The sequence below is a fragment of the Eublepharis macularius genome, chromosome 19 (genome assembly GCF_028583425.1).
Source record: "Eublepharis macularius isolate TG4126 chromosome 19, MPM_Emac_v1.0, whole genome shotgun sequence".
NCBI classification, from domain to species: domain Eukaryota; kingdom Metazoa; phylum Chordata; class Lepidosauria; order Squamata; family Eublepharidae; genus Eublepharis; species Eublepharis macularius.
In genome coordinates, this window is record NC_072808.1 from 16,529,967 (window position 1) to 16,815,766 (window position 285,800).

Here is a 285,800-nt window from a genome sequence, read left to right on the forward strand (position 1 = left end):
CAGAATGTGGTGACTGGGCTGTGACTGACAGGGTTGGAGAGGAGGGCTCCTCCCTTCCACCCCCTGAGCAAGAGCCTCATGTCGAGAGTGAACCTGCGGCTCCCGGCGGCGCGTTTCCCCCAAAACAAGGTGACCTCCCCAGCCCCGCCCCAAAGATCCAGCTGCAATCTATGTGCTGAAATGGACAACGCTTTGTGTGCACGGCCCCGGCGGGGCTGCTCTAGCAAGGCTGCAGGGCCTTGCCTGGCGGCTGAAAGGCGTGCGCCAGCATCCGCCTTGCGCTCCAGCATCCTTCTGGCCAAGCCAAGGATGCTCTGCCCGCATCCCTCCCTCGTCCCTCTTCGCCTCGTTACCTGCTTCCATGGCTTCCCTTCCACGACGCCTTGCCTACTTTCTCCCCCCCGCCTCGAGGGGGGTCTGACTGTTCAGGGCGGGGGAGGCCCCCAGGCGCCTGGCCCCGGCTGGCCCCCCGGCCCGTTCTGCCGGGGGTGGTGGCGAGGGGCGAGGCGGGGGCTAGCAGCCGGCAGCCAATGAACGCGGGCCCCGTCGGCGGGGGTGGGGGGCGCATAAAAGCCCGCAGCCCGGCGGGCGGGGGCCACAGAGGGGCTGCGCGGGCGGCGGAGCGAGCCCAGCTGCGGCTGCCGGGCCGCCCCCCTCCCCGCACGGACAAGCGCCTCCGCGGCCGCCCAGGCAGGCCCCGAGGGGGGGCCCGAGAGGCGAGCGGCCGCCCCTCCCTCTGCGCCAAAGCCGTCAAGGGCGTTTAAAGGACCATTGTGTGCCTCCCGCGCCTCCCCCTCGCCGCCGTCGGCGGGCCCGGGCCGCCCCTGCCCCACCCCCCGCCCGCCCGGCCCCTCCCCGCCCTGCCCGGCGCTCGCCGCCCCCGAGCCCGCCGCGCCGCTCCTCCGCCCTTTTGTATGCGGCGGGGGTCCTCGTCGCCGTCGAGCGGGAAGGCGAAGCGACCCCCCCTCCCCGGCGCCCATCCCTTCCGACCCGCCCCGCCCGAGGAGGAGGAGGAGGAGGAGGAGGAAGGAGGAGGGGGGGCCAAGAAGCCGGAGCCCAGAGCCGTCCACGGAGCCGCCGCCGCCGCTGCCCGGCTGGAGCCCGGCGCGCCCTCAGCATGGTCACGGTAGGCATGGGGCGTCTCCGCCGCGCCTTGGGATGCCGGGGACGGGGCGCTTCGCGGGGGCGGCGGGGAAGGGGCAGAGGGTCCGAAGCCCCCCCCCCCCCCGTGATGGGGGGCAGCGACAGCCTTGGGCGCGGTGCCGCAAAAGGGGCCCCCCACTGCGCGCCCCCTCCCCTGTCGGGCAGGTGCGGAGGGGCTGGGGGGGGGCTACGCCCCTCCATCGCCGCCGGGGAGACGCGGCCCTTCCCCGCCGCCCCCCCATCCCGGCGTGTGGGTGTGCCGCCTCTCTCGCTCGGGGGGTGCCTGCCGGGCCCCCTCGGGCGGCGTCGAGGCGCCAGCAGCGCTCCGGGGCGTGTCTCGGCCGCGCGTCTCCGGGCGGTGGCGGGGGGGGGGGGGACTGAGAAAGGCTGGGGGCCGCCGCCCCAAAGGGCCGCTCCCTCGGCGGTGGGCTGGGGGCTGCATGTCTGCGCCCCCCTCCATGCCAGCGGGGAAGGGATGGGGTGGGGGCGCCCGGGCACGCTGCGTTGGGCTGCGCGCGCCCCATTGGCATCTCGTGCCCCCCTCCCCCCAAGCCCGGTGCCTCCCTGCGGGCCCCACCCCGCCCGCCCCCCCGAGCGGTGCGCATTCTGCAGACGGGCGCCGAACAAAAGGAGCGGGCAACCGACGCCGCTCCCGCGCGCATTCGGCTCGTGCCGAGGCGGGCGGAGAGAGGCGCGGGCTCTTGCAACGGGAGGGCGGGCACGCGCGGCGGCGCGCGCCTGGTGCGCAGCACGGAAAGGTGGCCGGAGCCGGCGGGCCGTGCCGGTGCCCGAGGGAAGCGGGGCGCGCCTGAGGTGCCCTCGGTGGCACGGGCACCCCCCGTCCGCTCGCACGGAGACGCGGGAGCGGGATGGAAATGGCCCGGCGCCGCGGCTTTCCTTGCAAGGGCGCCAAGCCGCTTTGACCTTGCCTCTGTGCCTTCCGTACCGCAACGTGTGAACCGCACCCTTCGGGGAAACGGCCTTTGTGGAGGGGGCAGATGACGGGCCCGGCCTGGCTGCGGCTGCGGCTCCTGCTGGGGGGGTTGCATGCATCACATCCAAACCTTGTGCACCTAAATTTGGGAAGAGGGGCAACGTACCCCGTCAGCAGGGGGGAATGCAAAGGCAAGGGGTGGGTTGCGCTCTTAAAGTCGCAGTGCAGAAGGACGGCGGGCGATGGAGGGTGCCCGCCCTCTTGCATGGGCAGAAGCCAAGCCTGAGGTTTGGACTGGAGGGGTTGAGCAGTGCCAAGGTTGGCAGTTCCATTTTGCCGGCGGGGGTGGAAGAATCCCTATTTCTCTTTGGTGTGGGTTTTGCTTTACGCTTCCAGCTTGGCTTTGCCAAAGGCAGTGAGTGGAACAGAGAAGATGTACCCGCTGTCCCCCATTGGGCAGCAAAGCGGTTCTCCCCCCGCCCATTGCTTCACACCCCCTATGGGTTTGAGGAGAGGGCAGTGCAGCCCCGTCACAGCTCTTGCTCCAGTCAGAGGTGTGTGGTGCAGAGGCAGCTTCCAAAACGCCACTCGGGGCCAAAGCCAACCCTGCGAGGGAGGACACTGCAGAACTGCTGGGATTCTGCTTTACAGATAGGGTGTGGGTGCCCCTGTGAGGCCTGGTGGCTCAATGGAGTTGGCCTATGAATCAGGGAGTGGGGAGAGCATTGGCGCCTCCAGTTCACGGGTGGGTGGGCTGAGCCTGGCTGCCAGTGGGCCCCTCTGCCCTGGATCCTCTTTACTGCGGTGGCCTGCTAAGGTTATCTTTCCTTGGGGCTAGACTGGGGGAAGGGACAAGATCCCGGGTCAGATTGGTGCATGCAGCGGCGTGAAGAGGTAGAGTGGTAGAACAGACTGGACCACTTCAGCCTGCAGGAGGGGGATTTTCACCCGTTTTTTCCACCTTTGACTATGCTATTCAGAAAGGAAAACATCCTTGCAGGAGAAAACGAAGCACATGGAAGGGGGAGATTCTCACCTAGCCAGCACCCTCTTTTGCTACTTTTCTGATGACCAGGGCGTTTTCAGGAGCAAGAGCATTCCAAAATGAGATTCCCATAGTAGATGTCCAAAGTGGTACAATCCTCCCCCCCCCCCCCAGCGCTGCTGCCTCCTTTTTGCTCCGTTCTGCTGCATGCGCAGATCAGACTCTTCTTCTCCTGGGCTAGGAAGTGAAATCAGGGGAGCTAGAATCCCCGATGCAGATCCACAGACAAATGAATCCCTTGTTCTGGGAAGCAGAAGGCCCCAGCCTGTATTTCCCCTCATTTGTCAGGAATTTGGCCTCCCCTCCTTACCTGTCCCCCATTTCGCTGTGGACAGTGTCACAGCAATGGCTCCAAGCACAGCCTGGAAGGCCGGACCTGGCGAAGGAGACGGGGCATCCCGGCTGAGAGCGCTTGTCTCACCCCCACTCTCTTCATTTGTGCAGAGGAGGTCTCAGCTGCCCCCAACAATTTCTGTTCCTCCCCATCACCAAAATGGGCCTGATCTCTTCTTACAGGGCCTGTGGTGCGGTTCTGTCGGTCAGGACTGTGGTAGTTCCGGGGTGAAGGGTTATGAGTCGAGTTAGAAATTCAGGCCTCGGGTTCAATATTAGGGAGGTTTAGTGGCGGGTGCTTAGGGCCTGCATCCATACAAGTGACGGGGCTAAGTCAGTTCTGTGGGGTGCTCACTGCTGCCACGCCGCACCAGTTGGTGTAGCCAAGGGCTGGCCCAACCCCCAGAAACAAGATGTTTTGGCTGATTTCACTCATGGCGTTTATTTTTTTTCTTGGCCAGGCTAGATGTTATGAAAAGGCACTGGGGGGGGGGCAGGAACAAGATCGCTTGGTCCTTGGGCTCTTTTAGCGCTTTAAATGGCCAAATTCTTCTCTAAAATGGCATTTGTTTGTGGATGCTGTAACTTCTAGTTTGGCCCCGTACCTTCTTAAGGCACCGTTGCAACTTGAGCTTTTACCGGTATTTTTCCCTAGAGTCATCAGGACTAGAAACAAAGCAGAGAAAACACTTTTTTTTTTTTGGCACTGCTATGAAGACCGAAACATTATTTTTTTCTCAGTGATTTAGTTCAGGTGTCACACAAACTCTAGTTGAATTAAATTAAACTACGGGCCATTATGCTAACTATGTTTAGTTAGACCGGGCATTATTTGTTTGAAGTTGGTTTAAGTCATCACTGGTTTCGAGCAACATAACCCTGGCTCGTTCCCCAGCTGCTAAAAGAAGGCAGTGGACTGGAGCCAGTGTCTGTCGTTGCAAACCAGGATTTTTGACTAATCATCTGAGCTTGAGGTTTTGTTTCACAACCTAACCAGAGTTGAAATCAACCAAGGTTTCTTCTGATGTGCGAGCAGAACCGGCAGCCCAGCCCTAAGAGGGGGAGGTCATAGGACTGGATTGCTGCAGCTAGAATGGTGCCCCACAGACATCAGAAATGCAAGGATTTTTAAAAAAATCAAAGTGTAATTTCTTGGGTTGGGTAGTTCTTGTGGACCTCCATAGGAGGCCATGCTGGCCTGGACGCTCCACCTGGACTCTGTCTTGCTGCCTCACTGCTGTGACCTTTAGTCAGGGCTTGGCTTTGCTCTCTGTTCTGCTTGCCAAAAACAATCCTGAGGTCTGCACGAGAGATGGAGAAGTCTTGTTTCGGTAGCAAGCATTTGGGGAGATGATTTACAAAATATACTTCGAGTGCGTTAATGTGAGCACCGAGTGTGGTTTGTTTTAATGCAGAACTTCGATGCTTGGTGCAAAACATGAGGGCCGCTCAAATCGTGCTCCCAAGTGGTTCCATTTCAGAAGGGCAGTTATGCTATTCTGCAGCAACAAAGAGTCTTCACCACCCTTCCCTCCCTTCCCTGGAAGCGTAGTGTGCCATCTCAGACTCTAGTTGACTTCTTAATGCCTTTGGACAATTTCTGTTTCCTGCTTTGACACATGACAAAAACAGGGTTTTGCCTATGGAAGCTCTTCTTCCAGGCCGTCAGCTGGTCCCTATTGTACGCCTGCACTTTTTTAGAGAGAGACGCCATCATTTTGTTCATTTGACGATCGTTTTGGAGGCTGTCCCTTAGCACTGAAGCATCTCAAGAGAACATGGAATTTTGCCTGGAGCCTCCGAGTGTTGGTGAAAGGGGCACAGTTTTTGTCTTGCTTTCATTGCACTACACTGTCCCCCAATCTGTGATTAGCCAGACTACTCAAGCAGATAGATTTTGAAGGTGCGAGCGGAGCAGCCCGTGAATCTGGGAGTTTTACACTTCCAAAGATCCAGAGGAGTTAGCCGTGTTAGTCTGTAGTAGCAAAATAAAAAAGAGTCCAGTAGCACCTTTAAGACTAACCAATTTTATTGTAGCATAAGCTTTCGAGAATCACGTTCTCTTCGTCAGTTCGGATCAGGCATCTGATGAAGAGAACTTGATTCTCGAAAGCTTATGCTACAATAAAATTGGTTAGTCTTAAAGGTGCTACTGGACTCTTTTTTATTTTACACTTCCAAAGCAGTTCTAATGTAACAGAGGTTGGTTGGGAATACTTCCTCAGGTATTGCGATGGAGGGTATGCCTCTTGGAGTGCATTTCACAACTGCCTGGACTAGTCCTTCTTCTTAATGCAAGCGTTTTTTGGGACTATATGTGCAGTAGGATCTGGATCATCAAGTGGCTGTTAATTCCATCTCGCCTTTGAGTCCTTGTGCATGTTCCTGGGGGCACTTCAACATCGGTGGCGCCCGTCAGCACCTTTCCTGGTGTCCGCCTAATGTTTTTAGAAAGCAGACAGGACTTCTGATTGGCCGTTGGAGATCTGATTACAGGTGGAGATGAAAAGGCAGCCTGTTAAGCAGAGCTTCTGTGTGAAATGTTGAACAGTTACAATGAGCGTTATGCATAACCTTCACTCCCTGACATTTGGTGGTTGGCGCTGCCTCTTGTTTCGACCATTTTGTGGCTGGCTCCACCTTCTTTGGCAGCCATTTTGCTGTTGCACTCACCACCCTGTGTCAGAGTTTCAAAGGTGTCCACAGGCTCAGAAAGGTTGGTGGTAGTTCTGGGTCTCCAAAGATGGTTTCAAGTTGATCTTGTGGTAGGGGTAGAAGAGTGTTCTGGGTCATTAGTTAGTTTGGTGTGGTGGTTAAGAGCACAGGACTCTAATCTGGAGAACCGGGTTTGATTCCCCACTCCTCCGCTTGAAGCCAGCTGGGTGGCTCACCTGCTCCAGCCTAACCCTTTGGTAGCTGCCTTTCCTCTGTATTTAAAAATAACTGGGCTTATATACTGCTCTTCTAAACAGATAAGTGCCCCACTCAGAGTGGTGAACAGAGTTCTTATTAACCCTACAAGAGCGGTGAACAAAGAGAGCCAGTTTGGTGTAGTGGTTAAGAGCGGCAGGACTCTAATCTGGAGAGGCAGGTTTGATTCCTCACTCCTCCACTTGAAGCCAGCTGGGTGACCTTGGGTCAGTCGCAGCTCTTTCAGAGCTCTCTCGGCCACACCCACCTCACAGGGTCTTTGATGTTGTGGGGATAATAATGGCATGCTTTGTCAACCGCTCTGAGTGGGTGTTAAGTCATCCTGAAGGGCAGTATATAAATCGAACGTTGTTGTTGTTATTATTAGTCAATGGTTGCCTATGTGATGGTTCTTGGTAATGCTTGTTCACTGTCAACATATATCTCCATAATCTCCTTAACATGGCAGGTCCCTTTCTTTCTCTTTGGTGGTTGCTCATGGTATCCCTGTAACTTCTCTTTTCCTAGATCATCATGTTTTTCTCAGTACCCTGAGATGGCATCTAGTTTAGCCTGAAGTGGCATCTAGTTAACCTCTCCACATTGGACTGTATCCAGACCCTTTTGGGTTGTTCGGCCAAATGGCACTCCTCCAGGCTGGGTGTCTTCATTCTTCAGTTCATGGGCTTTCCTGTGTTTTCATGTTTCGGACATGTGTGCGCATGTCCCATTTCTTTCTCCTGCCATCCGTGTGGAGTGTTCCTTTCACCACTCCTTTCTGCACTTTCTGGCCCCATTGACTGGCATTGTTGAACCTAAGCTATCCTCTGTGAACGTGCGCGCATGGCTGTTTGCATTCTGTCCCAGAACAGTGCAAATTCTGCATTAAAGAAACCCAGTTTCAGGACAATGCTTCTGGGCTCAGATTTCTCTGGCTCTGTTAGTTGCAGGAAAAACTCCATGTAAAATTTAGAAGACTACCATATTTGGAATGGGACGATTTAAAAAAAAAAGAAATTGGACTAGATGAAATGTTACCCAGCTCGTAAGGTGCTGTAAGGACTCCGATATGTCAAAGTGCGTTTCAGCAGTTGTAGGGGCTAGAGACTTCTTTTCTAAGCGGAAAGATAATTTTATTTATACCTTGCTTTTCTTCCCCATGGAGATTCCAAAGAAGCTGATTACATTTATTCAGGGCTTTTTTTCTGGGAAAAGAGGTGGTGGAACTCAGTGGGTTGCCCTCGGAGAAAATGGTCACATGGCTGGTGGCCCCGCCCCCTGATCTCCAGACAGAGGGGAGTTGAGATTGCCCTCCGTGCTGCTTGGCGGTGCGGAGGGCAATCTAAACTCCCCTCTGTCTGGAGATCAGGGGGCAGGGGCACCAGCCATGTGACCATTTTCAAGCGGTTCCGGAACTCCATTCCACCGTGTTCCAGCTGAAAAAAAAGCCCTCCATTTATTTATTCATTTATTTTATCATATTTCTATCCCACCCTCCCCACGAACAGGCTCAGAGCGGCTCACAACATTGTTCCCCCCTGCTTCATTTTATCCGCACAACCTTGTGAGGCAAGTCAGGTTCAGAACGGATCCTAGAAAGCTTCTGTGGCAGAGGGGTGGAGATTTGAACTTGGGGCTCACAGATTCGAGTCCAACTACTACACCATGGCTTGGACGTTCCTGTTTGTTGTGCAAGTAGATGTGTAGGCCTCGAAGCCTTTTTCTTCTCCATTTTTCAGCCGGCTGGCTCATCCGGCAGGAGTTCAGGACTCTTCTTTGACCCTCCCAGTTGCTTTTTCCTCCATGACTGGACTGCTTTTGTGGATATGGGTTCTTGGAAGCATTAAGAACCACCTTCCCTGGTTGTGAACCTCACCGAAACACTTCTCACCACAGTTATAGCCACAATGTTCATTCCCGGGAGGATCCCAAAGAGAATAATAGAATCATAGTGCAGGAAATTCACAATTCCACCCCCCCTGACTGCCCCAGTGACCCTTATTCCACGCCCCCGGAAGATGGCAAAACGTCAGGATCTCTAGCCAAACTGGCCTGGGGAAAATTGCTACCTGACTCCAAGGTGGTGATCGGCATTACCCTGGGCATGTAAGAAGGGTCATGAGAACTAAGCACTGAATGTTAGTTAAGTTAGTGGGGAAGGGGCTTCTGGGTTGGGAGCATCATGTTCGACTGACAACTTTCTCTTCGGACTGCTTTGCCCACCCCCCCATGCTCCCCCTCACACCAGGCCAGGCTGCTGGGCCTGTCACGTACCAAGCATCATGGCCTGGCCTCGCAGCACCCGGAGCGCTTCGTTTCCTGCTGGGCATGAAATATTCAGTGACCGCTGCCATGTTTGCATGAGAGGGAACCGGTGTGCCCCTTTCACATCCCTGCTGTGTCTCCTAGCCAGAGATGAAACTGCTGCTTCTCTCACCTACCCCCCAGACAGCCCCTTCGCCCTTCCATCCATCCGCTGCCTGAAGGCGCCTTGCACTTTCCCGTCACCCCACATCCTTTCTTCTCCTCCCCCAACCATTTCCTCACAGTGACTTCTTTTCCATTTCCCTGGCAACCCGTGTCTAAGGAGAGGAGTCCAAAGAGAGGCTCTTCGTTCCGGCCTCTCCTGGTGGCCATGACGCTTGGGGGTTGTGGCCTGAGGCGTGAGGGGGCTAGTGGCGCTGGGCTGATGGCGGAACGGCGTGGAAGGGAATAGGGCTGGCAGCCAGGAGTCTTCTTGCCAGCGCCAAGAGGAGGGGAAAGAGTGCTGTTTTGTTATATAACTGCTGCAAAGCTCCACTGGACATGCTGAAATGACTCAGCAGCTGTCTTCCCTGCTCTTAAGAGGAGGCAGCCAGACCCCCCATGCAAACTCTGGATTGGCCACTGCTGTACTGCAGGTGTGAAGGGAATGCCGGGTGCCGGGGAGGGTGTGGGAGACTATCCTCCATGCCTCTTTTGCAGTTGCTCATCACCGCCGGTTCGGATGGTGTTTTTGTCTTGCCGTGTTCCTTTCTGTCGTTTTTGTTCTGCCCTTTCTCTAAAGACCGCGTGGCCTCCGCCTCTGTGCTGCTTCTCTCCCCTCTCGGTGCTCGTCTGTACATCGTTCACACATCACAACATACACACGTGCCATGGATCTTGGTGCTTCTTTCAGCGGGGAGGTGCTGTGTTTATCTTTCCTATGGATCGGGCAAGCGCATACGTATCAGCGCCAGAGTGCGTCAGTGGGTGTGAGGCTTTGAAGCATGCGGGGGAAAATTCCTAATCTGGCAGTTTTTAGAAGCACGGGATGGTGAAGGAAAGAGCCATTGATGCGGGAGTGAGAATAATTAGATGCTCGCAAATTTGTTGCCACTTGTGTATGGCCAGGGCTTTCGGGGAAAAGAGGTGGTGGAACTCGGAGGGTTGCCATGGTGTGGAGGGCAGTCTAAACTCCCCTCTGTCTGGAGATCAGGGGGCGGGGCCACCAGCCATGTGACCATTTTCAAGAGGTGCTGGAACTCCGTTCCACCACGTTCCAGCTGAAAAAAAGCCCTGTGTATGGCTGTACGTGGATTTGGTTGGGCTGAGCAAGAGTCTGTGTTTTTTTCCTCATGCACCCTAGTGGGGGCTTTCTAGTAACTAAACCTCTTACAACCAAGAGGATCTTGACCGGATGATCTTTTTTGCTGCTGTGAACAAGCAAGGTGTGTGGGGGTGTACGTGCACACATCTGTCTGCTACACAATCATATATATTTTTTAACAATTTCCATTCAGGCGTGTCAGTCTTTGGTCTGTGTGAGTGTTGCTGGAGGATATGCAAAGATGGCTTGGTTTTTGAAGCAGCCATTTTCAGCATTTAGCTGTTGGGCATTTGACGTGTATGCAAATGGAGTCTAAAACGGGATGCGACTTTCTAGGAACGAGACCTTGACTTTTGTGCTGGTTAGCTTGCAAGATGTACGAGAGCCATGATTAGATTTTACCAATATTTGTTTCAAGGTTTGTAGGATTCTGATTTGAACCGGAGCTGCAGCGCAGGAAGAGAAAGGATTTGTCCTCTCCATTTTCACATCAGACTCTTATTTGCTCTGAAAGGGACTAAGTCAGGCGCCCTCTGTCTTTGCTTGTCTTTTCTTCTTTCCAAGGCTAATAACAGCCTTTGTGGCGGCGTTTTTTTTTTTTTTTGTCAGTAAAATCGTGTGGGGCTGGAATAGTTAAGCCCTTTCTCTCCCCCGCCCCCAGCTGCTGCTTTTTAAAATGCTGGGAAGATCTCATTATGCATCTCATCCAGAGAGGCTTCAACTGTGCAGCCGCCGCCGTGAAAAGGGCAAATTCTGTGTAGGATGCGTTCGGAAAGGGCTTGGAAACCAAATGGCAAGGATCACGGCTCTGTTCAGACATTGTCCCAAACTGTGGCTGAATTAAACAAATTGCAACGAGGGTGATGATTTGAATGTAGGCCACGTCACCAGCTGTGGTTGGTTAGGGTCTGTCAGACCAGGATCAGAGGTTGATTTAGTAGCTATAGTTAAACTATGCTTCTGTGCAGACATCTTGGCTTAATCCTGAGTTGTTCCTTGGGATTACTGTCACGGTCTGCCATGACAGCCCCACGTGTTTTGGAAATCGCCATTTCGGGATAGTCCTGGGAGCTGAATAGTTGCCACAAGTGAATCACAGTTTAAAATACAGCTATGGATTGGATTCCACAGAGGCCTTCCACAGATGTGGGGAGCAATTTTTACCAATTCTCCCTCTCACGGCTCACTTCCAGCGCCCCACAACTATTACTGGTGGCCCCTTCTTTCCCAGGAGCAGCGTTTGGGGGGGTCATTTTGGGCTGCAGAGGGAGGGGAGAGGGAAGTCTCATTCTGTGGACAGAAATCCTACGGCCCACAAACAGTCCCCCGTGGGATCCAAGCCTTTGGGTTTGCATCAGGGTGGATAAAAATCAGTGATTTTATTTTGTTTAAAATCAATTTTTTTATTTAAATCAGATTTTTAATAAAATGTTTTTTGAGGAAATATCTATTTAAAGATAGTTTTTTTAAATTTAAGATACATTATAGTCTGAAGGTTATCATCTTGAAATAAGGATCAGTTTTTAATTATGTAGCATGAGGCTTTATATTCATGCAGTGTTTAAATTTTTTGGTAAACGAATTCCATCAATCCATTCACACTGTCATGCTCTTCCAGAGCTTTCTGTAAGATTATTGGGCAATTTTTCTATCTAGAAGATACTATCACAGATGCTTGGTTTTGCAGTTCTCAAAACTGTGAATTTGTGTCTGCAGAGATCCCATGCCTCTTCTTCACGGCAAAAAGGTTATAAAATAAACATACACAGTTGAGAAAAAGACCTTAATCCCATTGTTCCTTTGCAAATCTTTGTACCCAGAACCAGCAAGGTTACTTCTTAAGTGCTAAGTTTCAAAAAATTCAATGAATAGAAGATGGTTGGGAGTAGAATAGATCTGTGCAAGAAGCTAAATTGAGGAGTCTTTATGTAGAAAATTATCATTTAAATCTAGTCTTACTGACTAGTGATTTAAATCATGATTTAAATCAAAGCCACCCTGGTTTGTATGCAGTCTGAAGTGCACCAATGTCTTCCTGTTGTGCGGCCACATGAGGAATACTGGTTTAGAAACTCATAAGGCTTTCCTCCATGGAAGCCGCCCCTGGAGCTTGGGACTGAGCTGTCACTTTGCTGAATTCCCTGTCCAGGAGCTGAAATGCTGGGCCAGTGAACTCCTTGTTACCAGTTTGAACTCCTGAAGGGACTGAACTGTGGGCAGCTCTGCATTGGGATTTGAATCTATCTATCTATCTATCTATCTATCTATCTATCTATCTATCTATCTATCTATCTATCTATCTATCTATCTATCTATCTATCTATCTATCTATCTATCTATCTATCTATCTATCTATCTATCTATCTAATCTATCTAATCTATCTATCTAATCTATCTATCTAATCTATCTATCTATCTATCTAGTGCTGCTCCTACAGCCATTGCTGTAAGCGGAAATTAAAATGGGAAGAACCTTACTTGATATTATGTCCCCAATGTTTAATTATTGTTCCTATATATTTTGCCACCGAAAGAGTAACAGAGTCATTTGTATCCGATAGTAACCGCATCACCTGGGCTCTCGTGTTAGGTAGTTCCATATTTTTAAGCAGAGGGGTGATTGAGCTAGCCCTCAACTCACTAAATATGGGACACTCTATAATCATATCTTCAGTGGTTTCAGTTTTATCATCTTGGCATCTGCATGTTTTGTTGGCATATGGTAGTTTCTTGTATCTACTCTCCAAAACTGCCGAGGGAAGGGCATTCATTCTTGCCAGTGTAAAAGCTCTTCTTTAGCAGAGGGTGGGGAATAAATGTTTGAGTCTACAAAAATTGATTGGGAATAACTGTTTTCAGGAACATGAAAACACGAGCGCATGAAGCATGGAAACTGTGACACTGTTCAAATGTTGTATTTTACCCCCGATGGGTGCAAGGTGTCTGTGGATTTCTTCTCAAATTGTGGTTTTCATATGCTTTCTAACAGGAGGCTGGCCACACTAATATTTTTTTCATAAATGGGTCTGTAGGCCTGGAGGCAGATGTGTTGTTGTGAAAGAAAATGACCCATCTGGCTCTTTTTGTATTACAAGACGCACACAACCTCTAGTACAGCTGCTGGTCTGAGTGTATGCAACAGGGATACGAGCAATAAGGAGTGCTCTCTCTATATTGTGTGCATTGCTTTCTGGCTGTGCCTCTTGTCAACTAAAGCTGAATTTCTGACTGGTGGAAAGGTAGACAAGGCTAGGCTAAGCTGTCTTTGAAACCATGAATTGCTGAGTGAATGGGATATGCAGCATGTGAACAGGGGTTGTGGATTCTAGGGCTAGAAAAAGTCAGAAGTCGCAGGGCTCACGATGCGTATGGTGTGCGTTGTACTCCCCAGTCGCATGAAACCACCCATCCAACTTGGCACTTGCGTTGTCGCATTGCTCTCCTCCCTGCCCCCTCCCTCCAAAGGAACCCAAAAAAGATTAAGGAAAGAAGCAATCTGACCATATTTCTTTCTCCAAGCCCTGGGGGGACTATTTATTTTTAAATTTTGTATCACGCCTGAAAGAAACCCTCACAACTGGAGATAGCAGATACCATTTTCTGTGAACCGTTCCAGTGTTTGGGGGCAGGAGATGAGAAGAAGAAATGGTCACATCTGGTAGCGGGAGGGAAATGTGTACCTGGGACCTTTATTTAGTTCCTGGGATCTTTAGTAAACATGATTGGTGGAAATAATTTGGGGAGCAATTGAAGGGCTCTGATAATGTTTTGGGCTGGGGGGAGAACCTATCTGCTTGAGGAGTCAAAAGAAAATGGTCACATTTGACTGGCCTTCCAGGATCTCATACTTAACAGTTACTTTACCTGGGATCGGAGAGCTTGGACTTGGGTGGGGTTATTGACAGATCCATGAGAGGCATGGAGTCCATTGAGCGGTAGAGTGTGAGAAGGAACAACTCTGTGGTCTCATTCTGTGTATCTGGCCCAGTGGTGAGTTGGCCCTTGAGCAATGAAGGGTCGGTGTGGCTGGGTTTCAGGAGGGGCTACCTTGAAGACCGTTCTCATTCTTCTATCGCATCTCCTGGGGTACGTTTGTGGTCATTGTAGCTTTGCCAAAATCTAGTTAGGGGTGAACAACCTTGCTTTTAACTGATGACTGATTTTCACTGTGTTTGCACATTCTCAGGAAAATGTCTTCCTGAGAAATGTGGAGGAAGAGGCCATTTCACAAGTGTGCGAGAGTTTACAGTTTAACTAACAACAGCCGCTAGCTGTTGATGAGTTACTTATTTAGTACATTCGTATCCCACCTTTATTCCAAGGAACTCAGGGCAGTGTATATCGTTCGTTCTGCCTACATTTTACTCTCACAACAACCCTTTGAGGTTGGTTAGGCCAAGAGAGATGACTGACCCAAGGTCTCCCAGTAAGTTTCATGGCATGGTGGGCTTTGAATCTGGGTCTGCCAGATCTTAGTCTAGCACTTCAACCACTATACAAAACTGCCTTTTGTAAGAAGAAAAGACTATAATAAATATACCCAATTCTCAGTGTGGACACTTAATTCTGGAGACTGGATCTATGAACATGCAAGACAGATCTTTTTACAAATCTGAACCCCCCAGTGATTTGCAGAAAAATCTGAAATCTAAAAAAAAGAGAGGGGTTACCTCTGTACTCAAAATAATAGAATCAGCACCTGTAGCTTTAAGAAATGAAATGATGGCCCTCAGTGGCCATCGCTAGGCAACCACAGCAGTATTGCCCTCTTCAGGCCTTGGTTTCGATCAGTAAAAGGCAGGGGGTGGGGCCTTTTCCAGGGCTGTTTTGGCCTTTGAGAGGAAGACTTATCAGAACCAAAACAGGCAGTAACCACCAGGCAACTTGCTACCACACAACTTGAGTGAGTCCCCTTGGCCTGGCTGCTTGCGAAAGCAGCCACCCCACAGAACACAGAGTTATGTTGTGGTTGGAGTTTCAGACTAGCATTTCAGAGACTCAGGTTCGAATCTTGATGAACTAGTGTGAGGAAGGGGATACAGTGGAAAATCAGGTGCCCCTTGCAAGACCTTGCGGGTTCCCAACTGTACAACTGGGCCATGGTTTTCCTAGGAAGAGGCTGCCGGGGGGAGTGAAGGAGGGAAAGCTGAAGGCAGGGGGGCAGATAAAGGTAGGTTGGATGGTGGGTGGGAAGGAGAGAAGGGAGCAGGAAAAGAGGCTATGGAAGTTTTCAGGGGAGAAAATAGAAAATATTGGGGGAAAGGAAAATGAAGAGACCCCTAAAAATCCTTGTGGTTCCCTGCTTGTTCATATTTTCTCATGGGAAAAACTTTTTTCCCCATATTTTTGGAGGGGGAATGGAAATTTTTGGGGAAAATGAAATAGGGAATATTTTTCTAGCAAACAAATTTATTTTAATCAATTTAATGCCATAAACTGCATTATTTATAACTTAGGTTGCATATAAAAGTGTATTGTTTGGCATATTTATGGCATTTAAAAAAACTAAGACATAAAAAAACAAAGAAAAAAAGAAAAAAAAGAAATATATATATATGTGTGTGTCTTTGTTTTTTGTAAGAAAAATTACAAATATATCCAATACATAAGAAAGAGAGTTGCAAATTGCTAAACCCTAAGCTGTCTTAAGCACATAAATCTTAAATTTACCACCTGAGAAGCATGGGAAAGTAAAAGTAGACGGTAGTAAACAAATTCTGTGGCAAACAAAAGAAAGTGTATTATTTGGCCGAAGCACTCTCATACAGCCACAATAGGCAGAACTATTTGGATATCAAGTATAACATAAAAACATTGACTGCTTTACTAATGTATTATCATTAAGGTCATCATAGCATATGAAAAAAAATTTATTTACATCATTTGTAGTCTGCCTTTCTCACTGAGACTAAAGGCGGATTACACAGTGTGAGATCAGTCCAGTCAATTTCAAGGATATTTCCATAAAAAGTGCCATAGGGTAAATAAAGACAAGCTTACAAAGACATGGCATTAGCAAGAATCTAATACAGAGTTGAAGAAATGCTGAAAGAGAATATAAGCAATTCTGGGACTGACATCAGACCACATGAAGCACAAGTAACTCATAGGAGCACGTATTTAAGACAACCGGTAGAACATAAGGCAACATAGTGGTGAAGTCTATGGTCCTATTAGTGAAGCATCTGAGAGCCCGGAAAGCTAGGAGAGTGGGGACTTTCCTGACCTCAGGCAAGCTGTTCCACAGGGTAGGGGCCACCACAGAGAAAGCCCGTGCACAAGCCGCTGTTGATTTCGCCCATGTGCAGGGTGGCACCTGCAGGAGACCCTGTTTGGATGAATGAAGTTGTCGTGGAGGAATATAGGGAGGGAGACGGTCCCATTGGTATGCCGGGCCAAGGCCGTGAAGAGCTTTGTGTGATAACCAATACCTTGAACTAAGCACAAATATTCCTCCAGCCTCTTCTTGAAAACTGCCAGTGAAGGGGCGCTCACCACCTCCCTTGGGAATTGATTCCACCTTTGAACTACTCTGACCATGAAAAGGTTTTTCCTAATATCCAGCCGGTACCTTTCTGCATGTAGTTTAAGCCCGTTGTTTCGGGTCCTACCCTCTGCTGCCAACTGGAACAGCCCCTTGCCCTCCTCCAAATGACAGCCTTTCAAATACTTAAAGAGAGCAATCATGTCCCCCCTCAATCTCCTCTTCTCCAAACTCAACATTCCCAAGGCCCTCAGCCTTTCCTTGTAGGGCTCAGTCTCCAGACCCCTGATCATCCTCGTCGCTCTCTTCTGCACCCTCTCAGTTTTGTCCCAGGATGCATACCTGGGAATGCATACCTGGGGCATTTCTCAGGTTTGTAGAAAGATCTCTCACCGTATCAACATATTTGGACACATTTAGAATTAAGTATTTTGATGTTTGTGGAGCCAACATAGTGTTTCAGTTAGAGTGTCAGACTAGCATCTGAGACAACCAGGTTCGAACTCCCACTCTGTCATGAAAACTCACGGGGTGACCTCTTGCCAGCTACATACTGTCAACCCAATCTACTTCCCTGAGTGGTTATGAGGATTAAATAGAGGGGAGGAGAATGACGTTGCGACCCTCTTGGGGTCTCAAATTGGGAGAACAGTGGAGTATAAATATCTATAAAAATAAGAACAGAAATTCCTGAATGTATAGAAGCCATTCAGCAATGAAACCGAACTATCTAAGGAGGCCTTGGAACATCTTCCCACCTCTGTACTTAAGGTATTGACATAAGAGTCTGGTAATTGTTGGACTGTTAGTTGATTTGAGGAAGCAGGGGTGCTTCTCGCCCCGCCACTAAAATTACGGCTGTTTTCTGATCACACTCCCCCACGACAGGTGATGGTAGCTCAATAAGAGCTGGAGGGAACTGATCCGGAGGAAACGGCTCCCCCTCCTCTTGCGCCGAGGCTACAAATGATCACGGAAAGACAGGCATGTGTGGAAATTCTGCTAGTGTCTCTTGGGCCACAGGTTTTTTTGGTAAATGATTACATACCTGAAAGATGGGAGATTTTTTCACAAGAAGAGCGTCTCCACGGAGAACAAATGTTATGCTGGAACTGTCACCACTGAGGATAGGGAAACCCTGCGCAGCCAGGCAGGCAGGGTTTTTTTTTAGTTTCAGTTTCCCGTATTTTTAATATTGTGCTAAAAAACTGAGTGAGAACCTCCCACGCTGACATACTTTCCCTGTTCTGCCCTGGAACTGCAGGAACTCTGTCAGAATCAGTAATAAAATATCCTCTAGCAGCTCAGGAATTGAGCTTGGGTGCTCGGGAGCCAACCTCCCGTCCACCTCTGTGTGTAAAGTGCCATTGTGGCACCCAATATATGGCGCCCCCGTACGGTTTTCAAGGCAAGAGATAAACAGAGGTGATTTGCCTTTGCCTGCCTCTGTGAAGCAACCCTGGACTTCCTTGGCAGGCGCCCATCTGAGTGCTAACCAGGGCCGACTCTGCTTAGCTTCTGTGATCTGGCCGGCCCGAGCTATTTGGGTCAGGGCTCCCGTCCATCTACTGTGCATAAATGCTGTTTGCCCTATGCTGCCCAACAACAAGATGGCATTCCTGAATTTATTTCCGGGCTGATTCTGACCTATAGAAGAAGGCTCTGTCTAATCCTGATATAGATTGCCCTGATGAGTCACTGACATTTGGTTGGGCAACATCTTTGCCCGCTTGTCCCACCCTTGCTCAAAGGAGCGTTGAGTGACACATGTATTCGTCTCTTCCCACACCATCACAGGGTATGGCGCTCGCCTTCTGCTCTGTCCACTCGCCCTCTCATCTCCGAGAAGGACCAGTTGGCAAGAGCAGGCATCTGTGCAGAACTAAGGGCACACCCCTTTCTAGTCACTGAGAGCCAAGCTACAAGTGACGCCTTACACAGGTTGGACACTTGTCAGCTTCCCTCAAGTTTTGATGGGAAATGTAGGCGTCCTGGTCTTGCAGCTGTAATGGAGAGCCAAGCTGTAAAACCAGGATGCCTACATTTCCCATCAAAACTTGAGGGAAGCTGACAAGCGTCCAACCTGTGTAAGGCGTCACTTGTAGCTTGGCTCTGATTTCCACTTTCTATGCCTTAGAAGCAGGAGTTGCTCGGGCAGATTGTGCATAATCTTGTCGTATTCCAGATACTCCTCCACTTAATGAACATTTTGGATGGAAGGTGTGTTATGGCAATGTTGGTACATTTGTCCCATGACCATGTACTAGCGTGAACGGCCAGCTGGGAAAATATTTTGCAGTCCTAATCTTCTGGCCACTGCTCACACTTCTCCTCCATATTGATGATGGCTTCCTTCTTTCCCTCTGCTTGGACTTCTCCAATGACAGCTCTGAGTCAAGATCCCTAGAGATTTTCCGCTCCAGAATCTGTGGGGTTGAGTGTCCGAGGAGTGGCTCTCCCGAAGTCTCTCAGGAGGGCCTTGTTTCTGAGGTTGGCAACTCACAGCTTGCTACTAATTTTGTGCACTCATCACAAAACCTTCCAGCCCTTCATAGACTATTTATATGAAACAGATAACGATTTGACGATTTCCGGATTTGTGGATTAAGGGATTTTGAAATTAGAAAAAAAGAGTGCTGTTAACCATTGCTTAAGAGAAAGTGTAGATTTGACATGATACGAATATTCGTTTTGGAGAAAATCGGAAACCGTTTCGTTTAGATTGTTCCTTTTTGTTGTTTTATTTCTGTATAATGCATGTTTTTGTATGTTGATCAGTTGTTTTTGTTTGTTTTATGTGTCATAAAAAAAAGGAGATCTAAAGTAATAATGAACTTTAAACTGCTGCAACGGCAAGTAAAAAGAGCTTGGTCTATTCAAAGGTCATTAGGATAAAAACAAAGTATAGGGCGGGGAAAGGGGGCTGCCTGTTTAGAACATGTAGAAATCTTTTCATTCATTTATTAACCTTTCTTATATTTAAAAAAAAGACTCCACCTCTTGCTTCCTCCAGCTTGATAAGACCCACGGCTGCAGTGCTGTTACATCAAAACATTTCCCACATTCTTCTACTTTTTTGGGGGTGGGGGGAAGACCGCTTGTCAAGTTGGGGTTGAGCTGATTGGCCCGAGCAGATACTCTACATAGATGACTTTGCAATGAGGAAGAGCCGCTTCTAGAGAGGAAAGTGGGAGTGGAAAAGTGTGGGTAAGATGAGATTCTTCAGCCTTTTCCAGGTCTTCTGTGAATATGCTTTAATCCACCTTCTGAAGTTAGTTTCCCCTCCTTGGTGGGAAGGGCACTGTTTTTCATTTTGTAATCCACCTTGAGGATCAGTGAGAAAGGCGGAAGCAAATATTAGAAACTAAAAATTTGATCTCATAAATAAGCCTCGGAACCCAGCTGGGTTGGGAGAGTGATTTGGAACGCAGAAATGAGGCTCACCTGCTCCAGCCTAACCCTTTGGTAGCTCCCTTTCCTCTGTATTTAAAAATAACTGGGCTTATATACTGCTCTTCTAGAAAGATAAGTGCCCCACTCAGAGCGGTGAACAAAGTTAGAGTTCTTATTATCCCTACAAGAGCGGTGAACAAAGAGAGACAGTTTGGTGTAGTGGTTAAGAGAGGCAGGACTCTAATCTGGAGAGGCAGGTTTGATTCCCCACTCATCCGTTTGAAGCTGGCTGGGTGACCTTGGGTAAGTCACAGCTCTCTCAGAGCTCTCTCAGCCCCACTCACTTCACACAGGGTGATTGTTGTGTGGCTAACTTTGTAAACCACTCTGAGCGGGCATTAAGTTGTCCTGAAGGGTGGTATTTAAATCGAATGTTATTATTGAGAGCCAGTTTGGTGTAGTGGTTAAGAGCAGCAGGACTCTAATCTGGAGAACTCGGTTTGATTCCCTACTCCTCCGCTTGAAGCCTACTGGGTGTCCTTGGGTCAGTCACAGCTCTCTCAGAGCTCTCTCAGCCCCACCCATCTCACAGGGTGATTGTTGTGAGGATAATAATAACATACATGCAAACTACTCTGAGTGAGTGTTAAGTTGTCCGGAAGGGTGGTATATAAATCAAATGTTGTTGTTGTTATCCCTGCAATACAGCTGGGACTGAAAGGAGTGGCTTACACTGCCTACTAACTAAACGACTGTTAATGAATGATGGTTTGTAACTGGATTTAGGATTATTATTTAGGTTTTTTTTAAAAACCGCTTGTAGGATCACTTGTACTGAGCAGTGATCACACAGTCTGTTTTACATGAACAAAAGAAGCAAGAAAGAATTGTTCAAAAGTTCTGCTGGGAGAGGGATTTTCTGTGCCACAGTAACTTTTTCTCAGTTGTTTCAAATAATGTGGCTATTTCATATAAACTTTCTCATATAACGCTTCCCCTCCCGCCCACATGCCCTGCAGAATGATCATGAGGAAATGGGTTGAGCTAGCCCTCGATCTGACAAGAAACCTTTCTTCTAAGTAGGAACTGGTTACCTGGTTAGAAGAAAAACCAGTTTAATGAAACTGACTGCAGATTAACCAATCAATTGATTACAGCTGCTTGAATTTCCATATGAAGAAAACACATTTTTCTAAAGATAAAGCGTACAGGAGGCATCCTTTAAGAAGTTGCTTTCTCTCTTTTGGTCACGTCATGAGAAGACAAGATTCTCTGGAAATGACAATAATGCTAGGAAAGGTGGAAGGCAGTAGGAAAAGAGGAAGACCTAAAACGAGACGGCTGGACTCAATCAAAGAAGCCTCGTCCTCCAGTTTGCAGGATCTGAGCAAGTCTGTTAATGAGGACGTTTTGGAGGTCTTTCATTCATAGGGTCACTGTAGGTCAGAGGCGACGATTGGCACATAACACACGAGAGGAGAGGAGAGGTGATTACAATTACAACTGACGATCGCAGTGCTGACAAAGTGCTCTGGAAAGATCTGTTGGGACTGCACTTTCCCGCATTCGCCCAAAAGGTGCTGAAAAAACAGAAGCCCAACAGCCGGCAACCGTTTTGAAAACGAAGACGTCTGGAGTCAAGGGGGAAAGTCGCCAGCGTTCGGTGAGTGGGCCGTCCCTTTAAGGGCATGTGGAAATGGCCTAAATGACAGGTTTTGGCCTCCTGGTTTTCTCACTGCCTGGAGTACAGCGGAGGAAGCACAGTTTGGGCTGCCGTAGTTTTCCAGCTTTTCTTTGCAAATGTAACAGTGACTTAAGGAAGCTGTTGCTTTTAAAAATAAAGTGAGACCTTGCACATAATCACAAGGATCCGGGATTGGAGCTGTTAAGTATGTATAATGTGAGTGACTCTCCCAGTGATGCTTATGATAGCAGCATGAGAATGAGGTGGCTGGAGGGCAACTGGATTGAACAGATCTCCACAGGAGGGGCCCTTGTACATGAGGTTCCTCATTCAACAGCCACAAGAGGGAGCAATCGGGGTCCATCCCCAGCTAGGGTTGCCAGCCTCCAGGTGGTAGCTAGAGATCTCCCAGAATTACAACTGATCTCCAGCTGACAGACATCAGTTCCCCTGCAGAAGATGGCTGCTTTGGAGGTTGGGCTCTATGGCATTCTACCCTGCTGAGTCCCTCCCCTCCCTAAACCCCACCCTCTCCAGGCTCCACCCCCAAATCTCCAGGAATTTCCCAACCTAGAGCTGGCAACGCTATCCTCAGCGCAGGGAGAGGGCTGCATTAGAGTGTTTGGGTTGGCAAACACTTCTGCTTAGTTCCTCCCTCCTCCACCTGCTCTGGTTCTTTCCACACACACACACACCCCAGTTCCATTTACCACCCCTGTGCCTTCAGGTAACTGACCAAACCAAAGTTAAGAACCGTGAATTTCTTCCTGCCTTTCAGCAATCTCTGTCCGTGGTGCCCAACTGGCCAGTTTGCCAGCAGCATGTCTGGATTTTCTTTCTTCTGTTTTTCCCCTTCTCCTAAATAGTCTGAGTTATAATACTTTTATTATTTGTGCTTCGTGAAACAAATGACTGCGACGACTTCAGGAGAGAGGAGAGAGAGCCGCCTCCCTCCGATCTCACCTGAAGTCGTCCCGGGCTGCATCCTTATGTATTGGGTATTCAATTGTAAAGGTGTTGATATTGGCCATGGGAGATTTCTGCACATTTTCCTCTTTCATCCACCATTTCTTTTGCATTTTCACCATGCCACTGAAGGGCTTTTTGGGGGGGGGGGAGAAATGGTCAGTGCTCTAGCAACCACTATAGCAGTTTTTTAAAAAAGAAAACACAAAAAGTTTTTGGTTGGCATAGCTGCCAAGTTTGGGGGGGGGCTGATGGCAAGAAATGGTGCTGGAAAAGCATGTCTTCCCATCCAGACATCGTGATACCCTGCTTATATTGCATTTCTTCTGAAACAATTGTAGTAAACCAGCTTCGGGAATGAAAATATTGAGGACAGGAAGACTGGAAAAGTCGAACAGTACTCCCAATATGTTGTTGACCATCATACTGCCTGCTGATGTATTTCTTAATTCTTGCTTGTTTCTTCCTGCTAAGCATCCTTCCTCCCTTCACAGTGTTTTCAGGGTTTATATATACCCGCGCATTTAAGAGATTGTAGCGTCTTGGTTCTTCCTACATTCGGAGGTGTTGAAATTCAGCATCTTAGTAAGCCCCGTGGCGCAGAGTGGTAAGCTGCAGTACTGCAGCCCAAGCTCTGCTCATGACCTGAGTTCAATCCTGGCAGAAGCTGGGTTCAGGTAGCTGGCTCAAGGTTGACTCAGCCTTCCATCCTTCTGAGGTCAGTAAAACGAGTACCTGGTTTCCTAGGGGTGAAGTATAGATGTGACTGGGGAAGGCAGTGGCAAACCACCCCGTAAAAAGTCTGCCAAGAAAAAGTTGGGATGCGACGTCCCCCCATGGGTCAGTAATTACTCGGTGCTTGCACAGGGGACTACCATTACCTTTAGTAAGAACCAGGGTTAGGAAATTCCTGGAGATTTAAAAATGTAGCTTGGGGAAAGTAGGGTTTGGGGTGAGGAGGGACCTCAGCTGTGTATAATGTCATTTTCTACATTTCTCTGTAGGCTGGAGAGGCATTGTAATTCTGGGAGATCTCCAGGGCTCACCTGGAGGTTGGCAGCCCTAGCTACAGCAGTTTCACTTTCCGCTTCCAGTTCTGTTGCTAGCAGCCACTACTTCAGTTCAAGAGTTCCTCTGTGGTTACAATAAAGTCACCAGTTGGTTAGGAACCTTCTGTGTGGCGTCTTTGTCGTGATACTTCACGGCATCCATTGCATGTCTTCTTTTTCCTCTTCTCTACTCACTTTTTTCACAAAAAGCTTCAGCGAGGCACCGTTAGATTCTTTGTGGCTAACATTACAAAAGTGAGGCTATCGTAATGTGGTCACATCATGAGAAGACAAGATTCTCTGGAAAAGTCAGTAATGCCAAGAAAAGTGGAAGGCAGTAGGAAAAGAGGAAGAGCTAAAACCAGATGGCTTGACTCAATAAAAGAAGCCACGTTGTCCAGTTTGCAGGATCTGAACAAGTCTATTAACGATAGGACGTTTGGGAGGTCTTTCATTCATAGGGTTGCCATAGGTTGGAGGCGACTTGACAGCACAACACACACAACGACTGCTAAGTTGCACAGGGACAAGATTTTTGTGGCTGCTCCTTAGCTTTTGAATTTTGGATTCACCAGAGTTCCAGCCTGAGCATTTTTCTGAAGCCATGTTAGAAACTTTCATTTTCAGTAGCTTTTTAGTGCTCGGAATAGGGTACTTGCTCTGATTCCATGGGATGTGGTGGACTGAAAGCCCACATCGAATCATTTTCAGCCATGTGGGGGACTCAGCTTTTGGGCTTTCCTCACTAGCAGCCCATCTTGCTCTACCAAATGGCGTCTTCGCATAGTTGATGGTAGAGAATGCCCTCAAGTCATAGCTGATTTATGGCAACCCCTGGTGAGGATTTTCCTGGCAAGAGACTAACAGAGGTGGTTTGCCATTGCCTGCCTCTGCAACCTTAGTCTTCATTGGAGGCCTCCCATCCAATTGCTAACCAAGGCTGACCCTGCTTAGCTTCTGAGATCTGATGAGATCAGATTTATGCAGGTCAGGGCATTCACATAGTTAAGAAAAAGTGATTTTAAACCTTTGAAATATCAGTGGCGTTCACATCTTGTTTCTCTGTAGTGACATCTTGCTACCCGCAGTCCTTTTAGCCTTTCAAACTATCCCAGCTCTCAACACAGCCCGAATCCCACTGATTCACTGTGATTATTATTCATTTTACAACGTGTCCTTTGTAGGCAAGCTCAGATTGGGGAGAAAAATATATTTATGGCAGAATACACAGCACAGTCACTGCCAATAGATTAAGAATGTCAAGGCTGAATATCAACACAGTGCATACATAGCTTTGCAAATCCTCACAGCCCCGAGCACTTTTTCTTAGAGCCAAGCTGCAAATGATGAATTACACGAGGAGGAGCACATGAAGCGAGTTGCAATGTTAGCCGGGAAGCTGAGTTTTAAAAGAGATTAGAAGGCCTTTTCAATTTCCTCTCCCTACAGAACCGCTCCTCAGAGGGTTTGTTAATTTCCTCTTTGCCTCCAGAAGGCTCTGTCACTTTCACCTTCCCTTCTAAGAGGTGAAGAGGAAATTAACAAATCATCTGACCAGCAATCTCCTTGGCTCTGTAGAGAGGGGAAATTCACAAAGCCTTCTGATCTCTTTTAAAACTCAGCTTCCCTGCTAATATTGCGACTCCTTCCTTCCTTCCTTCCTTCCTTCCTTCCTTCCTTCCTTCCTTCCTTCCTTCCTTCCTTCCTTCCTTCCTTCCTTCCTTCCTTCCTTCCTTCCTTCCTTCCTTCCTTTATAGTCCTTTCTCGCTGAGACTCAAGGCGGATTACACAGTATGAGATTAGTACAATCTGTATCAAGTTTCATGTTCAGCCTTTGTGTAATTCATCATCTGTAGCTTGGCTCTTAGTCTAACTTGCCTCACAAGGTTGTTGTCAGGATTTGGGAGGGGAGGAAAAGAGATCCATGTATGCCACTCTGCCCTGACCTCCATGGCCTAGGCTAGCCCAATTTTGTCTGCTTTTGGAATCTAAGCAGGGCTGGGAGGGCAGCCCACCAAGGACGTCTTGGGTCACTACGCAAAGGCAGGCAATGGCAAACCACCTCTGAATGTCTCTTGCCCTGAAAACTTCATGAGGATCACCCCAAATCAGCTGCGACATGTCTGTCTGTCTATTATTGACTTTTATTCCGTCCTCCCCACAAAGCAGGCCCAGGGTGGATTACAACAGATAGAAACATATTTATAATAACTTACATCATAAAAACAGTTTAAAAACAAACAAACAGCACGACAGCAAACTATAAAAATTGCTATACAAAATGGCAGCAATCAATTTGCTGATCGGAGGCAACCAATTGGCCCAGTTGGAAGCTAGATGGTGGATGACTCTAATAGGGAAAGGTCAGACCTTCACTTCTCCTCTGTCTAGGCCAGTGGAGGCCTAGCCTAGCCTCAACCATATGCCTGGTGGAACATCTCCGTCTTACAGGCCTGGCAGAAAGATAGTAAGTCCTGCCTGGTCTTTGTCTCACTAGACAGAGAGTTCCACCAGGTTGGAGCCAGGACTGAAAAAGCTGGTCAGTGGCACATTATAAACATGAGCACCACTCTGAGCTGCTTCAAGGGAGGGTGGAATGAAATGTGATAGATGTTCAAAACCATATTGCTAGAATTGGCCTCTCTCCTCATGTTCTCCTATCCTGCGGTCATGTTCAGGCAAAGAGACTAGTTAAACAGAGGACTGAGGACATAGAATGCCAAACTGATATTGCTAGTTTACATAATGTGTGTGTGTGTTATGTGTTGTCAAGTCGCCTCCGACCTATGGCGACCCTATGAATGAAAGTCCTCCAAAACATCCTATCATTAACAGACTTGCTCAGATCTTGCAAACTGGAGGACGTGGCTTCTTTTATTGCGTCCAGCCATCTCGTTTTAGGTCTTCCTCTTTTCCTACTGCCTTCTATTTTTCCTAATGTGTACGTGTAGTCAAATCTTCAAAATATTGTGAAGCCGGCAGTTTACTTAACATCCTTAGAAATAAATAGATTCAGAAGAGCCTTCGCTCTGGCAAGGTGTTTGGCCCTTCCTTCTGCAGTATTGGAAGGCAGATATAACAAAATCCCTTATCTTGAAAGGCTTTGTTCCTGTCCACTAAGAGAGGTGGAAACTACAGAGCGCATGTTTTTTAGTTGCCTGAATTGTAAGGAAGCACGGGATTAGATGATCACACCATGATTAGGTAAAATCTCTGGTCTCACTAACCAAGAAAAAGTTGATTATCTCCTATCTGATAATGTTATGCACAAACTTGTGCCTTAGGTGTCCCTCTCGCCAATCACAATAAGAGACACACACCACGGAGTCCTGTAGAATGAAGCAATATATGATTGTTTAATTTAAACAATGGAGGAGCCCATTTTCACAGGAGTAGGTGGTCTCCTTGTGTCCGGAGCTCATCAAAATTACAATAGTTGGGCCAGAACTTCTGGACATACATAAATGTCAAATTATTTACCAGTTTAGTAGTTACCATTTCTCCCAACAATTCTTGGCCACTGTGTTCTTTTGAGGACATTTGGAATTCCCAAACCAGAACTAGATTCTGGATTTCCTTGCTTACTCATAGCAGTTAGATTTGAAACTGGTTAAAGACTGCAGTGTAGGAAAATTATAACGAACGCTCTAAGGAAGCCCAAAAGCCACTTAAACAAAAATGAATAGGAAGATAGTGTTTTATCTCTATGTTATGCACAAACTTGTGCCTTAGGTGTCCCTCTCACCAATCACAATAAGAGACACACATGCCACGGAGTCCTGTAGAATGAAGCAATATATGATTGTTTAATTTAAACAATGGAGGAGCCCCTTTTTCACAGGAGTAGGTGGTCTCCTTGTGTCCGGAGCTCATCAAAATTGCAATAGAAGCACAGGCAATTAATACTTTCAGATAATCATAACAATATTACAATATTCTAATATTTGATATCTTATTGGCTCGTAACATATCTAGGGTCAGTTCTGATTTGAAGATGCAATTCTGGGCTGGCCCCTCTATTTGGGGGAATTCCAGTCTTCACAGTTTTTTTTTCTCTGCCCTCATTTTGGAAGGACACTGTCTAACCTTTTACCTACTTTCTTCTGGGCATAATACTTTCAAGGGCGCCAATGAGTCTCAATCTGGTGGATAGGAAGGGATGTTTTCCTATTCGTGCCCTTTTCCCCAGTTCCTTCTCAGCTTTAAGGAAGATAATACCACAGGTGGCCAAAACCAGCTTGCTGCGTCAAATCAGTTTTCTACAAAAGGCTCTCTGGTACTGATTTCTATTGGAATCTATAGAATAATATAACATATAATATAAGTGCAGCCCTAAAAGCAGTATATCAGTTCTTACAGAGTTTCAAGTCTTCTTGTTTCAAGTGTCAAATTCTTACAGGTTACATTACAAGTACTACTTTGGCTCCTTAGCATAGAAAAAGTGCAAAGGATGTAATACTGAAAAAGCATAGGTTTAGTATATAAAAATAAGTATATAAAAACCCTCCAAATCTATATCCATCAATAAGAATGCCAAGATTACCCATCAAGTAGCCAGATATTGTTTGGTGATATTCAGGTCTCGGAAATATACTGTACTCTTAACTAGATCCTAATTTTAAATTGTTTTATTTGCTCCATTGTATGCCTTGCATTTCTTTCATTCTTGTGAACCTAGGCAGAGCATGAGAGAGAGGGCAAGAAGAGTTACACCAGTGCTTAGTTATTGCGGCCCCTTCTTACATGCCCAGGGTAAGGCCAATCGCCATCTGGGGGTCAGGTAGCAATTTCTCCCAGGCCAGTTTGGCTAGGATTCCTGATGATGTTTTGCTATCTTCTGGGCATGGAGTAAGGGTCACTGGGTGTGTGCATATGTGTGTGTGTGTGTGTGTGTGTGCGTGCGTGTGAGGGGGAAGTATTTGTGAATTTTCTGCACTGTGCAGAGGGTTGGACTAGATGACCCTAGAGGACCCTTCCAACCCTATGATTCCATGATTCGGTGTAAAAGTGTTATATGATTAGTCAAATGACCATAAATGAATGAATGAATAAATGATGTTGTTTTTAAAACAAAGTTTGGCAGCAGCCCAGCAGAGGGGCCTGAATCTAACCCTCTTCCCTGTCCTGGGCAACCAGTCTAATTTCAGCTTTGTTTTAAGCCCTTTGAGTCTGGGAAGGGGAAATTGTGCAAGCAGAATTGATTTTATTTCACACGTCTGTAGACCCTAGCTCGGTGAAAATGTCTATGCAAAGTGCTTTAAAGATGTACTCCTTATAGAAACTCCAGAAAGCAAACATATTTTTTTAACACAAGAGTATAATGCCTGTACAGAAGGTGGGTGGGGAGGAAGGCTAGTGTACGTAACATCTTTATGATGCCATCTTTCCACAATTCAAGAAAATGATTGATTCAGGTGCAAGTAAGAACTCTGTCTTTGAGAAGGATCACGATGGGTCGCCGTGTTTGTCTGTAGCAGTGGAAAAGAGCAAGAGTCCAGTAGCACCTGTAAGACTAACAAAATTTGTGGCAGGGTATGAGCCTTCGTGAGCCACAGCTCACTTCATCAGATACAGCTAGAATGTGAGTCCATCTGTCCTTATATCTTGGAGAGTGGAATGCTTACAAAAGCTGAATGATAATATTGTCGAAGGCTTTCATGCCGGAGAATGATGGTTGTTGTGAATTTTCCGGGCTGCATAGCCATGGTCTTGGCATTGTAGTTTCTGACGTTTCACCAGCAGCTGTGACTGGCATCTTCAGAGGTATGGCACCAAAAGACAGAGATCTCTCGGTGTCACAGTGTGGAGAAGACGTTGGCAGGTAATTTATATCTACTCAGGAAGGTGGGTTTGGGCTGAGTCATCCTGTAAGAGTTTCCCAGGGTGTGGAATGCTAATGGAGGGAGGCTTCACTGTATCCTGAGGAGGTTCTTTTGCATATCAAGCACCAATCCATATGTAAAAGAACGCTGTGACACTGAGAGATCTCTGTCTTTTGGTGCCACACCTCTGAAGATGCCAGTCACAGCTGCTGGTGAAACGTCAGGAACTACAATGCTAAGACCACGGCTATGCAGCCCGGAAAATCCACAACAACCATCTGAATGATAATAGCCAGTGAATGACAATGACAGGTGTGAAAAAGATGTAGGGGGTGTGATGTCAGGGTTTCTAGAAACCTACTTCTCCCCTCTCCTCAAGGAATCTAGGAGTTCTGGCTTTTCTTGCTGGCACAAATGTACTATTCCTCCAGGGCACAAACGCACCTTCCCTTCTCTTCCCCTGACCTCTCCTTGTTCCCCCTCATTGTCTTTCTGGTTCCTTTCTGGAAAGGAGGGAAGTGTGTGTGTGATTGTTGGTGTGGGCGTGTACTGTGCATGTAAGAATAGCAGCCTTTTGTGGCTGGCCCGTCCTCGTGCCTCCTGTCGCCCGTTCACTCAATGCGACATTGTCCCAGAGGGTTGGCTGGGCCGGCATTGTTCACTCCCGTGCTTGTCTCCGTGTGGGGAGAGGGGAGGAATTGAAGACTGGGCGCATGCCGGCTCTCTCTGCTTTCTATTCCCTCCTTTATTCTGCACACTGTTTTTAATCTCTTCCTTTTTGGAGCAGAGATGGGAATCTGTATTGTGGAGCCAGAGTTGAGATTCAGCCAGCAAAGCAAGGGAGGCAGCTTTTTATGTCACTCTATTGCTCCCCTTGGGTGCTTTTCACCCCTTGGAAAGCGAAGATGGCATACAGAAGGGGAAGGGGCCATATAGAAGGGGAAGGGGCTGTGGGGTGGAGGAGCTCGACTTGGTGGCTCTGAACTGGGAGGTAAAACTGGCACAGTGTAAAAAGTGGCGCTGCCAGTCCCTCTCCCACCCACGGGGTGATCTTAACACGCTGTCTGATTATGTAGCTTTTGTGGCCGGCGGCTCCAGTAGGGCAAACGCTACAAATGCATTTATAGCAAGTGGCTGGGAGTCTTTCGGGGCAAGGCAGGGCGGAGAAGAGGGCAGGTCACCTCTGTCCCAGCCCAAATCCCCTGGGGCGGATATGCCTTGATTTATGGGAGCCCTCGGCCATTTTTCCAAGACATGAACAGTTCATTTCCAGCAGCAGCAGCAGGGACCGGGTGAATCTGTAGGCACAAGTCTTGTGACACAAAGGGGGGGGGAGTGCGCATTCATTAGAAGCATTCCTACCTCCTGCCCCTGCTCTGGCACTGTGGTACATGCCTGATGAGTAGGCGCCTCCTGTCCCTCTCCTTTGAAAAGGGGGGCTTACTGGAGTGGCACATCCGAAGCCTGCTTGTCTGAGGGCATCTTCCCCATAGCTCTGCTCTCATCTGAATGGGAAAAAAGAGGGGCTCTTCAGACCTCCAGGTGCTGCTGGGAAAATGTCAAGAGCCGTTTGTTTTGCCATTCAGATTACGGCACACCAGGCCATGCTCACGGATGTGGCAACGGAAGGGGAGTCTTTGATTCACCTCTTCCTTCAGGCACAGGTTCAGTAGGTGGCCTCGAGCCAGTCGCTCGTTTTTCAGCATTAGTCCTCCATCTGTAGTATGGATCTAATAACACGAATCTACCTTACGGGGATGTTACGGTAATTGCTGAGATAATAAGCGGCAAGTGCTTTGAGCACGGAAGAAAGGACTTCTTGGCATTTGTCCTGCGGGTGCCCGTGTGTCATATATTTTATTGGAATGGTCTGTGTTTGTTGCTGCTGCGGCTGAGGAAATGTACATAACGTCCTAGCAGTTCTGGGCAATGTTTTAGCTTCACAACCATCTTGATCTGTCGTAGAGAAAGAGATGTGAAAAAAAATCTCCAGGGAGGTTCGCTTGGGTTTCCCACATTTAGATCTGCCGCTCTCTAACCAAAGCATCGCGTTGGCTCGGGGAGGCCGCTAGCCGAAAGATAGTCCGGGACTACCTGACTCCATCCAGGAGCAATCCTGGCTTGCAGGAAGGGTTGCCAGGTCCAGGTTGGGAAATTCCTGGACATTTTGGGGGTGGAGCCTGGAAAGGGTCAGATTTGGGGAGGGGCCTCAATGGGGTATAATGCCATAGACTCCGCCCTCCACAGTAGCCGTTTTCTCCAGGGCAACTGATCTTTGTCAACTGGAGATCAGTTGTAATTCCAGGAGATCTCCAGTCACCACCTGGAGGCTGATAACCCTACTTGCAGGAACGCCTTTGGCCAATTGACGGGTCCCGTTTGACAAGTCCGTCATCTTTCATTTTCTCTATCTGATGGAGGGAGCTATTTAAAGCTTATATCCAGAAATGCTTGTTGGTCTCTAAGGTGCCATTGGGCTCAAATCCCGGTGTTCATTTTATGACATGTTCTGTCTTGAGAGTGCTCTGACATATTTTGGGCGAGTGGGCACCGTGTGCTTCTGGCATCTCCCTGAGAATGACGTTAATGGAGAAGGCCCTGCTTGAATGAAACACCACTGGTGTAGCAGAGCCCTGTAGAATTCCAGACTGCGACATGCGGGGGGGGGGAGGATGCAATCTGGGCATTGGACAAGTCAGCGGCTTCTGCGTTGATTGGTCTTGGGAACTTGGTGTCTGACAGGCCACAAGGAGGCAGTGGCTAGGACTAGCAGGTGCCTGATGTGTACTGATCTTATTCAGTTTAAATAATGGCTGATTCCGCACACGTTGGATAATGCACTTCCAATCCTCTTTAGAGATAATTTGGAACTGAATTTTTCGAGTGCGAAACAAAAAATCCACTTCCGAACGATAGCTAAAGTGCATTGAAAGTGCATTATCCAACGTGTGCAGAATCAGCCAGTCTTGGGACATGTGCTGATTGGTTAGGTCTGCACTAGGCAGTGAAGAAAAACAATGTAAGAATTCATATGTATAGAACTTCTGAGGTCCAATTTCAAATGTTCAAAAAAGCATCAAACGTCTTTTCAAGGTTTGAAGGTCGCGCTCGCAATTTGTGGACCTGAACAGAGGCACGGTCAAGAATCCCTGGATCGGAACAGGAGCTTCTATTTTATAAGCAATTTAAATTCTCTCTCTGCAGGTCAGAGAGTTATGAATTGGTGCACGACTGAATTTTTCTTCTTTTCTTGGGATCTGTGCTGGATGGCTGACGTGGTTGGTTCTATTTTTAAACAAAACTGCTGTATGTGGGTGAACTGAAGTGGGCGGAGAAGGCTTTCCCTTACTGCACGTGGTTGGTTTCACGATCGGGTTCCTAGCTGGGCTGACATCTCGTATCAGAGCAGGGACTGGGAGAAAAATGCTGAAAGCCCTTGGATGAGAGGCACAGGCGAGAGCAAAGTTTAGGCCCCCTGCCCGATGCACACTTTAGGATTCAAAATTAATCCTCGCACTCCACAGTTTCATTACACATGGGTGGGATATGGCCTGTCTTTTTCTCTTGCCAAGCCAGCTAATAGAAACTGCAAATAGATCAAGATGGATAGCTGTGCTTGTCTGTAGCAGTAGAAAAGAGCAAGAGTCTAGTAGCACCTAGAAGACTAACAAAATTTGGGATAGGGTGTGAGTTTTCATGAGCCACAGCTCGCTGTGGCTCATGAAAGCTCATACCCTACCAGAAACTGCAAAGAAATTTGTACCAAGGTGTAGGCACAGCTGCCAAAGATGCTGAGAGATCCTGTCTGGTTTCTCATGGAAAGAGAAAGTGATCTTAGAACTTTTCTGGCGTGGTCGTTTCTGGTGGTGGAAGCATTTGCCTCTGTTCCCTTCCTCAGGGCCTGCCTGGCTTTCAGGTGGTGCATTTGACACTCCTCCCTGCAGGTACAGGGCCTTTGGCAAAGGAGGAGATGGCTTCTTCTCTCTTTGGTTGATTCACACATTACAAAGTCCATGCTGGGGATATAGGAACTGTTAGCAGACATGGCCTGGGACTTCTGTGCGGGGAACTCAGTTCCCAGTTATGCCGAGGTCTCATTCAGATAGGGACTGAGAGCCAAGCTACAAGAGACAAATGACACGAGGAGGAGCACGTGAAGGGAGTTGCAGTGTTAGCCAGGAGGTTGAGTTTTAAAAGAGATCGGAAGGCTTTGTCAATTTTCCCTCTCTACAGAGTCAGGCTCAGAGGGTTTGTTAATTTCCTCTTCGCCTCTTAGAAGGGGAGGTGAAACTGACAGAGCCTTCCAGAGGCAAAGAGGAAATTAACAAACCCTCTGAGCCTGACTCTGTAGAGAGGGAAAATTGACAAAGCCTTCCGATCTCTTTTAAAACACCGCTTCCCAGCTAACATTGCAACTCCCTTCACGTGCTCCTGCTCGTGTAATTCGTCTCTTGTGGCTTGGCTCTGAGGCACATGGGAAGCAGGGATTTCTGCATCCCTCGTCCCTGCCTTGCTGTTTTCCCAGCCTGAAACAGTCCCAAGTAGGGTTGCTAGCTCCATAGTGGGAAATTCCTGCAAATTTGGGGGTGGAACCTTGGGATGAAGGGGTTTGAGGAAGGGAGGGGCCTCAGTGGGATATAATACCATAGAGACTACCTTTCAAAACAGCAATTTTCTCCAGTGGAACTGATCTCTGTCCCAGGAGTTGCTGTTTTTCCCACTGGGGAAACTTCTTATGTAGCCAACAGTACATGTAAGTTTCTTCAACAGGGCAGGAGAATGGCCACCGACCTGTGCTGTTTTCCCAATCGACCTTTCTTGACCTGTGCTGTTTTCCCAATAAGATTTGGCCCCCTTGTGCCTCTAAGTTTGGTATAATGGTTACAAGCAGCAGGACTCTAATGTGGAGAACGGGGTTTGATTCCCTGCTCCTCTGCTTCAAGCCAGCTGGGTGACCTTGGGTCAGTTGCAGCTCTTTCAGAGCTCTCTCAGACCCACCCACCTCACAGGGTGATTGTTGTGGGGATAATAATAACACACTTTATAACACACCAATTGGGTGTTAAGTTGTCCTGAAGGGTGGAAGACAAATATGTTGTTGTTGTTGTTGTTGTTAAGTTGAGTTTCTAGTTTGAAACTCCAGATAAACATCTGATTCAAAGTCCTTCTCGGGCAGCCACATGGACTTTGTAATGTGTGAATCGGCCCTCAGTCTGCAGCTGCCTGCCTTCTAAGGAGCACAGAAATATTTTTCTTCTCTCCCCATATGAGCGTGCCGCCTTTTGTGGAATAGGGGGAAACGCAGCCCCCGTCCTCCTATACCACCACCTACTTTCCAGGGGGGGATACAAGCAAAGCCTTTAGCCCTGAAAATGGAACCACAAGCAACAAGACCTGTAGAGGGTATATAGATCACAAAAGCCTCCCCAAAGCCAGTGAGACAGTTGAATGATAGACAGAAAGTGAAAACGCTTCACAGACCGATCCAACGTCACACAGGGTCAAATGCAAATCAAAAAGTTCCTTCAGCTCTGCTGGCTGTGTTCTAACCCCTGAAAGCCAGTTTTGCTAGGTAGACATTTTCTGATTTACTCCCTTATTTCCTTCTCCATCTCACCTTCATGGTCTGAGTCAAGTGGGCAATAATAGGCTCCCACTTGATATCTTCTGTGAGAGAGTTTATTCCCCTTATATTCTCCAGCATATTAGTCTTCTTTGCTATATAAGGCAACACTTTGCTATATAAGGCAGCAATCAGCACATTTAATTTAACTTAATTTATTCAATTTATACTCCACCCTCCCCACACCAGCAGGCTCAGGGCGGATCACGACAAAGCTTAAAAACACATTTCACAGTTCAGGCCATTAAGACCATTAAAAGCATAAAATACTTACATACCGTAGTTATAGACTATATCTATATAAATATAGAGACAAAAAACATAGCAGCACATTATCTGGATGACCACCTTTTCGCCATCTCCAAAGCGTTTTTACCAGGAAAATATGTGGGAGATGGAAGGTGTCACTGGAAGGGAGGGCATATACTTTATTCCCCCCGGCTAGGGGTGGGGGGCACCGCCTAGCATCAACCATATGCCTGGTGGAACAGCTCCATCTTACAGGCCCGGCGAAATGCTAACAAATCTTGCCGGGCCCTGGTCTCATAAGAGCGCTCCACCAGGCTGGGGCCAGGACCAAAAAAGCCCTGGCCCTGGCCGATGCCAGGCGGGCCTCCCTAGGGCCAGGGATCTTTAATAGATGTTTATCGCTCAAGCGAAGAGTCCTCTGGGGTTCATATGGGGAGAGGCGGTCCCGCAGATACGCTGGTCCCAGTCCGCATAGGGCTTTATAGGTTAGTATGAAAAACCTTGAACCTGATTTCCTGTCCTATACATAGAGTTTAGGGATAACCATATTCTATTAAGAAAGTTTAGGGATAACCATATTAAGAAAGTTTCAGGTGGGAAGCCGTGTTGGTCTGTAGAAGAAGAGCAAGATTTGGGTCCAGTAGCACCTTAGAGATCAACTAGATTTCCAGGGTATAAGTCAGAGCTCCCTGGAAATCTAGTTTGTCTTTAAGGTGCTACAGGATCCAAATCTTGCATATTCCATTAAGTTTCCAATTCCACCAGGTTTCTGAAACAGCAAGTATACGTTGTCAGTCACCTCCAAGCCCTCCAGTCATTCTAGCTTTGGGTTCTAGCTCTGGTTCCCTTCCTTACAATCTGCAACCATTTGGTCGCCTCTCATGGGCCTTGCTCTCATTCTTAGGTTGTAGCCCACTCCCAGCCTCCACCTGCTTATCTGGCCTTGCATGGGGAACAGGTAGAAGTTATGAGAATGCCACTTTTGAGATTCTGGCCTCCTAGTACCCTTGGTTCTGCTGGGTAACGTGACTGAGTCCCCCTCTATACTGCCTTGGTCAGGCCCCATCTGGAGTATTGTGTGCAGTTCTAGAGGCTTCACTACAAAAAGGAGGTGGGCAAAATAGAGAGGGTGCAGAGGAGAGCGACGAGGATGATCAGGGGTCTGGAGACTGAGCCCTACGAGGAAAGGGTCTTGGGAATTATTGGAGAAGAGGAGATTGAGGGGGGACATGATTGCTCTCTTTAAATATTTGAAAGGCTGTCATTTGGAGGAGGGCAGGGAGCTGTTCCAGTTGGCAGCAGAGGATAGGACTTGAAGCAACGGGCTTAAATTACATGCAGAAAGGTACTGGCTGGATATTAGGAAAAACTTTTTGATGGTCAGAGTAGCTCAAAGGTGGAATCAGCTGCCTAGGAAGGTGGTGAGCTCCCCTTTATTGACAGTTTTCAAGAAGAGGCTGGATGAATATTGGTCAGGGATGCTTTAGGCTTGTCCTGCATTGGGCAGGGGGTTGGACTAGAAGTCTGTATGGCCCCTTTCAACTCTGTGATTCTGTGACTGTTGACTCTTTCCCCCACAGTAGCTATCAGCCAATCTAGACAACATGTGCTGTCTGTGGCCTTAGCATCAGGCAGGCAAGTCAAGGTGCAGTCAAAATGTCCATTGCAAACCTTGCTTTTAAGAGTCCTAATGGATGAATATCCCAATACCATATCCAGCCCAGACAGGTATTGTCAGTGCAAGTCAGCATTCCAATTTGCCCCAATGGGCCAGCACTGGCCAGTGAAGAACACATAGAGATTCAGAGTCTCTTTACCTGAGACATTTTACACGAGGATGCTCAAGTGTAGGGAGATGCAATTTTGCCGGGAAGCGTAGTTTTAAAAGACAGAGCCAGCAGAGATCGCTCCTCAGAGGGTTTGTTAATTTCATCTTCACCTCCTGGAAAGAGAGGTGAAATTGACAGAGCCTTGGGGGGAGGCAAAAATGAAATTAACAAACCCTCTGATGAGGGATCTCTCTGTAGAGAGGTGAAATTGACAAGGTCTTTGGCTCTGTCTTTTAAAACTATGCTTCTTGGCTAACATTGCATCTCCCTGCACTTGAGCGTCCTCGTGTCTTGCCTAGAGAGACTTGCACTAGATAATTAAAATTAATGGACATTATTATGCACAATGTACAACTCAACAAATAAAATAATACTGAAACAATAAGCCCTTCAAATCAGGAAAAGATACAAAAATACATAAAACATGGGAAAATATAATGCATTTCAGGCTAAGTAGTTAAAAAAATCAAACAGACAGACAGTAAAAAGAAATTATATAACCAATAACCGGTGATTTCTTAACAATAAAATATGCCTACCCTTCTGATCTCTTCCACCCCATCTAAGTAATAATAATAATAACATTTGATTTATATACCGCCCTTCAGGACAACTTAATGCCCACTCAGAGCGGTTTACAAAGTATGTCATTATTATCTCCACAACAAAACACCCTGTGAGGTGGGTGGGGCTGAGAGAGCTCTGAGAGAGCTGTGAGTGGTCCAAGATCACACAGCTGGCTTCAAGTGGAGGAGTGGGGAATCAAACCCAGCTCTCCATATTAGAGTCCTGCACTCTTAACCACTACACCAAACTGGCTTAGTAAGTGAAGCCCTCCGCGGAAGCAACCCTGGAAGCAAGTCCTACGTTAATAGAATTGGGATATTCGTCAAATTTACCTAACATAGATATTTTCGATATTTTTACAATTATTATTTCTTTGTTGAATCCTTACTTAACCACAGTTAGACAATCCAATCTGGTTCGATCAGGAATGCAGACTTACAAGGTGAACAGCAAGTGTCTAGTAGCACCTAAAAGACTGCAAAATTAGTGGTAGGGTATGAGCTTTCATGAGTCACAGCTCACTTCTCCAGACACCCTACCCCTAATTTTGTTAGTCTTCTAGGTGCCGTTGGACACTTGCTCTTTTCTACTGCTACAGACAGACTAACATGGCTACCCATGAAGCAAACGTTAAGTGCATATCAAAATAGTCAGAAGAGCTGGGTCTGATCACTCAATTCAACTCTTGTCTCAGTTTCGTTTCCAATACAAGCGGCTCTTGAAGAGGAAAAAAACCCTCCCATCGTAAATCACAGTGGGAAAAGTGAGGTCTTTCTATCATACAAAAAAAATGATAAGAGGTTTGGGGAATGGATAGCTCTAGGCACCCAAATTAGCTATTTTAACACTGATGCATTTATTCCACTAGAAATGTGGTTTTGTCATTTTTCTACTCTTTACAGTAACATCTAAAGTGAGTCATTTCCTGAATGTCCACTCAAGGATTTGGACCTTCATCCAGTCTGGGACCCAATCTCAGAACATAGTCAGCTGGGTAACACCTCGACCTTAGAGCTGGTCAAAGACCGGGTGCCTCGAAGAATTTAAACTGAATGCTCATTGATTGTGCCCAGTTCTGGCTAGAGTTTTCTTGGAAATCAACTATACTTGTATTATTCCCTCTAATTGGAAACAAAGTATTATAATTCCTATTTATAAAAAAAGGTGATTGGAAAGACTCTGCCAATTATCGCCCTATCAGTCTTCTAGATACTTCCTCTAAATTATATACTTGTCACACTCTACTCAAATTGGAAGATTGGGCAGAATCCACAAACTTTTTGAAATACTGGACAAGCAGGTTTTCTTAAGGGTTAATCACGTATGATATTGAAGGCCCTGATTCAGAAACATGCCAAAAATTTATTAAAGGTGTCTCTATGTTGCTTTTGTTGACCTCACTTCTGCCTTTGACTCTATTGAGTGATCAAGATTATGGGACAAACTTGACAAAACAAAGATTGGCAGAAAGGCTTTTTAGGATACTGAGGGAACTGCATTCCAGTCTCACAGTCAGGGTAAGAATAGGTTCACATGGCTGTCTTACAGATCCTGTTTCATTAAGGAAGGGTGTAAGGGTTGCCTGTTGGCCCCCTTTTTGTTTAATTTTTACATTAATGATTTTGTCCAGGCCATGGAATCCCAAAACTCCCCCCCCCCTCCTTCATTGGCTAGTCGAAAAATGTCAGTCCTGCTGTATGGAGATGATATGACAATTATGTCTTTCACCAAAATTGGACTCAGAGCCAAGCTACAAGTGATGCCTGACACCGGTTGGACACTTGTCAGCTTCCCTCAAGTTTTGATGGGAAATGTAGGCATCCTGGTCTTGCAGCTGTAATGGAGAGCTGAGCTGTAAAACCAGGACGCCTACATTTCCCATCAAAACTTGAGGGAAGCTGACAAGTGTCCAAACTGTGTAAGGCGTCACTTGTAGCTTGGCTCTGAGTAGGAAGCTAGTTGCCCTGACCTGCATAGCCCAGGTGAGCCTGGTGACATCAGATCTCAGAAGCTAAGCAGGGTCGGCTTTGGTTAGCAATTGGATGGGAGACCTCCAACGAATACCAGGGTTGCAGAGGCAGGCAATGGCAAACCACCTCTCTTAGTCTCTCACCATGAAAAACCCGCCAGGGGTCACCATAAGTCAGCTGTGACTTAAGGGCACCCCACACACAGGGTGCTAGTTAGGTTGGCTGATTATTGAGATGGAGAGGAACTAAGAATTAATTACAATGAAACTAAAGACCCATGTTATTCAAAAGGTTTACTCCCAGGAAAATTTCCCCAGGATTGCAGCCTAAGTCATCTTGTGTTTCTTCCTTACTCTAAATCAGTTTACATTTCTTCCTCTGGGGGTTCTCTGCAGTAGGGGAACCTCCAGAAATAATCTAACCAAGAGAGAGGAAAAATACAATAATAGAATCATAGAGTTGGAAGGGGCCATACAGACCATCTAGTCCCCCTGCCCAGTGCAGGATCAGCCTAAAGCATCTCTGACAAGTATTCGTCCAGCCTCTTCTTGAAAACTGCCAGTGAGGGGGAGCTCACCACCTCCCTAGGCAGCTGATTCCACTTTTGAACTACTCTGACCGTGAAAAAGTTCTTCCTAATATCCAGGTGGTACCTTTGTGCATGTAATTTAAGCCCATTGCTTCGAGTCCTACCCTCTGCTGCCAACTGGAACAGCTCCCTGCCCTCCTCCAAATGACAGCCATCTTTAAAAAGATAATGTAATCAAACAGAAGCAAAGCAATCAGACAATACAAACAGCATGAAAAGAAGTGGGGAGCGAGTGGGATTAAGTTGGAGCAGAAAGAAGTTTTAGAAGTCCAGAGAGGAAAGTCTTACCACAGTATGTTTTGATTCTTCAAAGGAATGACAACTTTTCCCTGCTTACCCAATTACCCAAATTTATTATCCAATTCAGTTTGGCCAGTATCTGCCAAGAAAATTCCCTTCCTTCTCCCCTGTTCTCATCAAAGAAACTCTTTTAATTGCCTGTCCCATCTTTATCCTCACACATAGGTGTGTGCCAGGTTGTTTGGCTCATCATATAAATAGCTTTATGCCACCAGTTCTAAAAGCCAAGGTGTCGCATTTGTCTTCTCATTAAATAAAGTGTGGACTTACCACCTTCGTCTGGCCTTCATGGCACCTCCAGGCTTTTGAGATCACACGGTTAGGCTGCCTCCACGTACCAAAGTACTTCTCTCCTCTTGCCCAGTCCAATATAAATTTCAGTGTGAACTGAATAATATGCACTATATTATATTTTCTTCCCGTATCTATGAGAACGCTTGCAGCTCAGCTCCGAGATAAAGAGCCGGTATCTTTTGAGAAATCAGTTGGTTTATTTTGTTACATAATTTAACACAAAGCCATATCACAGTTGGTGGAAAAAAATTAATTTGTGTCTCTCTTCTATATGATCTTTCTGGGAGTCCCAAGTATTTTTGCACACAATGGATATTCATAATGGATATTTCATTAAGTTGGGGTTTACAGTATACAAGTTAGAAATTGGGGTAGATCTGTACTGTCTTGGAGGTTTTTAAATTGTAATTATTTGCTATATATTGTTTAAAGAAACAGATGTGTTGCTTTACTGTGGATTTATTAAATCTCTTGGTCGTGGTGGAGAGTGCCCTCAAGTCAGAGTTGACTTATGGTGACCCCTGGTGGGGTTTTCATGGCAAGAGACTAACAGAGGCGGTTCGCCATTGCCTGCCTCTGCAACACTGGTCTCCCTTGGAGGTCTCCCATCCAGTTACTCACCAAAGTTGATGCTGGTTTGCTTCTGAGATCTGATGAGATCAGGCTCACCTGGGCTATCCAGGTCAGGGCATTAAATCACTTACTAATATGAAAAACAAAGATTCTTTGGGTTTTCGGCTAAACATTAGGAAGAACTTCCGGACAGTTAGAGCAGTCTCTCAGTGGAACAGGCTTCCTCAGGAGGTGGTGGGCTCTCCTTTGGAGGTTTTTCAAGCAGAGGCTAGAAGGCTGTCTGACAGCAATGTTTATCCTGTGAACCTAGGCAGATCATGAGAGGGAGGGCAGGAAGGGTTATATCAGTGCTTAGGTCTTGTAGCCCCTTCTTACATGCCCAGGATGCCGATCGCCACTTTGAGGTCAGGTATCAATTTTCCCCAGGCCAATTTGGCTAGGGATCCTGATGGTGTTTTGCCATCTTCTGAGCATGGAGCGGGGGGTGGGGGGGTCACTGGGTGTGTGTGTGGGGGGGGGGAAGGTGGTTGTGAGTTTCCTGCATTCTGCAGGGGGTTGGACTAGATGTCCCTCGAGGTTCCTTCCAACCCTATAATTCTATGATTATAGTGCCACAGTAGCGTATCACTTTCTTCCAAACATGGCCTCTCTCTGTCTTTTGTCCCCCTGAACTGAACTCAAGTCCGGATCTTGAAAAGGAAGTATGGAATTCCTTCACACAACCCAGAATTTGCACTTGTAATTACGAGGGAAGGGTCGAATCCCTTGCCTCAAATCTGGTGGTACTGGGGGGCGGGGCGTAGAAAACAATTGCTCACGCTCGCTGCAGGCTTGGAACTGATTTTGGAAGGGGGAGCTGAACTTTGATTTCCCCTGGTGATTCTGTCAAGGTTGGAGAGGGAGAGTCGAGTGTATCGCAGGAGGCATTGCTAAGGAAAGGAAGTTGCCAGGAACTTCTTCCCACAGCCATCTGCTCCTGCCTCGTTGCACAGCCTCCAAGCAGGGGGTGTTGCTTTTTCTTTCCCTTGTCTCATGCGTTAGGAAGCCACGGCAGCTATTCCTTGACAGAAGGGTAATAAAGGCTGGTCTTACCTTTGCACTTGAGGACTCTCGTGCTGGGAGCTCAGGCCCTTGTTCAGCTGTGCAGTCCGTTCACTTTGTTCTGTAGAATTCGGTGGGAACCACAGTGAACCAAGCCAGAGCTAATATGCGCTGCTCGGCTTCTTCTTTCCCAGTCGTGCCGGAATGCCATGGAACGTTAGCCTAGTGAACCAAAGACAGAAAGAAATACGAGCAGACTGTCAAAAAGGCCTTTTGGACTGGTGGGAGAGGAGAGAGGGGCAGAGACTTATGGAGATGACCAATCCCCCTACCCTCACCACCACCACAAGCAACAGAGCTCTGCCCCCGTCCAATATGGCAACTTTCCAAGCTGGAAGATGTATTTGGGGCAGTGTAGGGTCCCTGTATTACTTCCTTCGAAAACTCTTTTGCTTTCTTCCCCATAACCTTGGCACTGCCTGCTGACGGTGAAAGAGGTGTAAATGGGGTCCTTTTCTGTGGTGGCTGGAGTGGTGGGCAGATTTTTCTCCACCACGTTGCCCCCTCTTCACCAAATGTGACTGTGTTTGCATTTAGGGGCAATATGGAGGCAGTCTCTTGAACAGGTCAAACACACTGACTTAGGTGACAAATGTACATATCTCAGAAATTCTGCGTTTATATTTCTTCATATTTCACTGTTCTTCATATTTCCCCCTGCTCTGCCCTTTGGCTGTTTCTTTCCCCCTTCTTCCTGTTCTTCTTTAGTTACCTTTCCCATTTCATATTCTGTTTCTTTTAAGAGCTCTTCCGCAATCCGAATTTTGTTCTCATTCCCTGCGTTGCTCCATCCCAACACTTTCCCCCTTTCTTTCCCCTCGTCCTGTTCTAGAATTCACTAACTAGTCATAGTAAAACCAACCCAAATGTATAACTCTTGTCCCAAAGTCTCATTTGTTTCAGTTATCTAATCATTAAATTTTGGGGGGCACAGGTAGGTTTCTTCTCCCCCCGCCACTGCCTATTCCAATTTATATTTCTGTTCTCTTTCTGTTCTTTTTCTCCCCATCTTTATACATTACTAGTTTGGAGTTCTAAGACCCCCGCGAGCATGGTTCTCTCACTTTTGGCACATTTTGTGCAATGCTAAGTTTATTTATCAGTGTTTATTATTGTCATTTTGTCCTTACCTGAATGGCTGAGGCTAGCTGGATCACATCTTGGAAGCAGGGTTGGCCCTGGTTGATACTTGGTTGGGAGATCACACAGGGAGTCCAGGGTTACCACCGTTGAATGTCTTTTGCTGTGAAAACCATGTAGGGTTACCATAAGTCACCTATAGCTTCACGGCACTTTCTACCACTGTTAGCGTTGTTGGGCAACATTGGTGGGTTTACCTGAGGATACCTCTGAGATAGAAACAAAGCCTCTGGTAACCTCAGCCGTCAAGAGTCAAGCCAGCTCCAGATACTAGAGATACTGGATTCCAGTACCCAGATACTGGAATCTGGTTTTTGGCCGCTCTGTGAAGGGTGATGGAATGTTGGGAACTGGCTTGACAGGTAAAATAGTTTATTCTGTAGTGCGGCCCTGTTAAGAACATCCCTGCTGAATATACTAGGCAAGAAAATAAGGAGAACAAAGAGCCTCTAATTGTTGTTGAATCTGGAGAGAGTTCTGTTGCTTATTTAGAAAGAAGCAGATTTTCCCCCTTCTGTATCCCAAAGACTCCAAAGAGAACAATTCTGCATACTTGCGGATATAATATTGTTTGTGTATTTTTTTCTTACTTATGCTATTCACTGCAACAGATTTTTAAAGCCATCGTAGAGTGCAGATGTTGTTCCCCTTTCAGCGCGTAGGGTTTGAAACCTCGTGTTGGGGAGGCCCTAACAAAAGAAGCAAGTGCGGATGCCACTTCCCTCCCTGCTCATAGCTTCAGCTCTGCCTGTGGTGTCTATGGGCCCCATCCCTCCTTTACCAATCGGATTAGGGGTAACAGCTTAAGCTGCCAAAGCATCCCCCAATGAATTGTTGCCGTGACAACCAGGCCTGCAAACCCCGAGGACCTGCAACGTAGGACAGATGGTTGTCATGTGGGAAAGAGGGTCCGGGTGGCGGTGGGTGGAGAGTAAACCCTGGGGGTGTGCATATCTTAATCCAGTTCTCAGCCCCTCCGCTTTCTCCTTCTGACATATGTTTATTGGCAAGAGCAGAGAGGGAAGGGGGGCAAATCTCATTGTGTGGCTTTAAAGAGGATAGAGAGCGGAGATCATCCCAATTAAGGGTTTAGGAGGCTAAACTGGGCCAGAGCTGGGAAGTGATACCAGATTAGGCTATGGATAGTGGAGGGAGGGAGCGTTGGGTGAAACGTCTGGTTGGGAAAATGACAGGAGGGGGGGATTCCAAAGTGAATAGCCAAGAGAAAAGTACGGCATTGACCCAAACCGTCCTATCTGAACAATGTTTTCTATCTAACCTTCTGAAACACTGTGTTTGAGAAAAACCTTTCGAGTTATACCGAGATGAAAAATAGTTACTTTTCCAAAATGTGTTCCAACTCACTGTATCACTGAACATCGTTGCTTTTTATTCTTTGTTACGCTGGGACACCGTCCGTCCTTCTGAGGACGTGGAGTGGTATTTGAGCCTCCCAGCGTCCCTAGTCTTTGTATCAACATCAGAAATTTGAAATGGTGTTTCTCAAATCAAGGCTGATTCTGCACATGTTGGATAATGCACTTTCAATGCAATATCAATCGTTTGAGGTGGATTTTTTGTTCCGCACGCAAAAAAATACATTCCAAATGATCTATAAAGAGGATTGGAAGTGCATTATCCAACGTGTGCGGAATCCCCCCAAATCCCAGCGCTCTCACACCACTGTGGCTCACCAGCTTTTTCTCCAAAAGGCCAGAACCTTACATACGTGAGTTGCTTTGCCTGAAATATGAGCCAGAGGTGACCTTGAGCTAGTCACACTCTCAGCCTAATGTGCCTTACAGGGCTATTGTAAAATTAAATGTATAGTCCGCCTTTCTCACTGAGACTCAAGGCAGATTACATAGTGTGAGATTATTACAATCAGTTTCAAGGACATTTCCATACAGTGTCAAGGACATTCCTGTAAACAATGCCATAGGATAAATAAATACAAGTTAACAAAGACAGAGCATTAGCAAAGATCCAAGAGTTGAAGAACTGCTGAAACAGAACATAATCATTTCTACGGCTGACATATATAGTCAACAACAACAACAAAGTTTATTAGCCAGAGGCCAATACATTCTCACAATTACATATGATTGCACATCCGCGAGGCACACGCCATATAAAATAAATATTTTTAAAAGCTACATATTTCAGCAAATTACCAACATTTAAAAATGTGCTTCATAAACCAAGTTTAAAAACATAGTTAATCAATCCTAAAAGCATAGTTATTCAATCAACAGTATATGCTTTAAAATATCCAGGCAATCATTCAAATTGTAGCTTACTATAATTTACGTAATAGAAATGTATAACATTCAAATTACCTTATATTAACAGATTATATCAGTACTCATCTAGGGTTCTGCACAGGGCTCATTTCGAGGGGGAACGCACCGGAACACAGTTCCGGCAGTTCCCCAAAGAGGTCACATGTCAGGTGGCCCCGCCCACCTGACTCTCAGCCATTTTGGGCCTGTTTCGGCCTGGATTGGAGCCAAAACGGCCCAGATCGGGCCTCTGACGGGTGGTGGATCACTCTCCCGCTCAGCAGCGGCCCAATCCTGACCATTTTGGGCCCCTTTTCATCCCTTTTCAGCCCCATTTTGCCTTTTTTTCGGCCCAATTTCGGCACTGAATGGCCAAGATTGGGTCCAAAACAGCTAGGATAGGTGATGTCAGGGGGTGTGGCATATGCAAATCAGTTATGCTAATGACACACTCCTGGTGATGTCGAGGGGTGTGGCATATGCTAATGAGTTGTGCTAATGAGTTCCTCCAGCTCTTTTTCTATGAAATGACCCCTGGTTCTGCATATTTAGCCAGGATTAACTCCTGTTAATGACCATCAAGTCATATTTTGCCACTTTGAGAGTCATTTCCTTATTCCTGTCTGTATATAGGAATATATATTTAAAGCAACAGATAATATGTCAGGCAACAAAGTTGTAAAGTCTATGGTCCCTAACTTATTAGCGAAGCATCTGAGGGCCAAGCTACACATGACGAATGACACTTGAACGGCAAGTGGATTGAGTGGAGGGCAAGTGAACAGGGAGAAATACACTTGCCGTTCAAGTGTCACTCGTCATGTGTAGCTTGGCCCTGAGACCCCTTCCCTACAATACCACTCTCCTATCTGAAGAGGGGAGAACTGTGCAGGCCACCCTACATCAGGTAGATAATATGTGCATAGAAGTGGGCTTTGGGGTTGGTAGACCTTGTCCCATCCCAGAACTTGCCCATGTTACTTCTGTTTCCACCCTGCTTGCCCTTTGTGGAATTCAGAGCAGCTCACATCAGTTTCCTAGGAGATCTTGCGTCCAGGTCCAGACTAGACCCTGCCCTGCTTAGCTTCCTCGGGCTCTTCTCAGCCACAACTGAAAGATGCAGGAGCCCTGCTGGGTAATCTTTTGCATCTGACTATCTTATTTCTGAGAAGGGGGCAGTATGGGACAGGGATCCAGCTGTACCCAACTTGCCCTGGAAGCTTGTGATGGAACAGCCAACTCGTATCTCCAGGGCAGCAGGAGAAAACTAGCAGGGTTGCTTCAGCTGCAGGGCTTTTTTTCAGCAGGAACGTAGTGGGACAGAGTTCCGGAACCTCTTGAAAATGGTCACATGGCTGGTGGCCCCGCCCCCTGATCTCCAGACAGAGGGGAGTTGAGATTGCCCTCCGCGCCGCTGGAGCGGCGCGGAGGGCAATCTAAATGCCCCTCTGTCTGGAGATCAGGGGGCGGGGCCACCAGCCATGTGACCATTTTCTCCGAGGGCAACCCACTGAGTTCCCCCACCACTTTTCCCAGAAAAAAAGCCCTGTTCAGCTGTGTGATGGGGTATTACAAAGCCCTTTAAGGTTCCATCTTTTTTGGTTCAGCATATCTGGTTAAAATGAATTTTCGAAGAAGAAAAGGAGGAATAACTCAGCCAAACTGCTGGTTTATGTCTTACCTTGCAAAGTGCCATTTCCTTGTTATACGAAAAAGCTAATAATTATCTCAGCTCATTACATAACCTTACATACATATTCTGTGTTGAGAAGTATTTAATATTCTGTTAACATTTAGCTGGACTGAGAGACTTAAAGATTACAGTGAAAATGTGGAGAATGCCCTCAAGTCATAGATGACTTACAGAGACCCCTGGTGGGGTTTTCATGGCAAGAGACTAACAGAGGTGGTTTGCCATTGCCTGCCTCTGCAACCCTGATCTTCGTTGCAGGTCTCCCATCCAATTACTAACCAAGGCCAACCCTGCTGAGCTTCTGAGATCTGACGAGATGAGGCTCACATGGTCTGTGCTGATTAAGGCATATTATTCTTGCAGGACTGTAATTCCCCAAGAAGAGGACAGAAGCCTGAGTTCCAGTTACTTCCTTATTGGAAGGATTGTGGCAAAGGACTAGGGCTGCCAGCTCCAAGTTGGGAAATTCCTGGAGATCTGGGGGGTGAAACCTGGAGAAACCTGGAGAAAGTGGGGTTTGGGGAGGGAAAAGACCTTGGCATAATGCCATAGAGTCCATCCTCTAAAGCAGCCATTTTCTCCAGGTGAACTGATCTCTGTGGCCTGGAGACCAGTTGTAATTCCAGGAGATCTCCAGCCACTACCTGGAGGCTGGCAACCCTACAAAGGACTCTAGCGCTGGGTGGGATCCGACAAGTTGAACTTGCTTACTTTGAGTAGTTTCAAAGACCCTGATGGCCGAAAGTTTCTGTTTTTGTTGCACTTATGAGTTTGGTTAAAGAAAAGAAAAAAAAGTTGTATTATTCCGATTGTTAAAAGGTTTGGTAAAAAAAATTATTCTTTAACTTACATTTGTGTGACAGTTGGCTTCCTAAATTAGCCCCATAGAACCCATACAAAAGAGATTACACTGTCACTCTAGCCCAAGCCCCTGGCAGTAGAAAGCTAAATCAGAGGAGCCGCTCAAGAAATGTAGAGAGTGTAAAGTTCAAAAGAAGCTTAGAGCCAAGCTACAAGTAATGAATTACACTTACTTGGCAAGTGAACAGACTCACATGTATTCCTCCCTGTTCACTTGCCATTCACTTGCTCTCCACTTGATCAAGTGGAGCGCAAGTGAATGGCAAGTGAACAGGGAGGAATACACGTGAGTCTGTTCACTTGCCAGGCAAGTGTCATTCATCACTTGTAGCTTGGCTCTTAGTGGCCGAACTTGGGAATGGGAGACTGACACAGAACAGGGCTACAAGTGGCACTGAGTTACCTTTGCTTGAATCCTTGGTCCAAAGATAGTATTCCGTCATCCTTTTGAAACCACAGATGCCTTCCCCCCCACCCCATAAATTTTATTATGGCCAGACAGAGGTCAAGGGAGGTGTGAATTGAGCCCCACAGTGCCACAAATTATGCAACTGAGCTGTACTACACTCATTCAGCCGATGTCCTTCCTTAATTTGTATAATGTTATGAAATTCCGCACATGTTGGGATAATGCACTTCCAATCCTCTTTAGAGATCATTTGGAACTGAATTTTTCGTGTGTGAAACAAAAAATCCACTTCTAAATGATTGCTAAAGTGCATTGAAAGTGCATTATCCAACACGTGTGGAATCAGCCCTAATTGTATTACTAGCAGCTGGACTTACCAAGGAAAACTCAGGGCAGGACGATTCACACAGCACTTTTGGCAAGGTGAAGTTACGAGGAGTTGGTAGTTTGGGGCGTTGCCGCAGGTTGTGTGAGCACTTGGATACGTGTCAAAGATGCCGCTCAACCTATTTATGGAAAGTTTTCAGAATGTGCCCTAAGCAAATAATAGTCAGCAGGGATCTTGTCAGGTATTGGAACACGCATGCACGGATAAAGGCAACGTACGTCAGGGGCGCCATACTACCAGCCCATCCAAATGGTTGTACGAATTACCCCAGTTGCTTAGGAAGCTTTGCACAGAGGCCAAGTTGTTTGGTGCTAGTGTTCGACATCCCAGGTCCAGGCACATTTTCTCTACCCACTGACAAAAATTTATAAAACACTCAAATTTCAGAATCCACAGGTCTGTCTTGGGTTGTAATCCTAAACCTGGCTGTTTCCACACGTCCTCAGAGGTGCAGTTCACTCTCGGAACTGTGGCGGCTTTTCCCCAAGCATGCACACATTATCATTTGCCAACTGTGCGCAAGTTGTTTTTTAACCGGGTTTTCTGCATACTTCCCGGGACTGCAATGTTTTCTTTTGTTGCAGGCTTCCAGGTTTTTTTCTTTTGGATTTTCTGGCATATAAATTTGAATCATTTCCGAAGAACCCTCCTACTCTCAGTCTCCACCCAGTTCTTCCCCCGAAACTCTTGCCCTTTCTTCTTCACGTTTCTGTTTAGCCACAGAAGCCTGCTTGCAACAGTAGCTGCATACAATCGAGCATGTGCAAAGTAAAAAAAAAAAAGGATGAAAAGGTGGATGGGCGCTTTTAGTCTATGATGACGAAAGTGCCCGACACCCCCTCCAAAACTGCTGGGGGAGGGGACTGGTTGGAGGTTTTCCTGTGACCTCACAACCAAAGGTAAGCACTTGTGAGTGCTGCGTACAGAGGATGAGTTTTTGGGGCAACTCAGCAAAACACAAACCTAAAGTGAGAAAAAGGCAGGAACAATGGGCTGTGCGGAAACGACGCATGTTTCCCTTGGATGTACAACCACTGGAACTTACATAGCACCCAGTGCAACTTTCAGCATTGGAAAGATAATGATTTTAATCTCTTCTGGGGAAGCACAAAGAGGATTACAGCCATTTGTGTTAGCCTACAACTTTTTCTCCACCATGTCACAGCTTGCGATTGCCCAATCCCCTGCCTCTCCTGCCTTCTCTTCTCAGGTATTCTGTTTTCTGGGGTCTCTCATGTCTGCCTTTCTGTCAGTCTCGGGGTCTCTTCAGGTGTTTGAAGTGGGAATGCAAAGAAGGATATGGGGGTGACTTTGGAGACTTGCCTCTGTGGAATATGCGCAGTGCTGTGTTCAGTTCTGGAGGCCTCACTACAAAAAGGATGTGGACAAAATCGAGAGGGTGCAGAAGAGAGCGATGAGGATGATCAGGGGTCTGGAGACTGAGCCCTATGAGGAAACAGGGCCGGATCGAGGGGGGCAGGGGGTGTAGTTTGCTCCCGGCGCTGGCAAAGAGGGGGCGCCGAGCACAGCTGCCAGCTGCCAGGAGCGCGGGCAGCCTCTCAGCCCCCCCGTGCTGCCTTTTGCCTGCCCCGCAGGATAGGGGGACGGCTTGCTTGCTGTGCCCCCTTGTCCTGTGGGGCAGGCGAAAGGCAGCGTGGGGGGGGCTGGGAGGCCGTCAGTGCCATTCGCCTGCCCTGCAGGATGGGGCGTGCGGCAAGCTGGCTGCCCCCTGTCCTGCGGGGCAGGCAAAAGGCAGCGCAGGGGTAAGGAGGCTGTCCGCGCCATTCACCTGCCCCACAGGACAAGGGGCGGCTGCCCACCCCCTGTCCTACGGGGCAGGCAAATAGTGTGGGCGGCTTCCCAGCCCTCCACACTGCCTCTGCCAACTCTGCGGCGTGCCGGGGCACCCAGCTTGCCGCGCGGGCAGCACGCTCCTTTCTGCGTGATAATGTCACAGAGAGGATAGGACTCGACGCAACGGGCTTAAATTACATGCAGAAAGGTACTGGCTGGATATTAGGAAAAACTTTTTCACCGTCAGAATAGTTCCAAGGTGGAATCAGCTGCCTAGGGAGGCGGTGAGCTTCCCTTCACTGGCAGTTTTCAAGAAGAGGCTGGATGAATATTTGTCAGGGATGCTTTAGGCTCAGCCTGCACTGGGCAGGCGGTTAGACTAGAAGGCCCCTTCCAGCTCTGTGATTCTGTGATGATTCTGTGAATGCATGTACCTCAAAGGCCCAGGCTGAGGTGACACGCCTGGAGGGTCCCCGAGTTTATGATGAGAGAATTGGGGTGCTTCTTAAGGACAATGAACGTTTCCTCAGTGGGCAAGAAGAGTCCAGAAATAGCCCTGCCCAAGCGCCTGTCAGAGCTTGAAGGACGTGAGCCCCCCTGCCCAGACGATGGGAGGGGAGCAGATGGGTAAAGAAAGGACAGATTTTGATTCCGGAAGAGGCAGAGCAGCAGATGGGTCCCATTGTGTGGGGTCTGAAGCCCCTCGGGAGTGCAAGATTTCTCTCTCTCTCTCTCTCCCCCCCTCCCCTCCAGGGTTTGGTGAGGGGTAACAAATGTGCTTCCCTGTCAGAGTGCTTCTTTGCGTCTTCCTGTGCTCTGCCTGTACATTTGCATTGAAAGCAAATATTACAAAAAGTAATCTTAAAGTAATCTTTAAGGCTCCGGTGCTCATGGGAACCAGCCTGTGTAAGTGCCGGCACCGGGAAATCTCTTTGCTCAAGAAGCGGGGAGTGCTTAATTAACCCTGTGGCTGGTTCCACACATGGGAGCCACAGTGAGCGGGGTGGAGGCATGTGAGGTGGTGTCCGCATGCCCTGTTCGTGCGCTGCTGGCTGCTGTTTCCCCCTCCGTTCCTCAGTCGCGTCAGGGTGGAAGCACAAGGAGATGAGAATCTTGCCAGCCTTCCCCAGCAACCTGGCTACCGTTCGTGGTGGAGAGTGCTGTCAAGTCATAGCTGACTTATGGCAGCCCCTGGCAAGAGACTAACAGAAGTGGTTTGCCATTCCCTGCCTCTGCAATCCTGGTCTTCGTTGGAGGTCTCCCATCCAATTACTAACCAAGGCCGACCCTGCTTAGCTTCTAAGAGCTGATGAGATCAGGCTCTCCCCGGCTATACTGATCAGGGCAGCTACCCGTTACCCCCCCACCCCAGTTAAAGCACTGAAAGGGCAGGGGAGAAGATGGAACTTGGTGCCACCATTTTGAAGGTGGGTTTTAGCTCTGCCCCCCTCTCCAGACAGGATGTGGACAGAGTTTCAACACAGAAGCTCTGCCTGTAACTACCCTACCATTTCCCCTTTTAAGTTGAAGCACAGGAGGGTTTTTTTCCCCCTTCGGTCTAATTTAAAGGGGAAAGCTGCAAGAATCTCACACAAAGTTGGGTAGCAGTTTCTCCCCCAAAGCAGGAGTATGCTGTGTACAACCTGGGGAAAAACCTCTGTGTGGAAGCACCCTGTATTTGCATATATGTCACTCATCGGGCAGCCTTGGAGATAGATCAAGATGGGTAGCCGAGTTAGTCTGTCTGCTGCAGTAAAAAAGAGCAAGAGTCCAGTAGTATCTATAAGATGGTTGTTGTGGGTTTTCCGGGCTGTATTGCCATGGTCTTGGCATTGTAGTTCCTGACGTTTCACCAGCAGCTGTGGCTGGCATCTTCAGAGGTGTAGCACCAAAAGACAGAGATCTCTCAGTGTCTAAGTATCTATAAGACTTAACAAAATTTGTGGTAGGGTATGAGCTTTTGTGAGTCGTAGCGGGTATCTGAAGAAGTGAGCTGTGACTCATGAAGGCTCGCACCCTACCACAAATTTTGTTATAGGTGCCGCTAGACTATTGCTCTTTTCTGTGGGTAACCTTGATGAGCTGTCTGCTGTGAACATTCAGTGGAAACGTAAGTTTGCCTGAGTGTCGTATGGGGATTGTATATGAGTGACGGCATGTTTTTGTTCTGATTATTAACTGCACCGTTCCCAAAACTGTGACACTTTCTTTTCCTAATCGGAGTGGTTATACTTGAGTGGCTGGGATAGTTTGGAACTTAGTTTGAGAAGCTGGCTTCTTCGACGGCTCTCAGATTTTGTTTTCTAGACAGTTCTCTTTGGCTTAGAGCCAGGCCTTCGCTCCAGAGGTGAGCCACAAAAAGATGACAGATCTGCTGCAAACTGTGTGGTGAGCTTCTGCTTAAAGAAAAAAAAATGTCAAGAGAAAATACAATACAGGAGGGACAAAATATAGTTGTTTCAAAGAACAATGGTTTTTTTTAACCTCTTATATCCATTTAGCTATACATTACTCTCTAAAGCCAAACATTCCCATATCAACTCATGAACAGTTATATCACATGAAATTATAACAGAAATTTCTCTGTGAATCCAGATGACGTCCCCGAGTGGAGGACACAGGGGTGTGATGGCAAAGGTAAGTCTTGGGCAGTGGAATATTTGTTAGCCCGGAACCAAGGCCGGCAATTTCCTGAAGTTCTTCGTCCAAACAGACTTCCTCAGGGGCAAGAAACCTTGTTGAGTTTCATTGCTAACACGCCAAGAGCAACACCCAATGCGACGTGGAAAAATCCTACGTAGGAAGAAAATACGCACAACAAATATTCCACTGCCCAAGACTTACCTTTGCCATCACACCCCTATGTCCTCCACTCGGGGACGTCATCTGGATTCACAGAGAAATTTTTGTTATAATTTCATGTGATATAAGATCTGATGAGATCAGGCTCTCCTGGGCTATCTTAGTCAGGGCATGTGAGTTAGCCCAACTTTATATGGCCTAGTACATCTTCCAAGAGAAGGCAGGACCTGGATTTAGTTAAGGGACACACATCAAAGCATTCTCAAAGAGTTGCTCAGCCCACCAGTGTGCTGGAAAACTCCTCTTGCGTCTGTTCCCATCAGCTGCATACTGGTTTTGCAGTGTGGGAGCTTGGAGTCGGGGCACCCGAGTTCCAGTCCGACTAATTTGGGAGGATTTTGAAGTTCAGTGCTCCGTTGTCCGAAGCCAAAGACGTCCTGTCGGGTGTACAGATAGAGTTAGTGAGATGAGAGTAGCATGTCCTTGATTGTCTTTAGATGTAGGATCAATGGCGTGCCCTGCGGGGGCACTAAAGTGGTTTCCCTTGGTGGCATCTATCTCTGACCTGAGGCAGGAGATAATAGCCCGATCAATGGCCGGATCAATAGTTTAGCAGGGAGTTACTGTACTGTCACCAGAGACGCAGCTAGCTGGAAGGCAGAGGAAAAGATTCCTGGTGCAGAAGGCTTTCTGGCAGTCAGGCCAAATGCGCTGGAGTATGCCGGTGTCTGCTGACTCCGTTTGTCATCTTCAAGCAGCAAAGGTACACAACCTCAGAGAACAGGTTGTACCAATTCCCCTCATGCCTTCAGGTTTGCAGAGAGACTTTTGAATGAGCATATATTTAAACTGATTCATCGGGCGAATGAAATATAGTGGCGAATGACTTTTGGCAGTGCTGACAGCCATGTGAATGTAGAGGGTAGAAGGGAGTGTGTGGTTGGAGATTGTGCAAGTATGGGATTTCCCTCCTGAAAGTTTGTGGGAGTTGTTAGGATTTGGCAGGGAACAGGTCAGTGTATTACGACATGACATTCTCATCCATTCTTGTGAGTCATAAATGGGCTGATTTTCTCCTTTTAATAACAATAACAACATTTGATTTATATACAGCCCTTCAGGACAACTTAATGCCCACTCAGAGATGTTTTTTTCAAAGTGTGTTGTTATTATCTTCATAATAATCACCCTGTGAGGTGGGTGGGGCTGAGAGAGCTGTGAGAGAGCTGTGACTGACCCAAGGTCACCCAGCTGCCTTCAAGCAGAGGACTGGGGAATCAAACCTGGCTCTCCAGATTACAGTCCTGCCACTCTTAACCACAACACCAAAGTAGCTCTCAGTTTCTGGGTGTGTAGACGGCTGTCTTTTCAGGGGTCACATAAGATGCTTTCAGCTAATGCCATGTGTATGGGGCACTCTAGACATGGTCAAAGGCTCCAGTTATGTCTGGGTTCCTAGGTGCCTGTCAGTGGTGGGCAAGCTCCCGGGGGTTTGCACCCTTGCATGCTGATCCACCAAAAGGTGGCAAGCCCCCGGAGGTTGCCTGCCACCGGTAGGCACTCAAGAAACATATGTGGTGTGCACACTCCAGCTGCAAGAGCACTCCCACGCTTCATTTGAGGCCAATTTTGGCCCCAAATGGGCCAAATTGGCTCCACACAGAGCGCAGATGGCGCAAAGATGTCACTTTCAAGAGGTAAACGCCAGGTATTCCTCCCCCCCCCCACCAGGAGGGTACAGGAACCTGGTAACCCTAGGTATACCAGGTTTCACATTGAAAATGATTCCCGTGGTGGAACCCTTAGTTCAGCTGAGCAGCCACGTTCAGGGAGGTTACAGCTTCGGAAGGCAACTCCAGCCAAGCCAGCATGGCATTTGCACGTGGCACATTTATTTGTGAATCCAGAAAGCCCTTTTCCAAGTTCGCTTCTCTTGAATTCTGGAATGCCCCATGCCTAGTGACTTGTCCAAACCGACATCTTTTGGAAGCGGTCTAAGACTTGGCTTTTTTATTTTAAATTGTAGAAATGGGAGGAGGGATACGATTAACATATTAAGTGCCCAAAGCCCTTGGGATGAGGAAGGATATGAATAAAATAACTACATACTGCCTAGCTGCGCTTCGCTGAATGTGTTTGGTGTGGCGGTCTCTGTGAGATACATGTCATATTCAGAATTTCTCTACAAACTACGGCCTCTGCATAAGGAAAAGAAAAAGAAACACCCAGGTGTACAGTCACATTTGAAGTGTTATGTTGGTGTTTATTCTGCATCAAGTACACTTCAGTCAGACTTTCCTCCCAAGACGGGGCTGTCACATTTCCAAATTGGGTTTTTAAAAAATGAAAGGGAAAACGGGAGTGGGTATGTTATGCGCCATCAAGTCGCCTCTGACCTATAGCGACCCAATGAAGGAAAGACCTCCAAAATGTCCTATCGTTAACAGACTTGCTCAGATCCTGCAAACTGGAGGACGTGGCTTCTTTTATTGAGTCGAGCCATCTCGTTTTCGGTCCTCCTCTTTTCTTACTGCCTTCCACTTTTCCTAGCGTTATTGACTTTTCCAGCGAATCCTGTCTTCTCATGATGCGACCAAAGTACGATAGCCTCAGTTTTGTCATTTTAGCTTCTAGGGAGAATTCAGGCTTGATTTGGGCTAGTGCCCACTTATTTGTCTTTCTGGCTGTCCATGGTATCCACAAAACTCTTCTCCAGCACTTCTGCCAAGTCTAACAATGCAATCCTAAACAGAAGAGTGCAGTGGGCATGTTGGAGTATACTATATCTGGAGATGCAGTTCAGTGGGGGCCACAGGACAGGAAGGACTTTAAACCAGCACTTTGAACTGGGCCCAAGAACAAATAAGTAGCCAGTGCAGATCATGCAGTCATGGAGTTGGAGCTAAGTGTTCCCTAGGAGTCAAAGCAACATGGCACAGCTGTGAACTTAAAAAAATGGTTGTTTAAGGACTGAAAGGGGTAGGGGAGAGAAATGGAGCTTGGTGTACCGTTCCGAGGGTGGGGCTCAGCTCTGCTTCCCTCCCCAGACTGGAGTGGAGATTACACACAGAGGCTTTTCTCTGCAAATATCCACCAATTCCCTTTTAAGTAGGAGCAGCGGAGGTTTCCCCCTTTTGCTCTGCCTTAAAAGGGAGCTTCATGTGGCATGGGGAAACTCTCCAAAAAGCTGGGATATATACTGTGTTCCATATACACCCCTGCGTGGAAGCAGCCGGCATCAGCAACAGTTATACATCTGGAGCCGGAGATCGCCGACCCAAGCCAACTGCTGTTGTGGTCCTGAATCCAGACCGACATGAGTCAAGAGTGGCTGCATCTCGATATAACTGGATACAAAATACAGTTGGATTCGGAAATGATATTTCTTGCTCAGTGGCCTAACTTACCAAGTCTTCAAATTAGATGTGATCTCATAAATAACTTGTTACTAGCAACAGCTAAAGCTGCAAGCACTTTTAGATGGAAAACACACGCTCCACCAACTATATCAAACTGGTACTTAAAAACCTGGGACCACTTTATAGTCGAAAAGATTAATGATAGAATCGATCAGGCAGAAAACTATCCCAAATCAACAAACTTTATGGAAAAATGGTTTCCCGTTTTAGAATTCATTATGGTTAACAATACCCAACCTCTAAATATAACATACCAGGCAATTTTTAAATTGATAAAACGAAAGAGTGGCTGCACCCACCAGAGATGCTTGGAGTCGCTTTGGCCCAACTGCCCAGTCAGATCAATTGCCGCTCTGCTTTCCTTCCTTTCACTGAAAGAGGACTTTATAAGATGAGAATAGCTCCTTTCAGGGATGAAGAGAACACCCCTTTTAAGTGAGAACTTCTATAATGGGCTCTCCCAGCACGATTTTAATGGCCAGGATGAGTATAGATCTAGTTTGCAGAACACGACTTTCACAACCAATTTGAAATAAAAAAAACACGTAAGTGTATCAAGTTCCTCCGTGTTCTAGCTAATACTTCAGTGTATTCAGTTCCTCCGTGTTCTAGCTAATACTTCAGTGTATTCAGTTCCTCTGTGTTCTAGCTAATACTTCAGTGTATTCAGTTCCTCTGTGTTCTAGCTAATACTTCAGTGTATTCAGTTCCTCTGTGTTCTAGCTAATACTTTGGTGTATTCAGTTCCTCTGTGTTCTAGCTAATACTTTGGTGTATTCAGTTCCTCTGTGTTCTAGCTAATACTTCGGTGTATTCAGTTCCTCCATGTTCTAGCTAATACTTCGGTGTATTCAGTTCCTCCGTGTTCTAGCTAATACTTCGGTGTATTCAGTTCCTCTGTGTTCTAGCTAATACTTCAGTGTATCAAGTTCCTCTGTGTTCTAGCTAATACTTCAGTGTATTCAGTTCCTCCGTGTTCTAGCTAATACTTCGGTGTATTCAGTTCCTCCGTGTTCTAGCTAATACTTCAGTGTATCAAGTTCCTCTGTGTTCTAGCTAATACTTCGGTGTATTCAGTTCCTCCGTGTTCTAGCTAATACTTCGGTGTATTCAGTTCCTCTGTGTTCTAGCTAATACTTCGGTGTATTCAGTTCCTCCGTGTTCTAGCTAATACTTCAGGTGTTCTAGCTAATACATCAGTGTATTAAGTTCTTCCGTGTTCTAGCTAATACTTCAGTGTATTAAGTTCCTCCATGTTCTAGCTAATATTTCAGTGTATCAAGTTCCTCTGTGTTCTAGCTAATACTTCAGTGTATTAAGTTCTTCCGTGTTCTAGCTAATACTTCAGTGTATTCCTCCATGTTCTAGCTAATACTTCAGTGTATTAAGTTCCTCCATGTTCTAGCTAATACTTTGGTGTATTAAATTCCTCCATGTTCCTAGCTTTGTTGAGGTAATAAATGCTTCTGATAATTCACGGTCTTGCCTGGTTTAATCCGATCTCACCCAACATTCCCGAAGTGTAGAACAAAGCAGCCCACCCTCTAGGTGGGCTCTTGAATATTGCCGTTCGTTCCTTCCTAACGATGTCCTCTTTTCTGCCCCCTCTTGTCTTCAGCAGATAATCAGCACAATGGAGACCCAAGTGTCCAACGGCCCTACAAGCAACAGCTCCCTCCCCAATGGGCCAATGATCAGTGCCAACGGCGCCACCGATGACTCCAAAACTAACCTCATAGTCAATTACCTGCCCCAGAACATGACACAAGAGGAATTCAAGAGCCTCTTTGGAAGCATTGGGGAGATTGAATCCTGCAAGCTAGTCCGAGACAAAATCACAGGTAAGGACGTGTCAGTGTGTAACCGAGTCCTGTGGAGAGTTAGGAGTGAGGAAGTGATGGTGGGGGTGGCACAAATGTGATGACATCACTTCCGGGGAAAACTTGGAAGTTACAGCGGTAGCTCTAGGAATCACTAGAAACTTGGTGGTTTTATTCAGACTCTCTCAGAGACAGATGGCCTCTCCACCAACATTCGCTTCTTGTTAACTGTATCATTCTTTGGTACACCCTTTACCACACCTGTGCCAGCATTTGTACAAGGAGGAGGGGCTTTTGCGAGAGTTGTGTATTACTTTGTATATAATAATTTAATCTTGGGCTGTGAAGGCCACCTTTAATCAGCAGAAAAGTCTAAATGATAGTAGTAACACACCATGCTTGCATCCATTACTACCAGTTCAAGGAGTGGAAATTTGGGGTGGGTAATAGAGGAATTTTCAAATGTTATTTATTTAGTTATCTATTTACTTCATTTTACTTCCAGGTTTTAAATTAGGGGTTTTTTTTAATCTTATGGGCTTTTTAATCATCTGCTTCTGTTTTATGCTCCTTATGTCTAGAGGCTTTTTAATGGCATTTTTATTTATTTTATTATTTATTTTATTCGATTTATACCCCACCCTCCCCACAAATGGGCTTGTGTTTTTTATGTTGTGTTTTTTAATTGTTTGCCCCCTCGAGCAGGACTCTGAAGAGAAAGCATAGAAATATCCTAAATAAATGAATAAATAAATGTGTCATCTGCCTCTCTTGTTGAAACTTGAGGCGAATTAGAGAATTAAGAAAACAGTATAATACAGACCAACATAAATACATACAAAAACAATCAATAAAAACAGATTACACAATTAGAAAACAATGAAATAAAAACAGTATAATACACACAATAAACTGGAGTATAACATTTATTAGAGAACATTGAAATAAAAGCACTATAATACACACAGTAAATGAATGGAGAGGGGGTGGAAATGCTTCGAACTTTTCACGGGCAACCTATTCCCTTCATAGCCATAGAAAAGAGCAAGAGTCCAGTAGCACCTAGAAGACTAACAAAAATTTGTGGTAGGGTATGAGCTTTCATGACTCACTGTGACCCTACTACAAATTTAGTCTTACAGGTGCTACTGGACTCTTGCTCTTTTCTACTGCTACAGACAGACAGCTGCTCATCTTGATCTTTTCCCTTCGTAAATATTCCTTACTGAACAATCAGGGCTGGTGCGCCCATTGAGGCCAGGTAGGCGGTTGCCTCAGGGCGTGGGGTGCCAGAGGGGGTGCTGGAGGAGGCGCTGGGGGCAGGAGCGTGTGCCACGGAGCTACAGCCTCCCAGCCCTCCCGCCCCGTGCTGCCACCACTGCCAGAACACGCCCCTGGTCGGGCACAGCAGCCGCAGGCAGGCATCTGGGGTGGTGCAGGGCAACCGAGTGGGATTGCTGGGAGGCCACCCACGCGTCGTCCCCGCTGCCCGCCGCAGCAATTGGGCCGGGTAGCACGCATGCCTGTGATGACATCACACGTGACATCATAATGCAGGCTGGTGCGCACGCACATGCGCCCGACCCGCTGGCCGGCTGTGGGCGCCGAAAACCCTGGCGCCGCTCCTGTGAACAATACTATTTTAGAGCTAATGTGGAATGATAAATGTGTGAAGTCTTCCTGATGATACCAGGGAGCCCATTCTACCAGGTGGGAGCCACAGCAAAGGAAGCTCAAGTATGGGCAGGTATTTACTTTATCAAGTATTTACCCCTTTGAAGAGTGGAACCTTTAGAAGGCTTTGCTCTGGTGAGCGAAACTGTCTCAGCAGAGCAGATTGAGAGAGTAGGCCTGGAAGGGCTTTGTAGCTTTCTAAAGTGAATTGAACCTGGGAAGTGTTATGATATCCAGTGAGCTACCATGGCATGGAGCCCTGCCCTGGATAGCCCAGGTGAGCCTGATCTCATCATATCTCAGAAGCTAAGCAGGGTCGGCCTTGGTTAGTAATTGGATAGGAGACCTACAACGAAGACCAGGGTTGCAGAGGCAGGCAATGGCAAACCACCTCTCTTAGTCTCTTGCCATGAAAACCCCACCAGGGGGCGCCGTGAGTCAGCTGTGACTTGAGAGCACTCTCCACCACACCATGGCACATGGATTAGTGTGGCCAAATAGGCTGGGCCAATATTGGGAGCCATCCTCTGGGCTAAATAAAGACAACTTCATTTCTTGCAGCCAAATTTATTTGTTTATTAAAATATATATACCGCACCTTTCCTCTTGGCTCAAGGCAGCTTACAAGTAATAAGTGAAACATTGCAAATGAAAACCAAATAAAATACCTAACTCCTCGATACCTCCCTGCCATCCGTAAAAGATGCCTGATGTTTACACACCATCACTACAAGCTCTGGCAAAGAATTAAGACTTGCAATGCCGCCTGAAAACCTCCAGTGAGGGGGATCCCCTCGCCCCTTCAGGGAGCCCATTTTGCAGAATGGAAGCTGTGATGGAAAAGACCCAGGCACTTTTGGATGCAAGACGGGTTACCCAAAGTGGGAGAAGAACCAGCTGGTGGTAACCTGAAGACCATCCTTTGTGCATAGGCACATAACAGAAGAGAAGATCCTTGAGATTTGTGGGCTTTAAAGTATCGTGGACCAAAAACAACTGGCCGTGAATGTAGCTGTTTTAAAATAAGCAAGAGCTGGTCCCATCTGCTAGCCCCCAACCATAATCGGGCTGCTGCATTCTGAACCAGCTGCATTTTCTGGGTTTTCTTCAAGGGCAGCCCAAAATAGAGTGTGCTGCAGCAATCCAACGAGGAGATTACAAAATTAGTCCAAGTCCAAGCAAGCCTTTATTGGCATATATATAATATAAAATCTTAAATACAGAAACGAGTCCATACAGAGCAAGATTAGAATTACAGATAGGAACAGGACAACAGTGTAGCAAAACCAATATAGGATATTACTTGTCAGGGCGTATAGCCATGGCACTGTAGAGAAACTTTGCTACGATTTCAGTTATTTCCACATCTGGGTTGTCAAGCAGAAATCCAATCTAACGCTACGTGGACCTTCCGCCGTAGGACGGCTATTAACGCAGCCAAAGTTAGTGCTGCAGCAATATCTCGCTTTTATTTTTCTGGTCAAGGTAACCAGTATGTGCCTGCCGCACTTAAAGCTTTCAGTGCTAAAATTGGAGCTGTTATTGTGCGGGGCCCTGCTCTGGATTGATGCTATTGACAATTCAGTTGAACGTGTTCACTCTAACTTTCTGCGTAAGATCATGGGGTTCCTATGTGTGTTCCATATGCTGCCTTATGCTTAGAGTGCGGTCAGAATCTGTTGGCCACCAAGGCATGGCTTCACATTATCAAATATTGGTTGAGACTCCATTTCAGTTCTGATCCCCGTCGTTATACGTATCATCTATTATCTGAATTTGTCAACTTTAGTTGGTCAGCCTGTATTGAAGCTAAAATAAGTTCCTTGAACTTATCTATAGAATCTTTATCCCTGCTTTCGGAGTCCAAGATCTTCTCAAAAATAAAATCCAGTCTTTTGGGATTAGAGTTACAAACTTTATAGTTCTGCTAATAGAACTTGTTCTCCCCTAAACTTGGGGATTGTCACTAATGTAAGTTTCCCAGCAGTATACGTTTACCAACTCCTGGCTCCCAATTTACGTAGAGCCTTTTCTCTGGCCAGATTTAATGTTCTTCTTTCAGCCATTTTATCTGGTAGATTTCATGGGATTCCTTATTCTAGCAGATGTTGTCCTTGTTCGATGGACTGTGTTGAAACTGTTTCCCACGTTCTTCTCCATTGTCCTTTTTATCTGGCGCCATGCCAGGATCTTCTACATCCTACATTAGCCCAACTTCCAGAGTTTTCTGATTATTTTAAGATTCAGTTTCTGCTTGACAACAAAATTAGTGTGGCTAAGAAAGGTGGGCATTGGTGAACCAGATCTGGTGACCGAAGGGGCTCTCGGTTGCCACACAAACCTGCTTTTCAAACTGTAAGGCTTTCCATGCAATAACGCCAGATCAAGTATAATTTCTAGACTCTTTACTGAGTCAGTGATGGCCAACTGAACCCCCTGAACTCTGGGAAGCAAAATGCACGCCAACATTACAGGCTTTCTGGCTGCCATGGACTGGAATTGAGTGAGAAGATGAGTCCTCATCAGAGGATGACGAAAACCCACCCCAAGCCCACCCTGGCAGACCCCTCCTGTAAGGCAGCTTCCTAAGGAATCCTGCAAAGGGACTTTGTTCTGGTACCAGGTTTGATTCCTCACTCCTCTGCTTGAAGCCAGCTGGGTGACCTTGGGTCACTCACAGCTCTCTCAGAGCTCTCTCAGCCCCACCCACCTCACAGGGTGATTGTCGTTTTTTTGTTTTGTTTTTTTTTAATTGTTTTTTTTTTATTGAATATTTTTGTGCATTTCCTTCGAAACATCCTTATTCCCGTACATATATACCCATTGCCCAACCCCTCCCCATAAGTTCATATACAGTTTCTATATCTTCGGCAGAAGTCCCTTGTAAGAATCATTCTTCTATTTATCTTGTTTCTTCACAAGAGGAGTAAGTCTCTGAGTCCTCTCCTTCTTCTATTCCTCCTTGATTCTCCTTCCTCTTCCTCCTCACTTAATTCATCGCCGAAGATATTGTATCCTATAGCCGGGGAGGGTTGAGAGTTTTAGTGTATTTTGGATGACTATTTCCCATTCAAGTTATTCATCTGTATTTCCATACCCTTATCCCTCCCGCCCTCCCTTTAGCTACTCATCCTTTCTAGCCAGGGGCAGGGTGATTGTCGTGAGAATAATAATAACACACTTTGTAAACCGCTCTGAGTGGGTGTTAAGTTGTCCTGAAGGGTGGTATATAAATTGAATGTTATTATTATTATTATTATTAAGATTAATCTGCCAAGGATGTCCTGGGAAACTGGGCCTAGTGCCAAACAAAATTTCTTAGTCCTTAAGGTGCTACCAGAGTCTTCGTCACAATGATCTTTTTGACTTCTTTGGGTGTTTCCGTGCGGTAGAAGTCATATCTATGGAACCTCAGTTTGTATATAAGGTGAAATGTGTGATATGCTGCCAGTAGCCTCAGATAGGAAGAGTGCCCGGCCTCCCAGCTGAGCAGGAAAGAAAATCTGTGGATGTTGCCAACTCTGGGTTGGGAAATTCCTGGAGATTTGGGGGTATAGCCTGGGGAGGGGGGGTTGCGAAGGGGGGAGCTCAGCAGCCGTATGATGCCCCTCCAAAGCTGCTGTTTCCTCCATGGGACCTGATGATTTCTGTAGCCTGGAGATCAGTCGTAATTCTATAAAATCTCCAGGCCCAGCCTGTAGGTTGGCAACTCTTATCTGAGAGCCAAGATAGCCAGGAACGAGGAGGCCTTTGCCCAATTTCCAAGCTTTCTTTATTTTGCTTTTATTTTCGAAATGCAAAGAAATCTCCGTTCCTCCGATCTTGATTGGTCTGCCTTTCTCTGTAACCAATTTCTCCTCTTTTGCACCAGGGCAGAGTTTAGGCTACGGCTTTGTCAACTACGTGGACCCCAACGATGCGGACAAAGCCATCAACACCCTGAACGGACTCAAGCTCCAAACGAAAACAATCAAGGTGAGTAAGGCGGGGACCTTGAGGGAGGTTGATGGCAGTCTCTGAATTCAGCAGAGGCCTTTGGGAAAGTCTAGGTCAGAGGGGTAACGAAATTGGTACAGAGAGACGGAAGGAGGATGGAAACTTGGAAGGCAGGAGTATCATTTATATCACATAATCCATGACAATAACAGGGAAAGGGCAGGACTCTGCTGCAATGAGTTTGCAATATACATTTCACCAGGGCTTTTTTTCAGCCGGGACGCAGTGGAAGCGGCTGCCCCCAGGAAGATTTCATTGCCAATTGACTTGCATTGGCTCCACTGAAATACATCGCAGCACCAAAAAGTTACCATGAAAACATGGGATGGAGTTATAGAATCTTTCTTTGAAGAGGAAGTTACAGAATCTTCCTCTCAACCCCACGTTTTCATGGCAGTGGAACTTTCCTGGGGGCAGCCACTTTGGGGGTGTATAACTCAGACATCCGAAATCCAATCTTCACCAAACTTGGAGGGTGGCTGGAAGAGAGCCTACTGAAGACTCCCTGTGAGTTTGGCATTTCTGATTCTCAAGGGGGCTGTTCTACAACCCCCGGAAATGATGAACTGAACAAACTGGTTCATGAACTGGGGTAAGTTCATGAAAATCCATGGTTTGTGGTTCGTGAAATGCGATGAACCACGAACCGCGGTTTGTGGCATTTTCTCAGTTCATGCCCATCTCTAATTAAGACATTGAGCAAGTGCTAGAGCAAACCTGGATGAGGTAAAGGAACCCACGCAGAGCTACGAATGAGAATGGAGGTTTATTAAGGCAAATAATATGAAGAATATTGAGACGAGGGAGATTAGGGGATGAGAACAAGAGGCTGAGGGCCAAGCTACACATGACGAATGACACTTGAATGGCAAGTGTATTTCTCCCTGTTCACTTGCCCTCCACTCAATCCACTTGCCGTTCAAGTGTCATTCGTCATGTGTAGCTTGGCCCTACGTCTAAAGAGGGAATGAGCAAGTTCTACTCAAGAAGAGGCAGGAGAAAGGAGCGCAGGAGGGAATTTGAGTCAGAAAGAGATGGCCGGTTATATATATATATAGATAGATAGATAGATAGATAGATAGATAGATAGAGATAGATAGATAGATAGATAGATAGATAGATAGATAGATAGATAGATAGATAGATAGAGATAGAGATAGAGATAGATATCTATATATCTATATCTATCTATCTATCTATCTATCTATATAGATATATATGAGACAAGGATTTAAGCCACTCTAAAGGGGACACTTGAGAGGAGGATTCTTTCCTCAGTTATAGGACAGGTAGGTAAAGCAAGGGGTAGCAGAATCTCTTCCTTTTGGGCTTGAAAGCAAAAAAATTCCATGGAAAAAGTGGACTCAGAAGTGACTGCAAATGGTACAAGGTAGGAAGGAGTTCTGAACTAGATGACCCTGAAGGTCCCTTCCAACCCTATGATTCTGTGATTCTAATGTAAGTTAGATGTACAGAGGAGGGGCAATTCTCGACCCCAGAAATAATAGTGATGGGGAAATGACTGGAGGTCTTTGGTCAGATTAAGTCTTGGTCTGTGGGGTTGTGGGGAGGCTTTGACATAGGTTATCTCAGGAGGCTTCTTATTCTCATCCATCTTATGCGATTAGGAATCTTTCCACATTGAGGTTTTCCTACAGTTTTGGGGCTGAATGGCAGTGTTTTTTCTCTGAGCTTCCTCACTCCTGCATTTTTTATTTGTCGTCTTTTTGTGTTTTCCTCGTTTCCTCTTTCTTTTTTCAAACCATTATTGGCCCTATTTGAGAAAGCATAAAGGAACAACAAAACAAGAAAAGACAGTATCTGGAAAGCGAAGAAGTAAGGAATTTTGGGGAGAAATGGCTGCTTTCAGCCCCCAAACCATGAGAAAAATCTCTATGTGGAAAGACACAAATAAGGCATTTTCCGTTAAATTCAGCTCCTGCTGAATTTTGACCCAGGTTTAGTCCAGATCGGGGACGGGGAGGAATGATACGGGTTGTAGCACCGGGAGCAGGTTTTAGGGAAACAAAGGCCCTTCTAATCACGGCCTCCATCACAACAGGTGTCCTACGCCCGGCCCAGCTCAGCTTCGATCCGTGATGCCAACCTCTACGTCAGCGGCCTACCCAAGACCATGAGCCAGAAAGAGATGGAGCAGCTCTTTTCACAGTATGGACGCATCATCACTTCTCGCATCCTTGTCGATCAGGTCACAGGTAATGATTGGCAAGAGGCTGGGATCTGGTGCGGCTGGTGCCATGGGAAACTGGAGAGGGAGGGAGGATGGAGTCCATTGTTAAGACGGACAGCGATCAGAGGACAACAGACCCTGTGTTAGTGGGCTTATTTAATTAAAACGTCCATCTTTAGATCATAGGGTGTCCAAGGCAGCATACAATCCACAATTTAAAACTACAATTAAAAAAATTAACAGAACATAGAAAAAGGTGACAACTGAACTGTATGTGTTTGCTTAATGGTTCATTTCAGAAAAATTACACAAAATTACAAATGCTCCATTAGATAAGATAAAAATCAGGTAAAATACAATTATATACAATACAGATTTACCAAAACGTGGGGGAAATGCCTTTAAAACAGACATTGATTAAAACCAGAAATCAATACGTTAACTGAAAGTTCAGGGAACGCCCTCTTTCTTTCCTGCCTTAAACCTTATCTTCATAGCAGCAAAGGCAAAAAGTGAAACTCTATGTGAATCGTGCGCATCAGCATCAGAAAGCAAAAATGAGATTTTCTCCACGTCTGTGTATAAGCTCAGACCAGATAAAAATCCTGCCAGAAACTTAGATCTGGGGTCAGAATATAAAGGGCCAAAAAAAGATAAAATGAGGTAAATCCTCTCGTGTGTAAAATCCACAGATACAGACTGTTTGGACTATAGAATAACGTTCAGACAATATTGCTGAGGGCATAGATTGAAATTGTAGTAGGGTAAAGGATGCCCTGAGATTATGATCAGAGATGTTAACAAGATAAGGAGAGCAGACGTGGTCAAGTTTAATAAACTTGAACCACGGTGCTGCTTCTGAATTTAGAATTTGGGAGCGATCGATCAATGCATCAGAGTTTAAAATCCAATCCCTAAGTTGGGGATAGGTGGCCAGAGACCCTATAAGATCATCAGGGATAGAATATTTTAAGAATATCTCATTAAGGTAAACAGAGCGCTGCAAGTTATTGGCCATCAAAAAATTAAAGGATTGTTGACTAAGTGAAACTTGTCTAGGATTTTTATTCTTTAATTTTTTATAATGGCCAGATGTCTAAAGGAGGGGAGACCTGATTCTGCTCTCACCAAAGCAGCTGGAGACACCCCGGGGAGGGCTAGGATAGTTTTTAAAAATGGTTTTGGATTACTTCTATACTAGATAAGTTTCTCTTGAATGCTGTCATTCGAAAAGAATATTTTTCCTGGCCCCGAAATGCTACCAAAATGAGTGCCTAACTAGACAGATGTGGGGGTGGAGTTCTGGTAAACAGTGGAACTATAAAGACGCCTATCGGCTTTGCCGTAGAAGGTGGGAGCAACTGGCACATGGCCATCCCAGCCCCTGGACAGATTCCTCTGGGAGCAGGGCTGTTTCCACAGGGGAGTTTTGCTCTGCTTTGCTTTCCTTATTGTGTTCTTTTCAGTAGCATCTCCAAGACATCTTCCTCTGTTCTCCTGTTTCCATGTTTTCCCTCTGCTTTGTGCAATCTTACCCAAACCTGGTTTGATACGATCTTTTTGGAAAGATCACGGTCAAAGCATCTTCTCACACCGTATGCACGGGAAGTCCAAGTTTGCAAGTCCTTCTTGTTTCAGTGCTATTTGCCACCCCCCCCACACACACACACTGAAGCCCCATGGTGCAGAGTGGTAAGCGGCAGTACTGCAGCTCAAGCTCTGCTCACAACCTGAGTTCGATCCTGGTGGAAGCCGGGTTCAGGGAGCCGGCTCCAGGTTGACTCAGCCTTTCATCCTTCTGAGGTCGGGAAAATGAGTACCCAGTTTCCTGGGGGTAAAGCGTAGATGACTGGGGAAGGCAATAGCAAACCACCCCGTAAAAAGTCTGCCAAGAAAATGTCATGATGCGACGTCCCCCCATTGGTCAGTAATGACTCGGTACTTGCACAGGGGACTACCTTTACCTTTTACCCCACTGAAGGGGTTTCCCCAAGGCTTTAAAAAGAAATTGGTAATTAGCAAAATTGCTATATTATAATGATCTATTGTGATATGATATGATATTATAGTGATCTATTGTGACAAGGTGCTATTTTACAGCTTTATTTTTTGTAAAGTACGCTTCTAGCTCTTTTGGTTGCAGAGTTATAACGGGAAAGGCACTGGCTGCACATTTCTCCTTATAATTCTGAAGAGCCAGAGACTTACTTTTTGAAAATGAAAGCCGAGATAATAGTGCACGGTTGCAATAGATTGTTATAATGCTATTAGATATATTGCCAGGTGGGCCTGATCTCATCAGATCTCAGAAGCTAGGCAGGGTCAGCCTTGGGTAGTAATTGGATGGGAGACCTCCAAGGAAGACCAGGGTTGCAGAGGCAGGCAATGACAAACCACCTCTGTTAGTCTCTTGACACGAAAACCCCGCCAGGGGTCATCGTAAGTCCGCTGTGATTTGAGGGCACTCTCCACCACCAGTCCCCCCCACAGAAGAGGGTGCATCGGTCAGTTGCATTGTCAGCTGATAGCACCTCTGTCTTAACCGAGCTGCTGCTTGCTAGCTTTTACTCACCCTTCTGCCATTCTCCTGGCAGACTGAGCATCATATCTCCGTTCTGCCATGAAACAGGCTGACGCTCCTGTGTCAGTCACTCTCGCTTAACCTGCCTTTGTGGAAATGAAATGGAAGAAGGGAGTATGGTGGACGCCATTCTGAGCTCCTGCTCTGGATGCATAAATGGCGAGAGGGACTACCCTACCCCACAGCCCCCTTGGCCTTTTGGCTGCTGGGGCTGTATAGTTAGGAAGCTGGTTTTTAGTCCTACCTCTGCTCTAGAAGATCACGGTGAGTGGCCTGCTTTGGAACGGTGGGGCTCAACCCTACCACCCCACGTCGCTTTTTGAGAGATGAAACATGTGAGTAGTGTAGAGAGTAGGATCGACGCCCCCTTTGGCGCAGCACCCTGCTGAGTGCCTGGTATCCGTGATGCCTTCCAATTCTCTCTATTTTTTTAAGTGTTTAAATTATTTTATTTAAAAGGAGAAATAAGAGAATGGACAGTATTACAGTAACACTAAAAATGGTAAACCATGCACAATTTAATATTGTTATAACAACAACAACAACAACAACGTTCCATTTATATACCGCCCTTCAGGATGATTTAACACCCACTCAGAGCAGTTTTCAAAGTATGCCATTATTATCCCCACAACAAAACACTCTGTGAGGTGGTTGGGGCTGAGAGAGCTAGAAGCTGTGACTGACCCAAAGTCACCAAGCCAGCTTCAAACGGAGGAGTGGGGAATCAAAACCTGCCTCTCCAGATTACAGTCCTGCCGCTCTTAACCACTACACCAAACTGGATAGTAAACAACAAAAGAGTGATAAACAGCACATAGAGTAATACGAACAAAATGAAGATCAGTTTCATGAAAATAAATATAACACATGATTACAGACTATTTCTTCTCTCTATCTCATTACTTGCATATACTCAGCATTTTCTATTCAGCTTTCTAACATTCTGACCTTGCAATGGATCCACTTTGACCGCAGCCATTCTTCGTTTTTCTTAAAACGATTCCAGTTCTCAATGCACAACAATCGTGTCAGATGGCTCACTCTTCACGCACAACAGTTGTGTGTGCTTACTCTTATGTGCACATTACTGATGTGGGACGGAGGTTGAATGACTTGCCCAAGGCCAGCCAATGACTCTAAAGGAGCCGGTCTCGGTTCTCCCGCCTTCGATGGGCTTGTCTTGGCCTCTTGGAGTCGGCAAACCATGTGACACTCGCAGGTCTCCTTGCTTCTCCTTCCCTGGACTGTGCTTGGGTCCTTCTCCTCCTCCTACAGGCGTCTCCCGAGGGGTGGGCTTCATCCGCTTTGACAAGAGGATAGAAGCTGAGGAGGCCATCAAGGGGCTGAACGGGCAGAAGCCGCTGGGGGCCAGCGAGCCGATCACAGTCAAGTTCGCCAACAACCCCAGCCAGAAGACGGGGCAAGCCTTGCTCACACACCTGTACCAGACCACAGCCCGGCGGTACACCGGACCCTTGCACCATCAGACTCAACGCTTCAGGTGAGACACCTTCCCCTCTCTCCTGCTGAAGGGGTGACAGATCAAGCCCCTCCCCTCCCCCTGAAGGTTGCAGGGATCTTTCATCTGCTTGAAGGGGATGCAAGATCCAGACGGCCCTGTCCCAGGGTGCGCGAGTCAGATCTGGCATCCGTGAAGGCCCTATGGCTGGATCTCCTGTATTAGGTCTGGACTAGCAAAACCGTTCATGTTTTTCCCTGTCCTGTTCCCTGGGATATTGTGGGTTAGGACATTGTTGGGCTTAGGGATCCCATTCTCCCAGTGGGGGCAGGGGATCCCCCGCTTTCACCCTCCACCCCGTGCCTCCACTTACCTGGCTTACGAGGGAGGAAAGCACGGAAACGTGCCTCCCAGGTGCGCTCCCAGGGCAGTGCAATGACATCACTGACATTGTGCCACCCAGAGAGCACTCCTACGCTTTACGAACTGGTTTGGGCCTCAAACGGGCCAATTTGGTCCTGTTTGAGGTCCGTTTCGGCCTGCTGAGACGCACAGAAGCACTTAGGCATCTGTGTGGCGCCGTCATCGGAAGTGGCATCGCCAGAAATGATGTCATCGCACAGACCTTAACGGGGGAAGAAGGTGGTAAGAGCCAGGTCTTCCCCCCATCTCACCGGGAGGGTAAGGAAATCTGGCAACTCTAGCGGGCAGGTGGGAACTCCTTATCCCACACCTGGGCTCCTTCCTACTTTTGAGCAAGGCCACTGGTTTGGGAGTGGTGGCTGTACAACAGGGCTGGTCGGAACGGTACCCTCTGCTGGCTAGAAATGCCTTCGTTGTGCCCGTGTTCTGTCGGCAGGCATCAGGGATTGTGGAACGCTGAGTCGGAACAGTTCTTCCAAAGAAGAGTCCAGCTGTGCAGTCATTGGCTGAAAGGAGCCGATCACTGGAAGGGCAAAGACAATATAAAGCTGAAGTCTCGTGTTGCCAAAGGGGAGGGGGCAGTAGGAGGGCTGGGGGCAGGTTCTGTTCTGCCCATAGTCCCAGTGGGAGCAAGCCCGTTACACACCCCTGTAGTTTCTCCTACCAGTTTCAGCACCACTCTCCCAGAAGTTGCTTCATCTCAGTATTCAACGAGGGGTAGCGCTCCTGATACCGCTAGCAGCTCCGTTGAATTCGCAGATGCAATAACGAGGCCAGATCTCCGTCTGGTGTAACTGGTTACAGAGCCGTCATCCCCATCAGAACGAGAACCGTTTGTGCCATCAACCAAATTGCGCTGGGTGCGTTAAGGAGCAAAGGGTCGACGTCCTAACCCCCTCCCAAAGGCCGTCTCATTGGGAGAGACTCCACTTGCGCAGGCCTTTCCCTAGACCTTTTTTTGGGAGATCTGTGAATTCTCTTATGCTCCTTGCAAGGAACAGTACATAAAGTGCTCAGGGAAAGATTCTGAAGGTCACTTGAAAAGTAGCAGTGGTGGGTCCCATCTCAGGCAGCTGTGCTAAAGCCAAACAGAAACAGAGCAGAACGGCTACCGTGTCTTCCACCCTGTTTAGGTCTGCAGCAACCATTCAGTACCCAGTATGTGCCAAGTCATGTTTTTCATGTATATGTGCTAGGGCTGCATCGCGTGACATTTCCCCCAAATGGCCATACACAGATATAGGGGGGAACCCCTTGTAAACACCACTGTGTGTCAACATAGTGCACGGCTCTACTTTTCCATCTGCCAATTATGGCTTCTCGTTTGATGTGCTTCTGCTAAAGGAGACGCATATGATTTTCATATGTTACGTGGATTTTCACGGTCTCCTTTCTGTACCTAAGCTGGGAAATGTCATGTGTGAAATGGCCCTTTGTGCTTCTTTCTGAAATGACCGTTGTGTGGCTCCCGTTGTGTGGCCCGTGCTGCCCCCTGCTAGCCTGCTTCATAACTCATCCTATTCCCAGGGCTTGGTGGTTTATAATCCTCTCCCCTCTCTAGGGTGAATAGTAATCACTTTCCATGCTGTCTGCCAAATATAAATAGGCCTAAATGGTTAAAGGTTGTAGAAAGAGGAAACCTTCTAGTTTTCTTTGGTGTTGATAGAGAGAGGATGGGGCAGGTTGAGGGATCACCCTACCAACAGGCATGACAGAGATTGACGTGAGCCAGTTTTGCACGATTAACCAGGAAGAGCCATTTGGGAACAGGGATGTATAGAAGAAGGCAGGAATAGCAAACAGCCCTCTAAGTATTCCTAGCTTGGGGGCTGAGGAAGTATTGCAGCTTTGTTTTCCCCAGAGGAACATGAAGGACCTTTCCTTTGCCTCTGAAGATCATGGTTCTGCATCTTATTTTTGTAGTTAGAACGCTTGGGTACCCTGCCTTTCTCCTGACCCTGGCAGGAAGCAGAGTGGTTCACTTTTAGGCGGGGCTTTTTTTCTGGGAAAAGAGGTGGCAGAACTCAGTGGGTTGCCAGCACAGGGTGCAACTCTTGGCAAGAGGTGGTGCCCCCGGTATCACACACGCGTGCGCAAAGTGCACGCACACTCCCAGGACTGCACAATGACGTCACTTTGGGTCAGCTGGAACAAGGGGGGAGGTTTTTTAAAGTTTAAATCACTCTTGGTGAAAATGGTCACATGGCTGGTGGCCCTGCCCCCAGATCTCCAGACAGAGGGGAGTTTAGATTGCCCTCCCCGCCGCTGAGCGATCTAAACTCCCCTCTGTCTGGACATCAGGGGGCGGGGCCACCAGCCATGTGACCATTTTCAAGAGGTGCCGGAACTCCATTCCACTGCATTCCGGCTGAAAAAAAGCCCTGCTTTTAGGGTCGCTTTCTTCGTGTCCATTTTCTCCCAGCACATGCGTGATGATGTCACTTCTGGGATGTGTTGTCATCTGTGGGTGTGCTTCCATGCTTTGTGCAGGACTAATTCTGGCCTGTTAGAGGCCAAAATTAGCTCCAGTAAAGTGCAGGTGCTTGCCCGCGGCCAGCATGATGATGTCACTTCTGGAAGTGACATTGTCATGCCCTCCAGGAGCGCATGCACTATGCATGTTCCCAGGGTGCCTGGTAGTGGTGGGTGATCTCTGGAGGGCTTGCCACCTTCCACTACCGGCAGATACCTGGGAACCCTATTCATTTTAGAAAGCGCCTTCCTGAACTAATTCTCTGCCTGTAACCTAACTCAGAGATTGACCCTATCCCAGTCTCTTCTCGCTTTCCATCAGAAGATTAGCATCCTGTGGTCCTGCTTGAATAACAAAAGAGGATAATATTTATTAATAGGAATGGGCACAAACCGGGAAAAAACCGAACTGTGCGGTTTGTGGTTTGTTGCGTTTCACGAACCACAAATCACGAACTTTCACGAACCTGGTTCATTCTGGTTCGTGAAAACGTCACTTCCAGGTCAGCAGATGGTCACTTCTAGTTCAGCAGATGGTCTGCAGAAAGCCCATCCCCTGTTGCCTAGGAAACTGATTGATCGGCACCAGGCTGTCTGCAGCGACGAACCAAAAAACGAACCAAATGAACCAACCTAAAGTTCATGGCGGTTCATCAGAAATGGGCTCTGACGAACCTCCCGTTTGCAAACTACAAACCGGCCCTTTCATGCCGAACTTCAGTTCGTCTTTTGGTTCGTGCCCATCTCTATTTATTAGCCTGCTCTTCTGTTACATTAGGACCGAAGGCATGAAACAACCAGAAAACAATATGTAATAAATTTCAAATCCCTTAAAACCATTTAAAAATAGAACAACAATATAGGAACACAACCAGAAAACTTTTTTTGCCAAGATTCTCAGGCCCTCTGGAGCTCTTTTAAATACTTCAGTTCTTTAGCCTTACCGAAAAACTAGGAGGGGAGTAGTCCTCTCACCATCTTACAGGAAGCTGTTCCATATGCACAGGAGCAGCCGCTGGAAAAAAACTCCGGCCCAGCAGGCTGGCGCTGAACACACTCTAGATGAAGGAGGCACAGACCAAAGACCATGCTGGGAAAATAAAGCTGCCGCATGGGAACATACAGGAAAAGGTGTTCCTTTCAAGGATGTGGGTTTCAAGGTAAACAGCAGCACCTTGAATTAGCCTAGAAACCAATAAGCAGTCGGTCAGTGGACCTCAAGATAGAAGCAATATGATTCTAGCAGTTGACTCTTGATAGCAAATGAGTCGCTGCATTTTGTACCAGCTGAAGTTTCTGGGCTGTCTTCAAGGATGGCCCCATGGTGCTGCAGGCTAAAGTAGTCAAGGCAGAGTGATAGCTGCTAGTGTAGATGATTTTAAAGGGGGCTTTCAAAGGTGGCCTTTTGCCTTCTACAGTGGAAGGTCTGTTCTGCCGCTCTCAGGTTCAGAATCTGTTACCTTATCTCCTCCTCTGCTTCTGTGGGCAGAACTTCCTTCGGACTCTACATGTGCAGCTGACTTGAGGTCATGAGTAGAGTTACAATCCTTGATAGTTTCTTTAGCAACTCCTGCATAGGCCTTCATTGCACCATGTTTGCTATGATCTGCGGGGACAAGAAAGATCCCACATGAATGAAGATCTCTCCCGACCCTTCAAGGAAAGGTGAATTTTGAATTTGGAGAGTCAAACACTCAGACGAGGCCAGAAGGCTTTCGATCAACCAAACTCTTCCAGGTCACCCACCTAGAAGCTCCTTCTCTTCGCAATAAGTTGACACAATCCAAGTCTATTGGCCTGAAGTGTCTACATATGTTTTAATCAACAGAATTCCGTTGAGTTCTGCATTTTCCGTTTGATTTAGTCCCGATTCAGTCCCGATTCAGTCGCCAGGATATTATTTTGGTTCAATTCTGTGGACTGATGGGTGCTTTTCAGACACTTCCATTGGAATCCACTGCGCATGCATTCCTGGTCGAGCCCACCCACAATGCAGAATTGTGAAATAGGATGGCTTCTGCCAAGTGTACCACATGCAGTCATGTGAATACACATGTAAAAGTCATACACATGTGAACATAGTCGTGTGTGTGCATGGGTGTGCATGGTTCGTTAACCATCCCTTTGCAACAGAGCCGTAAAATGCAGGCTATAAACATATATTTGGGTCTGAAGACTGTTGCAGCGAAATAGTAAGAGTGTATTTCACTTGCCCCATGCTCACACTTGAACATGCAAACTGGCCAACGGAGTGAAGTATCTCAAAGGTAAGATCTTAAGTCAACAGGGCTACACTTATATACTCTGGGCACATTTGCTTGAATGTGCATGTTTTATTGTGTTACACAATTTGGGGTTTTCTTTACAAAATGTTGCCTTGTTGTGCAAAATTCTTTGAAAACCTGCATCTTTTGGACAAAGCCAATCTCTTGAAGTGGTGGCCGGTGGAAACCAGACTGTAAGCACAAGAGCCTACAGCGAAGGCTTTGACCACTAGAAGCTGTTGCAGAAATTCATGAACCATGAGGGATAGAAACTTGCTTTGAAAAAAAAAACACATGCTGAGATGCTTGAAGTTCTATGGCAAGAGGGCACTCACATGGGTCTTTATAACCAATATAGATAGCGAGGGTCGCAGTATGAAACCTGAACTTGTCTCTCTGTGGAGGAAAGAAAACGGCAACACTACAGTGGCAAGTTATATCTGTAAAGATGTTTGCCGTGTACTGTTGAGGGTGTTTGTGTTTTTAAAAGGATTCTAATATCACAAGCCTCATCGTCATGTTTGAATCACAGCCTCCATTGCCCTTAACGCCTGCCTGCCCACTCCACACCTACCGAATGTGCAAAAATAAGATTAAAAATAGCTTATGCTGGAGCGTCTTTCCCATTGCTATTATTTTTCAACCTTTAAAAAAAAAATCTTAAGACATTAAATTCCTCCAGGGCCTCCAAGCCCATTTGCATCCCTTCCTGTCGGTGGCAACCTGTGCTAGTCGCGAAAGCCGAGCTGCTGCCTTTCTGCCCCACCCATAACCAAACCAGATCACCTCACAGGGCCTTCTTGTTACGAGATCATCTACTAACAATGGCCTCTCCTCATCTTCCTCTTCCTCCCACAGGCTCGACAATTTGCTAAACATGGCATACGGCGTCAAGAGGTAAATAGCCTTCCAAAGCTCCCCCCCTTCCCTCCCACCTAAGTACACAGCACGAGGCTGGATTTTAAAAAGGTGATTGTCAACCCCTGCTGAGAGGCGTGAGCCCCTCCCTCGGCCTTGGCCGCCACACGAGTCTTTTTAGAAAAAGAATGTGGGGGGTCAGGACTTGGAAGGGGGAGAGACTCCCCCTGGAAGACCACCAGTCCCTTGATCAGACTGAGCCGTTTCCAGAAATGACACAGACATTTTTATTTTTTGGCTGCTTGGTTCCATATCCCCCCCCCCCAGTACTCACTTTTTGTTTCAAATCACTTTCCCGCTTCTTCTGTCTCCCCCACCCTAATGAGCATGGGAATTGAAAAGGAAAAGCTTAAACGACGAAACTCTTCCCTCTTCTGCCCTCAACCAAAAACCTGCCCCAAATCTCACGTTTTCGGCTTTGCTGAAGAGAAGGGCTTCTTGTTTGGCTGCGCCTCCTGCTTTTTGGGTCTCGTGCTTCTCTTTGTCTTTAGTCTGTTTGGTGCTTCTTGGTTTCATTTAGCTCTGTTGCTTCAGGGGCCAGACGGGGACCCAAGGAGGCCCTCAGCCACAGAAGCTGAAGGGGCACCCAGAGGATGAAGAAATGTTGTTCTCTCAGAGCTAAACTACAAGAGACGAATTACACGAGGACGCACACGTGAAGGGAGTCACAATGCTAGCTGGGAAGCCGAGTTTTAAAAGACAGATTGGACGGCTCTGTCCATTTCCCCTCTCTACAGAGTTGGCAAAGATGGCTCCTCAGAGGGTGTGTTAATTTCCTCTTCACCTCTCCAAGGCTGTGTCAGTTTCACCTCCCCTTCTAGGAGGCAAAGAGGAAGTAAACCCTCTGAGGAGCAATCCTTGCAGCTCTGTAGAGAGGGGTAATTGACAGAGCCTTCCGATCTGTCTTTTAAAACTTGGCTTCCCAGCTAACATTGCAACTCCCTTCACGTGCGCGTCCTCGTGTAATTCGTCTCTTGTAGTTTAGCTCTCAGAAAGGGTGCTGAAAACATCAGTTGGCGGCCCAGTTCATTGAAGCTTGGGCAGCCAGCTGCCAGGGCTTAGGTGGGGGAGTGATTAAATACGAGAAAAGGGTAAAATCCTGTTGTAAGTCCTTGACCTGTGGTTGGCCTGGCTTGCTCCTCAATTCAGCTCTGGTCAGGAGTTGGGGAACGATCTGAATTGGGATAGCAGAAACATAGGGGGATATAGACATTCCCCAAGATGGCAACAGTGTGAAAAAGAGGAGATTGCCCACTCGTTCTTTTATCCTGCCCTGACCAGGACAGCCCAGGTGAGCCTGATCTCATCAGATTTCAGAAGCTGAGCAAGGTCAGCCTTGTTTAGGAATTGGATGGGAGACCTCCAGTGAAGATCAGGGCTGCAGAGACAGGCAATGGCAAACCACCTCTGTTAGTCTCTTGACATGAAAACCCCACCAGGGGTCTCCATAAGTCAGCTCTGACTTGAGGGCACTCTCCACCATCACACTTCTATTCCACTCTGCCAGGAGTTTGCAGGCAGTCTTATCACTGGGGTAGTGATTCTGCTGAGCTTCAATAGTGCTATGCCATAGGGTGCTCCAGAACAAAATCACGGCGGGGAAGGAAGTCCCTCCCTAATCCAACGTGCGCTTCCTTTTGCTTGAAAGATGTGTGAAGTTGGTGTTGTCCCAACATTAAAACGTGGGCTCCGTTTGCCATCTTGAGAACGGAGGATGTTTACCAGGGCTGTGAATAGTGCCTTTGCATTACAAATTGTGTGTCAGGCGATACTCCCCGAGGTGCGTTGGAATGCTTTTGCTGGAGCTGACTTGCCTGCCTGGTTTGAAGTGAACAGGTTTGTCTGCACATTCACTCCAGGTTGTAGCAGAGTACAAATTTGGTTTCAGACATTCTGAGGCAGAGACAAATAATATGCAGTGACTTGTGAAAAATCAGTGCAGAGATTCAGGTTATTAAACAACTGGAGGTTTCCCACAAAAGATGGATGGTAGAAGACCGGGAGGGAAAGAATGGGAAGACTCTTGGCCACCACCAAGAGCAAGGCAGCAAAGAGTAGTCTTGCCACAGCCTTCATTATTTCCAAAACAGCCCCCTCCCCTTTCTAAGATATTGTCTGCTATCCTGAAAGTTATCAACTGTGTTCTAGATTTTTTTTTTTTAAGATTCAGGTATAGTAGCGCCTTAAAGCCCAACTAGATTTGCAGGATATGAGCTTCCGAGAGTCCGAGGTTCCTTCTGGTGTAGTGAGCTTATTCATGCCCAGAAAGGACATAAGAACATAAGAACATAAGCAAAGCCATGTTGGATCAGGCCAGTGGCCCATCCAGTCCAACATTCTGTCACACACAGTGGCTAGAAATCCAGTGCCATCTAAAGGACTGTCAGTGAGGCCAGGACACCAGATGCCCTCCCACTGCCTTCCTTCCAGCACCAAGACAACAGAGCACCACCTCTTAAGACACAGAGACACCTCTTAAGATCAACCCTGCACTTCTTTACATCTGAGAACATTTAGCCAGAATTTCAGGGAAGCCACACGTCTCCCTGGACCTCAGTAGCAAACCTGGAGGCAGAAGTTCAGCCCAGGTAGGGATCTCCATGAGGTTAAGATGCCGGTTAGCTAGATGGGCTTTGGTGTGAAGTGACCGGGAGGGCGTTCGCTGGGGTCAAGCTGCAGTATCCCGTGAGCTTCCTTGTGTAGGCGCAATCCTGCTGTGAACCTTCTCGTGAATAGCGCCTTCCCCCTTCTTGCCTCTTGGAACTGAAATTTGTAGGAGCGAATTTCTGGTGCCTCTTCTCGAGGCCTTTCCCGAGGGGATAGACTCTGCCGTCCCTCTCCGCTCTGTAATGTATTGAGCTGATGCTGGTGGAATGCCAGCCTTACACCCAAAGTAGTCCTCTCTCCTTGATCTCCAGGTTCTCTCCCATCACGATCGACAGCATGACCAGCCTGGCAGGCGTCAACCTGACGGGGGCCTCTAGCGCTGGCTGGTGCATCTTTGTGTACAACCTCTCCCCCGAGGCAGACGAGAGCGTCCTGTGGCAGCTCTTTGGGCCCTTCGGGGCGGTCACCAATGTCAAAGTCATCCGCGACTTCACTACCAACAAGTGCAAAGGCTTTGGCTTCGTCACCATGACCAACTATGACGAAGCCGCCATGGCCATCGCCAGCCTCAATGGCTACCGACTGGGCGACCGAATCCTCCAGGTTTCCTTCAAGACCAGTAAGCAACACAAGGCGTGAGCGAGCGAGCGAGCAGAGGGAGGGAGACGCAACCTGTGGGCAGGTAACAGCCCTCCTCCCCAACTCTTCGCGAGAACGGAAATATTCATTGACTCAATGTTGCAGAATATCCAACCGCCAGACACCGTGATCTTCTCTGGGGAGCAGGGGGCTCCTCCCCCCTCCTTCTCCCCCGTGCCCAACAGCCCCGCGGGGAGCACAGACACAGCAAACCGTCAGCCACTTTGTGACCGTCAAACCCTGTTCCGGCAACACGCAGGGGAGACGGCCACGCAGAATAAGTATGACATCTTTCTCTGTTTCTATGCTTGATTACCTCCCCCCATCCTAAGCTTCCCTAGAACCCCCTGCTCAAGTCCATACAGAAACTATTCCCAATTCTGTCCATTCTTATTTCACCCTATGAATTCTGACCCCTGTGTTGCTCCTTTGATGGGGCAGGTTTCTTGACACTGGAGGGAAACAACCACCCTTTGCAAGGCGTAATAGAACCCCCCCCTACCTATCCCAAGTGTCAGACCATTGTGAGTCAAATCCAAGACAGAAAGGAAGGCACGGCTGCTCTTCTGCGTCAGCCTTAGGCGAGGGATTTAAATGGTTCACCTTTGTTCTTGCTGGTTCTTAAAAGGAACAAATTCACAGAGAGGTGAGCTCTCCAATGTCCTTTAATCATTCTAAAGTGTTAATATTTGTTGCTAATTCCACCACCTTGCCTTGCCCCTTAGTTTGAATGCTGATGGAAAACAAAACCTAATCCTAATTCTGTATACCACGAATGCGGATCCTGCCCGTGAGTTCTCAGAGGAGCTTCGTTCCCTAGGGGAAGCTTAAGTATCATTTAAAAAAAAACACCTCTGTTTTGTAAGTTAGCAAATCGCTTTTGCTCATTTACTTACTTCCATGAGTACTTTGGATTCAAAGAAGGGCATTGGCCATCATGGGAGTATCTAGCAGAGAGGCACGGCTTGGGGCTTTTAGGCAGGTTTAGGTGAGTCACGTTTCCTTTGGATCAGAACTCAAAACTCGCTCCACGGTTTGAAAGTTAGATGGTGGTACATGAAATGCTCTGCTTGGCCTTCTTTCCAAAATCGAGTTTGCTTGGTTTCGACAGAAGGGTTGGCAGGCCTGAGCAAGCCCCCCTACCCCTGGGGCCTTCTGGGAGAGTGAGAGGCAGGAGGCAGCCAAAGGACTCCCTCCAAGTTGGGCTTTTTCATTTGTCGGGAAGCCAGAAAGGGGCGGGATCTGGGATGTGCTCATAGGTGGGGGAGGGCCTTCCTTTCTCTTTCGCAATGTCAGATTGAACAAGTGACCAAACAAAGTGGTTTAAAAAAAAAAAAAAGAATACATGGAAAAGACTGAAGTAGGAAATGGAACAAAAAAAATTTTAAAAGATTTTTTTAAAAATCTATTTTTATAGAAAAGGCAAGATACCTTGTTGGGAATTTTTACTGGGATTCTTGAACTTCACATGCAGTGACACACACAAAAAAAATGTTCAAAGGGAGAAGATGAGGGCACGCCACCAAGTACTATTGCTGGACCCACCCTGCTTTTTCAACCCCAAGGGCCTTTCCAGTGAAATCTCCCCAAATTTTGTGTGTGTGGCTAGTGAACTCCCATACAAAGCCTGCAGTGTGATGCACGCTTCTTTGGAACAGGGGGTGCTATTCTTGCTACAGTGGGTAGGGGAAGAGGGGATAGCCAGGGCCCAGTTTTCTTTTTCTTTTAGTCGTTACGGAGCTGGGAACTGGGAACTTTTGCTTCTAAAAGGAGGAAGAGGCTCTCCAGGACAGCGTGGAGCTTGCTTGCAGGGAGAGAATATGAACAGGGGACTGCGTGCTCCTAATACAGCAGGAGACCGTGCAGCAGCTAAAGGCGTTTTAAGAAGTTTGCACAACGTGAAAAATGTAAGGAAGGAATAACCCAGAGCTCAATGGCCCAGGTATTGGGAAGTGGAGGGAGGGATAGAGATCTTTTCCATCACTGGTGGCTTCCAAACAATTTAGTCCGGAATTGACAGGTTTAATTTTTACTAATCTGTTGCATTGCAGTGTTTTCTGTGTTATTTTTCTGTCTTTTATCAGATCTAATTTATGATTATTCCCCCCTCCTGCCCCCCCCAAACATACTATCAGTGCCAGCCAATCTGCTATAGACTAAGAAAGCATCGTGGAAGCATCTCTCTGCTGCCTATAATTCCCCCCCCCCTTCCTTCTTCACAGCTTCTTCTGTTTTTCAGCATAATAAACTATTCTGCGCACTCCCGGTGGCTGCAGGTTCCTTGACTCAATCCTTAATCACTTTCTTTTTCAAGGAGCGAGTGCGAAAAGGAACCAGCTTTAATTAACTCTCTTCACCTTGTAGTCGAAACAGTCGCTCACTGATTTTTGTTTTATTTTTCATCATCATGGAAAACAAAATTCACAAGGAACTGTTTTGGTTGCAAAAGAGAAAGCAGTAGTAAGCTGAGAAACAAAAGGACTTCTAAAGAAGGATGGAAAAAATTAAATGGGCAGTTACTGGGAGAAATAGGCCTTTTGCTTACCTCTGAGGAAATATATAGTTGGATCTTGGCTGTGGAGGTAGGAATTGCCAGATGCGTTAAGGGAATGTAGCTTTGTATACAGCCCCATGTGGAACCACGATTTTAATTCTGCTTGCTGCTGATTTCAGTAAAAGAACGACCGGGCAGCATTAGATTCTTCTAAGTGTTGGAGCAGCCAGGCATGTTGTGGGCACAGTTTGATCAGCATACTCCAAAAGGAAGCCAAACAGAAATAGGCAAGTCGCAGGACAGCACAGCGTCTACCCAACAGAAGCACTTAAGTGAGGGAAGATCTCTGAAGCGCTTACAAAAACTGAGTGCACGTGGCGCAGTTTAAAACTGCAGAAGAAAAATCTCAGTTGCCTGGAAAGACTTAGGGCCAAGCTACACATGACGAATGACACTTGAACAGCAAGTGTATTTCTCCCTGTTCACTTGCCCTCCAATCAATCCACTTGCCGTTCAAGTGTCATTCGTCATGTGTAGCTTGGCCCCAAGGGTTGCGCTACAAGTGACGAATGACACTTGCCTGGCAAGTGAACAGACTCGCCTGTATTCCTTCCTGTTCACTTGCCATTCACTTGAGCTCCATTTGATCAAGTGGAGCTCAAGTGGAGTGCAAGTGAACAGGGAGGAATACACGCGAGTCTGTTCATTTGCCAGGCAAGTGTCATTCGTCACTTGTAGCACGACCCTTAGAGGTTTTTGTGCAAGAGAAGCACTTAGTGTCTTAGCTCCCAATTGTCTTGGACGATTCTGTCCATCCTGTTGGAGCAGGGAAAGGAATTGGTTCCAGGATTTGCTTTCCCATTTCAGTTTTTGGAAAAATGATCTTTTATTGAGAGGGCCAGGAGGGCTCTAACCAGCCTTTCCCACTGCCAAAAAACCAAGGTAACTAGAAACTCATTTTTTAAAAAAAAAATTAACCTTGGTTTACTCGCATCGATTTTCTTAGATTTGTTTTTAAAGCATTCCTCTTCTGATTTCTTTTGCTTTCTTTTTGGAACCTTTAGAAAATCGCTAACAAAACTGAAATGCAATGATCCCAAACCAGTGAATGCTGCCGCTGGGTTTGCTCTGCTGGAAAAGTCTGCTGCCAGGGGAAGGAGAGAGAGCTATGCCCCCAGGTGCGAATCCTTCCCAAGGCCAGGCCATAGAGAGGGGTCCCCGCTAGTCACGTGTGCCCAGGGAGGAGCCACCCGATATAGCTGTGGGCAGCTTCCCCCCCAAAGTGGTTAAAGAGAATATCCCAAAATGCTCGGCCTAATGTTTCAGAGGCACTGGAAACAAGAGAGAGGTCGATCCACTAAGGGGAGGGTGTGAGGCTTTTATTACAGGAAAGTAGTTTGCATTCAGCTTCCCAACAGCGAGGTAGTCTGACCCAAGCTGTGAGATTTCTGTGCAATAATGTAAATTAGTGTGATAACTACCAGGTAGACATTCTGCTGCTTTCTTCCTCCCAGAAAGCCCGCACAGGAAGCAAGGTGAGGGGAAAGCAGAAAGGGCACGCCAGCACCTCTCTCTTATTTGACTGTGACGTCTCCACCATCTGGCAATATCCCAGCCCCCTAAGGTAGAACTGGAGCCCCCTAAGGTAGAACTGGAGCCTCGTCAGCGGAACTGATGAGCCCCCCCTGCCTGTTGCATTTCTGATCTGGCCACTGGAAGAGAAGGGGTCAGGAAAGGTCTTGCAGCTGGAGGTGGCAGAGGGGCAAGAAAGCTGGTGGGAGGTAGATGGGAAGATTACACACACTCCCCTGGGGGTCTGGCGTCAACTGGGGGCACATCTGCCCGCTTGCCTTTCCGAACAGTTTCGAACATTTCAGCTCCGAGCCTCCTTCCAGCACGGATGCCTCAGTTTCCCTTTAGCTTGGGCTGCCCTGGAACATCGCTTGAGGGCGGCCATCTGCACAGAAGGGGCCACCGCGCCATGCCTTCTGAACGGAGTCGGTACGCCACCCCTCCTGCTTTTTGACGTGGTTAACAGCATGCTAAAAGAGAGGCAGTAGGGAGCCCCGATCCTGGCTTGGACGTTGTAAACTGCATCTGCCGTTCTTCCAGATATGCTGCTTGCTCTTGTGGCTGGATTCCCCATCCTCCAAACCAGCCGTATTCACTCCAGCTCTGACGTGGCCCAAATGCCCGTCCCTGGACGTTCAGTGTCCAGTTTAGAGCCTGCTGGGACGTGGCTAGTCATTGCCAAGGCAGAATGCATGCCTCAGTGTCAACCACCTCTCTAAGCAGCGGCGCTGGGCTAAAGTGGATGGCAGCTGTGCAGGCTGTTGGGCAGGCTCCAGCGAAAACTAGCTAGCGTACCAGATTTCAGAGGAAGGCCTTCTGTTTCCAAGGTGTAAGATTTCTGGGGTGAGCGGGTGGGTCTTTTGCAATGTATCTCCTGGTCTTTTGAGAGTCCAGGGTGGCTTGCCTTATCTTCAGATCACAGGAATGTTGGCTCATCGGATCCTTTTTCTGGATCTTTGCTCAAGACATGCTGCTTGCCCGATGGACTCTGTCTCTTGGCGTGACCACCGCAGGCAGCGCCAGGTGCCTTGCTCAGTCCTGCAAGCATCTGAGCACACTGCAGGCAGCTGGGCGTGGGAGAGACGGGGAAGCCCGGCCTTTATTTGGGGGGAGATGAGGCGCCAACGCAGCGCACCCTAGCAGAGGTTAGCGCGGCAGTGTACTGCTGTTGGCACTCGGAGGGCTTGCTTGTATGGTACTCCAGAGCAACATACCCAAGAACTGGACGTCCTCAGCAGGTCACTTACAGCTCATGTGACAAAACCAAAGGTCTGCTTGGTGCTCAAGTTAGTCTGCCATGGCTGTAGTAGCACCTGTTCTTCAAGGGCGTGTGGGTTTTGACCACATCAGAAGTGATGTTGGTGTCCCCCCACTCGGAGACAGCCTGGGTCCCAAGACCCTCTAGGCATCCTCCGGCTTTGGCCTTGCCCATCTGTTTTAGGGAGACTGGGACCAAGCTGCTGTCGGGGCAAAGAACAGGACCCAGGCTTGCCCTGGTTGGGCATGCTTAGATAACAGATTGCATTGGGTGGGGGGTACGGTTTGGTCTTCATGTTCCCTTCCTTCTTCCCCCGGCCCAATACAGAGCCTGAACAAATCCCAGTTTGTTCAAGCACATCCATTCAGGCACTGCAAGAAACAGCAACTAAGCTGAAAGTCTCCCGAGCCCTGAGAAGTCTCAGTCCACAGTTCCTTACACTAAAAAGCTTGGGCTCAGAGACGGGAGGCCTGTTTGTGACGGCCGAATCCAGCCCCACTGTTCCGTGTCAAGCGGGCAGTCGTCTGTGATGACGCGCCATCTTTTTTGAGTTTGATTCAGCCCTGCAGGTACTGTCCCATGTCTCTCTAACCAACACGAATGTGCTCAGTTAAAGAAGAAAGGAAAAGTAGAAGGGGAAAAAAAAAACCTCCAAACCCTAACCCAGCACCGCGTTCGAGTCAAAGAGCATGTCTGTGTTAGAGAGGCAAAACCGTATTGCATTGGAATCAAAATAATATGAAATTTTTTAAGGAAAGGAAACTCACAGCTCTTGAAATTCCCCGGCTGAGCTTTGCTACAGTAGCACTACCTTAAAGGCTCTGTGTGTTTTCCCAACAGTTCTTAACACCAAATCTGTTCCCAGTAAGTTACCCTGGGTTATTTCTCCATCCTTACTGGTTGCCAGCCAAATCTATCATTCCCTGTAATTTTCTGTTAACTTTCCTGCAATGTAAAATATGGAGCTAGAGGGTCAAGATTGCAGATTTGGGAATCCATCCATCGGTACCAAGCCTTCTCTTGCCTCCCTGCTCTCAGGAGGCCCTTGCTTATTCCTTACATCTGAGGGGGGGGGGGGAGTAAGAGAGGCCAAAACGTTCCTTGGACACTTTCTGCCCAACTTCTTTTTTTACTCATTCGGTTTAAAAGCAAGAAGGCTTTAAAAAGAAACATTTCTCTGGTCGTGTTTTGCACCCATCGGGCTGTTCCTAAATGCCAAATGCCTCTGGGGGTTCTAGCGATTGTTAAGAAAGCTCTACTTAGTTTCTCCAATCCGAGCCAGAAGGACTTTTAAAATGTCAGAAGTTTGCTCTTCAGGGCTGCTGCTTTGAAAAACTTGTTTCATTTCTTTTGATTTACGGATATCTCCCTTCAGAGTGGAACCCTGAAACTGCTAGCAAAGGCTCTCCTCTATGGCGTTCAATGTCTGCGTTTCTTGCATACCCCCCCTTCCCTTCAAAGGAAATAAAAAAGGAAGTTTCCCCTTAAAAGCTAACTTTTTAAAGGGACGTAATTGCTATTGCCTTTCCAGAGGCATCTCTTTGGATCAGTGTCCACAAATCATATCCTGAAAATGCGCATCAGCTATTTTTCATGTTTTATTTATTTATTTAGTTAGTTTGGTTTGCTGAAAACAGTGAAGGCGTCCTTGGCGCTCGAGCTAGAGGACTGATTTTCTTTTGCTCTCGCAAAGCAAAAAAATGGAAACAAACGAACAACATTTAAAAGACGAACTTAATGATAATTAAACATTTTAGCATTAGTTCGAGTTTTAATTGTTTAATGATTTAGAAATTAGTTTAGGATTTCTTGATTTTTTGACAATAAATGTGTTCACTTGTGTTTTGTAAGAGTCTGTGGCAGCTTCCGTTTGCGATAAAATGAGAAAAAGAACAAAAAAACCTGGCACCATTAACTCTTGTATCTTTTTGCGAATTTTAGCTTCTTGTAGTTTTAACTTATTGTTAACTTAAATATTTATTACTGCCTTGTAAGAGTACATTTGTGTATATTTATGTTCTCATCAGAGTTGCAAGTTAAAAGGGAAATATTTTTTAATTTGCTGAGGAGTGATTATTCCTAATTTATTTATTAAATAGCAAACAACATTGAAACAATAATAAAATGCTTAAAAATGACAGGCTCTACCAACATGGCAAAGTGCACAGAGGTTAAAAAAAATTAAACCAACAAATGTGGCATATAGAACAAAATCCTTTATAGGCAAGTTTGTTTGTGGGGTTTGATGTTACATCTACTTTTGTCTTGTTGGGAAAAATACATTTGAGTCTTCAGTCTAATAGAAACTTGGCGGGGGCGGGGTGGGTGGGAAACCTTGTAGCTTGTCATTTTCTCTATTTATTCTTATGTTTGTACCCTCTGCCCTTCACATGCTGCCGCTCAGCACCCCTCCCTCACATTTAAAATTATTTTAGTGAAAAATTTGTTCTTTATTTTAAAACTAGCACCACGAGCAGCTGCGAATGGTTGGCGTAAAGGAAAAGCTTGGCCTTGCAGGGCCCTGATTCACTGTGATTTGGAAGCACCCCCGGAGTCTGCGTGAATCGTAGCGTGCGTATTTCTGTGGAATCTTCCCAGTAAGCCCCGTTTGCCTCCGTTGAGCTTTCTTCTGAGGTACGGGCTGAGGCGATGTGACGTGATTTGAGGCAGAGTTGGAACGTCCCATTTCAAGGCAGGTTTCCTTCCCTGTTGGAACGCTGTGGGTAGGAGAGGCAGGGCTGTATCCTCATTCACTTTTTAAAAAGAAGAAATGTGAGGCTCGGCGGAAGCAAACTGAAACTAGGCATTTATCTTCGCTTTAAAATAAGTGTCCGGCTAAGAGAGTTAACGCCCAAAACAAAACTGATATTGGATGAAGACTTCAGAAAAGTGGGAGCTGGACGTGTCCTTTTAGATTCTCCTTCCCAAAGTTTAGCACTTGGAAAAACAAAATGCGAATGTTAACTATCGAACGTTTTAAACAAATAAACATAATACACCCTGACAGCAGAAAAGAAAGCAGTCCCCTTATTACAAGTAGTCTGGCAGTCCGAAGACCTGCTGAAATGCGAAAGACCGGGCCAGCTGAGCTTCTCTGAGGAGGAAGGGGCTCCATAGCGGAGGTGGTAGAGCAGCATCCAGTGCTAAGATATTATCCTCACAGTCTCCTCCTAGTTCGTTGACATGGTTTCCCCTCTGTTCAAATTCTGGGAACCCTGACCCTTCTGTACCAGGGTCTGTAACACCAAAAGGCTAGGCATATATGAGAATGGATGACTCAGTTGGGCCCACCCAGGATTTCCTGGCTCCAGGACATCGTGGGAGAGCCACCCAGTGCCCCCAAGGTCTTCAGAAAAACGGCATCTTCTCAGATTGCCCTGGCCGCTCCCATGTCGTGTTTGGGAATGGGGTGAGAATGGTTATGCTGGCCCATCTTGTTCAGCGGGAAAGGGGCAGGACTTCCAATTCTCCTCCAGCAATTCAGTCTGGGGGGAAACAGGCAGAATTTTGGAAGAGGACCAGAGTTTCAAAAAGAACTTCTGTAACTGTCTTGAGGGAAAGTGGAAGCTTTCCCTAATTCTGCCCACAAGGCTATCAGGCTCCCCCCTCCTGCAAGCTAAAGGGCTGCCTGGTTATCCAACAGCGTTGCTGAGAGATGTGGCAGTCTCTTCCCCCGTTTCAGTTGGTTGACTTCCCAGGTGCTCCACAACAGAAAAAGTCGCCGACTGCACGTTGTCCCACACAATCCGGAACAAGAAACCCTTCAACTAGGCCTAACCCAAGTGCGTACCTGCCAAGTCAGGTGTGTGCGTGCGTGCGTAATTCCCTCAAAGCACGTTTGGAGACAAAAGTCCAACTCTCGGCTTCCAACTCTGCTTCCTTTCTCGCAGCCTCGGAAATAACTCGCGTGCTTAAAGACCTTTTCCAAATCAGGCCCAGGGAGGCCAGCCGAAGCCTTGGCCTCAGCTGCTGTGGTGCTCGGCTTCCAGTTCCAGCTCTTTGGTCAAAATACCACGTGGCTGCCTGTTCGGCTCCTGCTTAATTCGTAATCCCCCCCACCGACCCCCAGACAACACGCCCCGCACCTGACCCCCTTCCCCACATCTCAACAAGGGCATTTCGTGGCAAACAAAAGTCGTTTCTCTTGTGGCCTGTTGATTTTTAAAACAGTCACAGCAAATCTAGCCTCTTCTTGACTATTTTTTCAAACAGCAATAAGTGCCAGTTTGAGTTTACTAAAAAGTGAAGTGGATTGATTAGGAGCTGGATGAGGGGTGGGGAAGGGGGGGGAAAGAAGAGAATTTTTGCATGGTGAGGAAGGCAGGCGCCGGAGAGGAAGCGCATAGGGCTTTGAGGGCTTGCCTTTCTGTTTGTGAAGGAAATTTGCTTCCAGTGATGGGTCCGGGTGCAACATTGAAGGGAGCAGAGGGTTAAAGAACTGCCCCGTCTGACGTGATGGGGAGATCCTAATAATTTTTTTACATGCCCCCCTCCCCACCACTGTATTTTAGTCTTGGGGTGCGGTGGGGCTCAAGGGAGAAGATGACAGGCCGCGAGGGCCTGGCTCCCAGAGCTCCTTTCAGCTTCACACTGTTATTTATTGGGAAAGTTTTTAAAAACAATATTGAAGAAAAAAATATCATGAGTCAGTTGATATGGGAAGAGTTTAAAAACTGCTGTAAAAATAAGAAAAAAAAATGACACTTTGCATTTAGTTTAGACTATTTATTACTGGGATTTCAGGCACGGCGGCTGTATGAATCTTTTACATGGAATTGTTTAATTATTTGTACTTTTCATGCCAGAAAATAAAAAGTTCAGAATCTTATGAGAGTCTGTCTGACCTGTGTTGGGGGAACGAATATGCTGGCAAAGTATAGCTGTACCAAAACACTGTGCCCAAGACACGAAACCTTAAAGACGTGGAAAATCTCCTGGGTTTTAAGCGCAGGCTTAAAGAGCAAACTGCAACTAACTACTAGAAGACAAGAATGATGTTGTATGAATATCAGACAGGCACTGAGCTCACCAAGACCTCCAAGGCAAAGAGAAGTGGACTGCAGTCAGAAAGACTAGCTTTGGGGGGGGGGGGCGGGGGGGGCTCGAGCAGGGATGTACTTAACACTTCCCCCCCTCCCATATTTCCTGCAGTTCCCTTGTATAAGTGAATGCTAGCAATTCATGTTGCACTGCAGACGGGGATATCTGTGAACAAGCCTGGCTTGTGTGTATGAGCAATGACAATTTGTCCTGCGGATCATCTCGACACATACCACTTATGATGATGGGCAGTTACTGGGCCTGCCTGTTCCGGAACAAAATGCAAAGCCATCCAAGAGAAGCTGACTCAGTCCCCCCTCCGTTTTAGAAAATGCTACTCATCCCTTTCCCTGCTGAAAAGTAGACCTGGTCCCAAAGGTGGGACGTGTGCATTTGGGTGAGGGGTTGTGGCTTCATATGTACACCAAGTCAATACCACCACTTAAAGCCTACCCTTCCCAGTAGAAGGTAGCTATATTGTTTGATGGGGGGGCAGCAACTCTTCCTGCCTTGCTTGCTAGCAGAGCGTATCCTCACACGAAAGAACCCACCGGACAAAGCAAAGGGAAGACCTGAGCCCGACCACATCTCTCCCTCCCGCCCCCCCACCAGAGTGGTCTTTTGTCCACACCTCCATGTAGGAAGAGGGGCTCAGATGGAAAACAATGGGGACCGGGAAAGAAAGAGCCTTCCTTTTGTTATGGAAATGGTTGGCATTTGACAGTCAGTCATGGGGAGCAGGTGAAAGGCACCAGCATCCCCCCCTCCCTCAGACCCTTTATTAACAGGATAAGCAGCCAAAGCGAGGAGGCCCAGTTCCCAAAGGAGAATGTGCCTGGGGGTGAGGGGAATAGTCTTGTTGCTACCCCCACCCCCCCACACACTAATAATGCATTTCATAAAAGGTTTTTGTTTGCTGTGATGGGAGGGGGGAGAACATATGGCGGGACAGCAGATACCAGCTGTATTAACTGAAAGCAGGCTTTAGTTAGGTCCTGTTGTGCCCCCCCCCCCGAGCCTTGCAGAAGCCCTTAAATTGCAATGCCCCCCCACTTGAATCTAGAAAGACAGGCAGACAAGACAGGAGCAATGCTTCTTTATTGGATGGAAGGGAATAGTATTTATCCGAATTATATACCAAAGAGCAAAAAACCAGGTTGGTGGCGGCTGTGCAGGAGGGGGGGGGGGTCCTTTGCCTCTTCCCCCTCCAGTCCCACAAAGTTGCCAGCCAAATGGAAACGTGGCTCAGAACACAGTCAGCAGGCTCCACACTCAGGTCGGACAGTCACTGTTGCCCCTCCGCAAAAAGAAGAGACAGTGGCGGGTGGAGGAAGCACAGGCCCTGGCAGTTGTGCGGGCCTGACCGGGGCAGGATCAGGGCTGGCTGTGCCCAGAAGCTGTGGCATGACAGGCAGGGAGGGAAAGAGACTCAAGTCCAGAGCCTGGACGGGAGATGGGCATTGAAACGCCACGAAGTCCATCTGGGCAGAGCATTACTGGCACAGCGGAGAAGAAGATGGTGGGATCCAGGGGGGAAGCCCAAGCAAGTGGGCCCTGGGATCTGTCAAAGTGACTCCGGAGACAGGGCAAAAGCCCTTTGATGCTCTTTGCAAACCGATGGATTAGGACTTGCCAATGGCTCCTGTGTAGATCTGGAGGAAGAAGAAGGGGCAAGAAGAACCATTAGGCAAAGGCCTGGGAGGGGGCTGCCCTAGCCCACTGGGCCTGGCCTATAGCAGCCCCCCCACAAGGGCACAGAGAATCCAGCCTCTCATCCAAAGAAGGGGAGGTTCTTTCCTCCCCCTAAACCACGCCCCTTACCTAGTTCTCTGCCACAATTCTATTTATCTCCCCCTTTTCTCCCCTACAGGAAACCAAAACAGTTGATGACGTTGCTCTCCCCTTCTCATCTTTATCCTTACAACCACCACCTTGCGAGGTAGGATCAGCTGGGAGAAAGATCCAGCTGGGTCGCCATGTTAGTCTGTCTGTCTAGCAGCGGAAAAGAGCAAGAGTCCAGCATCACCTGTAAGACTAACAAAATTGGTAGCAGGGTGTGAGCTTTCGTGAGTATGAAGAAGTGAGCTGTGACTCACGAAAGCTCACACCCTACCACAAATTGTGTTAGACTTACAGGTGCTACTGGACTCTTGCTCTTTTCTACTGAGAGAGATTGCCATGGAAGCTGTTGGTTCCAACCTGGTCCTCCCGGAGTCGCACCCAACAGTAGCTGCTACATACCAGGCTTGCCTTTCAGCTAGCAGTGAGGTCGGGACTGGTTGACTGAGGGAACTCACCTGCCCTCAAAATTCGTCATGAACGAACTCTTTCGGCTCATGGCAGGCCGCTGGGGTGACGAACTCCATCAGGTACTCACAGCGGCTGGGCTCTGTGGTAGCCGTGACGATGGTTTCCTTGCCACACGAGAGCTTTACCTTCGTGGGAGAGACAGCAGGACAGTAAGTAACTCTTGTGGTCTGGTCCAGGTGTGGGGGAACTCTCGAAAACAGGGCAAAAGGACTGACGGTCTTTGTTCGCAACCCCACCTCATCTTCGCTGCATTCCTTAAAAAAAGATGGCCAACCCCACGAGGCCTTTCAGATTTGCACCTTTCCCCACTCTCTTTTATCCTAGCAACTCGATCATGTAGATATGGCTCTGGGAGGAGAGGGAGTAGCTAGCCCAAGGTTAGCCAAGGGTGTTTTGTTTGTTTATGGGCCTCCCCCATTCAACCCGCAACGAGCTCTCACAGAACTCCAAGTGTGCTTATGGGGAAAATGGAAGACATTCAGCTGCCCCTGGACACCATGATCCCAAGGAAAGGGATTTCACAGCCTCCCCCTAGGGACTTCCTCTCCTGCTGAAAGAGGGAACAGCTTCGACCAACAAAAGCTTTTCTTGTACAATCTCATTTCAGGCTGCAGATGCAGCTCTGAACAAGTCAGAAAAGCCTTCTTCCTGGTGTGCTAGTTTTAAAAACAGAATTCAAAGCACACACGCCCCTCCCGTCATGTACAGGACAACCCTTCTCAATTCCCCCCACTAATTTCTTTACAACAACTCAACAAAAAGTTTCAGCCAAGTCTCCACCAGTTAGGAAAAACAGAGCATCCTGCAATGTGAGAGACAGACCGGTCTGACTATGGGGTGGGTGGGTGGGGGGTACATACTCTGTTCCAGGCACAGCAATCAGTCAGCAATGAAACTGGGGCAAAGCATTCCCCCGTTGGCACCTCTGGCCTCATTGTCGAATGAATGGACTAGGCCCACAGTGACTGGCCCATCCACTGCTCTTCCCCGGACCAATCTTGGGGAATTTCCTCCATCCTCACACTCATCCCGTCTAACTGGCATCTCCCCGTGGTTTCCTCCCAGCTCTCAAGTCAGGCCACTCCACCGGGTGTGTGTGTGTGGGGGGGTGCTGAAGGGCAAAGCCTCTCTGCGTTTGTTGCTTCAGCCTGCCTGCGGGCCTCTCAGGGCCACCCCATCACTCACTCACCGTGGTGGATCGGTTCGGACCCTGCCAACAGCCTGTCCCATGCTCGTATTTCATGATGCTGAATTTGTCCTCCTCGGGTCCAGCCCAGGAGCCCCACGAGCTACAACAGAAGCAGAGCAAGTCAGAGGCGCTCTTGCCGAGCTTCATCCTCGCTTGGCTTTCCTATTTAGCAACTGCCGTTACTTAACACCTGTGCTGCTCTATTAAGAGTTCAAAAAGCTTTATGGGCATCATCTCAGAATTCTTACAACCACCCTGCAAGGTAGGTTAGTATCTCCCCACTGCAGGTGAGCCAGAGAAAGCTTTGACAAGCAGCTCAGTCTCTCAGGGGAAACAAACAATGTCAGAACACTAGCGCCTTGCTTATAGGACTGGACTAGAGCCTCTTACCCCAAACTGGTCTCCGAGCCACCATGCTTAGGTTTCTGGGATACTCTGTTAAAGGGACAGAGACGATAAATGTACCTGGAAAAAGGAGCACAGAAGAGAACCATTCATTAATCTCCACACACTGTAAGTATAGCATAATTAGATCCAGAGGAGTTAGCCGTGTTAGTCTGTAGTAGCAAAATAGTAAAGAGTCCAGTAGCACCTTTAAGACTAACCAACTTTATTGTAGCATAAGCTTTCGAGAGCCACAGTTCTCTTCGTTAGATGCATCTGATGAAAATAGCTGTGGCTCTTGAAAGCTTATGCTACAATAAAGTTGGTTAGTCTTAAAGGTGCTACTGGACTCTTTTAGATAGCCTCTGGCGGGAACCTGAGGCAGCCTAGACCAAGCCTCGGGGCCACTGAGGCCAAAGCTAAGTCGTCTCTGGCCAGGACTCTGCCTGAGTCCTCCACGTGGGAAAGCAAACCAAGACAAGACCTTTTGATTGGGATCAAAGGCGGAGAGCCAAGAATGACAATACTCGATCCCTCGCATGAAATGCAAGATACACGACCGTGTGCAAGAATTTCATCTGGAAAGGCAGCAGCTTCCTTCAAGCCTTCATGAATGCTGCGAAGCCCGAGCACATTTTACCAGGCTTAGACATCAGCACGGGAGTGGTTCTGCCCAGCACACATCTGTGTGCCTCCCCTCCTCCCTTCTGGCTCTTGTCCCAAGGGTTTTTTTTTTCACATCCACCCCACCCCCCGCAAGGTACAGTGATGTTTGCAGGGCAAATGCCAAGCATCCATAACCGACCCCAGCATACTGGCCATCAGGCAATCGGGAGACAATGCTGGAAGAGTTCCGCCTCCTCTGACACACCTGTCAGGTGTTCTAGGCTGGAGGAAAATGGAGGGGGCTCTGCCACAGACTCAGGCTAGTTCCTAGAACAGGGTGGCTGTATGTGTGAGTGGGAGACATTACCAACACTCCCAAGGCAGGAGAGAGAATGGGAGAGGGACTGCTGTAAGCTGACAGGCCCTCTCGCCCCATGACCTGTTCACTGTTTTGGTTGGATGATGCTCCTTTCAGGTACATATCTGTGAAGGCACTCTCCCCGGCCAGTTTTTGCCCTCTCCTGCTGCTTGGAAAAGGGTGGGTGGGGGGACCCAAAACCAGAAAGGTGCAAGAATAAGCAACATACCACAATGTTTGACCACTCGCTGATATTAGCAATAATCCTCTTTGAATTTGGAGCACGTATTACATTTATGAACAGATATTGTTAAGGCTAGGTTCTGGTTACTAAATTTCCAACTGTACTTCCTTGACCACTGGTCTCCTGCAGCCTTCCCCACGCCCCCAAGATATTCCTAGCCCAGTTCTTTTCTGACCTAGCAAAGAAATGGCTGCGGCCAGGATAAGCGACTGGCTTTTTCCTTCAAGTGCTCCTTTCTGTGAAATTACATCCATCGTATGTTTATCCCACCCTTCCTCCAAGTTCAGTTTGGCCCTGGTGCGACAAAGCGAGGGGAAGGACTTCTCAGAGGCTCACAAGAGCCATTGGCCAACATTCCTTTCTTTCTTTTATCATAATTATATCCCTCCCTCCCCGCAAACAGACTCAGAGTGGGCCACAACAATGAAAAATCATACAGATTAAAACATGCTAAAATACAGAAAAAATACAGTACATATAACATCAGCAGTACAGGGCATCTGCAGCAAAGCAGGTGATGGTGGGGAGATGGGCAGAATGAAAGGAAATCTGGACCAAGAACCATCTGCAGAACATACCACGTTTTCGATCTGTAACTTGTTGGGCGGGGCTTTCCACAAATAGACTGTATGACGAAACAAGGTAATTTGGCAAAGTCAGGCTCTTCTCTTCTCCTTGTGAAGGCAGCTCCGTAAGTAAATGGCAGCTGTGCCAGAGCACAAGGGCACACACACACACACACACACCATCAAAGGAGCATGCACAGGAAGTGCCCCAAATCAATAAAATGCTGGCAATCACACTCTGGAGGAGGAGGTGGCTTTGTTTGCAGGAGCTGAGCAAGCCTGTTAATGATAGGGCATTTTGGAGGTCTTTTATTCACCGGGTCGCCATAACACACACACAATCGCACTCTACAGACAGAATAGGAAAGAGCCTCCAAGCGCATACGTTTCAGGTGGATGGCTGCGCTGGTCTGCAGTAGAAGTGCAAAACAAGAAACGTCTGGGTGATTTATGCTCCCCGAGCAAAGGTGGTTGTGCATGATGGCCACTGCCGAAATATTCATGCAGAAAGCACCAAGAACTCAGCCTCTCTGCCTAAGTCGCCACATTCAAGCAGACGATTCGACCTTCAATCTACAGCATTTCCAAGGTTAGAAAGAAGAGTCGGGCTGAGTATTTCCCCACATTCAGAAAAACGGGGGGTTCTTTCTGTCCTTGGGGCAGCTGAATTCATTCTCGATGGGCAAGAATCCACAACCCACTTCAAGGGGAGACAGCTCCCCCCAAGGAAATGTGTCTTTAAGCGGAGGGGTGCAGTCACTTACTCGTTAGTGGTAAGTTCATAGCATTGGTTGTAGAGATAAGAAAATTCTCCGTGGGGTCCAAAATCGAAGGAGATCTCCTTTTCCAGGCTCCTGGAAAAGAAGAGAAAGACACTGTTAAAGAAAAAAATATTCAGGGTGAACAACCCACATGAACAAATGCATAAAGCTGCCTTATACAGCTATCCTGTATGAGGACTTCTGGACATTGGGCTCACCATGAAGAATGCGTGGCGTACAGCCGCTAGCATTCAATATATGTTAAAAAGTAGGAAGGCCAAGAGTGTCTCCCAGAAAGAAAATGGACAGAACAAGGAGCATGGGGTGGGGCTGGGGCCTCATGACATGTATCAGAAGGGGCAGCACTGGGGAGGGGCGTGTCCATGTGTGGAGGAAAGCATCAAATACGTGGTGGCCTCCTGTACGGAGCATGTTCACAATGCTGAAGGAGGTGTGGCACCCGCGATGGAAAATGCAGCCGTGCGTAAGAAGGTGGAAAGGCCACAGTACCCAAGGGAAGATTCTGGAGACGTTCGTTTTCAGGGGAGTTTTAAGGAAAGCAAGAAATTTGCTTCAGAGGAGAAGAGATGGCAAATGGAACAGGCTTCGCACCTGTAAGGCGAGGAGGAACTTTAGGCTGTCCCTTTCTCAGGTTTCAGAGAGGAATGATCGAAACGTTCGAGAGACAGAACGGTCAGGGATCTGTTTATCCTTGCTTTCTACTATTCTGCTGCTATCCTTGGACTTGTAGAACATATTCTCAGGGACTTCCTCTTTCTTGCAACTCATCTTCCTCTCTTCATCACACTCTCATTCTCTTTTCCATCTTGCCATGCCATCCACCGACATTTTCTAGCCGTCTAATATAAAGATGTCAGTGGATGACATGATAAGATGGAAAAGAGACATGGAAAGACCTGCCTCTCCCCTTTCCTATCCTGTACGGAGTACCAACAATAAATGAACTCGTTTCTTTTCTAAAGCTTAGCCGAGGCTCTGAGTGTAAGTTTGTGCCTCTCCATGCACGCAGTCTGCAAATCAGGCTCACACACACAAACACACACTTCTCTGCAGGCTGTGCAACTGTGCTAACACCACCAATGGCCTCATGCTACCACACACACACACAGCAACTCACGAGGAGCTGCCCAGGAGCTGAGGCAGGCCCACGGGTCTCTCAAGCCACGACCGCTTAGGGCTCCACGGAAGGCTCAACTGGACCCTGAATCTTTGGCTGCTCTTTGGGAGCTCCAGAGAGGGAGGCTGGTTGGGCAGCCTCTTCCGCCCCCCCTCCCTCGTCATTAGAGGTCGAATGTTCCTCCTCCTCCTCCTCCCCCCCTCAGATGGAAGGCGGGTCTGGGTCAGTATCCTTTGCCCGATTCTTTCTTTAAGTGGCGGCCTTTGTTCCTTGCCCTGATCTGCCTACAGCCTCAGGGGACCCGCCCCCCCCCCGCCCCCCAGCAAAGGGACCTGTTGGGGAGGCTGTATCCCATGGTTACCGCCTGTCACCAAGGCTACTCCCAATTACTGATGCAGTGCTCTTTGTTTCTTCAAGGAGCTACGTGCCATAGCAGCCACTAGAAACCAGCCACAAGGAGGAGGAAACCTCTCTTCCTCTGCTCCACATCAGTTCTCCGCTTTTCACGCTTCCCAAAGGGCTCCCGGCTTCCCTTTACTCCATAAGCAAACAAGCTGCCGAAAGGCTGCAGCAAAGCAGGCTCTGAGGCCGAGGGGTTCAGACTCAACCTTGGCCACGGTGCTCTGGAATGAAACGTGCCTCAAGGCCCGAATATGGTACAGCTATTCCCCCGACTGGGTAAGGGGGCAAAGTGCAGCAACTTCAGCTTGCTGGAGGCCGAGAGCACGAGCCTCCTCAGATCCAAGCAGGGCCGAGGCCGCCACTAAAGGCGATGCTAGCAAGCTGCCGGGCTTTTAAGAGCAAGGCAGGCTTGGAGGGAGCCTCAGCGGCCTGCACTTGCAGACTCACCCTGCCATCTAGGCCTGCGTGTCTATTCTTCACTTACGAAGTGCCAAAGCCAGCGGGCAGGAAGTCCACTGGGCATGCGGGGCATGGAGTGTCCACAATAAGTGACCAGACCCCACACCTGCGGCACAACAAGTCTTTGTTGCCCCAACTCAAGCAACATCGATACAGAGGTACCGTATCAGGAGTGACAAATTCACCACCGCCCCAGGCAGCTTCTGGGCCTTCCATCATTTCTCTTTTTCTTCTCTCCCCTGCGATACAGCACAAGCTCCACCCAGGGCAGCTGAGGCATCACTGAGGGCCACTTCATGTGCCCCACCTGGCATGACTGTTCCTGACTCCAGACCCCCTGCCCTGGGGCCAGTCTCCAGCAATGCTGGCTTGCTCCTAGTCTCCCGTAGGGAATGAGGACCCAAAGACCCCCCTGTCACAAAAGGGGAAGAAACCAGCAAAAATGGACCCAGGGTCTGCCACCAAGGCCAGCCAAGCTCAGCACGCCAAGGCCTCTCCCATCGGCTCCCAGCCTAAGAGCTGGAGAGCGGCTTGGCTGTGGCAGTAATTAACTCTGCAGTCAGGAGACCGCCTGAGATTTATTTTGGGCTTCCTCCCTTCCCCTCCCCTCCGCTCTTTCCCAAGACCTAAAGATGGGAGGGAAGAGACAGCAGAGTAAATGGCAAGTGGAGGGCATCCTGCTCAGTAGCAGGGAGCCGGGACAGATTTTCAAAACACAAATCCATGGAACCTGGGCAGGGCCAGTGTCAGATTTTCTGGCGCCTGAGGCCAGATACCTGCACCCAGGGGCAGCTTCAGGGGTGTGTGATGACATCACTGTGTGTGACATCATCATGCAGGTGTGCACTGTGAGCCAGCTGCCCCATTGGCGAGGCAGGCAGCTGGGATGGCCCGCAGGTGGCTTCCTAGCCCTCCCGCTCAGTTGCCCCGCACCGCCCCAGCTGCGCCTGGCTGGCCCGCAGCTGTGTGCTGGTGGCGGCAGCAGCATGGGGCAACTGAGTGGGAGGGTTGAGAGGCTGCCTGTTCAGTTGCCCCACGCTGCTGCTGCCAGCTCACGCTCCTGGCTGGGCACCTGCGGGCCAGGTGCAGCTGGTGGCTGGGGCGGCACACAGGAGTGGCTTCCCAGCCCTTCCACTCAGCCGCCAACGCTGCCGCCACCAGCCCCACAGCGTGCGCCCCCGCCCCCCAGTCAGTGCTCAAGGCAGCTGCCAGCACCACAATGGATGCACCAGCCCTGAACCTGGGAAGGTGTGCTGATCCTCAGCGGACATCCCTGCCTAACTTTATTTATTTATTTAGTTGTTATTCAGAGGTGGCTTTGCCCTTGCCCGCCCCTGGACTTCTTTGGTGGTCCCCCATCCAAGTATTAACCAGGGCCGATCTTATTTCATTTTCAAGTTCTGACAAAATTGGGCTAGCCACGGCAGGCTCTGAAACGCTGCCACACTGAACTTTCATAAATTGCGCTAAATGGAAAGACGATTGTTCTCTCACCATTCAAACATGGCACAAAAAATTATGGGAGTTTTTTTTATATATGAGAAAATCTCCCAAGGTCTAAAACAATCTGATACAGAGGACTCCCATGTCAAATTCACTCAAAATTGGTTTCCACTGCTGACGTACCTCAGCAAACATGACATTTTACCACCTTCCTATGTCTCTCAGGCTCTCACCGCCTAAAATACGTTGGGATCTTACATATGACTGGTAAGCTAAACTCTTCTGATGTTTTTGTAATGTATTCTATCTCCAACGTTAGTTTCTTCTAGCACACGGTTATGTTCAATTATTATACTGCACCGATATTCTTGTAAATTGAATTATCCATTGCAATCTCTGTATTATGAACTTTTTAAGAACGTCGATAAAGGAATTTGAAAATGAAAAAGAAATTAAAAAAATAAATTGCAAGTGGGGGTGTATAGCCTATAATTGTTCTGGCAGAGGGTCAAGAAGCCAGGCCCATGGAGGGAGCAGGGCTTCACGGGTTAGGTCCAGGGCACCGAAATACAGCCCAACAGTCCTAGAAACAGAAGGCAGCTTTAAAAGGTCCTGCCAAGACAAAACATGGGGAACCCATCTGGCCCTGGGTATAAGCAACCCTTGCTGGGGACCAGAGGGAAGAATGTGAGGGAGGGAAGGAGTCACGTCAGGCAGGCAGTGCTATGAAGCTAGATGTGGGGTCTCTACGTCGTGTGATTGGGATTACGAACAGCATTTGTCTTTAGAAATAAAGGAATCACGAACATCCTTAATCAGGCTCTAGAAGAAACTGTGCATGGTTGGCAGAGATTGCCTCAGACTGAGCCTTGCACAGGTGACCGGGAGAGGAAAGAGAGAAGATGGGGGTATGAAGCAAAAGGCAGCCGGCGTGCCTCTCTCTATGGGGGAAATGCAGTTAGAGAAAAAAGCCAGGGAGAGAGTTAAATCCCTTCCTCTCCAGCAGTACGGACCTGCTTGGGTTGTGGCAGGAGGGATCTTGCTATATAACTTGGTGAGTTGTATGAGATCTGCATGATCCACAGAAAAGCAGTTTTACAGGTATGTTATATAAATTCTGATCAATCGCGAATAACCTAGTTGGTGGTGTGGGTGCTCTTGAAGTATTGCCTGGATATGCTTTAGAGCGTGCTGGAAGTCAGGGGATGCAAAGGGCACCAGCAACTCAAAAACTGCACAAGGAAGCCCCCCTTCCCCCCTTAAAATGCTGCAGTTTTAAGCCCAAAGCCATACCTGATGGATTCCTCCATATCTTTCAGGGATTTGTCTGCCTCTTCGAATTGCTCCCGGGCCTTCTGGGCAGCTGAAAAACACACAGCCAAAGAGACGAGTTACAAAGCAAAAAGTCCGAACAGACTGATTTCCCTTCACCAAAGCCAGGCCTCAAAACTGGGCCTGTCATGTGCTGGATGAAACTGGTCTTCAGCGACAGCAGCGAAGGCAACATTTTATGGCAGGAAGACTCCAGGCAGACCCTCCTGTGCTAACCTTAGAGGGGAATTCACAATGCAAGGAAAAGGGCTACAGGTATGGAGATAAAGGAGTATGCCTCGGAACATGCCCGAATGGGGCAGCCCAGGGCAGAGATCCATTTTGCCCTAAAGAGGTCTGCTGCAGCCTCCACAGCACAGACCTACATTCAAAAGCCTCTACAGTTCGGTGGGCAGAGATCCACCTCTGCCTGGGAGTCATTCTGCAACCTCGTGTTAATCACTTCTTGACCGCTTCCATTCCAACACTTACCAAACCCAAATCTATTCTACAGCTTGAAGTTAGCATCTATTAATTGCACCATTCACGACGACGTATGAAACGGCAGAATATAAATGCATCAGTTTTCTACAAGTAAAATGACATTCGTAGCCCAACAGGAGACAAAGTGCCAACAGCTGCCCTGGAAGCTATCTAAGTGCGTACATCTTTGTTTTACGGTAAGCAAAGAAGGGCTTGTCTGCCCCTCTCAGGAAATGGCGGCCTCCTCCACGTATAGAAACACATTCAGGATTTGAGTGCTGAATATGTCTATGCAACACCTAAGAACTATCCTCTCTAGTGATACAGATTGAAGGCTTTTATGTAAAACAGACTATTCCATTTTTGAGACTAAAACCTTACTTTTAACATTACACTTCGTGGTAGTTTTTTCAGCACGCCCCCGAATGTCAAGTTTTTCTGATGAAAAAGGTGATTGTGAGGGCGAGGGTGGAGGAACCCCGCTTCCCCAAGTCTGACTCATCTCCAAAGAACAACTCTACCTGGGTGTGGATTCTAGTATCCCACCAACATTATGACCTGGCAGCAAAAGGGAAGAGCACGGCCCCAAACTAGAGCGTATGGAAGGAGAGTAGCTTCATCTGTTTGGCTGCTTCTTTGGCTTCATGTCTCTGTCGGATCTGGGCAGGTTTAATTCAGAATGCAAGACACTTTTACTTACAACTGGATTTTCAAAATGCCCTTCCTCCTCCTCCTTCCAACCCAAGGTTTACCCAATTTATACAATTCTAATAATAAATTCAGAAAACTCCTTTTGTCAAGCAGGAAACAGCAAAACCCAATGCTACTCTCTGTGGCATCTCTTCAGGATCAACGGCTCGCTTCTATTTTGCAAGGAAATCTCTTCCTCGGTCATGGAGATAGGGAATCAGATCGCCAAACTTCAACCACGGACTACTGCCGCCCCCCTTTTCATTTTAGAACGTGCTCCAGTTGCCAAAATCATCCCAACCTGTGTGTGTGTTTTTTTTAAAGAAATTTTTATTGGGTGAGTAAAGATTAATATTACAGATTTTCAACTGAAACCCTCATTTCCATATTCTCCCACCCTTTCCCCCCCCTTAATCTAAGACTTCCAACAGTTTTCCAACCCGCTGTCTAAACCTACTACTTATATCTCCTTTTCTATTCTTAACTGTCTTAATACGCTACTTAGACAATATATATTGAATTAAGCAAAACCTAACATCAAACTATCAATTACATTATATTTCTAACTTATCTCCCCTCTTCTTTTGTAAAGATCAGTATCTCTTCCTTTCTGTAAGCTTAATAGTTATCTAACAACCATAATTCTCCCTTTATGTCCCGCTTCTTTTCCAAATACTGTTTTAACTTCCCCCAATCACTAAAAAATTCTTCTGGATTCTGTTCTCTCAACTTTCTCGTCATTTTGTCCATTTCTGCCATGTACAGCAATTTCTGTATCCAATTTTCAATAGATGGTACTTCTATCATCCCAACCTGTGTTAAAGTGCATGCTGGGAAATGAAGGCTATCTAGAGCGCGTCTGCACCATCTACAGGCTTCTGGAGGAATCCACGTGTTAAATAATTTCATTAGGCTGTAAGCCAACACAAGAGGAGGCAGAATGTACGGGGGAAACCTGGGCAAGGAAGCATTAAAAAAGGCTAAGACGAGGCTATAAACGGCACTGGAAGCATCCCTCTGGTTTTCCAAGGATTGGTGGCAACAGCTACCAAACATAAGCAGTTTCTATTCTGGCACTTCGTAAGCCTTTCCAATTTTATCAGGTTTTGATTCCTCTCTTCCTCTAAAGGATCCCAGAGCACCGATTGCAGGGATCACAGAAAAGGGGAACTGTCAAGTACCTTGGTATAGTCCCTGGTTTCTCAATTCCAGTTTTAGTTATGTGCAAAATTAGCATCTTGGCTAATCTTTATAAAATTACCAAGAATGCTTCAGACACAGGACAACAATGGATAAAATGATACCCAGTGCTCCTTTTCAGTACTCGCTGCATTTGAAAACAGCCTTCCGATAATCAGAGCCACAGCCGGAATACTTAAGCACAGAAAGCAATGAATTCAAACTAACTTAATTTAGAAGATAAACGATGAGTAGGGCAAGGAAGATCTTCCAGGCATGCATAAAGTCAAAGTGCTGCCTTTTCTGGCTCCAGTCTAATTTGAATTCAGATTTGAATGAAGTCATTCTGCTTAAATTCTGGCTCACGTGGGAGAATTCATAGTATCTTTATTATACTGCCTAAATAATAATACTATTAACATAACTGGGACCAGTGTGGTAGTAGTAGAGAACCTTCAAGACATAGTTGACTTATGGTGACCCCTGGTGGGGTTTTCATGGCAAGAGACTCACAGAGGTGGTTTGCCATTGCCTGCCTCTGCAACCCTGGTCTTCGTTGGAGGTCTCCCATCCAATTACTAACCAAGGTCAACCCTGCTTAGCTTCTGAGATCTGATGAGATCAGGCTCACCTGGGCTATCCAGGTCAGGGCATACTGGGACAGTGTACCCTATCATTAAGTAAGGGTACTAGACAAAAAACAAAACAAAAAACACATTTGTAAGGGAATCTCGTGAGATTCTCCCCCATGTGTAAGTCTGATCAGGCTTCTCACGCACAGCTCTGGCTCCCTCCAATTCTATCCTCCACCAGAAAACAACCACCTTGGGGATGGGGTGAGGGTGCTTAATCCTGGCAGCCCAACAAAGAAAAGCCACAGCGCTTGCCTTCGGGGAAGAAGAATTCTAGGGAATTCCCTGCACTGTGCTCTATGTTTCTATGATTCTAGGGTTGCTTTCCATCGTCTGCTCCAGGCAACAGCCTTTCCATTCCTCATCTTTCTCTGTATTAAGTAGCAGAGGCTGAGTCAGGGGGACCTCTAGGCAAACAGAACCTCTTTTAAAGCCAATTTTATTATGTTAAATCATAGAGGAGAGATGGAAAAGGGAAATACAGAAATTTTAAAAAGTACTCAAGAGCTCCTCCCTCAATCAGCCTAACAGCACTTCTCACATGAAATTGCATTTCCAATTTTTACAGATTCTCCCCACAACCCCTGAGATTTTTGTGGCTGGCTCCGCCTTCTGTGGCATCCACGTTGTGGTTGTGCCCACCACCCTGTGTCAGAATTACCAAGGAGCCTGCAGGGTCTAAAAGGTTGGGGACCCGTTACTACCTCATTGTCAGGCAGCCTGTTGTACAAAGGTTCAAGGGTGAAAAAAGTTGCAGGCAGCAGGAGCTCAGAAGAAAGGTACGGAGGTGATCTAGACCAGTCATCAAAAGAGAGGGGGAGCTGTGCCAATATTTCTGGAAAATGTCAAAGCCGTGTGGGTTTTGCAGCCAGTCCATCTGGAGCCATGCGGAAAGCCGAGAGATGTTAAAACGGGTGTCTGCGTGTGCGTGACCTCAGTGCATGAAGGATTAGAGCACGAAAAGGAAAGAAATGGGGAATGGAAATGAACCCTTAGGACGTGCTGCTTTAGAGAGAGAAAAAGCTTCTCTCTCACACACACACAACCATTTCCTTAGCCATTTACCTTCAAGGCTACCCTGCGAGATTTCCCTTCTGGTCTGTTAGGAGCTACGATGAGCTACGAATCAAACGATGAGATCCAAGTAAAAAGCAACATCTGCATCCTCTAGGCTCTTGTGACCCGACTGCATCCTGCTACCTGCTGCTTACGCGAGGGAGCGCGAGCGTTCCACAGCCTTCTGCAGCACACAACCTGGAGTCATTCATCATAACTGTCAAGGCTTGTCCCAGCCCCACCTGCTCCTAGGAAGAAGACTCCTTCCCTGCTATCCCCAGGGATTCCTGTACTCCGGAAACTCCAGGGGAAGACCCCGGCCTCCTTTTTGACAGCAGGCTCCCATTCAAACTTCCTTGGGACCTACAGACCAGGAATCCCCTAAGTAGTCAACCAGAGCATCTAGGATCAACAGGCATCGCTTTGCATGTGTCCACAGTCACTGCCTCTTGCAAACATTCAGCATTCGGAATACATATGATGTTGTCTGCTGAATTTGGTAATTTCACTCAAAAGCAAATAAGAAGGGAAGATGCTTGATGGTCTCCAGCTCTTAAAACAGACTCTGAATGCATAACAACAATCACATTCAATTTATATACCACCCTTCAGGACAACTTAATGCCTGCTCACAGCAGTTTACAAAGTGTGTTATTATTATTATCATGACAATCACCCTGTGAGGTGGGTGGGGCTGAGAGAGCTCTGAGAGAGCTGTGACTGACCCAAGGTCACCCAGCTGGCTTCAAGCGGAGGAGTGGGGAATAAATCCGGTTCTCCTGATTAGAGCCCTGCTGCTCTTAACCATTACACCAAACTGGCTCCCTTAACTTTGACCTCTATATAATAACTAAGGAGGGAGCTGGTGTTTCCATGTTACAGATTATAAAGAGTGTGACACCAACTTGACCTCTCCAGGCCACAACCAAAATTATTTTTTACTGTATCTTCAATGGAAAGCAGGGGAATTGCTGCCTCTTTTCGACCCAAGCAAGTCCGTGCGCTTTGCTGAACATCATCACCGAGTCCCCTTGCACTGGATAAAAACTGCCTACCATCAATCAGAGCTTGTGTAGCATCATTGTAAGGGGGCATCTTTTCCGATTCATCCTCCACCACCTTGTCGTCGGATGACGGCATTGTTGGAGGAACCTACAGAGACATCAAAGCAGCAGGTTGGCATAACTTCCACAGAACCAAGTTAGTGCCCAGGTTGCTAATTGTGCTATACAAGGGCCGGCTCAAACAGTGCCAGCCCCAAATACCAAAGAAGAGAGAGTATCGCAACAAGTTTACCCCACGAAATCTTCCTAAGCATTGTATATGATGTTCACAATAAATAACAGTGTAAAAACAGTTAAAAATCAGTGTCTTATATTTACTTGTAACAATAAAGTGTATACTTCTATACTGGCATTTATATATTCACATTCAACTATAAGGTTTATACTCCGTACCAACAAGGAGAAAGCCTCTTAAAGTGCCATGTACATAAATAAATCGTTCACTCGGTGGTACATATACTCAAATAGTAAACTGCCAGTGCTCCAACATTTGCGCCAATAAAAGGTCCTCAGTTCATCGACAACATATTGCACAAATGTCCATAAAGTGCAAAGGCAAATATCCAACACACACAGCGAGAAGTTGTCAAAGACTCTTGCTTGAAAGTGTAACAAGACCACAGAGAAGTTTTAGGTATTACAGGAGAGCAGACACTTAAAATGGCCTTCAGTTGTTTTAGTAGGAACAGTACTATATTGTTCGTGTGCTATCCAAGAGGGCTCCACGAGGCTTCAGAGTATTGATTTACTTTGGGGATTTTTATGATACCTCACCGGGAGAACCTAACTAGGCAGTTTGGGAATTTCCTGCTTTGTGCAGGAGGCTGGACTAGATGAACCTGGAGGTCCCTTCTAACCCTTTGATTCTATAGAGTAAAAGAGAAAGTGAAGGATTGCACATGCAAGTTTTGCAAGCAATTTCCCCAGCATAACAAAGGTGGATAAAGCTTTTTTAAAAAATATATCAGATTTAAAATTTGTAAGACTTTTTTAAAAAACTGAAATTTTCAGCTTGATTTAAAATGAAATTTGAGCCAGTACCATCACCTGGTACCAACTGAACTGGGCCATGTTTAGCATGCAGCTGACACGCCGCTGTTTGCACGGGGTGGGGGGGTGGGGGGTCAAGTGGCACAAACCCAGCCCCCCATCACTGCTAGCTAGCCTGCAGGATGGAAGGCGGCGGCACCACAAATGCAATGTCGAAGGTGAGGGAGTGGCAGTGCTGAGCTTCCGGAGCACTGCAGGGAGAGGGTGATGTGCGAGTGGCTGGTCAAGACGGCAGGCATAGGGGTCACCAGTTCGCATAAGCAGCCCATCACAAGCAGCCATGGTCGACAGAGCAAAATCTCAGCTGGGGTGGGGCTCCCAGCCAACGTGCGGGGCTTGAACCAGGTGGCGGGAGGCATGTGCCTGAGTGTGCGGGCCTTGCAGATTTTAGTCCAGCCTCTAACTTCTGTTTTTCGACTGACTGACCAGATGAGCTTTGCCTTTACAGGAACCAAACCCGCACCCTGCCTGCCATCTGGGGGGCGTCTCTTCAGCCATCTATTAGGGAGTGCTTTTTTGTGAATGTACAGCTGTGTCCCTCCCTCCTTCTCGCTTCCCCCATTGTCTGTACTCCCTGTGGCTGGAGGAAGATGCTCTGATCAGCTTGTGCAGGAGAGGAATTGCACATTCTACTCAGGGTCGTCTCTGCCGAGTCAACAACAGAAGCAAGTGAGTGCTGCGGCTGGGGAGGCAGCAGCTCCTCCCCAGCGAGGGCGCCTGGCAAAAAGGAGCCCACCTACGAGAGCAGACTTGAGCCCACACGTGCAGAGCTCCTGGGAGAGTGTTCATAACAGGGCTCTTCCCACCCACGGAGCTCCTTCCCACGGAGGGCACTGTGTTCGTCCCTTTGTTCTCTCGTGGGCTGTATTCTGTGCACGGGAGCCACCCTGACAGCAGAGCCAGGGGTGGGGGGCTGCAGACACGTGCTCAATGGCTGCCTCTGTCTGCCTGTCATCAGCATTTTAATTCTGTAATTGGGGGCACTGGTGGCATGCCCTTCTGTAAACTGGGAGTTGGGGCAGAGTTGCTATGGGCTCTTTGTTCCTTGGAATGGGGGCATTTCCTGTACATTTCCTTTCTGCTGACTGGCAACACGGGCATCAGGGTCTGAGGCTCTGGTTGCCCGGCTCTTGCTTTTCATTTTGAGAGAAAATGAAATCAGCTTCCAGCATTCATGGTTTGGACACGGGCAGGTGGTGTCAGCAGGAAACTCCGGGGGAACAAGAATTCCTGAGCCCCACGTGCCTTCCTTTCCCCACTTTCTCCCTGGCCCACAGTTATGCACATCACTCCCTCCCGCCGTCATACTGCTCCCTGTAGACAAACACGCAAATCACGGGTTCAGATAAAAGCATGCAAAAATCAGCACATCCTACCGCTTCCTTCCGTGCATGACTTGCCCATGAGGAATTTAAATTGGGGGAGGGAGGAGAGAGAAGTATCAGCGCACCTTTTTGTCGTGGAATAACCATTCCGTTGCATACCTTTTCCTCCTCATCCATGGCATCTTCATCAGATTCTTCCTCTCCCTCTCCATCATCTTCTTCATCGTAGTCATCTTCAGGAGAAAGAGGGTCCACGTGGACGTCCGGCTGGGTGCCTTGATCCTCCTCTTCTGGGGTTTTTGGCAGAGGTTGTACATCAGCCGCACTCTGGAAAGGAAAGCGTGTACTTAGCCCAACCCGTGCCTCATTGCTGCCTTGGCTCTGCAGACTTGCCCATAAAGTTCTGAAAAGTTGAGGCACAAGGAGGAAAAGTGCAATGGGAGCCTGCTCAGGAAACTCACCTTAACTCACCGCTGATAATTCACAAAGTGAGCCAAAGGGCTCACTTTGCCGTAATTAGGACGGGATCCCACATTAATACCTTCCAAAACGCTGTAATCCTCAGAAAGCCACTATAAACCTACATCCTGAACAGTTTTGCCAAAAAATGTTGCTCTATATATGGCTCCTATTTATATTCTCCTTAGCTAATCAACTAGACTATGTATTAATACAATACAGAATGTGCAATTAAAGTCATATATTTTAAAAAATGTATCAACCAGTCTAATAAAAGTGTGTGTGTGTCTATGTATGTATGTATATGTATATATAATTCAAATTAGCGCAATGTGTGCTACGTTAAAGACTGCCTGGAAGTTACAGTTGGAACAGAAATCCGTGGCCAGAGTGTGGGCTGGAGTAGCAGGGACCATGTCACTCCAATCTTGTTTCATCTACTGAATTTGCTTCCTGGCCCAACTCAAGGGGCTGGTATTGACCTTGCAAGCCCTGTAAGGCTTGGGACTTGTATAACTTGACTGCTGTCTCCCCTATTGTTACATTCTGAAGATGAAAAAGCAGAATGGGTTGAGGGCCATCAATCAAACAGTGCTCCCATCCTGTGCTTAAAGGCACAGTAATCTACAGTACAAAGGTAAGAGCAGGCGTCACCAAGGCTTTCCTTTTCAGTATTCTTCTAACCTGGTCCTCATTCTTCACACACACTCCTGAACTCCAAGCAGGACTTACCCATTCATTTCAGTCATCTTTGGAGGTCCTGCTACGGGGACACCCATGATCTGAGGCGAGATGAGTAGCAACTGCTCAGCTGTGGCACCAAAACTCTAGAACTTCCTCTCCAAGAAGTTTAGTCTGTCTCTCTCAACTGTTGTCTTACACCAGCAGGTGAAGACTTTTGTTTTGTTTGGCATACTCCCTGTAACTGTTAGTGCTCCCCCACCAAGTTTTGATGCGGTGTTTATGTTTTTAATGATTTATATATACACACTTTATTTTAAATTTTGTTTTAATGGTGAAACGTTCTGTTGCTCACTGCATGGGGGATCCGATTGGTGTGGAAAGGCAGCACAGAAATGTTTTAAATAAAATAAATAAGAATGAGTATTTTCTGGAATCTGTTCCTGCTAAGTCTCTGTCCCTGTTTTGCCTTTCGAAGAAATCAAGAATGTCTTTTAAATTTTTTTTAAAGAGTTGCTAAAAGTGTCATTCAAGTCCCAGCCTCACCTCATAAGAAATTAAATCTGAGCAGCAGATAGGTCATGTTAGTTGTTTAGATAATTATTCTGCAAGGGAGGAAGCACAAAAGGAGTCCTTAATGATCGATCGCTAGGCACAACTAGCAAGCCCCTTGACCATAGGGGTTGGGGTCCTAAGATAATAAGGGGGCTGATAGTCCTGCAGCCTTCATGAATATGTAAAACTTCTTCCCCCTCTGCAGACAAAAGACAAACAAAAGAAAACAAGCTCTGGAAATTGTTCTTGTTGCTTCTGCAGCGCAACAACATTCGATTTATGTACTACCCTTCGGGACAATTTAACGCCCAATCAGAGCAGTTTACAAAGTATGTTATTATTATCCCCACGACAATCACCCTGTTGCGGCTGACCCAAGGTCACCCAGCTGGCTTCAAGCAGAGGAGTGGGGAATCAAACCTGGCTCTCTAGATTAGAGTCCCGCGCTCTTAACCACTACACCAAACTGGCAGGGCATGTGCTGGAAGGCCAGGGTGTGAGTGTGCAGAATCCTTTTCCAGCAGGAGGTCAAAGGCCTCCATAAGATCGTCAAGCACAGCCGTGGGAGGACTGACTCATTCAAGGTCACCTTTCCACCCTCAATGGAAAAAAATAACGTGTATCTAATGTGGGCCCTTTTCCAAGCTATTCCATCTATAGCTGCTTGACAGGTACCTTGGGAGCCCTTACAAATAAAAAGATTGCTCAAGATGGGTAGCCACGTTAGTCTGTCTGTAGAAGTAGAAAAGAGCAAGAGTCCAGCAGCACCTATAAAACTTAACAACATTTGTGGTAGTGTATGAGCTTTCGTGAGACACAGCTCACTTCTTCAGATACAGCTAGAATGTGAGTCCATATGTCCTTATATCCTGCAGAGTGGAGCGATTTCAGATGCTGAACGACAATAGCCGGTGAATGACAATAGCAGGCATGATTTGACAGAGTGGGGTATGCAGAGAGGGGTGTGGAGAAATCAGCACTGATAATGAGACAGGAAGCCTATGTCTCAATTCAGTCCAGGTGGATGCTTTGTTATCAGTTGTAATTCAGCAGTCTCTAATCTCCCTTTGAAATTCCTCTGCAGGATAACTGCTACTTTTAGGTCAGCAACTGAGTATCCTGGAAGGTTAAAATGTCCCCCCACTGGTTTCTGAATGTTGTGGTTCCTGATGTCAGACTTATGCCTATTAATTCTTTGTTGAGGGGACTGGCCAGTTTGTCCCATGTAGAGGGCGAAAGGGCACTGCTGACACGGGATGGCATAAATCACATTGGAAGATAAGCAGGAGTATGAACCCAAGATGGTGCGGCTGATGTTGTTGGGGCCAATAAAAAGATTAATACCTTGTTCAATATTTAGCCCTCCCTCCCTACAAGCAGGGTCAGGCAGGTTATGACAACATTACATATACAATAAAATTTTACAATAAAACTAATGTATAAAATCTAAAAGAACAGTAAATAATACTGGACATTTGATGGCATCTACTAAACAATTTTGAATGTAGTAGCTGTAAATGACAGAACAAGTAGGTGGGTGAAAATCTGCCAAGAAACTGAGCAGAGGAGAACAAGGCACGGGCCAGACGAGCTGCCATCGCCTCAAATATAAGCCTGGCTGAATACCTCCATTTTACAGGCCCTGTGGAACTGCAATAAATCCTGCAGGACCCGATTCTCGACTGGCAGTGTCCCACCAGGTTGGCGCCAGGGCTGAAAAAGCTCTGGCTCTGGTTGAGAACGTCTTTTTGTTCTTGTCTTTAAGAGATAAAATTCACTCGCCTGAGAGGGTCCCGTAACCCATTGCATTGACCGGGTGGGGTGGGGGAAGAAAACCTGCTTGACTACACGGCACAAAAAGGATTGGGGCACTAACCTCTGCTTTGTACTTCTCTTTGATGGCCGTCCAAATGGTGCTCTGGAACTGGGCCAGATCTGCCTGGGAGGAGTCGCCCAGCAAGGCCTGCAAGAGCAAAAGACAGTTCACGCGGCTGGACCCCGCTTCTGATATATTTCTTAAAAACTGTCCATTTCATATCTAAGAGTCCAAATGTTAAGAGAACCTTCGCTCCTTGACTTTATAGACTTGCTGGAAAAGAAATGTATTTGGCACATGTAATCAAAGTTCTTGTGCACATCTTTGAGCGCTGAACCACAGTTCCAAAGCAACCTGGAGGTGATTTGACCATTTCTAGCTTTCTTTCCATTGGAAGACATTCCACTCTTGAAATTAAAATTGAGCTGGACTTCCTGGACGAGTTTCTCATCGCATATATGTTGAGCAGAGCACACAGTTCCCAAACACTTTAGCGAATAAAACTTTTTTTTTTTTTGAAAAATTTTTATTGGGTTAGAATCCATTATTTCCACATTTACATTCAATTTTCCCCAATGTTTTCATCTCTAACCCCCTCCCTTTCCCCCCCCTTTTTGTTGACTTCCAACAGCTTTCCAACCCTTTGTCCCCTTTCCCTTACTTTTATTAGCTTCCTCTATCTAAAACAAATATATATTCTCCATTATTCTAAGCAGTACATCCTTAACTATTTTTTAACATTATATGCCCAAACTGTAAGCCTTTGTTTCTATCTTAGATAAACAATTTATCCCAATTTTTCAATTTCAGGTATTTCTATATATCATAAACCATATAGATCATACATTCGTTTATATCAAACAATTTGACTTATTCTCTATATATATTACTCATTCTATCTTTTTATAATAGTTCTATATATCTCTCCTCACGTAGTCAATCAATTTGACCCATCTATATCTTCAGACATTCAGTTTGGTACAAAACTTGTCAGAAAAAAAAGAAAATATTGTTAGTTAATCGCTCCTTATATTTAGTCCTTATAATTAATTATTTTCTCTATGTTCTGTTTGTTAACCTATATATATCTATATATATGTCAATCTATTAATCTGACTGCTTATTAATTCACATTTATCTCTTCTCCCCCCGGTAAAGTCTCCCCCCTCTACTTCAATACTTCAGTAGTTCTCAAACTGCCACAGTTTTCCTCCCACCTCCCATTTCTTCTCCAGGTATTGTTTCAGCTTCTCCCAGTCTGTGTTGAACTGCCCTGAGTCCAGATCTCTCAATTTTCTTGTCATCTTGTCCATTTCAGCCATATACAGCAATTTGTAAGTCCAATCTTCAATAGTTGGCACTTCTTGTACTTTCCATTTTTGCGCATACAAAAGTCTAGCTGCTGCTGTCATATAAAATATCAACGTCCTGTGTTGGGCTGGAATTCCCTCCATTCCCAAGTTCAGTAGCAGGAGTTCTGGGTTCTTATTAATTTGAAATTGTAAAATTTCACTCATTTCTCTTATTATTTCCCCCCAGTACTGCCTGGCTACCTCACACGACCACCACATATGATAGAGGGAGCCCTCATGCTTCTTACATTTCCAGCATTTATTAGAAGTATTCAAATTCCCTAGCGCAATCTTCTTTGGTGTCATGTACCAACGATAGATCATTTTATGAATGTTCTCTTTGATATTAATACATGTCGTTGTCTTCATTGTAGTTTTCCACAAGTATTCCCATGCCTCCATTGTTATTTCTTTATTAAAGTTTATAGCCCATTTCACCATTTGTGTTTTAACTATCTCATCCTCGGTATACCACTTCAACAGTACTTGGTATACCTTGGATATTCTTTTCTTATCTTCTTTAAGAAGGGTCTGCTCTAGTTCCGAATTCTCTATTCGTATACCTCCCTTTACAGAGTCCGAATTATATAAGTCTCTGATCTGTCTATACTGGAACCAATCGTAGTTAGGTGATAGTTCCTCTTGTGTCTTTATTCTAAGTTTGGATGCTTCAGTTTTAGTTATTTCTTTATACGTTAAACATTGTTGTTCATTATCAACAGCTCTCGGGTCTATCACCTCATATGGAACCACCCACAAAGGGGTTCCTTCTTGTAAATAAATTCTGTACTTCTTCCAGATTATGTATAGACTTCTCCGAACAAAGTGATGCAGGAACATCGAGTTGACCTTTACTTTGTCATGCCATAAATATGCGTGCCATCCAAATATTTTTTTATATCCCTCTAGGGCTAATAGTTTCTTGTTCTTTAATGTCATCCATTCTTTCAACCAAACTAGGCAGATTGCATCATGATAAAGTCTCAGATTGGGCAGTTGCATTCCGCCTCTTTCCTTTGCATCTTGTAAAACTTTCACTTTCACTCGAGGCTTCTTGCCTGCCCAAACAAAATCTGATATTTTCCTCTGCCATTTTTCAAATTGTTTGGAGTCTCTGATGATTGGTATTGTCTGTAGCAAAAACATTACTCTTGGTAACACATTCATCTTAACTGCTGCAATCCTACCCAACCATGACAAATTCAATCTATTCCATTTAATCAAGTCTCTCTCTATCTGAGTCCATAGTTTTTCATAATTGTTTTTGAATAGATCTATGTTCTTTGCAGTTAATTCGACTCCCAAATATTTCACTTTACTTGTTACTTCACAATCCGTTGTTTCCATTAACAATTGTTGTTTCTGCTTAGTCATATTTTTGCATAATATCTTTGACTTCTTTTTGTTAATGAAGAAACCTGCCAAGTCTCCAAACTCCTTGATCTTATCTATCACTCTTGGCATGTTCTCCAATGGGTCCTCTACAATTAACATTATGTCATCCGCAAATGCTCTGACCTTGTATGAATAGTCCTTTATTTTTATTCCACGAATTTCATCATCTTGACGTATTTGTATCATCAGAATCTCCAATACTAAAATGAACAACAATGGAGATAACGGGCAACCTTGTCTTGTTCCTTTACTTATCGTCAATTTCTTGGTCAATTCATCATTCACCACAATTGCTGCAGTCTGGTCTCTATAAATTTCCTTAATTGCTCTGATGAATCTTTCTCCCAATTGTAGCTTTTCCATAGTGGCAAACATAAAGTCCCAGTTTAAATTGTCAAACGCTTTTTCAGCGTCAACAAAGAAGAAACCAACCTCTTTGTCACAACGCTTGTCATAATATTCAATAGCATTGATCACTGTCCTTAAGTTGTCTCTTATTTGTCTGTCTGGCAAAAAGCCTGCTTGTTCCTCCTCTATGACTTCCGAGAGCCACCCCTTCAATCTCTCCGCCAATATCTTCGCAAAAATTTTGTAGTCATTGTTGAGTAGCGATATAGGTCTATAATTTTTCACATTAGTCAGGTCTTGGCCCTCTTTTGGGATCAATGATATATTCGCTTCACTCCAAGTTTCTGGAATCCTTTGATCCCTTAAAACCCCATTCATCACCTCTTTTAGGAATGGTGCCAGTTCATTAGCCATTGTCTTATAGAATTTAGCCGTAAGTCCATCTGGCCCTGGCGCCTTTCCTAGATTTGCAGATTGTATTGCCTTACTTATTTCCTCGTCAGTTACTTCACTATTCAACTTATTTCTCCAAGCTTCCGAGATTTCTGGAAGTTTGGTTTTCTCCAAATATGACGCTAGTGATTCTTTGTTTACTTCTTTTTTATTATACAGCTTAGCGTAAAATTTATAAAAGGCTCTACTAATGGTAGCCTGCTCCAAATACGTTTTGTTATCTTCGCAAATTTTATTTATTATCTTCTTTTCCCTTTTCTTCTTCAATTGCCATGCCAGGTACTTCCCAGGTTTATTAGCACCCTCAAACGCTTTTTGATTCAATCTTTTGAGATTCCACTCCAATTCTTTATTGCTCATTGCTGTTAGCTGTTCTTGAAGTATTTTAATTTCCTGGTATACCTTCTTTTTCCCTGGTCTCTTTTTTAGCTGTGTTTCTTTGGCTTTTATTTTCTCCTCAATCTCTTGTCTTTTCTCCTCTTTCTTCTTTCTTGCTCTACCATTTAAGTCCATTAGTATGCCCCTTACAACCGCCTTGTAAGCATCCCAAACTTTATTGGTTGGTACTTCTTTATTCACGTTGTATTGTATAAAAAACTTTGTCTCTCTTCTCAGTATTTCCATATTCTCTCTTTCCTGTAACAAGTCCTCATTTATTCTCCATGCTTTCCTTTTTCTCTTTTTTCCAAATTTCCACATAATTGGGTTGTGATCTGAGCCTACCATAGGCATTATTTCTACCTCCTTAGTCCATAATGCTAAGTCTTTTGAGGCCCAGATCATATCAATTCTTGATAATGTAGAATGCCTTGCAGAATAAAAAGTAAACTGTCTGCTTTTAGGATATTCTCTCCTCCATACATCTTCAAGAGTCTCTTGTTGAATCAACTCAAAAAAAAGCTTTGGTAATAGTCCTCTTTTCTTTTGTGCCGTTGTAGTCTTTTTGTCTAGTTCCAAGTCTGTCACTCCATTGAAGTCTCCAGCAAGAATTATCTGGTCGTATGCAAGATCGTCTAAATGCTTCCTTAAATCCTCAAAGAAGCTTTCTTTTGCACCGTTAGGTGCATAAAGTCCGACTACCAACACTCTCTTTAAATTCCAAATACATTCCACTGCTACAAATCTAGCTTCCACATCTCTCATAACAAATTTTGGCTGTAGCTCCTCTTTTATGTACAACACCACTCCTCTTTTTTTCTTGTTGGAGGCCGCTACATATTCTTTGCCCAATTTTCCAGATTTTAAATATTTTACATCCTGCTTTCTGATATGGGTCTCTTGCAAACAAACAATGTCACATTTTTGTTTTAGTAGCCAGTGAAAAGTATTTTTCCTCTTATTCGGTGAGTTTAGTCCATTTACATTCCAAGATAATACTTTACACTCCATACTCATGATCTTGTTGGTAAGTCTTTTTCATTGTCCTTAATAAATCGCTCCATCTCTCGCTCAGATCTGATGCGTTTTTTGGCCCCTCCAAACTCAAAGGACACTCCTTCCGGTAACTCCCATCTGTACCTGATTTTCATGTCCTTCAAAATCTGAATTAGCACTTTATATTTTTTCCGGTCCAGTAACACTGATCTGGGCAATTCCTTCATTATAATAATCGTCTTGCCATCAATCTCCAATGGATCTTGAAACTGTTTTGTCACAATCCTCTCTTTCATATTTCGTGTTGTAAACTGCACAATCACATCTCTTGGTAGTTTCCTCTGGGTTGCTATTCTCGAATTCACACGGTATGCCACATCTAGGATAGCCACAACTTCCTCCTCCTCCTTCCCCAGGTACTCAGCCAACACCTCAGTCATCTGTTCTTGCGCTGACTTTCCTTCCACTTCTGGCAAGCCACGAAAACGTAGCTGCTTCTCCATATGTTTAGTTTCTGCAACTGACATTCTCCCCTTCACCAATCTCATCTCTGTTTGTTGCGTGTCTGCTAAATTCTCCATCGCGTCTTCTACTGTTTTAACTCTCTGCTGCGTTCCTTGTAATTCACTTCGTATTGTTTCCATACCTTTTTTCACTTCTGACAGCTCCGATTTTACTGTCTGTGTAACCTCTTTAACCTCTTTTATCAGCTCCAATTTCGTGTCCTTAAGTTCTTTAATCATATCTAAAAGTTTTTTGTCCAGGTTTTTATCCAGGTTTTCTATTGCCGATTGCCACTCTTTTTTTGACATCGTGGGGCTTGCTTTAGCTCGCTCCCACGAATCCGCTCTCTTCCTTAACTCCGTGGCGTAAAATTTAACGTTTTTCTATTTTAAATGTCCCGGTCTTCTTATAGAAATTAAGTTTTAAAGAGTCCAAAATGTCGGGCGTCTTTTCTCTATGGTTTCTCTATGATTTTGTAATCCAAGATGGCCTACTTCCTCTTCCGCTGAAGCCGCGACCCTTCCCCTTTCAAAAATGGCGATTCCCTACTTCCTGCCCTCCAGCAAGGGCCGCTTCTCTCCAGCCACTCTATTATTACGCACTTCCTGTCTCCCGTCTTCCCACAGCAGATCTCGCGATGGTGTCTTTTTCTCACAGCTCCAAAGCCACAGGTATTCAAAACAATAGTCCCATTTCTTTAATAACTTCTTTAAACTTAGTCTCTTTTTAAATTCGATTCCTGCCGAGTCTTCCCCTCCTTTTCACTAGTCTGTTGCAGTTTAAAAATCTACTTTTTTTCCTCTCTGTTTTTATCAATCTGTCCCGTCTCAGAAGATAATGATCTTTACCTTCTCTTCACTTTTCTCGGGTTGTAATCGCTGTTTCGATTTTAAGTTCTCCTCTCAGCTTCTTCCCCCAATCGATGCTTGGGTATGTAGGTCTTATGCCAGCCGAATTGGCCCCAAAACTGCCGCAGAGATTATAGCCGACCCGTCGCAAGGTGGGACCTCAAGGATCGGGGGGAGACTCGCTGTGTAGAGCCCCCCCTCGTCCGAGATCTAGCTCACCCTAGGGTCTTGAGCGTTCTTTGCCTGCTCCCCGCCTGAGAGCAGTCGGCCGCGGGCTATTTTCACCCCGCCGGCCGGTTAAAACGGCAGTCCGGTCAGCTCCGCAAGTGGAGCTGCGTTAGACCTCCATGGATCCCAAACAGGAAGTCCCCTTTAGCGAATAAAACTTGATTTTAAAAACCATTTCATTCATTTCAAGTTTTTATCCAAGGATTTTTTCCAGATCCCCCCAAATTTCCCAATTATCAAAAATTACCCAATAGAAAAACTGAATGACCTGAGTGTGGAAAAACTTTGTCTTAGAAAGCATTTCACTCATTCCAGAAGGGGGGGGGGGAAAGTTTCCCATTTCTCTTACTTGCGGGGAAAGGGGTTGAGGGCCTTGAATTCTTCCATTCCCCTCTCAAGGCCTTCATACATCACTTCCCAAACTCTTACCTGTTTCCCTTATACTCCTAATTCTTAAGCCACACTCCCCTAGGAGTTTGTCCCAGTTTGTCCACCTTACAGTGCAATCCTAAACAGAGTTACTCCAGTCTAAGCCCAATGAAATCAATGGGCTTAGACTGAAGTAACTCTGCTTTGGATTTCACTGTTAGTCAGCTAACTCTGGGTCCTCACTACACTCTTACCCAACAGACCTTTACACCAGTCTGGCCCAGTCCAAGTTATCACTGTACAGTCTCCGAGTTCGACCAGAGCCAGCAATCCTGCCCGAAGCTCAATTTATATTCCCCCTTCCCAAATCTCAGCTGCAAAGTTTCAAAGGGAAGTTGTTTCTCAGCTATACTGTAAGGAACAGGACAAAGCCCTGTAAAGCTTCTCATCAACTCTAAGTCTAGAGAGAATGCAAAAGGGAAAACAAACCAACAAATCTGCCTCACCGAGCCAGTTGAGTTTTGCTCCTGCGTCTGCTAAGAGGAGTCTTTTGCCCTCTCCAGACATTTGAGAGAAGAACAGCACATTTCTTTACGCATCGTGTATATTGTGGGTTCTTTCACAAAGACACTAGAAGTGGATGATCAAATAGGGAGGCAATAGCAATTTATACAATCCCTGACCTTCGTACAGGAACATAACCGCAACAAGAAGCACGGTGAAACGGGCCTCGCAGGCACCTCGTTCCATCACAGAGAATGTGGAATTTACTCTGCTGGTCCAGAATCAAGTTGCTAGGCCCCAACGAGGAGCCCGCTATTCCAGCTTTATTCCACCTTACCCTGTGCATGGTTCAGTGGCATGAGATGAACAAGCTGAAACTGAATCCTGACTAGATGAAGAGGATACTTGTCAGGAAAGCTGGGGTGCTGTGCTTTCCACATTTGAGGGGGTTCGGCTGACCCTTGTTGACTCAGTTAAGAGACTGGGGGGTTAGGCTGGACCCAGCACGAATGATGGAGAGGCAAGTTAATGCACTTGTGAAAAGCGCTTTCCTCCATTTTTATTCTGCTTCCAACCTTGACCCAGTCAAGCCGGCCAAAGAGATCCATACCACAGTAACCTTACCGTTAGCCAATTGTAATGTTCTCTACATGAGATTGCCTTTGAAGATAGTTCAGAAACTCCAGCTGGTACAGAACGCACCGTAGCTCAACCACTCCTAGGAGACCGGTGGAATATGCATATTACACCTATTGGGCAGTCACTCCATCGGTAACCCCCCTATAGTGTCCGGGCTCGAGTCAAGGTGCTGGATATTACCTGCAAGACCCTTCTGGGCTGAGAACCCACACACCCACAGGACAGACTCTCTTGATATGCTCTGCTGCAGCAGCTCCACTCATTTGAGCAAAATGTATAAATGGGATAAGAACAGCAGGTGCCTTTATTGGCATATTGCCTGCTGTGACTCCCACCTGAGGAACTGTTTTTGAGGTCAGGAAGGCTCCCACGCCCCGAAAATTCCACAGAACGTGTAAACAGAACTGTTTGGGATGATTTTGTAAAGTGATTAACGGCTGTCGTTAATGAGCACGAACTTAAACTGGTCTTCGATGTGCATACGATACTGTTTTGTTTTGCTGCAATGTTCTCCAATTTTGCCACCCTGCTTCAGCGCCTGTGTTGTGGTGTGCCGTTCTCCAGTTTTGTTGGCTGTACGTATGGTACGGATCTTGCTGCACGGTTTTTGCTTGTAATCCTGCCTCGAGTCTCAGCAAAAAAGGTACTCTATAAATGCAGTCGATAAATAAACAAAAGCCAGAAACCAGCAAGCCGTTTTAGATGCGTCTGCAACTTTTCACCTCCCATGATCAGCTTCCCTCCGGGTATCGAAGAACATGCACTGACCTCGGAGAAAAAAAAGCCACAAACCACAGCTTAAGGACCTCTTTGGGAAAGAGCCAATGAGGCCCATCTGTACCACTACCGCCTGCATTAGAGCAATCAACCCTTTTTAGTAGAGGGGCACCTTCTCCACCATACCTGTGCTTCTGATTCGGACATGATCCTATCGCCATCCACGTCTAGTTCAGCATGCCCCTGAAGCTCAGCTACAGACACACTGAAGACAAAAAAGCGCAGCCAAGCGGTCAGGATACCAGCCTAGATTTCTGTAATTTTGAGTACACATAATACCCACATATGTACTACTATATGGAGCATATTTTTAATTCCTGAGATTCTCTGCTTTTTTTTTGAGCAAGTTTCTAGCTTGGGGGATAATAAGGCATAAAGCATTTCGTCGGATTAATGATCTACAAGCCCTTTCATCTCCAAGGCAGCCTTGACAACACTTAATGTCCTGTTTAAGTAATCTGTATTTTAAAAATGTCCTGACCAGGATGGCCCAAGCTAGGCTGATCTCCCAGGCTCTCAGAAGCTAAACAGGGACAGCCTTAGTTAGTTCTTGGATGGGAGACCATCAAGGAAGTCCGGAGTTGCTATGCAGAGACAAGCAATGGCAAACCACCTCTGCTTCTGACTTGCCTTGAAAACCCTAAAGAGCTGCCAGAAGTCGGCTGCCACTTGATGGCACTTTCTGCTATCATTTAAAAATTACATGCAGAGCAAACCTACAGCGATTGAGACTGCTGCAATCCCTGGCTGTGGCAACAATAAATGCATCTCTCTCACAAAGAAAGGAAGAATCAATGCTAGAATTTACACCAGGACCCCTCCCCACCAAGTATCAGTGGCTGGATCATTGTCCAGCTTCCTCTAACCTAGGCCTTCACCGTACTAACTGGAAAAAGGCTTCCATCAAGATGAGAATCAAGGGGAACTCACACTCCATCTCCATCACTGTCAAGCTCCTGAAAGGCCTCTTCTGCTTTCGCTTGGTCCTTTGCTGCCCTTTCAGCTGTTTTCTGCTCTGTTGGCAAAGCCCCAAAACACAAAGTTACTGTTGTTAAGAAGGCCTGAGCAGACAACAGGCCCAAGGTCTGTTGCCCATCTTTCATTTCCTGATACTATTTGTATCCTCGCCCCCAATATGTTTAGCTCACATCATCTCACAGTAATTTGGGAAGTTATAAAAGACAAACCATTCAAAAGTAAATTGTCCTGACTCGATGACTGCCCAGGAACCAGACAACTCCCACCTCCCCAAACGTGGCTAAATATTTGCCGCAAGAGATTCTCGTTTGTGTCAGATTTTAATGGATAATGTTCCACAGATACAGGATAATTTGAACGCATCCTTGTTCATAGCAATTATAGTTAGTCATATTTTTAATGTGGTGACTCCCAGGATACCTGAGAGATGTGGGAGTCGCAACAAGCCGTATTAAGAGCGCCAGTCTAAGAGAAGGGCTGGAAGGCAATCTGGCTCTAGCCCCTGGCTGGCTGGGCAATCTCCTGTGAATCCCACCCGCAGTTCTACACAGTAAGGGCGCCGCCGATAACCTAGGAGTCAAGTGGCTGACCTCTGTGCCAATCGTGAAAACAACAGTCCAAGCATCGGTTTCTACTCACTAAGAGCCTCGCTACAAGTGACATCTTTCACGTGAAGGGCACTTGATCATTTTCGCAAGTCTTTCTGGGTACTGAAGTCCCTCTCCCACACCCCTTTTCCTTCTGTTCCTTCCCCCGGGCAGCTGCAATTTTGCAAATCGTCTTGCTTGGGGAGGGGGGGGATGCTCTGGAGAAAGCTAAGAAAGTTGCAGCTGCCCGCCCCCAAAGATCATTGAGAGCAGGCTTGTGAGTGGAGAAACGATTTGCAAACGCAGGCTTTCTCTGACTTTTAAGGCAGCGATCCTAACAGTTCTAACAGAGAGGGGAGGACTTCACCGACATGTCAGCTTTCTCTAGAGCGTTCCCCACCCCCCAGCAAGACGATTTGCAAAAGCTGCTGTCGTAGGCTTTCTCCGTCTCTTCAGGCAGCCGTGCTAACGGAGAGGGGAAGGAACAGAAGGAAAAGGGGTGTGGGAGAGGGACTTCAGTACCCAGAAAGACTTGCGAAAATGATCAAGTGCCCTTCGCGTGAAAGATGTCACTTGTAGCGAGGCTCTCAGGGAACTTTCTTGGTGGGCAGGAAAATAGGATTTTGCAAATTATCCAAAAACCCAAGGCCTGATGAAGACTGAACATGCTCCAAGAGCACAAAATTATCAGAACCAGTTAAAGGAAAGGCAGGGGAGGGAGAGAATAATGGGGAAATTATTATCCTTACTAACATTAATAACCAGCACACTGCTGGATCAGGCCAAGAATCCACCTAGTTTAGCTTCCTATTTCTAACAATCTGAATATTTAGGAAAAGTAGGGCACTTCAGTAGGCCTCATTAGATAGTGAGAGGTACACTGCCTCTGACCATGGGGGCTCCAGTTAGTGTAACATGACAAACCTATCCTTTAAAAAATTGCGTAATCTCTTCTAAAGCTATTTAAGCGGGCATCTGTCACTATATAAGTGAAGTGAAACACAGATATAAATACAAGTGTGCGCATGCATGCGCACACATGTACACTTTCTCTCTTGACCTTAAGTCTAGACTATTTTGGAAGATGGAGATCATGGAAAGGGAACTCTCCAGTCAGAATCAGTACCAACACAAAAGCAAGAGACGAGCCTGCCTTCCGACAATTCAGTTTCGAGCAGCGTCTCTTTGACAACAAAATCACTTTAATTGATCATCTGGGGGCTTCCAATGCAGTCGCAGTAAAAGTGCTTCAAAAACCAAGGCGCACATTCTGGGGGTGGGAGAGCATAGGGTATTTGAGCAGCAATGTGGCAGCCCCTCCCTAACCACACACACACACACACACACACTCCCCACACTGTTAAAACAGACATCACTCATATCATTTCAAACAGGGAAGGGATGAAAGAGAGGGCTGGGACCATGTGCAAATAAAGGACGCCCAACGCCTCTCTCCTGCTAAAGCCAGAAGCAAAGCATAGGCCGCCCGCCCACCCCAGTTCCCTTTCAATCCTTAACCAGGAGGGCCTCTGTGCTACTAAGACACTGCAGTTCTCACCAGAAGGCTCTCTTTGGTCCCACCAACCTGAAAGGAAGGCCTCTGGCAAGCAAACACATATCATATCAACCCCCCCCCCCCCCGCAATATGGTGCAGGGCTCTCACCCTCCCAGGCCTTCTGATGGAGCTCCTTGGCGTCCTTTTCAGGCTTCTCGGCTGCCTCCTTCAGCGATTTCAGAGCCTCCACTTTCTCTTCCACTTCCTTCTTCCCATCCTGTAACTCAGATAGTTTCCTCTAGAAGAAAAGGAAGGTCTTCTGAATGTAGCCCGAGCTCAACAGCCTGACAAGCCACCGGCCACCCCCTGCACCTCTCTAGGACTAGAACAACTTCTTCTGTTTGCTGCACGGGGCGTTTGTGTTGTGCAGAATGCAAACAGTTATGAACCTGCCCAAGATCTGGTTTCAGGCTCTTTGGGACCACTAGAACGGAGCTGTTTCTTTTCCTTGAATTTCACCCCCCTCTCCCCCCCGGTCCAAAGAGGACCCAGGCACCAAACTTCCACAGGCTGATACAGATCAGGCCTGGGCAACTGCACCTCAAGCTCTGCAGCATGAGCAGGCGAATCCTGACATATACAAAGAGAAACCATGAAAACGGAACAAGATGGGGACGGGGGGGGGGGGGACACAGCTGGAAAAGGACCACCAAGTGCAGGACAACTGAAGTTGAAGGGGCAGAAGGAAAGTGGGGTACAAAAGAGGAGCAGCAGCAACAAAGGAAGTGCTGCCAGTCACTCCCTCCCTCCAAGCCCGGATGTGCAAAAGCTAGCTGGGGGCAACCAGTGAGAGAAAGGTGTTCCTGTCAGCTCAGAGGAATTCACAGATTTGTGTTTCCTGCTCATCTGGCTTGCTCTTGGTACCCGCACGGAATCTAAAGAAAATCTCAGTCTGAGATTGATTTCAGGTTACAATTTAATGACATTTCCATGTGCATTTCCAAGAGGGCTATGAAGCGGGACTGTTTCTCCTGAGCAAATGTACTCCAAGCATCCCGAGGAAGTCTCGATCTTGGTCTTTTTCAGGAATGCATTAAGCTGGGAACTGGGCCCTTGCAAGATAGCACCTGGGCTCCCAACTAGGGCGAGAGGTGGCTGCCCTCCTTTTTAATTAAAAAATTAGTTTTGTTTACACGAGAATAAAAATTAACCCCTCAACTGCACCCGCAAGTTGAACGTTCATTTTTCTCTCCCTGCCCCTTATATAGTTTTTATTACTTTTATTTTATTTCATTTATACCCTGCCCTTCGCCCCAATGGGGACTCAAAGTGATTTGTATCATTCTCCTCTCTTCCATTTTATCCTTGCGACAACCCTGTGAAGTAGGATGGGCTAAGAGTGTGTGACAAGGCACAAAGTCACACAGCAAGCTTTCACAGCCGAATGGGGATCTGAACCTGGTTCTGCCAGATCCTAGTCCAGCCCTCTAACCACTGCATCCTCAAGAAGAGCCAAAATCTCCGCTTCTGCCCCATCCACAAAATCCACCAACTCCCTAACACAACCCTCCTCACCTGTTTTTCTTCTTTTCTCTTACTTGCTTCTTCCATTAGCGCTTTCTTGAGTTCAAACCCTTCTCTGGCCACTTCAGCCATTTGCTTCAGTGCTTCGCGTTCCTTCCGGCCCATCTCTCTGTACAGAGGGAAACAGAAAGGCGGCCACGATTTAGTCCAATATCTTGCGACCGTGTTAGGGAGGCATCAAGAGACAATCTTGGATGTGGACAGATGGCGGGCAAGCTTCCTTCAAGTGCACCATACATAGGACTGGCAAAGCAGGGCCAAGATGGCACCCAGGCAATGCCACTCTCTTACAGAGTCCCACACACCAAACATTCAGATTATGCAAACGGAGAAAGATGCAAACTCTCTTATTCTTGAAAGGCTCCGCATTTACGATGATTTCACAACCATGTGGGAGTTGGACAATACTTTGGGGGTAAGTCAAGGAGGAACGTTACGGGACACCAAGAGGGAGGCAGAAGCAAAGGTTTGAGATGCAGAAGATCTATTCTTCAAGCATTTTTGAGGAACCCATTGAAAAGTCTGAAAGAGAAGCAAAGAGGGGGAGGAAAATCGATCCCAGCTGCTGTTTCAAGTACTTGATAAACCTCAGCATGGCCAACAGGGTGGGCTCCAGGACCAGCTCTAGCCTGGACCATTTAAGGTGCCAGCCAACGAGTCCTGGACTGGTCCAAGTGTTGTTCTATTTGCTCCTTAACTGGGTTCCTTATACTACATTTCTTTCTTGTAAGCTGATCTGGGTCCCCAGCATTTAAGGGAGAAAAATGAGGCACAAATACTGAATTATTCGCTTACACAATGTCTACTAGAATCACAAAAGCAATCCAAATTGATTTAGAAGCCAGGACTCGCACGGGAGTTACACAGAAAAAGGCTCTGCGAGTTAACCTGGGACCGTCTTTGACGCATGGGGCTCTACACACAGAAAGGAGCCTGTGAAATGTTAAGCCTTACTTGCAGGTGTTCTCACAAACCACACCGCTGTTGTATTCATCTGTCGTATCACAGCAATCTGAAAGACACGAAAGGGAGAGCCTTAAAGTGATGCATTTGAGGCATGGCTGTGGGCAGCAAAAGGATTTCCCTGCCCTGCCCTCACTTACCGCAAATCCCATCATTGACCCGGGAAGAGGGGATATACTGAGGGCGGTAGCCAGCATTTGAGCAGTGGAAGCGGCCATTGGGGCAGGCAGAAGTACCTGGGAAAGCAAAGGAGAGGTGTTTGACGGGGGATCAGAATACGTAGAGTGCTTGCACCAAAAATAGATAGGAGCTTTGAGAATGTGTTTTTTTATATGATCACGGCAGCAATACTTATTATATGCACAAAACTGGAAGAGCCAAAACTGCCTGTATTGGATGAATGGTTGATAAAGGTGTTGAAATTAGCAATGACGGCAAAACTTACTTCACTGATCCGAGAGAAGGCAATAAGTGTGTTTGTTGTAGAATGGAAACCCCTTATTTCCTTTCCACGTGAAACAATGATTCGATGATTTGAGGACTGAGGAATTTGGACATTATAAAAAAAGAACTTTCATTTTTAACAAAGACTAAGAGAAAATTTGAAAATACTAATATCTGTTACGGAGTTTATATAGTTAGTTTATATAGTTTTTCTTTCCCTTCTTGGCATAGCTTGTAATTTTTGTTTGTCTGTAAGCGGGGGGGGGGGGGGGGGAGGTTGGCTAGTTTTTGTGTAAGTGTATCTTTATGTTTTGTATTTTTTTATTCTATAAAACTCTTAATTTAAAAAAAGGAGAGTGGTGTGTCTCATGCAAGAGACCTGCTGAGGGAAGGAGAGGATCGGAGAGGGGCTGTGAGTCAGTGGCAAAGCATCTGCTAGGAATGTGGAAGGTCCCAGGTGATGCAAAAGACCTCTGCCTGGCAGCCCACAGAGCCACTGGCATCTGAACAGATAAGACTGACCTCGATAGACCAAGGGTCTGATACCGTATAAGGCGACGTCATGTGTTCACCCGTATCTCAAAGTGGGATGAAATCTCCCTCTGTCTGCTAACCCCAATTCACTCCTGCCAATCCCCAGGACCCCCCCCCACACCCCCTCAATTCCAACACTATCTGTCATGTCTGAGCCCCGTCCATGCCAATTTTGATCCTGTTGTGCTGAACTTGCTGTAACTCCATGTTACTTTGCCAGTGTCATTACTATTTCTTTAACAGACTTCCAAAGGTGTTTATCCGTTGGACTGTAACAGCTTCCAGTGTGCTCCTTCCCAGACTTTGCTATGTCTTGCTTCCTAGTAACTCAACTTGGTATCACAAATATGTGGAACGTTCTCACACCAGGAGAGCGCCAACACTAGTTTATGGTGGGGAAAGGAACACACTAGAATGTTAAAAGAGAAGTTTCTCTCACATGATGTCATTCCTATCAACTTTCACTCTTGCTGCTTAGATGCCTACCTTGCTTCTAAGTAGTCCTATGGACATATGTATGGAAATGATCTGATTTCTGAATAAAAGTCATTTGACCAAGAACCTGTGTCTCGCTGCAATGGTCCAGGGATCTGTCTGCCATATCCTGTCATCCACAGCCTGACACTGTCCTCATCCCAAAATCCTGCGATAGGAGTCATTTAGGCAGCGTTGTCCTGCAGCTATTTTCTTGTGTTTTTGCACAACATACTAAGGAGAGAGGGTGATTCTAGACAAACAGCAGAAACCAGGGACAGAACATTATCGGTGCTTTATTTTTTCTGAAAAGATACTTAATTTCTATGGTTTGTGGTTTCGTAAAATTAACAACAAGGAATGGATTCCACAACCTATGCAATATCAGGCATCTTTGGCACTTTCAAAGATATAAGTAATGGTTTTTGAGTGATTCTCCCTAAGAATTGCACAATAAAGTACATGTATGTTTTACTGATTTGTAAACTGGGGGCAGGGAGGTAAAACAAAAATACCGATAATAAACCACATTAAAAACATCAAGTTACGAATTCACCTGATGGGCTGTACGGGTCAAATCAAAATCAAGTGAAATGTCTGCTCTCACGTGGTGGAAGGGATATCACTAATCTGATACAATCCAATACAGAACTAACAAGTAATGCAACAGCAATGTGAAATTTCCGTGCATATTAAAATCATAAGGAAAAACACATTTTTCTGGGTTTTTTTGCCGGGGGGGGGGGAGCGTTAAAATGTTGAGAAGAACTGAATAAATGAACTGAATGAATACAGAAAGCTGCCCCGTGTCACCCAAAACAAGATCAGACGATAACGGCATTCCAAACATCAGTTCCTTCATTCCTTCTGCACTCAAGTTCTCCAACCCATTCTCTAAAACAAACATCAATGCACTGCCCTTTCTGCCTCTTTCCTACTCTCCATCTTCAAAGCAAGCTTTCATTCTCAAGGTCTCAAGCAAACACAAGACAGGCTGAAGCAGGTACTGCCCACTCCCCAAACTTTGAGAAGATGCTACTGCCATTTGGGTGTTGATGGATGTAGAGCTGGGGGCAGGGGGGGGGGGAGGATATGACCTAGATCCTTCTGTTGAAAGTGTTTCCCTCCTATTCATCTTTTAAGGTTGAACTTAGAAGTTCTCATCCTACCAGGCTGCTCAGATTCAAATAAAGCTTAAAGGGCTGGGGGAAGGCATTCTATTGACCCTTATCAAGACAAAGGGACATGTGCTGGAGGGCAGGGACTAGTAGCCTTTTACAATTAAGGAGCCAGCCAGACTTTTATAATTAAGGAGCCAGCCAATGTCAGAGATCAATAACGAGCCATTTGAGTAGCTGGAAATATACAATTTAAACATTACTGATAACTGGTATGTGGATTAATCATCTATAGTTTCTTCAGCCCAACCACTGGCTGTTATGAGTCCTTTATTAAGAAATGGCATGCACAAGAGCTCAGAATAAATACACACAGGAGCACCCCAAGCAATTGTTTCAGTGCACTGGCATAAATCTGTGCATGTTTTGTGCATGCTCACCTCTATTATTTCCCTTTCTGTAAAAAAAAAAAAGAGTTTGTTAGAGGTCTGCTTTTGTAAAAAGGCACACAGGTGTCCAGAAGGCTTGCATCCAGTGCTTTCGTGCGGGCCTTTTAACAGAGGAGCGGAGCTTAGGAGTTCAGCAAGAGAAGTTGAGGGGAGCAGGGAAGAACGCCTCTAGTCTGAGAGTCTCTCTACATGAGACATCTGATGAACACGTGTCAGGAGATGCAATGGTAGCTGGGAAGGGTAGTTTAAAAAGACAGAGCCAGCAGCACAGCAAAGGCTTTGCTATACACTGGAGCTGTGGGAAGGGGCTGTGAAATGCCAGAAGGGAAACTTCAGCCCATTAGAACTTCTCCTGGTCCAAGCCCGGCTCTGGAAGGCAGCTCCAGCCCATCTCCATTCCTCGCTGCCCTCTGGTTATGATCCCACATTGTTTTAGACTGGAGAGGTGAAATTAACAAAGCCTTCCTGGAGGTGAAGATGAAATTAACAAACCATCTGAGGAGTGATTTCCACCAACTCTGTCTTTTAAACTACGCTTCCAGGCTAACATTGGGTCTCCCTACACTGGACAAGCATGAGCCAAGGTGTCCTGTGTAGAGAGGCTCCCCTGTAAAAGGGCACACAAACTCCAACAAGGAGGGAAGTACCCTACCTGCTACATAAATCAGCACAGATTCAGGTAAGCACACCTATTTCAACACTAAAACATCTTTAAACCACCACATCAGTTATGAAGGTAGAAAGTCACCTGAGGAGCGGGAGCTATCCAGTGTTTTGCAGTGAGTACCACATCTATGATCATCTGCCCACTGGTCAGAAAGTGTGGATGTGTGCTCAATGAAAGGAGCTTTAAGCTCTCAGGGAACGGTTCATTCCCCTGAGCTGGGCTTGCTGACCTGGAGAAGGTAAGAGAGAGCTTTGTGGACAAGACCTTCAGGGATACTCCAACACACTCTCACATCTGTGCCACTGTTGTCTTGGACACTGAGAGTCTTGAGGCTGGAGGGAGTTGGGCTGAGAAAGGACATCATGGACCACTGGTCTGGTCCAGCAGGTTTCTTATGTTCAAACATCTCCAAGCAGCCTTTTAGTCCACCCCAAAAGCTTTCTCCTGCCCTTCTCTTCACAGGCTGGTCATTCTAGCATCCCATCTACCCCTCCAATATACCTTACAAAAGTAAACAAAATCTTTCAGTTAAGGCTCGCAGGGTGGGTGTGGGAAAGGTGTGCTGCAGCACGAGGCAGGCTTACCTGGCTCATCTGAGCCATCTCTGCAGTCGCAGTAATCGTCGTTGACTCTGTCAAAGGCTATCGTTGCGGAGCCATCCAGGCAAGTGAACAGCTTTGATTCATCGTAGAAGTGATGGTCTGAGAATGACAGAAGGGACACTTAGATGCCAGCCTGGGAAAGGGCCAAAGAACTAAAAATCCAATCCAGAAAGTCAACATGCCAAGCTCAAGAACAAGGCCCAAAGATAGCAAGGCCCGGGTGGAGGGGGGGGATCAGAAAATTTGGGGAGCGCTCAAAAAACTTCAATGAAACACTGCATCGTTTGGAAGGAGTGAAATGCTTTTTCAGCACAAGGTTTTATTCACTCTGGATGTATAACGCAAACTATTCTACACAGAATGTACAGTACAGTATGTACAGTATGAAGTATATTATTTAAGACAATTTATAGCATTACATAATATTTCCTGCGTAAACAGGACGATAATTGTTTAAATATGAAGAGGTTTGATAAGAATTCATAATAAAATTTAATGATCTCCAAAGCTGCTGGTAGTCCTACCTTAGGTGACCTTATGAGAGCGTTTCTGTCCCGATAATAGATTTTAATACAAAATATGTTTCTATTTTCAATTAGCATTTTTTCCTACTTTTGCATTTGGCAAAATTTAAGATGCATGGGCTAAGAAAGCATAGGGTGCAGCAGTTTGGAACTCTCTCTTAAGTACTGGGTATATTTTCAGTTCTTATAAAAAACTAGAACGTTTATACTTTCAGATCCTATAAATAAAGTGAATTGTACTTTTTTTATACTACTTTATAAATTATGCATTTAATATGTTATTTATTTCCTCCGTTTCTTACCCCTCTCCTTTCTGCAGAGACAATGCATATTATGCTTTCTTTTATAGAGCTAGAGGATCCGAGACAGTTTTTTCTGCCCCCCCCCCGAGACACCTCTGGAGCCCATGCCTACCTGCGATCCTCCAGCTAGCTGCATAAGTAGCAGGGAGAGGACAGCCACAACTGGACAAGAGGGAAGGGAAAGAATGCAGTTTGGTACACAGGCGGAGGGGACAGAATGTAAAGAAGGAAATTTTGAGAAACTGAGGCTGCCATGGTTCTACAGATACCCCCAAGAAGGGAATAACAAGTCACTGAGAACACCCCTAACATCTACAGGAAATAGTAGTAGTGTTTGTAGCTGCAATGCAGAGCTCTGCCATTTCATTTTTGGAATGGGGAGATCTAGTCCTATTCTGGATAGGCGTCCTGGAGTGTTGTTTAAAGTAAAGCAGGTCTGGGCCCGATCAGTGCCACTGTCTGGAAATCTCCCTAGTGGCACTGCTTTCTGTTTCATATGCACCCGCCAATCGTGCTTAGAGCAGCAGGAAAAATACATAACTGACTAATACGGGCTCACACGGGTATCGAGACACCACAAAAATACCCCAAAAGTCCCCGTGGAGACAAATACAAAATGCAAGACTACTGTAGCACAGTGGTTAGGCTGTGAATCAGCACTCTACTGGTTCAAATCCCACTACAGCAATGAGCTCAGTAGGTGGCCTTGGGTCAGCCACTCTTTTCAGCCCCAGCTTCCCAGCTGTATTGCGGGGATAACAACAACACTAAAACCACTCTGGGTGAAGCAGTAATCTGTCTAGAAGAGTGGTATATAAGTGCAGTTATTATTATTAATTATTATTACTATTAATAACATTAATAAATTACTAATATATTAAAGTAATGATTGGCTATTTATGAATTTATGAAAGATTTTGATAAGGATTGCAATTGTATACTGGGACTGGTAATATTGTCATTAATTTTTAGGTATATTTATATTGAGCACTTTGCACTTTTTAATTAAAAAAATAAATGTTTTTATTTATTTATTTATTTCATTTATAGTCCGCCTTTCTCACTGAGACTCAAGGCAGATTACAGAGTATGAGATTAGTACAATCAGTATCAAGGACATTTCCATACAGTGTCGAGGACATTTCCATAAACAATGCCATAGGGAAAATAAATACAAGTTTATAAAGACATAGCATTTGCAAGTATCCAATACAGATTTGAAGATATGCTGAAACAGAACATAATCAGTTCTAGGACTGACTTTAGACAACATGAAGCACAGGTGATTACACAGGAGTACATATTTCAAGCAACAGATAATAGGTAAGGCAATATAGTGATGAAGTCTATGGTCCCTAACTCATTAGCGAAGCATCTGAAACCCCATCCCTAGGGGAAAAAAACGTAAACAGCAACTGCTCTGAAGTACTGCAGGACTCTGCTACCAAACTAAGCAAACTCACAGATTTTTAAGAGAAGCAGACGCCCGTCTTTCCCTCTCCACGTCAAGAGGAACAGAATGAACAAGCCCCCTAATCTATTTTCGGAGGCACCTGTTACTTCAGGGGTTCGTAGTCTGAAGAAGCATCCCAAAATGTAGTGAGCATCACTATTCCAGCACAGAAGAGGAACGCTTACTGCGATCCACTTGCTGACCTAAAAGTGGCTGCCCTCAAACACAGAAACTTCAAGGGAAGATTACAATGCGAGACAGCTGAAACCGAGTTCATTTACAAATTCAGAACAACGGGAGCCCCCCCTCCACCCTCAGAGGTTGATTCTTATCTCACTACAGATGCTGATTTCTGCTCTATCAAGCTGCACTGAACCATCGCACTGACATTCTCCTCTGCTACATCCCTCCCTTCTAATCAAGCTGCATCCCAATGCACTTCCTTGCAACACCCTCCCACCTTCTGGCTGGGATATAAAGGCTCAGGGATCTCCATTCCTGTGTCTGAAGAATGGAGCTCTGACACTCAAAAGCTTATCCTCTGAAAATCTTGTTGGTCTCTAAGGTGCCACTGGACTCCTGCTGTGCTATCCCTTTGGAACTCACTCGTCAGGGAGACTCCTCTGGGTCTCTTCACCTCCACAGCAGAGGCCAGGCCAGCAAGCAAGGGCAGCAGCAGAGGCAAGAGCAGCATGATCCAAGGACAAAAGCAGCAGCAGCAGCTCCTGTGGGAAAAGGAAAAATTAGGAGCCATTTCTACAGAGGCTTCTCGAGCTCTGGGGAGGAAGGGGAAGAAAGGAGCAGATTCCCTCCCCTCCCTTCCAAAGCTATACTCTTCCCAAGTCAACCAACCGAGTCCAATTCAACGCATTTTATTTCGCCAGCTTTAAATTCGAAAACCTGCCTTACATTTCTAAACGGAAAAACCAGACACCGTGTCCTGAATCTATTGATCCCGCATCAGAAGGGGCATGGATACTCGCCAAGCTACATACACACACACACCCAGCACAGCCTTCCAATCTTTGGAATTAGGACTGTTGGCGTTGTTGGATCCTTGTGTACACACTGCCCTGCAGGTTGAGAGAGGGGGCTTGCAGCGAAAAGAGCAAAGGGAGTGAAATCCAACCTTCTCCCTTAGGGAACCTGCACCTCTGGTCAGGGCTATATTGAAAAAAACCACACAATGCTGAGTGCACAATATGATCCGGAACCAGATGTCTGAAATATTTTTTTTCACAGTTCTGCACAAGACCAGTATATCTTGCTCTTCTAAGTATTTTTAAACAAATCACATGATTTTATTCTGGTCATTCCCATCCCATCGACTGTGATTCATTTTAGCGCTGGAAGAGCCTTGCCTTGCCCCGAGATGTTGGATTTCAAGAGCTGTCCAAACAAGAGACAGGCCGCAAGGTAGATTTACACGTGACTATTAAGATCGACTTAGGGGAAGATTTACAACCAGGGCATTTCTTACAGCTGTGGGTAAATGTGGAGCATTCTTTTTTCCAATCACATAGAGCCACTTAGCTTGTGGGCCTATGGCACTGCACTGCAGCCAGGGGCTACACAGAAAATCAATGGAGTTTTACACAAGCAGTTCTATGCAGGAACAGGAACGGTTCTTGACAGGAAAGCTCCTAGTAGCATCTCCACAGCAACCATGCAGTAAGGTCCTTTGGGGTGAGTGTTGTTCCACATCAGCGTCTCGTCAGTTATTGTCTCCAGAGTTGGGGAATGTACATTCCCAGGACGAACCAGCAGCTGATCCCATGAGATTTTTTACCTTCCCAATAATGTGGCTTCATCTTTACTTGCCTGGCAAATGTAGCACCACAAATACCTTACTAGGGTTCAAGAAAAAACTGCAAACACACCCCATACTAGAGTGTACTGCAAACGACTGCACTCTGTGTCTGCACTCCTAAAAACCACTTTCCTGTGAATAAGCCCCGTTATGAGACTTACAGACTTGCTTTGGAGCGCTACCTTTGTGCAGTAAAGGCTTTGTTGTAAGCACTCATAAAGATGGATATTTTTGAACTGTAGACTACACCTAGGTATCTTTAAATGCCTAGAAGGCAGAAATTACTAACTGTCGAATGGGACAAGTATGTGTAATCTTTTTTGGGGGGGGGGGGTTCGATTCTTAAAGTTTAACAAAAAAGCCCAAGGGTACAAGGTTAAGAGGCTGGTAAACATTAGTTTACCTGGTAAACTAATTAGCTGGTAAACAAACACCGGCTTTGTCAAACAAGTCCTCTACTCCCCAAGGGCCTCTGCTTGAGTCGGATGGGGCAGGGAAGAACTGGGGGGGACAGAAATCATAACATAAGAACATAAGAACATAAGCAAAGCCATGTTGGATCAGGCCAGTGGCCCATCCAGTCCAACATTCTGTCACACACAGTGGCTAGAAATCCAGTGCCATCTAAAGGACTGTCAGTGAGGCCAGGACACCAGAAGCCCTCCCACTGCCTTCCTTCCAGCACCAAGACAACAGAGCACCACCTCCCCACAAAGAGAATACCATCTATCTCCTGTGGCTAATAGCCACTGATGGACCTCTGCTCCATATATTTACATCATATTTAACAATAAACTGAAGCTTGACCCAGATTAGATCCAAGGTGCTGGTGATTAGTGCAACGTGACTTGAGGGTAAGGGAGCCAGCCTTCAGGCTTCCCAGGCACCTTACCCACACTTCAGTGGGCACCGGGGGAAAACATTCCTTTTTACCTAGGCTTTCAATTTAAGGGGCTGATCTTTTAATAACATTCTTTTAAAGTCTGCTTTTAACCTGAGAACTGTGTTCTGAGGCTCATTTTAAGCCCGGTTTTTAAAGAAGTTATTCATCGTTAACAGTTTTTATAGCATTTTAATTTTTTTTATATGTTACTTTGGAAACTGCAACAAGCAAGTTATCTGGAAAGGGAGCAATCGTGACTCTGGCTCAAGCAGGCATCTATGGGCACAATCCCTCTCTGGCCAAGCTTCGGGGAAGGAGGGGAGGGTTGTATTGTAGGGAGGTGGTCTAAAAGAGATGCTTCACAACCAAGTTAGGGACCATAGACTTCACCACTATGTTGCCTTATGTACTACCTGTTGCTTTAAGTATGACCCTGCTGGATAGTTCCATGCAGTCTAGTGTGAGTCCAAGAATTGCTTATGCTCTGTTTCAATGTTTCTTCAATTCTGTATTGGATTTTTGCTAATGTTATGTCTTCGTAAACTTGCATTTATTTATCCTATGGCATTGTTTACTGAATTCCTTGATACTGACTGTACTAATCTCACACTGTGTAATCTGCCTTGAGTCAGTGAAAAAGGCAGACTATAAATGACGTAAATAAGGAGGCTAGGCATCCCCCGCCCCACATTTAATATTTGTTGGTCACCTTGCTATCTCCCTTCCTAGCATCATCAACCTCTAGGTAATGGCTTGAGATTACCCAAAATTACAAAAGATCTCCAGGCCACAGAAATCAGTTCCCCTGGAGACAACGGATGATTTGGAGGGTGAACTTTACAGCATTATACCTTGCTGAGGTCCCTCCCGTCCCCAGACTCTAGCCTCTTCAAGCTCCATCCACAAAATCTTCAGAAATTTCCCAAACTGTAGTTAATAACCCTGACCTGGATAGGCCAGGAGTCCCTGATCTCAGAAGCTAAGCAGGGTCAGCCTTGGTTAGTAATTGGATGGGAGACCTCCAACGAAGACCAGGGTTGCAGAGGCAGGCAATGGCAAACCACCTCTGTTAGTCTCTTGCCATGAAAACCTCGCCAGGAGTTCCCATAAGTCAGCTATGATGAGGGCATGATTTTGCCTTGACCTGGATAGCCTAAGTGAGCTGTGCCCATGTTCCAAATAATGCCTGGACAGTGCCTGACCTCGATAGCCCAGGTAAGCCTGATCTCATCAGATGTCAGAAGCTAAGCAGGGTCGGCCTTGGTTAGTAACTGGATGAATGGGAGACCTCCCAACGAAGACCAGGGCTGCAGAGGCAGGTAAGGGCAAACCACCTCTGTTAGTCTTGTGCCATGAAAACCCTCGCCGGGTCGTTATGACTTGAGGGCAGGATTTCATGTCAGTTACTAGCCCTATCTCCACCCCACCCCCCACCCCGGCCAGCCCACCCCTCACTTAAGAGCTAAATCTTGCTCAGCAGCTTGGGCAGAAGAGGTTTGATGTCTTGGGCGGGGCCTCCCCTCCCGCCCGGCGTCTACCTCCAGCACAGGAGACACTCCCAGCCACAGCGCAGGCAGGCGGGACGCCCGGCCTCCCCGGGGTCGAGAGGGACCAGGCTGGGCAGGCACACGACCCCCGGCCCTCGGGCTGCACGAGGGAAGCCCAGGTCCCGCTCCGCACCCAGGACCAACCGGGACCCTTCCCGGGCGTCCCTCACTTACCAAGCACGGAATCCCTCGCGGACTGAGCCCCTCCAGCCGGAAGCATCAACGTCACATCCGCCCGCGCCGGAAGACGCGCCGCCGCCGTTTTGACGTCCGCCGTCCCTTTCCTACTGCCCACCACTGCGCAGGCGCACAAGGCCGTGCCGCGGGAGCGGCGGGAGACTTGCCCCTCGTTGCCTCAGCGGGCGGCCGGCCGGCCGGCGATCGGGCGGGAGCTTTCGCTTCCTTTCCTTCGCGTTGGCCCTCCGCTCTGACGGCTGGCCTGGGAGGGGGATGCCGCCTTCCTCCAATCACAGCCCAGGTTCCCAGCCAATAGGCCCCCCGCGTGGGTATCGGTTGCCATGGAGACAGCGGCGGTTGGCGGGAACTTTGCCAGCGGCGAAGAGCGCCTGAGGGGAAAAAGCTGAGGCGGCGGCCGAGCTTCGCCGCCATGCCCCTGGACGGCCTCAAGCCGCCCGTGCACGAGCAGATCTTGCAGCTGCAGAACAAGATCCAGCTCTTCGGTGAGGGAGGAGGGCTGCCAACCTCCCGGTGGGGCCTGGAGACCGCCCAGAAGTACAACTCCAGGCCACAGAGATCAGTCCCCCTGGAGAAAATGGTTGCTCTGGAGGGGGGAGCTCTGCGGCAATAGTCCCCCTCCCCGAACCTTCTCCAGGCTTCACCCTCATCGCTCCAGGAATTTCTCAAGCCGCAGTTGGCAAGCGTGTTTATCGATCTTCCCGCCACAATTTCTCCGCAGAACACGGAGGCCGGGCTTTAGGGAGGGTCCTGCGTCCTGATTGGCCAGAGTCGATTTCTTCCTTTCCTCCTATTGGCTCTCCAATGAGACCTCACATGGGGGAAGAACAGCCGTTTTGGCCCATACAAAATAACTCCTACGAGGTTGGGTTACCAACTCTAGGACTGCAAATTCCTGGAGATTTCAGGGCAAGGCCTGGAGGGCCCATGGTTACAACCCATATCCAGATTATAGACACCACTCCCATTGGGGAAAATCACAGCTTTGGAGAATGGACTCTATGGCATCATGCCCCTGCTACGGTTGCCAGCCTCCAGGGGGTGGCTGGAGATCTCTTGGAATTACAACTGATTTCCAGCCGACAGAGATCAGTTGCCCTGGAGAAAATGTTTGCTTTTGAAGAGTGGACTCCATTCATTTATTTGAATTATAGCGCGCCTTCCCTGCAGTCAGGCTCAGGGTGGGTTACGATAACGTTCAATGAGAACACTCAATAAGCATAAACATCCTATAAAATGCAACTCTTAATTAACCAACAATGGATAAAACGAAACAGGACTGGCATTTCTGTTATAAGTGGCAACTGAGAGAAAACATGTTTGCCTCCTCAAGCGCAAGGTAGAGCAGCAGTTCTCCAGTGTTGAGCAGGCAGGGGTGGGGCTGGCAAGTGGAAAAGCTCAGCCTTCTCAGCAGTTCTCCTTAGGCAGAAAGGCAACTATGGGTTGTGGTCTACTGACAAACAGTATTGTGCCCTGCTGAGACCCCTCTCCTCTCAACCCCCCCCCCACTCCAACCTCACCCCCCCCCCAAATCCAGTAATTTCCCAACCTGGAATGCAACCCTAGCCCCTGCTGACTCGTCTTTCCCTGAGTCTGCCATCAAATCTCCAGAAATTTCTCAATACAGAGTTAGCAACCTGCATGTGAAGGGCCACAGGCAAGTTTAGTGGGCAGAGGTAGTGGTTAAGAGTGGTGGGACTCTAATCTGGAAAACTGGGTTTGATTCTCCACTCCTGCGCTTGAAGCCAGCTGGTTGACCTTGGGTTAGTTGGAACTCTCTCAGTCCCACCCACCTCACAGGATGATTACTGTGAGAATAACAGCAACACACTTTGTAAACCACTCTGAATGGGAGACAGACTAACACGACTACCCATCTTGAGCAATCTTTTTATTTGTAAGAGCTCCCAAGGTACCTGTCAAGCAGCTATAGATGGAATAGCTTGGAAAAGGACCCACATTAGATACACGTTACATTTTTCCATTCAGGGTGGAAAGGTGACCTTGAATGGGCCAGTCCTCCCACTACTGTGCTTGAAGATCTTTGACCTGCTGGAAAAGGACTCTCCACACACACCACCCCAGTCTCCAGCCTGCCAGCTTGGTGTAGAAATTAAGAACGGCAGGACACTAATCTGGAGAGCCAGGTTTGATTCCCCACTCCTCCGCTTGAAGCCAGCTGGGTAACCTTGGGTCAGTCGCAGCTCTCTCAGAGCTCTCTCAGCTCCACCCACCTCACAGGATCAGGATAATAACACACTTTGTAAACCACTCTGAATGGGGGTTAAGTTGTCCTGAAGGGCGGTACATAAATTGAATGTTATTGTTATTAATTTAAATTTAAAATATTCCTTTAATTTTCTCCCTTTCCACACCACTTTATGTTTTACGCATTTGTGATGTTATAAGTTATGCTACAAATTTCCAGACCAAGGTCACAATACCACAATCGGTCTGATTGACCTGAATGTTAAATATTGTGTCCTTTTTTTTAAGTTCCTGACCCAGTTTGTCATAGCTTTTAATATTAACAATAAGTTGGTTGTGAACAGAGCACTTTCCTTTGTGTTTGCTACAGAAGGTGACCGGAAAGCCTTTTACGAGAACTCCCAATGGAACATCAAGAAGAACAGGGAGACAATATTGCGACTGAGGCAGGAGAATAAGAAACTGCGTCAGAAGCTGGCAGATCTCCTAGCGGTAAGCTTCCTAGCTATGCTCTGATCCAGGATAAACGGACACTCTCACTGACATAGGAAAATAAGGAGCAGAACTTATGATACCAACTTATGGAAGCATGGATCCAAAGCCCTTTCATTCTCGGATCTGTGTTTCTGCTTTTATAGTTCTTTCCTAGTTGCCAAGTTACTTGGCAGGGATGGAAACAAAGGTGATCCTTTATCAGTAGCTGCTGAACAAGCTGCAAGATATTCTTCTGCCCTTTGACTCATTGTCTCCCAGTGCAGTATGATTTTACTCTTTTGTTTACCACCTACTGCCTGTTTCAGGTTTCGTGCAACATTCTGCTATACTCAGTGCCCCCTTCATTGAGTGCACCTCCTTTGACCATTGTCACTGCTGGCTATGGCTGCTCTGCCGTTATTCACTTCTGTGCCTGTCCAGCCTTGAGACAGCTGTCACTCCTCTCCCTATGGACAGCAGAAAGGGGACTGGGCTGCTTTGAGCATAATGGAAAACTGCCACATGGTATTTAAATGTTAATTTAAAAAAAAAAGATTGTACTACTCCTTGTCACGCACTTGCCAAAACAATGGTTACAATGTTGTGCTATGATTTGGGAGACCCATTTTCAAATCCCCACTGTGCTCTGGAAGCTTGCTGAGTGACCTTGAGCCAATCGCACACTCAGAGCCAAGCTACAAGAGATGGATTACACAAGGAGCATGTGAAGGAAGTCGCAATGTTAGCCAGGAAGCTTGAGTTTTAAAAGATACCGGCTTTGTTAATTTCTCCTCTCTACTGCTCAGTGGGTTTGTTAATTTCCTCTTTGCCTCCAGAAGGCTCTGTCAGTTTCACTTGCCTTTTTAAGAGGCCTCTGGCTCTGTAGAGAGGAGAAATTGACAAAGCCTCCCAATCTCTTTTAGAATTCAGCTTCCTGGCTAACGTTGCCGCTCCTTTCACATGCTCCTCCTTGTGTAATTTGTCTCTTGTAGCTTAGCTCTCAGCCTAAGCTACCTCATAGGATTGTTGAGAGAATAAAATGGTTTGCCATCGCCTGCCTCTGCAACCTTTGTCTTGGTTGTAGGTCTCCCATCCAGTTACTCACCAAGGCCAACCCTGCTTAGCTTCTGAGATCTGAGAAGAGCAGGCTCACTTGGGCTATCCAGGTCAGGATGCCAGAAGTGCCTATGATACATGTAATCAATGAAATCAGCTAGGAACTGAGCTGGGAGCTGGCTGGTAATTTCCCAGTAGGGAGGAGCTTTTAAAAAACTTTTTCGCGTATCCCCAATCACGTTATGATGTTATGATGGCCAAGGGCGCCCAGCATTAAGGCACTAACAGTGAGGAAAAAAACACAGTGAAGGGAAACGTGTGCAGAGTTGGCACAGAAAACCTTGAAAACACCACATTGAAATCTGAAAAGGGAGTTAAGTGTGAAGAATTCAGAAAGAAAACCCAACACAGAATGGGGCCAGAACTGACAAAAGTCGTCCATGCAAAAAAGGCCTATCAGAGATTCACTTTTCTGTTTGAAAAATGTTCAAGGCAATCACCACTAATAAGGTTCTGGCAGTTAAATATATTTATTTCAAATGCTGCACAGTTGTGATTAGACCTTTCTTGACATGGCAAACAAAAAAGATTTGTCCTTGAGCAGACTGCTGCTAACTAGTTCCCTTTGCATGGTAGATTTGTTGGTCACTTGAAATTATATTGCTTACTTAACTGAACATCTTGGGCAATTGTACTGAAATGAAGCTGCCTTGTACTGAATCAGACCCTTGGTCCGTCAAGGTTGGTATTGCCTAATCAGATAGGCAGAAGTTCCCCAGGGTCTCAGACAAAGGCCTTTCACGTCACCTGCTGCCTGGCCTTTTATAATTGGAGCTGCTGGGGATTGAACCTGAGATTCTGCATGCAAAGCAGAGGCTCTTCCCTGAGCCACAGCCCCTCCCCCTGTTGAAAGCATTTCCAACGTTTGTGACAAATGGAGAGGGGAAGGTTGGATGAGGTTTGGTTTGTTTGATGTTCCTACCCTCCCCTCTCCTTCATGTATGCTTCTTGTTTAAAGAGAGTCTTTCACAAGACGATTGCGGGCATCTGATTTTTGTAGGGAGAGGAGAAAATCATCAAGGTTGCATTCCAAGAGCATCCCTGTGAACAAGGATCTGTGAGACATAAAAGCGCAGAGGTAGGTGATCAAAGTATTGTATAGTTTGGGAATTGTATTGTTGGGAATGCAGATAGAGACTCCCCAAATCACAAATATCATAGCAGAGGCTTGCAACATAAAACGAGAAAAAGGAAAGACTAACTCAGAGAGAAGATAGCTTGGATTATCTGAACTCCAGAAGTGGCCAGGGAAAAATGGGCTTGGCCTTTTGCTTTTTATCTTTGTTGTCTCTAAGATCAAGAATAGTTCTCCCCTCCACCCTGGGGGGGGGTGAAGGTTGTTTAAAAGAGGGACTGCTGTTCATAATGAGAATGCTCTGGGCCTCTGTGGCAATGCTGTAGGAAACACGGGCTCAGCAGTTGAACAGAATTAAAGGTCATGCTGCCCAGTGGCTCAATAAATGACCAGGGGCATGAAGCACTCAAAGCTGTACACAGAGCATTTCTTAGGTACGTGGCGATGGAGGCTTGGAGACATTTTTCCCCCTCTTACTCCAGCAGACAACATGACCAATGTTCTTCCCTGTTCCCGCAAAAGAGGCTCCTCTACCTTGGCTTATTGGGTCCTCAGCGGTGTTATGGCCGTGCCACAGCCTTGCTGCCCCCTCTGTCTGTTCTGAGCTAGGTTTCCAAATGCAGTTTGGGTTTGTTTTCTCGGTCATTTTATTATTTTATTTTTATTTTATCGTATTTATATTCCTCCCTCCCCCCAAGCAGGCTCAGGGCGGATTTCTGAAGGTTCCACTTTTTGTTCCTGTGGCTGAGCCTGGAATATACCAGCTTAGGATGCTGCAGGGTCTGGCTGGTGGGCAGTGTTGGAATAGGCGACTCAGCCTGCCTTTGGACACTGGGGGGTGCTGCATGTCTATTGGAATGTAATGTATAAGTCTAGCAATCTGCCACTCTCTTGTCTAAGGTGGGAATGCCTACTGACTCCTCCTCTCTTGCCTCTGTGCCTCTTGGGAGATTTCACACCTTCCCTCATGCTCTTCCAAAGAGAAGGATGTAAAGCCACCATGCTCCTTATGGAGCCCTTTCTTTTGTTCACAGACCCACTTACAGCCTCGCTGCCTGGTTTCAGGCCATGGCATAGACTAGGGAATGTAACTCTTTAGATTAGGATCTCTCCCTTCTTATTACCAGAAGATACTGCTATGGAAGAAATCTGCTACAATAAACTGTAAGTTCTATCTTTCTATGAATTTTGTCTGAGGATTATTTAATGCACGTTTGCAAGGGTTTAAACGCTTCTGACTAAATTGCTCTGCTATGTAAACTAAACCAACTAAATATATAAATTCCTATCAGGCAGATGCAGATGAACACTTGTATCTCATTTGTCTCTGGCGTGCAGGTATTTCATTTAAAGTTTTGCATTATAAAACTAAACCATCTACAACCAGCTGATAACAATTATGAAGAGAGGAAATTGTCACCTCTGCTAGCAAACAGATTTTGCAGGCTTTTGAGTTGTTTAAAAAAAACTGCAGAGCATCTGTTTGACCAGAATCACAAGCAGAACAAAAGAAACGGGAAGCAAAGCAGCTGTTGGCCTTTTCAAGGCAATTCTATACCATCTTCACCTAAGTGAGTTGACTGTCCAGAATCCTCTCAACCCTCTCCTTTCCCCTCTATCCATAAGGGTGCCATTCAGGTCATCTCCCATCGGCTGTGTGAGAAAATCAATCAGTTAAATAACGTGAAGCATCAGGTGGAAGTGAGGAAGCGTAGACTGGAAGAGCTGCAGCTCCATTACAGCACAAGCGCACAAGAAGTCCATGATTTCCAAGAACTGGAAGAAGGGAACGTTGAAGCAGCCAAGGTGAGAGAAGGATCAATCCCTTAGGGGGTTGAGGCTGACCCTGTGTAACCAAGAGCTATTGTTGGGGGAAAGAAGCATTGTGCTGCTCAATGTTTAGCGGGCTGAGGGTTTGTTTTAAATAACACTGCTTAAGTTGGGACTGCCTCAGTGACTTACAGCACGAACTTCAACTATCTTGTATTATTCCTTGGTGACTTTTCAGGAAATCTTCTCCAGCATGCTGGTAAAAATAGCATATCTTTCTCACTTTCCTCTCGATGTTGCATTTTTATTTAAAAAGCAAGCAAGGAGTTATAGAGAGAATGTGACATCAGTGGTTAGGCAAAAAACTGAACAAGCAATTGAGTAGTTCTACACATGATACCTTGCTTAATTTCTTTCTGTTCTTTGAGATACGTTAGGTGAATTAGGTTTGTTTGTTTGTTTCTTGGATCATCCAAATGTATGGTGCATTGAACATGTGCTTTGAAATACAATTATACAGTCTATTCCAATAAAACTTTACACATGTTTGAGAGGACATAAGTTAGCAGTTAACCTTTCCTAATGTTAAGCCATACTTTTAAAAAAATAAATGTTAATTTTTCCATCTTAGCTGATGATAGAATGTTTCTTTCATTATCCTTCCATTCCAGAATACATTAGAATTTGGAAATCATTGTATAAACCATTTTTTTCAGCAGGCAGTAAATTTACAGTAAGCAACAAACTACCTCTGTTAGTTTCTTGCCATGAAAACCCCATCAGAACTCACCATAAGTCAGCCATGACTTGACAGCACTCTCCACCACCATCTATATCTCTTGTTCAGAAGTCGGTCCCAAGGTGCAGATCAGAAAATCTGGACAAAAGAGCAAAGTACACAAAGGGGAGAAGTTTCTACAAACGTGGGTCTCCAGATTTCCCGAAAAAAATCCCAAACTTTTAAAATTGGGGAATTTACACCCCCCCCCCCCAACAAATGCCCAGCATGGTCTTGTAAAATGACAGTGTAGTATCTTGGCTGCCATTTTGAGGTTGCCAGGCAAGCATGAACAACAGCAACCCTTGTTAGTGGGAAGGGCACATGCAGCTCTCATGCACACCTTTTATAGCTCTACTGCTGTCCCAGCATGGGAATCGAGAAGGGGTGGGGGCGGCGGACAGTATCTGTTAGTGAGAGGTGGACCTGCAAGTATGGAGAAATTAGATTTCCTCTCTTCTGCAAGTCCTCACATGCTCCCCCTTTTTATCCTTGTCCTCAGGGCAGAGATCACACCTGAGATAGCTCTAGGAGGTCTTCCCTTAGAACCTCCAAGAAGGCTGGAAACTTGTAAAGCAGTCTCCCTTGGGATTATGAGAGCATACTGGCTACATCTGCTGCAGCACCCCCATTTTCACAGCCTGAAAGTGGCTGGAAAAGAGGGAATGGGTTGTTTCAAGGTTGCCCAGGCAAGGAAACCACAATCTGTAACATTTATTATATTAGATTTTTAGTCTGCCCTCCCCGCCAGGCAGGCTCAGGGTGGAGTACAACTTGTATTATATATACTTTTACAGCAGCCTGGTAGAATGCACTGTACAATCTGGTTTTTTCCAGTTGTTATAAAACTTATTCCATAAATAAGTTCGTTACCTTTTTTCATTATTGGAGATTTGGAGACGCATGAACACCTATGTTCAAATTCTGCGATGCACAGAGATGTTAAAACCATAAATTCTGTTTATTCATCAGATGAGATGTTAAATTACATATTCCTTAATTTAATTGCACATCTAAGTCTAATCATAAAACAGAGCAGCCTGAAAGCTGGAAGGCAGTTTTCCATTCATCTGTTTTAATCTGCTCAGTAGTACCTCACTGCTGTTTACCTTGGTCTGTATATGCTCATTCTGTTAATCATTATGAGGCATACTTCCCTTTGAATTTTATTTTGTTGTCAGCTTTTCCTATTTTCTTTGTAAATCAGGATTTGCCATATAATGATTTAGAAACCCCCTTTAAACAGTGGTGAGTCTATGCCCATCCATTTTTATGACTACTTTCTCATAAGAAAGATCATCAGGGGTCATTTCATAGAAAAAGAGCTGGAGGAACTCATTAGCATAACCCATTAGCATATGCCATGCCCCTTGCCATCACCAGAAGTGTGTCATTGGCATAACTGATTTGCATATGCCACACCCCCTGACATCACCTATCCTGGCTGTTTTGGACCCAGTCCTGGCCATTCAGGGCCGAAATTGGGCCCCAAATGGCCAAAAGGGGCTGAAAATGGCCAAAAGGGGCCCCAAATGGTCAGGACTGGGCCATTGTTGAGTGGGAGAGTGATCCACCACCCATCAGAGGCCCAATCTGGGCCGTTTTGGCCTCAATCCAGGCTGAAACGGGCCCAAAATGGCTGAGAGTCAGGTGGGTGGGGCCACCTGGCATGTGACCTCTTTGGGGAACTGCTGGAACTGCGTTCCTGCGCATCCCCCCTCGAAATGAGCCCTGAACATCATTATTCACATACTAGCCTTTAGTCTTCCGACAATTATACTAAATTCAGTTGGTAAATACCCATAGAACATTAGAACTAAATTCTTTATGATAAATTACAGATTCTCAGCCAGAAATCCCCAGGCTGTAATTACTGAGTCCCTGTTAGTGTCATTTCACAGAGTATCAGTTTATCCTAAATTATTTATTTCCATTTATCCACTATCCTACTTGGCTCATTGACTTTCTTGATCTGGAGCAATCCAGCAATTTAACTATACGCTGTCTCATAGATTATCATATTGAGAATGGTAACTCTTCCCTGATAATTTCTTTCATTGTCTCTTTTTGTAAGGGAGAGGTCCTGACTCTAGGTCTTCGGGGTCCCCAGCGTGGCTCCCATGGGTACTTTGATATCTGCGAACACCTTTCCTGGCTTCGGCCAAGTGTTTTTTTTTAAAAGTGGGCCTTTTCTCCAGCAAGACTTCTGATTGGCCATTGAAGAGTTGATTGACTGCAGATTTTTAAAAGTTGTGTCACCAGCAGCCACCCCCACGGCACAAGAATCTTTATTGTGTGACTGAAGGTGTATGTAAAAATAATGTGAATTTAAAAAAGGATCCAATTAATGTGAGCTCTGCCTGAAATCTTGAAGAGCTACTATTAGGGTTATACATAACCTCATTCCCTGACATTTTGTGGTTGGTTCTGCATCCTCCAGCAGTCATTTAGTTCCCACCACCCTGTATCAGAATTCCAGAGTTGCTTGCAGGCTCAAAAAGGTTGGGGACCCTGGTCTAAAACATTCTTATATCAAATAACGAATCATTAATCCATATCTGCCATCCATTTAAAATGGTAAAAAAGAGAAAGAGTCCAGCGTCACCTATAAGACTAACAAAATTTGTGGTAGGGTATGAGCTTTTGTGAGTCACAGCTCACTTCTTCAGATACAGCTAGAATGTTAGTCCATCTGTCATATCTTGGAGAGTGGAGTAATGTGAGATGGTCTCACATTCTAGCTGTATATGAAGAAGTGAGCTGTGACTCACAAAAGCTCATACTCTACCATAGATTTTGTTAGTCTTATATGTACTACTGGACTCTTGCTCTTTTCTACTGCTATAGACAGACTAACACGACTACCCATCTTGATCTGTCTCCATTTATAGTGGTTATTGAAATCATAGATGGAATACAATTAAATTAAAAGTAATACTTGAGCATTATATTCATTTCTACTGAGGAGATCAACAAAATTTTCAAGGTATAAGCTTTCAAGAGTCAGGGCCCTGTATCTGAAGAAGGGAGCCGGAACTCTGACACTCAAAAGCTTATATCCTGAAAATCTTGTTAGTCTCTAAGAGCCGAGCTACAAGAGACGAATTACACGAGTAGGAGCACGTGAAGGGAGTCGCAATGTTAGCCGGGAAGCTGAATTTTAAAAGAGATTGGAAGGCTTTGTCAATTTCCCCTCTCTAGAGAGCCAGGGGAGATCCCTGCTCAGAGTATTTGAGTATTTCCTCTTGGCCTCTTAGAAGGTGAGGTGAAACTGACAGAGCCTTCTGGAGGCAAACCCTCTGAGCAGAGATCACCCTGGCTCTGAAGAGGGGAAACTGACAAAGCCTTCCAATCTCTCTTAAAACTCAGCTTCCCGGCTAACACTGCGACTCCCTTCACGTGCTCCTCCTCGTGTAATTCATCTCTTGTAGCTTGGCAGTTAGGTGCCACTGGACCCAAACCCTACAGTTCTACTACATACCAACATGGCTAACTTACCCAAAACAAATTGCTGCTGAGAACATTCTCCCTTGTAAAGATAATTAACATTTGTTTCTCTCAGTCTAAATTATGCATGTAGTGTTGCGGGGAGGGATTCAATTTGATGTACTTCCCTAGTCTAGCACCACTCTCTTCCTCTGCACCCTGCTCACTGTCTGCCCTGTACCATGTGCTGAGAGAAAAATCTGATCCATCTCTCAAGGGGAGAGATGCCTGCAGGTTGTAAATGTTTAGTCAGCTAGAAACTTTTTTTTTAAAAAATTGCATTTCCTGTACTCTGTGTTCTGTCACTTTTTCAGTAGCTTTTCTCGCTATCTGTTTTGGGTGTGTGCTTGGTAACAAAAAACCATCTAGCCTGCTACTTGGATCAGAGAGGCTTCCAGGAGCAGTTTACCCACCTGCCTGGGATCTGTTGCTCTACTGTAGTCATAAAAAGGGAGCTGGGGAGGCAGCTTTTCCTCGCACGTTCATGCGGACGTATGGTCAAGGACTGATCTACAGAGTGACTTGGAACTGTCTGGATTTTAGCAGCTTTCAACTTCAACTCTAAGTGGTGGCAGTCAGGAAATTACCAAGGTCATAGCTCTTGAGTCCAGAAAGGGGGGGCAGAGAAACACAAGATTCCTAGGCTTAGATTTACTTACCTAGATCTGCAGCACCCCAGTGTAATAATAATTAATACATGAGTAATATGGGTAACGTGCCGTCTTCAAATGTGATAAAGTTCCCCTCTGTACCCTCAGATTGGGCCCTGGCACTCTCTGCTCGAGAGCCCTCTCCAGGATGAAAGGCAGTTAAGCAGTGCTTGCCAGATACAGTTTTTCAACCAATTTAGCATCTATCTAACTCTGCTATCATCTAGACCACAAGAACATTCTTTACTAAAATCAGTGTCCACAGCATTCCCAAACTAGTAACTCTACCAAAAAAGGTAAAGGTAGCATCAGACATGATGCTGTTGATAAACCCATGCTAGCCATAGTATAATCAATACATTTGTTTCTAGAAACTCACAGAACAACTCTCTCTGGGTAACTTCTGCCACCACCATCACCTAGTCAGTTTCAGGGGCCTGATCCACCTTGGGGACTAGCATCTTGTTTCTTCATCTCCTGCTTTACTTGCTCTAGTTAGCTACTGTAGGTGGCTAATGCCTTTGCTTGCATGCTCGGGATGAAAATGCCAGCCTTACTACTCCATGATAAAGCATAACTGAATAGGGCTTAACGTGGTCACAGAGATCAAGGTAAATGGGGAAAAGGACATAAAAAGTCTGTTACTTACTGTAGCAGATAGTACCCAATAGTACAGGTTACATCTCTTAATCAGTACATCGCTTTGAACCACTTCATTACAGTACAGTCCTATTACCTGTGTAAAAAGTCCTCTTGAATAATTCAGTTTTGCACAGGTGGTATAAAGCCTGGAGAGTGGGAGCCTTCCTTACCTCACCAGGCAGGCCGTTCCATAAGGCGGGGGCCACCACGGAGAATGCACGTGTACGGGCAGCTGTTGAATTTGCCCATTTGTAAAGTGGCACCTGCAGAAGAACCAGTTCAGATGGCCAAAGCAGTAATGTGGGATGCACACATTACTGGCCATAATGGTGGCCAATAAGTCATATAACAATGTGACGATGAGAAAGTGGTACTGGGAGGGATGGTTTAGATTTGTTAGGCGCTGGTGAACTTTGAGGAGGGGGCAAGCCACATCTGTGCGAGAGGTAGAAGCTATGCTGAACTTCCTCTACTAGCATTTGCACATCACCACAAACAGCCGCCAATAGAAAGGTGTACCCCACCTTTCTGCCCCATCGGGGCCACCAGGCAGCTAAGAGTTTAAACAAGGATTATGAAAAGACATCATAAAATATTTAAAACCAAAAATAAAGTATGTATATGAGGTGGCGGAGAGTGCCCTTAAGTCATAGCTTACTTATGATGGGGTTTTCATGGTAAGAAACTAACAGAGGTGGTTTGTCATTGCCTGCCTCTGCAACCCTGGTCTTCGTTGGAGGTCTTCCATCCAATTACTAACCAGGGCTGATCCTGCTTAGCTTCTGAGATCTGATGAGATCAGGCTAACCTGGGCTATCCAGGTCAGGGTAAAATACATACGTAAAATCACAGAAAACCAGTAATTAAAACACAAGGGCAGAAAGGAGGGATTATTGAGGGAATAGCAGAAAGAATGAAAAAGTCTTCATCCATGGGCAGAAGCCAGTGACAGAAGGGGACAGACAAATAGGTAGGAAGTTCTCCAATTTTGGTGCCTCATCAGAAAGTCCTGTCTCGGCTTGTCTCCTTCAGCTTGTCTCCTGCCTGATATCTGAAGGTGGGGGCATCTGAAGCAAGGCCTCAGAAGGTGACTGTGGTGGTTGGGTGGTTTTGTACAGAAGTAAACGTTCCTTCAGGTATGCTGGCTCCACGCTGTAAAGGGCTTTAAAGTTGGGCCCTGAAACAACTTGGGAGCCAGTATAGATGGGCCATGGAGGAAGGAAAATGAGACCCTGCCCTGCTTAGGAGCACTATAAATCAACCAGTCCCTGCGCCCCTCTCCTTACAGCAATATGCTACTTTGAAACATGAGCATCTTTGATTTGGAAGGGTTGGGGTGGATTTTGAGTCTTCCAATAATGCCATTTGCTCTTCTTTCCTTCCAGACTCTGCGTATGCTGGAGAACCGCCTTGAAAAGACACGGTTCAAGACTGAGGAGGCAGAACGAATCACCGGCATGTACCAGAAGTTGAAAACACACTTGCAGGTGAGCCGTCTCCCTCCAGAAATGGCTATGGACTGGTGACGGCAGCCCATCTTGATATATTCCCTATCCCAATGGAGGTGAGTTGTAGCACCCATTTTGCAGTATCCAAAAGGCAGCAGTAAGGTTTGTTGTGGAATGGATGCTAGTCCCGAGAGCCGCACTCTATGCAGAGAACTGTGCCTTCCGAGGTTTCTGTTGGGCCCACTCCAACGGCCTGGTATGGAGGTGGGCGAGTATCAAAGCTGATTGCTTCACAGTTCATTGTGCAGTGCTTTATCCCCTTTCTAGGAAGAAAACCTGCATTTCCAGAACAAACTCGATGTCCTGGAAGCGGAGATCTCCTGCCTGTGCCATGAACTCGGGGATCTGCAGAGTGTGAACACCGATGCCCAACATGCTCGTGATACCGCTAGGGTAGGGATTCTGCAGTGCATGGGAGAAACAACATCTGCCCAGCATCACAGCCATGCCATAGGGGCTGAATGAGACAGGAGCAGAATGATCCAGGAGCGGGAGCAAGGGGGAATTGCAGAGAGGGTCCCTCTGTGTATGTGCATGTGTGCGCGCATGCGCCATCAAGTTGCAGCTGACTTACTGTGACTCCTCAAGGGGTTTTAAAGGCAAGAGACATTCAGAAGTGGTTTGCCATCACCTGAGTCTGTATAGCAACCCTGAACTTCCTTAGTGGTCTCCCATCCAAGTACTAACCAGGACCGAACCTGCTTAGCTTCCGAGATACGATGAGATTGGGCTAGCCTGGGCCACCCCCCGCATAGTGAATTCTAAACCATATGGAGTTGCATAGTAACAGCAGGAGTTGGGAGGGGGATGTGGAAAAAACGTAGCAGGGTCTACACTGTGGGATTGCCTAGTGCCAGCATGAAAAAGAAGGACAATGTGCTTTCTGGGATGGGGCGAACCACTGTAAACAGAAAAAGAAATTCTACATTTATAGTAATTTGGTAAAATTATGTGTATTTGCACACAAATGCTGCTTCATTTCACATACTTAATTCAGATTTCCTAATTCAGGCTTCAAATAAACTTGGCACTTGTTTTGAGGAAGTGCTCGAGCATTTTTAAAACAACGATATTTGCTAGATGTCTGCTGCAAAAAGCGAAAAAGAAGTTGCAATGCTCAGTCTTCAGAATGGCGTACTGGATTCTTTGCTTGTACAGTCACTTAAAACAGTATTACGTTGAGTAACTTCCAGGGTGAAATTTTATTTATTTTATTTGCGTTATTTATGTTCTGCTTTTCTCTCTGAGACTCAAGGTGGGTAACAGTGTAAGTCAATTCAGTCCACATGATGGGACATCTAATAAGCAGTGTAATGCGATTATGATTGCAGAAATCTGTGAAAAGCTGAAAGGAAGCATAAGTATTAACATGACATGCAGAGATTACATAGTAGGATCATACGTACAGCAACAGGTAGTGTGTGCTGTATAGTTTACAGTCCCTATCCCTTTATTAAAACATTTTTCTGAATAGCATAGCTCTATTACCTGTGTCAGCATACCCTCCTGAATCATTCATTTTTGCAGAATGCCTGGAAGGGGGGCTCCAGTGAACAAAACAAGCCAGTTCTAGGGTTATAGCAGAGGCAAAGGGCGGGGGAAATCATATCAACGTTTTCTCATTAGCCCAGAGATCTGTCTAGAAGGGGTCTCCATGTAGCAGCAAAGCTTACCGTGTTTCCTGTGGGGGCAACAGATCACCTTTCCCCCCTGCAATATAGGATCAGCTCCTGACCCAAGAGGAAACCATTTACCGAGAACGGAAGGCCCGTGAGAAGAAACTGAAGGAACTAAAGAAGCTGACAGAGGAAAAGAGAGTCCAGAATGAGCGAGCCGAAAGACGGGTAAAGGGGTGTGGGAGTCTTTGGCTCTCCTTGCAGTGCCTGGAAGTCCCAAAGCTCATTTTTTCCTCCTCCAGCCAACAGTCGGCCAAGGGAATATTTTGCCTGTCCAGACTAGAGATGGACACAAACCAGAAAAAAACAAACTGTGCAGTTCGTGGTTCGTTGCATTTCATGAACCACGAACTTTCACGAGCCTGCCCCAGTTCATGACCCAGTTCGTTTGGTTCATAAAAATGTCACATCTGGGTCAGCAAATAGTCTCTTCCGGGTCAGCAGAAGGTCTGCAGGAAGTCCATTCCCTGTTGCCTAGGAAACTGATTGATCAGTGCCAGGCTGTATGCAGTGACAAACCAAAAAATGAACCAAACGAACCAGCCTAAAGTTCGTGGCGGTTTGTCAGAAATGGGCTGTGACGAACCACTGGTTCACAAACTACGAACCGGTCCACTTCGTCACGAATTTTGGTTCGTATTTCAGTTCGTGCCCGTCTCTAGTCCAGACCTCCACAGGACAGACAAATAGTGTCTCTTCGCTCTGTCACACAAACCTTAACAGCAGCCCACCTTGCTTTCTTCCGGCACTGATCAGCAAGTCTTTGGCTTTGGATAAGATGAAGACTGGAATGAGCAAGCCGCTGCCCTGTTGGAACAGCCAAGCCATACTACAAGAAAGCTGAATTTGTGCAGAATATGTCAATTAAGCATGTGTGCATCTGTCTGCTCATTTTTCATAGACTGCTACTCTGATCACTCACTCACTCACTCACTCACTCACTCACTCACTCACTCACTCACTCACTCACTCACTCACACACACACACACACACACACACACACACACACACCTGTTTTCTTCCCATAGCAGCAAATGGAGTAATTTTCATGCATTTGACTTCAACTACTGCATGCTGACAGCTGTGGCTATGCACTTTCAGGAAATTGGAATGGCATAAAGCCTCTAATACACCTGAGCCCTGTGAAGCTCTAAGAGGGCAGCAGTGGATATTGTAATCTGTAATTTGTCAGCCAGGGTTTTGGACAATTCCCCATTACTCTCTGTGGTGTGTTGAATTCTTGAGTGTTTGTTGAAGAACTTTGACTAGTTGCACTTTTCCCATTCCCATGTTGGAGTCCTTCAGCATTGCCTACCAGATTTGGCAGTTCCTTGGCAGTGTTCACTGTGGTAACTCCTTGGCTGATTTGCTCAGGGTTCAGGCCCCCTCTTCCTTTGTGAAGGTTTCTATAGCCATCTCTCTTGCTATGAATTCTCCCTTCCCAATGTAATGCCTTCCGTCAGCAGTACATTTCCTTGTGAGAGGACTTGGCCGGTTGGTTTTCCTTTATAAAGTTAGTGACCCCTTGAGCTCCACATCCGGGTCAGAAAGGAATTCTTCCAAGGTTAGGTTGACTTGTAATCTTTGGAGGGGTTTTTGGGAGGGGGAGGTGTTGCCTTCCACTGTAACGTTGGTCACTTCATTCACTCCTGCTTGTGGGGGGCAGAATGGTCAGGACTGACCTGAGGCTGATAATGTTTAATGGCTCCATGGATAACCTTTGAGCCTGGTGAATTAAACAGGAAAAGTCTTTTTTGCATATTGCAAACGTGGGGCGAATTCAGTATGTTGAACTAAAGAGCCTTGGACCCCTCTGGACTTCTCAATGCCCAGGATATGACCAGTCATAAACATAAGCTAGGCAACCCTTGAGTGGCCAAGATTCCGAGTGCCTCCTTTGCACAGAGGCGACGGAGCTGCTTATTGGCTGGGTGCGGAAGAGCCTGCTAACTTCCAACCCAGGGCATAGACCAGCATGATGTAGCAGTTAGAGACAATGATCTGGGTGAACTAGGTTCAAATCCCCTCTCTGCCTCTGAGAGCTTGCTGGATGACGCTGGGCCTGTTACACACACTCAGAATCTCTCTAAATGAGACACATTACACAGGGATGCTCAAGTGAAGGGAGTCGCAATGTTAGCCGGGAATTGTAGTCTAAAAAGACAGATCGGCTCTGTCATTTTCACCTCTTTAGAGCTGGCACAGTTTCTTTGTAGAGAGAATTCTTTGTAGAGAGAATTGACAAACCCCTTGGAGGGTTTGTTAATTCCCCCTTCTCTTACCCCAAGGCTATGTTAATTTCGTTGGGGAGGCAAGGAAGAAATAAACCCTCCAAGAAGCGATCTCTGGCTTTTTGTAGAGAGGTAGAACTGATGAAGCTTTCGGCTCCCTCTTTTAAACTCCAACATTTCCCGGCTAACATTGCGTCTCCCTTCACTTGAGCGTCCTCGCGTAAGAGATCTCATCGAGAGAGATTCGGCCTGACCTACCTCACAGAGTTGTTTTGCAAATAAAATGGAGGAGTGGATAGTTATGTAAGCCAAAGGGGAAAAGGGGAATGTGTGGTGTAGTGGTTAGAGTGTCAGACTATGATCTGGGAGGGCAAGGTTTAAAACCCTGCTCTGCCATGGAAATTCACTGGGTGATCTTGGGCCAGTCACACCCTCTCAGCCTAACCTACCTCACAGGGTTGTTGTGGGGATAAAATGGAGTAGAGGAGAATGATACAAGCCACCTTGAGTCTCCATTGGGGAGAGGGGGTGGTATAAATGAAGTAAATAAAAATAGAGTTGTAATGGAGAGAAGGAAAAATATGACCACAGCAGCAAACCTTGGGCCCACCCATTCCTCCATGGATCAGACAAGGTATGGCTGTCAGACCATGTTCCTGAAAAGTTGCATTTGTTTCTTCTAGCATTCACAGAAAGATCCTGCCACATTCAGGACTGAAGAGCTTCTCAGAGAACCCCAGTACACGAAAGCAGCCATCCTGAAAACCAAGCAAGCCATGTTCACTGCACTGGAGGCCTTTGAGAAGATCCGATCAGCCACTGGGGTCACTGACTCAGATGTGAGAGTTTTGCACATTGCTTCTTTCCATGTAGCTGCTTAGTGGGGAGAGCGCACCATTAGAGTAAACATGATTAAACATGAAACCTACTCAAGCAAGATGCAAACTCGTGTATCCCTTGTGCCCTAGTCTAGGAGCTATTCAGTCATCACAGTCAGTTGTCTTGTGCAAATCAGGATTAATTTAAGACTCCTGTATTGGCACTGGCCCTGCCTCATTTGCACTGATGGATGTATTCTGACAATCTGAGGAATTCCAGTATGGCCCAAAAGCAGCCTTGGATAAGAGAAAGCAAAAACGACAAAACCGGGGCTCCACAATGTTAAGAGCCAAAGTGTGATCTAATTTTCTGTATTATAAAGTGCAAACAGTGCAATAAATACAAACGTGGATACAGACTGCGTTATACAAAATTTTTTAGAAGTGCAATAGTACAGAGTCCAAACATTTACACATATATCACAATACTTCTGTTGTCCGGAATAATCAGAAAATTTTTTAAAGTGCCAGTTGCCAATATTTCAAGGGAGCCGGTAGGTAGGGAGTTGTGCACAGTACTTATATATTCACAGTCCATAAAGTTGGATGTAATTAGACGAACACCGACGGGGGTTTGCAGGCAAATATCATTAACCTGTTTTGTGAGTAACACGACTCACTTCCTCCTGGGCATAAAGCAATTCGGACTGGTCATATCAGGCTCTCCACATAGACCCCGCCAGCCCCGGGGCGTCGGCAACACAACCCTTCTAAGCCCCAGGCCATCAACAGCCCCTCGCACGTAGGACGCCCGTCCCTCCAGAAAAGGGGGCGTGGTTGCACTTTATAATACAGAAAATTAGATCACACTTTGGCTCTTAACATTGTGGAGCCCCGGTTTTGTCGTTTTTGCTTTAAATTGGTACCGGGGCCGCCCTTTGTTGTTTCTTGGATAAGAGAAAGGCAAAGTCTCCTATTTCATTGCACCAGTCCTGGAAAAAAAAACTCCTATAAATGTGGCATTTGGAGTAAAATAAAACAAAGGTCCAGTGCACGTATCTGAAGAAGTGAGCATGACTCATGAAAGCTCATATAAAAATAAATGTTAGTCTTTAAGATGCCACTGGACTTTGTTTTAGTTTGCTACAATAGACAAACACAGCTACCCTTTGGGATTTGGAATTACTTTCCACTGGTGTAGTGGTTAAGAGCGCGGGACCCTAATCTGGAGAAGCCAGGTTTGATTCCCCACTCCTCCACTTGAAGCCAGCTGGGCGACCTTGGATCAGTCACAGCTTCTCGGAGCTCTCTCAGCCCCACCCACCTCACAGAGTGTTTCGTTGTGGGGATAATAATAACATACTTTGTAAACTGCTCTGAGTGGGTGTTAAGTCATCCTGAAGGGCAGTATGTAAATTGAACGTTATTATTATTACCATTGTTTTTATATTTCTTATGCTCCTCTGTGTGATTTTATTTTGGTTGTAATCCACTCTGAGCCCGCTTGCGGGACAAGCAAATAAATTACCTTTTTGCATCCTCTAACTTGAAAAAGGAATTGGGGGCTGTCCTTCCTTTGGAATGTCTCTTGTCCAATGCCACAGCAATACAGCAAGTGCCAGAGCTTCCTAGAATGTGCCAGTGTGCAAGACCTACTAAGTGTGTGTTCTTTGAAAGGTGCAGGGGGGAAGACGAGAGGAGTTCCTTGAGGATTGCTGTACTTCTTGTTCCCCTCAACAGAATATAGGAACAAATAGAAGTGAGGCATGAGGTGACCCAAAGAGAAGCCAGCCCCCCCCCCCCCCCCCGAGTGCTTTCAAAAGTATGGAACAGGCAGCCCAAGAACCAAATAATGGAACACTGCACTGATATGTACCTTCTTGTACACGTAATTCCCTGCTGGGATGTGCTTGATGCCACACGTCAGTAGCTGCTCAGGGCACTGGCACACTTCCCTCCACTCTCTGTACCAGCTGCTGCCAGCCAATCAGGGATCAAGTAGCCTGCCCTATTGCAGCCTGTGTGTATCTGCTTTTCCAGGCAAATTCCACACATAAATCTCTTCCTTGCCTGAGAAAAGGAGTCGATTTCTCATATGACCTTGGCTATGCAGTGTTTATTTGGTGCCCTTGCCCTGCACTGCAGCTCCTACTCGCCCTTCCCCCATATACCCTTCCCTTTCCAGTTCTCTCTGGAAAGCTACAGTGGCTCCCCAGCAAGAATTCTGTTCAGACTTTTAGCCAACACCCACTCACCAAGGCAGCTTGAAGAGCTATTGATGCATGAGATGCCCGCATTGCTAAGACCTGGAGGAGTACCAAGAGGTTTGGGAAGGGCTGCATGTAGTGAATGAGGCTGGATTTATGGAACTAAAACTAAGCTGCAGAGATTATGATAATCATAAAAGAGACCTTCTCCTGCTTCCCCCCCCCCCCACACACACCTGTTGCCTGTTGCATGTTGTTATCCATCCCTGGCAGGTCAGAGCTATTCTTTGTCCTCAAAGCAGCTGCTTTTCTGCACCACCTAGGGCCACCCCTGAAAGCCTCAGGGCCTGTGAGCTTCTCATCAAGTGGTCTCCTGGTTCACTCTCTACACAAGGCTGTGATGCCAGCCAGGCACAGGATGGTTTCTTGTTGGTCGATGTCAGGTGTGGCAGGATCCTGGAGAACAAAGGCAGGCTACTGGGACAAAGGGGAGTGCCCTCTTCTGAGACTGCCACAGCTTGGTGGGGTGCTGCTTGCTTCTCAGTGGTGATGGCTCCTTGCCCAGTGATGGAGGCTAGCTTCTGGCAGTCATGTCACAGTTGTGGGGGTGGTCCATTTTGCACTGCAGGAGAGATGTCTAGCAGACACGGCCAAGAGGATTGGCTGCTCGCCTAAATGCTACCAGCCTACTGCTGTGCAAGGTAGAGAGCTGCAAGAACCAGAGGCAAGTTTGCCTGATTCCTTGTCCACCCCTGTAATCTGTTGGCAGACAGTTGTGGCCCGCTTTGTGGCCCAGGAAAAGACCTTCCAACAGCTGGAGGAAATGAGGACTGAGAAGGAAGAGGCGCGGATACACCTGCAGGAGGAGAAAGAGGCACTGCAGCTGAAATTCCAGAACCTCAAGTACTCTGGAGAGACCCGGCTGATCAGGTAAATGGATTGTTCTGCTTGCTGTCCCTGGCTTGGCACCTGGGCGAGGAAGGGGTTGCACATGCTGGTCCCCAACCCCAGTGCAAGATGACAGTCCCTGTATCCTGCCACCTGCTTTGAAGCAATGAGAGGCTGAGGTTTCTAGGTTCATCTGTGGGGTTCAGACCCCTTACCAATGACCCCTTTTAGCAATGAGAGGCTGAGGTTTCTAGGTTCATCTGTGGGGTTCAGACCCCTTACCCTCTCCCTTCTGACCCATCCCAGAACCCAGAACCTGCTGAAAGAGCTTCAGGGCCACCAGCAGGAAGAAGAGGCGAGGTGCAAGACAACCAAGGCCGAGCTGGATAATGTGACCCAGCTTCTGCTCAATGCCAAGGTGGGAGTGGAGCATTTGGCCTCCAAGGTGCAGCACATCAAGCTGGTGAGTGCCCAGTGGCTACGGCCAGATGCTGCTGCAGCCCCTGCCAGTCCACCCCCCCAAGGCCGTGTGCCAGTAAACTCAGTTGCTGCCCCCAAGGGTGCACGAGGCTGGTAGGTTCAGAAGGTCCCCTCCAGCTCCCACTCGTCGCTCTCAGCCATATTTTTGTGCTCAGGCAATCTCAGAAGTGGGGTGGTGCTTCAGGCGCTCCGCGGGGGAGGGGGAAGAATGAATGCCTGGGTCCCCTTTGATCGTCGTCGTCCTTCTGTGCAGCCCCACATTGGGACTGCGCAGGCGCAGGCCAGCCGCGGAGAAGATTCTTTTAGCTTCTAGAAATGTGACGGGGACGTTCGGGCCCACCGCGCATGCGCGCCGGTGTTCCCGCCAATTTTGAAGTACAAGTACCCGAACGTCCCCGGCATTCCCTCAGTTCCTTTTTCGCCGCCGTTCGAAAAGGTTCTTCAGCTGTCGCTTGTGTCTTCCGACTTTCTTCTAGCTGTGAGTTGCCGTTTCCTTCTGACTGGGAAACGCCTCCACTATGTCCCATTCCGCTTTATTTAAAAAATGCCAACAGTGTGGCACTAAAATGACCCACTCTGATGGTCATGACCTCTGCCTCATCTGTTTGGGCGAGGGGCACGTCGTGGAGCGCTGTAAGTTTTGCATGGCCTTCACTCCGAAAGCGCGGAACGACCGCAAGGCCAGGCTCCGGGCCTTTCTTTGGGACGCCAACCTTCTACCGCCCAAAGCCTCTGGGTCGTCCGGGAGCAAGCCCAGCTCTGTCGCCCCCTCGCCGGCTCCTCATCACTCGTCGGAACCGCTCGTCTCGGCTCCGACGGAGGCGTCCGCTCCGGACGGTTCGATCGCCTCCGGTTCCGTGAGTGCTCCGTCCAGTCGAAAGGCGAAGAAACGTGCTTCTTCGAAGCCTTCTTCGAAACCTGTGGCCACCGAGGCTTCTTCGGAGCCCCCGCCAAAGAAGGCAAAGGCCAAGTCAAAGGCCAAGCGCCGTGCTCTGTCGCCGGCCCCGGCCTCGTTGGCTGGTTCCTCTCCTGGACCGGCCCCTCCTCCTGAGGACGTCCGGAGTCTCCTCCATACCCCGTCGCCTCCTCACACACCTCCTCCGGTGATTCCCGACGACTGTGAGTCGATCCGTGGATTTTCGGACGCGTTCCAGGAGTTTGAGCGCTCTCTGCCGTGTGCTCCGGTTCCGGCGGAGGTCTCCGTTCCATCGCAGCCAGTCTTCTCGGTTCCAGCGCCGTTTCACCGGTCCGTTCCGTTGCCTGCTGCTCTGCCTCCTTGGCAGCCTGTCCCGGGCCTAGGGAACGTGGCCTCCTGGCAGGATTTTGTGGCTTGGATTCAGCAGTCCGCTCCCTTTCTGCCTGGTCCTTCGGTGCCCCTGGCCACGGTTCCGGCGCCCTCCACTCTGCCTCCAGCTCCGCCTGCCACTCAGCCGCGTCGCCATCTTTCGGCACCCCAGCCTTCTACCTCGGTTCCGGCTGACCGCCCGTCGGTTCCGACGCAGACCCCAGCAGCTTTCTCCGACTCCGAGGATGATGAGGGCTTGGCGTCTCCGTCTGAGTACTCGTCGGACGCGGCCTCTGACCCTTCCCCTGATGATGCTGTTGGGGAGCTCCGCTCATCGTCCCCTAATGACGATTACAGGGTGTTTGCAGAGCAGATGGTCCGAATGGCCGCAGCACTGGAGCTCGACGTCGCCTCCACGACCTCCAAACCCAAGAGTAAGCTGTTGGAGCCGTTGTATTCGGGCTCTCCTGCCTCGGTGGCGTTTCCTCCTGTCGAGGATCTCGTCGACAATGCCCTGGCACTCTGGCAGACCCCTGCTTCTGTACCGCCTACGGCCAAGAAGGTTGAGAAATATTATCGCCTCAAACAGGAGGATTGCCCTTACCTCTTTGCCCATCCGAAGCCCTCTTCCATCGTGGCCGAGGAGGGTCAGGCTCGGTTCCGACGGGGCTCCTCTTCGGCTCCATCGGATCGGGAGGGGAGAAAGCTGGATGGAATTGGTCGGAAGGTGTATTCTTCGGCTTCCCTGGGGTTCCGGATCGCCCATTTCCAAGTAATAATGGGCTCTTACAATCTTTTCTTGTGGAAGCGTCTGTCGTCCTACCTCTCTGACCTCCCCGACGATCGCCGTCGCTTGGTCAAGGCTCTCCAGGCTGAGGCTTTCCGTTTGTCGAAGCAACAGATGACGGCTGGCAAGGACGCTGCCGACTCCGCGGCGCGTGCGATGGCATCCTCGGTGCTCCTGCGTCGGCACGCCTGGCTTCGATCTACTGCCCTGCCCCCCGAGAAGAAGGCCAAGGTCGAGGATTTTCCGTTTGAAGGTCCTCAGCTCTTCTCAGAGAAAACGGATGAGTCCCTTTCTCTTATGAAGAAGAACCAGCAGACGGCCAAGTCGCTCGGGGTTGCGCCTTCGGTTCCGCAGTCGGGTCCGAGATATCGGTACGGCAGGTTCCGGTCCTATCAGTCCCCCTACCAGCAGTTCCACCAGCGCCAAGGACGGTTCCCCTCCGGTCAATCCTATGGCCACCGTTCCTACTCTGGCCAGCAGCGCCACTCTTCGAGACGCTCCGGCCGGTCCAAGGGACGACAGCAGCCTCCTTCGCCTAAGCCCTCGACTTCAGCGCAGAAGCCCACGGTCTTCTGACTAGACCAGGACGCTTCCCAGTTGGTCTCCAAGGACGCTGTTAATGTCCTGTTCTTGGACAGGCTACGGCCTTTCTTGCCCCGTTGGCAACTCATTACTACGGATACCTGGGTCCTCTCTGTTGTGGCCCGTGGTTATAAGTTGTCGTTTACCACTGCACCCCCTCTTTCGCACCCACCCCGTTGTGCTTCTTGTTGTAATGTTGTGTTACAAAATAATGTTTTGGAGTTGGTTGCCAAAGGTGCTGTCCGGGTGGTCAATGTCTCTACTTCCCCTTGGGGGTTTTACTCAAGATACTTTCTTGTGGATAAGAAAGATGGGGGGTCTCGTCCCATTTTGGACCTTCGGGCCCTTAATACCTACTTGAAGGTGGAGAAGTTTAGGATGCTTACCCTGTCCCGGGTGTTGGAACTCTTAGAGTCAGGCGTCTGGATGGCCATTTTGGATCTCAAAGACGCCTACTTCCACATTTCCATCTTTGAAGGCCACAGGAAATATCTCCGTTTTACCTGTGGAGGCGCTGTCTATGAGTACACGGCCTTGCCCTTTGGCCTGGCCTCGGCGCCCAGGGTGTTCACTAAATGTATGGCCACCGTGGTGGCACATCTACGGTCTAGTGGCTGTTTTGTTTATCCCTATTTGGATGATTGGCTCCTGGTGGGTCCCTCCTCTGACTCCCTCCGGGCTTCTATCGCCCTCACCTTGTCCGTCCTAGACGGTCTGGGGCTAGTGGTCAATTTGGGGAAGTCGGTCCTGTCCCCTGGTACGAGCATTAGATTCATTGGGGTCCACTTTGACTCTCTGCTGGGCCGGGCTTATCTACCCCCGGACCGCTTGAGCAGGCTGTCCTCCCTGGCCCGCCACTTCGTGCATAACCGGTTCCAAACTGCCCTCCTGGTTCAAACGTTGTTAGGCCTTATGGCCTCCTCCACAGCGGTGGTGTGTTTTGCACGCCTGCGCATGAGGCCTCTACAAAATTGGTTTGTTCGGGTTTTCAACCCCCTCACTATGAGTCAACACCGTGGGTTTTCCGTCCCGAGGGTGATACAGCGGACATTGGTGTGGTGGACTGACCCTGAGAATTTGTCCAAGGGTTGTCCTTTTGGTCCCTTCCTGCCGGAGGTCACCGTCTTCACGGACGCTTCCAATCTAGGCTGGGGAGGGCGTTGTGGACACCTGTCTGCTCAAGGTGTTTGGTCCTCCCTTGAAATGGGCATGCACATTAACCTGTTAGAGCTTAGAGCGATCCGTTACTCCCTTGCTTCTTTTGCAGATGTCATTCGGAACAGGAGGGTTCAGGTCCTGTCGGACAATACCACAGCCTGCTATTACCTCAACAAGCAGGGAGGAACGGTCTCGCTCAAGCTCTGCAAGGAGGCGACTGCACTCTGGACTTGGGCCATTGCCAACAACGTCCTGCCCAGGGCCATTCATATTGCGGGGGAGAACAACACAGCAGCAGACACGCTGAGCAGGGTGTTTTTGCCCCAGCACGAGTGGTCCCTCAACACGGTTTATCTCCACAAGGTTTTTCGCACATGGGGCACGCCTTTAGTCGACCTCTTTGCCACAGCCCGCAACAGACAAGCCCCGCTGTTTTGCTCCCGGGCCGGGATTGGCCATCGTTCACTGGGGGATGCCTTCCAGATACCCTGGTCTCCCGGGCTCTTTTACGCCTTCCCGCCCTTCCCGCTCCTTCACAAGGTCCTCTCCAGGATCAGGGCCTTCCGAACCCACTGTATCCTGATTGCCCCTCGGTGGCCTCGCCAGGATTGGTTCCCCCTTTTACTTTCCCTGTCACAGGGGCGGTGTCTCCTGCTGCCACACGCCCCAGACCTGCTACTCAGGGACGGAGTGTGGCATCACGATGTGGCAGTGCTAAATCTGACTGCCTGGCTCCTCTGCGCCCCAGACTAGGCCTCTCTACTAGGGTGCTCAATGTGATTCTGAATGCCCGAAAACCGTCTACCAGGTTGTCCTACCAGAGGAAGTGGTCACGTTTCTCTAGGTGGTTAGCCCCCAAGGGGGTTTCCCCTTTCACTTGCCCGCTGCCTGTCATTCTGGAGTACCTCCTGGACCTGTGCTCCCAGGGCCTGGCGTTCTCCAGTGTTAAGGTGCACATGGCTGCTATCTCGGCCTTCCATGAGCAGATTGATGGGAGGACTGTGTTTGCACATTGGCTGTCCAAACAGTTCCTGAAGGGCCTACTAAGGTCTTTTCCTCCTAGGGCCCATCCTATTCCTCAGTGGAGCCTGACCCTGGTGCTCTCCCGTCTGATGCTCTCCCCTTTTGAGCCCCTGTCTACCTGTCCCTTGCCTCTGCTCACACAGAAGGTGGCCTTTTTGGTTGCAGTCACTTCCTCCAGGCGGGTTGGGGAGTTGTCTGCTCTGAGGTGTGACCCCCCCTTCCTGCAATTTTTCCCCGGTACGGTCATGCTACACACTAGTATGCAGTTCCTGCCCAAGGTGGTTTCAAAATTTCACCTGCGTCAAAAGGTGGTCCTTCCTTCCTTTTTTCCTACACCCTCTTCCCCAGAGGAATGTACTCTACACACATTGGATGTGAAACGTGCTTTATTGTTTTATTTACATCGCACCAAGTGTTTCAGGAAGTCTCCTGCCTTGTTTTTATGTTACTCTGGCCCTCGCAAGGGCTCGCCAGCTTCTGCCCAGTCCATTTCTCGCTGGATTGTGTCTGCAATTAAACTTTGTTATCAGCGAGCTGGAGTTCGGTGCCCGTTGTCGATTACTGCTCATTCTACTCGAGCACAAGCTGCCTCTGCTGCCTTCCTGCGAGGAGTGCCACTCCAAGACGTCTGCCAAGCTGCAACGTGGTCTACCGCTGACACTTTCATTAAACATTATTCCATAGACGTGAATGCACGCCGTGAATCCGCTGTTGGCACGGCTGTTCTGCACTCTCTGTTCTCATAGACACTCACACCCGCCCCCATTGGTGAGATGCTAGCTATTCTCCCAATGTGGGGCTGCACAGAAGGACGACGACGATAAACAGGGTTTCTCACCTGTAACTGTTGATCGTCGAGTCTCTTCTGTGCAGACACACATTCCCTCCCGCCTGCCCCGCTGTGAGTGCTTGGTTTACTCCATTGTTTCTCCGGCGGCTCAGGTGAACTGAGGGAATGCCGGGGACGTTCGGGTACTTGTACTTCAAAATTGGCGGGAACACCGGCGCGCATGCGCGGTGGGCCCGAACGTCCCCGTCACATTTCTAGAAGCTAAAAGAATCTTCTCCGCGGCTGGCCTGCGCCTGCGCAGTCCCAATGTGTGTCTGCACAGAAGAGACTCGACGATCAACAGTTACAGGTGAGAAACCCTGTTTTTCTTTTTCACCTGTAGGAAGGCAAGAGAGGCTAGTGGTGATAGCAAGGGTCATGCAGCCCCCTCCATTTCTGCAGGCATTATTTTGGGGCGCTGGCCTCCCAGTTCCGCCCTAGGCAAATGGCTTTCCCAGTACTTTCCTTGGTTTTCCTGATGCTGGGCCAGATGCCAGTAAGCATCTTTTCCTTCCCCAGGAAAGTGGCCATTTTGTTTCCACCCAGCCAGATGAGAAAGCCAGTGACTATGTGCTTGACCTCCTGAGCCAAACAGAAGAGAAGTTACTGTATGTGATGAAGTCCCTGGGGGATCTAGACCAGAACGAGCTGCTCCGGAGAATTGAAGAGGTGGAGGTGGGTATCGAGCGGGCTGCGGGGATGAGGTAGCTGTGCCTTGTCAGGAACTTCTTCATCCAAGTGACCAGCGTTGGTGGGTTTTTGACGCTGCTCTATGCTCTCCATTTCCCTGTGGGAAGTTCTAGAGACAACACTACAGGCTGGAGGAGAAGGCACTGGAGACTTACCATACGTTGGTCCCATTTGCTTGGTTTACAAATACGCAAGCCAAGCACTTTGGAAGCAGACGGACTCCTCAGGGGAGGCAGCACAACTACTAGTCCTGCATCAGGTCCCTCAGTTGCACCCCTGTTTCAATTGGCTTCTGTCTGACAGCCAAGCTACATGATACAAGGGAGATCCATGAGCAGATCTCCCAAAGTTTCTCTGACATTCTGATGCAACCAACAGGAAGACCGAGTGGCACTGGGGCAGGGCTAGGGGGCCCCAACCTTTCCCTCCCTGTCAGTCGAAACAGGACAGTTTTCTTGTTATTAACCCCTCTGAGCCCATGTCTGGCAACACATTAAGCAAGACCGGAAGGATCAACCAATTAAAAGGGATCTACATGGCTCAGATAACATAAAAGAACATTACATATCACAAAAATGCATAAACTAGCTCGTATGTGCTATCTGCTTCTAAGATCGGCAGGCTGTGTTAGCTCCACATTACAAATAGAAGGACCGAGTTTGCCCTGCTGAGACTTTTCCACATGCAGCTCTTTTACTCAGCTTCAACGTGATCATAACAAACCCTAGGCCCTTGCAAACAGGTTATGTGACGCAATTCCATAAATACTCCTACCTGCCCTCAGACAGGCCAGAATTGCCAGCCATCCGTTCTGCTAGGCTTTGCCCCAGCACATAAGGCGAGGCACTCCCCTCTACTCCCAGTCTAACCTCCAGCACGTGTTTTTACAGTTCCACTCGAAGATGGAGAGGAAGCTGCCTGCCTACAACACCAGGGTCAAATTACCCATGGCTCAGAAAGCAGACATGTATTATGGTAAGTGACCAAATCAGGCCATGCCCACCAGGGTGGTAGGCTGTGCTGGCCCTTCTGTCCATTTCAGTGGCTTTCTGATGGAGAGCTTTATATATGGCAAAAGCTGGCATGCTGTGGTAAAGAGCCCAGGGTGAAGGCTTAACAGAGCACTGTGTTTCCTCCGGATTATGGATTTTTTAGCATCTTAGCCACAACATGACTCTGTAGGGAGTATAGAATGTACTGGGGTGTGCTAAACTGAGCCTCCTACGATATTCTCTGTGTTGTTGTTTTTAAATTAGAAGAGCAATCTCCTAGCCCTTATGGCTGTTACAGTAGGCTTGAAAATATGTGGCTGGCTTAAATATTGGGGTGGTTGATGATGGAGCTTCAGTCCCTCTTACAAAGCAGCAGAGCCCAATCAAGTCTGCAGATAAGAGAACGGTTTCCATTGTACTCCCCTTTTATAAGGTATATCATGTGCAGAATTCTGCTCTTTGGGTAACAGAATTTGGACTGCCTGGGAGAAGATTTTTAATTTTCTTTCTCAGTGTGAAATACATGAGCTCTGTGTGCTTTGCTAGTGTACAGTGCTGGTTCCGCACAGAGTGCAAGCTCTCCCTTGAGCTTTTTCCACGTAGAGCACCGGCAACCTCAACAGTGTCCATCTCCCTTTTGGGTTCCACTATTGCAGAATGTGATGGAGAATATTGGCCTTTGGGCCTCACAGGCAATGGGCTTGTGTTACAGGAAATACTGTGGAATCAACGCAAGATACTAGTCCCTTGTGAGGAAGCTAGTGATGTTCAGCCTCTGTAGATCCAAGACCCATTTTCAGACCCCAGGTGGCATCATGGGACCCACTGAACTGCAAACACGACAGGAAGTCATGTGATATCACTTCCTGTCGTGTCGTGGCCGGGGGGGGGAGGCAAAGGAGAGCTTATGGCCCCGTGATTCTGCAGCATCACAGCCTCTTGGGTCCCTTCACAGATGAGGAGGACAGTGGGGAGGACGATGCCGATGTGGTGACACGCGCAGCCCTGAAGCGTCAGTCCCAGCAAATCATCGAAGCCAAGACGAAACGTCACGGCCGCTACAGGAAGAAGACTGGGAAGCAGTGACTCCCCCCCCACCTGGCCCAGCACCTCCCTTCTGTGTTCAAAGGGCCCCCCAAGACTGGGCCTCTCCCACAGACTGCTTTCATACTTCACAAGACAACTCCCCCATTCCAATTTGAAAAACAAATGGAAAAGAGGGAAAAGAAACAGAAATCTTGTGATCCTTTGAAAACTTTTTAAAAAAATTATTCCAGCAACATTTCTAGGGATTACAGATGAGTTTAGGCATCTGGTTCTGTGGACTAAGAGTCTCTCTATACAAGACATCTGGCACATGTTCTTTGAGTGTCGGGTGATGCAATGTTTCCTGGGAATTGTAGTTTTAAAAGAGTCATTTGAGATCGCTGTGGAGGGGAAGGTTGAAAATACAAACAAACTTAGGGCCAAGCTACACATGACGAATGACACTTGAACAGCAAGTGGATTGAGTGGAGGGCAAGTGAACAGGGAGAAATACACTTGCCATTCAAGTGTCATTCGTCATGTGTAGCTTGGCCCTTAGGTTAGAGGCTTGTGCCTATAAGCGACACTGGAAACATTTTTCTAGTGTAGTTTATAGGCACAAGCCTTTCATCTCCCCTCCCTTCCCTTCCTCTGAGTAGAATCTGCCCGGTGTTAAAATAAAAGTTTTCAAAGATATAGCAGCGGGAGATCATTTGGGGAGCCTTTGAAAAACTTTTATTTTTTTAAGACCTGGCAGATTCCACTTGGGAGGGGGGAGATTAAAGGCGTGTGCCTATAAACTACACTAGAAAAATGCTTCTAACCTAATTTTGCTTGTATTTTCAACCTTCCTCTTCACAGCGATCCCGAGCGACTCTTTTAAAACTACAGTTCCCAGGAAACATTGCCTTACCCGACACTTGAAGAACGTGTGCCTGATGTCTTGTGGAGAGAGACACTAATTCACAAAAGCTTATGCTAGGCTAAAAATGTTAGTCTTTAATAGTTCAATCCTAAGCAGAGTTACACCAGTCAAAGCCCATTGAAATCAATGGGTTTAGACTGGAGTAATTCTTTTTAGGATTGCACTGTAAGTCTAGAATAGCAGGAGCAGAACCTATGATGATGCAATTATATTGATTATATATACATGTTGATTACACATAACAGTATTGGAATGGTCTGTGTATAGTTTTGTTGAAGTACTTTCATAAAATGTGTGTGGAATCTTCTACTTGTCAGAGAATTTAGATTCTCAAAAATCCTAATTTGTGGTGGGGGGTTTCCAGTTCTCATGGCTGAGGAGTTGCGCTTGAAAATGTGCAGACAGCAGCTGCAGATGTGTCCCGTGTCTTTCTCTAAACATGCCCTTGATGTTATTGTCATGCATTCCTGTTACTCCTAATTCACCCAGTTATTTAGGACCTCATTTATTTAGGACCTTTCTAGCTCACCTTTCTCCAATTAAGGACCCATAACAAAGTTGCTGGCTACTAAACTTCAATCAAACTAAAATTTCTTCCCTGACCTGTGAGGCTTAAATAAAGTCTCCATTGTGACAGATATTGCTGTTGTGCAGAGAGCTGTGTAGTGTTTACATTAACTTTGGACACAAATTGGGAAAAAATAGTATTTAAAAATAGATCAAAATGGGTAGCGGTGTTTGTCTGTAGCAGTAGAAAAGAGCCAGAGTCCAGTAGCCCCTATAATACTAACAACATCTGTGATGGGGTATGAGCTTTCGTGAGCCACAGCTCACTTCTTCAGATACCTTGCTCTTTTCTATTTTAAAATAGTTTGTTTTCATCCCCAACATTTTATGTCCTAACAAAATTTCTCTATTGTGTTAATTTGCAAGGCTCGCTCTCAGAAGAGAGCTTTTCAAGGGAACTGATTGAGCTTTGGCAATATATAAACAAGTCTAAATACTGTTCAGTTAATATATAGCAGCTATGTAGATTAATTTAACGACTGCTGATCTACAGACACGTCGCTCGTTCATTCCTAACTACTCTGCTAAAGCTAGGGGATAGGGATACTTGATCTATGAAGGAATGAGTATTTCCAAACGCATGCTTGCCATTTGGACAGTACAGGGAGGAAAGCTTTAAAAATCAGCAGGTGAGAAAAAGAACGTCGCCTTCCCCTCTTGCCATTTCCCTGCCCAGCCCCACCCCATCTCGTGTTTATTTCCAGTCCCAGAGTGTGTTGGAGGGAGGGAATACAGGGGAGAATTTACAGGCAGGGAGAACTGATAGGCATGCCCCCTTCCGGTCCACAGATTCTCCCCTGCAATGCAGAAAGTAGCCTTAGGAGGTAAAAGCAAGGCTTGGGGGGCTCCTGTGTTGGCCTTGCAGCCTGTTCCTATCAGAAACCAGTCTGTCTATATAAAGCATGGGCTGCAGCTCAGCAGAATAACATCTGCCTAGCATGCAGAAGGTGCCAGGTTCAATTCTACCCCCCTCCCCCCCCTGCATCATCCAAGGGCAAGAACTTTATTCTGGGTGTGCATCAAGTGTATGGGAGGAGAAGAGGTCCTGCTTGTTTAAAAGGAAGCCAACATGCGGGGCGTAGAAGTGGAGGCCCTCCCCTAGCTGCCTCCTGGCTCTGGTAGCCAGAGGTTGACTGCCTCTGTGTGTGGAGGCTCCCTGTAGTCAGCAGGGCCTTGTAGCTGCCCTCCAAGAACCTGGACAGCCCAGGTGAGCCTGATCTCAGGTCTCAGAAACAAAAATGGGGTGGGCCTTGGTAATTGGGTGGGAGACCTCCATGGAAGACCAAGGTTGCAGAGGCAGGCAAGGGCAAACCACCTCTGTTAGTCTCTTGCCAGGAACACCCCACCAGGGGTCGCCATCAGCCAGCTGTGACTCGAGGGCAGGGTGCCATTGCATCCCCGGAATCTCGGGGCTCCCTTCTCAAGGCTGGTGGCCGCCAGGGAACGGCGCAGCTTGTTGCGTGAAGGAGCCCTTCCTGGGTCTCTGGCCCCCGAGTTCTGGCCATGGAGGAGAGGGGAGGGAGGGTCCGCTCCCCGGCCACCCCCTTTGCCCCGGGCTCCTGCTCTCTCCACCGGCGTCTTCCAGGCGCTGCCCCCTCCAGCGCTCCTCCTCCGCTGGGCCGCCCCCTGGGCCGAGGTTTCCGCGGCCGCTCCTCCCCACCGCTCCGGGCCCCGACCGGGCAGACGCCGGAGCTCAGCCCGGGCGCGACGGCTGCGGAGAAGGGCCGAGGAGGATGGGCAAGGCGGAGCTGGCGATGGTACCGGGGGCGGGACAGGATTGGAGGGGAGGGGGCGCAAAGGGGCAGGCAGGCCGAGAAGGGGCCCCCTGCCCCAATTTGCCCTGGCAACGCAAGTGGCATCTTCCCGGGGGGGGGGGGGGGCGGCCTGATGAAGAAAGGGCCATGCAGGGTGGGGAGGGGGGAACCAGCCGAAGCCCCCTCTCCGAACACCCTATACCCCGTCCCCTGCGCTTTCGCGAAGGGAGAGAGAGAAGCCCACTGCGGATCCATCTCTATATCAGAGGTGCAAGATTCGGGTCCAAAGACCAACATTTCCAGGGTTTAAGCTTTCCAGAGTCAAGCCCCCTGGAAAGCTTAAACTCTGGAAATCTTGTCGGTCCTCGAAGGTGCTGCTGGACCCGGATCTTGTCAGAGGTGAGACAGAAGAGGTCCTCTGATTCCAAGAGCAAAGAATCTGGCGAAGGAAGAAAAACTCGGATGACTCCAGAGTCGGAGTGTTTGGGGGGATTCTCGGAGAGCCCAGCACCTTCAACAGACAGCCCCTGGCGTGGCTTTGGGGCAGCCCATTTCTTCCTTACTCCTGCCAGTCCCATGGCTCTTGCTGCAGAGAGATCCAGGGTAGCTTCCAAGGAAGATTTGGGCAGGGAGGTTTAGATCGGGGGGGGGGGGGGCAGCGCACAGGGCTGTGGGTGCTGGTGGCAGAGGGGGCTGGGCTGGGGCCAACAGTGCGACCTGCTTGGTGCCTGGCTGGGGCTGGCATTGCCTTTCCGCCTCTTGTCTGACCGGTCTGACGGCTCCACTCAGCAGGGAATGTCAAAGAAGGTCACCAGAGCGAGTGGGTCAGACTCCTGCCTCTCTAAGCACAGATTTTGGGAGTCCCCTGGAGGGGCACAGGTGTAGGGGATGGGGGGGGGTGTACAACTCCCTGATCCAGGTTATTCGCTCCCCCAGAAGAAGGGAGCCATTGCTCAGCGCAACCTCCACCTAAATTGGCCTGGGCAAGGTTGCCCCCCCCCCCCATTCTTCTTTGTGCCTTTCATGGTATACCAAAATGAAGCATAAGATGCTCTTTTAGACTTCAGCAGTGGGAAAACCTCCCGCTGCTTCATTTCCCTGCATTGGGCTGTTGTTTAAAACATAGAAGCAGATCAAGAGAAAAAGGTCATTGATCCAGAGGAGTTAGCCATGTTAGTCTGTAGTTGCAAAATAGTAAAGAGTCCAGTAGCACCTTTAAGACTAACCAACTTATTTGTAGCATAAGCTTTCGAGAGCCACAGCTCTCTTCAGCAGATGCATCTGACGAAGAGAACTGTGGTTCTCGAAAGCTTATGCTACAATAAAATTAGTTAGTCTTTAAAGGTGCTACTGGACTCTTTACTATAGAAAAAAAGTGGCACTTTCAGGTCAGCGTTCCTGGGGATCGATACGTCCATCGGGCACAATCCAGTGGGAAGTTCTCCTGTGAATGGAAGCTGCACTCAGGGCTTCCCCCTCTCTCTGTAGTGGACTTTTCTAATCTGTAGTGGCCCTTCACAGAAAATGATGAGAACATGGGTGAGATATTCATCTATGCTACAGAAACCTCTACGATCCCGAGCACTGACCAAGTGTGCCTTTCCCCTCCCTAAATTGCTGGAAAAGACAACGTTAGGAAAAGTGGAAAATGTTAGGAAAAGTAGAAAAAGAGAAAAAGTAGAAAAAGTAGAAAAAGAGGAAGATCCAACAGGAGATAGCTTGACTCAATAAAGGACGCAATCTGTCAATGACAGGGCATTTTGGAGGACATTGATTCACAGGGTTGCCATAAACTGGAAGCAACCCAAAAACACATAATGTGTGCGCATACACACACACACACACACCTAGATTCGAGTTAGTAGCAACTTATAGACCAACAAGTTTTCCATGGTAGAAGGCTTGGACAGATTGCATAAACCCAATCATTATGTGGGTAGTTTCTTGTTAACTACCTTAACATAAACTATTAGCAGCTGTTCGAGACCACTGGGTTGAATGAACAGTGGAAAGAAAGAAAGAAAGAAAGAAAGAAAGAAAGAAAGAAAGAAAGAAAGCCTTTTAGCATCTATGAATGGTCAGTGAGTAGGGTTGCCAGCCTCCAGGTAGTGGCTGGAGATCTCCCAGCATTACAACTGGTCTCCAGGCCACAGAGATCAGTTCACCTGGAGAAAATGGCTGCTTTGGAGGGAGAACTCTATGGAATTATGCCATGCCAAGGTCTTTTCCCTCCCCAAACCCCACTTTCTCCAGGTTTCTCCAGGTTTCACTCCCCAGATCTCCAGGAATTTCCCAACTTGGAACTGGCAACCCTATCAGTGAGACATAAACTAAATTTCAAAAGGGACGTTTCCATTCAGAAGCCATTGCCTCTTTATAAACAACCACTTTTAAAAATGCATCATGACCACACGATGTCCGCTTCTTGCGGTCCCCTGACAATGCTCCCTTCAGGACGCATGGCTAAAGGCGACTTCTTCTTCAGAATCACTTCCAGGGCCGTATTAACCCATGGCCAGGCCCCTAGGCTTTCAGGTCCCCTCCGGCACTTCAACCTTTCACCCCCCTATAGCTGACAGCCCGACCCTGGTATTATAGGTACTAGACCGCAGTACATAGCCCTATGTCCATTTTGAGGGTCTGAAGAATTCTATCCACAATTTTAAAAATATTTTTATTGCACAAGTAGAATTCTTCAGGAAAGCATATTTTGGGGGTATAATTGTTCAATACTGTCATATTTTGAAGTGAATAAAATTTTTATTATTTATTTATATATATAATTTGTAGATAATTGTTTTAATATAAGAGACAATTTGTTTCACTTCAATATGGAAGCAGTTAATTATCTTATTAATAGAGGTTAAATAAGAGAATCAATTAATTGTAATGTACGTGGGGGTGTGCCTCAACAAAAAAATTGATGGGCCCCTCATCCCTGCAGGGCCCCTAGGCTTCAGCCTAGTCAACCTTATAGATAATACGGCCCTGGTCTAGGCTTTGGCCTAGTCAGCCTTATGAATAACATCGCCCTGACCTAGGCTTCGGCCTAGTCAGCCTTATGGATAATACGGCCCTGGCCTAGGCGTTGGCCTAGTCAGCCTTATGAATAACTTAGCCCTGACCTAGGCTTCGGCCTAGTCAGCCTTATGAATAACTTAGCCCTGACCTAGGCTTCGGCCTAGTCAGCCTTATGGATAATACGGCCCTGGCCTAGGCTTCGGCCTAGTCAGCCTCATGAATAATACAGCCCTGACCTAGGCTTCGGCCTAGTCAGCCTTATGGATAATACAGCCCTGGCCTAGGCTTCGGCCTAGTCAGTCTCATGAATAATACAGCCCTGACCTAGGCTTCGGCCTAGTCAGCCTTATGGATAATACAACCCTGATCAGTATGATAAGTGGGCTAATGATACTGAAAAATCCACCCTTAGACAAAGGGCACCTTGGGTGGGCATGGGTGATTAAGAGAGTAGAGGTGTTGAATGAAGCCCTACCCCTTTTGGAGGGCACCTGTTCCTGCGTAACTTGAAAAAAAAATCTACTTCTTCCTTCACTGCTTGGGCTGTAGGCATGCAGGGACCGTAGGCAGAGCCAAGCAGGGCAAGGTGGACCTGGAGGGAGACCTCCTTGGAACAAGCCATAAGACTTTGCCACACTTCTGTCCTGCCTTCTCCTCTGCTTCTCCCCAGACACCCCTACAGCAGTGGGGTGAGGAGGCGGAAGATGGGGCGATCTACAGCATCACTCTTCAGCGGGTGAAGGCAGAAGCAGCGGCTAGCGGATCGGCTCACCTGGTGTGTAATTACAGGCATGGGACCACAGTTTATCAGGCATGATAAAATGCTCTCTCCTCTTTCTTTCCATGTTTGGGGGCCTTGACCTTTGGGGTACTCACTGTCAATGGGGGTGGGGAAGGGTTTTTTAGCGTATGAAAGTCAAAGCCTGCACATGGGTGAAATCAACAGCAGCCCATACACAGGCTTTCTCTGTGGTGGCCCCTTCCCTGTGGAACAGCCTGCGTGAGGATGTCAGGAGAGCCCCCACTCTCCTAGCTTTCCACAAACGATGCAGAACCAAATTATTCAAAAAGGATTTTGTATTGTAGGGAGGGGTCTCAGATGCTCCGCTAATGAATTAGGGGCCATAGACTTCACTCGTGGACTTCACCACTATGTTGCCTTATGTACTATCTGTTGCTTAAAATATGTGGTCCTATGTCAGCCTTAGAATTGCTTATGTTCTGTTTCAGCATTTCTTCAACTCTGCATTGGATTCTTACTAATGTTATGTCTTCGTAAACTTGTATTTATTTTACCCTATGACATTGTTTATGAAACTGTCCTTGATACTGACTGTACAAATCTCACACTGTGTAATCCGCTTGGAGTCTCAGTGAACAAGGCGGACTATAAATGACATAAATAAATAAAAAACAACCCCATAAAAATGAGGCTGTTAATGTGATTAAGATGTTTTTGAAAAAACCTCACCGGAGTGAAGGGAGCACAAAGCATTGAATCTGTTTGACAGTTCCTCCATGGAACATCTGCATGTTGGAGAAGGATCTGACAGCCCCGAGTTCAATCCCTGCTCTGCCTTGGACGTTTGCAGGGGAACCTCGGGTCAGCCTGGTCTCCCTCAGCGGGTGGTTGTGAGGATAAATGGCTGAGGGGATTTGATTCTTCAGTTCAAAGCCAGCATGAAGTCATTAACTATCTTGGTTTGCTCCGCTTGCTGCTATAAAAATTAAGTTAATTTTGTTGGAAGAGGAGGACTCAGCGCTGTCCCTTTCCTCAGGTTTCAGAGGGGGGGGGGCAACCAAAGGGTTAGAAAGATAGCGCGTCAGGGCACTCTGTTTACTATTTACTGCTCTGACTATCCTTTGATATGTAGATTGCTATTCTCAGGATTTCCTCCTCCTGACTTCCTCCCTCTCACTGCTTCTCTTCCTGGCTTTATTCCAGGCAACACCTCTCTCCTTCTCCTCCCTTCGTCTTGGCAGCATAGATGCAGGACTTGTCCTAGCATCCATGTCCATCCTTAGACTAGATAGGTAGTTAGGATCTGTCTCTCCTCCTTTCCTATCAGAGTACGGAGTTCCTACAATAAAGAACTCTTATTTCCTTTCTAAGTATAAACAAGTGTATGCTTTGTTATTTTCTCTCCTGCACACACACCAGCCAGCAGAACCAGCTCCCAACCACCTACAATCACGCTTCCTCTGCTAAACGATAGACTCTGCTAACGGCCCAAACATGGAATCCTTTAATTAGGTTTCTGGGGCCAACATATGATTTATTTATCAAATTTTTCTTCTGAAGAGTTCTGACTCTCCAAAGCTGGCCCACTGAAAATCTTGTTGGTCTGTAAGGTGCCACTGAACTCAAATCCTATTTTTCTTTCCAATGCTTTCTGTCTTTTGCTGGATTGCCTTCTGCCTGACCCTCTCTGGTGGGCACTGGAGTAAAAAAGAACAGCAACTCTATCACACTTTTACTTGCCCTGGGATTTAGCAGAGTTGTTGCTACCACAAGGAGCAGCCTTGAGATGCAACACTGGTCAGAACTTCTCTCTGGAGCCAAGTACCTTTACTCACTTTTTGCTTTTGGGCTTTATACTTTCCATCCCCTTTGGCTGCAAGCAGCATTTCTGTTTCCATACTGAGCCACTTTATTGTCATCACTTTTCCCTGGCTAGATTTAATGCTTTGCTGATGGCAGAATTTTGGGGAAGATTTTCAAACGTTCCACTCAATCAAAGACCTTGTGGTTTCTGGATTCCTGAAATTATCAAACATTTTCTTCTTTCTTGTAGGCTTCTTTATGCGGAGTTGAGGGCATCCCTGTTTTCTCCTTTCTTCCTGTCTTTCCCAAGTTGGTCCAGTGGTTACCATCTTGTCTGATAATGACAGAGACGTTATGCTGGCAGTTGCCAAATACATTTCTTAAGCCCTGAGATTTCAAATTTATGTATTTAAATACACATTAATTGCTATTTTTGAATTTAATTTTCTTCTATTTTATTTTATTTTATTTTATTTTAATCAACTTGTGTGTGTGTGTATGTGCCATCAAGTTGCCTCTGATCTATGGCGATTCTAAGAATAAAAGACCTCCAATAAAAACTAATAAAAATATACTTAAAAAAAAAAGAATAAAAGACCTCCAAAACGTCTTATCATTAACAGACTTGCTCAGATCCTGCAAACTGGAGGATGTGGCTTCTTTTATTGAGTCAAGCCATCTCGTTTTAGGTCTTCTTTTCCGACTGCTTTCCACTTTTCCTGGCATTATTGACTTTTCCAGAGAATCTTGTCTTCTTATGATGTGACCAAAGTATGACAGCCTCAGTTTTGTCATTTTAGCTTCTTGGGAGAATTCAGGCTTGATTCGATCTCGTACCCACTTATTGGTCTTTTGGGCCGTCCATGGTATCTGCAAAATCAACTTGTTGCAAATGACCTTGTCAGTTATCAAGTGTTTCAGTCAGGGCTCATGGTTTTACTCTGCTTTAAATTTTGCATTTTGTATTGTATGTATCGAATTCTGTTTTGTTTAAAAGTTGATGAGCTATAGAGACATACTTGCTAATAAATGGAAACCGACGAGTGGAGAGCAACGCACACGGGCCCTGAGTTTTACGTAGAAAGAGTTGGGATGAAATGTACTAAATAAAATAAAGTTGTCACAAACCTCATTGTGCGCTGCCTGCTCCTCTCCTTTTTACAGTATACATGAAATATTTTAAAATGCTGCAATATAGTAATAAGAATAATGCATCCTCTGTCCTTCTCCTGCCAGGAGGATCTCAACCTGCCAGGCTGCCCCTTCGTGCATTACCGCACCTGCAAGAAGCGTACGTTGCGGGCTGCGACACTCCCTGGCTTGGTGAGGTGGTTGGTTGCATCTGGTGCGGAGGGTGACCATGGCTACGTTCCGAGCTTCTTGGCCACCTATCAGGCCTTCGCCACCCCTACGCAAGTGCTGGATATGCTGCTGCCCCTGGGGCCAGACAAGTAAGGCACTGGGAAGGGTTGGGTTGCCGGTTCTGGGCTGGAAATTCCTGAAATTTGGGAATGGAGCCTGGGGAAGGCGGGGTTTGAGAAGCTGGAGGGATCTCAGTGGGGTATCAGGCCACAGAATCCACCCTCCAAAGCAGCCCTCTAGGGAGACCGATCTCTGTCGTTTGGAGATCAGTTGCCATTCTAGGAGGCCCCCTGGAGTTGGGCAATCCTAGGCAAGGGGCATGTACCAAGGGGCGTTCCCAGGCAAGGCATCCAGAGGCCAAGAGGATATTTGGCCTTCGCTGCCAGTCCAGTCAGTGCCATCTGTACAGATCAAGATCTGTTGATAGAAACAGCCAACCCAAGCAAGTGCAAATCTCTCAGCAGAATCTGCGCGATGCGTTCATGTGCAGTGCAGCCACAGAGGCCTGCCTTCACTAGGGGCATGGCAAGAACTGTTGGGGCTTCACTTTCTTTTCTGCTCGGCGATGGCTCATACACAATCCCAGGAATGAGAGAGGTGCCAAGAACACAACTGTCCCATGTTTCCCCCCACTAAGTAGGATATTAGGAGTTAGGATATTCCTCTAGATATGAGGGTGGATCTGGGGGAGGGCAGGGTTTGGGGAGGGGATGGACCTCAGCAGGGTATAATGCCATAGAGCCCACCCCTCCAAAGCAGCCATTTCCTCTACATTGATATCTGTAGTCTGGAGAACAGTTAGAATTCCAGGAGATCTCCAGGTCCCACCTGGAGGCTGGCAACCCCACCTACTATAAGCCTTAACGAGACACTATGCTAGCCGTTCCAGTAGGTGCCTCCTGGCATTTTTTTAAAGTCACATTATCGGGTGCAGGGGTCCCAGTTCAGATACGGGCTGCTGCAGGGAGGTTAGTTTAAGCCTTCTCCTTGCCCTCAGTTCCAGTCTAAAATGCTGGAAGCTCCTAAGATAGAACTCCAAGAATATTGTCTAGTTAGGCTCTGGAGTTCCAAGAATCCTCTGGGATGACTATCAGAAGATTTAGATCTCACCTGGATTGAGACAGCTAGAATATACCTCCACCCCTACCACCTCAACGTTGGCCCTGAATTCCTCCTGCACACACACTTGAACTGGACAAATAGTTTCCAAAGCAACTTGTGTCCTCAAAATGGGCAGCCCCACCTGAAATGGCTCCCACCATAAGAGCTGCCAGGGAAAGCAGTGGCAGCCCCTGCTGTAAGGAGAGCTGTGCCCAAGTTCCAGATAGTGCCCCACACTTTGGACAGTGCCCTGGCCTGGATACTTCAGGTAAGCCCGATCTCAGAAGCTAAGCAGGGTCAGCCTTAGTTAGTAATTGGATGGGAGACCTCCAAGGAAGACTAGGCTTGCAGAGGCAGGCGATGGCAAACCACCTCTGTTAGTCTCTTGCCATGAAAACCCCACCAGGGGTCGCCATAGGTCACCTATGGCTTGAGGACACTCTTCACCACCACCACTTTGGACAGTGGCCATCTCTAGGCAGAGTGGGAAATTTGAAAGGAGACTGCCAACAAGATGCTCTTGAGAGGCAGAGTAGTGTACTGGCTAGAGTGACCAACTAGGATCGGGGAGGCGCAGGTTCGAATCTCCACTCTGCCATAGACACTTGTTGGTACCCTTGGGCCAGTAGCACACTCTCAGCCTAACCTACCTCACACTGTTTGTTTTGAGGGGAAAAGGGAGAATTATGTAAGCCACTGGGGAGAACGGTGAGGTATAAATGAAGTAAAATAAAAATAAATGCTCTTTTTGCAGTCTGCAGTTAGGAAGCCTGGATACGTGGAGGTGAGTAGGGGGCAGAAGGAAGGCGCTGCTGCAGAAGCAGCCAGGGAACATTGAAGTCCTAAATGGGCAGGAGCAGCAGAGACTGGGGAGATGGTAGGAGAGGGGGTCTGGGAATGGCTGGCAAGCCCAATGCAAGAGGGGCAGCCAGAGCCCCCCTCGGATCACATTTCCCTTCTGGCTGCAGGGCAGTGCTACGTGTGTTGGAGCTCTGGCTACAGGATCACCCTGAGGATTTCTGGGAACCCCCCGAGCACCCCAATCTACACAGAACCCTGCACTTCCTGCGCCAGTCTGCCCAGGACTCCCCAGCGTGTGCTGCGGCAAAGGGCCTCCTCCAAGCTCACAAAAAGGAGGAAGAGGAGTACGGAAGAGAGGCCACCGAGGCTGATGGTAGGACATCTCCTGGGTCGTTACTTCCCAAAGCAGTTTGCTGTCCTGTCTTGGTTAGGGCCCATGGAACTGGCTTGCGGGAGGGATCACCAAGAATCCTGGCAGCAGGGCATGGGCCGGAGAGCAGAGGTGGCTTTGTTCCAAGCAAGGATTGAGCTCCTTGGTACTGGAGCAGGCTCCGTCAACCAGGCTGGGCTCGGCCTCTCCAGCCTAAGGAGCATGGCCTTGAAAAGCCTGCTCTTGTGTAGTGCTCCAAGATCTCGTGGCTGGCATCTCTGTTGAGCAGGGCCTTGGTGGGGTGGGCAGGGCTTCTGGCTCTGGGTTCAGTTCCAAAGAGGCTGTGGTTCAAGTGCAGGACACCTGTAGAGGGTTCAATCCCCCACACCTCTGGCTTAAAAATAATCAGCTGATGTGAATGCATCTCTGCCTGAGATCCTGAAGAGCTGCTGCTGTTTGTGGGGGACTTTGATTTCCGAGATTATAGTTTCAACTTGTCTTTATTAAGAATCCTGTCTATTTATTTAATATGTACATATCAAGACAAGTGTCCTGACTGACTCACCAATGCACAGCCCAAACCCCTGAACCTAGAAACGTGACATTTGGGGAGAACATTCCTTTCATGATGTAAATACCCACTAAGAAGGGATTTTAAGAAATTCGCCCCCTAAGGGGGACAAAAGGGGTAAAATGTGTTCTCCCAAAGGGATGCAGCTTCCCTGTGACAGCCTAGCTACTCTTCCCTGATAGGGCCAGCCTTCCAAGGTCATTTGCATATGCGGCCTGATTGGTCCTCATCCCCCTCACATTCTAAACAGTCTGCAGTTGCTATTGGGAGTCATTGAATGTGTCCTGAGGTCAAATGCACCTCCCAGTCTTCCCCTAAAAGTTCATTAGGGTTGCCAACTCAACAAACAAAAACACAAACCAAAAAATGTTACATGCCCATAAGTATTATAACTGGATTTAAAGTAGTTAAATATCATAGTGAAGCATGGGTATCAAGCTAGTTGTTAGTATTACATTGTATTTAACATCTCTACTTAGACAGTTACAGGGGAGGGGGTGTTTCCACTATTCTTCTTGGCTATGCCCAAGACTGGCATCATCATTCCTAGTGGATTAACTGGGCATGCAAAGTAGTAAGCTCAAGATGGGTCAGCATGGCCTTTTCCTACTATTGAACCCTTCTGCTTTTCTGCTGAATAACCTCTTCCTATTCAAGCGAAACCCTTCTGTGACCGTTCTGGAAATAGCTGGCTTGCCTTAACATTTTTGCTCACCCACCATGCTTTGAAAAAATAAACTCTACAGATTACAAAAAATGCAGAGGTAGAGTTCTGTAACGCGTTGGACAGAAGATGGGGGTTGTGCCTCGTCCTCTGTTTTTAAAAGCTCCCTGTATTTAGTAGAGTAGGGTTTCAGGAAGAGGATCTTTCTCTTGGGTGAGCTAGTTTACTGCATGCAGGGAGGTTTGGAGAGCATTCAAAAGAACATCGCTCCCCTTGCTGTTTGAAGTAGCACACTCCAGAATTCTGTGGCTTCATTCTGTGCTTCGAGAACCCTTATGTCTGAAAAGCAGGATGTTTGAAATACTATACGGCATAAAGGATTAGGAATTTAGGCCAAAGAAACTTCGGAATGTCCCTGTAGCTTTACTACTTTGCTTGTAATTGACTAAAGCTGGTGACAGCCTTGCTGGTTGGGTCAGGAGTCCATTTCTCTTCATCCACAAGGCAGCTCTGGCCACCAGCTGAAGAAGTGCGGAGAGATGCAAATTATCTCAGGTTCTGTTCCAGCTGCAAATGCTGATAGAACGGTTTTTCCCACTTTTTTGTCCCGTGGACAAGCGGAGGAAGAAGGCAGCTTGGAGCTTGGAGTTCACATGATTGGCATGGAGAAGATTTTGGGTTCGTTGCCTGGCATCTGCAGAGGAAAGGACTCAGTAGGGCTAGAAAGTGCTCTCGAGGGCACCAGACACTTTTAGGAGCATGAACCTGTGGTCTGACTCAGCGAAAGATATCGTCACGTTTCATGTAAGAGTACATGTGGAAAGCTGCACATTCCGACAGAATGTAAACACATTGGGGGATGGTGAAAGATTACCAATATTTTATTTTATTTTTATTTTATTCAATTTATATTCCACTCTCCCTGCAAGTGGGCTCAGAGCAGATCACAAGTGGTAATAAAAACAATAAAAACAGATAGCATAAATGAGATTAAAACATATCCGCCAGTACGATAAAGTCTAGAACGGACAGTCGCACCCATATTGCACAACCACCAAGCATTAAGACGCATCCATGGAGCAGGGTGGCCAGCTACCAGATGACAACAACCTGGGGGGGCAACACTCTCCCCCTGGTAGGAGACTGGTTTTTCGGCCGGCCTGCCTCAACCCCCATATGCCTGGCGGAACATCTCTGTCTTGCAGGCCCGGCAGAAAGATAATAAATCTGTCTGGGCCCCGGTTTCCACAGACAGAGAGTTCCACCAGGTTGGGGCCAGGACTGAGAAAGCTCTGGCCCCACAGGTATGCCGGTCCTAGTCTGCTAATGGCTATAAATGTTAAAACCAAAACCTTGAACCTGATCCAGAATACCTGGTCCCACAAGTATGCTGGTCCCAGTCCACTAAGGGCTTTAAAGGTTAAAACCAAAACCTTGAACCTGATCCCGAATTCCACTGGGAGCCAGTGCAGCTGATGCAAAACTGGTGTTATATGTGACCGGAACGGAGTCCTGGTCAGAACACACGCCACTGCATTCTGGACCTGTTGTAACTTTCGGATCAAACCAAGCACAGTGTAGAGCGAGTTGCAGTAGTCCAACGTGGAGGTGACCATTGCATGGATCATCATAGCTAGGTCATGGGCTGAGAGGTAAGGAGCAAGTTGCCTAATCTGACAAAGATGGAAGAATACAGATTTGGCAGCTGCCGTGATCTTGGCCTCCATTGACGACGAGACATCCAAGACCTTGCCCAAACTCCTCGCCACTGGCATAAGCATCAGCAGCGTCCCATCAAGGGGTGGATCTCAGAACCTGTCTTGGGAAGTCTGGATCTCAGAACCTGTCTTGGGAAGTCTGGATCGCCTTCCCAAAGCGGTCTCCCCTGAGTACCCTGTGGACTAAAGTCAGGAGAGACAGGTTATGATGCCAAGGTACACCCCAGATTTTACTGCAGGGATTTCTGACACTATATTGACCTCCTTGCCCAATGAAACTAAGTCAGTATTTTGTGGGCTACCAAGCAAGTACTGAAGGTGAGTGCTGTATTTCTTTGCAGCGCTGGGACACAATGCTCAGACGATACATGTCTGCTCCTGATCTAAGAGCCGTGTCCCAGCATTCTCCATGGCAGCACAACGGACTTGGGGCATGTCTCTTGGATCATCAACGGCAGTCAAATGTTGTTGTCAATTTCATTTATCGCCTGCCTTTCTCATGGAGACTTAAGGGAGATTTCAAAGGACAAAAAGCAATTCAGTTAGACAAGCAAAATCCTCAAGTAAACAATGCAGGAGATTAGGGCTGCAGAACTGAAAGCACAATGCAAATCAAAACCAGTCTAAGATAAGTCATGATGACATACGGGTTACAAAGGTAGAAGAGAGCCAGTTTGAGAGATCCAGTTTGGTGTAGTGGTAATGAGTGCGAGGCTCTAATCTGGAGAGCTGGGTTTGATTCCCCACTCCTCCCACTTGAAGCCAGTTGGGTGACCTTGGGCGAGTCACAGTACTTCGGAGCTGGCTCGGAGCCAAGCTACAAGTGACAAATTACACTTGCCAGGCAAGTGTAATTTGTCACTTGTAGCTTGGCTCTCAGCCTCACCCACCTCACAGGGTGTTTGTTGTTGTGCGGATAATGATAACATACTTTGTAAACCGCTCTGAGTGGGCATTAAGTTGTCCTGAAGGGCGGTATATAAATCGAATGTTGTTGTTGTTATTAGACACTGCAGTAAAAAAGGAGGCGATGCATACAATAAGCGATGCAATATCCCTTATTATCCTTTATATCCATTTCTACTCCAGTATCCATTACCATCCCTTATAAAAGCAGTCTCCTGTGCTCTTCTATTACCATTCTAATCCCTTTGTAGAAATGCTCTTCTGATCATCTCTGTTGTGTACATTCTGCAAATTTATTGTCAGTTCCTGGCAGGTAGATCCCTCAGCCCCTCCACAGTGAACACACGTTGGTTCCAGCAGGAAAAGCTTTATTAGAATCCATACAGTTCAGGCCTGTACTCCATCATGGAATTTGGCAGAAGTGACAATTTAAATCAAGCAGTCTCTGTTATAGTTGATTTTCCCGCGCTCCAAATGACAGTTAAGGTTTTGGCACACAAGCCTACAAGTGTCTTGTGAGAATCTATTTAGTTGTGACTATATATCTGGTATACAATAGAGTCTTCTCAGCAACTGGGAATAGCAGTGAGAGCTGGCATCTAGACACCTCAAGGTCACAGCTAGCTGAGACCAGGGCTGGATTGAGGGGTGGGTGGGTGGGTAGTCTGCCCCCAGCGCTGCCAAGGAGGGGGCGCCGGGAGCAGCCGCCGGGAGCACGCGGGCGGCCTCGCAGCCCCCCATGCTGCTTTTTGCCTGCCCCGCAGGACAGGGGGCAGCCAGCTTGCCATGCGCCGCCTGTCCTGCGGGGCAGGCAAAAAGCAGCACGGGGGGCTGCGAGGCCGCCCGCACCATTCCCCTGCCCTGCAGGACAGGGGGCGGCTAGCCTTGTGTGATGACGTCACGGAGCGCCAGGAGCAAAGGGTTGGACTTGGGTTTCCCTGGGTGCCGGCAACCCTAGATCCAGCCCTGGCCAAGACTCGCATATTTCTCTAGGATAACAGAAGAGGCCTGTTCCGGGTCCTAAAGAAGTAACATCTGTAATGGTGGTTATGAATAAGCAGAGAGAGCGTACACTTTAATTTAGTAATCGATCAGTATAGCTTCAGTATATTGTGGCACAAGCAATAAAACAAATAACTATGGCATGGATGTACACAGACATGACAATTATAGGACCTTCCTGACCATTACAGAGAATGCACAAGAACCTTGAATGGAACCTGGTAACTGATTGGTAACCAAGGGAGCGTCAGCAGAATTGGCGTGGCATGCACTTTCCGATTCGTGCCTGATAGTAGCTAGGCTACAGCATTCTGTCCCAACTGGAATTTCTGAGTTGTCTTTAAGGGCAGACCCATGTAGAGTGCATTAGGGTAGTCTAGCCCCGAGGTAAACATCCCACACGATATATGTGGGGATCAAGGTAGGGGGCTGTCATCTGAGCTAAGTGAAGCTGAAAGGATGCCCTTTTTGCAGCTACGTTAACTTGTTTCTCCAGCAGTACAGCTAGATCCAGTGTAACCTCTAGTTTCTTGACTGAGTCAGCAGTGGTCAGTCGGGCCCCATTGAAAGAGGGAAGCACAATGCCTTGGCTACAACAGCCAGTCTGCCTTCCTTTCAAGTCAGGGTTTACACATTGACCCAGAGAGGTCTTGTCTAACTGCCACACAGGTGCAGAGATCCCCAGGGTGGGCCTGCCCCAGGTTACGACGGAGGCAGGAGCCCACAAGGAGTTACCAGCCCTGCTGTCCTTTTCTGTGGAGGAGGTGGCTGAGCAGCTGACCCTGATGGATTCCGTGAGTAAGAGTCAGAGAAGTGGTGGTGGTGGTGCATTGAAAACAGCCTTGGGAAGAGACAGGCTTAAAGTCTGTTGCGTAAAGTGGGTTGTTGGGCATGTTTCCTTCTCTGGAAGATGAAATTGAATGGCTTACCAGGACCAAGCAGAGGAGACGAAAGCCGGGACTCACACAAATGCCTGCCGAGTCAGATTCATCCAATGAAAGAAAATGCAATTGGTCATTTCTTACAGCTTAGTTGTTCTTGGGACTTGCAGAACGCATGATCCCTGCTGGACCACCCCAAAGGCCATCTAGCCCAGCCTTCTATTTGCACAGTGGCCAGCCTCTAGGAAGCACACAAGCCTTGCTTTTCATGGCCTTCTTCCCCTTTATCTGTTATCCTTTCCCAGAACCTGTTCCAAGCGGTGCAACCTTTCCATTGCCTGGGCTGCGTGTGGTCTCAGCGAGACAAGAAGGAGAAGCAGCGAGCGGCTCCCAGCGTCCGTGCCACGGTTGCCCAGTTCAATGCAGTGACCAGCTGTGTCACCACATCCGTGCTTGAAGATCTGACCTTGCGTATCCCCCAGCGCGCCCAGCTGATGGAGAAGTGGATTGAGATTGCCCAGGTGAGAATGGGGAAGGGCGCTGGGGGAAGCGGTGGCCTTTGAGGGTCACCACACCTCCTGGGTTGATGAAACAAGGCCAAGGACAGAGCAGTAGAAGAAGCCATCTGTTTGGGTGAGGTGGGCAGGAGACTGAGGGGGTGCCTTCAGGAGTTCTTTTTCTGCATTCTCTTCTTCTGGCATTTTCATTTTTTTAGTGTGCTCTGCATTTTTAAGGAAGTTTAGGAAAAATAAACTTAAGTTTGCATCAATGTATATCTTTCCAAAACCTGGTTTTTTGAAATAAGTTTTGTTTGAAAAGAGAAACAGAAATGACAATAGAAAGTGCATAGAAGCTTATACAGAATACAAAGTACTGCATTTGAACGACAACAGAGAAGTATATTCGAAATATGGGACGACACAACAAGCTTGTGGGATAGTTCTCCTCCTCCCTGATTGCTTATACCTAAACTTTAATATCAAAATAAAACCCTGTTTTGATACATTTAGTTTGTTCATTTGTTTTGCAAAATTTGTACCTGACTTTCTGGCTCGTCAAGGCCACCAAAGCAGCTCACAGTTAAAACAAGCATATCCCCCAGCGTGCCCAGCTGGGGGCGGGGGGTCCCTGGCCAGCGAGGGAAAGGTGGGGGAACGCGCCTCCTGGGATGCACTCCTGAGCACCGCAGTAGGTTGATTTGACCCAAACTGGGCCCTATTCAGCAGCTGCAAAGCGCAGGAGCACTCCAGGACCCGTTGCACCACTCAGCACTCCAGAGCTGTGCAGCAGCCTGATTCAGCCCGAGTCAGGCCCATTTTGGACTGAGTCAGGCCGCTGCGAAGTGCAGGAGCATTCCAGGGCCCATCGCATCACCCCAGCAGCAGTCCCAGGCTCTACAGTGGCTTGATTCAGCCCAAATCAGGCTGCTATGGAGTGCAGGAGTACTCCGGGGTCCATTGTACCACCTCAGCAGCACTTCCACGCTCCACAGCGGCCCAATTTGGCCTGCTGCGGAGCGCAGGAGCACTCCCCGGGGCATCACGTGGCCTGCATGATGACATCACTTCCTGCAAGTGACATCATCGGGTAGCCTGGGCATGTGCATGCACAAAGCACACATGAAGATGCCACAAAGATAAGTGCCCAGTCTCCCACTCAGAGGGTAAGGGGATCTAGCAACCCTATCCTCAGTAGACATTCTAGTGCAGAATACAACTACATTTAAAGAAGAGAGATTTCTGTCTTTCCCTTCTTTGTTATGGCTTAAGAGCAGCTTCTTTAAGAAGCTGGAAAACACCAGCCTGATTAAAAGCACCTGCTCCCTCCCTGGCACCCTCAACTACCAAGGGCTAAGTCCAGAGTGGTGGCCAATCAGAGCCTCCCCACAACGGCCCTTTCTCAAAAGGCTAATTGTTTGTCTGTTTCCTTCTTTGTCCCTTTGGGTGTCTTCTTCCAGCAAGGCGGGAGACAGCAATCCATTGTCCTTCTTCGGCCAGAGAGTAGAATCACCAAGTGCTTGAGAGCTCTGTGTTTGGAGCTTGATGGTTCCTTCCCCCAACCCCCTCTTTTCTACTAGCTACTAATTTCCAGCTAGGTTCCTGCTCATGGACAGAGTGTAATCCTGATGACTGAAATATTGGGGTGAATTTTTGGATGGAGGGCCTTTCTCCCGTGTAGATATTCAGCTTAATTTTATAATGATATGAGAGCCAGTTTGGTGTAGTGGTTAAGAGTGCGGGCCTCTAATCTGGAGAGCCGGGTTCAATTCCCCACTCCTCCGCTTGAAGCCAGCTGGGTGACCTTGGGCTAGTCACAGCTCTCTCAGAGCTCTCTCAGCCCCACCCACCTCACAGGGTGTTTTGTTTTGGCATTGTAAACTGCTCTGACTGGGCATTAAGTTGTCCTGAAGGGCGGTATATAAATCGAATGTTGTTGTTGTTGTTGTTGTTAAGTCAGTTTTTTAAAAAATGGTATAATACCAAAGCTTTGCTATAAGTGCCTTTCCAGTTACTGTTAAAAGTTATGGTCATATTTTTTATATTTTGTTCTGTATTGTGATAACACATCAGAATTATGAAATAAATAAGCTTTCCCTTTACTCTGAGCCCATCTCTTAAAACCGGTGTAATTAATTAATTCATATAACAATCAAAGGGATCAAAGTTTACAGCTGTACTTCAAATACTTTTTTGCCATTTCCTCTTGAAGATATCCCGGGGACCACGTTTAAACCTGAAGATCTCGTTCCCTCAAATTAAAATCTTTGCTGTTCTCCCCTCCCCTTGCAGCGGTGCCGAGATCTACGGAATTTCTCCTCGTTGTATGCCATCCTCTCTGCGCTGAAGTCCAACTCCATCTATCGACTCAAGCGCACCTGGGCTGCAGTGAACAGGTGAACATTGGGGTGGTCCAAGAAGGAAAAGGTGGGTAGAGGTGAGGGAAAGGGCTCCACCCTGCAGCTTAGTGGCTGATGAAGGTCTGTTATCCTCTGCCAAGTTCAGGTCTCTTGTGGTGAGGGGGGGGTGTCAGCAGGGATTCTCCCCAAGCAGACTGGAGAAGATTTCCACCCAAGACCCCAGCAACCTGGTACTTCTTGGGGATGTGGGCCATGGGACATTGGGGCTGCTTCTGTGTCAGGTGCTTACACTCATGAAGGCCTGCTTACTTCACAGGAACGCCAGGAGCTCCTTCCAAAAGCTCTCTCAGATCTTCTCCGAAGACAACAATCACTTGAACTGCCGAGAAATCCTGCTGCAGGTAGCACTGCTGTGCGGGGGCTGCGAGCCGTGTTGTTGGGGGCATTTTTCCAAAGGGGACTTTTCAGGGCCACGTGGCAGGACTTGGCAGGTTGGGCTGTATTGCTGGGAACGCAAGAGAAGTCATAGGAGGAGCTGGCTGAGGCACGCAGAGCATGACTGGAGAAAGACTGGAGAGCCAGTTTGGTGTAGTGGTTAAGAGCGGCAGGACAACAATCTGGAGAGCCAGGTTTGATTCCCCACTCCTCCATTGGAAGCCAGCTGGGTGACCTTGGGTCAGTCACAGCTCTCTCAGAGCTCTCTCAGCCCCACCCACCTCACAGGGTGACTGTTGTGAAGATAATAACACACTTTATAAACCACTATGGTTGGGTGTTAAGTTGCCCTGAAGGGAGGTATACACATCGAATGTTGTTATTATTAGGATTTACAGGGCAGGCTGTGAGTTGATGCTGAGCAGGAGCAAAGGAGGGTGGTGTGTTTGCATTTAAGCAGCAGCATTTCTGTGATGCTACAGGGTCATCCCCCTCCTCCCTCAGTGCAGAGCACGTTGAAAGATTCAAAGTTTGAAACAAACTCAGTTCCCCAAGGGATATAAATAACAACAACAACAATAACAACATTCAATTTATATACTGCCCTTCAGGACAACTTAATGCCATACTCACAGCGGTTTACAAAGGTTGGTGCCCCTGGGCACCGTGGTACCTACTGACACCTTTCCTGGTGCCCACCCAGTGTATTTAGAAAGTTGGTGGGGACAGATGGGGCTATTGCCCAGCAAGGCTTCTGATTAGCCCTTGGAGATTTGACTGGCTATGCAGATTTAAATAGCATCGGTTTTGGCGGCAACTGCCACACAGTGTTGGTTTTATTCTCCTGCACATTCCTCTTTCCCGGTGCACGGGGGCTTCCTTTCTGTGTGTGGCTAGCTCTGCATCCTGCAGCCATGTTGTGTCTGTGCCCACCATCTTTCTCAGAATTCCAAAGGTGCCCTTGGGCTTGAAAAGTCGGGGACGCCTGGTCTTTGGGGAGCCCTACATCTGAACAAGGCTGCACGCTTAGCCCCTTCTGCACAGTCAAGGAAGTTGCAAAAAGACTCATCTCATATGTGCACCAGGCACACGGCAAATATTTGGCCGAAGGCAGGAGGCTGAGGGGGCGATCCTGCACCCCTCTGTTAGCATACAGCACATAGTGTTTTAAGCTGCTGTAGCACAGTGGTTAAGTGGCTGGGCTTTGAATCAACACTCTGCTGGTTCGAATCCCACTCCTGCCATAAGCTCAGCCTTGGGTGAGCCACTCCTCTCAGCCCAGCTCCCCAGCTGTATTGTGGGGATAATAATAACACTAATTTGTTCACTTCTCTGGGTGAGGCACTAATCTGTCTATAAGAACAATATATAAACATTGTTGTTCTTGTTGTTGTTGTTGTTGTTGTTGTTCTTCTTCTTCTTCTTCTTTTTCTTCTTCTTCTAGGAGTCCTAATGTTTTAGAACACGGACATTCTACTCTGTTGCTACGTACCTCCTTAGAACATCCAATTTGGGTCCCTTTGTTCCCTTACTGAGGCAAAAGTCTCAGAGCCAATCTCTTTATGTGAAAAAGCAGATAACCCAAAGCATCTGCAGGGGGACCTGATTAGGAATGGGGGCCATAGCACTGAGGAGGAAGAAAAAGACTTAATCCTTTTGTGTGTTCACCCCCCCAGTTTTCCACAGACATCCCTCCTCTCTCATGCCCCTGAGTGACTATTAGCTGCAATAAACAGTCTCTCTATGCAAGACATCTTAGACGAGTAGGATCAAGGGAGAGATCTGACGCTTGTTCTCCCGTTGTGGATACACAGGGCTTTTTTTCTGGGGAAAGAGGTGGTGGAACTCAGTGGGTTGCCCTCGGAGAAAATGGTCACATGGCTGGTGGCCCCGCCCCCTGATCTCCAGACAGAGGAGAGTTTAGATTGCCCTCTGTGCCGCTTAGCGGCGCGGAGGGCAATCTCAACTCCCCTCTGTCTGGAGATCAGGGGGCGGAGCCACCAGCCATGTGACCATTTTCAAGAGGTTCCGGAACTCCGTTCCACCACATTCCTGCTGAAAAAAAGCCCTGTGGATACACATGCACTGCTAGGGAGACAGAGTACACTTGAATATAAGATCACACAGAAAGTAAGTCACGTAAGTGTCCCCGTCTAAGATGTCTTGTGTAGAGAGACTCGGAGAGATAACCCCGTGTTTCTATCAGTAGCTTGCCGGGATGATTTATATCAAGGAAATGGTTTGGGGGAGGATTAACCCTCTTCAAACAGTTTAGTATCCTCTGCAATGGTTAAGTTGTACCTGGAAGCTCCTGTGTCAGCTTGTGGGTAGGAGGCCCATATGACGGAAGTTTTTCCATACAACAAATTCCCTGCACAAAGAAAATAAATATATCAGGGAACCCCTTTTCCTGACAAGCTTTTTCTTTTTGTAGTCCCCCCCCCCTTTTGAGGAGCAATCAGTTATATAAGCCCTTACCCAGAGTCAGAGGTGATACAGTGTGACATAGAGATGTAAAATTTCCAGAAATTTTGAAGCCATGAATAGTTTTTCAATTGTTGTTTTAGATAATAAATAGAAATATTTTTGAGAAATTGAAATATGCAGTGTGGTAAAAGGACAGCAGGTCCTTGTTTTTATCATGGGGAGGATGAAATCTAACAAAGCTGAGGAATCTTCGCCAGCTCTGTCTTTTAAAACTATTATTCCTGGCTAACATTGTGTCTCCCTGCAATTGAGTGTTCTCATGTAGGATGTCACGTGTACAGAAACTCTAGGATAACTGGGAGAACTCAACTCCTCATTGTGGTCTGGCAGCTTGAGACTTGGGCTAGCCAAGTAAATCCCTCATTTGCCTCCCGGAAGGCTCTATCAATCTTGCCTCCCCATACAAATCCTATGAGGAGCTGTCTCTGCAGGCTGTGTCTTTTTAAACTACCCTTGTGAAGAGAGGTGAAATTGACAGAGCCTTTAGGTCTGTCTTTTTTAAACTACGCTTCCCAGCTAACATTGCGTCTCCTGCACTTGAGCATCCTGTGTAAGCCGTCTTGTGTAGAGAGACTCTAGTCATTCCCTTTCATCAGGATTGCTTTCTGCTGCCACCAGCAGGCCACTAGTAGAATTGCAGTTTAACAACCTGCCGTCAAAGCTCCTGTATAAAAATATGAGAATCTCCTCCTTAATTCAGCCAAGGAGGAGGTAGGAGTACATTGTTGGCAAGGTAAGTCTCTATCCAGTTGCTGGGAGGACCTAGGAATCCTACCTGTAGGCCTGTACAAGGGAGGAGAGGAGTCCCGTCCCTTTGGCAGGCACAAGCAATTCCAAAGTACCACCTCACCAGAGTGCAAATTCACAAACACACAAACACACACCAGCAGTTGCAGCTTGTCATGCAAGGATTAAGGAAACTCGAGGCTCAGACGTCGACCGCCTGGGTCTCCCTCTGTGCTGTGGGTAGTGAGACCTCTGTCTCCCCCGTTTTGTTGACCCCTGAAAACCGGCAGGAGGAAAATTTGTAAAAAAAATGACATCACACTGCCAGCATCCTGACAAGCAACGCTCTAGAATTTTGGGCAAAACTCTATGGTCCTACCACGGAAATTTGACCAAATCCAAGAGCATCACTTCAGTGGCACACCCGAGATGTGCCATCACTTTTTTCCATTGGAAAACTGAACGAGGCGGCAGACCTTTTCATGTATGGTTGCCAACCTCCAGGTGGGTCCTGGAGACTTCTCTCAATCACAACTGCTCTCCGTGAGACAGGAGTCAATTCCCCTGAATAAAGTAGCTGTTTTGCGGGGGGGGGGGCTCTATGGTGTCATACCATGAGGATGTCCTGCCCCTCCCTAAACCCAACTCTTCCCAGGCTCAACCCCCCCAAATCTCCAGGAATTTCTCAACCCAGAGTTGGCACCCCTATTTTCACACTATACATTTTAAGTGTGACATGCCTTGCTTTAAGAAGCATTCCATTCATTCGAAAAGAGAAAATATTTCATAGGAGTTTTTTTTTTAGCTCCTATGAATGTTCCTCCTCACACAACTTTCTGGGTTTTTCCCCCAGGGCCTTCACACCTATATTGGTCAAATTCAGACAGTCACTCTAGCCTAGTTTCGTGCTAAGTCTGAAGTGAACCTGGTCCTACCTGTGTGATAGAGTTCAGCCCCCTTTTCTGCCTGCCTCTCCATTGCTATGTAAGCCAGAGGGTGGAAAAGACATCCCACACCTTGAGATGCCAGCTAGTGGCTGGCAACCTAAAGGAGGGCAGGAATGGGGGAGGGGGAATGGCACCACAGTGGAGGCACAATGTCACTTCTAGCAAATACTGGAAATGATGTCATATCACTTCTGTGCCTTTGAAGTGATGCTCTAGGATTTGGACAAATCTCGATGGTAAAACCATAGAATTTCCCCCCAAACCCTAGATTGTCACCTTTTCATGATGCTGGCAATGTGATATCAATTCCGGGTATTCACTGGAATCAATAAAAGATCTTTTAAGTTTGATAGGAAAATAATTTCCCCAAAATTTCCATTTCCCCCCAGAAAAAATACTTTTTTCCCCCTCCAGTGGCTTAAAGATTTTTGGAAATTTTACATCTCTTTCGACCACTTCATTAACTGGAAACAGTTAGGGTCTGTTCCATGAAGAGCTGAAACCAGACTCTAGTTCCAAGTGGCGTGCTTTTTACCCTAGTCCATATAACCTGGTGGGCTATAAAAATACCCATGTTCTTTTTTTTTTCTTACAAAAACATGGTCCTAGGAAAACATGTTACATGCTTTGAAAAAATGCAGCCCCTTCTGATAACCTGATGACCCTAATACTCTAGAGAGCATTTAACTTCCTGCCCCACAGTGAAATATATTGTTGAGGCAGAAAAATATCCCATGATATAAACAACGTGAAAAATTACCCCACAAGGATTTGCAGGCGGCGTATTATCCCTGTATCCCTCCTCCACTCTTCCCTCTTTTCCTTCCCTGGCAGCCCTCGTAGCCTCTCCCCTTTTTTTGTTTCCTTCTGACCTTCCACCCGCTAACCAACCTACTTTTATTTATTATTTATTATATTAGATTTTTATTTGTTGAATGAACCATCCTTGGGGGTACATATGGGGAGAGGCGGTCCTGCAGATATCCTGGGCCCAGTCCGCATAGGGCTTTATAGGTCAACACCAAAACCTTGAACCAGACCTATACCCCCAAGTCTTCAGCTGGCAGCCTGTCCCCAGGAAAAGTCTGGGCTATGTTGCAAGGTGGCCACTAGACCTGAGGCTGCCAACTGGGACCCTTTTGCCAGTGGGAGCACTGGGGGCAGGGTATGGACTGTGGGAATCGGGATCATGTGACACCATTACATCACTTCTGGATTCATGCCTGGGGAGAAGTCATGGCATTGCACTGTGAATCCCATGTACCAGGCAGAGCAGAGCAAAGGAAGGAATTTGCAGTGCTCATCAGTGGGGTTGCCAACTCTGGATTGGGAAATTCCTGGAGATTTGGGGGTGGAGCTTGGGGAGGGTGGGTTTTGAGGATGGAAGGGACTTCAGCATGGTATACTGCCATAGAATCCACCCTCCAAAGCTGCCATTTTCTCCAGCGGAACTGATCTCTGTCATCATGTGAGCTCTTGTTATTCCAAGAGGACTCTAGGCCCTAACTGGAGGTTGGCAGCTCTACTTCCCAGACACTACTCCCAAATCTTCTGGAATATCCCGTTAGAGTTTGCAGCCCTATGGCCAGATCTGCCCTAATCCCCCCTTCCAGTGCTGCTTGTAGAATCCTTGCTGGCATTGCCCATGTAGGGCCTAAATACGCTAGAGGGGTTCTTGTTTGGAGGTGGTGACATATATGGCATTGGAAGGGGTATGAGCGTGTTCAGTTGTGATCATTTGGCTCAAGACTGGGAACACAGTTGCACTCTTGAATGCACACTTTTACGCAGAACCTGCTGTGCACGTCCTCTGCCATTGTCTGCTTTTGCTATCCTGTGTTTCTTCTGCAGGAAGGAGGCGTTTTGGGCTCGAGGGAGGGGTGCAGCAGCCCTCAGGTGCCAGCCGGGACCCCTCTGGAGCTGAACTCTCAGGCCAGGCGAATGGTGAGAGAGCCTTTCCCCTTTCCCAGGCACAGGGACAGAAGCTCTCAAGGGCAGGGAGCGGGGTTAATGCTTTCCTTTGCCACTCTGTAGCAGGTGCCTTCGGTGTCTCTGCACCAGCCAGTTTGCCCTGGGTTTCTTCAAGTAGATGTCGCTATTTGTTCTTCTTACATTCAGCACCTTGTCTCGGATCTCGTCCCAATTTTGTGCAGTTTGGGAGTGGAGGTGGGGGAAAGGTTAAATTAGTCCCTTGCCAAAGAAGCGCTGCTTTAATCCCCAGAAACGGTCCTTTCCATAATGGTCTTGTGGCATTTTTCTATCCATCTTCTCCATGGCTGTTCTGTGGGTTTTAGGTAGGGACACCAATAAGGCCCACACCTGGCCCCTTTTTTAGTCTTCAGACTGCGTTTCAGCTTAGTTTCTTTTCTTTTTTCCCCCTTTCTGATTTTGTACACATCCAATTATTTTGCAGTCCTCTGCAGGGAACTTCTCAGTGGAAAAAAAAAAACCACGCAGTGAAGACCACCACCAATTCCGTCGCGTGGGCATCCCTTCTTCCGTGTGTCTGAAATCAAATGTGCAGCCAGAGGGAGAAAATCCTATTGTATTTGATGGGTGAAATGCTTTCACTTGATAAGCACTTTCAGAGACTCCCTCTACATGAGAAATCTTACATGAGAACGCTCAAGTGTAGGGAGATGCAATGCTAGCCAGGAAGCCAGCAACGCTTCTCAGAGGGTTTGTTAATTTTCTCTTCACCACCTGAAATCTCTGTCAATTTCACCTCCCCTTTGGAAAGGCGAAGAGGAAATTAACAAACCATCTGAGGAGTGATCTTTGCCGGCTCTGTAGAGAGGTGAAATTGACAGAGCCCTTCTCTAACTTTTTAAACTACACTTCCCGGCTAACATTGCATCTCTCTATACTTGAGCATTCTCGTGTAAGATGGCTCACGTAGACAGACTCAGAGTGGGTTATTTTAATGATGTTATTTATGATTGTAACAGCCTTTGGTGATATACAGGAAATGCTATCATACCATATCCCATTGTGGTCTGTTGCAGGCCCCCACCGTCCCATATCTTGGCACCTTTCTGACTGACTTGATTATGCTGGACACAGCACTACCAGATTCTGTAGAGGTGAGCATGGTGGGAAAGAAGAGTAGGATCGGAAACAGATTCTGTCTTCCCCGACTCAATTGAGCATCCTCAATATAGTGCAAATTGTTCCTTGCTTCCCCTCCCCCAGTTGCCCGAGCATTGCAAATTCATTCCTCTGCAGTGGTAAGTCTCCTTAGCTTTAATTTCACCTTGACGGTATAGATCCAAGGAATCTTGGTACTGGAAGCAGAATGCTTTGCAAAGGTGTCTGGTTTGTTTGTTTGTTTGTTTATGTCATTTATAGCCCGCCTTTCTCATGGAGACCCAAGGCAGATTACGTAGTGTGAGATTAGTACAATCAGTATCAAGGACATGTCCATAAACAAGGTGATAGGGTAAATAAATACAAGTTTACAAAGACATAGCATTAGTAAGGATCCAATAAGGAGTTGAAGAATTGCTGAAACAGAACATAATCAATTCTAGGACTGATTCTAGACTATATGAAGCACTGCTAGAATATAGGCGTACACATTTAAAGCAACTAATAATATGTAAGGCCTCATAGTGGTGAAGTCTATGGTCCCTAACTCATTAGCGAAGCATCTGAGACCCCTCCCTACAATACAAAAACCTTTTGCATCGTTTGCGGAAAGCCAGGAGAGTGGGGGCTCTCCTGACCTCCTCAGGCAGGCCGTTCCACCGGGTAGGGGCCACCACAGAGACAGCCCATGTACAGGCTGCTGTTGATTTCTCCCACGTGCAGGGTGGCACCTGCAGGAGACCCTGTTTGGATGAGCGAAGCTGCCGTGGAGGGGCATAGGGAGGGAGGTGGTCCCATAGGTATGCTGAGGCAGCGACTGTTGTTGATCCATCTAGCAACAGGGTCGTTTCCTATTAGTGGCCCAAGTCCTCTAAGGTGGATGTCTTATACAACCCAGCTACCTGAAAGCATTTCAGCTGGAGAGAAGGGGAGGGGGCGAACCTGGGGTCAAAGGCATGCATATCACAAATGTGATGAATTTGCATGTTTTAAGCCTACTAGACTCTTAATCAGCGTTGCTGACTCCCCTAGCATGTTCTAAGCAACCCATGTGACACTCCCTCAGTTTACCACCCAAATCCACTTCCTGGGGTGGCCACCTCACTTTTTCTTGAAATGGTGAAAGCTGCAAAGCAGAGAGGAGAAGGCTCCATCTCCGACCTTCAGGTAGGTTTGGAGACATTGGGAGTCATGCAAGGTGTAGAGGTTTGATACAGAGCCATTCTGGTGTAGTGGTTAAGAATGGCAGGACTCTAATCTGGAGAGCCAGGTTTGATTTCCCCACTTTTCCGCTTGAAGCCAGCTGGGTGACCTTGGGTCCGTCACAGCTCTCTCAGAGCTCTCTCAGCCCCACCCACCTCACAGGGTGATTGTTGAGAGGGTAATAATAACACTTTGTAAACCGCTCTGAGAGGGCATTAAGTTGTCAAATAAATCTAATGTTGTTATCGTTATTATTGGTTTTATCTGGACTGGTTTTCCCCCTGCATTGCTCATCGTTTCTTTTCTTCCATTCCTCAGGGCAATCTCATTAACTTCGAGAAGAGGCGGAAGGTAAATGTGAGGCAGAAAAACTGGAGGGGTGGGGGGCAAGCCAGAGTCTCTCAGTCTGTGTCTCAGGATAGATAAGTGGGTTTGGCCTCTGCGGTCCACTCTCCCCACTCTGTCTGTTCCTCAGGAAGCAGAGACCCTTGCCGTGATCCAACAGCTGCAGGAGTCGTGTCGGGGATACAGCTTTTGCCTGAACCCGTCCTTCCACCTGGCCTTTCACGGGTATCAGAAGCTTTCTGAGGAGCAGAGGTAAGAAGTGTGGGGTAGAAGAACGGTGAATGGGATCTTGCAAGCTGCGTGTTGGGTGGAAGGCAAATCTAGAAGAAGCATAGTCTGTCATTGGGTTTGTTTGTTTATTTATTGGATTCTTTAAAAATCCACTCTCCCTGTAAACAGGCTCAGAGTGGATTGCAACACGAATAAATACATTACAATAAAAACAGCATTAAAATCATAAAATACGGTAGCAATACATTTGGGCAGCAACTTGCGCTCACTTAGAGATCCTGAGACTTAAGATTCTCCCAAGGGACCTCGAGGCGCCGTCTCCCAAACATCGCTTCCTTGTTCTGGCAAACAGACTGAATGGAGACCATCCTACCCGCCCCCCCCCCCCAAGGACCAGCAAGTCAGTATTGAGAGACAGCATGGTGCAGTGGTTAGTGTGTCAGACTAGGATTTGGGAGATCTGGGTTTGAATCTCCCCTCTCCCCACCTTGGAAACTCACTGAGTGGCCTTGGGACAGCCACACCTTCTCAGCCTAACCTACCTCACAGGGTTGTTCTGAGGATAAAATGGAGTAGAGGAGAAGGATGTAAGCTGCTTTGGATCTCCATTGGGAAGAAAGGTGGGGTATAAATGATGAAAATTGTAAATCTCCTATTGGGGTAATAATTCTAGGGTTGCCAACCTCCAGGCGAGGCCTAGAACTTTCCTAGAATTTCAGGTGCGCTCCAGGCTCCGCAGGTCAGTTCCCCTGGCAGCTTTGGAGGGTGGACTGTACGGCATGATTCTGCGCTGATGTCCCTCCCCTCCCCAAACCCTGCCCTCCCCAGGTTGACCCCCAAATCGCCAGGAATTTCCTGATCCAGACTTGGCAGCCCTGTGCAGCTCTGAATTTCACCTGGCCTAAACGCACAGCCCTCCTTGCCCATGGACGTAGCCCCCTCCCTTCATGAAACACAAGGGCCCAGAGGAGTTCTCGGAGAAATCCCCCCCCCCCCAGATTCACAATGTGGATTCATAAGGTCCGCTGTAGAGCCAGTGGGGAGATCTGGGATTGGGAGGGGGGGCTCCCTGTAGCTAGCAGATGGGAGCAGGCAGATAAGGGATAGAGTTGCCAGCTCCAGGTTGAAAAATTCCTGGAGATTTGGGGGGTGGAGCCTGGAGAGGGCAGGGTTGGAGCTCAGCAAGTTATAATGCCATTTCCATTCATCCTCCAAAGGAGCTCTTTTTCCCAGGGAAACTGATCTCTGTGGCCTGGAGATCAATTAAAATTCAGGGAGACCTCCAGCCCCACCTTGAGGTTGGCAACCCTAGTAGGAGAGGTTGCTGGACAGCAGATGCATGGACAGACTTCCTGGGAAAAGGGAGGTCATGCCTGCTTTGAAAGAGAAAGAGGTGCCCACTGCTTGACAGACAAGTGCCTTCACTCTCCCCTGCAGCTACCGGATTTCCCGTGTGATCGAGCCTCCGGCTGACTCCTGCCCCAACTCCCCAAAGCTGCGTCGCGGCCTCACCAAGCGCTTCGGCTCGTAAGTCATGCCTCTGGCCAGGATGGGGTGCAGGGGAGGCACGGTCGCTGCGGCTGCTCCTTCCAGGTGTTTGTTCTCTTGCTTATCACCAGCTCCTCTCCCTCTGCTCAGAAGAAGCATCGCTGCCTGTGACATTCCGAAAACCCCAAAGCTACACCACTCGCATTCTCCCCAGCACCTTGCCTGGAAAGGGGAGACTTGATCCTGGGCACAAGTTCCCGGGCATCTAAAGACGGGCACTTAAAGTAGCTACCGTAGAGAGGGATTTGTAGCCTGCACCAGCTATCACCCCTCCTTGGGCAGCTCTGACAAGCTGAGAAGGGCAAGGAGCAAGAGCTCAGGCTGCAAATGGTTCACTCTTCCCCTGGATTCTGTCCGCATCCTCAAGGGAAACAAGCTGAGAAATATATGTTCAAAAATGGGGCCACCAAACAGCTCAGCGAAATCCGCAACAGCTGCTCTGATATTCGGAAAGAAGGCAGCCTGGTATAGCCGGATCTCATCAGATCTCAGAAGCTAAGCAGGGTCAGTACTTGGATGGGAGACCACCAAGGAAGACTCTGCAGAGGAAGGCTCTGGCAAACCACCTGTGCTTCTTGACAGCACGTCTGCATAAATTCTGATATTGAGCTATCTAGCCGACTGTTTATCGGACACAGGTGGCTGATCTAGACCAGGGGTCCCCAATCTTCTTGAGTCTGTGGGCATCTGAGCAAGTCTGTTAATGATGGGACATTTTGGAGGTCTTTCATTCATTGGGTTGGAAGTGACTTGACGGTGTATAACACACACACACACACACACACACTAACTATGATGGAAAGCTGCTTCACTATCTGGGCTCCTTTATGCTGGTGGGGGGAGGGATGCTTGAGAAAGCTTGTGCCCCCCCCCCCCGTTTCTCATTCCCTGCTGCCTCCCTGTCTCTCTTTGCAGACTTCTCTTGGGCTCAGACGCCTCTGCCACATCGCCTGGCCCTGACAGATCGGGAATCTCCCCAAAGGGATCTTTCAGCAACCTTCATTCGGGGGATGGGCTCGGCGCCTCTTGCTCCCCAACTCAGGGAGCCCCCCTTTGCAAGGTACAGTGCAGGATGGGTTAATCTCTTTTCCATTGAGATGGAGAGGAGCGTCAATGGCAACAAGCGAAACAAGAACAGGAGAGGTCACCAGAAGTTCTCACAGTTGTTTTTATGCCGACTGTGTTAATCCAGTTTCCCAGGAACACCATTAACCTTTTGTATTTCGTTCTCTTCATTCATACTGGGACAGTGAGTTTTTCTCTATCTCAGCGATAGAACAGCCTGGGATAAATTCCGGAGAATGCTTTGTACCTGATTGGGTTGAGCGACCCCCCTTGTGTTTCATTTCTGGGATTGGTTGTGAGTCATCTGAACAGGCTTTGTGGGAATGCTGGACCTGTTGGCTGGAGAGAGCATCTTCCCCAGGCGAAGATGGCATTTCAAGCCACAGCAGGACTGCGGTGGAAGCAGATGGGCTAGCTGGGAAGGGCTCCATCTCAGGTGGCAGGCTGGACTTCCCTTCCTTGGGGCAGGGCAGCCTGGAGAGGTTTCAAGCGAGCAGGGTCTGGGAATGAAACTTGCTTTCCCCAGACCGTCTTCAGCCTTCTCACCTATAGAAATAAGTCCCTGGAATTGCTACCAGCTATCTAGTCTTATCGTGTCAGCTCTCAGAAGCTAAGCAGGGTCAGCCCTGGTGAGTACTTGGATGGGAGACCACCAAAGAAGTCCAGCTTTGCTGCACAAAGGCATGCTATGGCAAACCGTCTCTGCTCACCTCCTGCCTAAGTCAGTTGTGAATTGACAGCACTTAATTATGCCCTGACCTGGCTAGCCCAATACCCTTGACTCTCCAAAGCTAAGCAGGGCAGATACTGGCTAGGACAACCCTATGGGGTTGCCATACATCAGCTGAGACCTGATGGCAAAGCAAAACAAATGGATAGAGCCATCTGGTTCTACTGCAGAAGAAGTTTAGCAGGGCTGAGTTTTTTTTGTTCTGATTTTATCTCAATTCTGGTAAATGTCTTGGATTCCGGATGCTCCTTGTGGCCTTTGTTGGTGCTTTTTTCCTGCAGGCATCTCAGTTAGAAGGGGATGGAGAGAGCCTCCGCTCACAGACTCATCTTGCGGTCCCCTCCCAGGACGTGCCTGCATCTCAAGGGATTCTCTGCCCTCTGCTTCAGGCACCCCCACCCTCCCCCCTCTCTAAGCAACGTGGGACTGAGTCACGCATCATCCGTGTCAGCGTGGACAACGTCCACGGCAACCTCTATCGTAGCATTGTGGTGAGTTGGCAAGACCAGAGGGGCAAGTCTTAGGTCTGTTAGAGGCACAGGTAGGACAGTCTGGTGCAGATGCAGAGAAGACCCTGCTTGATGGCGTGACAAGTTGTTGGGTGAGTATAAGGTGGTCAGGACTGCTATCATCTGGGGAAGAGGGGAAGGATAAAAAGCTCGGCAGCCTGGAGGAGGAATTCTGGGCCGGATCTATGGGGGGGTGGGGGCCGCCTTCCCCAGGTGCTGCCAAACAGAGGGTGCCGGAGCGGCTGCTGCCCGGGAGCGTGTGCTCCTGGCCCTCCGGCGGCAGTGCAGGCGGCAGCGCAGGAGGGCTGGGAGGCCGGCCATGCCACGCTGAGCGCCTGCCGTGCTGACAGGCTCTCCAGCGGGAATGCAAGAGGTTGCACAGCAGGGCTGGGAGGCTGCCCGCGCTGTGCACCTGCAGTGCTGATGGGGCGACCCGCTTGCTGCGGGCTTCCGGCCTTCCAGCGGCAGCACAGGCGGCAGACTCCCGGGGGGCGCCCTGCGTGATGACGTCACGGAAGTCACTTTGGATGCCCTGAGTGCAGGCTACCCATGATATGGCTCTGCAGGAATTCATAACAATAACAACAACATTCAGTTGCCCTTCAGAACAACTTAATGCCCACTCCGGGTGGTTTACAAAGTGTGTTATTATCATCCTCATGACAATCACCCTGTGGGGGGGGGGGGTTGAGAGAGCTCTGAGAGAGCTGTGACTGACCCAAGGTCACCACCCTCCTTTGCTCAACTCACAGCCTGCCCTGTAAATCTTAATAATAACAACAACATTCAATTTATATACTGCCTTTCAGGACAACTTAACGGCCACTCAGAGTGGTGTACAAAGTGTGTTATTATTATCCTCACAACAATCATCCTGTAAGGTAGGTGGGGCTGAGAGAGCTCAGAGAAGCTGTGACTGGCCCAAGGTCACCCAGCTGGCTTCAAATGGAGGAGTGGGGAATCAAACCCAGTTCTCCAGATTAGAGCCTGGCTGCTCTTAACCACTACACATAACTGGCTCTCAATAATAACATTCAGTGTATATACTGCCCTTTAGGACAACTTAATCCCTGCTCAGGGCAGTTTATAAAGTGTGTTATTATTATCCCCAAGCAATCATCCTGAGAGGTGGGTGGGACAGAGAGAACTCCGGAGAGCTGTGAGTCTATGACTGACCCAGGGTCACCCAGCTGGCTTCAAGTGGAGTAGTGGGGAATCAAACCCGGTTCTCCAGATTAGAGTCCTGCCATTCTTTACTACTACACCAAAAGGGCCATTCATTCATTCATTCATTCATTCATTCATTCATTCATTCGCTTTGTTTAAACCCTGCCTTCTCCACAATGGGGACCCCAAGCAGCTTACGGCATTCTCCTCTGTTCCATTTTATCCTGACAACACCCCTGTGAGGTGGGTTAGGTTGAAGGGGTGTGGTTAGCCCAAGGTCATTCAGCAAGCTTCTGGGGCAGAGCGGGGATTCAAACCTGGCTCTCCCAGCTGCTAATCCAACACTCAAACCACTACACCACACCATCTGCTTGTGGGAAATGAGAGGTTCTGGCGGGTCACAGAGGGATTCCACTTGTTGCTGCATTGAATCAAAGAAGTTGGGGTGGGGGGAGCTGAGACCCCCAAGCCATGGGAGAATGAAGAAGTCTGGTGTCCATGGTCAAGGCCAGAGTAGCCGTGCTCATGCCAGTTGAGGACTCCTTAAAGGGGAACCTGTGAAAAGGTAGCAGCAATAATAAAGGAACTGGGGGGTGGGGGGGCTGTTAAACACCTCGATTTGGGTTGCATTTGATGTGAAGCCAGGAGGCGCCTGGAGTGGCTCTTCCTCAGTTGTTCTCCTTTGTCCTGTGCTTCCTTTGTTATCATCTCCTGCGACTCACAGGGCGGTGTCTCATCCCCGCAGATAACAAGCCAGGACAAGGCTGCAGCGGTGGTGCAGCGGGCCTTGCAGAAGCACAACCTGGAGGAGGCCTCGCTGCACAACTACCAGCTCTTACAGCGTTTGGAGGGTGGCCAAGGTGGGGCCCTCAGATGCAGTGGTGGGGGGCCAGGGCGGGTGAAGGAAGGGAGGTGTCATTAGGGTTGCTTGGCAACCAATGGGAGACTCACCACTACCTCGCTGGCAATATAATGATGTCACCGGCAATATGCTGACTTCACTTGTTGTAACTGGAAATGACATAAGTGCATCCTCGGCAACACACTGATGTCACTTCCGGCTGCAAGGGAAGTGACATCATCACATCAGGATGCTGGCTGCCCACCCCCCCACCCCCATTTCTTCCCTTATTTTTCTCCCGCTGCCTACGGGCCTGATAGGGGTGAGACCTTGGTAAGCCTTGGTGCCCTTGACGTTTCTCACAGTTCTCTTTCTCTGCCTCCAGAACTGCTGATCCCTAGCAGTGCCAATGCCTTCTATGCCATGAACCCGGCTGGCCCTTGTGACTTCCTGTTGCGCCGCAAAGAAGAAGGTCCCCGTCCCTCAGCCATGAGGGCCACGCAGCCTGGAAGCAGAACCACATACCCCACATCTCACAACCTGGACACCATGGCGGCCACTGCTCCTGCAGGTCCTACGTCTTCTTCTCCTCTTCTCTCGACAACTCCATGTCCAGCTCCCACCTCCTCGTCTCGGGGAGTTCAGGAGCCCGTCACTCTCCATAGCTCCCCTCTTCCCCCCGTGCTTCTCCCTCATTGCCCACCATCCCGGGAGCCCTTCAGCCCGGCCTCTTCTAACAGAGCTGCGGCTTCTCCCTTAGAGAGGTCACAGACTCCTGCTTCTGTAATGCAGTGGCTTCCCGGCCAGCTTCTAGAGGCTTTGTTTCGCCCATTTTCCCCCAGTGACTGGGCTGTTCCTGTCCTATCAGCCCCTCAAGATGGAGAAAGCTTGAATGGGCCAGAGCTTTTGCCCCAAAGCAACAAGGACTCAGGGCCATAGGACCCACACTGCCCTCTGTCTCCAGCTGCCCTCCCTCTAGGGTTGCCAGCCTCCAAGTGGTGGCTGGAGATGTCCCGGACTTACAACTGATCAGTTCCCCTGGAGAAAATGGCTGTCCTGGAAGATGGATCCCATGGCATTCCATCCAGCTGAGGTCCCTCCCCTCTCCAAAGCCCACCCTCTCCAGGCGCCACCCCCCAAATCTCCAGGAATTTCCCAACCAGGAGCTGGCAACCCTACCTCCCTCACCCATCACAGCAGATTAGCCAAAAGAGCTTGGAGAAGGGAATGGTATGGATGAAGCTCATGACTGAATTAAGGCTGAGGTGATGCTGTATCGTGGGGACTGGAGAGTCAGCCTGACAGAGAGGGGGTCGCACTCTCCCTAAGGGAGCAGGTTCATAGCTTGGGGGCCTACAGGGGGAGACTCAGGCCTCCTCAGTGGGCATATGTCGCCTTCATCAGCTTCGGCTTATCACACCAACTACAGCCGTTCTTCAAGAAGCAGGATTGGCCACAGTGATCCGTGCTGTGATCATATGCAGGTTAGATTGCTGCGACGCACTCTGTGGTGTCGGGGAGTGGCCTTCAGCAACTGTCTGGAGACTTCACCTGGTTCAAAAGGTGGCAACCAGGCTGCTGTCGGGGGTGTGTGGAATACAGGGATCGTATCCCCCTGGTGCTGAAAGACCGGCATGGGCTGCCTGTCTATTTCTGGGCACAATTCAGAGATTGGGCTTTGTCAGTGAGTCTTTCTACGTGAGTCGCCTCAGCACGTGTTCGTCAAGTGTAGGGAGAGGCAATGTTAGCTAGGAAGCATAGTTTAAAAAGACAGAGCCAGCAGAGATCTCTCCTCAGAGGGTTTGTTAATTTCATCTTCGCCTCCCCAAACGCTCTGTCAATTTCACCTCTTCAGTCTAAAACTGTGTGGGATCACAACCAGAGGGCAGCAAGAAATGGAGATGGGCTGGAGTTACCTTCCAAAGCTGAGCTTGGACCTGGAGAGGTTCTAATGGGCTGAGGTTTCCCTTCTGGCGTTTCAGAGCCCTTTTGCACAGCTCCAGTGTATAACAAAGCCTTTGCCTGCCACCGACTCTGACTTTTTAAACTACCCTTCCCAGCTAACATTACTTTTCCTGACACCGGTTCTTCACGTATCAGTTGTCTCATGTAGAGAGACTCTATGGTGGTGCCTCAACTGTAAAGTGTCTTTCTTTTTATGGGCCATCCAGTGCGTATCCTACCGTCTTTTAAGTGCCAGGCCAAAACATTCCCAAGCTTTTAAGTGCTAAGCCAAAACATTTCCAGACTTTTGATCTTTAAAAAATGTTTTCTACTCTTCTACCTTGAGGACTGTTTTACGAGAATAAATCTTGGGCTGTTAAATGTTTTGTGCTCTTTTTAATGCTGGGTTTTTAATAGGTTGCTAAGTTGAATGAATTGTATGCTGCTGTTCCGTATTTTGCCTTGTATACCACCTCTAGCAGGTGGCATAGAAATTTTCTAAATAAACAGAAAATGGAGCACCCCAAGAGGGTGTGGTGATGTTTATGGACTGGCCATTCATGGGATTCTTTAGTATTTTGTTCAACCGCATCCCAGGGCTTCAGTCTGGTCAGGGCATCACCGAAGACCAGAAGCCATATTCTGCAAGCCAAACAAGCCACTCCACGTGCTACAAGGGCAGGCCATCCTGGCCTCCTTGCTCTCCAGAATTCGATGCATGCGGTTAAGGACAGAGCAAAATTGCAGTTGTGGGAAGGAGGGATGCTTGGGCACAGGTGAGGTGCTATGTGGAGAGTGAAGACAGCTTCACTGGAGGGGGTGTGCACCTGCCCTCTGGGAGCAAAAGTTGCCACGAGGGCCTGAATGACAAATACGTGTCCCGGTTACTGACTCAGACTGCAGGCAGGGGAAGCTCCCTAGTTGGGAAAGCAAGACGAATCACAGTTCCACACTTCAGACACAGATTAGATGACAATCACAGCTTCCAGAGTCAAATCCGCAGTAACAGGCCAGGGTCAGAGACAAGGGAATCGGTTCCAAACACAGCAGCAAGGTCAGTAGTAAGCGGACAGGTTGCTTCCACACAGCCACTCCCTTTTCGGCTGCTTTTAACCCTCACAGTGCTCAGCTGCTTATGCTATAGCATGCACCTGCCAGCTGTCCTGCTCCTGCGAGCACTCATCACCACTAACGATGCTGGGCCGGTGCTGTGCTGCTAGCCTGGCACTGCACCTTCTGGCTTGGAGGGTTCTCCTAGCCCTCCTCTGACGGCGCTCCCGAGGCTCTGGTGGTGAAGGGGGAGAGCTACCCTGCACCTGGCTTTCTGTTGCCAGCCCAGGGCTGGGAAGCTGAGGAACCGATGTGCCGGGCCCAGGCTGTGGATCAATATCTGAGCCTTCAGGGCCTGCCTCCTCCTGCGGTGCCTCTTCCACTGGCTGTGGATCTGGGTCAGGTTCGCCAGCTGCCTCTTCCTCGGAAGAGTCCTCTGAGTCTCTCTGCTCCGCTGGGCCAGGTGGGTCCATGACAATATTGCTCATGCTACACATTTTACTGACTATTAAAGAGTTCAGTAGCACCTTTAAGACTAACCAACTTTATTGTAGCGTAAGCTTTCGAGACTCCCTCTTGGATACACACCTTAACACGGTGAAGGGGTTTGAGTGTGTCAGTGAAGCTGAGAGCAACACCATCAGGAGCGTAGGCTTGGTCAAGAGTCCAAACTTCTGGAAGAGTCACTCAAGGTGGAATAGTCAAAAGTGAGAAACAAGATGAAGATGCCTCCACCCCCTTCAGGAATCAACGGTCACATCGGCAGAAATGAACTGAATGTTCCAATGGTGATGGGAGCGGAGGAATTCTTGAAGGCTAGCTACTGAGCAGCAGCAGTAGTGGAAGGTGACACCGGCGGAGGATCTTTCACAGACAACGGCAGCGTCACTTCCAACGAACCCTGGTTAGTACTGCAAGGCGGAAGAAGGCAATGGTAAACCACTTCTGCTAATCTTTTACCTTGAAAACCCTATGATGAGACAATCCAAAATGAAAAAAGACGTTTTGGAGGTCTTTCATTCATAGAGTCGCCAATGCCATAGGTCGGAGACTCAGGTTCAAATCCACACTCAGCCTCTCTACACGAAATGCCTCAGCACATGTTCATCAAGTGTAGGGAGACACAATATTAGCTGGGAAGCGAAGTTTAAAAAAACAGCCAGTGGAGATCACTCCTCAGAGGGTTTGTTAATTTTATCTTCGCCTCCCGGAAGGCTCTGTCAATTTCACCGCTCCAGTCTAAAACAACATTCGATTTATATACCGCCCTTCAGGACAACTTAATGTCCACTTGGAGCGGTTTACAAAGTATGTCATTATTATCCCCACAACAAACACCCTGTGAGGTGGGTGGAGCTGAGAGAGTTCCAGAGAACTGTGGCTGACCCAAGGTCACCCAGCTGGCTTCAAGCGGAGGAGTGGGGAATCAAACCTGGCTCTCCAGATTAGAGTCCCACGCTCTTAACCACTACACCAAACTGGCTTTCAGTGTGGTGTGGGATTGCAACCAGAGGGCAGCGAGGAATGGAGATGGGCTGGAGCTGCCTTCCGGAGCCGGGCTTGGACCTGGAGAGGTTATAAAGGGCTGAAGTTTCCCTTCTGGCATTTCACAGCCCCTTCACACAGCTCCAGTGTACAGCAAAGCCTTTGCCCTGCCACTAGCTCTGTCTTTTTAAACTACTCTTCCCAGCGAACATTGCATCTCCCGACACGTATTCTTCTCGTGTAAGATGTCTTGTGTAGAGAGACTCTCAGCCCCAGAAGCTTGGGCCAGTCGCATTCGCCCAGCCTAACCTACCTTGCAGGGTTATTCTGAAGATAAAACGGAGGAGAGAAGAATGATGTCATTCGCTTTGGGTCCTCAGTGGGGAGAATAAATTAAGTCAGTAAATAAAGAAAATGATTCCATTTATTTTTGAATTACCAAAAGTCAAAATCATGATTAATGGAAAACGATTAGACAAATCTGAACGGACAAGTGTAACATGACAAGACCATATTCGGTCACCGTTTTTACTTGAATTCATGATGAGTGAGCCACTACCGCTTGGTTTCAGAAGTATTAAAGCAAGAAATGAAGACGTTAAATTCCTCCTATTTGTGGACCGTTCCAATCATGATGGGAAATGATAAGCATTTTCAATATGTTTTTAAAGTCATACCGGAATGTTCAGTTTTATCAGGCTATACTTCCGATGTGGATACATTTGTATTGTTAGGAATTAAGGTGCAGAAAAATTAGGAGGTGAACATATCTGCTAACTCAAGATGAAATAATAAAGCCGTTAAAGAATTTGGCATTAAATTAAGGGGTAAATTGTTGCAATCTGTAAAACTCCTTGATGAACCATGATAATGCAGATCCGAGTAGAATGGTAGCATGTTACACTGGTGTTCATGAAAATCAGTAATAAATGCAGGGCTCATTTCGAGGGGGAACACACAGGAACGCAGTTCCAGCAGTTCCCCAAAGAGGTTACATGTCAGGTGGCCCCGCCCACCTGACTCTCGGCCATTTGGGGCCTTTTCCAGCCTGGATTGGGGCTGAAATGGCTCAGATCGGGTGGTGGATCACTCTCCCGCTCAGCAGCGGCCTGGTCCTGACCATTTTCAGCCCCCTTTTGCCATTTTGGGCCCAATTTCGGCCCTGAATGGCCAGGATTGGGTCCAAAACAGCCAGGGTAAGTGATGTCAGGGGGTGTGGCACATGCAAATCAGTTATGCTAATGACACACTTCCGGTGATGGCAAGGGGTGTGGCATATGCTAATGAATTATGCTAATGAATTATGCTAATGAGTTCCTCCAGCTCTTTTTCTACGAAATGACCCCTGAATAAATGTATTCGTGGTAGGTAAGACTAGAGGGTTCTGCGTTCAAATCCCCCTTCAGCCACTGAATCTGGGATCGTCATTTTCTCTCAGCCTACTTCATGCACTGACCTGGAAAGCCTAGGTTAGCCTCCTCTCATCAGATCTCAGAAACTAAGCTAAGCCGTGAGTAGTAATCGGATGGGAGACCACCAAGAAAGACCACAGGTTGCTATGCAGAGGCGTTCTGAGTTCCTTGGAGGAAGAATTAGAATGAATGAATATTTCCTTTATTGTCGTCTGCATGAAGAAGCTTGCTGTTTGAAAGTGATTTGGGGGGGGGCAGGGAAAGACTAGTATAATGCTCATTCATTACAACCCCAGTTACACCTTCTCCCCTGGGCAATGGGTCAATGCGGGGACAGGTAGTCTGCGCAGGGCTACAAAAACAGTCTGGTTGGGGAGATTTAGCCATACCCAACATTAAGTCAAACAAGCATTTCTTCAAATATGTCAGGAGCAGGAAACCAGCTAGGGAGGTGGTTGGGTTGCTGAATAACAAAGGAGTGAAGGGTTGCTTAATGAAGACGGGGAGAAGGCAGGGAAACCGAACGCATTCTTTGCTTCCGCTTTCACTGTGGAGACGTGGGGCACGTGCCCATGCCACAGCGACTGTTTTCCAGAGCGGTGTCTGAAGATCTGAGTCAAACTGAGGTGTGACAAGAGGTGAAGTTCTAGAACTGCTGGCCGAATTAAAGACTAGTAATTCTCTGGGTCTGGATGGCAGCCACCTGAGGGTGCTTAAAGAACTCAAATGTGAAATGGTTGGTGAGGAGGGTGATCAGCTGCCTAACTAGCTCAGCCCCAAAGTTGCCTGTGAAGATAGCACCAAATTATTGCGTATTGTGAACATGCAAAGTGACTTCAAAGAGTTCCAAAAAGATCTTTCCAAACAGGATGACCAAACAAAGAAACGGCGTATGAGGTTCAGTGTGAAGGTAAAATGATGTGCATTGGACAAAAACAAACCCATTATCTATACTGATGGGAGTGTCATGTCTGCACCCATCCATGCCATTTATGTGTTCTCGGATGTTCTTATCTCATGCCATGTTAATACTGTTCTAAGTTGCATTGCGTTCATGTAATAAGTTCATACCAAAGTTAGCCTGTCTAAAACCAAAAGCGCCTTGCTTGTTAACGCGTTTCACAGAGATCTTTAAAAAGTGTGCTGTCTGTTGACCTTGCAGCTGCAAAACAAGAATGTAACCATTTCACAGGGGAGAAGAAGAGACTTGGATTTCTTTGTAACCTTGCCTAGACAAAGCTATTGTGTTCTCACGTAACTTCTTAGGTTTTCGCGCCTAAATGCAAGCTGCTTAAGGGGAGTGGGGAGATGAAGCTCCCTATATCAATAGTGCTTTTGCCTGTGTAATCATTCCTGCCAACTTTCCCATCTATGGATGTACCCATGAACGGAATGGATCTCTAAATAAAAGTCTTTCAACCAATACACTGGATTGCTTGCTGTGAAGGGCTTGGGGATCTATCTGCCTTGGACTACCGTCCCTAGAACTTACAGGGGGTTTGAACTGGTGGCATTTTGAGTTCCACACTAAAATAAAATTTTTGCAAAATGATGTATCAGTGGTATATGTCTCCTGATAAATTAGCAAAAACGAGTAAAGGTATGTCAAATAAATGTTGGAAATGTGAACAACATGAAGGAACATTTTATCATCTTTGGTGAACTTGTCTTAAAGCAAAAAAATTTTGGTCACAAATTCATATGATGATACAGAAAATTTTGGAGATTGATATACAATTTAAACCAGAAGCCTTTTTGTTGGGACTAATAGACAAACAGTTGGGGAAAAAACCATGGTATTCTATTTCTATGTATGACAATGGCGGCTAGGCTTTATATGCGCAAAAATGGAAAAGTACAGTATTGCTTTCTATGGATGACTGGATTATGAAAATGACGGAGTTAGCGAAGATGGCTAATCTTACAGCTCTGATTAGAGATAAAATCCTGTCTACTTTCATGGTTAATTGGAAACCCTTTATTGACTTTCTGTGTGAGACGAGAAAAAACGAAACGACGATTTGTTGATTTGATTTCTAAGAAAATAAATGGGAAAAATAAATAGAAGGGGGCAGTATTGAAAAGATACATTTTAGAGATATTGAAGCTACAAGTACAATGTGTGTAAAGATATAATAGGTGTTGTAGGGGAAAATGAAAAATGAAATATGTATTATTTTTCCTTTCTTTAATTTTCGTTTCTTTTTCTATCTCTCTTCCAATTCCTTTTTCTTTAATTTTTCCTTTCTCTGCCCCTTTATTGGGCTTTTAATATTACTATATAATTGAGTAAGCATGTTTCAGATGACTCACTTTATACCCTGGTGTGCCACCAGAGGGCGCTGCCACTCACTATATAGGGCCAGAAAACATGCTGTGGTTGGAAGCCCAGGCAGGGAACAGGAGCGGAGCAGGTGGCAATGCCCACCATCACCTTAACCCAGCTGGTATTAGTACTGGTGCAGGTGGCAATGCCTGCCCCCCTTCAGCCATCGAGTATTAGGAGTGGAGCAGGTGGCAATGCACACCATCTGCCTTAACTCAGCTGGTATTAGGAGCGGAGCAGGTGGCAATGCCCAACCCCACATTAACCCAACTGGTATTAAGAACAGAGCAGGTGGCAATTCCTGTCCCCCACCTTAACCCAGCTGGTATTAGGAGCAGAGCAGGTGGCAATGCCTGCCCCCATTCAGACAGCTGGTATTAGGAGTGGAGGAGGGGGCAATGCCCCCCTACCTTAACCCAGGAGGTATTAGGAGTAGAGAAGGTGGCAATACCCCCCCGTCTTAACCCAACTGATATTAGGAGTGGAGCAAGTGGCAATGCACACACCCCACCTTAACTCAGCTGGTATTAGGAGCAGAGCAAGTGGCAGTGCCCACCCCCTTCACCCAGCTGTGATCAGGAGTGGAGAAGGTGCCAATGTCTACACAACCTGCTGGAATAAGGAGCAGAGAAGGTTGCAAAGCCCGCACCCCCTTCACCCGGTGGGGATCAGGAGGTGAGCACATAGCAAAGCCCACCATCCACCTCCTGTTGGGATCAGGTGAGGAGCATGAGGTAGTGCTCTCTCCTCACTTCACCCAGCAGGGAACAGGTGGCAATGCCCACCCAACCCCTTCGCCCAGCTGGAATCAGGCTTGGAGCAGGCAGCAGTGCCTGCCCCCCTTCACCCAGCCGTAATCAGGCGCAGAGCAGAAGGCAAGGCCCATTTTCATCTGGCTGGGATCAGGAGTGGAGCAGGTGGCAATGCCCACCCCCCTCCTTCACCAGCCAAGATCAGGGAGGGATGAGGAGGGAATGCCTGCCTGCCCGCTCTCCCCTTTCTAGAGCCCATCGTATTTTTCCCCACAACGGGCTTTATTTCTAGTCTTATTAATAAAATAACAATTGCTACCAAAAAAATGAACTGGTAGCACCTAATTAGGAAAGAAGTCTGGAAGTCAATATGTGACAACATGGTATGTGTGAGCAATGGAAAAATTGTTCTATGCGAATCTTAGAATGTTAGAAAAGTGATTTGGAATATTAAAGGCAAGTGGTCAAAGATCTGTGCATTTGGAACACTGTAGTGTGTACAGCTTGGCCGCCACATCTCAAAAGGAATGCTGCCACTCGGCCGGAAATAGTGCCGAAAAGGGCAACCCAATTAGCCCAGCGACTGGAGAAAGAGCCTGCTAGGTCACAGCGCTGAAACTTTAGAATTCCCTTTCCAGTGACATTCACCTGTCTTTGTACAGCAGCACAGTCCCTAAACCTTTATCAAAGGATCTTTCTGAAATATTCTATTACAGTTACAGCCCTAATTACCTATGTAAAAAAGCCTTCCTGAACCATTCAGTTTTGCATAGTTTGCAGAAACCAGGAAGGTGGGTGTCTTTCTGACCTCATCAGGCAGGCCGTTCCGTGAGGTGGGGGCCCCAACAGAGAGTGCATGTGTATGGGCAGAGTTGCTGATTACATGCAGGATGGCACCTGCAGAGTAGGGCATAGAGAGAGGGGCCGTCTTGCAGATATGCGGGACCAAGGCCATGAAGGGCTGTGATAGCCACAACTTGAACTGAGCCCAGTAACTGACGGGCAGCCAATGCAGCGACTGCAGAATGGGATATGCATGCTCCATCTAGCTCCCAAGCGATCTGCAGCATTCTGCACCAGCTGGAGTATCCAAGTCGACTTTGAGAGGAGACCTTTGTATATTTGACCAGTTTCTGTACCATGCATCTGACGAAGAGAACTTGATTCTCGAAAGCTTATGCTACAATAAAATTGGTTAGTCTTAAAGGTGCTACTGGACTCTTTTTGATTTTGTACAGTGTGTAACAGTAATCCATTCTCTTTTTTAAACAAACTTTTATTGAAACTTCAACGATATACAAGAGAAAAATAGATGCTTATACACGTAAAGTAGTTATGAATTCCAAAACAAAATAAATACATTTGTTTATTCATATTCGTTATCAACGTTTGTGGTTTTTTATTATCTTGAGCTTAAGAGCAATCTAGTCGTTAAAGTTATTTATCCAATGCATTGCAAACGCTCTTATTCCCATATCAAGATTCCAAAGTTAAGAATTTGTGATAGAGTGATGTATCTGATTGTGGGTCAATTGCTGATTCCACACACGTTGGATAATGCACTTTCAATGCACTTTATCTATCGTTTGAGGTGGATTTTTTGTTCCGCACACAAAAAAATCCATTCCAAATAATCTATAAAGAGGATTGGAAGTGCATTATCCAATGTGTGTGGAATCACTCATTATTAGTGAGATAGTCACAGTAGTCCACTCTCGATGTTACTGTGGCATGGATCCAGGTAGCCAGATTGGCCATGTCTTCCAAGCTAGGCCTGGCTGCTGTTTGACAGCTGTGGTCAAATGACTGAAAGTGAACAAATTGAAACTGAACCCAGAAAAAATGGAAGTGATGCTGGTTGGGGAGATGGAGGTATTGAAGGATATTGTGCTCAGACCCTGGCTGACTTGGTTAAGAACCTTGGGGTTATACTGGATCCAAAAGGAAGCACTTCTCTGCATGGTGCAACACTGGCTTGTGGAATTCGCTGCCTCCAGTAGCAGTGGCTACTGGCTTGGAAGGAAAACAGGTCATGAAGGACAGCTTTATCGATGGTTCTTAGAAATTTGAACCTCCATTTTTCAGTGGCAGTGTAACTTTATAGATTCTGGGGAACACCAACAGGACAACAAGGTTGTCTTCTTGCCCTGCTTGCAAGATTCCTAGAGGCCCTGTAGGAACAAGAATGCAGGACAGCATGGGCTACTGGTCTAATTTAACTGGGTTCAGCTCATGTTCTTAGGCCAGCAATACAGCAAGCACATTGTGGGGAAAGTGAAATCGCTTTTTTAAAAAAACAAGTCAGGGCGAAAGCCAAATAACAGCCGAAATGGTAAAAAACATCAGATAAGAGACCACGACTTCGTAACTGAGTGGAGATGTTTTCAAAAAAAGTGCAAGCGACTGGAATAAACAACCTCGGCACAGGGCGGGCAGGTTCCTTATCATGCCCAAACACTTTCTGTTTGTTGGCGCCTGTTTTTTCTTCCCATTCCCAATCTAGCACGGGCACAGAAGGGCTTGTTTGTTCAGGGGGCCCACGACTGTCTTCCTAATGTTTTGGAGGATGGAAAGAATGGAGGTGTGCTCGCTTGGGGATGCATTTACTGTCCTAATTCGGCAACCTGGGAACGATAGAGCCTTTGGAATGCTGTAATGAAAACAGGGCTGGGAGAGGGGAAGAGTGAGAATAAAGTGCAGGACCTTTCCCCTCGTAATCAATAGGAATTGGGGGGCTCCTGCTTATTCCAGGCAAGAACGTATTGTCTCAGACGCTGCTTTGGGTCTGACCTTTCACCCAAAAGAATAATAATGACTTTTACTGTTCTTCATGAGAGTGGATTTGGTGATCTGGGATAGGAAGCACAGTTGGTTATCCAACCATAGAAAGGGGCATTTTGGGGGGCTCCAGAGGCCCTAAGAGCTTTACCATGATATGCTAGACATTTTATAGGGTTGCCAGCCTCCGGGTGGGGCTCTGTTGAGGTCCCTTCCCTCCCTAAACCATGCCTATCCCAGATTGCACCCCCTCCCCCAAATTTCCAGGAATACTCCAACCTACACTTGGGTCAGGAATTAATCTTCTCCTAAGAAGATATAATCCTTCTTCACTTGGCTTGAACGGGAGTCTCCACTTACTACCCAATCATTCTAGCCAAAACACCTCCCAGTTCTAGTAATTTGGATCCGACAACTCCAAGATTACAATTTTGACATTGTACACATCAGAGGTAAAGAGAATGTCATTGCTGATGCACTCTTTAGGACCCCCTAAAAATTAAAGTTTTGCTGACTCAGGCTATGTATATATATTGTGAAGGTTAAATGTGATCATAAGTGTGAGTTTTAGAAAGTTTAACTGTTGATGTCATCTGATACTGTTTCCGCACAACACTGTAGACATCTGTATTGTCAGAAATATAATTTTAGGAGATTGTATATGTAGGATGATTTGTGGCTTAGCAGGAAAACAGAAGAGTTTGGAGGAGGGGTTAGATGTTGAACGTCCATGCTCAGAGCCAAGCTACAAGTGACGCCTGCCACAGGTTGGACACTTGTCAGCTTCCCTCAAGTTTTTTTTTTTTTTTTTGAAAAATTTTTATTGGGTTAGAATCCATTATTTCCACATTTACATTCAATTTTCCCCAATTTTTTCATCTCTAACCCCCTCCCTTTCCCCCCCCTTTTTGTTGACTTCCAACAGCTTTCCAACCCTTTGTCCCCTTTCCCTTACTTTTATTAGCTTCCTCTATCTAAAACAAATATATATTCTCCATTATTCTAAGCAGTACATCCTTAACTATTTTTAACATTATATGCCCAAACTGTAAGCCTTTGTTTCTATCTTAGATAAACAATTTATCCCAATTTTTCAATTTCAGGTATTTCTATATATCATAAACCATATAGATCATACATTCGTTTATATCAAACAATTTGACTTATTCTCTATATATATTACTCATTCTATCTTTTTATAATAGTTCTATATATCTCTCCTCACGTAGTCAATCAATTTGACCCATCTATATCTTCAGACATTCAGTTTGGTACAAAACTTGTCAGAAAAAAAAGAAAATATTGTTAGTTAATCGCTCCTTATATTTAGTCCTTATAATTAATTATTTTCTCTATGTTCTGTTTGTTAACCTATATATATCTATATATATGTCAATCTATTAATCTGACTGCTTATTAATTCACATTTATCTCTTCTCCCCCCGGTAAAGTCTCCCCCCTCTACTTCAATACTTCAGTAGTTCTCAAACTGCCACAGTTTTCCTCCCACCTCCCATTTCTTCTCCAGATATTGTTTCAGCTTCTCCCAGTCTGTGTTGAACTGCCCTGAGTCCAGATCTCTCAATTTTCTTGTCATCTTGTCCATTTCAGCCATATACAGCAATTTGTAAGTCCAATCTTCAATAGTTGGCACTTCTTGTACTTTCCATTTTTGCGCATACAAAAGTCTAGCTGCTGCTGTCATATAAAATATCAACGTCCTGTGTTGGGCTGGAATTCCCTCCATTCCCAAGTTCAGTAGCAGGAGTTCTGGGTTCTTATTAATTTGAAATTGTAAAATTTCACTCATTTCTCTTATTATTTCCCCCCAGTACTGCCTGGCTACCTCACACGACCACCACATATGATAGAGGGAGCCCTCATGCTTCTTACATTTCCAGCATTTATTAGAAGTATTCAAATTCCCTAGCGCAATCTTCTTTGGTGTCATGTACCAACGATAGATCATTTTATGAATGTTCTCTTTGATATTAATACATGTCGTTGTCTTCATTGTAGTTTTCCACAAGTATTCCCATGCCTCCATTGTTATTTCTTTATTAAAGTTTATAGCCCATTTCACCATTTGTGTTTTAACTATCTCATCCTCGGTATACCACTTCAACAGTACTTGGTATACCTTGGATATTCTTTTCTTATCTTCTTTAAGAAGGGTCTGCTCTAGTTCCGAATTCTCTATTCGTATACCTCCCTTTACAGAGTCCAAATTATATAAGTCTCTGATCTGTCTATACTGGAACCAATCGTAGTTAGGTGATAGTTCCTCTTGTGTCTTTATTCTAAGTTTGGATGCTTCAGTTTTAGTTATTTCTTTATACGTTAAACATTGTTGTTCATTATCAACAGCTCTCGGGTCTATCACCTCATATGGAACCACCCACAAAGGGGTTCCTTCTTGTAGATAAATTCTGTACTTCTTCCAGATTATGTATAGACTTCTCCGAACAAAGTGATGCAGGAACATCGAGTTGACCTTTACTTTGTCATGCCATAAATATGCGTGCCATCCAAATATTTTTTTATATCCCTCTAGGGCTAATAGTTTCTTGTTCTTTAATGTCATCCATTCTTTCAACCAAACTAGGCAGATTGCATCATGATAAAGTCTCAGATTGGGCAGTTGCATTCCGCCTCTTTCCTTTGCATCTTGTAAAACTTTCACTTTCACTCGAGGCTTCTTGCCTGCCCAAACAAAATCTGATATTTTCCTCTGCCATTTTTCAAATTGTTTGGAGTCTCTGATGATTGGTATTGTCTGTAGCAAAAACATTACTCTTGGTAACACATTCATCTTAACTGCTGCAATCCTGCCCAACCATGACAAATTCAATCTATTCCATTTAATCAAGTCTCTCTCTATCTGAGTCCATAGTTTTTCATAATTGTTTTTGAATAGATCTATGTTCTTTGCAGTTAATTCGACTCCCAAATATTTCACTTTACTTGTTACTTCACAATCCGTTGTTTCCATTAACAATTGTTGTTTCTGCTTAGTCATATTTTTGCATAATATCTTTGACTTCTTTTTGTTAATGAAGAAACCTGCCAAGTCTCCAAACTCCTTGATCTTATCTATCACTCTTGGCATGTTCTCCAATGGGTCCTCTACAATTAACATTATGTCATCCGCAAATGCTCTGACCTTGTATGAATAGTCCTTTATTTTTATTCCACGAATTTCATCATCTTGACGTATTTGTATCATCAGAATCTCCAATACTAAAATGAACAACAATGGAGATAACGGGCAACCTTGTCTTGTTCCTTTACTTATCGTCAATTTCTTGGTCAATTCATCATTCACCACAATTGCTGCAGTCTGGTCTCTATAAATTTCCTTAATTGCTCTGATGAATCTTTCTCCCAATTGTAGCTTTTCCATAGTGGCAAACATAAAGTCCCAGTTTAAATTGTCAAACGCTTTTTCAGCGTCAACAAAGAAGAAACCAACCTCTTTGTCACAACGCTTGTCATAATATTCAATAGCATTGATCACTGTCCTTAAGTTGTCTCTTATTTGTCTGTCTGGCAAAAAGCCTGCTTGTTCCTCCTCTATGACTTCCGAGAGCCACCCCTTCAATCTCTCCGCCAATATCTTCGCAAAAATTTTTTAGTCATTGTTGAGTAGCGATATAGGTCTATAATTTTTCACATTAGTCAGGTCTTGGCCCTCTTTTGGGATCAATGATATATTCGCTTCACTCCAAGTTTCTGGAATCCTTTGATCCCTTAAAACCCCATTCATCACCTCTTTTAGGAATGGTGCCAGTTCATTAGCCATTGTCTTATAGAATTTAGCCGTAAGTCCATCTGGCCCTGGCGCCTTTCCTAGATTTGCAGATTGTATTGCCTTACTTATTTCCTCGTCAGTTACTTCACTATTCAACTTATTTCTCCAAGCTTCCGAGATTTCTGGAAGTTTGGTTTTCTCCAAATATGACGCTATTGATTCTTTGTTTACTTCTTTTTTATTATACAGCTTAGCGTAAAATTTATAAAAGGCTCTACTAATGGTAGCCTGCTCCAAATACGTTTTGTTATCTTCGCAAATTTTATTTATTATCTTCTTTTCCCTTTTCTTCTTCAATTGCCATGCCAGGTACTTCCCAGGTTTATTAGCACCCTCAAACGCTTTTTGATTCAGTCTTTTGAGATTCCACTCCAATTCTTTATTGCTCATTGCTGTTAGCTGTTCTTGAAGTATTTTAATTTCCTGGTATACCTTCTTTTTCCCTGGTCTCTTTTTTAGCTGTGTTTCTTTGGCTTTTATTTTCTCCTCAATCTCTTGTCTTTTCTCCTCTTTCTTCTTTCTTGCTCTACCATTTAAGTCCATTAGTATGCCCCTTACAACCGCCTTGTAAGCATCCCAAACTTTATTGGTTGGTACTTCTTTATTCACGTTGTATTGTATAAAAAACTTTGTCTCTCTTCTCAGTATTTCCATATTCTCTCTTTCCTGTAACAAGTCCTCATTTATTCTCCATGCTTTCCTTTTTCTCTTTTTTCCAAATTTCCACATAATTGGGTTGTGATCTGAGCCTACCATAGGCATTATTTCTACCTCCTTAGTCCATAATGCTAAGTCTTTTGAGGCCCAGATCATATCAATTCTTGATAATGTAGAATGCCTTGCAGAATAAAAAGTAAACTGTCTGCTTTTAGGATATTCTCTCCTCCATACATCTTCAAGAGTCTCTTGTTGAATCAACTCAAAAAAAAGCTTTGGTAATAGTCCTCTTTTCTTTTGTGCCGTTGTAGTCTTTTTGTCTAGTTCCAAGTCTGTCACTCCATTGAAGTCTCCAGCAAGAATTATCTGGTCGTATGCAAGATCGTCTAAATGCTTCCTTAAATCCTCAAAGAAGCTTTCTTTTGCACCGTTAGGTGCATAAAGTCCGACTACCAACACTCTCTTTAAATTCCAAATACATTCCACTGCTACAAATCTAGCTTCCACATCTCTCATAACAAATTTTGGCTGTAGCTCCTCTTTTATGTACAACACCACTCCTCTTTTTTTCTTGTTGGAGGCCGCTACATATTCTTTGCCCAATTTTCCAGATTTTAAATATTTTACATCCTGCTTTCTGATATGGGTCTCTTGCAAACAAACAATGTCACATTTTTGTTTTAGTAGCCAGTGAAAAGTATTTTTCCTCTTATTCGGTGAGTTTAGTCCATTTACATTCCAAGATAATACTTTACACTCCATACTCATGATCTTGTTGGTAAGTCTTTTTCATTGTCCTTAATAAATCGCTCCATCTCTCGCTCAGATCTGATGCGTTTTTTGGCCCCTCCAAACTCAAAGGACACTCCTTCCGGTAACTCCCATCTGTACCTGATTTTCATGTCCTTCAAAATCTGAATTAGCACTTTATATTTTTTCCGGTCCAGTAACACTGATCTGGGCAGTTCCTTCATTATAATAATCGTCTTGCCATCAATCTCCAATGGATCTTGAAACTGTTTTGTCACAATCCTCTCTTTCATATTTCGTGTTGTAAACTGCACAATCACATCTCTTGGTAGTTTCCTCTGGGTTGCTATTCTCGAATTCACACGGTATGCCACATCTAGGATAGCCACAACTTCCTCCTCCTCCTTCCCCAGGTACTCAGCCAACACCTCAGTCATCTGTTCTTGCGCTGACTTTCCTTCCACTTCTGGCAAGCCACGAAAACGTAGCTGCTTCTCCATATGTTTAGTTTCTGCAACTGACATTCTCCCCTTCACCAATCTCATCTCTGTTTGTTGCATGTCTGCTAAATTCTCCATCGCGTCTTCTACTGTTTTAACTCTCTGCTGCGTTCCTTGTAATTCACTTCGTATTGTTTCCATACCTTTTTTCACTTCTGACAGCTCCGATTTTACTGTCTGTGTAACCTCTTTAACCTCTTTTATCAGCTCCAATTTCGTGTCCTTAAGTTCTTTAATCATATCTAAAAGTTTTTTGTCCAGGTTTTTATCCAGGTTTTCTATTGCCGATTGCCACTCTTTTTTTGACATCGTGGGGCTTGCTTTAGCTCGCTCCCACGAATCCGCTCTCTTCCTTAACTCCGTGGCGTAAAATTTAACGTTTTTCTATTTTAAATGTCCCGGTCTTCTTATAGAAATTAAGTTTTAAAGAGTCCAAAATGTCGGGCGTCTTTTCTCTATGGTTTCTCTATGATTTTGTAATCCAAGATGGCCTACTTCCTCTTCCGCTGAAGCCGCGACCCTTCCCCTTTCAAAAATGGCGATTCCCTACTTCCTGCCCTCCAGCAAGGGCCGCTTCTCTCCAGCCACTCTATTGTTATTACGCACTTCCTGTCTCCCGTCTTCCCACAGCAGATCTCGCGATGGTGTCTTTTTCTCACAGCTCCAAAGCCACAGGTATTCAAAACAATAGACCCATTTCTTTAATAACTTCTTTAAACTTAGTCTCTTTTTAAATTCGATTCCTGCCGAGTCTTCCCCTCCTTTTCACTAGTCTGTTGCAGTTTAAAAATCTACTTTTTTTCCTCTCTGTTTTTATCAATCTGTCCCGTCTCAGAAGATAATGATCTTTACCTTCTCTTCACTTTTCTCGGGTTGTAATCGCTGTTTCGATTTTAAGTTCTCCTCTCAGCTTCTTCCCCCAACCGATGCTTGGGTATGTAGGTCTTATGCCAGCCGAATTGGCCCCAAAACTGCCGCAGAGATTATAGCCGACCCGTTGCAAGGTGGGACCTCAAGGATCGGGGGGAGACTCGCTGTGTAGAGCCCCCCCTCGTCCGAGATCTAGCTCACCCTAGGGTCTTGAGCGTTCTTTGCCTGCTCCCCGCCTGAGAGCAGTCGGCCGCGGGCTATTTTCACCCCGCCAGCCGGTTAAAACGGCAGTCCGGTCAGCTCCGCAAGTGGAGCTGCGTTAGACCTCCATGGATCCCAAACAGGAAGTCCAGCTTCCCTCAAGTTTTGATGGGAAATGTAGGCGTCCTGGTTTTACAGCTTGGCTCTCCATTTAATTGAAGTTTACAGAAACCTCCCCCCCACACACACACCCAGCGGAGGGGAAGGGGGGCACCCAGTGAGAGTCCGACACCTGCACTCCCCTCCCGACCACATGTTCTCCCTCCCATAGACCGCTCTGTAAACTTCAATGAAAGGGAGAGCTAAGCTGCAAGACCAGGATGCCTACATTTCCCATCAAAACTTGAGGGAAGCTGACAAGTGTCCAACCTGTGTCAGGCGTCACTTGTAGCTTGGCTCTAAATTGTAACTGCCACCCAATTCCCTAAGAGAGCCAGCCTTTTCTCCCAAAAAAGGGAGAGAATTCTCGGCAAACGTCTCCACACAGAAATTAAAAGAGGGAACGAAGCAATGTATCCTTTTTATAATATTTATCATATTTATTATAAAAACCAAATAAAGCAAAATAGCAGAATATGGAACAGCATATACAAGCATGGTTAATTCAGAGTGGTCTCTCTGGTGTCATTTTAAGGCTCACAACCCTCGTTCTTCCTTTTGTGATCAGGAATCAGTAAATGGTCTCAAAACATTCCATGGTTTACATCTTGCAATGGAACAGCGAGCCATAGCCGAGCAAGGCTGTCTCTCACCCACAGATATGTGGACCTCAAAAGCTACACAGGTCTCTGTTCTTCAGAAAGGCAAAGCTCACTAGGCTGTAGAACACTGAAGGAAATTTGTTAGAAGTCAAAGGTCAATCTGGAAATCTCCTGAAGCCTAGAAAAACTAACAAACCACAGCTATAACAGGCAGTGGGGTTGCTAACTTCCAGGTGGTACCTGGAGATCTCCTGGAAGTACAGCTTATCTCCAGGCTCCACAAATCAGTTTCCCTGGAGAAAATGGCTGCAAGTCAGTCCCTGGTAGGTAGATCCCTCAAGCCCATATGTAGTGAACACATTGGTTCCATAAGAAGTAGCTTTATTAGAATCCATACAGTTCAGGTCTGCACTCCATCACGGAGTTTGACAGAAGTGGCAATTCAAATCAGGCAAGCTCTGTTATACTTAATTTTCCACGCTTCAAACAACAGTTTTGGCGCGCATCTTACACAGGTTCTGTGAGAATCAACTGAGGGCCAAACTACAAGAGATGAACGACACTTGAACGGCAAGTGTATTCCTCCCTGTTCACTTGCCCTCCACTAGCTCTCCACTCGATCCACTTGCCGTTCAAGTGTCATTCATCACTTGTAGCTTGGCCCTGAGTTATGACTATGAATCAGACAGACCACTACTTAATGTCAGCATTAGTAATATCAATATCAGCAACACAATCATGGCATGTATGTAGACAGACCTGACACTGCATTGGAGGGTGGACTCTGTGTTGTCACATCCCTCCCCTCAACTCTGCCCTCCCCAGGTTTCTCCCCAAAATTTCCAGGAATTTTTCATCCCAGAGACGACAACCTTATGATGTCAAATCCAGTCGGTGGGCTCTGTTCATATGCTTAGGTCTATAATAGAGCAAACACATTGTGGAGAGAATAAAATAGCTTTTTTATAAAGCAGTGTTGAGTGCGCATGCACTTTCCGCGACAAATCTGTACTAAGTCTAGGAAAATACATTTGGGTCTTGAATGCTCTCATGTGTGTGACTTTGATGTAGGGTTGTCAGTCTCCAGGTAGCGGCTGGAGATCTCCCAGAATTACAACTAATCTCCAGGCCACAGAGATCAGTTTCCCCTGGAGAAAATGGCTGCTTTGGAGGGTGGGCTCTACAGCATAATACCCCACTATGGCCCTTTCCCCAAACCCCGCCTTCTCCAGGCTTCACACACCCCTCTCCCCAAACCTCCAGGAATTTCCCAACTTGGAGCTGGCAACCCTACTTTGATGCAAGCAAGGTTGCCTCCCCAACCCCTAGTTTTGCAGGCTGGCCATGGAATGTGCCCTCCCCCGGCTTGTCCCATAGATATTTTGCTAGTTAAAAGTGAAGGTGACCTGGATTTTCCAAGAAAAGCAGCAACAGCCTGCCTTGTGAAGAATCAGGATTAAAAGCTTATATGCAAGAGAAACGAAAAGCAAAAAAGCAGGTCAGGATCAAAAACAGTTTTTGACAGTTCAGCACCCTTTGTGCTGCTAGGTTCCCCCTATTCCACCTGATCATAGGGTTGCCTGGTCCAGGTAGGGACATTCCTGGAGATTTTGGGGTGGAGCCTAGGGGGTTTGGGGAGGGGCCATAGCAGGGTATAATGCATTAGAGTCCATCCTCCAAAGCAGCCATTTTCTCCAAGGGAACTGATCTCTGTCACCTGGAGAGCAGTTGTAATTCCGGGAGATCTCCAGCCACCACTTGGAGGCTGGGCAAAGATGCAAGAGGCGCTCCCAGTATTAAAGCCAAACAACTCAGTGGTGCAACCACAACTGGAGGCAGAAATAAATAATACAGTTAAATAATTTGTAAACGTATTTGAGTGCTAAAGTGCTTAGTGCTCTAATAAATAATTATAAAGATTTAGAAATTTTCAATTTCATGAAGCAATAAATAATACACAATACAATCGTTCAGTTTCATATAGGTGTTGGCCGCTGAGCATCTATACATCTTTCTTCAGCACTACCACCGGAAAAAAAAATTACAGAATATTTATTAAGGGACTGTAATATTTGAATGGACTGTTACTTACTTCAGAAAGCAGCTCTCTGGTTCCCAGAGAGACATCTTTATCTTTAAGGATCTTCTCTAGCTCCCTCACAGCTGCTCTTCCAAATCCCATAGATCCCTATATCCTACCTGAATAGCCCAGGTGAGCCTGATCTCGCCATATCTCAGAAGCTAAACAGGGCTGGCCTTGGTTAGTAATTGGATGGGAGACCTCCAACGACCAGGGTTGCAGAGGCAGGCAATGGCAAACTATCACTCTTAGGGCCAAAGTGACAAATGACACAGGTTGGACACTTGTCAGCTTCCCTCAAGTTTTGATGGGACATGTAGGCAGCTTGGCGAAATATTGGACAAGTGACAGTTGAAAAGTCCATTGGACAGCAGTCGGAGAGTCAAGCTGCAAGACCAGGACACCTACATTTCCCATCAAAACTTGAGGGAAGCTGACAAGTGTCCAACCTGCGTCATTCATCACTTGTAGCTTGGCCCTTAGTCTCTTGCCATGAAAACTGCACCAGAGGTCGCCATAAGTCAGCTATGACTTGATGGCACTCTCTGCCACCATAGATCCCTATGTGTTTCATATGCTGCTTCTTGGTTTCCTCAGAAGGGAAAATATTGACCTCCTGGTAATTTTAGGTCAGACAAATGACACAAGGGGAGGCTTATGCCACAGTTATGATCCGAGTCAGGCCCACGTGCTCCTGGGAATTTGAGTTTTCCACATGGAACTTGCAGTCTATTCTCTGATCAACAATCTGTCTAGTTGGTCCCCAGTTTTTCCTAAAGGGGAGGGTCTCAGGCTTATGACGTGCCTTGTTCCATGTTAATTGTTAATTCCCACCCCACAGATTATTAACTGTGAACTTGCCCCTATTTTCACAGAAAGAATCGGAAAGGACTGATCATAATCCAGGCCCAGAGAGGGAAGAGCTTCACAGACCATCTTGCCACAGGGTTGCCAACTCCACGTTGGGAAATTCTGGAGATTTGGGAGCAGAGCCTGGGGAAAGATAGGGTTTAGGGAGGGGGCTTTGTCAGGTAAAATGCCACAGAGTCTTTCCAAAGCAGCCATTTCCTCCAGGAAGTAAGATCCTGGGCCACTTCCTCGAGTCAGAAGAGGCGTTCTGCTTTTGCTAGCGGAGATGCCAGCACTCTGGATCATACTTGCAAAGGTTGTTTGCAATTGTCCAGTTGTGCAAAAGTTTCTGTCAGCTGTTCTGAAATTCAAACAATGATCAATGGGACTGGAAACAATTTGTAGAATTACAAACCCATGTCACCACTGTAGGAACTGAGGGTCTGACCACACGAGACAAAATACACTCAAATTGCGCAAGCATTTTGAGTGTATTTTGTAATTCGAGTGTATTTGAGTGTAATTCGAGTGTATTTTATCTCATTAAGAGCAGAACCACAAGTGACAAAAGGCATAGATTGGACACTTGTCAGCTTCCCTCAAGTTTCGATGGGAAATGTAGGCAGCTTGGCAGAATGTTGGACAAGTGACAGTTGAAAGTCCATTGAACAGCAGTCAGAGAGTGAAGCTGCGAGACCAGGATGCCTACATTTCCCATCAAAACTTGAGGGAAGCTGACAAGTGTCCAATCTGTGCCTTTTGTCACTTGTGGTTCTGCTTGTAGTGTGACCCTGATTCCTCAAGCCAGGATTTCTTTTGCTGGACATGCCGTTTGTTGGATCTGCAATTCCTCTGCTTTATTTCCAGGCTTTAACACCATCAGTAAAATATTAAATGATATTCTTCACACGTTCTTCAGGGTATGCCAAACTGCCTGCCATCTGTACTTGTCGTCCTAAAATTTATTGAATGAATGGTTATAGGTTTTTCTCAATTGCTTCAACCATTTTTCTAAAAAAGAAAAAGAAAGGAAGATGTTGTTGATTGTAAGTTCATTTCAGTGGTTTACACATTTAGAACTGTAGAAAATCTTAACAGAATTTCCTCCCTCTCTTCATAGATTCTCAATACAAACTATTGCTGGCACTGATGGGTTGGGACTTGGGGGGCCCAGAGATAGATGAGGTTGGGGATCCCCAACCTTTCTGAGCCTGAGAGCAACTTTGAAATTCTGACATGGGTTGGTGAGCGCAACAACAAAATGGCTGCAAAAAAGGTGGAGCCAACCACAAATCAGCACTCTACTGGTTCGAATCCCACAACTGCCATGAGCTCAGTAGGTGACCTTGGGCAAGCCACTCCTCTCAACCCCAGCTGTATTGTGGGGATAATAATAACACTAAATTGTTCACCGCTCTGGGTGGGGCACTAATCTGTCTAGAAGAGTGGTATATAAGTGCAGTTATTATATTAACATTAACAACAACAATAATAATATTAAATTGAGCGAGTGAGGTTCTGCATTACTCTCGTAGTAACTCTTCAACATTTCAGGTGAAAGCTCTGCTTGACAGGACGCCTTTTAAATTAACATATCATTAAAAAAATATATTCTTGTACATGCATAAGTTTTACTGAGTGCTGCGGTGTCAGCTATTGCCAATGCAACATTTTTAAAAAATTGCACAGCCAATAAGAAGCCCAGCTGGGCAAAAGCTGCATCTGGCCCCACCCCCTTTTGAAAAATACTTTCAGAGTACCAAGAAAGGACAGTAGTCTCTGCATGATGCCCAGGGACACCAGGTTGGGGACCTCTGGATTAGGCAGTCTACGTGATTATTCATCATCTCAGTTTTCCAGTAGGTGCCCTTTTTCAGTTGGTACAGATGTTTTGGTGCTTGAGTGTCCCATGCCCGGGGCACTTCGTCTGTTCCAACTCAGGATTTTGTGGCCTCCTTGGCCAGTTCTGGGGTTGCCAGCTCTGACTTGGGACATTTCTGGAGATTTGAGGGGTGGAGCCTGGAGATTTGGGGAGATTTGGGGTGGGGAGAGGCCTCAGCATAATGCTAGAAAGTCCACCATCCAAAGCAGCCATTTTCTCCCGAGAAACTGATCTCTGTTGCCTAGAGAGCAGTTGTAGTTCATCTTCGTTCTTCTGTGCCTCCACACATGGGGACTGCGCAGGCGCAGGCCAGCCGCCGGAGAATTTTCTAGAGCTTCCATGGCTCCGAAGGGGCCGTTTGTCGCGCGCCTCAGCGACCATTTTCCCGCCCAAACGGTCACGTGATCCTCCAGCGACCAACGGCCCCTTCCCTCAGTTCTCTTCTTGCCGCCGCTTGGAGAGAACGTGAGCTTCGTTGCTCTGTGCTTTTTTGTGCTTCGTGCTTTATTCTGACTGATTGCTTGGCTTTTGACTTCGGACTTCGTGACCTCGACTATTCTTCGGATCTCGTTTTGGACTTTGTTGTGGACTCGGTAATTTGACTCGGACTGTTTTTGACCTTCCTTTCGCGTGCCCCTGAAGATGGCCTCAAAGGCTCTCTTCAAGCATTGCCTCCAATGCCACACGAAAATGGCCAAGACCGATGGCCATGAACTGTGCCTGTTTTGTTTGGGGGAGACCCATAATGTGTCGGCCTGTAAGATTTGCCAGGGCTTCACCAGCAAGGCCCGGCAGGAGCGCAAGGCCCGACTGAACTCCTCCCTGTGGCAGAAGGTCATGTCCGGAGGCACTCCGTTGCCCTCCCCCAAGGCCAGCCCTAGCCCCTCTGCCGAACGGCATTCAAGAGCTGGCTCAGTGGCCTCCGCGAGGTCAGGGTCGAAACTGCGTCCCCCGAGTACCTTGGCGTCGAGAGCGGCCTCTCCAGCGCAGGGACCGGTGTGGCCGCCCCGTAGCGCATCATCTACCAGGTCGGATCCGAGACCAGCTTCGGAACCGAGGATCCTGGTACCGAGTCCCCGGTCGGAACCGACGACCGGTTCGATCCCGATCAAGGCGAAGAGGTCGAAGCCGAGGTCCCCTTCGAAGGCGAGGAGCGCGTCGGTTCCGAGGTCTTCTTCGGAACCAGCGAAGAAGAAGAAGAAGACCAAGCATCATCGGTCGCCGCGTCCCGCTCCTCAGGAGGAGGTCATCGTGCTTCCTCACACGCCTTCCCCTCACCTGGGCTCCCCTGAGCCAGAAGCCATCTCCGTGCCGGTGCCGGATCCGATGGCCTTCGAGACGGTGCCCGCGGAATTCTCGTCGGGGCCGGAGCCGAGCCCGCACCGTCGGAGCCGACCATCGCTTGCCCTTCGGTCGCCGAGGCTGGAACCGAGCCCGTCTCCTCGTCGGAGCCGTCCGTCGCCGGTCCGTCCGTCTCCACCTCCGGTCGGTCGTGAGCGGCATGGTTCCGGGGACAGTGTCCGATCAATCCGGTCCACTGCGTCCCGGCATCGACAGGCTTCCTACCTCCCCTCGCCATACCGTTGCCAATGGGAGGGGGCACCTGCGGGCTTCTCCGTGTCGGAACCGAGGCCTTCGACATCGAGGTCGGCGTGGGCTCCCCCTCCGCTCCAGGTTCCGGAATCCCAGCTCGGTTCCGATGAGGAGGATGTGGAGAGCTTTGGCGGCTACCAGTCGGAGTCCTGGTCCGAACCATCGCCAGCTGAGGAGCTAGTGCCATCTGCGGACTCGCCATTCGAGGACCTCCGCATCTACGCCGACCAGATGGCAAGGATGGCCAAGGCTCTCGAGATGGATATCTCTTCGGCAGTCCCCCAGACCAAGGACAAGCTCCTCAAACGTATCTATGGGGATAATCCGGCGTACATTGGCTTCCCCATGCTCGAGGGTATTGAGGAGATTGTGGAGAAGGTGTGGCAGGTGCCCTGTGATCAACCTCCAACATCCAAGCGCATCGAGCAGCTTTACAAGATCAAGCAGGGCACCTGGCCGGCGTTGGTGAAGCACCCTCCACCTTCCTCCTTGGTCACTGAGGAGTTCAACCCCCGACGATCGGGTCACTCCTCGGTGCCTGCCGATAAAGAGGGCAAGAAGCTTGATGCCATGGGCAGGCGCCAGTACATCGTCGCTTCGCTGGGTCTGAGGATTGCCAACTACCAGACCATCATGGCAGGGTACCAGCTGTACCTCTGGGAGAAGTTGGCATCCTATACCCGGGACCTCCCTCCTGAGCAGAAGGCTGTGGTGTCCCTGCTGCAAACAGAGGCTGTCCGGCTGTCTAAACAGCAAATGAACGCTGGGAGCCACGCTGCTGACACTGCTGCTAGAGGGATGGCGTCGGCAGTGGTCCTCAGGCGCCACTCTTGGTTGCGGTCGACGGCCCTGTCCCAAGAGGTGCGTTCCAGGGTGGAGAGCATGCCCTTTGAAGGGGACTCGCTGTTCTCCAAGTCCACCGACGAGACCCTGAAGAAGAAAAAGGAGGACAGGCAGACGGCGCGGTCTTTGGGTCTGGCTCCGGCGGACAAGCCCTCCTCCAGGTCACGGTATGCTCCCCGGTCCGGCCCTTACCATTACCAGGGCAGATACCAACAACAGCGGCCGGGCTACCAGCAGTATCCTGCCTACCAGCAGCGGCCTTACCCTCCCGCACAACAGCAGAGGAGGCGTCGGCCCTTCAAGCCTCGTCCGGCACAACAACCGGCCCAGCAGAAAGATCAGCAGGGCGCCGGGAGGCAGTACTGACGGGTCACGCCAGCCGTATCCCCGAACTTTTCGGACAGACTGAGTCCACTCCTCTCTGAGTGGGAGTCAATAACATCTGACTCATGGGTCTTAACTATTGTTGAACTGGGATACGGGCTGGAGTTTGTTGAGCTGCCTAGATGCAGTTCACCCCTGACAGCTGTCAATAACACTATGGCCGAGCTGGATGCGGAGATCGTGTCGCTCTTGGCCAAGGGTGCTGTGGAAGAATTGCCCTATGAGGACTCTGTAAAGGGTTTCTTCTCTAGGTTCTTCCTGGTCCCGAAGAAGGATGGGGGCTTACGTCCCATTTTAGATCTGAGGGGCCTTAATGCCTTCCTCAAGGTGACCAAATTCAAAATGGTTACGTTGGCGGCTGTGATCGCCTTACTGAAACAGGGAGATTGGTTTGCGGTTCTTGACTTAAAAGACGCATACTTTCACGTGGGCATACGGAAGGAGCACAGGAAATACCTGAGCTTTGTTTACCGGCAAAGGGTTTTCCGGTATAAGGTGCTCCCCTTTGGCCTGTCCACTGCCCCACGAGTGTTCACTAAATGTGTGGCCCCTGTGGTTTCCTTCCTACGGGAAGAAGGCTGTACCATCTTTCCGTACCTCGATGACTGGCTCATCGTGGCTGAATCGGAGTCTAGGCTGGTGCAGGACATTGGCTTGGTACTTAGCACTTGCCAACGCCTGGGGCTCCTGGTGAACTTGGAGAAATCCAAACTGGTGCCCAACTGCAAGGTGTCCTACATTGGTGCACTGTTAGACTCTGTGGAGGGTAAGGCCCTGCTCCCCTTGGAGAGGGCTCGGTCCCTAAGGGGTCTAGTGTCCATGTTTAAAAGGAACCGATTCCAGTCTGTGCGCACTATCCAGTGCTTACTAGGGCATATGGCAGCGGCCACCTCTGTGGTGCCTTTCACTAGGCTGCGTATGCGCCCTCTCCAGAACTGGTTTGTGCGGAGGTACGATGCTCTGTTGCACCCTCCGTCCTTCAAATTCTCTATCCCGAGGGTCATCCTCTCCTCCTTGGACTGGTGGCTGTCTGATGACAACTTGTTTAGAGGGACCCCTTTTGGGTATCAACACCATGACATCACGGTTACCACTGATGCCTCTCTGTTGGGATGGGGGGCTTACTGTGGTGATGTGTCTGTGCAAGATGTCTGGTCTGACAGGGAAAAGACCCTCCATATCAATGTGCTTGAACTAAGGGCCATTCGTTTCGCACTTGTGTCTCTTACAGCACTGCTGAGAAATCGTCAGGTCTTGGTGCAGACGGACAACACGACTGCCATGTACTACGTGAATCAGCAGGGGGGCACGGTGTCCATGGCCCTGTGCCGGGAAGCCACACTCACTTGGCAGTGGGCTATCAAGAACGGCGTGTCGCTCCGTGCTATACACGTGGCTGGGTCAGACAATGCCCGGGCAGATGCCCTCAGCAGGGCCCCTTTACTAGACCACGAGTGGGAACTGAACGTAGAGTGCGTTGGGCCGATCTTCCAGATGTGGGGTCATCCAGTGATAGACGTGTTCGCCACTGCGGCAACCACCAAGGCCCACACGTTCTGTTCCAGGGCAGGGAGCGACCCCCTCTCTATTGGGGATGCCTTCCAGTTTACGTGGACGCAGGGCTTGCACTACATGTTTCCTCCGTTCCCCTTGATTCCCAGGGTCCTGTGCAAGATAGAGGAGGACGGGACGGACTGCATCCTAGTGGCCCCCTTCTGGCCACGGCAGGTTTGGTTCCCGAAGCTCTTGCGGATGTCCCAACGGACATATGTGAGTCTGCCCCCTCGGCAAGACCTTCTCTTAAACGGGAGCCTAGTCCACCACGATCCCAGGACGCTGCACCTAACGGCTTGGCGGATCGTTCCTCCCCGATAGGCTTTACTGACGAGGTACAGAAGGTCCTCCTGAATGCTCGTCGGCCATCCACTAGGCGCGCTTATGCGGCCAAGTGGCGCAGGTTTGAGCTCTGGGCACTTGCCAGAGGAGTGGTGCCCGAAAGCAGTCCCTTGGGGGTTGTGTTCGAGTATTTGTGCCACTTGCGTGGCCTGGGCTTGAAGGTGTCCTCCCTCAAGGTACACTTGGCAGCGATATCAGCTGCTCACGCCCGAGTAGAGGGTGCTACGGTGTTTTCTCACCCACAATCCCGCCAGTTCCTTAAGGGCATGTACAATCTTTACCCACCTGTGTCGGCGCCGGTGCCTCAGTGGTCGCTGTCCTTGGTGCTCTCACGTCTCATGTTGCCTCCATTTGAACCTATGGCTACATGCCCCTTGGATATGCTATCCTACAAGGTAGCATTCTTGGTGGCCGTCACATCGGCCAGAAGGGTCAGTGAGCTGTCTGCACTGCGGTCTGACCCTCCCTTTCTTGTGTTTCATCCCAACAAGGTGGTCCTGCGTCCCTGCCTCGGGTTCCTGCCCAAGGTCGTGTCCGCCTTCCACCTCTCGCAGGATATCTCACTGCCTGCATTCTTTCCTCAACCTTCCTCTAAGGGGGAAAAGGCCCTCCATTCCCTAGACTTGAAGAGGGCCCTAGCCTATTACCTGGATAGGACGAAGGGATTCCGCTCCTGTCCTCACCTGTTTGTATGTTTTGGGGCCAAGGACAAGGGTAACAGGGCTTCCTCACAGACCCTGTCTAGGTGGATTGTGACGGCCATTAGCAAGGCCTATTCCCTGGCAGAGGTAGCTTGCCCGCTTCATGTCAGAGCCCACTCCACGCGGTCCCAAGCATCCTCTTCGGCACTCCTCAGGGGGGTGCCCCTGGTTAACATTTGTAAAGCAGCCACATGGTCCTCTGCAGACACCTTTGTCAGGCATTACGCCGTGGATGTCAATGCGGAGCAGGATGTATCTGTGGCCAGGGCTGTCTTACACTCCCTTTTTTCCTGAGGGAGTTTTGGAATGACTTTCTTGGCGTACCTGTTGGGTACCCTTGAGTGAAAGTGTGTATATATGTACCTGGGGGTGTGTATATATGTAAATATTGAGTATTTATGTGTCCTTACACAGTATTTTTACATAGATGTATATATGCATGTCTATTTATTGTGGTTCTTGTTTGTTCAATAAAATTGTGTTGGACTTCACCCCCGCCTTCCTTATTGTGTGAAGCTTGGTACACTCCCATGTGTGGAGGCACAGAAGAACGAAGATGAAAACAGGGTTAACATACCTGTAACTTATGTTCATCGAGTTCTTCTGTGCTGACACACAACCCTCCCTCCTACCCCGCTGTGAACTCCAATGCACGATATTGTGATGGCTGTAACGGAAATTGGTGTTTTTAAGGTGTTATGGCTGAAGTGTGTTGGTCAAGCGGCGGCAAGGGAGAACTGAGGGAAGGGGCCGTTGGTCGCTGGAGGATCACGTGACCGTTTGGGCGGGAAAATGGTCGCTGAGGCGCGCGACAAACGGCCCCTTCGGAGCCATGGAAGCTCTAGAAAATTCTCCGGCGGCTGGCCTGCGCCTGCGCAGTCCCCATGTGTGTCAGCACAGAAGAACTCGATGAACATAAGTTACAGGTATGTTAACCCTGTTTTCTGGGAGATCTCCAGCCACCACTTGGAGGCCGGCAACCCTATGATACTAGGGGTCTCACCCAGGCTGTGAGGGACCCAACTCATAAGAAAGGATATATCCTAATGTCAGTGGAATTCAAGGCAGTCTTCACTGTATAAATTATTCTGCATTTATTGCTTTGAATTTTGCAATCCAGCATTACTGCATTTATTGCACTGTAATAGAATGTTTTGAAGTATTGCTCTCCAAATTCTTATTGTCTGCGTTATACTGTGTTTTGAGTGAAATGAACTCTAATTTTGTTTACAAAGGTAATTGCAAAGTAATTTGTTGGTTGTACCTATTGCACTGTTCTTACGTTGTTTTCGGTTGTCATCTGCCTTAAGTGTCAGAGCTAAGCTAAAAGAGACAAATTATACAAGCACACAGATGTGATGGGAGTTGCAACGTTAGCTGGGAAGCTGAGTTTTAAAATCGATCCAAAGGCTTTGTCAATTTTCCCTCTCTACAGAGCCAGCAAAGATCTCACCTCAGGGGGTTTGTTAATTTCCTCTTCGCCTCCTAGAAGGGGAGGTGAAACTGACAGAGCCTTCTGGAGGCAAAGAGGAAATTAAGAAACCCCCTGAGGTGAGATCTTTGCTGGCTCTGTAGAGAGGGGAAATTGAAAAAGCCTTCGGATCTCGTTTAAAACTCAGCTTCCTGGCTAACGTTGTGATTCCCTTCACATGCATGTCCTCGTTTAATTCGTCTTCTGGAGCTTGGGTCTCAGTGAGAAAGGTGGATTCTAAAGGAAGCAATTAGACAGACACAGATGTAAAGGTTTTAAAAAGTTCTTCTTGATGTTTAACCTCAACCCACAACCCCAGGATCTAACAGCATGGGATGGTATTTGTCCTTCCCTCAGAAAAAAATTCTCCTTCTACTCCCCTTTGGATCGGATGCTTTCAGGATTTTTAAAAGCCAAGATATCCATCCCCCTCCTTCTAGCTTCTAGGCTTAATTTCTAAGACCCCCAGAACGTAGGGTTCCCAGCTCTGGGATGCTAAATTCCTGGAGATTTTGAGGGTGGAGCCCAGAAAGGGTGGGTTTTGGGGAGAGAAGAGGTATCAGCAGGATCTACTGCCATAGAAGCCACCCTCCAAAGTTGCCATGTTCTCCAGGGGAATAGATGTGTCATCTGGAGATCGGCTGTAATTCCAGGAGATGTTCAGCCCCCACTAAACCTGATAGAGGTAACCATCAACAAGGGGTACAGTTCAATATGGTGCAGTAATATAATTCCTTTAAAATATTTCTATATACTATATCAAGAGTGCAAAAGTGCAAGTGCTACTAATACTAATAATAAATATACAAAGTACAATAAATACATTCCTATACAATAAATATAGTATCAAAATGTACTATGTGTGTAGAACATCAACATGTAGAAGACGTCAGTAGTAACAGATAATTATTCAAGTAAGTATTCTCAAGCAAGTAACAGTTGCTTTCTCTTCTCTCTCTTGCAGGTGGAGATGAAACGGGGGGAATGGAAGACCCCATGACTCAGCAAGAGGCCAGCTTATTTATAACTTGTTCCATAAGAAACTTCCTCAGGAGTTGTATATTACATCCACCTACACAAACACCGAGATTCTCTTTGGTGTTAGTGTCAGGCACACCGCAAACTGTCGGCCGCGTGACAGCTGGAGGCTGGCGACCCTACCCAGAAGCCATATCTTTGGACCTGGAAGTCCTGCAATGCACAATTAATCGTGAAAACAATGCCTTTGGCACATGCTCAGAAGCTTTTGTGTTTTTTATTAGCATCACATCAAACATCTCAGGACAGAGCCTGGTCTTAAGAACAGGCCTTTGGACTGCTGTCCGCTACATCCCACCTCAAATTATACCCTACTGTGGGTATACTTGATTTCAGTGGGGATCACTGGAAGGTCACTGTTGCTGGTGCCTCGCTGGGACGGCCTAAGAAATCCACAAAAAGCCCACAGAGGGAGGAGCCGCTGTGCCACCGGGCTGCTACTGCCGCCACTGGCACCCTACAGCCCGCCCCTTATCTGCAGCCTCCAGCTGTGAAGTAAAGCCAGGGCAGACAGCTCTACAGCCAGAGGCAGAGTCGCAGAGCAGGGCGAAAGACACCCTGGAGAAGGAGGCCGTCACCCCCACCAGCACCATGCGGCAAGGCGGGAGATGGGAGACTGCCTTTTTGGCTCTGGTGCTTTGGGCTTCTAGCTCATCATCTCAAGAGGGGGCGACTGACTTCAACAGCAAAGGTACCAGGACCGGGCTGGGTGGGCCACAGGGGAGCGGAAAGGGAAGCGATTGATAGGGGAGGAAGAGGGTTCCAGGAATGACAAGGCGAGCTCCAAAGAAATAAGGGTACATATAAGGGTGTGGTGTGCTTGGATGCTGAGTCTCCTAGAACGTACCCTGTCATGCCGGCGAGAAGTGTGTGGGTACAAGCCTGTGGAAAATTCATTTAAGCTAATCTCTCTCTTATCTCATATACATCTCTTTCTACCTCTTACTCCCTTGCTCTTTACCAAAGCAGTATGAAAACTTTTGCCAGAGACCTGAAATTAGTTTTTTAAGAGCCAGTGCAGTCTAGCAGATACAGCATCAGGCTAGGATGTGGGAGACCCAGGTTCGAATCCCCAAACTGCTATGGAAGCTTTCTGGGGGACCTTGGGGCAGTCACACCCTCTTAGCCTAACCTACCTCACAGGGTTGCTGTGAGGATAAACATGGAGGAGAGAAAAATGATGGTGTATATTGCTTTGGGTCCCTGTTGCAGAGAAAGGTGGGGTATAAAAAAAGAAATCAAATAAAAAATAAAGGCTAGAAACCTGGCTTTTCCTCCCCTCAAAAAGAAAACTGAGCTCCTCGGTTGTCACCCACCCACATCTTTTCCTTTACCTCACAGTTAGCTTTTACTTACGATGTTATCATGTTCAGCGTTTTCCCAGCTTTGATTTTTTTTATGCCAATGGGATTAACCACTGAACTGTCTCCCAGTTTCGCAATTGTTTCCTCCCCATCAAACTGAGAGCCAGTTTAGTGTAGTGGTTAAGAGCGGCAGGACTCTAATATGGAGAACCAGGTTTGATTCCCCACTCCTCCGCTTGAAGCCGGCTGGGTCAGTCACAGCTTTCTCAGAGCTCTCTCAGCCTGACCCACCTCACATGATGTTTTGTTGTGGGGATAATGATGGCATACTTTGTAAACCGCTCTGAGTGGGTGTTGGTGTATAAGTCTAATGTTATTATTATTATGTTATGATGGTTGCAACTGGGACGCAGGGATGTGTTGCTTCTTGGGCTTGGTTGTACCAAGGGGAGGAGATCGCTAGTTAAAGACAGTCCTTTGTAACCCTGAAAAGGAGCCTCCTCGAAGACATGCCAATATATGCGGATTTCCATACCACACAATTTGGGAGCTCTGAATTTTGAAGTTCTAGAGTTGGCAGCTCTGTGGGAGGCCCGGTGCCCTCTCCCCCCCCTCTAGTTAAACAGCACCTCACAGGCTCTGTGTTTACTTTCCTGTGGTAACAGAGGCCTTAAATCAAAGATCGGTATCAGGCACTTATAAGTAGCGGAGGCAGGCAGAAAAAACGAATGATTTATTGCTGAAGGACCTTCCCCAAAGTGAGGCTGGCGGTGGGAGGTTGTGTGTGCACGTACGGCAAATCCGTTGACGGGCATTGCACAGGCCTACAAACTGGGTTTACTGAGCAAAGCTGAAAGAAATGGTCAAGGCATTGCATCGTTTTGAACTTTCCCCTGTTCCGGTGTAGCGCCTTCATGCCAGTGTCTTGTCCGTTCTGCAGTTAAAGCCGATTTAATGCTGCCTGGCTTCAAACTGTTGTGGGGTTGCCAACTTCCAGGTGGAACCTGGGGATCTCCCAGAATTATACTTGATCTCCAGCTGACAGAGATCCGTTCCCCTGAATAAAATGGCAGCTTTGGCGGGTGGACTCCATAGCATTACACCTCTCTTGAGCTCCCTCCCAAACACAAATCTCTCCCTCCTGAGGATCCACTTCCAAATCAAACTTTTACAACTAGGGTTACCAGTCCCCTGGTGAGAGTGGGGGATCCCCCGCTCCCGCCCTCCGCCCTCCAGCAGCACTCACCTGGCCAGCAGGGGGAGAAGCACGGGAACGGGCCACCCAGGTGTGCTCCTGGGGCAGTGTGATGTCATTTCCTGGAAGTGATGTCATCATGCAACCTTGAGAGCACTCCTGCACTTCATAGTGAGCCAATTTGGGCCCCAAATGGGCCGAATTGGGCCCGTTTGGAGTCCAAATTGGCCCACTGTGAAGTGTGCATGCTCCTGTGCATGTGCAATGATGTCGCCCGGATGTGACATCACCGGAAGTGCCATCATTGCAAAGTTGCGGGAGCGAGCGCAGACTTTGGGCGCACAAAAGAGACACAGAGAAGGTGAGTACTGGGTGCCCACCTTCTCGCTGGGAGGGTAAGGGGAGCTGGTAACCCTAAGTGCAGCTGCTGCCAAAGCAATGTTATTAGAAATCCCAACAGCCAATCAAATCTCCAAGGGCCAATAAAAACCTTGCCAGGCAAAAAGCCGAGCTGGCCCTGCCAACTTTCTAAAAACGTTTGGCAGGTACCAGGAAAGATATTGGCGAGTGCAATGGCCTCCACGGGGACCCCTGCGTTAGAGGGTCTCCGGATAAGAAGAGCAATGGGGGAAATGACAATTCCTCCTGCCCCATGCCTTTTTTAAAAATGGAAACCAGCTCCCCTAAGCTGCGTTTAATTTAAAAAAAAGATGGGTGGGTGCCATAGATGTCTCTTCCCTAGACTAACAGCCATTCAGGAGGCCTGATTTCTGTCTAGGAATCAACCTGGGGGAGAATTAATCCCTCTCTCTTCAGCTGTCTGGAGACCCATAGCTGGCTACAGGGGTCATTTTGTAGAAAAAGAGCTGCCGGGACTCATTAGCATAACTCATTTGCATATGCCACACCCCTTGACATCGGCGGAAGTTTGTCATTAGCATAACTGATTTGATCGGGCCCGAAATGGCCAGGATTCGGCTGCTGCCAGACAGGGGAGTGTTCCCCCACCTGGCTGTGGCCCGATCAGGGCCATTTTGCCCCCAATTGGGGATGAAACCCCCCGATCCAGGCAGAAATGGGCCCAGAAATGGGCCCCCTCCAAATGAGCCCTGCCTGGCTCTCTCTTTCCTATGTCATCATACCACATTCTTCTCTCTGAGCTAAACGTAATTTCAACACCCCCCTTTCCTTGATTTCTCTTCCAGATCCCCCATATTTCTTTAGCCCTCCTCAGAACTCTTTTCCATTTCTCAATGTTCTTTTTGATTGACAGTTCCCAAAACTGGTCATGGAATTCAAAGCGCACAAGCCACTAGGGACAATTCTTGCACATATCCCATTTGTTAAACTTGGACTTGCACGCAAGATGGGCCTGATGGATCGTGCCCCAGCACGATCTTATGCACGGGCTGTGAAAGCAGCTGCTACTATTACCTCTTGAATCTGGGGAGTGTTGCTCTCAACCTTAACCTGACTTTCTAGACAGAGGCTCAAGGAGTCTGTGAACAAATTTAGTTAAATGATGGTTGTTGCAGATTTTCCGGGCTGTATAGCCGTGGTCTTGGCATTGTAGTTCCTGATGTTTCGCCAGCAGCTGTGGCTGGCATCTTCAGAGGTGTAGCACCAAAAGCCTTCGACAATATATTAGTTAAATGCCTTACAGTCCACAAGGAGATCTGAAAGGCTGCTGTTAATATACAAGAGACACAGTTATTGAAGCAGCACGGACTACCATTGTTAGGATAAAGAATGTGCACTTGATGAAATAAAAGAAATTCCAAATTTTGCGTTCAGGCTAAAGTTTGCAGGTGGAATAATTTTTCATATAGGCTTTCCTTTGCATATCTTACTGTGGTACAAAGAACCTGGTTTTTGAGGAGGTTGGCGTCTTCTGGCAAAAAACTTGTGCCCGTCATAAATCACTTGTTCCAGTTCTTCAGATAGAAATTGACAGTTCAAAATGTGTTCATGGCCGAGCTGAGATTGGCACCCAGCTTTCTTGGAGCCATCAAAGCGATACTTTTTCTTAACAGCTTCTCATTCATTCCAAAAGTGTACCAAGTTGCTTTCAGTTGTGCGCGCACAAAGGAATGGGGATTCCCATGAGCTGATAAAGGGAGCTTTGACTCTTGAAAGCTTATACCCTGGAAATCTAGATGGTCTTTAAGGCGCTACTGGACCAGAATCAAGCTATAAATGGTTATCTTTAAACTACTGGCCTGCTTCCAGTGCAAGAGGGGGACGCTGAGGATTTTTGGTCTACCTGTTTCGGTAGCCATTTAGAAAAGGAGCAAATTAAGCCCACACCCAACAATACCTGTTTCCTGTTCTTCTTTCCCCAGGCCAGATTCTGCCGGGACTTGGCGGGAAAGGAAGGCAGGGACAGAGGGTGTACACCCAGCCCTTATCTCTAGGGAAACACATGTCAGATGGAGATGGCAGAGAGAGTTTGTTTTGTGTGCCTAACACAAGAGATCTGCATAGCTGCAGATCACGTGAGTCTGTTCATACTGTTGTTCACCCCAATCTGGATGTCGCATTCAGAACCCAACAAAATGCATGCACATTTACATAAATTTTGTCTAAAATCGCTTGGTTCCATTCTCTGCTCGGAACACATTTTGTCAAAAAGATGAAGAACTGTCCAGAGATTGGTGCGAGAGAGGACTGCAGAAGGCTCGGTTTGAGTTCCACACACTTTAAGCATCAGAGCTAGCTTTCGTTGTCTAGACTCAGTCCAGGCATGTTTTAATTCTTTGACCATGTGCAGAATAATAGTCCATTTTAACTAAGAAACTATTTGTTTCAAATATACCCACCTTCCCACCTGTTTTGCAGCATGGCTCCACCATAGACCTATACGGCCTGTGATCCCCACCCTCCCAGCTAACCAGACAAAAACAGCCTCCCCCCCTTCTTCCTTTCCATTTTGTGTGTTGGGAACAGTAGAAATAAGTCAGTGGTAGGGTTGCCAACTCTGGAGAGTTTGGAGGTGGGGCCTGGGAAGGAGTTTTGGGGAGTGGGAAAAACTCAGCAGGGATATGCTGCTATAGAATCCACTCTCAGGAGCTGCCATGTTCTCCAGGGGAACTGATCTCTGTCACCTGGAAATCAGTTGCAATTCTAGGAGCTCTCCAGCCCCCACCTGGAGGTTGGCAAACATAGACAGTGGCTTTCAAATTGGGGTCCAGGGGTGCCCGGGCACTCCTTGGAATCTCAGAAGGGGGGTCTTCAGTGAGAAGATACTTACTGGTTCGAATCCCTCTACTGTCATGAGCTCAGTAGGTGGCCTTGGGTAAGCCCCTCCTCTCAGCTCCAGCTCCCCAGCTGTATTGCGGGGATAACAACAACACTAACTTGTTCACTGCTCTGGGTGAGGCACTAATCTGTCTAGAAGAGTGGTATATAAGTGTTGTTGTTGCTGTTGTTGTTGTTGATAATAGCAGATCAGCTTCCTTCCCAGGCAGTCTGCACAGCTACAGGCTGGGAGTGGAGGGTCAGGGTTCGAGAAGGCACTCTTGGCTTGTGCCAGGCATTGCATTGGAGGTATTGTGTGCATGTGTAGCAGCAAAAAGGGGGGAACTCTCCTCCCCTGTGCTGTTTTTGCACAGGAAAAAAGCTTGGGAGAAAGGCAGGAGTTCTCCCTCCCCTGGAGGCAGCTTTCCGAGCCCATTTGCACTCTTGGGATTTTTTTTAGATCCAGAGGCGTTAGCCGTGTTCGTTTGTAGTTGCAAAATAGTAAACAGTCCAGTAGCGTCTTTAAGACTAACCAACTTATTTGTAGCATAAGCTTTCGAGAACCACAGCTCTCTTCATCATCTGAGAAAGAGAGCTGTGGTTCTCGAAAGCTTATGCTACAAATAAGTTGGTTAGTCTTAAAGGTGCTACTGGACTCTTTGGTTTTTTTAAGAGGGTCCCATTCCCAAGCTGACTTGCAAAGAGCACAGGTTGGCTCTGTGAGAACTCATAAAAGAAGTAATGTGTAGAGTGACTGTGAGCTCCCTAAGGAAGGTTGCAGTCTGCCTGCCAAACTTTTCATGAAATCAGTTGGGGGAGGAGATGGTATTGCATTAATGTTTCCCTGCCCCTTTTCGACTTCTTTAGGAAAGCTGAGAAAACTCTGAACATGGTAACATTGTAAGTAAAAGCTAACTGGGAGGTACAAGGAAGAGATGTGGGTGGATGACAACCCAGAATCTAAGCTTTCTTTTTGAAGGGGGCGGGGGAGGCCAGGTTTCTAGCCTTTATTTTTTATTTTATTTCTTTATTTACACCTACCTTTTCACCCCAGTGGAAACCCAAAGCAGCTTACACCATTCTCCTCTCCTCTATTTTAACCCCACAACAACCCTGTGAGGTAGGTTAAGCTGAGAGTGTGACTGGCCCAAGGTCATCCAGCAAGGTTCCTTGGAAGAGAGCAGATTTGAACCGGGGTCTCCTAGATCTTAGTCTGAAACTCTAACCACTACACAACACACTTAGAGCTAAGCTACAAGAGATGAATTACATGAGGAGGAGCACATGAAGGGAGTCGCAATGTTAGTTGGGAAGGTGAGTTTTAAAAGTTTGTCAGTTTGTCAATTTCCCCTGATCTCTGCTCAGAGGGTTTGTTAATTTCCTCTTTGCCTAAGGAGGGCTCTGTCCACCTCCCCTTCTAGGAGGCAAAGAGGAAATTAACAAACCCTCTGAGAGATCAGGGGAAATTGACAAATTGACAAACTTTTAAAACTCAGCTTCCCAACTAACATTGCGACTCCTTTCACGTGCTCCTCCTCATGTAATTCATCTCTTGTAGCTTGGCTCTTAGAAAGATATATGTGATGCCGAAGCTGCCCCAAGTTGGCTGCATGGTAATTTTCCAAATAGCACATCCGGCTCAATGTGCTTGCTTAGTATCACAAAAACCAAGGCAGGGGTTTCCTGGAGTCAAAAAGCAGGGCTAGAGCCTTACACAGCACATTGCCCATCCCCCTGACTAGCAGAATCAGAATTAGTTATGTTTAAAAAGACACATTTGCGAAAGAGATTGAGCAGAGGAGTCGGACAGACCTGCTTACCTTGCACGGGTCACAGAAGTCATTTTTCCCTTGCAGAATTTGGTGTCCTTTGGCCAAAAATAATGTTTTAGAGCTCAGCATATATTGGGTAGTCCAGGTGAGCCTGGTCTCGTCAGATCTCAGAAGCTAAGCAGGGTCAGCCTTGGTTGGTATTTGAATGGGAGACCTCCAACAAAGACCAGGGTTGCAGAGGCAGGCAATGGCAAACCACCTCTGTTTAGTCTCTTGCCATGAAAACCAGGGTCACCATAAGTCAGCTATAACTTGAGGGTACTTTCCACCACATATACCTCACAGGACAGAGAAGAAGGGTGTGTTTGTTGGGTGTACGCTGGGTAGGGGGTACAGCTGCATTACATCTGTCCTGTCCGTAACATTTAATTCCCCTTCACCGCCAGCTGCCCGTCTGTTGAAGGAGGAGCCCCTGAACCCCAAATGTTTCTCGCAGTATCTGGAAGACCTGGCCTGCTTCTGGGAGACAACGGAGCCCCGGAGGAAGGGAGAGAACCAGACAACGTACACCTTCCTCTACAAGTTTGAGTGAGTGTCTTGTGAGTGTCTTCTGGTGTCCTGCCTTGGCTCAGCCCACCCCTGGAGCCCCATCCCTCAGGAGAGATCACTGGTGTGGCACCTGTGCCATACCTGGCTAAGCCTCTCCCCACATCTTCCATCTTGGGCATTCTTTACCTACCTCGGACTGTGCCCCAGGTTGACAAGGGACATGGCTGGTTCTTTCTTCCATTTAGGCAAATTCTGGTTCATATATGCCTGAACGCAGGCTAAAAGGGACAACAGAACAGAGGGGCAGGAGCCTACGAGCCAAAGCAGATGAGACGCCTGATGCGTAAAGGACACGCGTCAGTTTCCTGCAAAGTTCCACGGGAAGTGTAGTGAGAAAGAACCTCTGCCAGGGAGAAGACGGAGAGAATCCCTCTTCTCCCAGGCAAAGGTTTTTTCTCTAGGCGTCTCCTTTAGTCTACTCGTCTCCCTCTCGCTGCTGCCAGCTTTCCTTGTTTCCCTAAAAGCACTCCGCAGCCAGAGGGAGCTGAGTGTGCGGGCGGTGATGAGAGGGAGCTGATTGCACGGGTGACTGTCAGAGGGAGCTGACAGTGGGGATAGGCTCCTTGTCTCTCTCACCACTGCTGGTGCATTTGGCTCCCTCTGGCTGCTGAGTGCATTTAGGGGGGCAAGGGAAGTGTGCTGCCCAGGGGTGCTGACGGGGCAAGAGCATCAAGGAGCAGATCACTGCTGCCAGCTCCCTCTGACCGCTGACCTGAAATAACCCCACAAAGCTGCTCTTTGCCCTGCTGGTGACTAAACATAGAGTCTTCCTACACAAGACATCAGGCACATGTTCTTCAAGTGTCGGGTGACGCAATGTTTCCTGGGAGCTGTAGTTTTGAAAGAGCCACTTGGGATCGCTGTGGAGAGGAAGGTTGAAAATACAGGCAAAATTAGGTTAGAAGCATTTTTCTAGTGTAGTTTATGGCCAGAGTGCGGGCGGCGTGGGGTAGGGGGAGAGAATTCCTCTCCCCCAACGATCTTGCACTGCTCTTTCTTTGGAAACTTTTATTTTAACATCTCGTAGATTCCACCCAGAGTGAGGTGGGGAGGGGGAGACTAAAGGCTTGCATCCGTAAACTCTGAGCTGCCTTGGTGTTTTGGAGGCCCATGGGAAAGGGGAGAGGGTCTTGGGAAAGAGATGTGGAAGAGATAAGGAGAAGGGTCAGGAGAGAAAATGGGTCAGGAGCTGCTGTGTAATACAGGAAACCTACCAATGCACAATTCCTAAACTCAGATGAGAGATTTCAGAATCAGGTGGAAGGTGGCTTAAATACTGGCCAGAAAGAAGAGTCTCGAAACAAGCGGATTTCAAGCCGGCAAGTTGGTAGCCTTCACGTCAATTGCCTTCCTGTCAATTGTCTTTATGTTAATTGCTGCTGTTCCACTTTGAAGACGCTGGAAGACTCACCGTGGCGTTCTTCTTGTTCCTGATCAAAGAAAAGACTGAGACAGGATTATCAGTTCTATGCACTGGTTTATGAATGTTGAAATGAAATGATTATTTTCACACTGTGCACTAATCACTTGTAATAATTGTATAAATAATAATGAATAATTGATTGTCTATGACTATCTCCCTGGGGATTTCCCCCTTCTAATCTTCTTGTCTTTGTATGGAGACCCCCCCTTTTTTGTTGAGCATTGTTCTGAAAAAAGCAGCCAAATCTTAATTTAAAGTCATGCAAATTTAAAATGTATTTTTCTTTTATTTATTTATGTCATTTATAGTCCGCCTTTCTCACTGAGACTCAAGGCGGATTACATAGTGTGAGATTAGTACAATCAATATGAAGGACATTTCCAAACAGTGTCAAGGACATTTTCATAAACAATGTCATAGGATTTTACAAAGACAGCGTTAGCAAGGATCCAATACAGAGTTGAAAAATTGCTGAATCAGAACATAACCAGTTCTAGGATTGACATTAGATAACATGAAGCACAGGTAGTATAGGAGTACTGATTCCGCACACGTTGGATAATGCGCTTCCAATCCTCTTTAGAGATCATTTGGAACTGAATTTTTTAAGTGTGAAACGAAAAATCCACTTCCAAACGACAGCGAAAGTGCATTGAAAGTGCATTATCCAATGTGTGTGGAATCAGCAGTCAAAGCAACAGATAATATGCAAGGCAATATAGTGGTGAAGTCTATGGTCCCTAACTCGTTAGCGAGGCATCTCTTTGAGACCCCCTCCCTACAATACTTCCCTCCTATCTGAGTCAAAAGCCTTTTTGAATCGTTCGGTTTTGCATCACTGGCGGAAAAGCCAGGAGAGTGGGGGCTCTCCTGACCTCCTCAAGCAGGCCGTTCCACAGGATGGGGGCCACCACAGAGAGAGCCCTGTGACTAAAATGGACTAACATTGATGAAGAGTTTTTAAAAAAAGTCCAGAAGTCAAAAAGCCCACAATCTTAAAACCAGGGCCAAACTACAAGTGACGAATGACACTTGAACGGCAAGTGTATTCATCCCTGTTCACTTGCCCTCCACTTGCTCTCCACTTAATCCACTTGCCGTTCAAGTGTCATTTGTTACTTGTAGCTTGGCCCCCAGTCTTGCCCTCACAAGACTCTCAGAATCCATCCTGGGCACTCTAAGTTCCACTGGAAATAGAATTATAGAATCATAGAGTTGGAAGTGTCCATAGAGACCATCTAGTCCAACCCCCTGCCCAGTGCAGGGCCAGCCTAAAGCATCTCTGACCAATATTCATCCAGCCTCTTCTTGAAAACTGTCAGTGAAGGGGAGCTCACTACCTCCCTAATGAAGAAAGCTTGCAGTGTAATTTCCTCCCAAACTTTTGACACTTACGACCTGTTTCTACGCAGGGAGGAGACGTCTCTGAAGTCATGCAATCTGAAGGTGGAGTACACCGCCAGGAACACAACCCGCTACACTTGCCTCTTTCGAAGGCAGGACATCGCCGCCTTCACCCCCATCGAAGTCAAGGTCCTTGAAGGGCACTCCACCAACAGCTCTCTGCACTCCAGAACCATTTGGCTGGACAAAGTAGGTAAGATGGAAAAGCTTCCCACCCTTCTGGTCTTGAAGGTCAGTGGCAGCTTACAGGGTCTGCCCAATGGAACAGACAACAACAACAACATTCGATTTATATCCCGCCTTTCAGGGTGACTTCTGGAAATGCACTTATGACTCTCCAGGGTGGGGCTGACCACTTTATTTTCCTGGCAGAGCCCCCCCTATGCCAGCAACCACTGCACAACAGACAGAAATTAAACAGGTGAAGTTCCTCCAGATTCACCTGTTGAGTTCTGTCTCTCTCATGAAGCAGTTTAAAGCACAAGGGCCCTGCCAGGGCAGGTGGTAGAGTTGCCAGCTCCAGGTTAGGAAATACCTGGAGATTTGGGGGGTCGAGCCTGGAGAGGGTGAGGTTTGGGGAGGGGAAGGTCTTCAGCAGGTGGCAACCCTAGCAGGGGTATGTGGCTGCCGCAGCACATTGGTGGTGGAAAGTTCCTGTGCTGTCAAGTTGTGGCTGACTTACGTTGCCTTCTGCTGGGGGTTTTGAGGCACGCAACTAACAGAGGTGGTTTGCCATTGCCTGCCTCTGCAACTCTTGTCTTTGTTGGAGGTCTCCCATCCAATTTCTAACCAAAGCCAACCCTGCTTAGCTTTCGAGCTCTGACGAGAGAGGGTTTGCCTAGGTTACACTGGTCAGGGACTCAGCACTTACGGCCAGCTTATTGGGGAACAGGAAAATAAGGAGACTAACAGTGCAATCCTAAACAGAGTTACTCCAGTCTAAGCCCACCGAAATCAATGGGTTTAGACTGGAGTAACTCTGCTTAGGATTGCACTGTAAACGTGCCACCTTACACAGAGTTGTACCCTTCTAAGCTCACCAGAGTCAACAGGCTCAGTCTGGAATGGTGGAACGCTGTTTAGGACGGCACTGTCAGAGCCCAATCAGGTGCAGTTTTGCTCAGGAGGTAATTCTCACCGAGGTCGATGGGTCTTGCTGTGAAGTAAGTGTGCACTGGACCGAACAGGGCTCAAACAGCAAGCCTACAGGGACCCTGACCACTGTAGAAAGATGGGAGATGTGGCGCTATTGCAGCGCAGCCACGGGCGGGGGCGTCTGCTGGCCGTCCCAAGATGGAAACTCCCCAGTGTATAAGAAGAGGCGGCAACCGTCTCCCTCTCCTTTCCTCCCTCCGCTGGCAGTTTTTCTCGACCCTCCCTCTAACCTGACCGTGCGCCTGATGGAAGCGCCGGGACAGCTGAATGTCAGCTGGCAGCCCCCCAACCTGGCATTCCTGGGCTCCAGCATACGCTACGAGGTGAAGATCACTCCCGAAGGCTCCGAAGACCAGAAGGTGAGGCACTGGCTCTTGGCTCCTGGGCTCTAGGGACCCCCTTCTCCCCTCTTTCCCCTCTTACTTACCTCTTTGCCTCGCCTTCTGCCGGGAGGTTGAGAAGCACGGACACTTTTTTCAGGCACCAGCGCTTTGGAATTGCTGCTATTACAGAATGCGAATTGATGTTGGAAGTTACCAGCCAGTAACACTTTGGAAATTTATTATCGTACTTGTCCTACACTGCTGGGCTGGTTTACAAACATGATTTAAATATGTTCTATGTATTCTGTTGATGCCTGAATGATTTTTGCACTCAGTAGTTATTATTTTTGTGTGCGTTCCAGGATCATTGACTATAAATGACACTCTATAAATGATTGTAATGATTCTTTATTGCTGTTAAGGTTGCCAGTTTGGTGTAGTGGTTAAGAGCAGCAGGACTCTAATCTGGAAAACTGGGTTTGATTCCCCACTCCTCCACTTGAAGCCGGCTGGGTGACCTTGGGTCAGTCACAGCTTCTCGGAGCTCTCTCAGCCCCACCCACCTCACTGGGCGATTATTGTTGTGGGGATAATAATGACATTATTATTACATCACAGCTTAATCTGTCGTTTGAGGAAGTTGGTCACGGCACGTTTTTCTCTTGGCTTTTGCTTCCCGTGATGCTCTCTTTTTCGCTTTGGAGGTTGAAATTGCCAATGGACGGACCTATTGTCTCATCACAAACCTGAAAGGCCAAACCCGATACACGTTGACGGTGAGGGCCAAGCCAGACGGAGTCAGCTACAACGGCTACTGGAGTACCTGGTCTCAGGCCGTGACAGTGACAACGACCAACAGTAAGTGCTCTTTAGACCAACTGGAAGAATCCACCCCATTGGCAAAGATGAACAAGGAGATCCCTTATGAATTCTGGGATCAAAGAATTGGCACAGTTACAGCCGCACCCAGAAGCATGGGGAAAGGGCTTGCGAAATGAGGAGAATTTGAACTTTCTGACCCAAAAAAGGACATTTCTAGCATTTGCAAAGAAACAGCCAAACCCCAAAATGTGTGGGAAATTTCTGGCCACAATCCAAAACAAAGACCATTAATAGCAGCATTCTAAGAACACTGACAGAGCGCAAGGAAATAAATAAAATACATTCCAAGTGCAGGACAAGCAAAATGGGGACAGAATCCACTGTACATTGATCCCGCCCAAGCCTCGTTTGAATGCAAGAGCACCGCACAAGGATCTGGTGGATTCTCTCCCGAGCTTTGCATCCCAACAACAACTTCCTCTAGGAATCATTTTTGTGGGTTCATATATATGCATGCAGAGTAGAGAAATAGGCAGTCTGGGTTTAAAAAAAAGGGGGGGTGTCTTATTTCCTGCCTGCCTTTCCTGCCTGTGCCTTAGGGTAGAAAGATAGAGGGCCCGAAGCTCCCGAGAGAGGAGGAAATGCTGGCAACAGACAGCAAAGGTCTAAGCAAGCCTTGGGCCGTATACGGGCAAAGTCTCAGCAGGGTCCCAAAGAGGCATGGAAAGAAAGCAGGCACCACGGGCATCTCCTTAGGGATCACACAACGTGAGTAAATCCAGGGTGGGAGAGGAACTTGCTTGAGGAAGGCTCAACAAGCCCACAGAGTTAGGCTGAATGAGATATGGTGACGGCCATCGTAGTGCCGGAGGGTACATCTGGTTGCTTGTGCTTCGTCGTGGCTTCTGGCCACTTTAAAACAAGGCTGATCCTAATGAGAAAGTGGGCTGAAAATCTGATTTGGGTAACCTCAGCTGGAGAAGCCCTAACCAGCCCCTTGCCTGCCTGCCTGCCTGCCTGTCCAAGTACCAACCCTGCCTAGCTTCTCAGATCTGACGAGATCAGGCTATACTATACCATTCCACATCCCTACCGATGATACACTGGAGTAAAATCATGTCCTCAACATCACCCTTTCATTCTTTGAGGTGCCCTGTGGGCACATTTCCAAGTGTTCTTCAAGCTCACCATTTCAGGAACTTCTCTAGGTTAAGAAAAATACCTTCTGAATTTCTCTCTTTGAGTTTCTCTACACAAGACATCTTAGATGGAAATGCTCAAGTAAAAGATCTTACACTTGTTCTCCCATTGTGGATACACCTGCACTGCTAGGGAGACAGAGTACACTTGAATATAAGACCACACAGAAAGTAAGTCATTTGAGCGTCCCTGTGTAAGATGTCTTGTGTAGAGAGACTCTTTGTATCTAGTCTTACATGTGTGGTTCTGGACATGAGGAGTCATGTCGGAGCACTGGGAAATTCTTGGTTTCATACAAGGCCACATTTTGAGTCCTCAATCGAGCAGCTCACCCTTGGTGCCTTTAGCACAAGTTGACTAAGAGTAGTTTGATACGGTGATCTGATCTTGTTCGTCCCCTGAAACATTCACAGTCATCACCTACTGTCTACCAGAAGGCCTTTGGAAAATGCTAGGAGACAAGTTGCAGTGCTGACATGGCTCAGGGGTCCCCAACCTTTTTGAACCTGCAGGCATCTTTGGAATTCTGATACAGTGTTGTGGGCATAGCCAACAAAATGGCTGCTACAAAATGGCTGCCACAGGAGGCAGAGACAGCCCCAAAATGGCTGCTGCAGCTTACCTTCAGTTGCACAGCGAAGATTCTTGTGCTGTGGAGGCAGCTGCAGAGCCAATCAAGTCTCCAATGGCCAATCGAAACCTTGCTGGGCAAATCCCCCACCTGGCCTGCCCACTTTCTAAAAACATTCGGCAAGAATCAAGAAAGGTGACAGAGGACATTATGGTGCCCATGGGCACCATGTTGGGGGCCCTGATGTAGCTGGTTCACCACGCCAACGTTCATCCTCAAAAAGCTAATTTGACATGATTTCTCCATGTAGCCACCGTGGGAAGGTGACTGGGGTACCGTCCATGGGGAATACTGCAGTGCTGTGCTAATGGACTCCCTTCCTGTTTTGCAGATCTGGATCCCCTCATTCTGACGCTGTCGGTCATTCTGGTACTGATCGTTCTGCTTCTGGCCTTCATTGCCCTAATGACTCACCGCAGGTACTGCTCATTCTTCCTCCCTATGGATTGGTCTTCCTTCCACAGATGTCCTTCTTCAGTACTTCCCATATCTGGGTGGTGGGGACCAATTCAGAAGCGCTCAAGAGAGGCATGGCAGTTATAGACATCTGGAAATGCCCTGAGGGGGACTTGGTCTTTTATCCAATTCTGGGATAGTGCATGTCTGGATATGTTACATTCTTTCTTGCTGTCTTTCCCCAGGTTTTTGAAGAAGAAGATCTGGCCTGCTATCCCCACTCCAGAACATGAATTCAAGGACCTTTTCACCATCTACAAGGGGAACTTCCAGGTACTACTCAGCCTACCTGCCCAGTCACAGCGGTGGGTGGTTTCTCCCCAGGGCTCCCCCCTCATATTGTTTCAGGGCCTGGATACAGAAAGTGATGGCCCGAAACCACATTGCAAGTCTCAGGACCAAGCTACAAGTGATGAATGACACAGCTTGGACACTTGTCAGCTTCCCTCAAGTTTTGATGGGAAATGTAGGCATCCTGGTCTTGCAGCTTGGCTCTCCGACTGTTGTCCAATGGACTTTTCAACGGTCACTTGTCCAACATTCTGCCAAGCTGCCTACATTTCCCATCAAACCTTGAGGGAAGCTGACAAGTGTCCAACCTGTGTCAGGCATCACTTGCAGTTTGGCCCTCAATCCCTGAATTTTAAATGGGTCAAAGTACTTTAGCACCTCCTTCCCTACACGACAAGAAAAGCTGTTTTTTAGCACCAAAATGTTTGGAAACAAAAAAGTCATGGAGCAAACAAGGTTTAGCTGGGAAGGGAAAGGATCCTGAACTCACTGCCTGGAAACAGATTTGGGGGGAGGCAAATGGAGCCCGCACATAAAATGGAACCCTTTTCCTCATTCTCTGACACTGACTTTCCTTTCCCCTTGTAGCTATGGCTGGGGCATCAGAACACTTACCAGTGGTGGAGCCAGTACCCTCACTACCTGGAGGAGCAACCATTCTTGGTGGAGATACTCTCTGACTGCGGCAACAGGAAAGTGGACTGTCCTCCTCCCCTCCCCCCCAAGGCCCGTGACTTGGTGAAGCTCCCACATTCTCCAGATGTATCCCAAGATGAGTACCTGGTATTAGATGAAGACTTGGTAACACACAACCCCAGAGGAGATGGTTCTCAACTGTCCATGGATGGTGCCAACAGCGAGAGCGCGGACGTAGCCCTTGCTGTAGCAGCAGAGACCCGAGAGCCCAGCCAGGCTTCTTCTAGCTTTGAGTACACTGTGTTTGATCCCAGCTCAGAGAGCCTCTCCCCTTGGGACCGCCAGGCAGAGCCTCAGCTGAAGAGCACCTACCGGATGGTGTCGGACTCTGGGATCTCTGCCGACTACAGCCCTGTGGGCTCCAACGTTGGCCAGGCGAGCTTGTACACCAACCTCTGTGATGGGGGAATGCAGCCCCATCCTTTCCTACCCACATACATTATGTGCTCATAGCCATGGTGAACACCGGGCCAAACCTCGACCCAGAAGAACGGAGGTGTCAAGATGCTAACCTGGGAAGCTGGCTCCTCTTTTCCGGGCTTTGGCCAAATCGTAGAGGAATCCAATGAAAACAAGGAACTTCCAAAGCTCCAGATGTCCACAACTCACTCCTGCAGACAGAGAGGGAGAGAGAGAGCGCAAAGTGAACAGTGTGGTGACTGTAAACAGACTCTTGACATGTTTCCATGATGTCTAAACCCCCTTTTTGATGGTCAAAATCTTATGGGAGCTCTTAATTGCATTTTGTGCAGGTGAGCAGGAATGGTCTCGGGGGGGGGGGGACTTTGCCTGCCTGGGAAGTGTGTGTGTGGGTATGCCACACACATACTTCAAAAAAGCCCGCAGAGAGCTCACTTGATAACGGCAGGCCAGAAAAACTCCACCCACCTCTTGCCTGGGCACTTTTCCTATCGTGTTCTCGGACTAGAGGACACATTTACCATCTTTAAAAAAGATAAAACCAGACTACATAAAAGGAACATCCTTGGACCAAAGACTTCTGGGTTCTTCCTGCAGCTCTGGAAAGGAAGTCAAGTTCAGGGGTTCGATGCGTGTCTGGGGCCCTGGAGTCTTCTCTCTAGTAATAATACTTCGAACTTGGAAAATGGTGATGAAAACATTTCATTGTGCCTTGAATAAGAGCGTGGCCCTTGCAGAACTGCCCCGAAAGACAACTCTTAGAGGCTGGCTCTGGAATTCTGCCCGTGGCTTATTGCCTGGGGCAGGGGAGCCAGAGTGGGTGGAAATTGTATGTGGGCAATTTCGAGGATTACTGTTACTTTCCGCTGAACACTGGGCAAGATCCTGGCCTTTCCTCTGTCTGGACTTTCTTTCCAAAGCATATATCATTGGGTTGTGGAATCAGAGGTGTTTCCACACTTAGACTGTAACCCGGCTCTTATGGATACACCTGCATAGTATCCTTGTATAAATATGTATCATAATGCAGACTATATATTTTTATAGACATTTATTTTCAAACGTTAAAAATGAAGGGAGATTTTGCTTATGCTCTGATTTGCTTCTGTGTTGTGTCGGAGCCTGTCGGGTTGCCTGCTCTGGGTTAGGAAATCCCTGGAGATTTTGAGGGTGGAGCCTAGGGAGGGTGGGGTTTGGGAAGGGAAGGACCTCATCTGGGTATAATGCCATACAGTCCACCTTTCAAGGTCGCCATTTTATCCAGGGGAACTGATCTCTGTCACTTGGAGATCAGCTGTAATTCCAGATCTCCAGTCACCACCTGGAGGCTGGCAACCCTAGGACTTGGAGGGGGTGGCAGTGCATCTCCCCTTCTCCTTCCTCCCCACTGCTCGCTGACAATGCCCCACTCCTTCCCCTGTTCCTGGCTTGCTCATTCAATGTAGACAGGACAATTCCTGACTAGAGATGAACACGAACCAAAATATGAACGAAAGTTTGTCACAAACCAGGCTGTTTTTTTGGTTTGTGAATCGGCGGTTCGTTAGAGCCATTTCTGACGAACCATGATGAACAACTATGATTTTTAGGCCGGTTCGTTTGGTTCGTTTTTTGGTTTATCATTGCAGACAGCCTGGCGCCAATCAATCAATTTCCTAGGCAACAGAGGGGATGGGCTTTCTGCAGACCTTCTGCTGCCCTGGAAGTGACTATTCACAAACCAAATGAACCGCTCTGTGAACTGGGCAATTTCATTCCAGTTCGTGGTTTGTGAAACACGACAAATCACAATGAACCATCATTTTCTCCATTCTTGCCATCTCTATTTCTGACATAATGCCATTAACTTAGAGATCTTCAGAGCAGCTGTCCAGGCTTCAGAATTAGATGGATATGTGGAGAACAGGCCCTCCCCTGCAGTAGCTGGTAGGTTATTCATAGTTGAGATGAAGATACTCTTCCCATGCTCAGAAGCATTCAGCATTATCCAGAACCTGAAAAAACATTATTTACGTGAAATGTTTTTGTCCTGTGTGTGGACCCACCACATTTTCCATGATCTGGTTGCTGGCCCACATCCAGAAACAGCTCAAGACCTGGCCTCAGAAAATGAAGGAGCCCCAAAACCTTTTTATGTTGCCTGTAAGAGAGGTCCACACAAATGTCTCCTCAGCATTGTGGCGACTTGCGGTCTCACAATACCTCTTGTTAAAAGCCAGGCCAGGCAACGAGAGAGCAAAGACGAGTTCAGGCCAGACGTCTTCAACTTCTTGCCAGAGCTCAAGAACACGATGTCCCGTTTCTCCTCCTCCCCATGCAGCGGGCCCAGCCCTGCCTTTGAAACCAAGATACAGCTTATCAGCAAGGCAACCAGCAGCACCTCTGGACTGGTTATCAGGGATACTGCCCGGGGAAGCAGCCGGAGCCAGCCAACGCTTGCTGGTGCGGTACGAGATCGACAGCATGCAGCTTCCAAACAGAGATCTTTCCCCCCATTTGTAAAACAGTTGATGGGTGCTTCATGCCGCTCCTCTGCTAAGGCTTTTCAGCTGGTTTACAATTTCCCAGAAGCATTTCCAACATACAGCTTACAGCAATGACTTAGAGGGGCCTGATTCAGGATGTGAAGCTTATGTGGCCACACACCCGTACACCCCCATTTTACTGCAACTAAGGGCCAAGCTACAAGTGATGAATGACACTTGAACGGCAAGTGGATCGAGTGGAGAGCAAGTGAATGGCAAGTGAACAGGGAGGAATACACGTGAGTCCGTTCACTTGCCAGGCAAGTGTCATTCGTCACTTGTAGCTTGGCTCTCATACCTCAGCAATAAAGATCTGGCCTCGAGTTCTCCAGGCACTGCTCACGGACATGGCTAAAGTCTCTAAATCTTGAGAAACCAAGGGTTTTAAAACACTGAAACGTCAGCACACATTCCCTCAAACATACTCTGGTCTAAGAATCGTGTCTCAGGACGAGTTCGCGCCAAAAGTCCTGTTTTACTGTTGAGAGGGGGAAGGAGTAAACGTGTGTGTGAAGAGGAAGGGTTTTCCCACGTTACCATTCCTGTCAACCTGTTCTTACTGCTTAGATGCTTACCTTGCTTCTGAGTAATCCTATGGACATATCCGTGGAAATGATCTGATTTCTGAATAAAGCCATTTAACTAAGAGCCTGGATTTCTTGCTGCAATGGTACAGGGATCTATTTGCCATAGCCTGTCATCCATAGCCTGACAATAGGTTATTGGCTACTACCCAGGGAGTAAGGAACAGCCATGGGACTTTTCCAAGCTCCTGGGACCTGAGGGAAGGGGGCTTGGAAGTCTCTTCTCAGCAAGTACAAAAACCAGTGGCAGTGTGACAACGGCAGCACTGCGCAAATTTTCCCAGGATGTTCTCTCATACTTTCTGGGAGCATATTTCATAGAATCATAGAATCATAGAGTTGGAAGGGGCCATACAGACCTTCTAGTCCAACCCCCTGCCCAGTGCAGGATCAGCCTAAAGCATCTCTGACAAGTATTCATCCAGCCTCTTCTTGAAAACTGCCAGTGAAGGGGAGCTCACCACCTCCCTAGGCAGCTGATTCCACTTTTGAACTACTCTGACCGTGAAAAAGTTTTTCCCAATATCCAGTCGGTACCTTTGTGCATGTAATTTAAGCCCATTGCTTCGCGTCCTACCCTCTGCTGCCAACTGGAACAGCTCCCTACCCTCCTCCAAATGACAGCCTTTCAAATATTTAAAGAGAGCAATCATGTCCCCCCTCAACCTCCTCTTCTCCAAACTAAACATTCCCAAGGCCCTCAGCCTTTCCTCGTAGGGCTCAGTCTCCAGACCCCTGATCATTCTTGTCGCTCTCCTCTACACCCTCTTGATTTTGTCCACATCCTTTTTGAAGTGAGGCCTCCAGAACTACACACAATACTCCAGGTGCGGCCTGACCAAGGCAGTATAGAGAGGGGCTATGACCTCCTGTGATTTCGACGCTATGGCCCCTTTGATACAACCCAGGATTGAATTGGCCTTTTTTGCCACCACATCACACTGACTGCTCATTTAAAACAGCCAACGACCCCAGGGGTTTCTAACCTTGAGATGAAGCGTGTGCATTCCATTCTCTGGGTCATCCTCACTTAGACTAACCCTAAGAGAGAGAGATTGCCTGGCAGTCAATCAGATTAAAGCCAAAGAAAGGCAATCACGATGACATACAAAGTAACTCAGAATTTTGTGGTGTGGCGGAGGCGGCCTTAACGAAGCTGCTACCCAGAATGGCCTGATTGAAATCACAGCAACCAAGGAACAATGCTGATTTAAACTGATTTAAATCCAAGTTTTCCACTTACTACTGAGATGCTTTCTAAGTAATGGGGCGTGGGAGGACTGAACGGTAAAGCACCTCATTTGCTTTCAGAAAGTCCCAAGTTCGGCCTCTGCTATCTTCACTTGAAAGGAGCTCAGGGAGCAGCGCTGGGGAAATCCCCGGCTGCAGCCCGTGGAGAGCCATGGCCAGCCAGAACGCTCTGTGCCAGAAGAGCTGGGCTAAGTCAACATCACATACTAAAAATGTGTATTAATTTGGCTGCCATAACCACTGCTTTCAAACTGGCTACATTCTTTGCACGAGCTCAGAGGGTAAAATATACATTTCTTAACATTTAACTTAAGTTTACTGTTTCAGAAAACTCTTGTTTTTTGGTAATTTAATGCCCAGTAAGATCCTCAACAGAACCTTTCTAGGCTCTGCAGATTGGAATCAGTGCAAGGGGAAGCTGTTTCTTTCCAGGCCCAGAGGATCCCCAAACGTTAGTTTTTCTGTTGAAAAAGTTGGAAAAAGTCTTCAGGGAAAAACCTTTTCGTGCTCGGCCTTCACATCTCAATGCCTAATTTGCCAGTGGAGTGTGTTGGTGGGTGCGCAGGTTTCGAACCGGAATATCTCCCTGCTCGCGACATTGATTTGGATTTTATACCACACCACTCAATGCCTTGAACCAGAAGAGCACCCAGGAAACAAAAAGTCTGTGGAAAATCCTAACCCCCAACCCCACTGCCCGTTTGCTGAAGCACTGGCAATCAAGAAATCAGGTGAATTATTTATTTATTTTATTCCATTTATATTCCGCTCTCCCCGCAAGCGGAATAGTAACCGCTCTTCTAGAGATTAGTGCCCCTCACAGCAGTGAGCAAAGTCAGTGTATTATTATCCAAGCAATACAGCTGGGGAGCTGGGCCTGCGAGGAGTGGCTTACCCAAGGCCGCCTGCAGGGTACAGGGCATTTTTTCAGCGGGAACGTGGTGGAACAGAGTTCTGTTTTACCCATAGGAATAACAAGCACAATCGGGCCTCTCTCCTTTTAAAATAGGAGTTTTAAATGACCCTTGTCCAGAGTTGGTGTACAGACAGGGCTTTTTTTCAGCTAGAAAGCGGTGGAACGGAGTTCCGGCACCTCTTGAAAATGGCCACATGGTCTGTGGCCCCGCCCCGATCTCCAGACAGAGGGGGGTTTAGATTGCCCTCCGTGCCACTGCGTTCCACCACCTTTTCCCAGAAAAAAAGCCCTACATGACAGTAGTGGGATTTGAACCAGCAGAGTGCTGGTTTGCAGTCCAACAACTTGACCACTATGCTACACACAGCCTCCTTCCTACTAGCAATTGGAAGAGGGAAGGTGGTGATGGAGTTCTTTCTCTTTATCCCACGAACAAAATAAGTGTCAGAGAGGCATATCTCCCCCCCCCCCCCCCAACTCTGCACGTCTCCCTTGGACATCCCAGTCTCCAATTTCCCACCACAAAACCGACTTACACATTTTGGAATCCAAATGACAAGTTGTGGGATTTATTCTTCTCATAATCTGTTATTAGTACAGCACACTCCAAAGCAACGTTCTGAAACCTTTCTCACCATTGGTAGAATTGCAATGTTGACATTCAAAGCTGCCGTTCGATCTCCAGGGCTAGTGACACTGCTGAGAAACCCAAAAACTCTAAATCCCCAAATCTGCTACCGCCTGAAAGCCCAACCAATGTGAAAGTCTACCCAAAGTTTGGAAGGGGGAAAAGATTTGAATTTCAAACAAGCCGCCTAATGTTTCCCCACCAGTTTAGGGAATGTTTGCAGTTAAAACCTGTTCAGAGAGGTAGGCAATAATTTCGACGAGAAACTCCGACATGGTTCAGGCTAAGGACCACTAGAGGTCCAAAACAGGGTGTGATGAACTTCAGCGGCAGGTGGTTTATTGCTCCCTGAAGATGTGCCGCTATCGCTTTTGCACGGAACTGGAGAAATCTTCATCTCCTCACGCGGCTCAAAGATCAGCATCCATTCCTGATCTTCAGTCCCCGGCTGGGAGAGATGAGCTCTGACTAGCTTGGCAACACCCTGGCCATCTGAATTCCTGTTCTCTTGTGTCTCCAGCTGCAGCCAGCACTGGGCCTGGAAGTAGCGCTGAATTGCTGAGAGCTGTTCTGCTCCGTCTCCAGCTTCCCCTGGGAACTTCATGGAAACTATGAGCTGGCAGCCGGCACGCTCCAAGCTCCGCTTCTGGCCGAAGTGGTGAGCTGTGTCCAGCAGCAAGGCTGCAAGTTGAGCTGCCACGTGAGGGCCAGGGCAACTGCCCAAGTATTCCTCCAGACTATCCAGTACCATCAGAGAAGGGCTGCTGGGCAAGATGTCATGCAAAGAGGCCAACAGCTGAAGCAGCTCCTGGAGGGAGGTTGGGTACAAGAACTGGATTCTCTAGAGAAAGAAAAGATCCAGAATGAGATCGGGTGGGGGGTGCCCAAAAGACACTTGTCGTACATTTATTTTCTCCAAGTTTTATGGAAAATGCTGGTGAACTGAAGACTATGTGATGAAGCACAGAGTTCACACATTGCATTTTACCATGTGACAACTGGATCGCAGCCAATGCTCTATCCCAGGGGTGGCCAAACTTGCTTAATGTAAGAGCCACATAGAATAAACGTCAGATGTTTAAGCGCCATAGACATTATGCATTGAAGTGACTTCAGAGGAGGAGACGGGTTTGGAGGAGTCCTGAAAGTGATATCACAGGAAGGGGTGGGGTTCTGGAGCAGTATGTGGGAAATGACATCATTGGAAGGGGTGGGGCTTGGGAAGAACCATCACCTGACCTTTGACCTGGAAGTGATATCACAAAATGATGTCACACCCTTGCTAGACACAACCCCCAAAGTCTCCTGGCTCTACCCCCAAAGTCCTCAGGTATTTTCTGAGTCAGACCTGGCAACCCCAAAGTTTTTACTGAAGATATGAAAGACATGGAAAGAAAGAAAGAAAGAAAGAATGGATAGAATGGATAGAAATTCTGGAAAGTGCTGAGGAAAGTATTTTCTCTTTCAGGAGTGAAGTTTTGTTCAGAATGTGCCATATGAAGTACCTAGCACTAGACTATGATAATACTTATTCTTATTGAAGAGAAGCATAACGTAGCCTTCAAATATATTCTGTTTCAGGCTGATTAATTCTAAGAAATTAGTTGTGACTCTCAAAAGCTCACACCCTGCCATTAATGTTGTTAGTCTTACCGGTGTTACTGGACTCTTGCTCTTTTCTACTACTACAGAGAGACTAATGCGGCTACCCATCTAGATGTGAAGAAGTGAGCTGTGACTCACAAAAGCTCACACCCTACCGCAAACTTTGTTAGTCTTACAGGTGCTTCTGGACTCTTGCTCTTTTCCAACGCTACAGACAAGACTAATACGGTTACTTGTCTTGGTCTATCTCCAGGGGAACTGATCTCTGTTGTCTGGAGATCAGTTGAAATTCCTGGAGATCTCTAGGCCACACCTAGAGTTTGGCAACCCTATGGTTGCCATCCTCCAGGTAGGGACTGGAGATCTCTCAGAATTAGAAGAGGGCCCTGGACAACAGAGACCAGTTCCCACCAGTGAAAATGGTTGCCATCTCCAAGTTGGGAATTCCTGGAGATTTGGGGGGTGGGGGTGAAGCCTGGAGAAGGCAGAAGGGAAAGGACCTCAGTATGGTATAATTCCATAGAGCCCACCCTCCAAAGCACCCATTTTCTCCAGGTGAACTGATCTCTGTGGCCTAGAGAGCAGTTGTAATTCTGGGAGATCTCCAGCCACCACCTGGAGGCTGGCAATCCAACGATAGGAACATTACTGGAGATTAGGGGGTGAAGCAGAGACCTCAGTGAGGTATAATGCCATAGAGTCCTCTCCACAAAGCAACCATTTTCTCCAGGAGGACTGATCTATACAGTCTGGAGAGCACCTGGAGGCTGGCAACTCCCACCAACTAGGGTTGCCCGCTCCAAGTCGGGCAATTCCTGGCAATTTGGGGGGTAAAGCCTGGAAGGGGCAGGGTTTGGGGAGGGAAAGGACCTCAGCAGGGTATAATGCCACAGAGTCCACCTTCCAAAGCAGCCATTTTCTCTAGGGGAACTGGTCTCTCTGCCCTGGAGATCAGTTGTAATTCCAGGAGATCTCCAGCCACCACCTGGAGGTTGGCAAATGGCACCACTGTGCCGTGAACGGTTCCCTCTGAGGCTGCCGATCCGCCCCCAATTCACTGAAGGGTTTCACGTCTGATTATCAAGTTGCCAGCCTCCAGGTGGCGGCGGGAGATCTCCCGGAATCACAACTGATCTCCAAGTGAGAGATCAGTTCCCCTGGAGAAAATGGCTGCTTTACAGGGTGGACTTAAAGGCATCATACCCTGCTGTGCTCCCTCCCTTCCCCAAATCCTGCCCTCTCCCTGCTCCGCCCCTCAGATCTCCAAGAATTTCCCCACCTGGAGGTGGCAACCTCGAAGGGAAAGGCCGCGCCGCACCTGGAGGGCTCCGGGGGCCGCCCCTGCTTCTCCCCCGCCGGGCAGTCGCTGGAAGGGCCGCGGGGCCAGGAAGAGGACGCGGTCCGGGGACGAGGAGGCGGCGGCCAGGGCTGCGCGGAAGAGCAGCGCCGAGCGGCCTGAGGCGGCCGGGCCCAGCAGTAGCAGCGGGGCGGCGCTGGCCGCCATGCCCAGGCCCGGAAGGAGGAAGCGCCGGAGGAGGAGGAGGAGGCGGCGGCCTCTGCGGCGGCTCCCGGCCCCTGCCAGGCCCCGCGGCCCCTCCGGCGCTTCCTTTCACACCCCTGGGAGGCTCCGCAGCCATTAGCCGCCGCGCGGTGTAGCGGTCGCCAACCTCCAGGCGGGCCCGGGAGATCTCCCGGAATACACCTGGCAACACAGATCGGCTCCCCTGGAGGAAAAAATGGCTTCATGGGAGGGTGGACGCTGTGGCATTGTGCCCCCTGTAGTCCCTCCCCTCCCCCAGTCCTGCCATCCTACACCTTGCCTCCGAATCTCTACACAGTTGGCAGCCCTTTTGTTGTTTAGCTCCATGCCCTGAAAGATCCCAGCAGTCCATTCTTAGTCATTAAATTTCGATTAAAGGGATTGGACTCCTTTCCCCGGTCAGTTGGCAGCCGTAAAGGAATGCTCCTGAGCATGAGCTGAATGCTGTTCCCTCCTCCCCTTGGGTTAGAGGATGCTGCTCTGGGATCAGATGGGGGGCTCAAGGGGACTGCAGGCCTTGGCGTGGCCATTGCTAGATACCCCCCCCCCAAAAGGTTGCCAACTTCCAGGTGGTGTCTGAAGATTTCCACACAACAGAGATCAGTTTGCTTGGAGAAAATGGCTGGTTTGGAGACTAGGCTTTATGGCATTATATCCCACTGAATAACAACAACATAAATAATAACATTCGATTTATATACTGCCCTTCAGGACAACTTAACGCCCACTCAGAGTGGTTCACAAAGTGTGTTATTATCCTCACGACAATCACCCTGTGAGGTGGGTAGGACTGAGAGAGCTCCAACAGAGCTGTGACTGACCCAAGGTCCCCCAGCTGGCTTCAAGCGGAGGAGTGGGGAATCAAACCTGGCTCTGCAGATTACAGTCCTGCCGCTCTTAACCACTACACCAAACTGACTCTCGCCTCTCCAGGGACTGAGGCCCCTCACTTCCCCCTAACCCCACCTTCTCCAAGCTCCACACCCCAAATCTCCAGGAATTTCCCAACCCTGAGTGAGCAGCCCAGAGTAGAGAGAAGATGGAGAGAGAAAACTTGTATTTTCAGGTATAACACAGAACAGTAGAAATCCTGTATTTCTTTAGTGCTTCTTTTTGTGTGATAAAGTCTAGGCTCCTCAACAGGAAAAATAACAATAACTACAATCCTGTAGGTCTGGGTTCATTGCATAGTGGTTAGAGTGTCTGCATAGAACCAGAAACAACCATTTTCAAATCCCAGCTCTGCCACAGAAGTTTGCTGGGGCCATCACCGTCTCCCAGTATAATACACCTCACACGGATATTGTTGCGAAGATAGTGGAGGAGGGGAGATCAGCATGATAGACTGCATTGGCTCCCAATTAGGTAGAATTAAAAAAAATTAAATCCTTTGCGGAGTACATGTATTCTCCCTCCGTTTTGGTACCAGTCTATTAGTTCTCTGAAGTTTTCTGGGTTTTTTTAGGAATCTTCTGGAAGGTCCATATTTCTTAAGTTTTTGTGAATAGTAAAGACCAAACTGTTGCCGTTTGCTAAGCCAATTTATATTTCAGTGAAGGAAATGGGTCTGACAATCTATGATGTCTGCAATTAATTTACTAATAATAACAACATTCGATTTATATACCGCCCTCGAGACAACACCCACGCAGAGTGGTTCACAAAGTGTGTTATTATTATCCTCAGGACAATCCCCCTGTGAGGTGGGTGGAGCTGAGAGAGCTCTGAGAGAGCTGTGAGTGACCCAAGGTCACCCAGCTGGCTTCAAGCGGAGGAGTGGGGAATCAAACCCGGCTCTCCAGATTAGAGTCCTGCCGCTCTTAACCACTACAACAAATTGGCTTTCCTATATATATTTTCCTATAGTTAGGAAAATATAGCTAGAAGAAACTATTTTTTTTAAAAAAAAAACATGATCACCTTCCTAGGTTTTGATGTCTGTTTAATCAGCCTGAAATATCTTGACATCTTCCTTTGTCCCTTCCAGCATGTGCAATGCGCTGCCATGCAGAAACGTGATTCACCCGGCTTCTGTCCATCTTTGGGCTTCGAAAGCCACCTGGGGCAGGTACTGTGTGGATTAATTAAAAGGTTTAGCAGTTACTCAATGGTGCTTTCAGGAGTACAGTGCCACCGTGTGTCTCTTTCTTGGCAGTGCTGAGATATTGAGCTGCATGGAATCCCTCACCTTCTGTCATGCGCTAGAGAAGTTTGTCAGCTTTCAGGGCTGTGAGGACTTAAGGAATAAGAATCTTCCAGTACAGGAGCAGCATGGGAGCTTGTGGGTGCAATCTTGAGATGGCAACTCTGTGCTTTTGTGCCCCTGTGAAGGGTGGAAGCATGCCTGCCACCGGGTGTGATGATGTCACTCCCGGGAGTGATGTCATTGTGCCCATGAGAAGCGCAGTTTTTTGCCTATTCACCAGGGACCTTTTCCTCCTGCTGCCCATGCTCAGCCTCATGCAGGAGCTTTGTAACAATGTTTCTCTAGGAGTTTGAGCTATATAAATATTATTCTATATTGTGACTGCTTTGAAAAAAGCAATGAAACGGGACCGGTGCAGCGGACGGCCTGTTAGCTAGTCACAGCTGATTGTCTTTGGGGCTCTACAAAGAAAGAAAGAACTGTCAAAAAATACACAACAGTAGCTTGGGAACTGAAACTGGACTTTGATATGATCCACTGAAAATTCGGAGGGAAATATGGATCTCGAATTACATATATTTCCTAATAGTAAAGAGTCCAGTAGCACCTTTAAGACTAACCAACTTTAATGTAGCATAAGCTTTCAAGAACTGTTCTCTTCGTCAGAGGCATGGAGTCCATGCCTCTGACGAAGAGAGCTGTGGTTCTCAAAAGCTTATGCTACAATAAAGTTGGTTAGTCTTAAAGATGCTACTGGACTCTTTACTACTTTGCAACTACAGACTAACACGGCTAGCTCCTCTGGATATATTTCCTAGCATGCTGTTTTGAATTCTGGGACTGTCACAGTGTATGGACTAGTGCAATATGGAATTATTTGTTGATATATTTATGAATTATATTTATGAAATGTATTTATTGTACGTCAAGCACTAGCACGTTATTGTTATAGAGGGATTCATCGTAAAGTGAGTTGCATACTGATTTGGAGGTTGACTTAGAGTGTATTTTCACAAATGTGTATTTTGAACATATGACTTGTACCCATAAAATAAACACATTTTTGTAGTAATTATTTTATTGAAGGTTAAGTGACATTGATTCAGACATCTGGCCATGTGAGGGGCAGCAGGTGGCAGAGGCTGGGGGCGGGGGATCTCCTGCCCCCTAGAGAACTCACTGTACAGAGAGAGATCAAACAACCTCTTGCGGTAGAAATAGACAATCACCTTTAAACCGTTAAAGTGCACCGTGCAAAAATCAATATAATTCTCAGCTGTTATTCACATTCCAATGGATTAATAAAGTGCATGGTGCTCCGGTATCAATAACTATAGTAATAAATAGAATATTAACAGTACATACAGTCCACATCCAATAATAAATACATATAATGATATAATACAATTCCACTACATGATCATATTACCAGGGAGTACTTCTTTGCTCCCCCTTATTAAAGAGCTCACAAAACTTAGCTGTAAGTGCTTGGATTATAAATAGGAGATTTTGGAGTCCTCGGGTAAGTCTTTCCATTGACCTTTCTTATGTAAAAATTCCATAAGACAGTCTAATGCCTTTTTGAATTGCAGATCCACGTTCCGGGGAGGCTCCGACACAGCGGATAGCTCCTGGACGGGAGACTCCAATCATCGTCAGCCAAGTCTTTCCCAGGAAATAGATCCACAGCTGCTCAAAAACGCTCAACAGGGTGCTAGCTATTCTCCTGTTTCGAGAAGAACTTTTTCAAGCGCGTTCAGAAACAGCAGTTGTTTCCAGCTCCGAATGACATTTGTTATTTCCTACTTTCCCAAAAGAACTCCTTAATAGGATCCCAGATTCTTGGAAGTCTGAGACCTACCATCTGCTTGTATGACCCTTGTCTCTCCTGGATGCTTAAATCTGCTGGGAGTGGGTGGGTGGACAGGGACCAGGAGACAGTAAATGCCTTGAAGTGGGAAGTGGTGCTTCCACTCCTGAAGAAAGCTACTCTGGACCTGGGAGAATTGAATAACTACTGCCCAGTCCTAAACATTGATTGGAAGAGTGGTAGCTGGGCAACTTCAGGGATTCCTGAATGAAGCAGATTGGATCCATTCCAGTCTGACTTCAGGCCTGGTTATGGGACTGAAACAGTCTTGGCCACCCTGGTGCATGACCTGTGCCAGAAGATGGACAGAGTGAATGTGACAAACGTATTTGCCAATGTGTTAAAGGATTTTTAGACCCCTTTTCAAAAAATCTTGTTCTGAGCATACATTCAAAGCATATAAATACATAAGACAGGCCTTCCTCAAGTGTCAATACTGACCAAAGTATAAACATTTTCTTGTATGGATAATTATAATTAAAGATAAGTAAGATGTTAACCTTGAATGCATTCCTTCCCAAGCGGATGTCAGATATACGGCTCCAGCTTCAAAAATGTTTGTATAGTTCATTTGTCATTCAAGCTTGGCCGATTCCAGACGGCGCCCTGCCTCGCGAAACGTCGCGCGTCGTCGCGCGTTGTTGCGCAGAAAACGCGAAATATCGTGTTTTCTCACGCGAGTTTTGCGTGACATCGCGCAAAACTCGTGCGAGAAAACGCGATATTTCGCATTTTCTGCGCGACGACGCGCGATGTTTCGCGAGGCGGGGGGCCGTCTGGAAACGGCCAGGGTGTTTATACTAATCTTTGATCTTTTATTCTCTAAACAATTAGTGTTAAGGTATATAAGCTCTCAAATGTAACCGGTCTTTACACCTTCCTGTCTGAAATGGTGGAAAGTGTCCTGGGCTTATGATATAAACAATAAACCCGTTTTTCTTCTGTAATCACGGTGTTTGGTGTCTTAAAATATATGTGGGTAAGTAATAGTTGGGGACTTATAAACTGGAGTACTATTACAAAAATCCCCCTATCATAATATTGCCAACGTTGCTGCTGCTGTTCTTGTTATCGTAATCCGGATTTTGCCTTTGTGTCCCGGGAGTGCCTGAGGTGGCCAAAAATGCTCATTTTTGTGCTCCAGTCAGTGACTCCAACTAGACTTCCCTCCTGTGTAATGTGTGAAATGGTCTTTTTAGCAGGATGACACTTTGATCTAAAAGGCTGTGAGTGCAAACTTCTCGATTTCCCCCATCACAACAATATTGTCTATTGGGTACGGGCATAGTGGTAGCAGGTCTGTATCTTTCAAGAAGAGAATAAGAACTTTGATTTGCATGAATAAAACTTCCCTTTGTCTTGGGCAACCAATTCATGTGACTTCAGAGATATAATGTTTCTGGAAATGTTGAATCCATAAACCGCATTTGAGAATCCCTGGGTAATTTAAACCTGAAACATACATTTCTTATGAAGATAGTTTCAGGTGTGTAGCCATGTTGGTCTATAGTAGAAAAACAAGATTTGGATCCAGCAGCTCCTTAGATTTCTGGGATAGGAGCTTTTCAGAGTCCGTTACCCACTCCCCTAAATTTCCATTTTAGGACTTAGGGGGAACTATTTTTTAAATTATTCGATCCCCCCTTCCCGGCTTTACACTTCCATTGTACTCAAACCCTATCCGATTATTCTTTCTTCTTTTTCCTTTTATTTCTTTGCCCTTTTGACCGGGCTTTTAATCTTACTAATAAAATAAAAATTTCTCTAAAAAAAAGAGATTATCTCGTCTGAAATTTAATCCGTGGCAATTGTTGCCCCTTCACCCACCCACCCTGCTCTTGCACGGATAACTCCACTGCTCTTTTGTCCCACTATATGAACTGGGGACCCTCTTTTCCAGCCCTTGGAGGAAGGGGCTATCTGTGTGTAGCAAAACATGGGGCTGTGACTCCCGGGAGGGGGAAGGGTGGTGAACACGCTTTCATTGACAGTTTCCTGCCTCAAATGCAGTTTTCCGGCATTGCCTGCTAGGATTGCCAATCACCTTTTGCGCTGCCCAGCAACCGTGTTGCCTAGTGACTGAGGATCCAGTTGCCAGGTTACGCAGAGAACTCCTTTCGGGTTCCCATGGGTGGACTTTTATAATTAAGAAACCAGAGTTCTCCCTGCATCCTCACTCACTCGCTGCCCCCAAAATTTCTAGCACTGCTTGTTTAAAGGACTGTCTTGGTCCTGTAAATGATATTTTCTGATTTAATCAGCAAATTTGGATGCCCTGCCAAGAAGGCAACTGGTAAATTTTTAAAAGACGATCTTAAATTGTTTTCCATTTTTTCAGGTAGGGGACATCTAAGGGCCAAGCTACACATGATGAATGACACTTGAACAGCAAGCGGATTGAGTGGAGGGCAAGTGAACAGGGAGGGATACACTTGCCGTTCAAGCGTCATTCGTCACGTGTAGTTTGGCCCTAAGTGTCTTCAGGTGCTTTCAGTGGAAATTCATTTGGGGTTCTGAGTGGGAAAATCCTGATATGATCCAAATTTCCGACAGAGCTTGTTCATTTCCCACTTTAACTCGGCACATAGATGTTCTCAAAGGAGCTTTTTCTCATCTCTCTGTTTATCTCACATAGTGCATCAGTATGTGTGACTTCATAGACACACACACGCCCCCAGTTCCATTTGCACATTAGAGAAAGTGCTTTAAGGCAGAAGAAAACATGCAGCAATTTATTTGTTTTAATGTTTTTATCCTGTATGTCAGCTGTCAGCTCCCAATTTGACTTATACAGAATATAGCTGTAATTTTTGAACCTCAGACATTTGGGTCCTTTAGCAGATTGGAATTCTAGATTGGAACAAATATATGGATTGGCTCAATGTCAAAGATTATCATAGTTTCCAATGGAATAAAACAGATTACTCATATTTGAATATATTCAGATTATATATTCTTCCTGAATTGTTGGGTACCGAGATCATTTTAGAAACCTTAAAAGGCTTATTTATTTATTTATTTATTTAATAGATCCAGAGGAGTTATCTGTGTTAGTCTGTAGTAGCAAAATAGTAAAGAGTCCAGTAGCACCTTTAAGACTTTATTGTAGAATAAGCTTTCGAGAACCACAGCTCTCTTTGTCAGATGCATCTGACGAAGAGAGCTGTGGTTCTCGAAAGCTTATGCTACAATAAAGTTGGTTGGTCTTAAAGGTGCTACTGGACTCTTTACTTATTTATTTAAAACATTTTAAGTTACTTTCCCACCCAATTTAGGGTTCCCAAGGCAGCAAACAATAAAAGATTGCAGAAATATAGATGTAATGTTTACACTAATTGTTGAAAATATATCGCTATGTACTAAAAACTGTGTAAAGGGGAAGTTCAAATTATATTTCAGATTTGGAAAACGATTTGTTCTATTCCTGTTTGTGTTTCAAGGGATATTTGTGGAGGAACTGTTAGTTAATTCTGCTACATGTGAAAACGGTTGGCATCTGACTGTATACAAAACTTCTTGTACATTTTCTTCTCCTGTGTTGGTTAATATTCAAGAAAATACCTTGTCTACCAGATAACTACACAGCAGACATGAGGTAAAAAAGCACAAGTAACTTTTACAAATTTCCCTGGAAAAGGCTTAGAAAGAGGAACGGGCCTTGAAAATGCTTACAAACACAACCCACAGCTTCCGCTCTGCACAAGACATAAGGACTATAGAATACTAAGTAATCTGAGGATGGTGAACGAACAGCCAATTGTGCTTTGAAAGATAATGTATAACTGATAACACCAGACCGCTGAATCCCAAACCAGAGGTACGAGCTTGCTTTTTAACTAAAACCACAGCCTATTCCTTTATCTCTCCTCAGCCTTAGAACACTGAAAAAGGTTAATTAAACTAGACACCACACTCTTCCAGCCTGCTCCCCCTGAAGGAGATAGACTCTGCCTCCTGGGACCAAGGATTCCCTAACCGGTCTCACTCGTGTTGAAACCCTGTCTGAAAGAAACAGCTATTTAACAGCTTTTGGCTCCAACTTACTATTCTTACCTGCTTCTTCAGTATTCCAAGGACCCAGATTGACTGTTACCAATCTGACTGACTGACTGACTCATCATCAACACCCAGCCCCAACCCCTGGACCTAGAAACATGAAATTTGGGGAGAACATTCCTTTCATGATGTGAGCACCCACTATGAAGGGATTTTAAGAAATTTGCCCCCTAAGGGGGTAAAAAGGGGTAAAATGTGTTTTCTCAAAGGAATATAGCTTCCCTGTGTAGCTGGCAGGCTGCTGCCTGCTTGCATCTCCACCCCCTGCCAGCTCGGCCACTCTTCTCTGATTGGACCAGCCTTTCAAGGTCATTTGCATATGCAGGCTCATTGGGGCTCACAACATTCCACACCTCACCCCTCCCAGACAGTTGGTCATTTGCATATATAGCCTGATTGGTCCTCACCCCCTACATTTTAAACACTTTGCTGTTGCTATTAGGAGTCATTGAATGTGTCCTGAGGTAAAATGCACATCCCAGTCTTTCCCTCAAAGTTGACTAGGGTTGTCAGTCTCCCTGGGGGACCTGGCTTTTCTGTGTGGCTGGCAGGCTCCTGCCTGCTTGCATCCCCCCCCCCTCTGATTGGTCAGCTGTGGAACCGCGTTCTGAGGTAAAAATCAGGTCATGGAAACTGCGGAGAGTTGAAGAAAGACAGTACAAGACTCCTGAATAGGAATTGTATATAAAAGTCAGTATGGCAACTGAGTTTTTAAATGTTCATGGGGAGATGGTGCACGACCTTTTTAGGGGCCATTTCGATGTGAGCCTCGAGCCAAAAAATGTTACATACCCATAAGCATTATAACTGGATTTAAACTAGTTAAATACCATAGCAAAGTACAGATATCAAACTAGTCAGGTGGGCAGGTTTCATGAAAATGGGCAGTACTCCAACCAGTCTAGCTCTGCAGATTTTTCTACAAGTGTCTAATTCTGAGGGGTGAGGCAAATTATTTGCAAAGTAATTCGAATTTTAAATATAAATCCGCCCCGGCCTCCTGCTTATTAAACTTTCTTAAAGGTTCAGTGCTCAAAGAAAAAGATACAGAGAAGTTAGCCGTGTTAGTCTGTAATAGCAAAAACAAAGACAGTCCAGTAGCACCTTTAAGACTAACCAACTTTATTGTAGCATAAGCTTTCGAGAATCACAATTCTCTTTCTTAGATGCATCTGACAGAGAATTGTGATTCTTGAAAGCTTATGCTACAACAAAGAAAAAGAGCAGCCCTGATTTCATTTGATTGTGGCAGCCAGAAACTTTTAGTCCCTTAAAGTTTGGGATCGTGCCAGGTTTGACAAGCCTGGTGTATTTGGATTCAGGGTGGAAAATAACAGTTTTGAAAACAGTTTGGAAATGGTGTAAAGCCTTTTGGAAGTCTAACAACTGCAGCATTATAGCAAACCCTTTTTATGTATTATAGAAATGGAACTTGAACATTTTATTATTTTGTGTTATTTGTTTTTCATAATCTAATAATCTTCTTCTAACATTATTAAATATTTATGCCTCGACAAGTCATGCATATCCTTTATAACAGTAATGTTGGAGATTTATTTTAATTATGTCTTGACATTTTCCATCCTGAAAAAAACCTGAATAAAAATGAATAAAAATACCCTACCTTTCACTATAACTGAATGGTTCAGCAAGATGCTTTAAAGACGGGAAAGGGACTGTGATCTATACTATTGTGTATAGTTTGTACTGCTGTTACTGTATTTATTATTCTGCTGTGTAATTTCTTCATCGTTTAACATAAGTTAATACTTAAGCTTTCTTTCAGCTTTGACTTAGACATCTGCTTTGTTTGAGATTTCCGCAGTCTCGATCCTATGAAGACCAGAATAGCCCAGGATAGCCCAGTTTTGGCCTCTCAGAGCCAAGCTACAAGTGATGAATTACACTTGCCTGGCAAGTGTAATTTGTCACTTGTAGCCTGGCTCTCAGAGGGCTGCACTACCAGACCCAGATACTCTTCTTTGGATGTATGTAGTAAGTTGATCTCCCAGCACACATCAGGGAAGTTGAAGTCTCCCATGACTACAAAGTTATGTTTCTTCGATACCCTATGAAGTTGCTCATGGAGGGCAGACTCCACCTTATCACCTCGATAAGGCGATTTATATCAGACCCCAGCCACAGTACTACTCATCCTTCCCTCCCTTCATTTCACCTAGACACTCTCCACTGAGTTGCTCCTCTCTTCTTCCAGTATTTCCTGACAATCAAGCCCTTTCCTCACATATAGTCCCATTCCACCTAGGGATGCCAGACCGCAGTGGAGGTCGGGGAACCCCCTGCCCCCGCCCCCCACATCCTGCCCCCACTTACCTGGCCAGCGGAGGGGTGCACCTTCTGTGCACTTTCCCCTGCGGCGCTGTGCACTCCCGTGCGCAGCCGCCGCCTGGATCAGGCCCATTTTGGCCCAGGTCAGGGCCGCTGTAGAGCGCAGGAGCACCCCAGCTCTCCACAGCAGCCCAAAATGTGCCCATTTCAGCCCAAATCGGGCTCATTTCGAGACCGTTTGGGTGCGGATCAGGCCCGTTTGGGGCCGCTGCAGAGTGCAGGACTGATCCCGCACTACGCAGTGCCTCAAAACGGGCCCGATCCACGCCAAAATGGACCCAAAACAAGCCCCAAATGGGATGTGCTCTCAGGGCTGCGTGATGATGTCACTTCCCGGAAGTGACATCATCACGCTTGCAGGACCGCACACATGCGCACATCCCACACACACACGGGAGGTGACTGCCAGGAGCCAGTCCCCAGCTGGGAGTTTGAGAGGGCCTGGCAACCCTAATTCCACCTCCTCTATGGCACATCCTGTTCTTCTCGAATAACTCCTATTCCAGTCATGGGAATCGTCTCACCAAGTCTTGGCAATGCCTACTAAGTCGTATCTTTCCGTTTGCATTAGTAAAACAAGTTCCTCCTTCTTATTGCCCAAGCTTAGGACATGGATATATAGGGATTGGAGGTCTTGCAACATTCCCCTCTTTGATCTGGCCTTCCCAGGTAGGCCTCTGCTATTTGCTCTCCTTCGTCCCTGAAATTCCTGTCTCCATTCCCCTGCAATGTCAGTTTAAAGCACTCCCCGAGGAATCTCCCCAGGTCCCTTCCAAACACATTCTTCCCTGTCCTTGACAGGTGGACTCCATCGCATGCAAGCAGGCCACCTTCAAAAAAATATACGCCACGGTCCCAGAATCCAAATCACTTATGCTGGCACCATGAACTAGGGTTGCCAGCTCCAAGTTGGGAAATCGCTGGAGATTTGGGAGATGAAACCTGGAGAAAGTGGAGTTTGGGGAGGGAAAGGACCTCGGCATGGCATAATTCCATACAGTCCACCCCCAAAGTAGCCATTTTCTCCAGGTGAACTGACCCCTGTGGCCTGGAGACCAGTTGTAATTCCAGGAGATCTCCAGCCACTACCTGGAGGCCTACCATGAACACAGCCAGTGGTAACTGAGATAGTAACTGAGCTGCAGCTTTCTGTACCAACTTGAGTTTCCAAGATGACTTCAAGGGTAGCGTGCTTTACAATAGTCAAGTCTGAGGTCACCATGGCTGAGGGGGAAGATTCACTGCGGATAGTAGCCACCACTCCCAGCCACCTGTGCAGGCGGAGTTAACTGAGGTAAACACATTGTCACTTTCTTCTAACCATGTCTCAGGGTTGACTCGAAACCTCGTACACAGGGCTTTTTTTCTGGGAAAAGAGGTGGTGGAACTCAGTGGAGAAAATGGTCACATGGCTGGTGGCCCCGCCCCCTGATCTCCAGACAGAGGGGAGTTTAGATTGCCCTCTGTGCTGCTCAGCAGCACAGAGGGCAATCTAAACTCCCCTCTGTCTGGAGATCAGGGGGCGGGGCCACCAGCCATGTGACCATTTTCAAGCGGTGCCGGAACTCCCTTCCACCGCGTTCCTGCTGAAAAAAAGCCCTGCTCGTACACATTGGTTCCACCCCCTGATTGGGAACATCTTTCATGCAGGCTCTTTGCCTATGATGTGACCTACACACACAGGCTGGGTATATGGGGTTGGTGTACTTTAAACCACACCTGCTCCGTGTGTGCTTCCTGGTATGCCTGCATGTGATATAAACAGGGTTAAAGAGGGTGATTCGGTTTGATGTATGTGTGAGACAGTCAATATCTCTGTACAGTTTTTCTCCCATTCTACCCTGAGTGTAGCTTTAGTAGTGTTACTGTACACACATATTTGACAGAGTACATATGCCTGAGGTTAGCGGTCCACACCAATTAATTAAAATGCTACTTAGTGAGTTATTGTGTGTTGTGTGGAGTGTGTCGAAGGAAGATGGATATTGACAAGATGGGCTCATTTGCCCTCAAAAACTTTTTCCAGAAAAGGTTAGGATATAAATCTCGTCTTCCAGAAAGACGAGAGAGCCATTTTGGTGTAGTGGTTAAGAGCAGCAGGACTCTAATCTGGAGAGCCAGGTTTGATTCCTCACTCCTCCACTTGAAGCCAGCTGGGTGACCTTGGGTCAGTCACAGCTCTCTCAGAGCTCTCTCAGCCCCACCCACCTCACAGGGTGTTTGTTGTTGTGGGGATAATAATAACATACTTTGTAAACCGCTCTGAGTGGGTGTTAAGTCATCCTGAAGGGTGGTATATAAATCAAATGTTGTTGTTGTTGTTGTTGTTGTTGTTGTTGCTATCATCATCATCATCATCATCATCATCATCATCATCATTATTTTATTCTCAGAATTCTATAAATGTCTGGGGATCCTGTAAATCACTTGTGGTATTGAGTTATGCAGGCTAAACATGACAGCTGGGAATCTGGACCAAAAAAATGAAGGCTTGGTTAGAGCTGAAGAAGCGATGAGAATTATACCGAGGGTGTTCTGTTTGTGTGTGGTTCTTCGTTCCATTTGGTTCATCCAAGAAGGATTGGAGGGAGGAAAAGGAGAGGGAGGAGAGAGTGAGAGAGCACACACACAAGTACACACAAAACCAGCGACTGCTGAGGTGAACCAACTTCCCCTCAACTACGCGTATTCTCAAGCAATAACAACGCCATCCGTATTATATACCCAAGAATACCCGTCATCGAAGGGAGTTACTCATTCAACCAGGTCTTCTTCAGCAATCCTCCAATTCAGGAACTCTCTTAGAGAAGGCATCTTGTCCTGTGAAAGAAACAGGAGGATATGTTTGAGAGAGGAACACCCTCAGATGTTTTTACCTACAGTAGGGAAAGACAAGTTGCAGTCCTCCCGAATCACTGAACATGGACTTCTAGTTCCGGGGTCTGTACAGTCCTAATTCTGCCATCAGCTTTACGCAAAATCAAAATTTCCACTGAGCCAACAACCATTTATATCCATTTTCTGTAAGGACACTTGGATCAACAAAGCTATCAAAGCGCCACTCAAATCTTTGCTCTTTCTCATAGTTATCCCGCCACTTAGATGGAACACAACTGGTTTTCGTCAATCATACGTGACACCTTGGAGACTTCACAGTTTGGCGACTCACCGGATACCTCAGGGAAAGCTTTCTACCAACTCTCATCCCAGCAGTTTGAAGAGTCTTAGAATGAAAGAACCGATATATTGAGTATCAACCGACATATTGAATCTATCTAAAACAGCTTCCTGTCCCATGGCTGACCTGCTTTCAAACCCCACACCTTCCACTCCTGTTCACATCTATAAGAAGACACGGGACCCAAGAGCTGCCTTTGCTTTCCAAAAGTTATTTTCTGGGAGTCCTTATGAGGATGGGATACATCAGGCCGCTTCAGTAAACTCTTGACAGAGACAACATATGACTCAGGGCTTCCCGAGTCACAGCTTATCGCCGCCATCAATTCTCTCCCTGTCCAATAGACATTAAGCAATAAAGGTCATTGGGTAATGTATTGTCGAAGGCTTTCACGGCCGGAGAACGATGGTTGTTGGGGGTTTTCCGGGCTGTATTGCCGTGGTCTTGGCATTGTAGTTCCTGACGTTTCGCCAGCAGCTGTGGCTGGCATCTTCAGAGGTGTAGCACCAAAAGACAGAGATCTCTCAGTGTCACTCAGGTGATCTCTCAGGTGACACTGAGAGATCTCTGTCTTTTGGTGCTACACCTCTGAAGATGCCAGCCACAGCTGCTGGCGAAACGTCAGGAACTACAATGCCAAGACCACGGCAATACAGCCCGGAAAACCCCCAACAACCATCGTCATTGGGTAATGTTGCTTGTTATGATCTTCTCTGAGCATGCCGGTAATTCTGACCAGGAGGGATTGGAGGAAGAGTTTGAGGGACCAGGGCCAATGAGCCTGGAGGATCGGTGTGTGTGTGTGTGTGTGTGTGTGTGTGTGTGTGTGTGTGTGTGTGTGTGTCAGGGAGCGCCTGATGATGTAGACACACCTGCTGACCTCCCTCCAGCAACTGCAAGTGATCCCTTGCCATCAGCCCCTGAGATAACCACTAGGCCTCTGCCCTGCAGGATATGAATCCGGACTGACACACAAACACTCCACGACTTCGCAGGAACGGCAGCGGCACAGGGCCCAGGCTTTAGCGGCAAAGACAAGATGAAGTGCCGGACTGGGGGCATGCCACCTCCCTGTAGGGCCAGAGCAGAAAACTGTGAGTGGCAATTCCTTTAAATTTTTTTTTTAAATTTTTTGTTTTAGTTCCATCTTATTCTAATAACAAAATTAATCAAAAGTCTTACATTCTTTGGATACATGTTATAAAGCATACATTTCATTTTATCACTACAATTCCATCATAATTATACTATTTTCACTACGTTATCATCACTATGAATCTGCATTCTTTAATTCGAGTACGTCTTTACTCTGCTCGTTCATTTGATTGTATTCTGCTAACATACAGTTACATCTCTATTTTATACTTCCGTTTAACCCATCTATAAAATGGGGTCCATTTTTGTTTTCCATGATGTCTGTTTTTTTTCTTTTATTAATTCTGTCAGTGTGTCCATTTCTGCCGCCCCTAAGATTTTCTCTATCATTTCTTTTGTTGGTATATCTGTGTTTTTCCAGTATCTGGCATATACTATTCTTGCTGCTGTTATTATGTGTATTATCAAATATCTATTTTCCCTATTTAACTCCTCCAATATTATATTTAATAGGAGCATTTCCTATTGGTAATTCCTTACAGGATCCAGGCTACAGCCCAGCAGTAATTCCTTACAGGACCCAGGCTAGAGCCCAGCAGTAATTCCTTACAGGATCCAGGCTAGAGCCCAGCAGTAATTCCTTACAGGATCCAGGCTAGAGCCCAGCAGTAATTCCTTACAGGATCCAGGCTAGAGCCCAGCAGTAATTCCTTACAGGACCCAGGCTAGAGCCCAGCAGTAATTCCTTACAGGATCCAGGCTACAGCCCAGCAGTAATTCCTTACAGGACCCAGGCTAGAGCCCAGCAGTAATTCCTTACAGGATCCAGGCTAGAGCCCAGCAGTAATTCCTTACAGGACCCAGGCTAGAGCCCAGCAGTAATTCCTTACAGGATCCAGGCTACAGCTCAGCAGTAATTCCTTACAGGACCCAGGCTAGAGCCCAGCAGTAATTCCTTACAGGACCCAGGCTAGAGCCCAGCAGTAATTCCTTACAGGATCCAGGCTAGAGCCCAGCAGTAATTCCTTACAGGACCCAGGCTAGAGCCCAGCAGTAATTCCTTACAGGATCCAGGCTAGAGCCCAGCAGTAATTCCTTACAGGATCCAGGCTAGAGTCCAGTACAGCCTCAACACCTGCTAGTAGATGTAGCCAAACTGGATCACCGCTCAGCTTATTTAGGCTGAGGCTTGAGAAAACTGCATTGCTGAATCAAGCTGTCCCCTAGGCAGAATTACTGTGTCCCCAGCCCCAAATAGCCCACTCCCAGCATAGGGCTGCTGCCACTCTGTGCTTCTGAGCCTAGCTGGCCAAGCCAGTGTCCCTACTCCAAAGGAGTCCAGATCAGGCCAGCCTAAAGAGTGCAGGACATGGCTGATGATGCTAAGACCTCTGGAATGCTTCCATTATGGTCCACAACCGTCCAACTGCTGTCACACAAGAGCACCCACCGCCCTAGATCGGGGGCTGTGAGGGACATCCTGATCTTCATAGTATTAAGAATTACAAAAATTACAAAGGTAACCTTTTACAGCTTGTTACCAGACATCTGTTGCCCTGATTTGCGTAGCCCAAGTGAGGCTGATCTCATCAGATCTCAGAAGCTAAGCAGGGTCAGCCTTGGTTAGTAATTGGATGGGAGACCTCCAATGAAGGCCAGGGTCGCAGAGGCAGGCAATGGCAAACCACCTCTGTTAGTCTCTTGCCATGAAAACCTCACCAGGGGTCACCATAAGTCAACAATGACTTGAGGGCACTCTCCAACAGTACATCCATTTAAAGGGCTGTGCTGGGGCAGTAGTGTGAATTTGTTTCTTACACTTATATCCCACTTTTCAGCCCCAGTGGCTCCAAAATCCCTTTACAATTTGAATAATAATAATGATAATAATGATAATGGGGAAATTGGAGGGGGATACCATTTTGAGATGCTGTTCTATGTATTCATGTTTTGGGATTTTTAAATGTATTTATATGTTTGTAAATGTTACTGAGCATTTTATTGTACCCCGCCCTGAACCTGTCCATGGGGAGGGTGGGCTAAAAATTGACTAAATAAATAACTAATATAAATAAACAACAACAACAACATTCGATTTATATATTGCCCTTCCACAAAACTTAACACCCATTCAGAGTGGTTTACAAAGCGTGCTATTGTCCTCACGACAATCACCCTGTGAGGTGGGTGGGGCTGAGAGAGCTCTGAGAAGCTGTGACTGACCCAAGGTCACTCAGCTGGCTTCAAGCAGAGGAGGGGGAATCAAACCCGGTTCTCCAGATTAGAGTCCTGCCGCTCTTAACCACTACACCAAAGTAGCAATGTAATTCTGGTCAGAATTCCATTGTCACAAGCTCACGCAATGATATTCCAAGCAGGCAGCCACTGTAGCTATCTTAATACATGCTGAACTCTTGCTACCAGGAAGCAACTGCCCAACAGCAAGATGATTGACGTGGCAATGCAATGTGAACCTGGTGTTATGCAGGCCGGGTGAGTACATGAGGGAAGATGATTGGGGGTTGCTCACACCCCAAATGGCCATTGTCATAAGGTATTTGGCAAGCAGCCCGTGATTTGAGTGTGCTGAGAGCCGCTAAGCAACGTGCTCTTTGATCCAGTCAAAAATCCATAGAGTAGGAGCTCAGGAAGGACTTCACACTGCATAGGCAATCATTGTTGTGACTTCCTAGGAAGTGTGAAGTGGCGATTCCTTGCTCTACTGCAGCGATCACTAGCCAAATAAAGAGGACCAGTTACAAAACAGCGTGCACCCAACTGCATCATAAACGTATCATTTTTACATATTGTCAAGTGGCGAGCCTCCCAGATTTCTGATAAAGTTCAAATGTATAGTAAAAAAATTCCTCACTGCTTGATTTTAAATACTGGGGTAATAATAGTTTTATTAATAGTTCATGGCTTTCAGATTGCGTTTTGTTTTTGTTATGTTTTACTTTGTAGGCCACCTTGAGCAGGTTCTCTGGAGAGGTGGCAGAGAAATGTTTGGAATAAATAACTCCGGGTCCAATGTGATAAATCAGCACCTTTGAGAATGTTCTTATGCCTTTTGGAAATACACCATCTGCAAGTGGACACGATGAGGGCAGACCTCAAGAATATTTCTGCATCTCTGAGATTACTAAAGAAAGGGAACTGGGAGAGGAGGAGGGGAGCACATGTTTTTCTTTTAACTTTTGTCTGGGAATCAGGACTTCTAAACAATGTAGTTTCTCTGGAGATAAAATCTCCTCCTAGTCTTTTTTCCCATTTCAGACTTCCTACCCTTCATACCTGTTTTATTGTGTGTTATGTGCCGTCAAGTTGCCTCCGATCTATGGCAACCCTATGGATAAAAGGCCTCCAAAACGTCCTATCATTAACAGACTTGCTCAGATCCTCGGGAGGACATGGCTTCTTTTATTGAGTCAAGCCATCTCATTTTAGGTCTTCCCCTTTTCCGACTGCCTTCCACTTTTCCTATCATTAGTGACTTTTCCAGAGAATCTTGTCTTCTCGTGATGTGACTGAAGTATAATAGCCTTAGTCTTGCTGTCATTTTAGCTTCTACGGAGAATTCTCTTCTAGGGAGATCTCCCCCCACCCCTTCCCAGTTTGCCTCAACACTCTATTGATATCTGATTCCAGCACCATGGCCAGCTCCCAGCTCTTGCCAGCCCAAAGGCAGGCAGTCATCAAGTGGTAGCAATAATTGGTAAGTGCCTAGTTGGGCTAGAAAGGGAAGGCTCTAGCCTAATCTCCTATAGCCGAATCTTGTCAGAACTCAGAAGCTAATCTGCGTTGGTTAATGGATGGGGGACCACTACGGAAGACTCTTCAGAGGAAGACAATGGCAAGCCACCTCTGCTTCTCACCGCCCTTGAAAACCCCGTGCTGATGTCCAAATGAGTCATTTGCAATTATCATCATCAACAACTGCACTTATATACCGCCATTCTAGACAGATTAGTGCCCAGGTCAGAGCAGTGAACAAAGTCAGTGTTATTATTATCCCAACAATACAAGTGGGGAGCTGGGGCTGAGAGGAGTGGCCTACCCAAAATCACCTACTGAGCTCATGGCAGTAGAAAGATTCAAACAAGCAGAATGCTGATTCACAGCCCAATCACTTAACCACTATGTTACTGCAGCTCTCTTGACATCATGTATGTACATAAATAGTTGATTAGAGGAATTCCACTGATAGATGACTCCAGATTACATGTCTAAGCCAACCAGCTCTCCTAGTATCCAAAAAAGTTCATTTGCATCAGAGGGAACTGGGGAGGAGCCATAGCTCAGGGCAAAGTATCTACTTTGCAGGCAGAAAGTCCCAGTGTGGTGTCAGTGTGTTGGATTAGGATCCGGGAGACCCAGGTTTGAATCCTCACTCTTCCATCAAAGCTCACTTGGGCCAGTCACACCCTCTTAGTCTAATTTACTTCACAAGTTTCAGGTAGGTAGCTATGTTGGTCTATGTTGAGTATAAACTTTCAAGACTCAAAGCGTCATTATTCAGATATGTATATAAACAGGAAAGGAGCTTCGACTCTGGAAAGCTCATCCCCTGAAAATATTGTTTGTCTCTAAGGCGTCACTGGATTCAAATCCTGCTGGTCTACATCACAAGATCGTTGTGAAGATAAAATGGAGAATGTAGTAAGCCGCTTTGGGTTCCCAGTGCTGAAAAAGGTGAGGTATAAATGAAGTAAAAGAAATAAAATATCCCTGGCATCTCTGATTAAAAGGACCTGAAGAGGAGCTATGAGTCACAGCTGATTCTGATAGACTAACAGTGAAATCCTAAACAGAGTTATGCCAGTCTGAGTCCATTGAAATCAAATGATCTTAAATGAAAATCAAAGGGCTTAGCCTGGAGTAACTCTGTTTAGGATTTCACTGCAAGAGTCTGGCTCAGTATAAAGTAGCTTCATGAATTCATGGGGAGGCAGAGAAGCCAACCGGCAACTGGTTATTTCCAAACACGCACAGAGTTATATGCAGGGCTTTTTTTCAGCTGGTACGCGAGGAACGGAGTTCCGGAACCTCTTGAAAATGGTCACATGGCTGGTGGCCCCGCCCCCTGATCTCCAGACAGAAAGGAGTTTAGATTGCCCTCTGCGCTCGGCACGGAGGGCAATCTAAACTCCCCTCTGTCAGGGGGCGGGGCCACCAGACACGTGACCATTTTCTCAGAGGGCAACCCACTGAGTTCCACCAACTCTTTTCCCAGAAAAAAAGCCCTGGTTCTATGGGTCGAATGGAAGACAAGATTTTCCTCTGGGTGGCCAGAGATCTGGATGGAAAACACATGTGCAGCTCTCTCCAAGATATGAGATGGTCCTCTGGCCTTCTCCTTCCAGAAGACTGTGAACTGTGTGCTATTTTGTTTTATTTTATTTTAATTATAGTCTTCCTTTCTCTTTGAGACCCAAGGCTGATTACATAGCGCAAATTGCTGCGGGGTTTTTCCGCAAGGGATTTTGGATACACGTTTTAATCCACCCATTTCTAAAACCAAACCGTTCGTAGCACTGGACGGACTGACGGTTTTATATTTCAAAAAACCCTGATATTCCGCTGGGAAACTATATGGACGAACACAAAAACGAGGATTTACGAAGGGTTTCTGTTTTCTTCTCTAAAATTCAAATAGAAAGTGGGAAACACACAAAGGCATTTTTTTAAATTAAAGTGCAACCAGGCATATATATTCCTGTCTTTACACCTGTACCCCTTACACCCACCAGACCCCCCCCCCCCAAGCAGTTCTTCTGGGTTGGCACCTTTCTGGGCTTCATCTGGGTTTTATTGTTCAAGCAATGCATTTGGCATCTCGGGCCTGGCTTTAATGAATTCTGAAGGAGGGCCGGAATTATTGGATGGGGGAAAGGTCCCTGCTTCCCAATCAGAAAGGCACATGTGATCCGGGAAGGGGGCGGAGCAGCCTACCCCCCCCCCTCCAAAAAATGACAGTTCCATCATTTTATTTTTTTCTCACCCTGCCTGGCAAAGTGTTTGCCAGGAATGCAGGTGGGGGAAATATGCCCTGGCCTCCAGGGGGACAAGAAAGTCAGGTTTTGGGCAGGGAGGGAGGAGGTGGCGGTGAATACAACCACAAGCACACAAACACAGACACACAAGGCGAGGGTTGTGCAATCGCGAGAGAGGGGGAGGGCAGCGGGGGCGCGCTTCCCTCCTCCCCCGCGCGATCCCGCAACACCTTAAGGAATGCCATTGGCACCTGGATGGCACGGGCAGGGGGCGCCCCGGCTGGCCTTGGGGGGCTGCCAGCCCCGAGCAGAGGGGACCTACCTCGAGTGCCTGGGCGTGGCTGGGTCTCCCGCAGGGTCTCGGCCGCCGGCGCCCGTCCCGTGCCCGTGCCCAGCCCGGCTGGCGTGCGTGTGCCGCCCGCGCCCGCCCGCCCGTCCCCTCCCCTCGCCGCCCCCTCCGACCCTGGCGAGCCACGCCGCCTCCCGAGGAGGCAGCCCGCTCCGCCTCGCCTCGCCAGGCAGGCCCGGCGATCGCCCACCCAGCGAGAGGAGGGAGTGCCAGGGTGCCATCCTCCGCTGGCTCCTGCCCACCTCCGAGAGGGGGGAGCTGGCCGGGGAGGGGGCGCCCGGGAGCTCTCTGGGCGGCGCGGGCAGCCCTGGCCCTGGGCAGGTCTGGCGAGTCTCTCTTTCGAAGGGAAAGGGCTGCCTGCATCTCACGGGGAGGGGGGGACCGGGGGAGGGGGGCTCACTTGGGCCCTCAGGAGGGCAGGATTTGGGCCCAGTGGCACCTTAGAGTGTGTGCTATGTGGCTCAAGCCGCCTTCGACCTATGGCGGCCCTATGAAGGAAAGACCTCCACAATGCCCTGGGGTTACCAGACCTGCAAACTGGAGGACGTGGCTTCTTTGGTTGAGTCCAGCCATCTCGTTTTAGGTCTTCCTCTTTTCCTCCTGCCTTCCACTTTTCCTGGCATTATTGACTTTTCCAGAGACTCTTGTCTTCTCGTGATGTGACCAAAGTACGATAGCCTCAGTTTGGTCATTTTAGCTTCTAGGGAGGATTCAGGCTTGATTTGATCTAGTACCCACTTATTTGTCTTTTGGGCCATCCACGGTATCTGCAAAACTCTCCTCCAGCACCACATTTCAAATGAATCAATTTTCTTCCTGTCAGCTTTCTTCACTGTCCAGCTTTCACATCAATACATAAAATATCCAGAGGCGTTAGCCGTGTTAGTCTGTAGCTGCAAAATAGTAAAGAGTCCAGTAGCACCTTTAAGACTAATCAACTTATTTGTAGCATAAGCTTTCGAGAACCACAGCTCTCTTCGTCAGATGCTTGATGAAGAGAGCAGTGGTTCTCAAAAGCTTATGCTACAAATAAGTTGATTAGTCTTAAAGGTGCTACTGGACTCTTTACTATTATACATAAAGTATGATATCTTAGAGACCAATAAGATTTTCAAGGTAGAAGCTTTCAAAAGCCAAAGCTCCCTTCTTCAGATACAAGTAGGAGTGGATCCCTGAGCCTTTATATCCCTGTCAGGAGGTGGGCGGAGTGAAGCAAAGAAGGGAGTCAGGATGGAAAGGTACAATATCAGAGCAGAAGTCAGCATCTCTGTTGAGATAAGAAGCTTACCCTATGTCTCTATTCAGCCTCAGACATTGGTCTGAACTTGTGACTCTCCAAAGCTCATATCCTGAATATCTTGTTGGTGTCAAAGGTGCACCTGCACTCATGTGGCTACTTACCTGAAACTATACATTCAGAGACAGCTTGGCTATCACCAGGAGCAAAAGAACTGGAAGTAGGCGCCTCTGTCCCAGTATGGGACACGATCCTCCAGTCAAAGGCATGGCATGAAGAACAGCTGCAAAGAAACAGTCACTAAACCTATGGGATCTGACGAAGGGAGCGCTGACTCTCGAAAGTTCATACCCCAGAAATTTAGTTGGTCTTTAAGGTCCTACTGGATCTTGCCCTAAATCTTGCCCTAAAACTATGGCAGAAAAATGAATGAGCTGAAATGAAAAAAATTTCAAAGCATTGACACTTGGCGAACATTTCCAGATTCCCCATTCAGATATTTATTCAACAGCCAGCATGGTGTAGAGGTTCAAGTTTCAGAATAGTACCTGCAAGACCCCAGTGTTGAACCCC

General features: G+C 47.3%; 6 protein-coding genes across 8 annotated transcripts; 4 read left to right on the forward strand and 2 right to left on the reverse strand.

The window, feature by feature from the left end:
• Positions 1 to 58,832: 58,832 nt before the first annotated feature.
• Positions 58,833 to 80,261, forward strand: ELAVL3 (ELAV like RNA binding protein 3). 2 transcript variants are annotated; one of them, XM_055003512.1, is made up of 6 exons: positions 58,833 to 59,055; positions 64,580 to 64,683; positions 66,767 to 66,920; positions 70,755 to 70,980; positions 76,956 to 76,994; positions 79,934 to 80,261. In XM_055003512.1, the coding sequence occupies exons 1-6, from the start codon at positions 58,848 to 58,850 to the stop codon at positions 80,259 to 80,261; spliced, it is 1,059 nt and encodes a 352-aa protein (XP_054859487.1). In that variant the 5' UTR covers positions 58,833 to 58,847. The 2 variants fall into 2 exon arrangements, with proteins under 2 accessions (XP_054859487.1, XP_054859488.1); XM_055003513.1 differs by lacking the exon at positions 76,956 to 76,994.
• Positions 80,262 to 91,706: 11,445 nt separating this feature from the next.
• PRKCSH (protein kinase C substrate 80K-H) lies at positions 91,707 to 138,226 on the reverse strand. The gene is made up of 18 exons (XM_055003355.1): positions 138,167 to 138,226; positions 134,359 to 134,477; positions 131,456 to 131,572; positions 127,326 to 127,421; positions 127,177 to 127,234; positions 126,214 to 126,331; positions 124,807 to 124,936; positions 122,508 to 122,592; positions 121,704 to 121,782; positions 112,847 to 112,933; positions 109,435 to 109,602; positions 106,892 to 106,988; positions 101,779 to 101,848; positions 97,047 to 97,136; positions 94,515 to 94,589; positions 94,125 to 94,224; positions 92,923 to 93,060; positions 91,707 to 92,277 (listed from the first exon to the last, which is right to left on the reverse strand). Exons 2-17 carry the CDS (start codon positions 134,444 to 134,446, stop codon positions 92,929 to 92,931), a joined length of 1,590 nt encoding a protein of 529 aa, XP_054859330.1. The 5' UTR covers positions 134,447 to 134,477; positions 138,167 to 138,226; the 3' UTR covers positions 91,707 to 92,277; positions 92,923 to 92,928.
• An 89-nt stretch (positions 138,227 to 138,315) lies between these two features.
• Positions 138,316 to 168,909, forward strand: ODAD3 (outer dynein arm docking complex subunit 3). The gene is made up of 13 exons (XM_055003354.1): positions 138,316 to 138,672; positions 140,766 to 140,887; positions 142,986 to 143,063; positions 144,687 to 144,866; positions 151,772 to 151,873; positions 152,162 to 152,287; positions 153,616 to 153,738; positions 156,486 to 156,641; positions 159,597 to 159,757; positions 160,022 to 160,178; positions 166,379 to 166,534; positions 167,440 to 167,524; positions 168,497 to 168,909. Exons 1-13 carry the CDS (start codon positions 138,600 to 138,602, stop codon positions 168,625 to 168,627), a joined length of 1,650 nt encoding a protein of 549 aa, XP_054859329.1. The 5' UTR covers positions 138,316 to 138,599; the 3' UTR covers positions 168,628 to 168,909.
• A 2,883-nt stretch (positions 168,910 to 171,792) lies between these two features.
• RGL3 (ral guanine nucleotide dissociation stimulator like 3) lies at positions 171,793 to 205,872 on the forward strand. The gene is made up of 18 exons (XM_055003862.1): positions 171,793 to 171,816; positions 175,505 to 175,609; positions 178,616 to 178,830; positions 180,805 to 181,016; positions 182,949 to 182,961; positions 186,518 to 186,668; positions 187,061 to 187,276; positions 189,545 to 189,648; positions 189,929 to 190,013; positions 196,059 to 196,151; positions 197,213 to 197,290; positions 198,816 to 198,848; positions 198,973 to 199,094; positions 200,511 to 200,600; positions 201,537 to 201,681; positions 202,764 to 202,907; positions 204,838 to 204,952; positions 205,319 to 205,872. Exons 1-18 carry the CDS (start codon positions 171,793 to 171,795, stop codon positions 205,870 to 205,872), a joined length of 2,499 nt encoding a protein of 832 aa, XP_054859837.1.
• Positions 205,873 to 237,486: 31,614 nt separating this feature from the next.
• Positions 237,487 to 254,995, forward strand: EPOR (erythropoietin receptor). Its single transcript, XM_055003938.1, has 8 exons — positions 237,487 to 237,658; positions 244,922 to 245,063; positions 247,920 to 248,104; positions 249,274 to 249,425; positions 250,094 to 250,247; positions 252,374 to 252,461; positions 252,684 to 252,771; positions 253,378 to 254,995. Exons 1-8 carry the CDS (start codon positions 237,559 to 237,561, stop codon positions 253,936 to 253,938), a joined length of 1,470 nt encoding a protein of 489 aa, XP_054859913.1. The 5' UTR covers positions 237,487 to 237,558; the 3' UTR covers positions 253,939 to 254,995.
• A 4,756-nt stretch (positions 254,996 to 259,751) lies between these two features.
• On the reverse strand, positions 259,752 to 262,918 carry SWSAP1 (SWIM-type zinc finger 7 associated protein 1). Of its 2 annotated transcripts, none has more exons than XM_055003643.1 (2): positions 262,733 to 262,918; positions 259,752 to 260,650 (listed from the first exon to the last, which is right to left on the reverse strand). In XM_055003643.1, exons 1-2 carry the CDS (start codon positions 262,916 to 262,918, stop codon positions 260,093 to 260,095), a joined length of 744 nt encoding a protein of 247 aa, XP_054859618.1. In that variant the 3' UTR covers positions 259,752 to 260,092. The 2 variants fall into 2 exon arrangements, with proteins under 2 accessions (XP_054859618.1, XP_054859617.1); XM_055003642.1 differs by having other exon boundaries at positions 262,694 to 262,918.
• Positions 262,919 to 285,800: the final 22,882 nt, after the last annotated feature.

Bases quoted from the DNA above. Each gene is read 5' to 3' on its own strand.
- PRKCSH (XM_055003355.1), bottom strand. From the start codon at position 134,446: ATGCTGCTCTTGCCTCTGCTGCTGCCCTTGCTTGCTGGCCTGGCCTCT. The intron at 121,783-122,507 runs GTGAGTTCCCCT...TTTTGTCTTCAG, and splicing joins GACAGTGATGGAGATGGAGT to TGTGTCTGTAGCTGAGCTTC. The intron at 112,934-121,703 runs GTATGGTGGAGA...TTGCTCTTGCAG, and splicing joins TGTCCGAATCAGAAGCACAG to GCCTTGCTGGGCGACTCCTC.
- ELAVL3 (XM_055003512.1), top strand. From the start codon at position 58,848: ATGGAGACCCAAGTGTCCAACGGCCCTACAAGCAACAGCTCCCTCCCC. The intron at 59,056-64,579 runs GTAAGGACGTGT...CTTTTGCACCAG, and splicing joins AGTCCGAGACAAAATCACAG to GGCAGAGTTTAGGCTACGGC. The intron at 66,921-70,754 runs GTAATGATTGGC...CTCCTCCTACAG, and splicing joins CCTTGTCGATCAGGTCACAG to GCGTCTCCCGAGGGGTGGGC.
- SWSAP1 (XM_055003642.1), bottom strand. From the start codon at position 262,918: ATGGCGGCCAGCGCCGCCCCGCTGCTACTGCTGGGCCCGGCCGCCTCA. The intron at 260,651-262,693 runs GTGGGGAAATTC...TTCTTTCTCTAG, and splicing joins TTCGAGGTTGCCACCTCCAG to AGAATCCAGTTCTTGTACCC.
- ODAD3 (XM_055003354.1), top strand. From the start codon at position 138,600: ATGCCCCTGGACGGCCTCAAGCCGCCCGTGCACGAGCAGATCTTGCAG. The intron at 153,739-156,485 runs GTAAAGGGGTGT...TGTTTCTTCTAG, and splicing joins ATGAGCGAGCCGAAAGACGG to CATTCACAGAAAGATCCTGC. The intron at 167,525-168,496 runs GTAAGTGACCAA...GTCCCTTCACAG, and splicing joins GAAAGCAGACATGTATTATG to ATGAGGAGGACAGTGGGGAG.
- EPOR (XM_055003938.1), top strand. From the start codon at position 237,559: ATGCGGCAAGGCGGGAGATGGGAGACTGCCTTTTTGGCTCTGGTGCTT. The intron at 248,105-249,273 runs GTAAGATGGAAA...CTCCGCTGGCAG, and splicing joins CATTTGGCTGGACAAAGTAG to TTTTTCTCGACCCTCCCTCT. The intron at 249,426-250,093 runs GTGAGGCACTGG...TTCGCTTTGGAG, and splicing joins AAGGCTCCGAAGACCAGAAG to GTTGAAATTGCCAATGGACG.
- RGL3 (XM_055003862.1), top strand. From the start codon at position 171,793: ATGGGCAAGGCGGAGCTGGCGATG. The intron at 189,649-189,928 runs GTGAACATTGGG...CTTACTTCACAG, and splicing joins ACCTGGGCTGCAGTGAACAG to GAACGCCAGGAGCTCCTTCC. The intron at 200,601-201,536 runs GTAAGTCATGCC...CTCTCTTTGCAG, and splicing joins CTCACCAAGCGCTTCGGCTC to ACTTCTCTTGGGCTCAGACG.